Raw genomic sequence first — 253,153 nt, forward strand, 5'->3', positions numbered from 1 at the left:
GTGTGGTGGTGGACGCCTGTAATCCCAGCTCCTCAAGAGGCTGAGGCAGGAGAATTGCTTGAACTCAGGAGGTGGAGGTTGCAGTGAGCCAAGATCACGCCACTGCACTCCAGCCTGGGCAACAAGAACGAAACTCCATCTCAAAGGAAAAAAAAGAAAACAACAACAAAAAATACCTTCATCCCCTCAATGTCCACAGAGGATTGGTTCCAGGACCCCCTTCAGACACCAAAAATCTGATACCAAAACCCGTGGACGCTCAAATCACTTATATATAAAATGGCACAGTGTTTGCATATAGCCTACGTACCTCCTTGTGTATAGTTTACATCATTTCTATATTACTATAACACCTAATGCAATGTAAATATATAAAGTTGTTATTCTGTATTTTAATTTGTATTGTTTGTTGTATCATTTTTTATTTATTTTTTCATCTGTGGTTGGTTGCGTCCACAGATGTGGCACCTGTGAATAGGGAGGGACAACTGTAATTATAAAGTAGTACCCATGTTACTCCCCTTGGGGCATGAAATACAAGCACCCACTCCTTTCTTATAGAGCAGCAATTATCAACCCTGGCCCTGTATTAGAATCCCCCTCCCCCAAGCCCTCAGGAAGCTTAAATCCCCAATTCTGCACCCCCAAAGATTCTGGCTTAATTGGCCTGGGGTGGATACCCTGGCACTGATCTTTTAAAAAACTACCTGAAGGGGTACTACTGTTCAGTCTAGGTGGGAAACGACTGTCCTGGTTTGGGAGAATTATTTGGTTTTCAAGTTTACCGCATACACATGCATCTCTAACCAATGTATTTCATTTTACCTGGTTTTGAAGTTTCTGGAACCACGCTGTATATATTCTTTCATGATTTGCTCTTGCTCCTAATTGTAAAGTGCATCTGTGTTGTATGGCGTGTGGTTTGAATTCCAGAGTTGGAACAGACCAGTTTGCCCATTCTACTGGTTTTTTTTGTTTTTTTTTTTTTTTTTTTTTTTCGAGACAGAGTCTCGCTCTGTCACCCAGGCTGGAGTGCAGTGGCGCAATCTTGGCTCACTGCAAGCTCCGCTTCCCGGATTCACGACCTTCTCCTGCCTCAGCCTCCCGAGTAGCTGGGACTACAGGCATCTGCCACCACGCCCAGCTAATTTTTTGTATTTAGTAGAGATGGGTTTTCACCGTGTTAGCCAGGATGTTCTCAATCTCCTGACCTCGTGATCCGCCCGCCTCGGCCTCCCAAAGTGCTGGGATTACAGGCGTGAGCCACCGTGCCCGGCCGCCCATTCTACTGTTAATGGACAGTTAGGTCATTTGGTTGTTACCACAGTGCTGCTGTGAATCTGCTTGTATGCATTTCCTGGTTCGGTTACACAAGGATTTCTAGATTAGAATGTCTGGCCTGGTGTGTTAGTTTGCTAGAGCTGCCACAACACATTAACACAGCCTGAGTGGCTTAAAATGTATTAATGTTCTCTTGGTTCAGGAGGCCAGAAGTCCCAGCACCACCTCACTCTGAAGGTTTGGGGGTTAGAATCCTTTCCAGATTCTCAGATGGCTCCAGATATCCCTTAGCTTGTGGCTGCATCACACCAATCTCTGCTTCCATTTTCTTTCTTCTTCTTCTTTTTTTTTTTTTTGAGATGGAGTCTTGCTCTATGGCCCAGGCTGGAGTGCAGTGGTGTGATCTCAGCTGACTGCAACCTCCGCCTCCTGAGTTTCAGTGATTCTCCTGCCTCAGCCTCCCGAGTAGCTGGGATTACAGACATGCGTCACCACGCCCAGCTAATTTTTGTATTTTTAGGAGAGACAGGGGTTTCACCATGTTGGCCAGGCTGGTCTCGAACTCCTGACCTCAGGTGATCCACCTGTCTCTGCCTCCCAAAATGCTGGGATTACAGGCGTGAGCCACCACGCCCAGCCTTTCTTTTTTTTTTTTTAATTTTTATTTTTTGAGACAGTCTCGCTCTTGTCACCCAGTCTGGAGTGCAAGCGGCACGATCTAGGCTCACTGCAACCTCTGCCTCCCAGGTTCAAGCGATTCTCAGGCCTCAGCCTCCTAAGTAGCTGGGATTACAGGTGTACGCCACCAGGCCTGGCTAATTTTTGTATTTTTAGGAGAGATGGGGTTTCATCATGTTGGCCAGGCGAGTTTCATCATGTTGGCCAGGCTGGTCTCGAATTCCTGACCTCAAGAGATCCGCCCACCTTGGCCTCCCAAAGTACTGGGATTACAGACCTGAACCACCGTGCCTGGCCTGCTTCCATCTTCATATGGCCTTCTCCTCATGTCTGTCTGCTCTTCTGAGTGGTTGTTTTTTTTTTTTCTGAGACAGGGTCTCACTGTGTCACCCAGGCTGGCATGCAGTTGTGCAAGCATAGCTCACTGCAGCCTCAAACTTCTCAGCTCAAGCAGTCCTCCTACCTGCGCTGAGTAGCTGAGACTACAAGCACACACACCACACCCAGCTAATCCTTTTAAAAATTGTAGGCTGGGCGCAGTGGCTTATGCCTGTAATCCCAGCACTTTGGGGGGCCGAGCTGGGTGGATCACGAGGACAGGAATTCGAGACTAGCCTGGCCAACACGGTGAAACCCCGTCTCTACAAAAAGTACAAAAATTAGTTGGGTGTGGTGGTACGCGCCTATAGTTACAGCTACTCAGGAGGCTGAGGCAGTGAACCTGGGAGGTGGAGGTTGCAGTGAGCCAAGATCACACCACTGCCTAGGCAACCGAGCAAGACTCCGTCTCAAAAAAAAAAAAAAAATGGTGGCTGGGCTCAGTGGCTCATACCTGTAATCCCAGCACGTTGGGAGGCTGAGGTGGGTGGATCACTTGAGCCCAGGATTTCAAGACCAGCCTGGGCAACATGGCAAAACCCTGTCTCTACAAAATATGCAAAAAAAAAATTAGCCAGGTGTGGTGGCATGCGCCTGTAGTCCCAGCTACTTGGGAGGCTGAGGTGGGAAGATGATCTGAGCTCAGGAAGTGGATATTGTAGTGAGCCGAGATCCTGCCACTGCACTCCAGCCTGGGTGACAGAGTGAAACCTTGTCTCAAAAAAAAAAAAAAAAACAAAAAAAAAAAACCAACAATTGAGATGGGGTCTTGCTATGTTGACTAGGCTGGTCTTGAACTCCTGGCCTCAAGCAATCCACCTGTTTTGGCAACCCCCCTCCCCCCCGCCAATGTGCTGGGATTACAGGCATGAGCCACTGCACCCAGCCTTCTTACTCTGTTATATTTTTTAAAGCAGGGTCTCAGTATGTTGCCCAGGTAGGCTACCCTCCAACTCCTGGCTTCAAGCAACCCTCCCGCCTCAGCCTCCTTTTTTTTTTTTTTTTTTTTTTTTTTTTTTTTTTGAGACAGAGTCTCACTCTGTTTCCCAGGCTGGAGTGCAGTGGTGTGAGCTCTACTCACTGCAACCTCTGCCTCCTGGGTTCAAATGATTCTCCTGCTGGGATTACAGGCACGTGCCACCGCACCTGGCTAATTTTTTTTGTTTTTGTTTTTGAGTCTCTGTTTTTAAAGCAGGGTCTCAGTATGTTGCCCAAGCAGGCTACCCTCCAACTCCTGGACTCAAGCAACCCTCCTGCCTCAGCCTTCTTATCTTTTTTTTTTTTTTTTTTTGAGACAGAGTCTCAGTCTGTCGCTCAGGCTGGAGTGAAGTGGCATGATCTCAGCTCACTGCAACCCCACCTCTAGAGTTCAAGCAATTCTCTTGCCTCAGCCTCCCGAGTAGCTGGATTACAGGCACACGTCACCATGCCCGGCTAATTTTTGTATTTTTAGTAGAAACGGGGTTTTGCCATGTTGGCCAGGCTGGTCTCGAACTCCTGACCTTAGGTGATCCACCTACTTCAGCCTTCCCAAAATGCTAGGATTACAGGAGTGAGCCACCGGCCCTTATCCTTTCTTATGAAGACACTTGTCATTGAATGTAAGCACCACACTGGTCATTGGGATTATCTCATTTAAGATCTTATTTACATCTGCAAAGACCTTTTTTTTTTTTTTTTTGATACAGGGTTTCACTCTGTCTCTCAGGCTCAGAGCGCAGTGGTGTGATCACAGCTCACCACAGTTTTGATCTTCCCAGACTCAGGTAATCCTCCCACCTAGGCCTCCCGAGTAGCTAGGACTACAGGTGCGTGCCACCACACCCGGCTAGTTTTCTATAGAAACGGATTCGCCATGTTGCCCAGACTGGTCTTGAACTTGTGGGCTCAAGCAATCTCCTGCCTTGGCCTCTCAAAGTGCTGGGATAACAGGCGTGAGCCACCATACCCAGCTACAAAGACTCTTTTCCCACATAAGGTCACATTCACAGGGTCCAAGTAGACATCTCTTTTCAGGGGACCACAGTTCAACCCACTACAACTAAGAAGTGCCACACTTTTCTTCAGGTGAATGTGGCTTATTGGATATTTCATTTTTAGGTGACCTTGGCCCCTTGCTGAAGAAGGGATGGACCCATTCCCTCTGCAGAAGGGCTGAAGTTTAGGCAAGGTCAACTCTTTCCCCTGTCTCATGGCATTAACGTTCCTATACCTGTTAGGTGTCATTCTGCTAGCCCAGCTTGCTCTCTGGGGTTGGGGGGCTCCCAGTGGTCAGCAGTTCTGGCAATATGTCCCTGCATCTACTCACTGCCACGTGATCTTGGGCAAGCCATGCTGCCTCTTTCAGACTCAGTTTCTCCATCTTTAAAGTGAAGGCTCACGTTCCCCACCCCTGGATCAGAGATGCTAGGGGAGTCCCTAAATAGGAAGCCTCATGTCTGTCCTTAGGTGGGAATTCTAGGCCTCGCTGCACGGAGGAGCTGCTGATGGCCTCAGGCTCTTGCTGTGGACCCTGGGGTACACGGTCTCACCCCACCCACTCTTGACCCTCCAACAGCAATGGAGTCAAGCCCCAAATACTTCACTTGTTTCTTTTTATTTGGTGTTGGATCCAGGACAAGGGCAGTGGGGAATCGAAGCAGGGGCTTCCCTAGCTTCATATCCCCCAGGCCCCTGTGCCTCTGGAATGTACCAACAAGGGGCAGGGGTTTCAGGGGCCTCAGCCTCTTCATGGGGCAGGCCTCAGCCCTGGGTTTGTCACAGTCTGGCCTTGAATTTGCCTTTGGCCTTGACCTTCCTACAGGTGCTGGGAATTGTTCCGACTTCAAAGGGCAGAGGCAACAAGGCACTTCCAGCTGGGGGCCTCGGAGGCACAGGAGAGCAGGAGCCTCGGTGTGAAAGGAGGGGAGAAGAGGGAGATGATCAGAAGTCTGTTGAGGAAGGGGCTTCTGAGGGAGACAAGCTCTTCCCTTGGGGTGCCAGCCAGCCTGGGAGCTGCCCTCTGCCTGTGCCCTCCAGCCCTGACCCTGTGCTCAGCACTGTCCACTGGGTGTGAGTCACAGGTCGAGGCCCACCTTTCTTGGCTTCAGGATGCTGGGTGCCACCTTGAAATCAAGGTTAGGTGGGAGGGAAATGAAGACCTTAGCCGTAGGTAGAGTCCTCAAGGCCTTGCTTGTGGTCGACAGGGCCTTAGTGCCCACCAACTTGCTGTGCTGTCGTCTGAGGACCTGGCCCTGGTGTCGGAGTACATGGGGAGAAGGCAGCTGGGCTTTGGTGTGGAGGCTGGGGAAGTGGTGAGGGGCTGTGGGAGCAAGAGAAGCTGTGAGGGCCTGTGGGGGGGGCCCCAAGGTGGCCTAGCTGCCCTAAAAGGTATGTGTGGAGGATGGGGGGATGTGGAGGGAGTGGGGTGAAGGCAGATGGAGCCCTCCCAGTTCCTCCTCCAGAGGCAGTGAGAAGAAAACAGAGTAGAGTCCAACAGACCTGGGTCTGCATCCCAGCTGTGCCCCTTCTGAGCTGTGCAATCTTGGGCAACTTCCTTAAACTTCCTGATACCTCGGCTGGAAAATGGGGATAATAGCACCTACCTTGCTAGGTTGGTGTAAGCACTAAAGGAGCTGGGCAGGTAGCAGCATGGGGCAAACTGTTAAGTGCTGGACACATGTTAGTTCTTTCCCCCAGAGGTGACTGCTTGAAGGCAAAGGCAGAATACTGCAGTGGGAAAAGCATGGGCGCTGGAGAGAGCAACCTGGGCTTAAGTCCTGGCATCTTTGAAATAAGGTAATCTTTGAAATAAGTCACTCTGTGAGGCAGAGTGACTACTTTGGAGGAGACAATAGTCATTTGGCTGGGTTTTTTTTTTTTTTTTTTTTGAGACAGAGTTTCACTCTTGTCGCCCAGGCTAGAGTGCAATGGTGTAATCTCAGCTCACTGCAACCTCTGCTTCCTGGGTTCAAGTGATTCTCGTGCCTCAGCCTCCCAAGTAGCTGGGATTATAGGCACCTGCCCCTACACCCAGCTAATTTTTGTATTTTTTAGTATAGTAGAGATGGGGTTTCACCATGTTGGCCAGGCTGGTCTCGAACTCCTGACCTCAAGTGATCTGCCTGCCTCGGCCTCCCAAAGTGCTTTTTCTGTGTTTTTGTTTTTAAGACAGCATCTCACTCTGTCTCCCAGGCTGGAGTGCAGAGGTGCAATCATAACTCACTGCAGCCTTGACCTCCTGGGCTCAAGTGATCCTCATTAGCCTCGCGAGTAGCCTGGACCACAGGCTCGCGCCACCATGCCCACCTAATTTGGCTGTGTATTTTTAAAGAATACTTTGTGAGTAGTGGCTTTTACTTGCTACTGGTGGCTCTTTGGTGGGGTGGCTGATCCAGGTGGTTGGGAGGGGCCTGGAGAGCAGGAATAAATCGCCTTGGGACACTCGGGTGTTTTGGGGGAACGGTCTTACCCAGGGCCTGGGGGTTCTTCGGACTCAATGGCAATCTGTTCAAGTGGTGGGGTTGCCTGTCTCCACTAGAAAAGGTCATGGTGAAAATGCAGCCCATCCTGGTGCTGGGGGCATCCCACTCCTGGAGATTGGGGCAGACCAGGGCTGTGTCCCTTTTCGCCTTGCTTTTCTTCCCCTTTCCAGGGGCTGAAGTGGTGGCAGTAGAGACTGGCTTCTCACTGTGCCCCAGGCTCCCGGCCCCAGCGCCTTTCCTAGAAGCTGACCTGTGGGTAGGGGTCCCCGAGTCCTTGCCTTCCCCTGAGCCTCGCTGGGTCAGCAGAGGGACTGCTGGGCAGACCCCCATCTGCCGATGACACATCGCCATGGGCTTCTTGATGGTGAAGCCCTCTACCAGGAGCCGGATGCCTACATATTGAGGCACCTCCACAGCAGGCTGTGGACAAGAAAAGGAGACAAGGCCCACTCAGTCAGTGGTACTGGAATCCTTGGCCCAGTGGGACCCAGAGTAGAGATGGGTGGAATTACTTTTTGAGGCACCTGGTCAAAGAGGCGTTTCTGAGCTGAGAAATGGAAAGCCCACCTCTGAGTCAGTACCTAGAGTCACAGAGCTCCAGGAATTGCTAGCCCAGAGGAATGGGGGAATCCTAGCCATGTCCCACCAGCACCCCTCAGCCACATTTCTCTCCTAAGCTGCCCCCAGCCCCTGCTGGAATGTGTGTGGCTCCACTGCACAGGCCACTGCTGGTGGACAGCTTCCTGAGCTGAGCCAATCAGATTCTCTGCACAGAGAATTTGAGTTACGCCACCCAGAAAAGTAAGAGGCTTGGAGCCTGCCTAGAGCCTCGTGTGAACCCAGGTTATGGGGGAGCAGAAATTAAGAACCTTTAAGAAGACAGTCTGTGGAGAAAATGAAGTAGCGAATATGCAGAGGAAGGCAGAGAGAAGGGTCCAGGAGAGGGACTCCCTTACAACTCTCAGTTCCTATCAGGCCAAGCTGTATGTTCTGCCCTCAGCTGGGCTCCAGGAGAGCTCCCTGTGCCTTGCTAGCAACCTGGAGCCAATTGGAGGTATCTTCTGTGCCACTGAAGGATCCTGATCAGAATCTATCTAAAGATCAGAATTACTTGGAGCTTGTTAAAAATACAGCTATTGGCCGGGCATGGTGGTCACACCTGTAATCCCAGCACTTTGGGAGGCTAAGGCTGGCAGATCACTTGAGGTCAAGAGTTCACGACCAGCCTGGCCAACATAGCCAAACCCTGTCTCTACTAAAAATGCAAAAAAATTAGCAGGTCATGGTGGCAGGCACCTGTAATCCCAGCTACTCGGGAGGCTGAGGCAGGAGAATTGCTTGAACCCAAGAGGCAGAAGTTGCAGTGAACCGAGATCACACCATTGTACTCTAGCCTGGGTGACAAGAGCGAAACTCTGTCTCAAAAAAAAAAAAAAAAAAAATACAGCTATTGCCGGGCGCGGTGGCTCTTTGGGAGGCCGAGGCGGGCAGGTCATCTGAGGTCAGGAGTTAGAGACCAGCCTGGCCAACATGGCAAAACCCCATCTCTACTAAAAACACAAGAATTAGCCAGCCATGGTGGGCGCCTGTAATCCCAGCTACTCGGGATCTGAGAAGGAGAATCACTTGAATCCGGGAGGCGGAGGTTGCAGTGAGCCGAGACAGCACCACTGCACTCCAGCCTGGGTGGCAGAGCAAGACTCTGTCTCAAAAAAAAAAAAAAAAAAAAAAAAAACAAATAAAAATATAGCTGTCAGCACTCTCGAGTAGCCCCAGATGATGAGGGAAAGCTCATCTTTACAGAAGAATCTCAGCTAATAAATGCAGAAGGAACAACAGAATTAGACATTGGCCATTTTGCAACTCTAATAAAATAGGCAATAATCAAAAGTGGTATCAAAACAATTAGATGAAAGGATGACAGGAACATGTGTAATCTGGACAGAGCCAACACATCACCTTACAGAAAAATTAATTGCAAACGGGAGATGTAGCTTATAATGGAGAGATCTGGTAGCCACCACTGTAACCCACAGTCAAACTCAGCAGCACTAACTGTGAGACACTCTTACAGGATGTGCCTTGTGATGCCACATGAGGTACCCGGCATCACCTCTGAAGTGCTCTTGGGAAAAATGTTTAACCTGAACCTCATCAAACTGTTTGACCTAACTTCTTGTTCCTGAGACAATCAGCTAACAGAAGACCAGGGTAAATAACACCATAAGGCAACAATCAGATAAATCCAGAATGTGGGACAGTTCTACAAAACAACCTGCCTGGCCCCTCAAAAGATCAAAACTATGGGGTCAAAAGGCACTGGGGCTGGCCTAGATGAAAAGAGACAAAAAAAAAAAAACAGTGCAAGGTGTGAGCCTTCACTATGTGCTGGCCTAAAAACAAAAACAAGAACAAATCGGCAACAAAAGACATTTAGAGGGCTTGGTGCAGTGGCTTATGCCTGTAATCCTAGCACTTTGGGAGGCCGAGGCGGGCAAATCACGAGGTCAAGAGATCGAGACCATCCTGGCTAACATGGTGAAACCCCATCTCTACTAAAATACAAAAAATTAGCGGGGCATGGTGGCAGGCGCCTGTAGTCCCAGCTACTCAGGGAGCAGAGGCAGGAAAATCACTTGAACCCGGGAGGCGGAGCTTGCAGTGAGCCGAGATGGCGCCACTGCACTCCAGCCTAGGCAACAGAGCAAGACTCCATCTTAAAAAAAAATAATAATAATATTTGGGGGACATTTGAAAAATGCAGATGCATAGTCACCTCCCCAAGCTAGACATTTTGGGTCAATCTCTGGGGGTGGAGCCTCCTGACATCCATACCTTTAGAAGCTTTCAGATGCTTCTGGCCTGGGCACTGGCATTGGGAGCACTGCACTACAATGGCACATTTTCCTTCAGCTTGCTCATATTTTCCTGCCCATGTATTTCTCCATTTACATTTTTTGAAACCAAAACGCCAATATATTAATTTAAGAAATGATCAATAATTGTAACAAAGGTGAGGTCACTTAGGTCATGTGATTGGTACGTTCTCTTCCTGTAACCAAACCTTGACAGAAACCGAATGCTAATCAGAAGCCATTTAAATTGCCACAAGAAATTCTATCCAGAGCTCAGAAAGACTTGCAATCAATTTTCTGACTGATTTTTTAAAATGCTGTTCTATTTTACAAGTAGACTCCAATCTCTTTTTGGAGCAAGATGAGTGAAATAATTATAATACTAATAATAATAGTAGCTACCAGTAATTGCCTATTGCTATACATTCAGGCACTTTACAGGTTATACATGATGAAACTCCTAACCTTATTAGGTAATAATAACATTAGCTAAAACTTAGTAGCATTTACTATGTGCCAGGCACTATTCTAAAGTACTTTACTGGCTGGGAATGGTGGCTTCTGCCTGTAATCCCAGCACTTTGGGAGGCTGAAGTGGGCAGATCACCTGAGGTCAGGAGCTCGAGACATGCCTGGCCAACATGGCGAAACCCTGTATCTACTAAAAATACAAAAATTAGCCAGGCATGGTGGTGGGCACCTGTAATCCCAGCTACTTGGGAGGCTGAGGCAGGAGAATCTCTTGAACCTTGGAGGTGGAGGTTGCAGTGAGCCAAGATCATGCCACTGCACTCCAGCCTGGGCAACAGAGCGAGACTCTATCTCAAAAATAAATAAATGAAGTACTTTACTTATCAACTCATTTAATTCTCACAACTCATAGTACCTAACTTTGTGAGTTAGGTACTATTTTTCTTCTTACAGATGAGGAGACCTAGGGGTTAGGAACTTGTCCAAAGTCACACAGCTTGTTGTCACTGAACAAGAATTTGAACCCAAGGAGATTCCAGAATCTCTGCTTTTATGACTATGCTATATGCCTCTCTAGAAATATTATCCTCATACATGAATTCATTTTATTCTCCCATTCCCATGAGAAAGATGGTAATAACATCCCCATTTCAAAGATCAGGAGACTGAGACTCAAGGAAGTGAGGTCACCTTAGCAGGACCAGGACTTGAATCTGGATCTTAAACTGGGTCTGACTGCAGAGTCCTATGCTCCACTATGGGGCTGCCTGGAAGAGGGTGCAGACTCTCTGGGGTCCTGCCTGGGCCCAACCTCCTCACCTGCTTATAGATGAGCTCAAAGGCTCCTGTGCCACAGTTGCGGTCCAGCCGCCGGTCAATGACCACGCGCAGGGTGTCAGCTTGCACGCCAGCACACAGCCGGGCAGTGACTGCCGTGGAGGGCGCCATCGTGGGGCTGGCGTTGATCTCAATCAGCCAGGGCTGGAAGTCCTCCCCGAACACAAAGTCAGCGCCATAGAGCTCAAAGCTGGCCTTCCGACACTGCACGGTGTCTTGGGAGGTCTGAAGTGCGTGGATCACAGCATCCTTCATGCCAGGCACGATGATGGTGGACCAAGCATTTGGGGCACCCATCTCCTGCAGGTGGGCCTGGAACCTCTGGCTATACCACATGTTGTCTGGTGGAAGCAGTGGATGCCGATGGCATGAGTTCTCCAGGTGCTTCTGGATGGAGTTGTTGCACAGGTGCACTGAGCTGGGGGCAGAGAGCAGAAAACTGAGGTCCAGGCCCTTGTGTCTCTCCCATCCAAGCTCAGGGAGGACAGGCAAGTCCTGGAACCAGCCCTGGGCCACCCTGCACTATTCAACTTGAGATGGGGCCCTACTGGGAAGGACAAAAAGGACAGAGGCCTGGGCCCCACCACATTCTTCTAGGGCCAGAACCACTCTTATCTCTCAGGGCTGCTCTGGGGGCGCTAATTATGGGGGCCACAGTACTAAGTGCTTTGTGCATAGTCTCAGTTAACCATCCCAGTGTTTGGAAGATAAGAGGGTGGGTAAGGGTATGGCCCCGTCATCGCCAGGACGTGTTCAAGTGCCATCTCCACACTAGTTGTGAGACCTTAGGCAAGTCATCTAACCTGCGTGCTCTCCACATCTGCAAAATGGGGGTAGTAACAGTACCCACTTCACTGTTTTTTATTTTTTTCTTCAGACCTGGTGAACAGGAAGTATTCACTGGGTTCTTATTAAGAATGAGATAATGTACACAAAGTGCTCAGCACTATCACATATGAAGCACTCAATAATTGATAGCTATGAATTTCATACTACTGCCTCCATTCTTCAGATGTGGAAACCAAGGCTTAAATAGGTTTTCACATGACCAGAGTCAAACAACTTGGAAGCTGCAGAGACAGAATTGGAATTCAGGCTTCAACAAGGCTTTCTCTCACCCCAGAAGTTAACACGACATCTTGGTTTTCAAAACTCCTGACCTCCTTTCCCTGCTCTACATTTGCTTCCCCTTTTCCCCCAACGACAAATCTTTTTTTTTTTTTTTCTTTTTTTGAGACAGAGTCTCGATCTGTCACCCAGGCTGGAGTGCAGTGGCACGATCTCAGTTCACTGCAACCTCCACCTCCCAGGTTCAAGCAATTCTCCTGTCTCGGCCTCCCGAGTAGCTGGGACTACAGGCGCCCACCAACATGCCCAGCTAATTTTTATATTTTTAGCAGAGACGGGGTTTCGCTATATTGGTCAGGCTGGTCTCGAACTCCTGACCTCAGGTGATCTGCCCACCTCGGCCTCCCAAAGTGCTGGGATTACAGGCATGAGCCACTGCGCCTGGCCCAAATAATCTTTTAACCTGTTAGATAATTTCACTTGTGTTCATTGCTTGCCTGTTTCTCCCTGCTAGAATGTAAGCCCTTGAGAGCTGGGATCTTGTTTTGTTCAGTGCTATACCCCAAGTGCCCAGAACAGTGCATGGCACAAGGTACACACTTGGTCAAATCTGTTGGAGGGGCCAGGCACAGTGTAATCCCAGCACTTTGGGAAGCCAAGGTGGGACGATCACTTGAGCCCAGGAGTTTGAGACCAACCTGGGCAACAAAATGAGACTCCATGTCTACCTAAAAAAATTTAAAAATCAGCTGTGGTACATGCCTGTGGTCTCAGATATTTGGGAGGCTGAGGAGGAAGGATTGCTTAAGCACAGGAAGTCAAGGCTACAGTGAGCTGTGACCATGCCACTGCACTCCAGCCTAGGTAACAGAATGAGACCGCCCCCTGTCTGTTAAAAAAAAAAAAATCTGTTGGATGCAAGGACAGCTGGCAGGATGAGGGCCTGCCTGCCTGCAGTCTGTGTGTGGAGCCTAGTGCTGCTGCACGAGTCCCCTGTACTGTAATCGCCTGTTTGCTTGCCAGCTCCCCAACTAGGCAGGGAGCTCGTGGGAGGCGAGGAGAGGGGCTCACTTGTCCAGATTCTTCAGGGAGAAGGGCTGCGTGGAAAAGCGGATATAGCTGTCACGGTAGAACCACACAGTAAGTGGGTTCCAGTCAGTTACCAGGAACCACTGTCTCAGGTCAAACTTGGTGCCAAAGATGAGCAGGGGCCGCTCAATATACTTCTGCACCACCCATTTGCCGTCCTTCATCACCATGGGGTTGCCGTTCACCAGCTTCAGCATCTCCTCCAGGTGGTCCATGCACATGATGCCTACAGGGGAAGAGGGCAGTCAGGGACTGGAAGGTCAGGCATGGGCTGGGAGAAGGGCCAGCTTGTCAGGAGCTCTCGTCCCCTCGGAGCTGATAGGGCTGAGTGGGTAAGGCTGTCTCCCTCAATCAGAACCCAGTTCCCTTTGGGAAAGCCAGGAATTTGCTAAGGATTTTAAATTTTTCCTAACTAACCAGTTTTGTTTGATTAAACAGGAATATATACATGGATACAAATTTAAAGTGCTGGGCTTTTTTTTTTTTTTTGAGACAGCCCTGTTGCCTAGGCTGGAGTGCAGTGGCACGAGCCCGGCTCACTGCAACCTCCGCCTCCCGGGTTCAAGTGATTGATTCTCCTGCCTCAGCCTCCCGAGTAGCTGGGATTACAGGTGCCTGCCACCACGCATGGCCAATTTTTGTATTTTTAGTAGAGACAGGGTTTCACCATGTTGGCCAGGCTGGTCTCCAACTCCTGACCTCAAGTGATCCACCCGCCTCGGCCTCCCAAAGTGCTGGGATTACAAGCACAAGCCACTGTACCTGGCCAGTGTTGGGCTTTTTTAAAGCATGTGCACCTATTACTTTCCTACCAATAATAAATAGACTATAAAACAAAACAAAAATTGGGCAGTACGAAAGGGCATACAATAAAAAATATATCTCCTTGTCCAGAGGCAGCCAACTGCTGCTTCCAGGACCTTATGGATATCCTTCCGGATCATGTGAGAGCCTACACGTGCCTCAGTTTCCCAGGATTGTATAAATTAAAGCATGTTAAGGATTTGGAATAGTGCTTTAGATGCATGACTGCATTTAATCCTCACCTCACAGGAGGTATTATCATCCTCCTCATTTCTCAGATGAGGGAACTGAGGTTCAGGGAGGTGATAAAACCTGCTCAAGGTCACGAAGAATATTAGGAGCAGAGCTAGGACTCAAACCCAGGCAATTTGGCTTCAATAGACCTGCACTATTAACTTCCTTGGCCTCTACTGGTAGATGCAGGTCGTGAGGTGCCAGTGCAGAAAGCGGGAGCTGACCCCCACCTCGTCCGCGGGACTTGGCTCCTGGCTTCACGATCCAGATGTTGCGATCCCCTTCCATGTCTATCTGGGGTACCACGGCCCGCAGCTGCTGCAGGATGTCCTCACAGCGCTGGACCTGAGTGTCGAGGTGCCTGAGTTCTGCCCCTTCACTGTGGGGAAATGATGGAACTTGGGCAGGGCTGGACCTGGGACATGCGGGTGGAGAGGGCAAGGGGAGATATATTCCACCACCCCCCACCGTCATCCAGGCAGCCTTGGTCACGCCCTCCCTGCAGATATCCATAGGTCCCTCCCAGGCCTCCAGCCCCACCTTCAAGCCACCCCTGAAATCCTAACCTGCCCAGACTACACGAATGGGAAAGGTTGATAAAATTCCATTAACTGCAAACCACCCCCTACTCCAACACTCCACCTGTGCCACCCCCCTTCCTATTACATTAAAACTGTCTTTGACAGAATTTAATCATTCCAGTTCCTAATGATAAAGCACCACTATGTGCCAGGCACTGTGACAAGGGCTTTCTATATATTTTCACTAATCCCCTCAAGGCCCTGCCAGGGAAGTATTACTAGTACCCACCCCCTAACCCCCGACTTTTTTTTTTTTTTTTTTTTTGAGACAGGGTCTTGGTCTGTCACCCAGGCTGAAGTGCAGTGGTGAAATCACGGCTCACTGCAGCCAGGAACTCCTAGGTCCAAGTTTCAGCCTCCCAAGTAGTTGGAATTACAGGCATATGCCACCACACCCAAGCTAATTTTTATTTTTTGCAGAGATGGGTCTTATTATGTTACCCAGGCTAGTCTTGAACTCCTGGCCTCAGGCAATCCTCCTGTTCAGCCTCCCAAAGTGCTGGGATTGCAGGCATGAGCTACCACACCCAGCTCTGGTCCCATTTTAGAGAAATGTAAACTGGGCCAGGCACGGTGGCTCCTGCCTGTAATCCCAGCACTTTGGGAGGCGGAGGCAGGAAGATCACCTGAGGTCAGGAGTTTGAGAACAGCCTGGCCAACATGGCAAAACCCTGTCTCTACTAAAAATATAAAAATTAGCCAAGCATGGTGGTGGGCACCTGTAATCCCAGCTACTCAGGAGGCTGAGGCAGGAGAATCGCTTCAACCCAGGAGGCGGAGGTGGCAGTGAGCCGAGATCGCACCATTGCACTCCAGCGTGGGCAACGGAGTGAGACTCCCGTCTCAAAAAAAAAAAAAAAAAAAGAGTAAACTGAAGCTTTGAGAGTTAAGGGACTTACCCAGGCCATACACTGAAAGTTGAGTGGTTCAGCCAGGATTCAAACTCTGTCCTGTCTGATTCCTCCACCCATAGGTGATTTTTGGGGTTCATTCCTGTCTTAATCTGTGCTTAATATTGGCTGAAACGATGTTAGCCTAATTCCTTTTAAGCACCTCTATATCACACCTCTTCTTGCTTGTTTTCTTCCCATCATTTACCCCCACCTGACACATCTGCTTATTTGGTTATTGTCTGAATCCCCTAACTAGAATGTAAACTCCATAAGAGCAGGAACATTTTTTGAGTTGTTCTCTGCTGTAATCCCCATCCCCAAGCACCACACCTGGCACTCAGCAGGTACTCCCTGAAAGTTTGCTCAGTGAATGAACGGTTGGCTCAGCAAGTACTTTGGTAGGAGCTTGCCTCAGCAACTGGGCTGCACAGACAGGGTTTCATGGACAAAGAGGGACCCTGTTCTCTACAAGACAGAAAATGTCCTGAACTAAACCAAGCCACAAAATACCCCAGATGGCTGCCTCATCCAGACTCTTGCATTTCTTTCCTTCTGACTGAATAGGACAAGAGCCTCCTATTCAGGGGAAGCTAACTCTGTAACATCTTAGTATCTTGAATGTCTCCAGTCATGGAGAACTTTCTCTTTTTTAAGGAGGAGGCAGCAGCCACTGGGGCAGTGCCAGGAACAGGGACAGCCAGATGCAGGGGGCTAGGCAAGGTCTCCCAGGAGTACTCACACCTATGTCCTGACAGACTTTTCTGTGGTCTGTAGCATGAAGTATCTGTTCAGTAATCTGTGATGTGGCCCACGAAAATATCACACAGGAGTGTAATTTGAAAAAGTATATTCGACATGACAATATGATTTTATAGTTAGCAAAAAGAAAAAAAACACCAGTATTTTAATGAAAAGTCAACCTTGATGAAAACCTGGCTGGCTTAGTTCTTAAAATCCAAACTGGCTGGCTTTTTTTTTTTTTTTTGAGACGGAGTCTCGCTCTGTTGCCCAGGCTGGAGTGCAGTGACGCGATCTCGACTCACTGCAAGCTCTGCCTTCCAGGTTCACGCCATTCTCCTGCCTCAGCCTCCCCAGTAACTGGGACTACAGGCGCCCACCACCACGCCTAGCTAATTTTTTTGTATTTTTAGTAGAGAGGGGGTTTCACTGTGTTAGCCAGGATGGTCTTGATCTCCTGACCTCATGATCCGCCCGCCTTGGCCTCCCAAAATGCTGGGATTACAGGCGTGAGCCACCGCTCCTGGCCCTGCTAATTTTTGTATTTTTAGAAGAGATGGGGTTTCACCATATTGGCCAGGCTGTTCTTGAACTCCTGACCTCATGATCCGCCAGCCTTGGCCTCCCAAAGTGCTGGGATTACAGGCATAAGCCACCGCCCCAAGTGGAATTGGTTTTTTCAAAAAGTTGAGAAGTATTAACAGTAAATATTGAATGAATTAGGCCGAGTGTAGTGGCTCACATCTGTTAATCCCAGCCCTTTGGGAGGCCAAGGTGGCCAGATGTTTGAGTTCAAGACCAGCCTGGCCAATATGGTGAAACCATGTCTCTATAAAAAAAATATATACATACACAGATATACATATATGTATATATCTGTGTGTATATATATATACACACAGATATATATATATATATCACACAAAAATTTACCAGGCTGGTGGCACACACCTGTAGTCCTAGCTACTCAGGAGGCTGAGGTGGGAAAATCACTTGAGCCTGGGAGGCAGAGGTTGCAGTGAGCCAAGATTGCGCCACTGCACTCCAGCCTGGGTAACAAAGTGAGACCCTATCTCAAAAAAATAAAATAAAATATTGAAGGAATGAATGAATGCTGGTCATTTGTACTGAACCATTCAACACTGTGTATGTCTGTTATATGATGCAATGTTTTATGTTATCCTGACTTTAGAGAGGTTCCTATAGCCCTCTCTGGAACTTGCCCCCACACACCAGAAATAAAAAGGACTCATGTGCTTCACAACTAATGTTCTAAGTCTTGAAAATTCTTTTTTTTGAGACGGAGTCTCACTCTGTCACCCAGGCTGGAGTGCAGTGGTGCGATCTCGGCTCACTGCAAGCTCCGACTCCTAGGTTCAAGTGATTCTCCTGTCTCAGCCTCCTGAGTAGGTGGGATTACAGGCATGCGCCACCATGCCCAGCTAATTTTCGTATTTTTAGTAGAGATGGGGTTTCGCCATATTGGCCAGGCTGGTCTTGAACTCCTGACCTCAAGTGATCTGCCCGCCTCGGCCTCCCAAAGTGCTGGGATTACAGGCGTGAGCCACCACACCTGGCTGCCTTGATAATTCTTAATTTAAGATGGGTAGCTTTACATTTTCCAGTAGCTAAAGAGAAAGTACCAGCCGGGCACAGTGGCTCACGCCTGTAATCCCAGCACTTTGGGAGGCCGAGGTGGGTGGATCACGAGGTCAGGAGATCAAGACAATCCTGGCTAACATGGTGAAACCCCGTCTCTACTAAAAATACAAAAAATTAGCTGGGCATGGTGGCGGGCGCCTGTAGTCCCAGCTACTTGGAAGGCTGAGGCAGGAGAATGGCGTGAACCCGGGAGGCGGAGCTTGCAGTGAGCCGAGATTGCGCCACTGCACTCCAGCCTGGGCGACAGAGCGAGACTCCGTCTCAAAAAAAAAAAAAAAAAAAAGGGAGAGAGTACTGGGCCACCTAAGTTATGTCCTGACATTTAGAAAAGATGCAATGAATTACTTGCTAATGACGTAGGTCTGCTGCTCATGTCATTCATTAGTTCTTCGGTTTCCCCTATTGAGTAATTAAATCTGTCCACTTCTTCCCATTACCACCACCCCAGCTGAGATTCCTAGCACTCCCACCTGGCTTCCTGCAAGTCTCAAACCTTGAGCTGTGTCCCAGTTGAGAACAGGGGCTACGCTTCATTTCTGGAACCTCGGGCAATGCTTGGCACGTCGGAGTTGCTCAAGAAATGCTTACTGTGTGTTCTGCCTTCAGGGCTGTTCTCCCTCCAGTCGCTCCTGCATGCTTCTCCTGAATGGAATCTCCCTAAAGCAGCACCAGGCTCACCTTGATCCTCCCTTCTCCTGCCTAAGAACCTTTTTCCAAAGTGTGTTCAGAAAACACTGCCCCTCAGGATGCTTGGTGAGAGGCAGGGCATTGGGCTCACTTAAGTACAGGATAAGCAGCACACTCTCTCTATAGGCTTACACCACCCACAGGTTCTGAAGAGTACTGGCCCAGGGAAGCCTCTTTAATTAACTGCTTAATCCAGTGTTTTCCAAATGTGATGGACCACAAAAGCCCTTTTTTCATAAAATCTATTTACTTCCTGTAGAATTAACATCCATACAACACACACTTTGGGCAATGTGCTGTCCATTTGGTGGCACAGGCCATGCCCTTAGTGACTATGCTATGCCAAGAACCAAGAAGAGTGGCCCAGACCCTATCATGGAGGCAGTGGGAGTCCTTGAGGGTTCCTGAGCAGAACAGCAGGGTAAACGAGCGGGAGGCTTGGGGAAGGGGTAAGGGCTGCACGAGACAGAAAGGGTCTATCCCTAAGCACCTGCCCACAGCCCAAAGTCCCAGCTGCAGGGGACTCACTGGACCACTTGGTAGTAGCGCTGCAGGAAGAGGGACCAGCCCTCGGGGGTGAGGTACAGCGGGGCCTCCAGGTCCTTGTCGATGTCCCTGTGGGCCAAGTTGCTAAGGTACTCCTCGCACACACACAGAGCTTCATCCACAAACTCTGGGGACGCTGACACTGGGTTCTTCTCCCGTTTCTTGGGCTGCTTGTCTCCTGCACATAGGGAGGGGCCTGTCATGATCCCATATCAAGGCAGGTAACCTGAGGCACGTCACAGCCCCCTTTGTCCTAAGGCCTGTCACTTACTGAGGCCCAGCACAAACCTAGATAGATCCCCTATTGCCCTGGGATGTGTCACTTAGCTGAGGCTTTGCTCTAAATTCACTGCAACTCTAGCACTTGCCCTTGGCTCCCATTGTCCCAGGATCTGTCACTCAAGGCTCTGCCCTAAATGTCCCCAAGGCCTCTGACAGCACCTATAGCCTCTCTGCCCCTGGGACCTCTAACACACCTGAGGCTCTGCCTAAAATGCACCTGGGAGCCTTGGCCTATGTGAACCCAGTTATACACGAATACCCCTCCCCCAAGTCTGACCAGAAATCCAGACCCACTCCCAGAATCCTGACACAGAGCTACAACCCTTAGCCCACAGAAACACTAACCTCTGTGTGCACTGTTACTGCACAAGGGCCTGACACACCTGAAAGTGATTACAGAAACTGACCCTTCAGAAGACCCCATGCACATCCACAGACCTGACTCACCCCTGAACATCGCAGTGCTCTGAAGATTCTGATATACAACTGAGGCCCTCAAACCCCTGCAGCCTGACCTATACCATAAAAGCTTAAGCACGGGGTCTCTGGCCACACCTGAGGCCCTTGTGCCCCTTATCCTGGCACACAACCAAGCCTTCCTTGTATGTGACGCACACAAGAGACAGCAATGGGGAGGTCTCTCTCTGGAAGAGGCAGGGATTTTCTTCCTTCCTGGAGAGCTGCCTCTACTTCCCTGAATCCCTCGCTGATGGGTCCCTGGATTACAGGACTAGAAGCCTGGAGACACGAGCTAAATCCAGAAAGGGAAAGGGCAGGCAGTGGTTGGGCTGGCATGCATGATAGTGAGGGTTCCTCTGTGTCCCCCTCCACTCCAAGCTGTTCCTTATGTTCAGGCCTAAGCTGTTCTCAGGCCATGTGTAAAGCCCAGTTTCACTGCTTCCTCCTCCTTAGAGACCTGAGCTCCTCACAGGCAGGGATGGACCATGTCTTCTTAGTCTGCCCTCTCCAGGGTGCTCGGCCACATGCCAGGCCCATGGGAGGGCTGAATGAGGAGTGGATCAACTAACAAATGGATGGGAAGACAAGTGTCTAGGTACCTGGGACAGAAGAATGGATGAGTGAATGGACTGGAGAACAGATAGGTAGTAGATAGGAGAATGGAATAGCAGGTAGATAGATGGGTAGATGGATCTGTGGAAGGATAGGTAGGCAGGGAGTGGATAGATGGATGGGGAGTATGGAGCTGACATCAGGTAGATGAACGAAGAGATTTACAATGGGTGACTGGTGGGAGGATGGAAGGATGAGTGGAAGGATGGGTGGGTGAATCGGTAGATCAGAGAGTGGGTGAATATGTGGGTGGATGAGTGGATGGATGGAAGGATGGATGGATGGAATAGATGGGTCGATGTGAATCATACACAGATGTGTGGATGAACCAGTAGGTGGGTGGATGAATAGATAGGTAGAAGGGCAGATAGGTGGAAGGGTGGATGGGTGGAGGATAAATGGGTGGGAGAGTGGAGGTAACCACAGTGCTTACCTGAGGCCTCTGCCTCTACTGCCTGGATAGGGTATGACTTCCACTCAGACTTCACCACCAGCTTGAGAACGTTGCGGGCAGCGGTCAGCCAGAAGTCTTCTGCTCCCAGGCCAGGGGATACCCTGCTCAGCCCCTAGGCTTGAGGCCTGTTCTGGTTCCAGAACCTGATCATGACTTGCCCCATTTTGGATCCAGAACCTGACTCTACCTTTTCTGACTCTAGAGCCTGAGTTTAAAACTTGCTCTGTTTCAGGCTGGGCACGGTGGCTCACGCCTGTAATCCCAGCACTTTGGGAGGCTGAGGTGGGTGGATCACGAGGTCAGGAGATCGAGACCATCCTGGCTAACACAGTGAAACCCCATCTCTACTAAAAATACAAGAAATTAGCCGGGTGTGGTGGCGGGTGCCTGTAGTCCCAGCTACTCGGGAGGCTGAGGCAGGAGAATGGCGGGAACCCGGGAGGCGGAGCTTGCAGTGAGCCAAGATCGTGCCACTGCACTCCAGCCTGGGTGACAGAGCAAGACTCCATCTCAAAAAAAAAAAAAAAAGAACTTGCTCCTGTTTCAGTTGTGGAACCAGACCCCAAATCTGACCTGACTTGGATCATATTCTGCCTTCAGAATCTGGCTTGGACTCATTGTCTAATTTGTTTCTTCTGTTCATCACCTACTTTTGATACTTATTCTATCCTGAGAACCATTCTGTGTCCTATTTCAGACTTTGAATGTAATTTAAATCTAGCATAGAATCTGGATCCAAATTCTAACCTGAATTTAGAACATATTGTGGAATTGGAACCTAGTCTGCCTTAGAAACCCAAAGCCTGCAGCCTTTTTTGGAATCCAATTCAACAAGTGGAACTTGATATAAGCCTGGAATCTGTTCTGGATTCCAAACTCAAGGGACTGACCAACTTTTAGAACCTGCTCTAGAATATAAGCCAAGCTACCCGAGCTTTTCTGGAGGTCAGAGTTGACCAAGCTAAGAGGCTCATTAAGGGAGGGCACATTAGGGAAGGATAAGGATTGAGGGTGGAAAAGGAAATCTGCTGGGGCAGATGAGGGCATGAAGAGAGGCCTGTTGCTCTCCGATATGAGCCAGAGCTTCAGCCCTGCTCCGTCAGCCTGAGGTCGCATGGGGCTGGGGGTCTCCTTACCTATGAAGGCTTTTTTGTCATCCTCAGCCCCCAGGCGGTAGCAGCGTGGGAAGAAGGAGTTGGCATCAACCTCATCAAACCACGGCAAATTCCGGAGATTGAGACATAGACCCACCTATGGAGTTAGCCGCTGAGATGGCAGGGCAGGACTGCCCACACTCGGCACGCACCCAGACAGCTCAGAAAGACTCTGACTGGATATGCTCTCAGAGCCTTGGCCCCACTTGCAAGGTCTGAGTTTCCCACATCTATCACCATATATTTGCCTGGGGAGTGTCCTTTGCCAAGAATGCCTGACGTCCCTCCTGTCCACCCTTTCACATTCTTTTTTTTTTTTTTTTTTTTTGAGATGGAGTCTCGCTCTGTCACCCAGGCTGGAGTAGTGCAGTGGCGCGATCTCAGCTCACTGTAAGCTCTGCCTCCCGGGTTCACACCATTCTCCTGCCTCAGTCTCCAGAGTAGCTGGGACTACAGGTGCCCGACACCACATCCAGCGAATTTGTTGTATTTTTTTTTTTTTTTTTTTTTTTTTTGAGACGGAGTCTCGCTCTGTCGCCCAGGCTGGAGTGCAGTGGCGCAATCTCGGCTCACTGCAAGCTCCGCCTCCCGGGTTCACGCCATTCTCCTGCCTCAGCCTCTCTGAGTAGCTGGGACTACAGGCGCCCGCCACCACGCCCGGCTAATTTTTTTGTATTTTTAGTAGAGACGGGGTTTCACCTGGTCTCGATCTCCTGACCTCGTGATCCGCCCGCCTCGGCCTCCCAAAGTGCTGGGATTACAAGCGTGAGCCACCGCGCCCGGCCGAATTTGTTGTATTTTTAATAGAGATGGCGTTTCACCATGTTAGCCAGGATGGTCTCAATCTCCTGACCTCATGATCTGCCTGCCTCGGCCTCCCAAAGTGCTGGGATTACAGGCATGAGCCACTGTGCCCGGCCCACCCTTTCTCATTCTTAAAGAGCTGCCAAGGCCGAGCACAGTGGCTCACACCTGTAATCCCAGCACTCTGGGAGGCTGAAGTGGGAGGACTGCTTGAGGCCAGAGGCCAGGAGTTCAAGACCAGCCTGGGCAACATAGCAAGACCTCATCTCTTAAAAATAAAACAAAAAAAGAGCTGCTTCCTCTAGAATCCTTCCTAACTCACACCAATAATATAATGGCAGGTCATTATTATAAAGCCCTTCATCCTTGCCACAACCCCAGAAGATAAGCCTTACTGGTATTCTCATTGAAAGATGAGGAAATTGAGGCTCAGAGAGGTGAAGTCACTTGCTAAGAAACCCAGGTAAGGCTGGGCATGATGGCTTATGCCCGAAATACCAGCACTTTGGGAAGCTGAAGCAGGTGGATCACCTGAGGTCACCAACATGGTGAAATCCTGTCTCTACTAAAAAATACAAAAATCCGCCAGGTGTGGTGCCATGCACTTGTAGTCCCAGCTACTCAGGAGGCTGAGGCAGGAGAATTGCTTGAACCTGGGAGGCAGAGGTTGCAGTGGGCTGAGATTGCACCACTGCACTCTAGCCTGGGAGACAGAGCAAGACTCTGTCTGGAAAAAAAAAAAAAAAAAAGAAACCCAGGTAAGACAGAATGGGTCCATTAGCCAGATATCTTCTGCTTATGAGGTAAGAGTCCGCTTGTTCACTATCATTGGATTTCGTGATTTTTCTACCTCCAGACCTATTTTAGTCACCATATCTACACATGCCAGATATGGTGCAGGGGCTGGATTTGAACTAGCCAGATACTGGTCAGATTCCAAATCTTCTGAATTGTATACTTCCCCTTGTCCTGAGAACTTCCTCTTACTAACAAGGAGAGCAGGGAGGAGAGCTGCCAGCCCAAGGGCAGGGGGTTGGAAGCTGCCCTGCCTGCTCCTCTAGGGAGCCCACCTTTGTGGTAAAGGAGCCAGCCCGGGTGTAGTGGTTTATCATCTGATCCTTGGAGAGGAAGCGACAGTCGAGCACATCCCGCCGAGTGGTCCAGATGAAGTAGGGGGTCTCATTCTGAACCATGCGGGACTGGGGAGACAGGGGGAGACAGAAACACAGAGGCTAGTGTGGGTAGCAGGGCCTAAGGCAGCCTCTCCCTGCCCTGCTGAGCAGGGTGGGTGAACAGGAAGGAGAGGATGCTTCCAAGGTGGCCTCTAGCCCACACATCATCTTTGTGTAAGTCAAGAAGATTTCTCTTCCTCCAGGGCACAGATGGGCAGACAGCAAGCCAGCCTTTCAGCCTCCTTTTGGCCTTAGAGAGGCCAAAGACTCCCTTCTGCCTCCCTTTGTCACTGCTTAAGGTGTCCTATGAGGCTTGTCAGCCCCCAGGCGGTGGCAGCATGAGAAGGAGTTGGCATTAGCCTCATCAAACCACAGCAAATTCCAAAGACTGAGACATAGACCCACCTATGGAGTTAGCTGCTGAGGGGGCAGGGCCCCTAAGGGTGTCCCCAAGCAGTGACAAAGCTGCACAACTGAATATCACACCTTGTTCTGGCCCATGGTCATCAGTGACTTGCCTAGGGGCAGGACGGTGACTCCAAGCTGATGGGCACAGAGCCTGTGACAAAGGCTCTCTCATGGACCCCACCTCTGTCCATCCTTCCTACAACTCTGGGAGGTGGGATAATTATTAATAACTAATGTCAGCACATGCTGGGCCCTGCTCTAAGCACTTTCCATGTCAATTCATTCACCACAATTCTGTGTGGTAGAGGCTAAGGTTATCTCTATTTTACAGACGAAGAAACTGAGGCACAGGAAGGCAAGTGACTTGCCAAAAGGCTCATGAGATTGACCCATATGAAGCTGCCAATATTCAGCCATTCCTGACATAGAGAAATGGCTTCTTTTTTTTTTTTTTTTTTTTTTTTTTTGACATGGAGTCTGACTCTCTCGCCCAGGCTGGAGTGCAGCGGCGTGATCTTGGCTCACTGCAACCTCTGTCTCCTGGGTTCAAGTGATTCTTCTGCCTCAGCTTCCGTAGTAGCTGGGATTACAGGCATGCACCACCAGGCCCAGCTAATTTTTTTTGTATTTTTAGTAGAGACGGGGTTTCACCATGTTCCCCAGGCTGGTCTCGAACTCCTGACCTCAAATAATCCACCCCCCCTTGGCCTCCCAAAGTGCTGCGATTACAGGCGTGACCCACCACGCCCGGCCAGAAATGGCAATTTTATATAGTTGAACTCAGTAAGTGGCACTACCAAGATGGAAACCCAAGTGCCCTCACCTCAACATGCATGTCCTCCATATCATCACACCGACTCTTTCAGCTTTTTTTTTTTTTTTCAGATGGAGTTATCGCTTTTTCTGTCACCCAGGCTGAAGTGCAGTGGCGTGATTTCAGCTCACTACAACCTCCACCTCCTGGGTTCAAGCAATTCTCATGCCTCAGCCTCCCGAGTAGCTGGGATTACAGGCGCCCGCCACCATGCCTGTCTAATTTTTGTATTTTTATTTTATTTTTGAGACAGAGTCTCACTCTGTCGCCCAGGCTGGAGTGCAGTGGCGTGATCTCAGCTCACTGCAACCTTCGCTACCCAGATTCAAGCAATTCTCCTGCCTCAGCCTCCCAAGTAGCTGTGATTATAGGCATACACCACTATACCCAGATAATTTTTCTATTTTTTTAGTAGAGACAGGGTTTCACCACGTTGGCCAGGTTGGTCTTGAACTCCTGACCTCAGGTGATCCATCAGCTTCGGCCTCCCAAAGTGCTAGGATTACAGGCGTGAGCCACTGCTCCTGGCCTTTATTTTATTTTATTTTATTTATTTTTTGAGACGGAGTCTCACTCTGTCACCCAGGCTGGGGTGCAGTGGCGTGATCTCAGTTCACTGCAACTTCCACCTCCTGGGTTCAAGTGATTCTCCTGCCTCAGCTTCCCAAGCAGCTGGGATTAGAGGCGCCTGCCACCACACCCGGCTACTTTTTTTTGTTTGTCTGTTTGTTTGTTTTTTTAGTAGAAATGGGTTTTCACCATGTTGGCCAGGCTGGTCTTGAACTCCTGACCTCAAGGAATCTGCTCGCCTCGGCCTCCCAAAAAGTGCTGGGATTGCAGGTATATAAGCCACCCCGCTCTGCCTCTTCCAGAGCTTTTTAAGACCTTCCTTCCTGCCTTCACTTGCCAAGGGCAGAGGGGGAAGGGGAACTATGGGGTTTTTATTTGAAGGGGGAGTTACCATGCATGGAGGCTGTGCTGGCATCTGGTATGACCCAGCAGAGCTCTGAATCCCAGGCCAGATGGGACACAGCCCTGCTGTGTCCCTCCCCACTCTGCGGGCCTATCTAGCCTTATTCACTTATATCTTTTTTAGAGATAGAGTCTTGCTTTATTGCCCAGGCTGGAGTGCAGTGGTGCAATCATAGCTCACTGCAGCCTGTAACTCCCAGGTTCAAGCGATCCTCCCACCTTAGCCTCCCGAGTAGCTGGGACTACAGGTACATGCCACCACACCCGGATAATGTTTTTCTACCTTTTTTTGTAGAGACTGAGTCTTACTATGTTGCCCAGGCTGGTCTTGAACTCCTAGCCTCAAGTGATCCTCCCACCTTGGCCTCCTGAGTAGCTGGGACCACAGGCATGAGCCACCATGTCCAGCTCTATCCAGCCTTTAAAGAAGCAGTTTTTACTACAGATAGGGAAACTGTGGCCCAGAGAAAGAAACTACTTGTCTGAGGTCACCCAGCTGGACACCAATGCTCTCCCTCTAAGCAGGCAGTCCCTGTATCATCTTGGCCCCCAGGGCCCTCACCATCAGAGCATGTGTTCCATCTAGGTCATCAAATTTCAGTAAATCATCGAAGTCAAACAGCTGTGGTGGCTGGAACTCCTCGTCCTCATCTTCATCCTCTGTGGATGCAGAGCCCAGAGCTGATGAGTTTCCTCTCCCTGACCCATAGCCCATAAGGCCTCAACCCTGGGACAGTGGGAACCAAAGGAAAGGGACTCAGGAGTGACAGCTGTGGAAAGGGAAGGAACCACTCACCATCCTCAGTGGTGTCACTGTCACCCATCGCTGAGCTATCCAGATCCTTCTGGGGTGGCAGCAGGGTGGGGCCTGAGCGATGGACCATCTTCTTCTCCACCCAGCCCCTCCGGCGCAAGAGACACCGGATCACCGGGTAGCAGCCTTGGATTGTAAAGATCTTCTTCTGCTGCAAGGTGAGAGAAGGATACTTCTTCAGTAAGCATTGCGTAAGTGCCAGACATAGGGGATACAAAGGTGAACCAGACAGTTATGGAGTCTGCCATCAGGAAATTTCTATATTCCAGTAGGAGAAATAATCAGCTATAAATAAGTAGAGAAATAAATATGCATGGTAATAATGATAATAGCAATGGCTAATATTTATTGAGGACCTACTACATGTTGAGCACTTACATGCATTACTAACTATACTATGCATTTTTATTTTGTTTTGTTTGAGACAGGGTCTCACTCTGTTGCCCAGGCTGGAGTGTAGTGGCACAATCTCGGCTCACTGCACCCTCTTCCTCCTGGGTTCAAGTGAGTCTTTTGCCTCAGCTTCCTTGAGTACCTGGGATTACAGGTGTACACCACCACGCCCAGATAATTTTTTTTTTTTTGAGATGGAGTCTTGCTCTGTCGCCCAGGCTGGAGTGGCACGATCTTGGCTCACTGCAACCTCCACCTCCCGGGTTCAAGTGATTCTCCTGCCTCAGCCTCCCCAGTAGCTGGGAGTACAGGCGTGTGCCACTGTGCCCAGCTAATTTTTGTATTTTTAGTAGAGACAGGGTTTTACTATATTGGCCACACTGGTCTTGAACTCCTGGCCTCAGGCCAAGGCCCGCCTTGGCCTCCCAAAGTGCTGAAATTACAGGCATCAGCCACTGCATCCGGTGCCCAAATAATTTTTATATTTTTTGGTAGAGACTGGGCTTCACTGTGTTGGCCAGGCTGGTCTCCAACTCCTGGCCTCAAGTGATCCTCCTGCCTTGGCCTCCCAAAATGCTGGGATTACAGGTATGAGCCAGCACGTCTGGCCAATACTATGCATTTTTATTAGATACTGTTATCTCCATTTTACTGGCTATGAAACAGAGGCATAGAGAAGTTAAGCAGGGTGCCTGAGGCCCCACAGTGGTTAAGTAAAAGAGCAGGGATTTACATCCTGGCAGTTTGGCTCCAGAAACTGTATACTTAATGGGATCCAGAGAAACTACTTAGAAATACATGATCAGGGAAGACTGAAAGGAAGCCACGAATGTACAGAGCTGGGAAATGGTGGTTCAGGCAGAGGGGAATGCATGTGCAAAGGCCTTGAGGCTGGAGAGAGGTCAGAAGGAACTGAAGGGAGACCAGAGTGAGTGGAACATGGAAAATGATGGGGAAACCCCAGAGGAGGTAGGCAGTAGCCAGACTGTGGAAGGCCCTGCAGGCCTTGGAACGGACTTGGATTTCATACTAAGAGTGTCATGAGCAAAAAAGGCTAACTGAGGGAATCTTTCTAAGCTTGGCTTGCTGCTGTATTACAAAAAGATGAGGGGACAGGATGGAGGTATACCAGCTAGGAGGTTGTCATGGTTTGCCTAGGAGAGAAATCACAATTACTAAAATGAAGGTGGTTACAACACAGACGGGAGAAGGTGCTAAAGTTGAGAATCATTTTGGAGGTGGAGATGACAAGTGGTTTTGCTGATGGGATTAGACCTGTGGGTGAAGAAACAGGAAGATGAGATTTCTGGCGTGAGAAACTGAGAGATGGGAAAGACCAGAGACTGGGGAGGACGACAGGTTTGGGCAGGAAGATCAAAGTCTGGTTTTGGACATGAATTTGAAATGCTTGTTAAGTTTTCTGGGTGTAGATGATAGGTAGGGGGCTGGATCTACGGGATGTGGAGTTCGAGGCTGGGCTGGAAGGGGCACAGAGAGGGTGCAGCACACTGACTGGACTCAGCCAAGGACATAGCCAAAGGAGACAGACCTGGGGAAGGGGCCAGGGGGCCACTAATGGCCGAGGAACCTTTAAAGGCCGCTGAAAAGCAGCAGCCAAAGAGGGAGAAAGGAAAACTAGGAGCGTGCAGTCAGACAGCCAAGGGGAAGGGCGTGTGGGGCAGCGGTGTCGAAGGATACAGGGTGCACAACCGAGATCAAGACCGAAAGGCACTGCTGGGTTTGGCTCCCTGGAACATACCAGGCACCTTGATTAGAGTCGGACATCGCAGGGAACCAGAGTGGAGGGAGCCCAGAAGTTTGGTGCTGAAGGGTAAATGGGGAGGTAGTTGAAGATGGGTGTGGTGGTTGAGGATTTTTGCTGTTGTTTTTTCTTTTGCTTTTGTTTTTTAAGGATATAAGAAAACAGCGCAGTGAGACAGGCTGAGCCGCTCCCAGGGCCCCTTCTAAGCGCCCCCGCCCCTCCTCTGACCTTGACAGCTCTCTCCACGTAGATTTTGGCGTTTCTGAGCCGGTTCATGTGAGACGCCTTGGAGGATCCTCGCGAGAGGACCGGGAAACCTGCAGAAAGATGCGGAGTAGGGGCGGGGTAGACTGACGCTGGGCCTAGGGTCTCGGCCTAGGATCTTTTCTGGCCTCCGATAGCCACGCTTCTTTTCTTCCTCCTGCCTTCATCCGGATGCCCACCCTCGGCCGCTCTTCTCCCTACCCCCATTCCCTCCACCCCAGCGTCTTGTAGTCCTCGCAGCCGCCGTAGGCCAGAGCGAGCGGGCCGCACGGGCCTCACCATCCTGCGGAGAGGGGTCATCCAGGATCGGGGTGTGCGGGGGGCCGAGGGGGTGGCTATCCGCGGCGCCCAGGGCGTGGGTGCCTGGGACCAGCGTCTTGAAGGCGCCGCTGAGGCGGCGCGCAGGGGCGGGGCTGCCCGCCTTGTATCTGCCGCCTGCGTGACCCTCCTCGGGCTGGGCGGAGGCAGGGCCGGGCCATGGCAGCCTCCTGGGTGGATGGAACTCGGAGCGGCGCGCCGAGGGGAAACTGGTGCGTGGCTCGAGCGGCTGCGGCTTCCGCAGCCAGTTGCACACCACGCCGCCATCCTGGCAGTACCAGGAGGCCGAGCCCCGGCGCCCGAGCCCCAGCTCCCCCGCGCTCAGGAGCAGCGGCGCGTCGGGGCCCTGCATGCGCCCTTCGCCGCGCTCGCCCTCCTAGCGCCCCTGATCCCGCGCCCCTCCGCGTCGCCGCCTCCTCTCCCGGGAAGGTCCTGCCTAGGCTCGAGCCGTGTCCTCCGTTCCAAGCCCCGCCCCGTTTGCTATTGCCTTGGAAACCATTCCCTGGGCACCATCAGACCGCTCGGGGCTGGTTGGGGGCTGCGATGGGCCCCGGGACAGTCGAGCGAGGGCTTCCTTAGGACCGGGGGCCTCACCCAGACCCTTGATGAGCAGGGCACTGAAGGCGGAAGAGAGCACTGAGCCCGTTAGTGTTGCGGTTCCTTATCCAGTACTTCCTGGTGCCACCGGCCCTAGGGTTTGAGTGATTCCACGGTATTTATAGGCGCTAACAAATGGCCCCTGACCTCATGGAGCTTACTAAAGCCCAGTGTGAGGGGAAAAAAAAGCAAGTAACAAAGGAAGAGAATAGTTACAGGTATAATAAGGGCAATGAACAAGCAGAGGTGAAACCAGGAAGGGGGCGCATTTTAGAAGTGGCGGTAGAGGATGTCCTCTCTGAAGAGGTGACGCATTCAAGCTGAAGGTGTAAATGCAAGGAGTCAAGAGTCACCAGGGAAAGGGGAGGAACAGCACTTCAGGGAAGGGACAGTCCCAGCAACAGCCCTGAGAAGGGTAAGAACCTTTGTGTGAACTACAAGACAGCCAGGATGGCTGGAACCTGGTGAGGCCAGATCAGACCTGCTGGGCCTGGCAGATGGGCCTAGGGTAAGGTCCTTAGCGAGGGCAGCATATGGGGGTAACAAGAAGGTGCAGAGCACACCCTCCCCAGGAACTGGAAACGGAAAAACATAATCATTTGAGTCAACTGCAAAAGAAATATAACAGAACAGTTATGTCTGGCCCCCAGGCTAAGACTGTAAGCAACCTTTTTGGAAGCACTGGCAAAATATTATCCTCAAAAGTCACAGGGGAGATAAGGCTCCAAGATGTTAAACAATTTGCCTCAAATCACAGAGCAGAGGCAGCACTGGAACCCAGGTCTGACTCCAAAGCCTGTCTCTTAAACACTTGTTATCACTCAGAAGGTTGCCTGTTAGTCACAGAAGGACCACACAGGGGCAGTTTGAGGCAAACTCTAGCAGTGCCCCCACAGGCACAGTCGAAGAGAGTACCCTGGTAAGAGCCCAGCTTTGTTAGTCACTGGGTAGATGTGCTCTTAGAGTGAAGGTGGATCCCCCACCTTCCTGTCCAGCTGACCCCAATCCCCCTTTAGCTGATGGCTGGACTTCCCGAAAAGCATGCCCCCGCTAGGAGAGGTGATTTAGGGAATTTGGACCCTGGGAGAGAGATACATGACAAATGAGGTTCGTGGCTGGCTCACCCAGGCAATGCTGTCCTGTGAGGGTTGTTGAGTGACCAGCTGCTATACCCTATTAGTCACCCAGTTTCACTGTGAGCACCTTTAGCAAAGTTAGAACATAGCCATGTGCCCTGGAGGAGGGAACACCTAATTCAGAGGGGTGGCGAGGTAGGTCACAGAGGTAATGTCATAAAGGGGATGATAGCACTTTGGGAGGCTGAGGCGGGGGGATCACCCAAGACAGCCCAGGCAACATAGCGAGACCTAAAAAAAACCAAAAACAAAAACCAAAAAAATTAGCTGGGCGTGGTGGCACAGGCCTGTGGTTCCAGCTACTCAGGAAGCTGAGGTGGGAGAATGACTTGAGCCTGGGGAAGCTGAGGCTGCAGTGAGCCATGCTTGCGCCACTGCACTCCAGCCTGGGTGACAAAGCGAGACCCTGTCTCAAAAATGAAAAAAAAAAGGGTGGGGGGAGGGTGGGCAATAGCTGTTCAAGTTGCCCTCACCCCCTCCTCCCTTTAACATCACCTTGTCCACCCCATCAAAAGAAACCCCTCTGGCCATCTGGAGGAATCCCTTTTGAAAGCTCAGCTCAAAGGTTAACCCTTCTTGAAGCTTACCCTGACACCCTCTCCTGTATTTACCCCTTGGCCCCCAGACTTCCAATATTAAATATGAAACACTTCAGTGAAACTTTTACACACCTAGCCCTTTTCCTGGACCTCCAAGTCTCAAGGCAAGGATAACATCATGAACACTGGAAATTATTCAACAGCCTAGCCACTGGGCTGGTGGAAAAAACAGTTGAGTCAGTACCTGTGTGGCAGGGACCGTGTCAGATTGTTTATATTCATCATCTCCACTTTATAGACTAAGAAACTGAGACACAAAATAGAAATAATTTGGCCAAATTTGGCAAGAAGAATCAGGACTCAAACACGAGGGTTTTTTGTTTTTTTACTTCAAGGTGTTACTAAGGTCTAGTACTATCCAATGGAACTTTCTGCAATGATGGGAATCTCTATGTATGTGTTGTATATGCTGTATGTCTATATATGCTGTTATATATGGTACAGTCACTGGTAGCTGTTAAGTTGCCAGTGGGACTGGGGAACTGGATTTTAAACTTTATTTAATTGTAATAATTAAAATTTAAATAGCCGCTTGTGGATGGTGATTACTGTTTTGGCACAGGCAAAAGTCTACTCTCTTGCTCACTGGCTAGATTTGGGGCAAGCTATTACATCTCATGTTTGGAACCTCAGTTTCCTTATCCATCAAATGGGAGCACTGTTTCTCTGAGGTTACTTTTTAGCCCAAGTAAGTTCATTATGTGAAAAGCACCAAAGCTCTGTATAGGCAGACAGAGCAGTTTTAGAAATTAATGGTGCCTGGACTGCAATGAACGGAGTCTCTGCGTTGGGACCCCTGGCAGGAATAATGGCAGGACCAATCATGAGACTGTACCCAGTGGGGAGCTCCAGGCACAATTACCAGCCATCTGGTCTCAGGGAAAAGAAGCCCCACCTCCCCTCCTTTCACACACACAGACGGCATAGACCTCATGCAGCCCCAAAGGGGCAAAAAGAGACTTTAATTAGGGGAAGGAGGATCCACCAGAATCAGAAAAGGAACAGCTAGCGTGGGAGCAGAGGAGCCAGAACAGGCAGGAGGAGGGCCCGGCCGGGAAGCTCTGGAGGAGGACTCACCTCGCCACCTCTGGCACAGGCACTGGCACTGACGGACAAGGCGAAACAGCGGCCCCTCTCAACTGGGAGGGCACCCAATGGCCCCTGTAGCCAGAGGTTGCCTGGCTTTTGGGCCCCAGGTCCTAGGCATGACTGGTGGTCACCAATTTGGCCCTTGTCCCCAACCAGTGCTGGGGAGCCATCTTCAGGCAGAACTCAGGAAGCTGGCAGAGGGTTCCCAACACTTATACTGGGGCCAAGGAGGCTTGGGAATAAAAGGGCAAGGGAGAGAAACTGGAGTCTGAAACCTCTCTCCCTCCCCACCTGGGGTGGCATAGGAGAGAAAAAATAAGTCACCTTCTGGCTCCAGGCCCGCCCAGACCCACAGCAACCAATAAGGTACAATCACTGGGACCAGTCACAGCCACTGGAGGTGGAGGTTTTTTTTAAAAAAAAAAAAAAGACAAAAAGGTTACAGTATCCTACAAGCACAGAGTTTAAGTTTCGAGACGTTAAAAAAAATCTGTCCCGGCCCAGGGGACTGAACATCAGAAGCCAGCCTGACCAGGCACATGTGGCCTTGGGGCAGGTCCACTGCTGCTTTCTTGCCCAGCTAGCAAGCACACCACCCACCTCCCTCATCAAATGCCCACCCCAACCCAACTCCCTGCCGCCGCCGCTGCTGCTCTGGGGAGTGACTCCCGGACACCTTCGTGGAGACATGGGTAGTCTGAGGGGGAAGGCCACGAGATCCAGCCAGATGGTTTAAAACTGTCAAGAGAACCAAGAGGCAGTGCATGGTGGTTATTATTGCATCCTGGTGGGACTGCTCTAAGGAGGTGCATGAACCTGAGAGCTGCCACTGTGCTCATATCTGTGAGGGGCAGAGTTGGGTCCCAGGACACCTTGTGGTCATGCTCTAATCCAGCCAGCTTTCAGAAGTGACCTATGGGCACCAGCCCTAGGCCTAGCACTAGATAAGGCATTAAAATTAACAGCCATGAGAGCTTCTCCATAGCTCCCCTGTACCCTGACATGGAGGCTGCTAGAAAGCCCTGCAAAAGTCCTGCCTGGTGGACTGAGGTTGCCTTCTTTAGGCATGGGGGCTCTCATGCAAGGGGCTTGGGGACTCACAGGGCCAAGTGGAAAAGGACCCAGGTTCTGGTACTTTTGTGTCAAGCTCTGGATGATACTCCAACCAAGACAGGCCCTTGAAATGTTTTCTGCCCTCAAGGGTCCCCCATGCTGCCTAGGACAGCCCTGGACATTTTAGAGACCAAAGGTTATGAACCAATGGCCCATGCCTCAAACTAGCCCAAAGATGAGCACTGTATGGCCCACGTGGTGTTTAAAACAATATGAATTAGTTGCCAACCTTGAAAACATGGAAGATGCCATATACAAATCCAAATTTGGGGGCTCAATGGCCTGGAGCTGTGTGGGAGCCAGCCCCTGCAGATGAGGCATGCGCTCAGCAGCTCCTCAACCCTGCCTACTCCATACTCCATACTCAGCCCACTCCATAGCTACCCGACCTTTGGATGCACCTGAATGTGTGACCCCTGACAAAGGCTACGGTACTTTTTTAGACCTCTGAGTCTGAAAACCCAGCTCCACATTCTGGTTCCTCCTCTTACTGGCTGAGGGACTTTGGACAGGTGCTTTTGACTTCTAGAGCCCCAGTTTATTAATCTCTAAAATGGCGATAATAGCTGACTCAAAGACTGTTTTGAGTAATAAATGGGACATGTGAACATACTTTTTTAGGGGTCTAATTCTGTGCGATGTAATTATCATAAATAAGTAAATGATTGTTGAATGAGTGAGCCAAATATTCAATTGGAACAAGAGCTATTTTCCCCTTCCAGTTCAATCTAGAGGCCTCCTAGTATCCTGGCCATAAAACTTTGGTGCTGCAATACACGGAAATCTACTATGTACCAGGTGCTATGTTTTACACACATGGTCTCATTTAATGCTCAACCACTGAAAGATAAGTATTAATTACCAGACCTTCATTTCACAGCTGAGGAAACTGAGGCTTAGTTGAGAGTTCAGTGACATGCCTGAGTAGGGGATGGAGCCTGGATTCCCACACAGGTGGTCTGCCTCCACAGCTGAGTGAGCTGAACAACCATGCTGACCTGTGCACATGCCACAGCTACTCTGTACACTGGCCATCCTCAGTGTAATTAAATCTCAAGGGAAGTGGGTATAATTTCCATTTTTAGGAATCTGAGCTCCTTCTGGACTGGGTACGTACTTACTGGTGGGAGTACACACTAAGTCTACCATCTAGAGATCACAGCCACTCTGGGTGGCACATGTCAACAAACCGAAGATTGTTTGGAAAAAGGAGGAAAAAAAAGGCATGTTCTGAATATCTAAACTAAGAACTATGTCATCAGTTCATCAATGTAAACAATTCTACCTCTTCGGATGACTACAGCGCTTTCAATTAGAAAGGCATAAACAATGTAAGAGGAATCTGGAGGACTTACACCATGCAAGTGATGGAAAACAGATTGAAGGAATCATGACTTTAAGCCTGAGAAACATGCTGAAGGAAAGTACTGAAGTCTATTTGAGAAGTGGAATTATAACATGATTAACTGTCCTATACTCCTAGAAAATTCACATGCAGACTTCACTTGCCTCACTTGGGGTTTGAACGAAGATAGAGGTAAGGACTTTGTGAACATCCTGAGATGTAGAAATGAGTGACCAAGTTCCTATGAGAGACTTAAGAGCCATTCCAGACACCCAAATATAGAAAATGCCTTGTATCTCTCAGAGATGAACTTGGGGTCCTCTAGCTCCAAAGCACCTGACTGACCTGCTGTGCCCCAGGGGTCCTAGAGAGCTCAGGAGATATACACACACTGCTTGGACCCCTTTCCCACCAGATGCTAAGTTTTCAACATGACCCCCAGATCCTCTGGCCTCTGGAAGGAAAGCTGAAAGGCCCCTACTCACATTCTTAAGGAACTCTTCAGCCACAATGCGGGCACGGGCATTGACTGACAGCTTCATCTCACTGATCTCCTTGTCAATCTCCTCCATGAAGTGGATCACAAAGTCCACCAACTTGTGTTTGTACATCTGCTCTGTGTGGAAGTTGGTGATCAGAAAGCTGATATCATACCCCTAGGGAAGAAGACAGTAGGGAGGGGGAAGAGAAGGAACAGGAGAGAATTAGCACCCCATGGGAACTGAGCTGGTCATGTCCTCCACTCATGCACACACTTCCCACTGGCTGTGATCTTCTCCCAAGCTACACACCCTTCCAGTCAGCAGCCCAGCTGCTCTGGGGGAGGGTGTCTAGGTTGGATCCAAGCAACTGAACCCAGTTGAGAATTCTGTGTGTATCAGACATCTCTGGAAGACTATCTGTGGTACAACAGCTCTGCATTCAGAATGAGTCAAGGGACTTGAAGTCTTGTTACAGAATAATCTAATCAAACAACAGGGAACATTTAGTCCAGAGAAGAGATGATTTGGAAGATGGGTGGGATTAAGGTCTTTTTCTGCTGGAGGGCTGTGGGAGGAAGATTAATTTTATTTATTCAGGGTGGCCCCAGAGGTTAGAGCTAGGACCAGGAGAGAAAATTTGGCTCAGGATGAGGAAGAACTTGGCCAACATGCCTGACGTGTCTGATGATGGCACATGCTGCTGTGTGGTAGTTGCTCAGTCACTGGGGATACTTTAAGTTTACCTGGCAAGGAGTCTGTGGAGAAGATTCAAGTACAAATTCAGGCAACAATTGACCCAATGTTAACTGTGGCTTTAAGAGACTGATTCGGTGGGCCGGGCGCAGTAGCTCACGCCTGTAATCCCAACACTTTGGGAGGCCGAGGTGGGCGGATCACAAGGTCAGGAGATCAAGACCATCCTGGCTAACACGGTGAAACCCCGTCTCTACTAAAAATACAAAAAATTAGCCAGGCATGGTGGCGGGCACCTGTAGTCCCAGCTACTCGGGAAGCTGAGGCAAAAGAATGGCGTGAACCCAGGAGGTGGAGCTTGCAGTGAGCCCAGATTGCACCACCGCACTCCAGCCTCGGCAACAGAGCGAGACTCCGTCTCAAAAAAAAAAAAAAGAGACTATGATTCACTTTGGGAGACCAAGGCAGGCGGATCACCTGAGGTCAGGAGTTCGAGACCTCCTAGCCAACACAGTGAAACCCCGTCTCTACTAAAAATGCAAAATTAGCTGGGCATGGTAGTGCATGCCTATAATCCCAGCTACTCGGGAGGCTGAGGCAGGAGAATCACATGACCTGGGAGGTGGAAGGTTGCAGTCAGTGAGACTGAGCCACTGCACTTCAGCCTGGGCAACAAGAGCAAAACTCCATCTCAAAAAAAAAAAAAAAAAAAAGAAAAAAAGAAAAGGCCAGGCGCGGTGGCTAACGCCTGTCGCCTGTAATTCCAGCACTTTGGGAGGCCGAGGCGGGCGGATCACGAGGTCAGGAGATCGAGACCATCCTGGCTAATGCGGTGAAACCCCATCTCTACTAAAAATACAAAAAATTAGCCGGGTGTGGTGGCGGGCGCCTATAGTCCCAGCTACTCGGGAGGCTGAGGCAGGAGAATGGCATGAACCCGGGAGGCAGAGCTTGCAGTGAGCCAAGATTGTGCCACTGCACTCTAGCCTGGGTGACAGAGCGAGACTCCGTCTCAAAGAAAAAAAAAAAAAAAGAGAGACTATGATTCAGTTGGCAGAGCTTAGAAAGGATTTCTAATTCACTGTGTTCTTTCTGATGCTAGACTATAGGCTCCAGGAATAAGCAATGTGTCTTATCTTTTTTGCCTTTTTTTTTTTTTTTTTGGAGACAGAGTCTCGCTCTGTCGCCCAGGCTGCAGTGCAGTGGCATGATCTTGACTCACTGCAAGCCTCCCAGGTTCAAGCAGTTCTCGGCCTCAGCCTCCTGAGTAGCTAGGATTACATGTGCCTGCCACCACGCCCAGCTAATTTTTGTATTTTTAGTAGAGACGGGGTTTCACCACGTTGGCCAGGCTGGTCTTCAACTCCTGACCTCGTGATCCACACACCTCGGCCTCCCAAAGTGCTGGGATTACAGGCATGAGCCACCACGCCTGGCTCTTTTTTGCCTTTTCTATGGCTGAGGTAGACCCAACTTTTCCTAAGCTTCTAATCCTCTTTGCTCCCCACTCTGAGATGAAGGCCAACTCTCAATTCAGGCAGTGGGTGCAAACAGCTGGAGGAGCACTGATCCTGGTTCTAGAAACAATCCCAGGCCATTCTGTAACAGGGTCCTGGGTATCGCAAACTCATGGGTCACAGGGTCTCACCTCCACAGGCTTCCTTCGAAGGATAAAGAAGTTCTCTGCTCGCATCATCATGAAGCGCATGAACTTGTGGCATAAAATCTTCTCGATCTCATCAGCCTGGGGAGTGCAAGAGAGAAACATTTCTCTAAAGCTGACACCCAAGGCCAAAAACACCTTGTAGCCTGGTCTTGACTCCAGTTTTTTCAAGGCTCCCAGGAGACAGTGAGGTTTGGTACTCTGAAGGATCACTGAAGTGGGGGACCTGGCTGCCAACTGAAACAAGGGTCTACGTTGGGGCATCTCTTAATGAGGACCCATTCCAGAGAGGTAATTCTGACAGGCTTCTATCGCTTCTTTCAGAGTCTACAGCTGTATTCCAAGCTGCCCTTCACATTCTCATTTCACTAGTGTTACATTTCCCAGGGTGTTTTGCAGTACCACCTGGGCTATCAGAGATAACAGGTGGTCTCTGCTTTAATAACACTGAAAATCCAACAATCCCTGAAGTTTCTCCCTTCTGAGTGCTCAACATTTTTTTTTTTTTTTTTTTTTTTTTGAGACGGAATCTCACTCTGTCACCCAGGCTGGAGTGCAGTGGTACAATTTTGGCTCACTGTAACCTCTGCCTCCCGGGTTCAAGCAATTCTCCTGCCTCAGCCTCCCAAGTAGCTGGGATTATAGGCACATGCCACCACGCCTGGCTAATTTTTGTATTTTTAGTAGAGACAGGGTTTTACCATGTTGGCCAGGCTGGTCTTGAACTCCTGACATCAAGTGATCCACCTGCCTTGGTCTCCCTAAGTGCTGGGATTACAGGCATGAGCCACTGTGCCCGGCCCTGAACTCTCAACATTTCTAAAGGAAGATTATTGCTGCTGGTTGCTAGTATGCCCTCAACACCTCCCAACACTTGTTAACCTCCCATTTTAACAAGGAAAGCAGGCCCCAGGGTTATAACTTTCTGTAGAAAACAGTATGTAGTCTGCATTTAATAATAGTGTTTTGTTTTCATACTGCTGAAAGTTTAGAGTTGCCCTCTACTGGCCAGGCATGGTGGCTCATGACTGTAATCCCAGTACTTTGGGAGGCTGAGGCAGGCCCATCACCTGCGGTCAGGAGATGGAGACCATCCTGGCAAACATGGCGAAACCCTGTCTCTACTAAAAATACAAAAATTAACTGGGCATGGTGGCGGACGCCTGTAATCCCAGCTACTCGGGAGACTGAGACAGAAGAACTGCTTGAATCCAGGAGGCAGAGGTTGCAGTGAGCCGAGATCATGCCGCTGCACTCCAGCCTGGGCGACAAGAGTGAGAATCTGTGTCAAAAAAAAAGGAGGCAGAGGCTAGGTTTCCTGCACTCTGAATCTGGAATCTGGCACACTGATCTCTCAGATGGGGACCCCTGGACTGAAAGAGGCTGAAAGGACTGAAAGAGGCCTTACGATGGGCCTCCTCCATGGTGAACTTACCTGTTTCACAGCGATGCTGACCCGGACAGAGTTGATGGAGCCCTCAATCAGAACCTTTTCCTTCTCATTCCTGCTGATGGTCACAGGTTGTAACAGGAGCTCTTTGCTACTCCTGAAAACACAGTGTGACAGAGTACTTGTACTACAGAGGGACAGAATAGTCAGAGCGACCCCACGCAGGTCCTGGAATCACTATGAGACCATAGAGTCCAAGGAATAGAAGACTCACAAGCAGGGGTGCTCCAAGATGGGGGCCAGTGAGTGTGTTCTTCAGCAGAAAGAGCACAGGCTCTGAAGTCAGGGCGAAAAGGTTTTGAAATCCAGCCTCCTCTGTTACTTTCCTTGGGCAAGTTACCCTGTTGGAATCTCAATTTTCTCATCTGTAAAATGACTCTGATTCCTAATTCACTGGCGAGGACTGAGAAAGATCAAAAAGGGTCAAATGTCTAATAGTGTGCCTGGCACATAGTAGGAGCTTTACAAAAGATAGCTATTTTAGTAACTACAAGTTGAACATCCCCAATCTGCAAATCTGAAATCCAAAATCTGAAACTGGCTGGGCACAGTGGCTCATGCCTGTAATCCCAGCACTTTGAGAGGCTGAGGCTGGTGGATCACCTGAGGTCAGGAGTTCGAGACCAGCCTGGCCAACATGGTGATATCCCATTTCTACTAAAAATATAAAAATTAGCTGGGCATGGTGGTGCATTCCTATAATCCCAGATACTCAGGAGGCTGAGGCACGAGAATTGCTTGAACTCAGGAGGTGGCAGTTGCAGTAAGCCAAGATCACACCACTGTACTCCAGCCTGGGCGACAGAATGAAACTCTGTCTCAAAAACAAAAAAAAAAAAACCTGAAAGTTTCTGAGTGCTGACAAGATGCTCAAAGCAAATGCTCACTGGAGCATTTTGGATTTGGAATTAGGGATGCTCAACTGGTTAAGTATCTGCAAATATTCCACAATGTGAAATACTTCTGGTCCCAAGCATTTTGGATAAGAGATACTCAACCTGTACAGGCAAACCAATATACCATTTAGGAATGCAGAGAGAACACCTGTCTTAGAGGTAAGGAAAGGCTAAAACTGAACGCAGTTTGGCTTCCTTTAATTATCAATCCAGAAATGATTCATTTGCCTCTGAGACCCCTATGAGTTCAGGTTACAAAGTAATGCCTCTGAATACCTAGAGATCTCTAATAGTAATTAATTGTGGTGTGGTGTCTTTAAACTGTTAATCATTTTCAAAGGCCCACTGGAAATCATGTACATTTAAACAGTATAACAGGGCATATCCTAACATCTTATCAGTTATTTTTAAAATTAAAAATTAAATCATATCATTTAATGTGGTAACCCAGATTATCTCACTGATATATGTACCAGATTGAATTTTATTTTATTTTATTTTTGAGACGAAGTCTTGCTCTGTTGCCAGGCTGGAGTGCAGTGACACGATCTTGGCTCACTGCAACCTCCGCCTCCCAGGTTCAAGCAATTCTCCTGCCTCAGCCTCCCGAGTAGCCGGGACTACAGGTGCGTACCACCACGCCCAGCTAATTTTTGTATTTTAGTAGAGACGGGGTTTCACCACGTTGGCCAGGATGCTCTCGATCTCTTGACCTCGTGATCTGCCTGCCTCGGCCGCCCAAAGTGCTGGGATTACAGGCGTGCGCCACCATGCCCGGCCTATTTACTTATTTTTTGAGACAGGGTCTCACCCAGGCTGGAGTGCACTGTCGCAATGTTGGCTCACTGCAACCTCTGCCTCCCAGGCTCAAGAGATCCTCCCGCCTAAGCCTCCCGAGAAGCTGGGACTACAGGCATGTGCCACCATGCCCGACTATTTTTGCATATTTTTTTGGTAGAGATGGAGTCTTGCCATGTTGCCCAGGCTGGTCTTGAACTCCTGGACTCAAGCGATCTACCCACTTCAGCCTTCTAAAGTGCTCGGATTACAGGGGTGAACCACTGCACCAGGCCTCCAGATTAAATTTTAAAGGGGAAAAAGATATTTATGAAATGGAAACTAGGTAAAAGAAAATCATTCAAAATATGAAGTATTTGGATTGGGGGTCAGAGTGTCTAGACTGGTAGGTAAAAAAAAAATCCCTGATCATTACCTTAGAAAAGTATGGAGATGGAATCTCAGATAACAATTATCTGACCATTCCTTAAACTACCAGTGTTTTCAACAATGCCACAGGAGAGACTTCATCAACAGTCCTGCTCTGAGAAGTCATACCTTGTGTCAAGTAATCTTGTCTTTTCCCCTGGGTTCTGTCCTGCCAACCCACTGACCCTATTTTCTTAACTCCAAATTGGGAATCACCATTCAGCTGGCAGCAAGACAAAATGTCAACTGCAGCTGTCCTGACTACTCCAGGACATAAGTTCATGGCACCTTCTAGACAGCAGCCATCTCTGTGTGCTGCACCCCTCATCCCCACCTTGACTTGTCCTTCCCTACCTGACTTCCACTTCCGGCTTGTTGTGTCGTTCCACAACCTGGGAGGAGAAGTTCTCCAGGCAGAGGGCAGCCTGCAATGTGGCCCGCACGGCACTCAGGTAGGGGCGGAGAGTGGCAGTCTATAGGAAATAACACAGAGGAAAGGGAAGATCAAAATGTGTCACGCCAAACCCACTGATCCCCTATTCCAGCTCCCATGAAGCCAGGTAGCATTGAGGGTGCAAAGCTCTTTAAGACACCACTGTGAACAGAACAGACTAGGCCTTCGAGACACCTTCCAAGGTGTAGAATGGTGGTTTTCAACAGAAGACAATTTTGCCTGCCAGGGTACATTTGGCAATGTCGAGACATTTCCTTTCTTTCTTTTTTAACCTAGGGTCAGACCAGAGGAATGCTGAGACATTTTCAATTGTCATGACTTGGCAGGGAGGGGAACTGCAGGCATTGAGTGGACAGATATCCACTAAACATACTACAATGCACTACAAAGAATTATCGAGCCTCAAGTATCAATAGTGCTGAGGTTGAGAAAGGGATCTAGTGACATACCAGTGAATGCATGATTGTCGTCAATCTATTAGGCCAACAAACGTATAGCTGTACTGTTTGCCAGGCACTGAGCTAACTGGGAATTCAATGATAATTAACACTGTCTCTACCCTCAAACAGCTCAACTAGATAGCAGATATACAGAAAATTACTGTGATATAAAAACGAAATGTGAAATATTTAGATTTACAAGTTATCTATATTTGCAGAAGAAACTGGTTTTGAAGGTGAAATGGGATTAGGAGGATTTTATAATGAGAAAAAGTAGAATAAGGACATTCTTTTTTTTTTTTTTTGAGACAGAGTCTCGCTCTGTCGCCCAGGCTGGAGCACAGTGGCACGATCTCGGCTCATGCAAGCTCCACCTCCCAGGTTCATGCCCTTCTCCTGCCTCAGCCTCCTGAGTAGCTGGGACTACAGGCGCCCACCACCACACCCGGCTAATTTTTTGTATTTTTAGTAGAGACAGGGTTTCACGGTGTTAGCCAGGATGGTCTCAATCTCCTGACCTTGTAATCCGCCCACCTCGGCCTCCCAAAGTGCTGGGATTACAGGCGTGAGCCACCACACCCTGCCAGAATAAGGACATTCTTAGTAGAGGGATTAGCTTCTAGCTGCACTGGTCAGTCCTTGTATCAGCCAAATTCTTTCCCGCCTCAGAGCTTTACACATGCTTGACCGTCTATTTGTAGGCTTTTCTCCTCTTTCTTTGCCTAAGTCATCCTCCAGATCTCAGCTTAATTAAGGAAGGCCTCTTAGAGAGGCCTTGACATCCCCCTACAAAGCATTTATTACAACTTACAATAAAATGTCTTTCATGTCTTCTTTTTATCTATTTATTTATTTATTTTTGAGACGGAGTCTCGCTTCTGTCGCCCAGGCTGGAATGCAGTGGCACGATCTCTGCTCACTGCAATCTCCACCTCCCGGGTTGAAGCGATTCTCCTGCCTCAGCCTCCCGAGTAGCTGGGATTACAGGCGCACACCACCATGCCCAGCTAATTTTTGTATTTTTAGTAGAGACGGGGTTTCACCATGTTGGTCAGACTTGTCTTGAAATCCTGACCTCAGGCAATCCGCCCACCTCGGCCTCTCAAAGTGTTGGGATTACAGGCGTGAGCCAACGTGCCCGGCCTTTATTTTTCATTTTTTTTTGAGACAGAATCTTACTCCGTTGCCCAGGCTGGAGTGCAGTGGTGCAATCTTGGCTCACTGCAACCTCCACCTCCCGGGTTCAAGTGATTCACCTGCCTCAGCCACGCGAATAGCTGAGATTACAAGTGTGCACCATCGTGCCTGGCTAATTTTTGTATTTTTAATAGAGATGGGGTTTCGCCATGTTGGCCAGGCTGGTCTCAAACTTCTGACCTCAAGTGATCCGCCTATCTCAGCCTCCTAGTGCTGGGATTACAGGCATGAACCACTGCACCTGGCCTCCTTCATGCCTTTGTAAATTGATTTCTCCTTTACTAGGCTGTAAACCTCATGGTCAACAGACCATATCTATTTTATTCACAGCTATATAGCCTCCAACCTAGCTCAGTACCTAACATATACAGTGTCTCACTCATTTCCTGTAGAGTAAGTGAGCAAAAGAAATAATTAAGGTTAGAGTAATAAAAAAGGACAGCAAGAGTTTCAGAGTAGTAATGAGTACAATGTTTCTGTATATGAGAAGCATTTTAGATTCACTAAATGACGCTGCAGTGGTAGGCTGAGGTAAGATCATGGGGAATCTTGAATGCCAGGCTATCAAGTTTAGCTTTTCTCTTAAGGGGGTAAGGAACTACTGGGGCTTTCTGACGAGGAAGTTCATGACTGCAGCTGCATGGTGGCTCTGAGGAGAATGATTTGGAGAGGGAAGTGAGACATACAGCAGACTATGACAAGCAAAGAGTATCACAAGCGTTGGACTGACATTAGATGGAGTGGATAATGGAACTGAAAAACAACTTCCCAGGGGCTCACGCCTGTAATCCCAGCACTTTGGGAGGCCGAGGTGGGTGGATTACCTGAGGTCAGGAGTTCAAGACCAGCCTGGCCAACATAGCAAAACCCTGTGTCTACTAAAAATACAAAAAATTAGCCGTGGCAGGCGCCTGTAATCTCAGCTACTTGGGAGGCTGAGGCAGGAGAATTGCTTGAACCCAGGAGACTGAGGTTGCAGTGAGCCAAGATCACGCGACTGTGCTCCAGCCTGGGCGACTGTGCTCCAGCCTGGGCAACAGAGCGAGACTGTGTCTTAAAAAAAAAGAAAAGAAAAAGAAAAACCACTTCCAACGAACTGTGGTCCAACCATTCAATTAACTACTACTTAGCAATAAAAATGAGTAACTATTGATACACACAACATGGTTGACTCTCAAATGTATTACTGTAAGAAGCCACACTTAAAAGCCTGCATACTAAAGAATTCCATTTACATGACAATCTGAAAAAGGCAAAACTACAGGGGGGGAAAAACCAGTGGTTGTTGGGGGGTGGGAAGGAAGAGAGGACTGATTACAAAAGGGCTTGAGGGAACTTTTTGGGGTGATGGAAATGTTCTGTATTTTGGTTACAGTAGTGGTTACACAACTTGACTTTTTTTTTTTTAAGACACGGGATCTTGCTATATTGTCCAGGCTGAAGTGCAGTGGCTATTCACAGGCGTGATCAGTGTACTACGGCCTCGAACTTCTGGGTTCAAGTGATCCTCCTGCCTCAGCCTCCTGAGTGGATGGTACTACAGGCGCATGCCACCATACCCAGCAAATTTTTTTTTTTTTTTTTTGAGACGGAGTCTCGCTGTGTCGCCCAGGCTGGAGCGCAGTGGCGCGATCTCCGCTCACTGCAAGCTCCGCCTCCCGGGTTCATGTCATCCTCCTGCCTCAGCCTCCCAAGTAGCTGGGACTACAGGCGCCCGCCACCACGCCCGACTAATTTTTTGTATTTTTAGTAGAGACGGGGTTTCACCGTGTTAGCCAGGATGGTCTCGATCTCCTGACCCTGTGATCCGCCCGCCTCGGCCTCCCAAAGTGCTGGGATTACAGGCTTGAGCCACCGTGCCCGGCCCACCCGGCAAGTTTTTGCAACGCTTTTTTTTTTTTTTTGAGATGGAGTCTCGCTCTGTCGCCCAGCACCACGCCCGGCTAATTTTTTGCATTTTTAGTAGAGAAGGGGTTTCACCGTGTTAGCCAGGATGGTCTGGATCTCCTGACGTCGTGATCCGCCCGCCTCAGCCTCCCAAAGTGCTGGGATTACAAGCGTGAGCCACCGCGCCCGGCCTTTGTCAACAGTTATAGAAAGTAAACCTAAAAAGGGTGACTAGCTCCGTGACGCCTGTCCTTTCGTGAATAAAACAGATGTAGTCTCATGTAATACCTCAATAAACTTGAATTTTTAAAAATCAAGAGGCATGTGCCCCACTGGAAAAAAAAAATCCAGATTTCTAGCAGAGATATGAGGTCACAAAGTTTGCCAGGATAGGGAACCCAGGAGGAAGAGCAAATTTAGAATGGAAGATGAGTTTTGAACTAGAGGTCTAATTTCAAGGCCTCTTCAAGATATCCAGGCAAACCTTGAAAGAGAGCTGAGAAGCCAGATTAGGAGTCATCAGAATGAAGGCAGTTATCGAAGCCAGGAGACTAGATCGGTATCATCACGGAAGGTGTGACGAAGAGGGAGATGGTCATCCAAAGTCACAACTCCCAGGAATGCCCACATGTATGAAAAAGGCCCACATGTATGAAAAAGGGAGGACTTCCAGGAAGGGAGGGATGAGCAGTATCACAACTAACATACACTAAGGCTGACACAGTTCAGTTCTGACCAGGAAAGGCCTGAATGGAAACAACACGAGAGATCCTCCAGTGGGGTGGAAGCAGGGCTGGAGGTACCAAGAATGGGATAAGGAAGTGTGGCGGCCTGCCTTAAGCAACTGTAAGGTCAGGAAGGCAGAAGAGGATAAAGGGCGTATTTAATGAAGTTCCGCTGTGGATAGGCAGGTGGACTTGCTTCATGCCTCAGCGGCCCTTCGACCGGCTAAGAGGGTACGGGTACGTACCCTCGAAACGCTCCAAAGAGCCTAGGAGACCCCACTTCCGGCTTCCTACAGGGCTCAGGAAAAGCCCCTACCTGCTTCGAAGGCTGACCGTGAAGCCGCAAGGCCCGCTTCATAGCAGGGAGTACCCCCACTCGTCCCTTCCTCACCTCGGACCCCCCGCCCCGCCTCTTTTTCCCACCCTCATCGTGTCCCCACAACCCCCCGGCATCCCTCGGCCCCGCGCCCCTGCGGCAAAGCTACATCTCCCACCGACCCACTGCCCTGACGCTGAACAGCCGGGGGTCCCTGGCCGGGGGCCCGGCTCTCTCACCATCGCGGGCGCTGGCTGGGCCGGAAAGCGGAAGTACGGAAGTGGCCAGCCCCGCGATGCCTGCCCTTTCGCGAGAAGCGCAGCTGCGGTCTCCGCCCGGACTTCCGGACGGTACCATCTATGCTCTGAGCGGGGTAGGGAGCCCTTACGAACGCTTGAGCCTTCCGGAAGTTTTCCACCTAGGGCTGTCTCGGTATTTTTAAACTCTTGCACTCGAGTCACTACTTAAGCTCCTCCAGGAATGGGTGCAGCTCCCCTTTGTGCCTTCGGCCTTCTTGTCACCTTTGCCACAACATCCCCCCAGGTAGGCAATGGTACAGCCCAGCTTCAGATTGGGCACCAAATTAGGACAAGCCGAAGTGGACGAGCCCTTCGTTTCTTCCGGTTCTGTGCTCCCATCCTTTCTCTCGCCCCTCCTACCCGCAGCTCCTGGGGCTCGGCGGGGCTAACTGCAGCGCGGAGACCTCGGCCGCCAAGCCCCGCCTCCCGCCCCTGGCTGTGCCCTGGGGTTCGCATGAGGCCGACCACCCGCACCCTACCTCTGGCGGGCTTGCTCGAAGCCCACCTTCTCCCCACCCCCGGCAAACTCCAGTAGGCTCGCCCTCGCTGACTCCCCGCCCCCGCGTCAACTGCAAGGGGCCCGCCCATAGCCAGTTCCGGGGCGGTTGCTCACGTCGACCGGAACTCCCCGCCCCCTCCCGCGGCCCCGGGGCCGTAGGAGGCCGCAGTGAGGAGGTAGAGGGGGCGGGGGTCGCGCTAGGGTGTCCCTAGAGAACGAGGACTCTGAAGGCGGGACATTTGGGCGACCCCCGGTCGGGGCCACCCATTAAACAGTCTCACTTCTTCTGTGCCAGACACTGAACTGGGCTTTTGACGGGCATCATCTCTTAATCCTCAGAACATCCCAGGGAGGTAGGTACTATTGTTATCCCCATTTTTCAGATTCAGACTTTTAATGGGGAAACAGACCGAGACTTCTTTTGTTCCCATTTTACAGATGGAAAAACTGAGACTCAAAAAGGTCAAATAACATGTTCAGGGGCACATAAGTAGAGAATGGTAAAGCCTGGGCTTGAACCCAGGTCTGTCTGGCTTACCAGCCCACGTTCTAAACCACTATTAGTGACTAGAGAAGGGAGAAAGGTGGAATAGGGTAAGAAAAGAGGCCAAGAGTCCCAGAGAACATGGTAAGAATGGGGTGCTTGGAACTCGAAGTCTTAGCAGAACCCAAGAGAAATAGAAGGGAAAGAAAGAGCATCAGAAAGGCAAGGCAAGGCATAGCAGTATAGCATGGTGATCAGGGTGCAGACTCAAGACTAGCGGGGTTTAAATTGCATCTTGGAAGCATAGGCACATACCCACCCTTACAGAGTCTCAGTTTCTTTCTCTGTAAAAACGAGATCACAATGGTCCTTGTTCATGGCGCTGAGTGAGAAATTCAGTGAGATAAGCTGATAAAGTGCTCTGTACCTAGCCTGGTACACAGTTAAGTGCCCTGTGACTAGGAACTGTGCCATCAATTTTGTCAGTAAGGGACTGAAGCCTGGTTTCCTTGAGGCCGTCCCTGGAGGTAAGAAGCCCTTGGGCTTTTCTCAAACCACTTTGTCGCCCATCAATGGCCCTGTCCTCTCCAGCTCCACAGGATCCCCATATCCTGGGCCATGAGTGAGTTGAAAGACTGCCCCTTGCAGTTCCACGACTTCAAGTCTGTGGATCACCTGAAGGTCTGTCCCCGCTACACGGCAGTGCTGGCGCGCTCCGAGGATGATGGCATCGGCATCGAGGAGCTGGACACCCTGCAGCTGGAGCTGGAGACCCTGCTGTCTTCTGCCAGCCGGCGCCTGCGTGTGCTTGAGGCCGAAACCCAGGTGATACCCCAGAGAAGGGCCATCACCAGAGATGGACTGCAACAAGTTACGGGATGGGTCATTGAGTTAGCCCCATATGCTGAGACTTGGGGTACAGGGATTTGTGGGGAGAGGGAGAGAAACCCAAACTGGGTTTGCATGACACAAAAAATACACAAGGATATGCATGATCCTCTTAAATTGCAAGATTTCTAATTCAGTAAGCATTTATTGGCACCCCACCCATCCCCCATTATGTTCTGGGTCCTATGCTAGTTATTAGAGAAAGGTAATTAGGACAGTTTTGGCTGTCAAGGAGCTTGGCAGCTAGGAAAGTGAGAAAGTCAAGTACATACCAGGTGATGGGATGTTGTGGTTAGGAGTCCTAGGGAACTGGAATGGGGAAACCTGGATTTGAATCCTGGCATAAGCACTTGCTAGCATTGCTGTTTCCTAGCTATGTGACTTTGAGAAAGTTGCCTCATATCTCTGAGTATCAGTTTCCCTGTTTGCAAAGTGGGGTGAATAATAGGATCTACCTTGGTGCTTTTGTGAGGATTAAAAGAGAATTTTTTGCAAAAGCTCAGCCCAATGCCAGACACTAAGTAAGCACTTCAGATGTTATTTATTTGCTACTCTGATTACTTTATTCACTGCATAAAGATGCCTTGAGCCTTGTGTGCCAGGCGCTATGCTGTATCCTGTAAAATAGAGATGGTTAAGGTGGGCTTTCTGGTCTTCAGTAGCTCATGGTCTAGTTGAAGAGACAAGGTGCGATGGTCATTTCAGTGTGACCAAACAACACAGTTGGGTGCACGGTGGAGGTGTGAAGTGCCAGAGACTTCTAGAGGAAGGAGGTGCCAACTGGACCTAAAAGGATGATGGAATTAACTTGTCCCTGGGAATCCATGGACCCTCCTGGAGGAAGGCTATGACTCAAGTTGTATTTTAGTATCTAAGAACCTGGGTAACTGATTCAGAGAAGGCATCTCAGTAGTGGTGACATCGAAGTGAAGGTTTGCTGAGAGGATTCTTCTGTTAAACAGTATGTGACTGGCACGGGTGATACAGAAGTAAATCAGAGTATAGATGAACAAGTGAATGAGATGATGAGAAGTATATGAATAAAGTCCTAAGAGGCCAGGCACAGAAAATGAGCTGAATTTTGAAGGATGAGTAAGAGTTTACTACGTAAAAAGAGGATGGGGAAAGACCCAGGAGTCTCCTTAGATTCTAGATCGTAATTTATTCACTAGAGGAAAGAGATATTCTGTGTTTTCCCTTCTCCCCCTTAGTGACAGTTTCTGTAAATTTCAGATCCTCACCGACTGGCAGGATAAGAAGGGTGACCGACGATTCCTGAAGCTGGGTCGAGACCATGAACTTGGAGCTCCCCCCAAACATGGGAAGCCCAAGAAGCAGAAACTGGAAGGGAAGGCAGGACATGGGCCGGGCCCTGGCCCAGGACGGCCCAAATCCAAAAACCTTCAGCCCAAGATCCAGGAATATGAATTCACTGATGACCCTATCGACGTGCCACGGATCCCCAAAAATGATGCCCCCAACAGGTTCTGGGCTAGAGAACATAGAAGGGGGCCTCAAGGTTCTGGTGGTAGAGGCACTGGTGAGGCAGGGGCGCCCACTCAGGATCTGCTTTTCCCTGCAGGTTCTGGGCTTCAGTGGAGCCCTACTGTGCTGACATCACCAGCGAGGAGGTCCGCACACTTGAGGAGCTACTGAAGCCCCCAGAAGATGAGGCTGAGCATTACAAGGTAGAAACTCTGGGCCTTGATAGACATGATGCAGAACAAGAGTTCAGAGGTGCCTGAGAATTAAAGCTACCAAAGCCATGCATCATCTTCCTTCCCCTACCCTGTCCAGCCTGCTGTCTGCTCCATCAATGCACCCAGACACCTAGGCCCCAACTCAGCATTCTCCGTGCACTGCCTCCCCTCTACCCCAGCCAAATGTCAACATGCCCTCAAGCATCTACTTAAGTGAAGTCTGCCCATGTTCCTTTATCCCCGTCCCCTCTGCTTTGGTCCAAGCCTTCATCAACTTCTATCCAAACAGCCTCTTAACTCTCTTCCTGTTTTGAGACCTCTGGAGGAAACTTTCTTCTTTCTTTAAGATATAAAACTTGGGCCAGGTGCAGTGGCTCATGCCTGCAATCCTAGCACTTTGGGTGGCCAGGGCGGGCAGATTGCTTGAGCTCAGGAATTCGAGACCAGCCTGGGCAACATGCTGAAACCCCATCTCTACTAAAATACAAAAATTAGCCAGGCATCGCGGTGTGCGCCTATAATCCCAGCTACTAGGGAGCCTGAGTCAGGAGAATCTCTTGGACCCGGGAGGTGGAAGTTGCAGTGAACCGAGATCACGCCACTGCACTCCAGCCTGGGCAACAGAGCAAGACTCCGTCTCCAAAAAAAAAAAAAAGATATAAAAGTCACCTCACGCCTGTAATCCCAACATTTTGGGAGGCTGTGGCAGGCAGATCATCTGAGGTCAAGAGTTCAAGACCAGCCTGACCAACATGGTGAAACGCTGTCTCTACTAAAAATACAAAAATTAGGCCGGGCGTGGTGGCTCACGCTTGCAATCCCAGCACTTTGGGAGGCCGAGGTGGGCGAATCACGAGGTCAGGAGATCGAGACCACAGTGAAACCCCGTCTCTACTAAAAATACAAAAAAAAAATTAGCCGGGCGTGGTGGCGGGCGCCTGTAGTCCCAGCTACTCGGAGAGGCTGATGCAGGAGAATGGCGTGAACCCGGGAGGCGGAGCTTGCAGTGAGCCGAGATTGCGCCACTGCACTCCAGCCTGGGCGACAGAGCAAGACTCCGTCTCAAAAAAAAAAAAAAAAAAATAGAAAAATTAGCCGGGAACGGTGGCATGCGCCTGTAATCCTGGCTACTCGGGAGGCTGAGCCAGGAAAATCACCTGAACTGGGGAGGCATCGGTTACAATGAGCCAAGATCGTGACACTATATTCCAGCCTGGGTGACAGAACAAGATTCCATCCATAAAAAAAAAAAAGAAGGTATAAAACTGTATGTTTTAATGATGAAAATAAATAAAACATGCTCCATTATAGAAAATACAGAAAAGTGTTGAGGGAGAATGCTCCCATAGGTCAGCTGTCATGATCAGATGTGCTCATGACATGGTGCTGCATCTAGGCCTCTCTTCATCCTGTTATCTACAGGATCAAGTCCACGCATCCCAGTCCTTGGCACAGCTCCAGTGCCCCTCTCCATTTTCCTCAGCCATACCCCTCTTCATTGCCGTGTTGACCAGTCCCACAAGTATCTTGCCCTCATTCCAGGACACCACAGCCTCCTTGCTGGTCTCTGGGCCTCTGGCAAGCTCTTCTCTCCCTCTTCTCTCCTTGACAGACTTGACGCACCCTTCAAGGCCCTGATCTCATGTTACCTCCACCAAAGCACCCTTTCAGATTCCCCAGCAGAAAGTTAGTCTCTCCTTTGTGCTGCCACAACACTTTGATCTATCTCTTTCACTTCACTTACCTGATTTTTAAAAAATTTATTTGAAAAAGAGTTCATACAGACAGCAGTAAATTCAAGAATACAAAAGGTAATTCCCTGTCACCTGTGACCTGACGGCTCCTAATTCTCTCGAGGCAATTGCTGTGACCTGAGACAATCCGTGTACGTAGAGTATTCTGCACCTTCTATTTTGGGAATTGTTTCAGATTGGCTTCTGTGTGTGTCTTAGTTGTTTTTGGACCTGTCTCCCTTACTAGAGTGTGAAGTAGAGGTTTTATCTTCTTTGTACGTTCTTACCTATACCTGACACTGGTCTTGGCCCTGGACTAGGGACTTGAGAGATATAAGACAGGTAAGTGAATGAATGAATGAAGCATAGCTGGCCAGTGCTTACCCACTCAGGGTTGGGTGCCATCTTTTCCACAGATCCCACCCTTGGGGAAGCACTACTCCCAGCGCTGGGCCCAGGAGGACCTGCTGGAGGAGCAGAAGGATGGGGCCCGGGCAGCTGCCGTGGCTGACAAGAAGAAAGGCCTCATGGGGCCACTGACCGAACTGGACACTAAAGGTAGGCCTCTCACCTCCCTGCCAACCCCAGGTCAGGAGTTGAGTTCCAGAACTTCAGCCCACCTGCCCTCCTTTCCTGTGCCCGCTTAGATGTGGATGCCCTGCTGAAGAAGTCTGAGGCCCAGCATGAACAGCCGGAAGATGGATGCCCCTTTGGTGCCCTGACGCAGCGCCTCCTGCAGGCCCTGGTGGAGGTGAGCACCCTAACTCAAAACAGAAACCACATTTACTTTGTGTTTTAATGTGTTATGCTTATTTTTTACTGGAATTTATCATACATTTATTAGGTTGGTGCAAAAGTAAAAACCTGGACTAATATATAGCAAAAGATTGGGAATAATATATAACTTTTGCACCAACCTAATAGAAAAGTGCACAGATCATAAATGTACAGTTTTCACAAATGAGCTTGTATTACCAACCTGGAGATTGCAAAATGAAACATTACTATATCCTAGAAGCCCCTCTCATGCCCCTGTTTTTCTCCAACTTCCCCCAAAGGTAGCCTCTACTCCACAATTACTTTTGCTAAGCATCTATTGGAGGGGCTTTATACACATCCCCCCACTAAAGGCCAGGACAATGGTTAACACTGTGTTACAGATAAGAAGATTGAGGCTCAGAAAAGGGAACTGTTCACTTGAGGTCTCACACAGCAGGATTCAAACCCTAGCTTCAGGGTCCCTGTCGTTATACCTGCTGGTTGACCTTAGACACACCCTCACACTCTTTCACCTCATTGAGACTCAGTTTTCTATTCTAGCTCAAACACAATAGTTTATCTCATGTAACAGTCTGGGTACATGTTCCAGGTTATCTAAGGTAGGGGAAGGGGCAGGTCTCTACCTCATATCATTAGACAGGGACCCCAGCTGACGGTGGCCTTGCAATCTGCACAGGGTCACTCTGGGCGTCATTGTCACTCCGGTCCCACAGAATAAGAGCAAGGAGGCTGGGCGCGGTGGCTCATGCCTGTAATCCCAGCACTTTGGGAGGCTGAGGCGGGCGGATCACAAGGTCAGGAGATCGAGACCATCCTGGCTAACATGGTGAAACCCCATCTCTACTAAAAATACAAAAAAATTAGCCGAGCATGGTGGCGGGCACCTGTAGTCCCAGCTACTTGGGAGGCTGAGGCAGGAGAATGGCGTGAACCCGGGAGGCGAAGCTTGCAGTGAGCCAAAATCACGCCACTGCACTCCACAGCCTGGGCGACAAAGTGAGACTCCATCTCAAAAAAAAAAAAAAAAAAAAGCAAGGAGGAGTGTGTGAAGGAAACTTTTTAACTTTTTGGGCCATGCCTAGCTGTGGCTCCTATCTCTTCTAATCACTTTCCCCTGGAGAGAATCTGTCACATGACCATACCCGCCTGCAAGAGAGCCTGGGAAGTGTAGTGCAACTGGACAGGCATTGCCTAGCTGCCGTGGAGGAGAGGAGAGTATGGCGTTCGGACAGCTAGCACCTCTGCCACAGCAGGCCTAGCACAGTGCCTGGTGCGTTGCAGACGCTTCACAAACCTTAGCTGTTCATTACCATCATTGAGTGTTAATCATTTCTCTTCTGTGTTCCTTTTTCTTCATATCAGTATGAAAATAAAAGGGATTTCTAGAATGATCGAAGCAATTTGGGATCAGTATGGGAAGGCTTCCCACAGTAAGTGGGATGGGAAAGATAAAAGGATATTTCTGGTGTTTGAAGACTGTCAATGTAGGTCAGAAAGGAGCAGGAAAGTGGAACAGCTATTTTTCCTTCCACTCATTTTTGTGGTCTTCTAGGAAAATATTATTTCCCCTATGGAGGATTCTCCTATTCCTGACATGTCTGGGAAAGAATCAGGGGCTGACGGGGCAAGCACCTCCCCTCGCAATCAGAACAAGCCCTTCAGGTGAGTGGTGTCCTATCCACAACCCACAGTCTGGCCCCCGCTTCTGTTGGCTTCTCTCCATCTCAACCTGGGGAAGTCCTCATCAATAAGAGGCTGGGGGCAGTTAGGTGAAGCCCAATAGCAGTCTCAAGTGTGAGTGCTGGCCCAGCGTGTCTGCATGCACAGACTGAGTGCAGGGTTGTTCAGCACAGAACTGTTCATACCATAAATAACCCAAATGTCCTGCTGAAGGGGAATGGTTGGCTAAATTGGCATAACTCCATATGATGAAATAACTTGGAGCTATTAATCATATAGCTGCAAGTATAGAGAAATATAGTTAAATGACATGAAAAGATGTAAATTATAGAGTGACAAGTGGGGAAAATGTTAGTTGTAGCCCAGTACAGATTATAATACTATTTTTACTTAAAATATATTTCTTTTTTTCTTTTTCTTTTTTTTTTTTTGAGATGGAGTCTCGCTCTTGTCGTTTAGGTTGGAGCGCAATGGCGCAATCTTGGCTCACTGCAACCTCCGCCTCCCAGGTTCAAGCGATTCTCCTGCCTCAGCCACCAAGTAGCTGTGATTACAGGTGCCTGCCACCACGCCTGGCTAATTTTTGTATTTTTAGTAGAGACGGGGTTTCACCGTCTTGGCCGGGCTGGTCTTGAACTCCTGACCTCAGGTGATCCTCTCGCCTCAGCCTTCCAAGGTGCTGGGATTACAGGTGTGAGCCACCGTGCCTGGCTTACTTAAAGTATATTTAAATATGTGCACATAGGGAAAAAACCTGGACTAATATGTAGCAAAAGATTAGGAATAATATATAACAAAATCTGGAATATATATAATAATGTATAACAAAATAATAGTAATTCTGTCTGGGTTGTTGGCATTACAGGTTTTTCCATATTTTTTGGATAGTAGATACATATGTTGCTTGTGTTTAAAAACCAGACCAGATGTGTCTGTCCCTCCCTTTGTATCTGGATAGATACAGAGGGGGTGCCCAAAGGGAAAGGCAGGTTTTCACTGACCTTGGGAAGCCCTGGGAACCTCCAAGGTGGGCCCTTCTCCAAGCTGGCTCTTGAGTCTGACGGGCCTGCCTCCCCCTGTAGTGTGCCGCATACTAAGTCCCTGGAGAGCCGCATCAAGGAGGAGCTAATTGCCCAGGGCCTTTTGGAGTCTGAGGACCGCCCCGCAGAGGACTCCGAGGATGAAGTCCTTGCTGAGCTGCGCAAACGGCAGGCTGAGCTGAAGGCACTTAGTGCCCACAACCGCACCAAGAAGCACGACCTGCTGAGGTGAGTGTGAGCAGGATGCACGGTCCCAGGGGTAGCCTTGGAGGCTGTGGCCATGGCTGGTCACCTTCCATGGGTTTTACAACAGGCTTTCCAAGCCTGGCTGGCCTCTAAATCACCTGGAGAGCCTCGAAAAAAACAGCAGTGGCCAGTCCACCAGGTATGTCTCAAACAAATTCTAATTCCACAGAGTGGGGCTCAGGCATCTGTGACTGATTGATGTTGATGGACTGATTTGATTTGGTTTGGTTTTTTTTTTTTTTTTTTTTTTAGAGGGAGTCTCGCACTGTCACCCAGGCTGGAGTGCAGTGGCACGATCTCGGCTCACTGCAAGCTCCGCCTTCCAGGTTCACGCCATTCTCCTGCCTCAGCCTCTTGAGTAGCTGGGACTACAGGCACCCGCCACCACGCCTGGCTAATTTTTTTGTATTTTTAGTAGAGGCGGGGTTTCACCCTGTTAGCCAGGATGGTCTCCATCTCCTGACCTCATGATCCGCCTGCCTCGGCCTCTCAAAGTGCCGGGATTACAGGCGTGAGCCACCGCACCCGGCCTGGTTTGGTTTTTTAATTATGGTAAAGGCATAATATAAAATTTATCTCCATGGGAAGCTGAGGCAGGAGAATCGGTTGAACCTGGGAGGCGGAGGTTGCAGTGAGCCGAGACTGCACCATTGCACTCCAGCCTGGGCAACAAGAGTGAAACTGCATCTCAAAAAAAAAAAAAGAAAAAATAATTTACCCTTCTTAACCATTTTTAAGTGTACAGTTTAGTAGTGTTACCCATATTCACATTGTTGTGTGATTTATTTTTTGTCTTTTCATGCTTTTCTTTTTATCCCCAAAGTTTTATTATTAAAAATTTGATACACACAGAAAATCTGAAAGAATCATACAATAAACATCAGTATATTCTCCACCTAGACTAATTAACTGTTAACATTTTGTTGGAGATCTGTGATTTTTATTTGCTTATCACAAGAAATTGACCAGTGTTTTAGGACATGTTCTTTTGGGAATCTATCATGGTGCCTGCCATTCATTTGATGTCAACTCCCATCCATCTTGTTCTGCATTGATCACAACAAGGGTATAGGTGACATCTGGAGGAAGACTGTGGAATAGCTACCCTTTAGTTAGATAGGGAAGCAACCCAAACAAGTCTCTTTGCTTCTCACAGACAAGTGCTGTGTCTTAACTTCATAGTGCCCTGACAGGACAGGGCACATTCATTCATTTCACCTTTTTTTTTTTTTTTCTTTTTTTGAGACGGTGTCTCACTCTGTTGCCCAGGCTGGAGTGCAGTGGCACGATCTTGGCTCACTGCAACCTCCGCCTCCCGGGTTCAGGCAGTTCTTCTGCCTCAGCCTCCTGAGTAGCTGGGATTACAGGCATGCACCACCATGCCCGGCTAATCATTTGGCCATTCTTATTGTCTCTTAGGTATTGTGCTGGGGGCCAGTAAGAGAGGCAGAGCAAGGGACTTGCAGATTACTAGCAGATGATCAGTAAAGACAAGTGCCATTAAAAGGAGAGGTAGTTGCTAACAAGTTGCCAGGGTATTTAAGGATAAGGGTGACTAATGTATGCTGAGGGCCTACTGTGTGTCAGGGGCTTTATGTACACTCACTCAAGTGTCGTGACAACAACCCAGGAGGGAGTTGCTATTTTCCTTGTTTACCAGATGAGGAAATAAAGGTCCAGTGAAGCGAAGTGCTCTGCTGAAGGTCACACACTCAATAAACAGCAAGCTGAGACTTGAGCCCGTGGCTGAATCAAAGCCTCTTTCTATAATAGTTCATGTTTTCTCTGAAAAGTGAGAAGAAGAAAACACAGATGGAAGAGGCACTGAGGGAAGCAGAGGGAGAGAGAGGAAGAGAGAGAAAAGTAGGCATGTGCAGTTACAGAAGTAATGGGCCCTAGCTGGGCCTGGTGGCTCATGCCTGTAATCCCAGCACTTTGGGAGGCTGAGGCGGGAGGCTCGTTTGAGCTCAGGAGTTCGAAACTAGCCTGGGCAATGTAGTAAGACCTCCATCTCTACTAAAAATTTTAAAAAATCAGCCAGGCATGGTGGCACATGCCTATAGTCCTACTCAGGAGGCTGACATGGGAGGATTGCTTGATCCTGGGAGGTGGAGGCTGCAGTGAGCTTGATCAGGCCACTGTACTCCAGCCTGGGTGACAGAGTGAGACCTGTCTCAAAAAAAAATAAAAAAGAAGTAATGGGCAATGAAGAAATGGCTCGTGGCTCTCAGGAAACCACAGCACAGCCCTTACCCTGCTGCAGAGCAGCTACAAGGCCTTAAGCAGCCCCTGACCTGAGCATCAGCATCCCCTTCTGGAAAACTGGCAGGCTGGACTCAATCACTAAGTGACCTTCCAGCTCCACCATCAATGAAATGTATAAATCAGATCCTATTCAGAGAGATTAATTTGGTGTCTCACCCACCTCCTGTCAGCCTCAGGCTGCCTAGACGTTAGGGGTCTCTGGAATGCAGATGCCGAAGTAAGCAGGCCTTCTGCTGGCACCGGAAAACCTGAAACAACAGTGTTTAAAAACAAGAGTTTGGCCCCAGCCTGCTCCAGATCTCCCCCTCACTAATTGTGGGATCCTGGGATCATCTTTGAGCCTCATTTTCCTCACGGGTAACATAGGAATAATAGTACATATTTTGAAGGGTTAGGAGGATTAACTGAAAGACAGAGAGAGTGGGTGTGCGTGTGTGTGTATACATATATATATATATATATATATATATATTTTTTTTTTTTTTTTTTTTTTTAGAGACAGGGTCTTAACTCTGTTGCCGAGGTTGGTCTCAAACTCCTGGCCTCAAGTGATCTTCCTGCTTCCACCTCCCAAAGCGTTGGGATTACAGGCATGAGCTACTTCGCCCAGCCTACTGTATATATTTTTAAGACCTTTTTTTTTTTTTTTTAAAGACACAGTCATGCTCTGTTGCCCAGACTGGAGTGCACTGGCATGATCATAGTTCACTGTAACCTTGAACTCCTGGCCTCAAGCAATCCTCAGCCCCCTTGGAGTTGGGACTACAGGTGTGCACTACGACACCCAGCTAATTTTTTAAAGTTTTTGTAGAGACAGTCTCACTATGTTGCTCAGACTGGTCTTGAACTCCTGGGCTCAAATGATCCTCCTGCCTTGGGCTCCCAAAGTGCTGGGACTGCAGATGTGAACCACCATGTGCAGCCAAGACTATTCTTTTAGAGCAGTTTTAAGTTCACAACAAAATTGAGAGAAAGGTACAGAGAATTCCCGTATACCCGCTGTCCCCACATGTGCACAGCCTCCCCCGTGATCAACATGAGTTAATATTTTTCAGGAGCTTAAAATAGTGCCATATAAGTGTAGTTCAGTAACTGCTTTTTGGTCACGACTGTATGACACAATCCACAGGCATGCCAGCCTGGGCTGGTGGGAAGGCTCAGTCTTGAAGAGGGAGGGGCCGCTCTCTGGAGGTGGGCTGACCATGGTACCTGGCCGGCTGGTCCCCACAGGCTAGCAAAGGAGGAGGTGAGCCGGCAGGAGCTGAGGCAGCGGGTGCGCATGGCTGACAACGAGGTCATGGATGCCTTTCGCAAGATCATGGCTGCCCGGCAGAAGAAGCGGACTCCCACCAAGAAAGAAAAGGACCAGGCTTGGAAGACTCTGAAAGAGCGTGAGAGCATCCTGAAGCTGCTGGATGGGTAGCCCTCACCCCTGCCTCAGGCTGATTATCTGGCCTGGGGAGGGGAAGGGAGGTCCACTTCCTTCTTTGGGCACAGGAAACATTGGCCTGTGGCTGTCCCTCAAATGGCGGCAGTCTCTAGAGGACCGTGGCCCCTTCCCCTGAGGTCTTTTGGCCTAGCTCTGTACAGCCAGAACACAGGAAGCCCTGCTGGGCTGACCTGAGGCCTAGTCTGTGCTTGGTCCCCAGGATGGGGTTGGAGGGGACTTCGTTTCTGGGTCTTCCTCTTCCCCCTCTTTACCATCCCCCACTCCCTAATCCCCTACCCGTCTCCCCTTCAAGGACTTCTCCCTTGTGGTTTTGTAAAGTACAAACTTAAGAATAAAGTGACTGCTGTGGTTTTTAAAAAAAAGCATCCAGTCTTTGAATGTCTGTTACAGTGGGGAGGAAGGAACCAGTGTGGGTGGTAAGGTTTGTGGAGGGTATGCTTGGTAGCTCTCAGCCCATGGCCACTAACCCATGGCATTCAGTCAGGGAGAACTTTCTGAGTACCTCTTTCTGAGGATACTTGTGGCTGCACGTAACAATGCCCCCCAGCTCAAAGTGGATTCACAGTAAGGAAATGTGTTGGCTGCAGGATTGGCAGTCCTGGGACAGAGTGACCTTCACAGTTAGCCAATCTAGCAATTCTTCAGGGTTATCAAGGGTCCAGGTTTCTTTTTTTTTTTTTTTTTATTTAAGTTCTAGGGTACATGTGCACAACGTGCAGGTTTGTTACATATGTATACATGTGCCGTGTTGGTGTGCTGTACCCATTAACTCGTCATTTACATTAGGTATATCTCCTAATGCTTTCCCTCCCCCCTCCCCCAAGGGTCCAGGTTTCTTAGGGGTCACCACACTGCCCTCCACAGTGTCGACTTCTGCCTAAGGTGAGTCCTTCTCTGGCTGTAGTGTGGCAGTGGAGCAGTTGGGGCCAGATGCTTCCTCATTTACATCCAGCACAGGAGGGAGCCGGAGCCAGCGGGCTTCCATGGCCCACCTACAGAAGCAAGAAGCCTTTTCCCAGATACCATCATGTTTCAGTGGCCCAAACTCAGTCTCACATGCCCATTCCTCAGCCACTGTGGCAAGGGAGACTGTAATGGGTTTACGCCTGTCAGAGTGGAGTTTGCTACTCCATCAAGGTGGTGGAGAGAGTAAAACCCAACAAGATCTGAGTAGGAAACGGGGAAGTGAGTGCTATATAGGCCACTGACAACGACTCTTCCACAGCTGGGGCAGGAAGCTTGGCCTAAGGGACACAGATGAATAAATATGCTCTGGTACCTGCCTCAAGTTGTTCCCAGACTGGTCTGAGAGAATCAGGGAATAATTTGCAATTTACTGTGGGAAGGTTGAGGTCCACGCAGGAGAGAAGGGAGGATAAGATTCCCTAAGGAAGTGACCTATGAACTGAGCCATAAAGAAGGAGGGCGAACACGGCCAACATTCTCGTATACCCAGCACCTCTCTGTTGGAGAAATGTTCCTTCCCCATCACACATGGTTCTTGTCTGACTGCCAAACTAGGGTGCACACATGACCCCAGCTTGGCCAGTCAAGTGCCAATCCCTCTAGCCACAATGATTAGTCCCAGAAGCAGGCATGTAACCCAAGCTGGGTCACTTGAGGCCCTCCATAACATTGCTCTGTGGATGCTGAGAAGAGAGTTTCACTTCTTTTTGGACCATAAGCCATAGACTATAAGCTCAGACTACCCCAGTGACCTGCTCTCCTCCCATGGGGAAAAACCTGCTCATGAGAATAAAGCCAGCTCAGAGAAGCCAAGCCAGGAGATGGAGAAGTGCTGCATCCAGCTATTCTTGAAGCCACCGGATCCTCCCTTAGACTTCCCACATATATCAGCCCACAAAGGCTTCTTTTGGCTTAAACTAGTTTGCTTTAGAGTTTTGTGATTTGTAACTAAAAAAGGCCTATTACAAGTGAATTTTGGCAAAAAGAAAGATGAAGTAGGATCCTGAGAAAGAGGACAGCATGAGGCCCTGCCTCCCACTAGCTGCTGGGCCAAGCTGCTGCAATTTCTCAGTGACTCATTGTCCCCAGGTTGCTCACAGCCTTCTCAGAGAGAAAAGACACCCACACATGCAATGATGAGAAACCAACTATAATCATAATGATAATGCAATGAAGTGCTCAGTAAATGTTAGTATGTACCAGGCATTGTTCTGAACTCATTCAACTACCTAATATTATGGGGTAGGTATCAGCTACCTCATAATAACATCCCATTTACAGATGAAGAAACTGAGGCTTAGAAGGTTACATACCTTGCTTTGTCAAGCAATTGAGTGGTTGAGAACAACATTCAGACTCAGGCCATTTGGCTTGCAGAGAGAGCCTCTTCATTACAACTCACTGGGGCCCCACTCCCATTACAGTGTATGTGAATGGTACTCCCTATACTTGGGCAGTGCCCAACCTGTGCAGCCATACACGGCAGCTCTGCTTGAAGACCCCCTCCTCTTAACCACTCACTTCCATGTTCACTGGGCCACACCATAAGTATGGTGGGCGTTGTTGGTAGAGAGTTCCAAGAACAGAGACAGTTTTGCGGAGGAGGTGGGATGAGAGCTGACATCCCAAAATTGGATGGAATTGTGAAAGAAGGAAGACAGATATAAATAGAAAGAAGAACCCTAGAAGACCGACTGGGCCTGGTTCACCAGAGAAGAAACTTAACTTTCAAGGATCAGTCATGAGCACTCTAGCTGTTCTCTGTTGCATACCTATCTGCCTGACACTGTGCGAGGTCCTTTACCCACCACTCCTATCTGATGCTCACCATGCACCTCCAAGGAGAGTAATATTCCAGCCTGCAGATGACACAGAGACTCAAAGAGATGCTGTGCCTTGCTGAGGCCATGCAGCCTTGATGCAGGAATAGTTGCTGCCCCCAGGTAGCACCATCCCTGGCAGAGTTCTTACAATCATATCAGTGTCTGCTGGAGCCAAAAGATGCCTCCTTTATGAGTATGGAGGAAGCTGGGTTGTCATAAGGAGGGCGGATTAGTTCCAGTACCTCAAGTCTCCAAATTTAATTCAAAACAATTCTGATTCCTTATCACTAGTTTGGAGGCAAAGCCTTTTGTGTCTTGGCCCTAGAAAGCATCTGTCTTGCACAACATGGTCTCCCCAGAGTACCAAATGCCTTACAGCTGACTTTCAGCAACACCAGGGTGAGTGAGAATGGGGAGGGTGAGCTCTGACCCACAGTCAGACAGTGGGTCCCCAGCCCCTGTCTGCTCCTGAGTACTCTGGGCACCGAGTGCTCTGGGTCCCAGTTGGCTCTTGCTGAAAAGAAAGTGATGGCAGGAGCTTTGTGGAAATGGGGTCAGGGAGTAAATTTATTTCTTGGCCTGGGGCTCAGGACTCAATGGAAATAACCAGGTCCAGTGGACTGTAACTCACTCGTTCAGGTATCAATAAACTCCCCATTTTTTCTCTTCACCTACCTAATTACCCTATTCACTTATTCACTCCATCCACACACCTCCACTTCTTCATTATACTTTTGTTCTCTCATTCAGTGACCCTGTCACCATGGCTGAGAGCTATGGAGGTGACTAAGGCTCCAGAAATGGGGACACACTAGACAATCAAAACACTAGGCCACAAAAGCAATAAGAAGACTGTGCAGGCTGGGCGCGGTGGCTCATGCCTGTAATCCCAGCACTTTGGGAGGCCGAGGTGGGTGGATCACGAGGTCAGGAGATCGAGACCATCCTGTCTAACACAGTGAAACCCCTTCTCTACTAAAAATACAAAAAATTAGCCAGGCGTGGTGGCGGGCGCCTGTAGTCCCAGCTACTCAGGAGGCTGAGGCAGAAGGATGGCGTGAACCCGGGAGGCGGAGCTTGCAGTGAGCCGAGATCGTGCCACTGCACTCCAGCCCGGGCAACAGAGTGAGACTTCATCTCAACGAAAGAAGACTGTGCAAAGTTGGCAGGGACCTGGGGCAGAGAAAGACTTAACAACAGCTTAGAGGGTCAGGAAAGGCTTCAGGGAGGATGTGGAAAGAAAATTGCTGGGCAGAAGATAACATTCCAGACAAAAGGAGCAAGGCAGAGAGGTGTGAACAGCTGGCCTGCTTAGAGAGAAGTGAGAACTGCAGTGTAACTGGAGCCCTGGGTGTATGGAGGGGAAAGGAAGGGATAAGAGATGAAGCTAGAAAGTAGATTGAAGACCAGGCTGGGCAAGGGTTTGAATGGCAGATTAAGGAGCATGGACTTTATTCTCTAGGACAATGGTGCTCCAAGTGTGGTCCCTGGACTGCCAGCAACAGCATCACTTGGGAACTTGATAAAAATGCAAATTCTCAGTCCACAGACCTACTGAATCAACAGCTCTGGGTGTATAGTCAGGCGCCGTGGCTCACACCTGTAATCCCAGCACTTTGGGAGGCCAAGGAGGGCGGATCATCTGAGGTCAGGAGTTCAAGACCAGCCTGGTCAATATGGTGAAACCCTGTCTCTACTAAAAATACAAAACGTAGCCAGGCATGGTGGCACACACCTGTAATCCCAGCTACTTGGGAGGCTGAGGCAGGAGAATTGCTTGAACCTGGAAGATGGAGGTTGCAGTGAGCAGAGATCACACCACTGCACTCAAGCCTGGGCGACAGAGTGAGACTGTCTCAAAAAAAAAAACAAAAAACCTCTGGGTATGGGGCATAGCCTTATATTATATTATAACATGCCTTCTAGGTGATTCCTGGTGCATATTAAAGTTTGAGAATCACATTCGGAGGTAACAGGGAGCCACGGGTGGTTTGTGAGCAGACTAGTGCCATAATAGCACTCTGAATCAGAAAGCACTCTCAGAGCAGCATAGAGGCTGGACTAATGAGAGGGAGTGAGGGTGAAGTTGGTGCAAAGAAATACAAGTGAGATGGGGAATGTGGTAGACTGGTAGATGTCCTCCAAAATCTGTTTCAGTAATATCTCATGTGGAAACTGGAATCATACATTGAAAATACTCTCCATACATTTGATAGCAAATGGAAATTAAGTTCCGCATGGTGATTTCTTATCAAAACCTTTAATCAAAAGCTCAGGGCATATTGTTTTTTGTTTTTTTTGGGTTTTTTTTTTTTTTTTTTTGAGACAGAGTCTCGCTCTGTTGCCCAGGCTGGAGTGCAGTGGCGCGATCTCGGCTCACTGCAAGCTCCGCCTCCCAGGTTCATGCCATTCTCCCACCTCAGCCTCTGGAGTAGCTGGCAATACAGGCGCCCGCCACCACGCTGGCTAATTTTTTGTATTTTTAGTACAGATGGGGTTTCACCGTGTTAGCCAGGATGATCTCGATCTCCTGACCTCGTGATCCACCCACCTCGGCCTCCCAAAGTGCTGGGATTACAGGCGTGAGCCACCGCGCCTGGCTTTTTTGGGTTTTTTTGAGACAGGGTCTTGCTCTGTCACCCGGGCTGGAGTGCAGTGGCATAATCTAAATCACTGCAACCTCAGCCTCCCAGGTTCAAGTGATTCTCCTGCCTCAACCTCCCAAGTAGCTGGGGTTACAGGCGTGTGCCACCACGCCCGGCTAATTTTTATACTTTTAGTAGAGACAGGGTCTCACCATGTTGGCCAGGCTGGTCTCGAACTCCTGGGCTCAAGTGATACTCCTGCCTCGGCCTCCCAAAGTGCTGGGATTATAGGCGTGAGCCCAGCCAAAAAAAAAAAAAAAAAAAATACTCAAACATCTTGGAGCATATAGCCTTGTCCTTATTTAGGATTACTTCTCTGAAATTGATTGCCAGAAGAGGAGTCCCTGAATCAAAAGGCCTCGACATTATTTAAGCCTTTGATGCATATTGCCAAATTGCTTTCCAAAGGATCTTTAGCAAATCATTTTCCCACCAGAACGTAGGACTACTCATTCCTCATATCAACATCAGCCTTCAGTGTTACCAGCTTTTTTTTTTTTTTTTTTTGAGAAGGAGTCTCGCTCTTTCACCCAGGCTGGAGTACAATGGTGCAATCTCGGCTCACTGCAACCTCCGTCTCCCGGGTTCAAGCAATTCTCCTGCCTCAGCCTCCCAAGTAGCTGGGGCTATAGGTGCATGCCACCACGCCCAGCTAATTTTGGTATTTTTAGTAGAGACGTGGTTTCACCATGTTGGCCAGGCTGGTCTTAAACTCCTGACCTCAGATGGTCTGCCCACCTTGGCCTCCCAAAATGCTGGGATTACAGGCGTGAGCCACCACGCCCGGCCCTTCACTCACTTTTTGATTAGTACCTCGAAATGTGCTCATCGGGACCGGGGGCTGCAGAAGGATGTATATGTATATGCATCCAAAAAATCTGGAAGAATTGTACTAAAAATATGAACACTGGTTGTCTCTGGTTGGTGGGGGCCCGGCTGAGAGGGTTGTGTTTTTCTTGCCTCCCTCGCACCCCTAATTCCTTTGGACAAAATACCTCTTCCATTCCTTATGGCTGCCCATTACAGTACACTTGCTCAATATAGCACCCTAATTCTCCTGGCAACAGTTTTGGAGGCCAAGGGATGAACATGTCACTCTATCACTCATGCAGAGCCAGAGTCCTTCCCTGAGAATGAGATAGGAAATTGGGAGGATGCTTTCCTTCTACTGTGTTTAATTGGAAATCTGGGGCTGCCTCACTCCACGTTTCCTGGCAACTAGAAGATCACTCTGGAGAGAAAAAGAGGCCAATGTGTGAAGAGAAATCAAGACAAGAAGAGAGGAGGGAAGACAGAGAAAGCAAATCCTATGAGTACTACATCTCCAGTTCCAGTCTCCAAGCCCCTAATCTCTGGTGTTTTTCCTGCAATCTTGTGCCAACTGTTGTGAACTATAGATTCCTCTTGGATGAAGCTGGTTTAGGTTGGGATTCTGTCACTTGGGAAGTGAAAGAATCTCATCAGTCAGTCTGTGTGTGTTTTTAATACGTTATGGAATTTTCCTGCAATGACCATTTATCACTTGTTCAATAGAAATACTAAAAAAGTAAAGATAATGTGTTTGTTAAAGAAAACACGAGGGCTCTCAGAAATGCTCAAAAGCAGGAAAAATGTAAAGCACACCATAGAAGCTGTACAAGTCAGCTGGGCGCGGTAGCTCATGCCTGTAATTCCAGCACTTTAGGAGGCTGAGGCGGGTGGATCACCTGAGGTCAGGAGTTCGAGACCAGCCTGACCAACATGGTGAAACTCCCATCTCTACTAAAAATACAAAAATTAGTTGGGTGTGTTGGTTCACTCCTGTAGTCCCAGCTACTTGGGAGGCTGAGGCAGAAGAATTGCTTGAACCTGGGAGGCGGAGGTTGCAGTGAGGCGAGATGGCACCATTGCACTCCAGCCTGGGCAACAGAGGGAGACTCTGTCTCAAAAAAAAAAAAAAAAAAAAGAAGTTGTACAAGTCCTCGAAAGGACAGAGGTCATCTTATCACCCAGGGGGTGTTGTCATAAAGATGAACAAGAATTTGTGGTAAAAGAACCCCTAGCTCAGTGGGTGTGCTTGGCGGGTATAGGGGAGAGTGGGGGCTCAGCCATGAGCAGGAAATGTATTTTTCCATGAACTAAGGAGTCTGAGATACTGAGATTTGGAAGAGGGATCCCTTAACCCCTCGTCCCTGGCCAAATCAAGTCCTCTCTCTGAGTCTCAGTTTACACTGAGTCTAGCTCTCATGTTTTGAATAGTGTTCTAGGCACTTCATATCATTATCTCATAGAATTCTCAGAACTCTGAGTCAATCATCAATATTCCCATGTTCCCGAGTAAGAAACTGAGGTTCGGAGAGGTAAAGCATGACCAGGATCAGTTAGACTCCAAAGCCTTTCTAGGAACCTCAGCTATCTTCCTCTCTCATCTGTAAGATGGGCATAATAAATTGGCCAGGTGCAGTGGCTCATGCCTGTAATTCCAGCACCTTGGGAAGCTGATTGGGGAGGATTGCTTGAGCCCAGGAGTTTGAGGCCAGCCTGGGCAATATAGGGAGACACCCCATCTCTACAAAAAATAAAAAAGTTAGCCAGGTGCGGTGGCACGCACCTGTAGTCCCATCTACATGGGAGGCTGAGGCAGGAGGATGACTTGAGCCCAGGAGTTTGAGGATGCAGTGGGCTGTGATCATGCCATTGCACTCCAGCCGGGGTGACAGAGCAAGACCCTGTCTTAAAAAAAAAAAAGAAAAAGAAAAAGAAAAAAAGAAGGAGAAAGAAAGAAAAAAGAAAGAAAGAGAAAAAGGAAATGAGTTGGGCATAAGCACTGTTCTCTCCCCATCACCAGCTGGAACATGCAGGAATTCAGGAGTAGGGAGTGGCACTTGGAGGCCCTTGGAGGTGGAGTGGGGTCCCAAGCAACGTGCCTCCTCTGGCTGCCCCCAGTCCAGCCCCATCCCCAATTCCTGCGAGTTGCTCCCCCCGCCCCCTCTTTCCACCCGGCACCAAATTTCTTCCCAAGGAAGGCCTTGAGCAAACCGACCTTTGGCCCCTTGCCTGCCGTCCTAGTTGCGGGCTCTCTCCCCTAACCTGGCCCCCAGCCATCTAACTCTGGAGCCCCGCCAGTCACGTGACACCTAGATCCTTTTTGGCCTGTTTCCTTCAGGATCCCGATTTAACTTCCTCCTCCCCACTTCCCTCTGCCCCCAATATCTCTAGGCACCACCACCCGCTCCGAGGAGCAAATGTCTGGGGCTGAAGCCTCAGCTCCATCTTGCAGAGGAACCGGGGCCTCAGTCTTCCCACCTGTCAAGTGGGGCCCCCACCCTACGACCGCCTCCACTCTCTTCATTGCCTAGTCTTGCCCGGTCCTTCTCTACTCCCTCACTCCCCCATCCCCCATCAGACGCCCGTGCGGTTCCGAGGGCCTGTTTCCCTTCAGGGCACGGAGAAGGGCGACAGAGCCCTAAGGGAGGTCGCAGAACTGGTCTAAAAGAAAATCCACCAGGCCACAGGGTGAGTTTGGCCGGCTTCTGCTTCAGACAGACGGGGTTCGAATCCTGCTTTGCTTCCGACCACCTGCTGATTTGAAAATCATCTCTCTGGGCCTCAGTTGTCCCCTCTGTGAAATGGAGCCCCGCTTAAGACCAAGGGTGGGAAGCGTCTAGCAGGAGATCTCTGACCAGAACTAGGGAGATGGCCTCCACCCTTGCCCCTTCCCCAGCCTTGGAGCGGCGCCTCGCCTCCCAATCCCGGGTCCCTCCGCCGCAGGCTCCTCCTCCACTGACATCAGAGCCGCAGGCGGGCGGAGAGAGCCGCCGAGCCGAGCGGAGCCGAGCCCCAGCCCCAGCGAGAGAGCGGGCGGGTGGCCCAGGGGCGCAGCGGTGAGGACCGCGGCCAGAGCTCGGCGCCAACCACCGCGGGCCTCCCAGCCAGCCCCGCGGCGGGGCAGCGGCAGGTACAGCAGGGCCCCCCATCCCTGCACCCCTGGGCGCCGCGTGGGGGCGGTGGGAGCCCCTAGCCTCTGGGTATCCTTTCCCAAGGAGTGGCCACTGGGCACCCTCCCGGGCGGGCTGAACCCTGAGGAGCAGGGCTGGGCCTTTCTCCCCCACCTCTGCCCCAGGCCCAGCAGGTGCCAGGCGGGCCTATGGGACACTGAGTGGGTAACAGAGAAGGGGGGCCTGTGTGAGCGCCTTCAGCTGGGCCTGACTGTGGAAGGGCGTGGGCATTTGGAGGTATCCATGGGGTGGGGGGGCTTGCGGAGTGTACTGTCTTAGGACAGGCGTGTGGGTCAGACATGGGTGGATGATCTGGGAATCTGTGTGTTTTTTGTTCCAGAGGGGTGCCCACGTGTATTGTGTGCTGGTATTTGGCTCTCAGGGTCTTAAGTCAGAGTTAGGAGGGGGTGTACAATTGTGTACTGAGGATGTTTGGAGTTAGGTGTGTAAGGACTTGGGGTTTGGTTTGGAATACAGGAGCTTCCAGGGGATGGGGTAGAGGAGCTGGAGGGTGTAGGGTACGTCTGGTATATGAGGGTGTGTGTGTGTCTGGGTGTCATCTTGTGTGGGTGCGGGTGGATGTGTGTTTTGGGGTGTAAGAAGGAGCTGGGTGAGGGATGTTTGGATGGACAGGCAGGTGTTCGGGTGTAGGGCTGTCTGGGGCACTGTGTGGTGTGGACATGTGTGCTGATGTCTGGGAGTACATGTATGATCAGGTGTCATGGGATCTGGATACAAGGCGTACTGGATCTCGGAGGCAGGTGTTTGAGTTCAGGGCTGTGGAGGGGGCTTGGTGTGGCATGTCTGCTACAGGGATGTGTGTGGATCTGTGAGGGTTGTATTTGGTAGGCCTCCATGTGGGCTTCAGACTCTGCCTCTAGAGCTTACACTCGAGTCTCCTTTCCTAGAACATTCTGCCCCTGGATGGGTGGGCAGGGTCCCCTGGGAAAAAGGTCCTGTTCCAGGAGTGGAATCTCACACCAGAGGCCCTAGTCAGGGCACCTTCTCCTCATTCTCCTTTAGAGAAAAAGAGAGAAGGAAAGTGCTCTCCCTGAGGTCACAAAGCATGCTGGGCTCTGTTTTGGCCTCATCTGTGGATGGGTTGGGAGGCTGTGTTCTCTGAATGGGGCCTATTCTGGCTTCATATTGGAAGTACCAGCCAAGGCCATTCGATGGCCTTTGCCCTCTGCAAGCTTAGCTGGGGGCCCCAGGCCAGGTGTCATTTGGGCCTCTGGAGCCAGCCTCTACCTAATTCCAACCTCAGTCTCCCCATTCTTCATCTGATAAATGGGAGAGAACTCCCGCCCTCTCCTGCTGGATGAGACAGACCTCAGCAGAGGAAGGGCCAGGCTGGATAGGGTTAGATGGGGCCAGGAAGGGACAGAGTGAGTAGGACCATTTCTCAGGCTCCCGGGACCCAGATGGGGAGTCAGAAGGGAGAGGTCTGGGGAGCTCCAGCTGTGTCTGTTGTTGCTGTGGTAACAGTGCAGAAAGAGCTATTTAAAAATGTGGCTGAGATATTGCTGGAAGCCCAGGCTGCTGGAAACCTGATTTTGGAGAGGCCAGGGAGTGGGGGGAAGGAGGAGGGAAAGGAGACACCCCAGCAATCCCCAGGGTGGGGGGGGGACATCACTAGTTCTGGGGACAGGGGGATCCTCCAGGCTTCTACCAGCTGCTCTGGGGGTTTATCTGTTGTACTGCCAGAGGTCAGGGTTTCCCTAGGTGCTTGGATTTGGATAGGCGGAAAATTGGGAAGTGAACTAGAATGAACGAATGAATGCATGACTTTGTTAAATAAAGAATTTTGCTGCCACTGTGACAGGTTTTTCTCTAGGCATGAGAATTTGCCGAATGTTGAATAAACAAATGAATGTTTGTTGAATGATTTTGTCAAATGGATGAATCAAGGATGAATAAATGCAGGTTGAATGACTGAATGGGGCCTGCAGTAAATTCCCAGAGGGCTGGGCTCTGCTGAATCTCCTCCTTCCATTCTCCTTACAGGAGCCCTGGCTGTGGTCGGGGGGCAGTGGGCCATGCCGGGGGCAGTGGAAGGCCCCAGGTGGAAGCAGGCGGAGGACATTAGGGACATTTACGACTTCCGAGATGTTCTGGGCACGTGAGTCCAGGGCAGGATTGGATGCTGGATGGCTGAGGGAGGCTGAGTTCAGGGTGGTGTTTCCTCTGGTCAATTAATGCTTCCTGTTTCCCACAGCCCAGGCCCTGTGGCAGCACTATCTAGGGCCTAAACTGTCCCCAGCTTTTCACTTCTGGATGACAATGGGTGGGACAGGGGCTGCTCTTCCAATAGCCCTGGGTTCTTGAAGAGAAAGAAGTTGGGAGAATGAAGGTGCCAGTCAGTCCATTTAACTTGCTGCCAAGAGCTAGGTGTTCTGGCCTAGGTTTGGGAACTGAGGCCGGGGATGGCTCTGTTCTTGGTGCTGGGAATGCAGAAATAACTCAAACCTGGTCTCTGTCCTTCAAGTTGATCCCAGACATGTGCAAGAGACAGACCCACAGAAAATGACAACAGGGTGTGTGCTGTGCTCCAATTAAGGTTGGGATTGAGGGCTTTGTGGAGCCCAGAGAGAGCTGTGCCTTCTGCCTGGGGGAAAACTTCCTGGAGAATAGGGCATTGGAACTGGGGACTGAAGGATGGGTAGGTGTGCACTTGTCAGAGAGGAAGAAGGACATTCCAGGCAGAAGGAATAGCATAAACAAAGGCTTAGAGGCATGGTTCTACGTGGAAAGAGGTAGAGTGTGGTGGAGCTTAAAATCAGAGGCTGGGGGGAGAGTGGAAAAAGAGGCTGGAGATGAAAGTGGGACAGTTTGTGTAGGGTCTTGGAAGCCAGGCCAGGGAGGCTGGATATTGTCCCATAGGCCACCGGGAGACACTTAAGACTTTTTGGCAGGTGTGCAATTCAGGATAGTCATTCTGGTCACAGCTTGGAGGGTAAATTGGAGAGGGACAGGACTGGAAACCAGTGATGAGGTTACTACAGTAACTAATTATCCCTGAGGATTGAAATTTCACCATGAGAGATGCTTTTCTTTGACTTATGACTCCTTATTCTCCCAGAGAAAGCAAACAGATGTGGAAAGAATACCCTAGCAAATCGTCCTTAATCAGTTAACTTTAGTTAAATGAGTTTATTTGTTCCTTTTTAAGAACTTGTTCTAAAGCACTGCTTCTGAAAGTTCAATGAGCATACAAATCACCTGAGGATTTTGTTAAACTGCAGATTCTGATTTAGTAAATTTGGGGCAGGACCTAAAGTTTTGCATTTCTTTTTTTTCCTTTTTTTTTGACCCAGGATCCAAAGCAGTAGAGATTTTGCATTTCTAAAAAAGTTCCCAGGTGATGCTGATGGTTCTTTAAGGTTCTAAAGGGTGTTAAATTAGCCATGACTCAAATTAGCAGAAAAAGGGATGAACCAACTGCACACATAATCAAAAAGCCCAGGGGTAGACTTCAGGCATGGCTGGATCCAGAGGGCCACATAATGTTATCAGGAAATGTCTTTGGCCATTTCTCAGGTTGGACTTCCTTTGTGTTAATTTCATTCCCAAGCAGGCTCTCCCCAGGTGGTGGCAAAGATGATCGCCATTAGCTCCAGGCTTACATCCTACCAGCTCAACAGGAGACTCATTCTCAAAGTGCTAGTAACCTGGCTTGCATCACATGACCAATTACTGTGGCCAGGGGAAAGACTACTTTGACTGGCCAGGCCTGGGTCATATGACCACCTCTGGAGCCAGGGGATGGATGAGTGACTAGGGAAGGGTCATCCACATCCTTGGTCCAGCAGTGGTCACAGAACCTATAGGGAATGGAGGAGAGGCTGGAGGGAAGCTGGGGTTCCAGTTCTTCACCTTGTGAATCCCTTCTCCTGATAGGGGGGCCTTCTCGGAGGTGATCCTGGCAGAAGATAAGAGGACGCAGAAGCTGGTGGCCATCAAATGTATTGCCAAGAAGGCCTTGGAGGGCAAGGAAGGCAGCATGGAGAATGAGATTGCTGTCCTGCACAAGTGCGTGGGCTAAAGCCTTTCCCTGCCCCAAGCTGACCCTGCCTTGGCCCTCCCATCCTCCTCCTTCCCTGCTTTGGACAAATCATTTAAACTCTCTTAAGCCTTAAATTGCCCCTTTATAAAATGGGGATCACAATTTCCACTTGGCAGGGTTGTGGGGAACATCAGAAGTCCTTTATTTCAAGTGCCTGGCACAACAGCTAACATGACAGATGTGATGGAGATGCCAGTGCTTAGTAACAGGGGTTTAACTGTTCAATCAGGTGTAAAGATCCATCCTGAACATGGCTTGGACCCACATATCTCAGTTGGTGTTGTCTCTGGACCTACCTCAAGTTCCCCTCACATATTAAAACCACTCAGCAAGTTTAAAAATGACTGTCTGCTGACCCCGACTAAATCCACAACCAATTGGTCTATGAATTGCTCATGCTGATATGAAACCTCCTGTCCTCACTGGAAAACTTACAGAGAATCACTTCCAATCTCTCCCCTGAGCTTCCAACCACCCTGGGCAGATAATTTTTTTTTTTTTTTGAGATGGAGTCTCTCTGTTGCCCCAGCTGGAGCGCAGTGACACAATCTTGGCTCAGTGCAACCTCTGTCTCTTGGGTTCAAGCAATTCGATTGCTTCAGCCTCCCTAGTAGCTGGGATTACAGGCACCTGCCACCACACCCGGCTAATTTTTGTATTTTTAGTAGAGATGGGGTTTCGCCATGTTGGCCAGGCTGGTCTCGAACTCCTGACCTCAGGTGGTCCGCCCGCCTCGGCCCCCCAAAGTGCTAGGCATGAGCCACCACACCCAGCTCCTGGGCAGAGCATTTCTAATAAGACCCAGAGAGGACAGGGATTTGTATACAGTCACATGGCAACTTTGTGGCAGAGCTGAGCCTTCCTCATCATCAAGATCAATTATCGCCTGACCAACACGGAGAAACCCTGTCTCTACTAAAAATACAAAATTAGCTGGGCGTGGTGGCACATGCCTGTAATCCCAGCTACTTGGGAGGCTGAGGCAGGAGAATTGCTTAAACCCGAGAGGTGGGCCGGGCGCAGTGGCTCACGCTTGTAATCCCAGCACTTTGGGAGGCCGAGGCAGGCGGATCACGAGGTCAGGAGATCGAGACCACGGTGAAACCCCGTCTCTACTAAAAATACAAAAAAAATTAGCCGGGCGTGATGGCGGGCGCCTGTAGTCCCAGCTAGTCGGAGAGGCTGAGGCAGGAGAATGGCGTGAACCCGGGAGGCGGAGCTTGCAGTGAGCCGAGATTGAGCCACTGCACTCCAGCCTGGACAGAGCGAGACTCCGTCTCAAAAAAAAAAAATAAAAAAAACCCGAGAGGTGGAGGTTGCAGTGAGCTGAGATCATACCATTCATTGCACTCCAGCCTGGGCAACGAGAGCAAAACTCCATCTCAAAAAAAAAAAAGGCCAGGCGCAGTGGCTCACGCCCGTAATCCCAACACTTTGGGAGGCTGAAGTGGGTGGATCACCTGAGGTTGGGAGTTCCAGACCAGCCTGACAAACATGGAGAAACTCCGTCTCTACTAAAAATACAAAATTAGCCGGACGTGGTGGCGCATGCCTGTAATCCCAGCTACTTGAGAGGCTGAGAAAGAAGAATCACTTGAAACCGGGAGGCAGAAGTTGCGATAAGCCAAGATCATGCCATTGCACTCCATCCTGGGCAACACTCCAGCCTGGGCAACAAGAGTAAAACTTCGTCTCAAAAAAAGAAAAAAAAATCAATTACCATTATTGTTTCACTTATGAGTATTTACTGTGTGCCAGGCACTGTGCCAAGCACCTTACCTGTATTATCTCACATGATCCTCACTCCAACTCTTTGAGGGAAGTACTACCATTGGCTTCATTTTATAGATGAAGAAACTGAGGCTCAGAGAGGTTACATTAAATCTAGCACCTACCCTGTACCAGGTGCTGGAGGAACAGTGGCAAGCAAGACAAAGCCTCTGGATTGGGGGAGCTTATGTCTGGTGGGGGAGGCTGACAAACATGTAAACACAGAAAACTATATATATATATTTTTTTGAGATGGAGTTTTGCTCTTGTTGCCCAGGCTGGAGTGCAATGGCATGATCTCAGCTCACTGCAACCTCCGTTTCCCAGGTTTAAGCAATTCTCCTACCTCAGCCTCACAAATAGCTGGGATTACAGGCATGTGCCACCATGCCCGGCTAATTTTTGTATTTTTAGTAGAGATGGGTTTTCACCATGTCGGCCAGGCTGGTCTTGAACTCCTGACCTCAAGTGATCTGCCTGCCTTGGCCTCCCAAAGTGCTGGGATTACAGGTGTGAGCCTCTGTGCCCAGCCAGAAAACTCTTAAGAGGTATGTATCAGGCTGGGTGCAGTGGCTCACTGGTGAAAAGATCTGCACCTAAATAGCATGTGACAGGGGCAGGATTTGGACCCAGGTCTGTGTATGCCACAGCCCAGTGTTTATCCCTCTGCTCTCTCACCTTCCAAGAAATGGTAATAAACCATGGTAAGCTAGCTTTTCCCTTTGGGGACTAGATTCTTGGTTTGTCCCACCCAGGTTTGCAGGCAGTGGTCAGGGGTGGCGGGTGGCTGAGCTATCCTGAGCTCTAAACCGCTGCTTTTTTTTTTTTTTTTTTTTGAGACAGGGTCTTACTCTGTTGCCCAGGCTGGAGTGCAGTGGCTAGTCACAGGTGCAATAATAATAGACTGCAGCTTTGAACTGCTGGGGCCAAGTGATCCTCCTGCCTCAGCCTCCCAAGCAGCTTGGACTACAGGTGCACACCACCATGCCTGGCTAAACCACCTCATTTCTCCTTTCAGGATCAAGCACCCCAACATTGTAGCCCTGGATGACATCTATGAGAGTGGGGGCCACCTCTACCTCATCATGCAGCTGTGAGTGGCCCCACCTCTGCCCTGCCCCCACACCTCTCCCAGCTGTCCCAACCCTCTTTGCCAGACTGCCCTATCCCCTGCTGCAGGGTGTCGGGTGGGGAGCTCTTTGACCGTATTGTGGAAAAAGGCTTCTACACGGAGCGGGACGCCAGCCGCCTCATCTTCCAGGTGCTGGATGCTGTGAAATACCTGCATGACCTGGGCATTGTACACCGGGATCTCAAGGTGGGGCTCAAGGGGGTGTGGTGAGCTGGGGTACCCAGGGGTGGGGCCTTTGCAGACCCCAAACTGTCTGACCTTGGGAAACTTTCACCCCCTCACTGAGCCTTGGATTTCCATCTACAAAGTGGATCTTGTAACCCTTAAACTGCCTCCTCCCATTCTAGTCCAGATACTCAAAGGAACACAAGTGAATTGTGTGGCATTTTATCCAAGTAACATTTTGTCTTTTTCTGATTAAAAAAAAAAAAATCTGGCCAGGCACGATGGCTCACGCCTGTAATCTCAGCACTTCAGGAGGCAGAGATGGGTGGATCACCTGAGGTCAGGAGTTCGAGACCAGCTTGGCAAAACCTTGTCTCTACCAAAAATACAAAAATTAGCCCGGCGTGGTGGCAGATGCCTGTAATCTCAGCTACTAGGGAGGCTGAGGCAAGAGAATCACTTGAACCCGGAAGGCAGAGGTTGCAGTAAGCTGAGATTGTGCCATTGCACTCCAGCCTGAGCGACAGAGCAAGCCTGGGCGACAGAGCGAGACTCCATGTCAAATAAAATAAAATAAAATAAAAACAAAAAATCCTATTCACCTTTTGTAGAAAACTTGAATGGGACAGCAAAACATAAAGAAAAAAGCCAGAAATCCCTGAAATCCTACTCCTCAGAAATAGCGACGGGGCTCATATTTAGCAGTACATCTCAATCCATTCTAGGAGAAGGGCACTTGGGGTGTGACAATGCCTGGTTTTGAATTCTGGCCCTGCTACTCCCTAACTGTGGGTTCTTGGGTGAGTCACTTTGCCTCCGAAGGCATCAGTTTCCTCATCTGTTAGGTAGGATTATACAGACTGGCCTAGCAGGGATGCAGTGAGGATGACATTGAATCAAGCACTAATCCAGGGTCTGGCATAAAATAGGCATTCAAACATTTCTTTAGGGCTTTACAGTGCACACCTGAGGTTTATAGAAAGTTCCCTCCCACACCCTCTTGAGCCTTGTCCTTCCTAGAATTTTTGGCCTTCTTGAGAACTTTCTTGATTTTCTTATGGCAGCCATGAAGCTACAGTGGCTTTTGGGGATCCATTATTTCTCAGAAGGTGCTTGGAGTGGCGGAAGGTTCTACTAGCCTCTAACCATCTCTGATTGCCCCTTCTCTTCCCTCCTGCCCTTCAAGCCAGAGAATCTGCTGTACTACAGCCTGGATGAAGACTCCAAAATCATGATCTCCGACTTTGGCCTCTCCAAGATGGAGGACCCGGGCAGTGTGCTCTCCACCGCCTGCGGAACTCCGGGATACGTGGGTGCGGAGGGCCCTGGGCTGGGGCTGTGATGGTGGAGGGAACCAGGAGTTGAAGGGCAGAGATTTGTCACTACCATGTCCTCTTCCCTCCACAGCCCCTGAAGTCCTGGCCCAGAAGCCCTACAGCAAGGCTGTGGATTGCTGGTCCATAGGTGTCATTGCCTACATCTTGTAAGTGGGGCTTGGCCATGGTAGGCTGTGGCTTCAGAGTTGTCCTCTCGCCTACTTTCCTCTCTTCCTCCCTCTGCTCTCCCTCTTCCCTCCCTCCCTTCCTTCCCTCCCTCCCTTCCACCAATCAATTACTAGCATTACTTCATTCAATAGATACTATGTTTCAAGCACTGTGCCAAGCAAGCACTGGGGTAAATTTAGCACAGCACAAACCAGACAAAGTGCCTGCCCTCAGGGAGCTGACTTTCTTTCTAGTAGGAAAGACAGACAATCAACAAGTAAATAAATCTACAAAATGACGTCAGGTGATTAAAAATAAATACTGTGGAAAAAAACCAAGCAGGGATAGGGAGACGGGGGTGATGCCATTTCGGTAGGGAGGTCAGAGAAGGGCTTGCTGTGGAGGTGATGTCCGAGTGGTGAGGGAGCCAGACATTGGAGGTGTGGGGAAAGTGTGGCATAGGCAGAGGCAATGGCAAGTGCAAAGGCCCTGAGGAGGGCAAGATGGCGGCACATTCAAGGAACAGGAAGGATAATGTCGCTAGAACAGGAGTGAGCAGGCAGGGCTGGTAAGAGTTTATAAAGGGGGAACTCCTTCGGTGGGTCCTGCCTGACCCCTGAGACTGCCCCAGTGCTCCATCCCGGAGCCAATGGCACCCGAAAGTGGAAATGAGGATGAGTTTCTCCCTGCCCAGGCTCTGCGGTTACCCCCCCTTCTATGACGAGAATGATGCCAAACTCTTTGAACAGATTTTGAAGGCCGAGTACGAGTTTGACTCTCCTTACTGGGACGACATCTCTGACTCTGGTATTTGGGGCTTTGCCTTTTTCCCTTGGGCCCTGCCTCTGGTTCCTCCCTCACCTGCTTTGGGGGCGGTCTCCCTCCTGCCTTCCTTCTGTCAGATTCTCCAGCACCACACAAGGCTGTCTTCGAGACCAGACACCCTACCCCTTCTTCCTTCTGCTCGGGTACTTCCTTCTGCTTGGCTCCCAGATTGAGAAACTAGGCATTCATTGTTCAATCTTCAAACATAGTCTATTTGAAAATGCCTCTCCCCTATTGACATCCTCATGTATAAACCACCACCATAAACATTTTCATCCTCCTTTTGTGCCCCCTATTAAGAAGCAAACCTGTGAAGCTACTATCGTTTATCATCAGTGTGAATGCACTGAGATTAGTCAAGAACAACTTTTTTTTTTTTTTTTTTTAGACACAGTCTCGCTCTGTTGCCCAGGCTGGAGTGCAGTGGCACAATCTCGGCTCACTGCAACCTCCGCCTCCCGGGTTCGAGCAATTCTCTGCCTCAGCCTCCCAAGTAGCTGGGATTACAGGCGCCCACCACCATGCCCGGCTAATTTTTTTGTATTTTTAGTAGAAACGAGGTTTCACCATCTTGGCCAGGCTGGTCTTGAACTCCTGACCTCGTGATCCACATGCCTTGGCCTCCCAAAGTGCTGAGATTACAGACATGAGCCACTGTGCCCGGCCATATGTTTTTCTTAAGAGAGAGGAAAGAGCTGGAAGGCATGGGGTGGGAGGGCCTGAAGAAGAGCACAGGTCGGGGGGGTGGGGCATGGACTGATTTGGCCTCTTTGTCTTGTTTTGATGCGAGGCCAGACCTGAGGGAGTGGGTACGCTCTTGGGGAGTACACAGGCACTACCATGCTGTCATTATCTTTGCTTTTGTCTTGGGGGTTTAGCCAAAGATTTCATCCGGCACTTGATGGAGAAGGACCCAGAGAAAAGATTCACCTGTGAGCAGGCCTTGCAGCACCCATGGTGAGAATTCACACAAGCTGTGAGCTGGGGTGGGATTTGGGGCCCTCAGGTCTGCTTCTGCTCTCATAGGCAATCCACCACATAAACCTCATCCTAGGATTGCAGGAGATACAGCTCTAGATAAGAATATCCACCAGTCGGTGAGTGAGCAGATCAAGAAGAACTTTGCCAAGAGCAAGTGGAAGGTGAGTCCATATCCCTAGTTCTAGTCCCAGCCTCCCCAGGACTCCTCCCCATCCCTACCCAGGCTCAGCTCGCACAGCACCTAGCACCAAGTTGGGCACACAGTAACCGCTTAGGGATCCTTACGGAAGGACTTCATTCATTCACTCTTTCATTCAACAAACACTCCCAACACCTTCTCTGTTCCAGAGAGGGTCCCTCACCTCCAAGTCTAGAGGAAGAAGTCTGTAAATCTTCAGGAGGCATCTGATCCAGCCTATGGGGTCCGGGAAAGGTCATAAAGGTGGTGATGACCTTACAGAGCTGTCAGTTAAGTAGGAATTAGCGAGGCATAGCGGAATAATGTCTATAGCGATTCTGGGAAGTGCAAGTGCTAAGCCTGGCCAGACTAGAAGGGCTGAGGGGACTGAGAGGCAGGAGCCCAATTTAGAGAAGCAGGTAAGGGCCAGGCCTCTTAGGGCCTCATGCCACAGAGGAGCACCAACTTGATCCTGAGGGCACTGAGAAGCCCCAGAAGAATCTTAGGCAAGTATTCGCTGCATAGAAAGGGCTCTCAAGGCCAGGCATGGTGGCTCACGCCTGTAATCCCAGCACTTTGGGAGGCCGAGGTGGTCGGATCACCTGAGGTCAGGCGTTCAAGACCAGCCTGGCCAACATGGCAAAACCCTGTCTCTACTAAAAATAAAAGAATTAGCCACACATGGTGGTGCGTGCCTGTAATCCCAGCTACTCGGGAGGCTGAAGCAGGAGAATTACTTGAATCTCGGAGATGGGGGTTGCAGTGAGCTGAGATCGCGCCAAAGTGAGACTCCACCTCAAAAAAAAGAGCTCTCAGGATGCAGAGAATGGCATGGAGTAAAGACTGAGTGACCCATTAGGAGGCTGTGGCAGAGATACAGGCAGGAGACGGTTAAGGGTTTGGAACCACAGTAGTAGCAACGGGGTCGAGAACAGTGGTTGATCCAGGAGTCATTTAGGAGGTGAAACTGACAAGACATGATGATGCAATGTATGTTGGGGGAAAGAGATGTCAAGGGCTGACTCAAGACTGTGGCTGGGAACAGAATGGATGTTGGTGGTACCATGACTGAGATGGTTATCACAGGGACAGAAACATGTTTTGGGGGGATGGTTTTAGTTTTAGACATGGTGAATTTGAGGGGTGTGTGGGACACCTAGGTGGAGATGTTGAATAGAGACACACCTGAGCAAGTTACTTCAGCTTTCTGTGCCTCTGTTTCCTCCTTTGAAAATGATAACAGTACCTACCTCAAAGACTTTAATGAAGATTAAATGAATTACTATGTAAAGTGCTTAGAGCAGTGCCTGACATACAGTGCTATAGTGTTTGCTATTACATATTAATATGAATTATAGTTATGTTTCTATTTATATATATATACACACATACATCTAACATATGTGCGTGTGTGTGTGTAAATACATAATAAAGCCTTGTAGAGGTTTTTGGGGGGCTTTAGGGGAATCAATAAAATAACTCCCGAATGAAAATAACAGAACAATTCCAAGAATCCCACTGCGCCCCTGCCCCATGACTTGACTCTCTCAAAAGTCCTTTCTCCCCTCTCCCTACAGCAAGCCTTCAATGCCACGGCTGTGGTGCGGCACATGAGGAAACTGCAGCTGGGCACCAGCCAGGAGGGGCAGGGGCAGACGGCGAGCCATGGGGAGCTGCTGACACCAGTGGCTGGGGGTGAGGAGCGGGCTCTGCAGAAGGGCATGGGTGGTCCACAAAGATGCACCCAGGCTGGAGAGGAGGGCCTGCCCCTGTGGCCAGCTCTGTTCTCTCTTCCCATGCAGGGATGGCAGCTGGCTGTTGCTGTCGAGACTGCTGCATGGAGCCGGGCGCAGAACTGTCCCCCACACTGCCCCACCAGCTCTAGGGCCCCGGACCTCGGGTCAGGATCCTCTGCGTGGGAGGGCTTGGGGGCAGCCTGTTTCCCTTCCCTCCCTGAACCGGGAGTTTCTCTGCCCTGTCCCCTCCTCACCTGCTTCCCTACCACTCCTCACTGCATTTTCCATACAAATGTTTCTATTTTATTGTTCCTTCTTGTAATAAAGGGAAGATAAAACCATCCTTAGCGCTGTCTCCCCCAATATCCCCCACCCCATCTTGTTGTGCAAACTGACTGCTTGATGTGGGGGTGTCTGGCCTTTGAGGTAGTCGCAGGGAGGCCCCTCCCCAACATGAGACTGGGTGGGGATGGGGAGAGAGAAGTGGGGAATGGAGGGGAAGGTGCTTGGGGAATTCCTTTGTCCAGGGTGTCCCATCTAGCCTTCTGGCCCTTTGGAACCCTTTCTGCGCTTTGCTGGTGGCTCCTGAGCACGGCGGGATTGGCGCAGGTCGGCAATGAACAGCACCTATAGGAGGGTGGAGTCTGTGTGGGGAGGAGGGTACACTGGGGTCAGGGCTGGTGGGACTAGTTACAGTGTTGGGAGGTGGAAGAGTCCTCGGGGAACAGGGCCGAAGGCAATGAGAGTCCACTGGGGTTGGGACAGGGGTGGCTGGAGAGTCCTTTAGGGCCACCTGGGGCGGTGGTGGTAGAAGAGTCCACTGGGTCTGGGCTGGAGGAGAGGAAATCTAGGTACACTCACCGCTTGGGCCCAGCCAGCATAAGGTCCCCACAGCCTCCGGAAAAAGTTTCCTAAATCAGAAGTGATGAGACTAAGTTATCTGACCCCTTCTGTGACCCATCAACAGAGGCAGGGTCTGAGGGAGAGGTGACTAAGAGAGACAGAAGTTTCTACCATCCCAGCCCACTGCCAGCCCCTGTAGCCCACTTTCCTCACCCAGTTCCCTGTTGGTCTGGGGACTCGGTCCCTTCGCCTGGGACGTGGTAGGGTGCCAGCTGTAGTCACGTTGGGCAATCTGCCACATATGGACATCCACGGGCACAGCCTGGGGCTTGTCTAGGGCCATCAGGCAGATGCAGTCGGCCACCTTTGACAGACACAGAATGAGCCCTTGTGGAAGAAGGGCAGCATCTGGCCAGCATCTTGCTTACAGCCCCAAAGCCAGCTGCTTTCTCCTTCACTCTGGGGTTACTGTTGTTCTATATTCTCAATCAATAGATACTATCTATGAATACACTTTTTTTTTTTTTGAGATGGAGTCTCACTCTGTTGCACAGGCTGGAGTGCACTGGTGCAATCTTGGCTCACGGCAACCTCCACCTCCCAGGTTCAAGCAATTCTCCTACCTCAGCCTCCCAAGTAGCTGGGATTACAGGCATGCGCCATCACGTGTGGCTAATTTTTGTGTTTTTAGTAGAGATGCGGTTTCACCATGTTGGCCAGCCTGGTCTTGAACTCCTGACCTCAAGTGATCCGTCCACCTTGGCCTCCCAAAGTGCTGGGATTACAGGCGTGAGCCACCATGCCCGGCCTATGAATACACTGAAATTGCTGTAATAAGAGCTGCTGCCGGGCGCAGTGGCTCACGCTTGTAATCCCAGCACTTTGGGAGGCCGAGGCGGGTGGATCACGAGGTTAGGAGATCGAGACCACAGTGAAACCCCGTCTCTACTAAAAATACAAAAAAAGTTAGCCGGGCATGGTGGTGGGCGCCTGTAGTCCCAGCTACTCGGAGAGGCTGAGGCAGGAGAATGGCGTGAACCCGGGAGGCGGAGCTTGCAGTGAGCCGAGATTGCGCCACTGCACTCCAGCCTGGGCGACAGAGCAAGACTCCATCTAAAAAAAAAAAAAAAAAAAAAAGAGCTGCTACTAGGTGAACACCTATGTGGGCCAGGTTCTTATCATAACCTGGGAAGAAGGTATTACCACACCCATTTTACAGACAAGAAAACTGAGGCTTTGAAAAGTGAAGTGACCTGGCCAAAGTCACATGGCTGGGAACAGGCAGAACCAAGATTTAATGTTAGGCTGTAGTCCAAAGCCCATCAAAAAAAATTCTTTAAGCAAAAATTCATTTTTTAAACTACAGAGAAGTATAAAGAAAAAAAAAGGCTGGGTGCACTGGCTCACGCCTGTAATCCCAGCGCTTTGGGAGGCTGAGGCAGGTGGATCACGAGGTCAGATCGAGACCATCCTGGCCCAACATGGCGAAACCCCATCTCTACTAAAAATACAAAAATTAGCTGGGTGTGGTGGCGCATGCCTGTAATCCCAGCTAATCTGGAGGCTGAGGCAGGAGAATCGCTTGAACCCGGGAGGCGGAGGTTGCAGTGAGCCGAGATTGTACCACTGCACTCCAGCCTGGCAACAAAGCAAGACTCCATCTCAAAAAAAAAAAAAAAAAAAAAGACAAATGCCTAATTTCCAGTCATCTTATTGCCAGTTAACCCTATTGATATTAAGCAAAAAGTTTTGTCAGTACATGTCATTTTATGAAAGGAACAAAATGTGGCCGGGAGCAGTGGCTCATCCCTGTAATTCCAGCACTTTGGGAGGGCAAAGCAGGAACACTGCTTGAGGGCAAGAGTTTAAGACCAGCCTAGGCAACATTGTTAAGAGCCTGTTTCTACCAAAACAAACAAAAAACCGAAAAGGAGAAATATCTTCCCGTTTGTCTCCCCCAAGGAAACTATTATTTAGTTTCCTGTAATTTCCTTCTGGAAATTGCTGCATATATATAGCAGCATATATGTGTTGCATCTGAACAAATGGTCTTTCTAGAAATTCATTCAAAGGGCTATATCCTTTCCACTCTTTCTGCACTCTACTTTTTTCTCTCGTAAAACATCTACTTATATCCTTTCTCCTTCCTGCTCTGCCTCCGGAAGCCAAGCCTCCACCCAGCTCCCAGGCTTGGCTCATTTCCTGCTCTCCTCTTAGTGTCAGTAGAGAGGGCAGCTCCTACCCCCTGGGGCCTCACCTTGGTGCCCACTCCAGGCAGGGTGCAGAGGGCCTTGTGGGCCTCCTCATATGAGGCCTCTCGTAGCTGCTGCAGCCAGGCTAGCCCGCCCTGTTCTTCCAGGATGGCTCGGGCACTGGCACTCACATAGCGGGCACGATAGCCCAGGCCCAGCTTCCTGAGATGAGCCTCCACCTCTGGCCCTGTGGGGAATGAGGAGGAGAGCAGGCATCAGGCATCTTCAAGTTCTTCCTGTCCTTCGGCTAGTAAGTGAGCTCTCTACCTCACAAGAGTGCTTTTCCTAAGTATCCCTCCTACCTCCCCACACTCTATGGGATAGTGGACACTTTTATGTACAAGGGAAAGGGTTGAGGCCTGGGTCCTGTCCCTGTACACATTTTCTGAGCACCTACTATGAATTGGCCCCTGGAGCCCAAGTCTAGTCCAGGGACTGACGACTTGCTGCCCTTGAGGAGCTCCCCAACTGAGTTCCTTAACCTTTCCAAAAGAGTGTTCACATTCATGATCTAAAAAAATAACCACAATACAGCAACAGCTTCTGTGATCAAGTGCTAGGCAACATGCTTCAGATATAGTATCATGCTTACTTTTCCCAAGAACCCCACTGACAGTACTTCTGTTTTCCTATTTTACACGTGGAGAAAATGAGGGCTTAGAAGAGGTTAACTTACTTAAGAAAGGACATGGGGGAGATAAGATCTTGCACCTAGGTCTGGGACACCAAGACCTGTGCTTTTTCTTTTTTTGACACAGGGTCTTGCTCTGTCATCCAGGCTGGAATGCAGTGGCACAATCTCAGTTCACTACAGCCTTGACCTCCTAGGCTCAAGCGATCCTCCCATCTCAGCCTCCTGAGTAGCTGAGACTACAGGCTTATGCCACCATGCCTGGCTAATTTGGTTTATTTTTTGTAGAGATGAGGTCTCACTATGTTGCCCAGGCTGGTCTCAAACTCCTGGGCTCAAGCCATCCTCCCACCTTGGGCTCCCAAAGTGCTGAAATTACCAACATGAGCTACCCCACCTGGCTAACGCCATGCTCTTAACCCATTACACCACGCTGCCTCATGACTGCTTTATTCACCCCCAAAGCCCTTCTAGATAGAAACTGTTATTCCCATTCTACAAACAAGCTAAGAGAAGCCGGGAGAGGTGAATGACTTTCTTGAGGTCTTACGACTAACTAAGCCAGGAGCTGAGACTCAAGAACAGGTTTCTTTTTTTTTTTTTTTTTTTGAGAAGGAGTCTCGCTCTGTCGCCCAGGCTGGAGTGCAGTGGCGCAATCTCAGCTCACTGCAAGCTTCGCCTCCCGGGTTCACGCCATTCTCCTGCCTCAGCCTCCCGAGTAGCTGGGACTACAGGTGTCCGCCACCACGCCCGGCTAATTTTTTTTGTATTTTTAGTAGAGACGGGGTTTCACCGTGTTAGCCAGGATGGTCTTGATCTCCTGACCTTGTGATCCGCCTGCCTCGGCCTCCCAAAGTGCTGGGATTACAAGAGTGAGCCACTGTGTCCGGCCAGGTTTCTTTTATTTTTTTTTTTTTTTTTGAGACAGAGTCTCGCCCTGTCGCCCAGGCTGGAGTGCAATGGCATGATCTCAGCTCACTGCAACCTCTGCTTCCCAGGTTCAAGTGATTCTCCCGCCTCAGCCTCCTGAGTAGCTGGGATTACAGGTACCCAACACCACACCCAGCTAATTTTTAGTAGAGAGGGGGTTTCACCAGGTTGGCCAGTCTGGTCTCAAACTCCTGACCTCAGGTGCTCCACCTGCCTCAGCCTCCCAAAGTGTTGGGATTACAGGCATGAGCCACCGTGCCTGGCCCAGGTTTCTTTTTGTTTGTTTGAGATGAAGTCACACTCTGTCACCCAGGCTGGAGTGCTGTGGTGTGATCTTGGTTCACTGGAGCCTCCTGCTCCCGGGTTCAAGTAATTCTCCTGCCTCACCCTCTGGAGTAGCTGGGATTATAGGTGCCTGCCATCACGCCGGACTAATTTTTGTATTTTTAGTAGATATGGGGTTTCGCCATGTTGGCCAGGCTGGTCTTGAACTCCTGACCTCAGATGATCTGCCTGCCTCGACCTCCCAAAGTGTTGGGATTACAGGCGTGAGCCACCACATCTGGCCAGGAATGGGTTTCTAAGCACCAAAAACATTCTCCTGTTCTGAGGCAGTCTGTCTCTTTGCTATGCAGTTCCCAAGCACTTGTCCTAGCTTGGTTCTCACATCTGCCAATTGATATACTTGCCTCTGTAAAACATTTGCCTTACAGGGCTACTATGAAGAACACACGTGTCCTTAGATGCAAAACTGTCCCGTTCACTACAATGATACCAGCTTGAATTTTTTTTTTTTTTTTTGAGACAGAGTCTCGCTCTGTTGCCCAGGCTGGAGACAGGGTTTCACTGTGTTAGCCAGGTGTGAGCCACCACGCCCGGCTGATACCAGCTTGAATTTTACATATACTTCCTGTGTGCCAAACACTGTGCTAGGTGCAGTATGTATATTCCTTTCTTCAACCCTCATGACAACTCCAATAATAGCATAGGTAGGTGCTATTATTATTCTGTTTCACAGATGAAGAAACTTTAGTACAGAGATGCTAAATAATGTGCCCAAGTGAAAGTTGAGGTTCAGAACCAGGCATGGGTCTGTCCTCAGAATGCATGCTCTTAACCCCAAACTACTGTACATTGTATACAGATGTTTTTCTGATTAGGCATTGAACCCATTGGGCAAAAAGCACAGACCAGTGAGGTGCTGACATTTTAGCAATGCATAGGAAGGATGAGTAACGAGTTGACTAGACCAGGCAGGGCGGTTCTGGATGGGGGAAGTGTTTGGGAAGGCAGGAAGCCTTGAGAAGGTAACCAGGGGAGAAATGAACAGATCTTGAAGGCTGATGGAGGGCCTGGGGGCAGGGGACCCACCTACTCACCAGCCAGGGCCTGCAAGCTGGGGAAGCCATGGTAGGTGACATCATCAAGCTGGATGAGCCGAGGTCCAAAAGCCTGGCACAGCCGCTCCACCATGCCAGTGATGCGGGCGATGTTGTTGTTGGAGGAACAGATAAAAGAGAAAAGGCATTCGATGGGGTCTTGTCGCAGCAGTCGCACACCTGGAGACCAGAAATGCAGGGGGTAGGAGAGGTACCTGCTGTTGGGTGTGGCCTCTTCCCACCCACAGGTCAGATCCTAGGTACCAAAACTCCAGGAGAATCCCAGGAGAATGAGAGTCAGTACCGTTAGAAAAAGCAACACCAGGCCGGGCATGGTGGCTCACGCTTGTAATCCCAGCACTTTGGGAGGCCGAGGCGGGCAGATCACGAGGTCAGGAGATCGAGACCACGGTCAAACCCCGTCTCTACTAAAAATACAAAAAAATTAGCCGGGCGTGGTGGCGGGCGCCTGTAGTCCCAGCTACTCGGAGAGGCTGAGGCAGGAAAATGGCGTGAACCCGGAAGGCGGAGCTTTCAGTGAGCCAAGATCGTGTCACTGCACTCCAGCCTGGGCGACAGAGCAAGACTCCGTCTCAAAAAAAAAAAAAAAAAAAAGAAAAGAAAAAGCAACACCAGACCTCTCATTCCTCATACCATCTTGTGAGGGCTGCATTACCATCCCATTCCACAGATAAAGAGGCCACAATGTAAGCTCTATGAGGACCGGCATTTGGGTCCGTTTTGTTCACTGGTGTATCCCCAGTCACACAGCAGATGCTTTGTATATATTTACAGAATGAATGAAATCACTTGCCCTAGGTCACACAACCAGGAATGGGCTCAAAATCCTTGTCACTTCACTATGGTGATTAGCAGGATAATAATAATGGTAATAATACTTACTACGTGCCTGCATTATTCTAAGCAGTTTACATGTATTAGTTCCTTAAATCCTCATAAAAGCCTATGAAGTAGATATAATCCCCATTTTACAGGTGGTAAAACTGAGTCATAGACAAGTGACTTATGTCCAAGAACCCTAACCTCAGCCCAGGTCCTGTATTCACCTTGGAATTTCTGAGCCACCTCTTGGAAGTGGGAGTCCATGGAACCCCAGTGGTGATACAGTTGAGCCAGGGTGACATCTAGCTGGAAGTACTTGCGCACGGCGTCCAGCTCATCTGGTGTGGGCCTGCTAGCCTGGCTCTTGTCTCCTCGGTACACAGTGCAGTGGAGCTGCTCCTCAGTCTGAGTCAGTGTCCATACTTGATCCGCTAGTACACCACTCCAGTGTGCAGGACTTTGCTCCCTCCACCTGAGCCCAAGGCACACGACAACTCTGGCACTCAATTTCCTTTCTTGCACCCTTTGGGGTCCCTCCTATCCTACAATATCTCCATGTACAAAACTAATACAAGTAGGCCGGGCGCGGTGGCTCACGCTTGTAATCCCAGCACTTTGGGAGGCCGAGGCGGGCGGATCATGAGGTCAGGAGATCGAGACCACGGTGAAACCCCCGTCTCTACTAAAAATACAAAAAAAAATTAGCCGGGCGTGGTGGCGGGCGCCTGTAGTCCCAGCTACTCGGAGAGGCTGAGGCAGGAGAATGGCGTGAACCCGGGAGGCGGAGCTTGCAGTGAGCCGAGATTGCGCCACTGCACTCCAGCCTGGGGGAGAGAGCAAGACTCCGTCTCAAAAAACAAACAAACAAACAAACAAAACAAAACAAAACAAACAAACAAACAAAAAAACAAAAAAACTAATACAAGTAAAGTGCTATCTTCCAGTCTGGGCAACATGGCGAAACCTCACCTCTACAAAAAATACAAAAATTTAGCCGGGCATGGCGCACACCTGTAGTCCCAGCTACTCGGGAGGCTGCGCCCGGGGGGGTCGAGGCTGGAATGGGCCTCTCTGCATTCCTACCTAAGCAATAGAGTGAGACTCTGTCTCAAAAACAGAAAAATAAGTGCTATTATCTTCTGCATCGGTTATACAGATGGATCCTTACAATATCACTGCACAGACATATAAAGGGTAACAGTCTGGCTACCCGTGCTTGTTTCCTCTTTTGTATCCCGGGGTTTCTTCCGTCATCCCCCAAATTCCTTTGTACCCCATGCCAGGCAGTGCTGAGGCGGCAAGAGCCAGTCCCAGGGGACAGGCTTCTCAGGCTGTCACTCACCGGAAGGACTGTCCAGAAGGCAGAACCAGGTCCAGGCGCAGCTCAGAGCGAGGGCACGGGATGGAGGCCCACAGGGCAGGAGCAGAGGCTAGAGTACGATGCCCCATGCGCCTGGGCAGAAGCGCGCGGGCCGGCATTTTTACAGCAGGCACTGCCCCATAGTAGCCCCGCCCACCCAGAACCAGGCCTCGTCGGCGCCCAAAGACCCCGCCCAGACAAGGACCACGCCCCTTAAGGCCTCGCCCACAGGGTCCTGTTTAACAACCTTCCCTATTTCACTTAATTCCTCCACCTCCTGCATGCCTCGCCCTTTGCGGGTCATCAAAGCCCCGCTTCGTGCCCCAATCCTCCGGCTTTCCTGAGGTGTAGGTCCCGCCCCCTCCTTGCGACTTATCCTCTCCCGCCCCCAGAGCCTCTGGGCGCGCACAGCTGTGTTCTTCTGGGTTCTCCAGGGGCAGACCACACCACCACCGGAAGTAGGGCTCAATCACCGCTCATTTGACCTAGAGGTAGCCAATCCGAGGAGGAGGTGGGAGGCGCCAATGAGAAATCAGGGTGGGCGGGCCGTTCCCAGGCGCCCGCGCGGTTGGCGCGCACTGGGCTCTCGGCCCACTGTTCGCCTTTCCCCCTCCGGGATTATCTGCACTTCGGGAGCTAATGAGTTCCATCCGGGCGCCCTGCGGTTCCTCAGGGCTGTCCGTCTTCAGAGCCACGTCCTTCCCCAGCCTGTCCTCCGAGAGCCGTTCTCCCCCGAGCCTTTCCAGTTTTAGGCGTTCGCCCTCCTTGGGCCGCCTCCCACGAACCCTATCTTCACCAAGAACTGGAGCGAACACAGCTCCGGCCCCAGAGCCCTCGGGAAGTGTCTCCAGAGTATTATTCTCTTCTGCGCCCGCCCGCTAAGCTTGTCCCATTCAAGGCCTTTAGGCGTCCTCTGAGACCTCAGGACTTCAGAGGCCTCTCCTCGGATTGTCGTCCCGCCGGCCGCCACAGCTGCTGCCTGCCATCTTGGGCATTCCTTCCATACTCATCTGCTCATGCTTTCCTCGGAATGGGGCGTGTGCCGGGGATTTGTCTGGGGCTGGGCCCAGAAGCCCATCAGGTTGAGTCCAAGTCCCAGTGTGTGGCCCTGAGGCAGCCTGCCTTCTAGTCGCCTGGAGCAGGAGGATGGATTATTTAATGTCTTCCCTTCTGGAGGATGACGTGAAAAAGCAGGGAGCTAGGAAACATGAACTTTATCTGGGCCATTCTCACCTTCTAGCATAGGGATTTGGGGTTGCTGTATCTTAACTATCAGGCTGCAAGTTTTTTTTCTTTGAGACGGAGTCTCACTCTGTCGCCTAGGCTGGAGTGTGATGGCGGGATCTCGGCTCACTGCAACCTCCGCCTCCCGGGTTCAAGCGATTCTCCTGCCTCAGCCCCCCGAGTAGCTGGGACTACAGGTGCGCACCACCACGCCCAGCTAATTTTTGTATTTTTAGTAGAGACGGGGTTTCACCATGTTGGTCAGGATGGTCTCGATCTCTTGACCTCGTGATCCAGCCGCCTTGGCCTCTTAAAGTGTTGGGATTACAGGCGTGATCCACTGCACCTCGCCCAGACTGCAAGTTCTTTAAGAGCAACATCTGCAGCGGATTGACCCTTGTGTCCCAGCCAGAGACCTAGCGGAGTGTACCGTGAGCATGGAATCAACATCAGACCAACGTCATCATTGTCTCAGTGCCGCTCCTCAGTGGCTGCAAGGCATGGGCCACCCCTTCTTCCTGTGACTGTTCCTATCTGTAGGCATGCCACCCCACAGGCGCCTAGCACTTGGAAGGCATTCCTTCAATAAATGTCGGTGGAGTCTGAAAAGAAGGTGCTGAGGTTGGGGGTGAGCAAAGAGCAACCTCTCCATCGCCTGCTCTAGTCTCTGGTTAAGCAGTGGGGAAGGTCTCAGCTGTAGTGATGCTGAAACACTTGGGCCATGCCACTGGCAAAGGACTTGAGGCCTCTGAGGGCCAAGAAGGAATCGATAGTTGACTCTTCCCCTGGCAGTTCAGCACACTGGTTAAGAGCCAGCTTTGCAAACAGACCTGGGTTCCAATTCTAGCTGTGCACCTTCCTAGTTGTAGGAACTTAGGCAAGATAATTTTTTGAAACCTCAGCATCTTTGTGGAGATAACCAGCCTATTATTAAACTACCCTATAGTTATTGCAAGGATTACACAAAGCTGAATGTCTAAAGGTGCTTAGCACAGGGCCTGCCACTCACTCCATGCATGGGCCAACGGGGGCTCTCTTTGCTGTGTCTTATGAAATGTAGCATGCACAGCAGTCAGCAACCACTTGGGCCCAATTATGTATCATCCCTGGGGCACAGAACCTCCCTTTGTATCCCCTTTGCCCTGGCAAGGGGCAAGAACAAAGAATTCTACATAGACAGTTTATTTTCTAAGAATCAATATATTTTCTTCCTTTGAAATAAATACAAACCAGTTTGAAAGGTGGGGGAATCTATGGGAAAGAGAAGGGAAATGGGGACAGCCCCCAGTCTTTTTTTTTTTTTTTTTTTTAGTACCAAATGACTCTGGCGCGACCCGGAAACGCAGTTACAAATGAGAATAATTTAAATTCTCCGATAATTACAGTATTTACAACAGCAGGGGAGGGAGTCACCTAGTGCCCCTCTTCCAGGCTGGACAGATGCCCGCTCACCTCACCACCGGTAGGGGCCTCAGGCCTCTAGGCAGTTGTGGATTCTCCTGGCATGAGCAGGTAGAGGTGGTGGGATGGCCTGTTTTACGCAGTGTCCTAACTTTGGCCCACCACTCCGCCCTACAATGCTGTGAGGTCTCTGGAGCTCTTTCTGACCTGTGGGCCCTCCCTCTCCTTGCGCTGAACTGTCATTGGCCCTTGGAGTGTTCTGTACAGTCCAGCTGCACTTAGGGCAGGAGGGACCTCCCCCACCCAGCTTCCCCTGAGACTGGCCCCAAGACCAGAAATGAGTCAGTGCAGAGGCCGGTGCCACTCCAGGACAGTGAGCAAAGGGGAGGAGAGAGGTCACAGGGCACTATAGGTTGGGCTGTGTTGAGCAGTATCAATCGCTATCGCTGGTCTCACTGCTCTGCTCGCCTTGCACCTTGCTGCGGTGCTGCAGAGCCCTGTGGTAGGCGATCTGTACTGACTTGCGGATGTTGGACTTGCGGCCCTCCAGCATCTTCTCCTTGTCTAGGTCCTGGTTCACACCCAGAGGAACCAGCTTGGTCCTGGGCAGCCACTGCCTATAGGATAAGGTGAAGATCAAATAAATCATCTCAGGGAGAACAAGGACCAGCCTTCCTCCTCTATTCACTCAAACACACCGCCCAAGCACCCACTCTGGCCAGACTCTGTGATGGTCCCTGCCCTCAAATGACTGCTCATGGTCTAGAGATGAAAGAGCCCAGTCAACAGTTACACTGTGTGGTGGTGGTGGGAGGGTAATCACAGGGTATTTATGAGTACAAAAAGGAGGCACCCTGACCTCACCAGAAATAGCTACCCTGTGCCATAGGTCTAGGCAGACTACTGACATTGAATATCCTCTGCAGACAATTAACAAAAAGACTACATGTGTAAATGTGACAGAACAGGGATTCAGAGTTATGCCTGCTTTATCCTCATTCTGTCACTGTGGAGGCAGAGGTGGGAAAACTAAGTCTAGAAGCCATCTGAGTCTGGGTGGGATCCATCTCTATATTTGTCATAAGTATCTGATGGTTCTTTGGTTTCTAGCTACAGCTGTGTCCACTAGCGCCCACTCAGCCTCTCAGATACATGGTCGACACAACCCTTTTGCTCAAAAAACTGTTCTATGTCCCTCCCCTACTGACTTGTGATAGCCCAGTCTGCCTGTTGCTGGAGCTTCCTGGCAGTCTGCCCCCATACCACACAGGGCTGCATCTGTGGCTGTGAGTCACACCAAACGCTCCACTCCTTACCAGGTTCGCTTGTTGTCAAAGAAGAGGACGAGGTAGAGATGCTCTCGGGCTTCCTGGGTCATCTGCTCCCCAAGTTTCAGCACCTCCAGTGGGGGCACAGGGATGGGAACCCCATGGTGGAACATACCTTCTCGGGGCATCTTTGGATCAATGATCTGAGGGTATAATAAGAGCCCAGTTTGGTTCAGTCCACATCCTCCCAAGGCTTTTCCTCCACAAGAACTTAGAAAGTATGTCTGAAGTGGGGACAGAGAGGGTATCATGCTACTAGAACTGCAATGCTGACCCTCGGCTTCTTTCCACGCTAAATGATTTCAGAGCCCAAGGAGCAAACAGAAGGAAAGGGGAGAAATGGAGAGACTGAGTGGGAGCCTCTAAGTGGTACTCAAGCTGTATCTGCCCACCAGTCTACCTTACCAAGAAACTCTGTGCCCCACAGCTCAGCAGGGAGTAGGAAAAGTCTGCTAACTGTGAATCTGTATTCTGAGATCGGAAAGCAAGAGGCATAATAACAGAAGCGGAGCATACCAGAGCTGGGTATGATGGATACCCTCGGCATTTGGCCCACACGAGGTCCAGAGCATCCAGCGGGGAGTCCTCATCCTCTGACAGCCAGCCAGCTCCCCGGCCCAGACTCTTCCTTACCACTTCACAGGAATGGGGGAGAGGGGGTGGATCAGCAGCTGGGGGGCTGGCGAGACCCTGACACTGGGTCCCCAGCATCCCTGGCCTTGGGCAAGGGAACTTACTGCTGTGGCCCACGCCGCGGCCAGTGCCCACGGAGTAGGCCTCATTCTCAGTGCCTGAGGTATCCTCACTGCTGTCCTCTGGGAAAGTGCCCCGAGAGAAGGAGGGTTTGCCCCGGCCTTGTTTTGAGGGCGTTGTGCTGTGGACAAGACAATGGGAGCTCAGCTCAAAGGAGGGGAAGAATGGGGAATAGCATGGTATGTGCCCTCTGCTCTTAAAGCCCCCGGGGTCTAAGACTTTTGGAAAGCAGAGGCTATATAAGGAATTGCAAATTCAAACACCCACAGGGACTAGGCTGGTGACCTGAGGTGGGTTAGACTGAGCAGTGGCAGCAGGAGTGCATACTCTAATCATCACCTTAACCCAGGATGGTTCTCTCTGTTCTATTAATGGTAACACTGATTTATTTATTTAGCAGAGAACCTTGAGTTTGAGCCATCTTAATCTAGACTGAGATGGCTGCCACCCCACTTCCAACAGGGAAACCTAGAAAGGCCCAAGAGCCCTGGAAGGGCATCCCCTGAGGCTGGCCTTGATCTGGAGGGCTAGTACCTGGTCCGGTCTGAGGCAGCGCTGCTACTGCTACTGCTGCTGGACTCAGAGTCTGAGCTGCTCCGGGGAAGGCTGCAGTCATTACGGTATACCAAGAAACTCTTCTTCACTGGCTGGTTTCCACCGCTGAAGCCATTGGCTGGTAAGTCTTGGTTGAAGGGAAGGGGAGGAGGGAAGGAACCGGTCAGGAAGATGTAGATCAGAGATGACATGGAGGTAAGAGGGACTTGGAGCTTGGGTTCCCCTTCTGTGCTGGAAAATTCCTCCAACCTTGGCCAGTAGAGCTAGCTCTGGGCAGTGTCTACCACAGTTGGCCACAGCCCTGCTCCACCCCTTGCTTCCCTTGGCAGTTACTGGCTTTAGGACACAAATGGCTTAAAGGGCAGGAGATCCCCAAGGAAGGTGAGAAGAGAAAAGGTAAAGTGATACAATGGAGGCAGGGGGCCCTGGGTGGGACTCTAGCTGGGTCATAGTGTCTCTGGGCCTCAGTTTTCCCAACTGTAAGATGAGTGAGTGGAGTTAAAGGATTCCTAAGGGCCCTTCTAGCTCTCTCTTTCATGGGCAAATAAAGGGGTAACTGGGAGTATGCTGGGAAGAATGGCAGCTTTGCTCACTCTCTTGGGGGGCTGGGTGATGGTAAGGCTCACCCATTGGGGGGTCTTCTGTGGACTTATCACTGTCGCTGTCTGAGCTTGAACTGGGCCGGGGGCTCCTACCCCGCTTGCGCTGACGCAGGGAACTCATGATGGGGAGCTGGGGGGGCCCCACAGGACTGCCTCCGTGGCTGGGGGTCATCTGGCTCTCCCGGTTTTTGGGGGGCCGGCCCGGCCTCTTGGGCGGTCCAGCTGTCTTCGGGTTCTTTTTGGAGAACAGAACTGAGGTTCTCCTGCCCACCTCATGTGCGGGGGTTGAGGACATGTTGGGACCCAGGCCTGGAGCAGAGAAAGAAAGAAGGAGAGTTGGTGAGGGGCCTGATTTGAGAAGAGTAGATATCCAGGGTCATGCCCTGGGTATATAGGACCATTACTCCAGCTAAAGTTGGGGAGATCATTTTAGGGGCTTGGAGTTTGGAACATTAACTCTTATACAAATAGCCAGAGAGGCAGCTAAGAGGCCCCCGATTGGGGAATGAGGGAGAAAGTACAGCTAGCTGTGTAGGAGGGACCTCTGCCTGGGGAATGGCAGGGGTTGAGTGTGTGCTGCAGAGCCAAAGTCTGACTTGCTTTGGGGTCCACCTTGCCATGAGATTCAGACCTTTGCTTGTCTCCTGGCTGCTGCTCTCCTCTGCCGCACTATCTGTCTGCCCATCCTTGTCACAGGCTGCCGGGTGGGGTGTCAGACTGCCCCGGCTCGAGGGGCCATGCCGCTCAGGGCCATCACGTCCAGTCTCTCGCTGATGGGCAAGCTTCCGCCGCAGTGCCGTCATCTCTTTCTTGATCATCTTCGCACGCCGTGAGCGGCCCACACTCTGCTTGCTGGCATTCACTTCGTCCAGCCGCTCCAGCAGCAGCTTCAGCTGCTCTTCCACTGGCAGGTGCTTCTGGTTCTCCAGCAAGACCAGCCGCTCTTCCTCGGCTGCTAGGGGTAGGGTTGGAGGGGAAAGGTCAGACTCAGGGCAGCCCTCAGGGCCCCTTGAACCTGGGCAGGCAGCAAGAAACCCACTCATCCCCCATCGGCTTCTCACCAGGAACAGCTGTAAAATAGCAGCACCAAGATGTGGAATGGCGGGCACTGCTATCCATTCACCCAGTCTGGCTTCTTGGGGAGCATTCCTGGGGATAGCTTGCCACTAGCTGCTTTCTGCCTACACTGCCTGCTCCCAGGAGGGGACTTTTGGAAAGCTGTCCATCCCTGGCATTGGCCTCTTATATGTGTGTGTGACATATCACCCACCATCTTCAGTGTGGTGTGTGGCCTCATCTCCAGCCAGGCTGTGGGGGATATGCATGCCCGTCTCAAAGTCAATGCCCATTTTTTCTGCCTGGCGCCGGGCCTGGCGGAGCACAGCACCACCCTGCTCACGAAGCCGCACTGCTGCCCGGTAGAAGATGGTGTCCTTGGCGTTATACTTGAGGCAGTTGCTGACGATGAGGTTGAAGTCCTCCTCAAAATCATCAAAATTCAGGTAGCGGTAAGCCTCCAAGTTCTGCTTCATGGTGAAAAAGTCCATGGGCTTTTTGATGTGGTCTAGGTAGTCAGGTACCTGGGAGGGCAGGGCAGGTTTGTTTTAAGTGGAGATATCCTCCTCATTGCCCCGAACCCTGCTCCTAACAAGCCCCCCTGAAATACATCCAGCAACCTCCTCCCACCACAGTTAGAGGCAGGCATATAGCACAGGGGAAAGGAAAGCTGGATTCTGGTCCTGACTTTACCAGTCACAAGCTGTGTGACTTTGGCAAGTCTCTTCACCTCTCTGGGCCTACTTTTCCTCTCCTGGAAAATGATGAAAGTAGAGCCAAATATACTTTCTATACCACATGAGGCTTTAGTAAGAAAATGGCTTGGGGACTCCTCTGAAAATAAACACCACCTTGCATTCCTATAGCTCTTTTTACTTAACAGTAACTTATAAGGAGGCTGCTGCCTCAGGCCTCTCATTTTATACCTTTTAGAGAGAAGAGTCTGCCAGTCAGGACCTAGGGCTTCAGAGCTGGTTCTTTAGGTGCTGAGCCTTCTAAAGTCTCCGTTCTAGGGTTCAGCACCCCGAAAGTGTCTTCCTGCCCTGGGATTATTCATTTGGCAGACTCAGTCCCTGCCTCTGGGGAAGGAGTGCAGACTGCCTCCCATTCTGGGCCCTTGGGGTGTGACAGGGACAAGACAGAGTCCAGGTGATACATGTGGCTCCAGTTCATCCTGCCCCAGAGCCACCAGCCCCTCTCTTCAAGGTCCCCATCTAGTCCCTGGCCCAGACCTGCAGCAGGGGTCCAACTGGGAGAGGAACAGAGAGAAGGTGGAGTGAGGGGAAGGGATTCTTACTTCGTCCAATTCGGTTACCTCAGACAGAGGGACCGGCTCGCTGAAGATGTTGCCTGTGTCCTTCTCTTGGAGCTGCTCCAAGGTTTTGCGAAGGAGGATGAGGAAAGGGGTCAGCTGCATCTCCATGGCAATCTGCTGAACCTTGATCTAACACAGAAAAAGGCCTGATCAGCCAGGCCTCGGCCAGTTCAGTGGCAGAGAGGTCTGAGGATATGGTCCCAGCTGGCCTGGGAACCCGCCTTCTTTCCCACCCTCACAGCTGGGTGTACTCATACAGGTCTACCTTCTACGTGGCTCCACCCAGGGAAACTTGCACCAACAATTCTGGCTTCCCCCTTTCTTGAACTACCAGCACCAGCTACCTATGTCACGTAACTGAGGATTCTGTTCATACGCTCCCGTGACATTCTGTTTCCAGCAGAACTAAAAGCACACCGAGCACCAGGAGACCTGACTCCAGCGTCAGCCCTGCTGCTATCTGGCTGGAGGACACACACTTTTCCTTCTCCTGGGTCTATTTTTTTTTTTTTTTTTTTTGAGACAGAGTCTCGCTCTGTCGCCCAGGCTGGAGTGCAATGGCGCGATCTCGGCTCACTGCAAGCCCCTCCTCCCAGGTTCACACCATTCTCCTGCCTCAGCCTCCCGAGTAGCTGGGACTACAGGTGCCTGCCACCACGCCTGGCTAATTTTTTGTTTTTTCCTTTATAAAATAGGGCTGGCCCAGGAGCACTCACCGTCTCCCTTTTGAGTTTTTCCCGCTTGCGGATCAATTCCACCAGCAGCCGAGCTCGCTCCAAGTCATGCCGGAGCCGCTGCCAGGACTTGAGCTGTTCTTTAAGGGCCCAGTTCTTATCCTCAGAATCTCTCTGTAGAGGCAAAAGGAAGATCAGGGGATGATTAGAAAGCCAGAGGAAAGGTCAACAGGGAGAAGAGAGCCCAGGAAACTCAGGTCAAGCCAAAAAAGGGGGCACAGTAATTTATTGGTAGTGCCTCAATCAGTGTGTCCCCAAGGCCTGGCAGAATAAATGCTTGGTCTGTGTTCGTTGAATGAATACATAAACACATAGGAACAACATCTTTTCATTGAGGATTCCATGCTGATCCTGGTTTGAGGGCTAGCTTAAAGGAGGAAAGAGTCAGGCCGGGCGCGGTGGCTCATGCTTGTAATCCCAGCACTTTGGGAGGCCGAGGCGGGCGGATCACGAAGTCAGGAGATCGAGACCACGGTGAAACCCCGTCTCTACTAAAAATACAAAAAATTAGCCAGGCGTGGTGGCGGGCGCCTGTAGTCCCAGCTACTCGGAGAGGCTGAGGCAGGAGAATGGCATGAACCCGGGAGGCGGAGCTTGGAGCTAGCAGTGAGCCGAGATTGTGCCACTGCACTCCAGCCTGGGTGACAGAGCGAGACTCCGTCTCAAAAAAAAAAAAAAAAAAAAAAAAAAAAAAAAGGGAGGAAAGAGTCTAAGCCCTCTGACACTGGAAACTACAGTTGCAAATTCTGGTTTTTGTCCCCTTGGCCCTAGTTCCCAGAGCCCACAGGGAACTGGACACAGTACCCCAACTTGGTCACAGTTCCTCTGAGACTGCAGGTGTGTCTGCAGGCGACGTAGCAATGGGACCCCATTCCGTGACTGCCTCTTCAGTGTCCAGTAGCTGTGCAGCCTCTGCATGAACTGGCTCTTCCTTTGGATGGTCAGGCGGTTGGTGATTTTACTAAGCCTGGGAGGCAGGAAACAAAGAGTAAAACCTGTTGGGCCCTGATTCTCTTAAGCAGAGCATGGGTCTCTGGCCAGCGAGAGTTCCTGAATGGGGATGAAGGGAGAGTATCTCTTATCCAAAAGGCCTGGGACTCTGGACTTAAGGCAAGGAAGAAAGAGTGGTGCCATCAGTGGTACCGTGGCAGACAGGAAACCAAGCTCCCAGCACTAAACCAGATCCCTAACCCTGTACATCAGGGATCAGGGACTTCTGCCCCTAAGACTGCTCTAGTCACTGCAGCCCAGAGTACTATTTGACTCTGGGAGCCCCACTGAGACTGAACCTTTGAAGGTTTTAAGATGAAGTACAACTGTACAGCAGAAATATATAGTAAATCAAATAAATGGCACAAGAGAACTAAAAAAAAACCCCTGGCCATCACAGCCCAAATGAGCGGCAGTAACCACTTCACAACTTCTTGAACTTCCCCTTCCCCGCTTTTCATTCTACTTGTTTCTTCATATTCAGACCATTTTTTCCATTGCTGCCAGTGGCAGTTCCATCCTCTTCCATCCCAACTTAACAAACCACACCGTCAAAATGAAGGGCAGTTCAAAACACCTGTTAGCTATGCCAGATAAAAGCTGACATTTCTGGCTTTTAATGTGAAAGTCAGGTGACCTGCTAAAGACAACTATCTGTTTTGAAAATATGTTCTTTTTAACTTCTATGCAGCTCCTGGGAAGATAGCCCAGCCCTGCCATTCCACTCCTGGGAAGAAGATAGCCCAGCCCTGCCATTCCACTCAGAAGGCTGCCAGTTCCTCTCCAGGAGGCTCCTTTCTCCCTCATCTGCCTGTCCACCGGCTCCCCACATACCTGTGTGGTGGGATGCAGGGCACTGACACCACAGGTGCTGCTGCCCGCTTCTCTGCCAGGATCTTCCGTGCCTTCTTCATTTTGATCCGGGACTTGGCCTTGGCCTTCTTGACTTTCTCTGAGCTCCAGCTCTTACCCTCATCCTCCTCCTCATCTTCATCCTCCTCACCCTCGCTGTGGGACAGGGCAGGCAGTCGGCGTGCTGAACCTGGAGGCGTGTGGATGTCGCAGTAGGCTGTCTTGCGGACACTGAAAGAGGTGCCGTTGGCGCCTGTCTCCCGCACAGGCTCCATCTTCATGTAAAGGCCAGCCTGCTGGGCGCACGTCACATGGAAAGCTGTGTAACAGTTGGCCTTGTGGCACTGGATGCAGGCCCCTGAGCCCCGCTGTTTGCAAATGTAGCAGGTGAGCTTCCAGCGAGCTGGTGGGATGTGCTCAATGCTGTCAATAGGCTCTAGGAAGACCGTGTTGGCGAAGCAGACCTCAGGGATCCACAAGGCACACACCACATGGGCCCAGCGCCCGTCATCTGTCTGCTTGAAGGCACCGCCCTTGTTGGGGCACAGGGCACAATCCACAGCACGAGAGGGTGACTGCAGGCAACGGCGGCACAGCCACTGGCCCTCAGGGATATAGGGGACACCGTAGCACTCCTGGTGCACGGCCAGGTTGCACATGTCACAGAAGAGGATGACATTGCTGTTCTGGCACTCACCATCATTGCAGATACAGCAAACAGCATCCTCGTCCACTAGCGCATTAGGGTCGCCTTTATTATGACTCTCAAAGTACGACTCCTTCTCCAGTCGGTCCATTAGGTACTCAAAGATCTCCTGCGGGATGGGACTTACACCCTCTGTCTTCCGACGCTCATTCATGATATCCAGCCAGATGTAGTCCTCCTCGTCCATGTCATACTCTACTTCCTCGTCCAGCTCCTCTGCAGACTTCTCAATGTACCTACGGTACACACAGGGAGCTCAGCATCACATGGTTGAGATTTCCCTCCCTTAAAGACGAGGGGTCATTTGCCACTGAGCAATTACTCTGTGCCTATGCCCTTCAGATGTGTTGTCTCATTTCATCCTCACCTTAACTCCAGATATTATAGGTACTATCATCATTTCTATTTTGCTGAAAAGGAAAGCTAAGGCTTGTGAGAAAGTGGTGGAGCTGGGATGTGAACCCAGGTCTGCCACTGCAAAGCTTATGTCCTAGCTGCTATATGTGACACCATCTTCTTGGGGTTGCAGAGGCTCAGCCAAGCCTCCTCTAAAAGGAGGAAGGTGGGGCAGCTAGTACCCCTTAGAGTGGTCCAGATGATGGTACGAAGAATCGGGGAAGAAGGAAGGTCATTGGATGTCATTGACAAATTACATATAAGTTGTTTTAGCACTGGTGGGCAGGGCCTCGACTAGAGCTGCCATGGGTCTTCTCTCAGCTGGTGTCAGCATCAGCTCAAGGCTCCGTCAAACTCTAGGTGCTATGTTTGTTCACTGGATAGCCTTGGGAGATAACAATTATAATAGCTAAGGTTTACTGAGGATTTACTATGAGCCAGGCATTGTGCGTTAACTATTACATTTATTCTTACCACAGCCATAAAATTAATATTCTTGTCCTCATTTTGTAGATGAGAAAACTTAAGCTTTGAGAAGTTAATCAAAACATAGATGGTTCACATAACAAGGGAGTGGCAGAGGCAGAGGCATTCAGCCTCCAGCCCAGTGCTCTTAATGTCCAACCTGTATCACTTACTGTGCCAACAGGCCTGGAATTGAGGGCTGCTCTCGGTGCTTGTCACACAGAGAAGGTGCTCCTTGCCTGCCATGCTATAGGTGGCCTAGACTCTGGCACTGTAAACTACAGGGTACAAAGGAAAGAATGGGGCTTTAGCTTCTAAGCAAACCAGATTTAAATCCTGCCTCTGCCATTTTGTGACTTTTAGGACATCACTGCTGTACTAAACCTCAGTTTTATTGATGATAGAAGGAGGATAATACTACCTACTCACAAATATACTGTCAGGATTATATGGAATTATAAAAATGAATAGGCTACAAACTCTTGGCCTTTACATTTATTTATATAGTACCTTGCCCGGTGCCTACTACCCCATCAGGCTCCAGCAACCCCCAGCAGGCCCATGGAAGGAAGTGTGAGCACCTTGGTGTAAAATGCCACCTAACCACTAAGTCATGTGTGACCACATATAGACGTGTGCAAATATGTACATTTATCTTTTTATTAAAAAGTTGTTTTAAAAAATGAATGAGCTAAGTCAAGTGGCACACAGCAGGCCCTAGAAAAACATTAGCTCCTGTTTCTCCTCTCATGTGGGAAACGGAACTTTGGCTGCTAGAGTGGGCTGGCACACACAGGCTCTGGAGCCACACTGCCTGGGTCCTAACAGAGAGCAAGTGAGCTAAGCTCCCTGAGCCTTGTTTGTTCATCTGTAAAGTGGTGATGCTAATCTGAACCTATTTCACACAGCTATTGTGAGCATTAAATGAGTTAATGCAGGTAAAGTGCTTAGGACAGTGCCTGGTGTGCAGCAAGCACTCGATAAATGTTAACTTATTAGTTTTTGTATGGCCTTTACCCACCTTCCTAGCATTATAGCTGTACATGTGTCTAACTCCTCCACTACATGATAGAAGTGGGGATTGTGTCTGATTCACCATACAGATACAGGCACTCATCACTGTTCATTTGAAAGGCATTTTGGGGGTGGAAGGGAGGAGAGAGACTGAAACATTGCAGGAAGCAGCTTCTTCCTTTTCAGCCCTTTACCTCTTCCCCAAGGTGACTGCAACCTCCCTATCTTTGAACAAGGGTATGACTCATGGATGGTGTGAACCATCTGGCTTCTTCCAAGCCTTGGCACTAGCTCTCTTCAGCACCAATTCTCACCCTTTTCTCTGCCATGACACACGTGACATTATGTGATGGTGCATAACACACTCCCACAGGCACCCAGATTACAGGCTGCAGTACAGATAAGGTAGGCTGCATGTCACGTATAATTCCTGGCACACCAGCTGACGTGCCGCCCTCTCTCTCCCCCTCAAGGAGGCATATCAGAATGCAAGCAAGAGAAAGTGATGCTATTAGAGAGATGACCTCAAATCTTCTCAATTTATATAAAAAGTAAATCATTTCCAAAACTTGGGCAGTTTTACCAACAGTGGTAACAAATTCCATGCAATACACATCTCAGTTGTTTGCAGTGTACCTGCTGAGAACTGCTCCCCTGAAGAACAGATCTTCAGAAAGAGTGAAAGAGTGAATCTAAGTGGAGGGAGGAAGAAAAGCAGCTGAATGAGCTGGGCTGGGCTGCCTGTTAGAGCAGAGAGAGCTCAAGGGTCATTGGGAGGGAGGGGAAGTCCAAAGAGGGGTCTGTGTGTTAGGAGTGGGGCAGAGGTGGGTAGGGCAGTCAGTGTGAACAGAAAAGAGAAAGACCGTGGAAAGCCAGAAGGAAGTGGAGTTGGACTGAAAAGATGAAAGAATGGGAGAGGAAGCGGGAGATGGGCTTAAACTCAAACAGTAGAGAGAAGAAAGTGCTACAGACCATATTGCTTGTTTACAGATTTGCTTTTAAAGAACTGAGGTTTAGGCCAGGCTCGGTGGCTCATGCCTGTAATCCCAGCACTTTGGGAGGCTGAGGCGGGTAGATCATGAGGTCAGGAGATCGAGACCATCCTGGCCAACATAGTGAAACCCCATCTCTACTAAAAACTCAAAAATTAACTGGGTGTGGTGGCGCGTGCCTGTAATCCCAGCTACTTGGGAGGCTGAGGCACGAGAATTGCTTGAACCCAGTGGAGGTTGCAGTGAGCTGAGATCGCGCCACTGCACTCCAGCCTGGCAATAGAGCGAGACTCCATCTCAAAAAAAAAAAAAAAGAATGGAGGTTTAACATCATGTGGACTGCACTTTTGGTAAAAAATGCTTTTCATATAAAAGCTTTTATGACAAATCCTCCTCAGAGATCAGGCCTTCTAATTAGCTGACAACAAACTTACACTCTTGGTAAATTAACTGATCAGAATGCCTTTTTTGCCTTGGATGCCAACTTTCAGAGAGGTTTTACACTTGGTTTTAGTGCCATCCTTCAGCCAGGATTTCTCCATGTAGTTTTGCCACCACACTGCCCCCCACATCCCTTCATCTTTTACCTCATGTTAAAGAAACGATTAAACGACAAAAATAAAAGGGCCACTGGAGGAGTATTAAATATTGCTTAAGTATAAAATATTGCTTAAACATGTTAAAGGACAGATGACAATAACAGAACAAATAGTGGGAGAATTACCTCTGCAGCTTTACAAAGTGCTTTTAGTACCTTATGAAATCAGTGATCCTAGTCTTCTATCTTTAGGGAGACAGAGAAATACTGTATCTGCTCTGCAGATGGGGTCCTTAAAACGCCTTAAGTTGGATGCATTTCTCAAGGTCATGCAGTAAGGAAATGGAGAGGGCCAGGAATCAGAAACAGGATATTTTGCCACAGTGGAAACAGTACAGCTATGGAGTCAGAGGGACCTGGGTTTGAATCCCAGTTCAGCTATCTACTGGCATGTGATTTTAGATAAGTCTGGCCAGGCACAGTGGCTCACGCCTGTAATCCCAGCACTTTGGGAGGCTGAGGTGGGTGGATCACTTGAGTCCAGGAATTCAAGACCAGCCTAGGCAACATGGTGAAACCCCAGCTCTACAAAAAATTAAAAAAACTAGCTGGGCATGGTGGCATGTGCCTGTAGTTGCAGCTACTCAGGAGGCTGAGTGGGAGGATCACTTAAGCACAGGAGGCAAAGTTGGGGTGAGCCAAGATCATGCCACTGCACTCCAGGCAGGGTGACAGAGCCAGGCCCTGTCTCAAAAAAAAAAAAAAAAAAAAAGATAAATCTGGCACCCTTTCTTGACCATAGTTTCCTCATCTGTGAAATGAGAAAAATACCTACCCGAGAGTTGAGAATAAAATAAAGGAGTGGCGTGTGGCACTGTAGAGTAAGTGCCACCATCAGTGGCGTACCATTCCACTCACTGCCCTGGCAAAATCAGTGTTCTTTCACTATTCTTTATTCCTGTCACTCTTCTATCTGTGCCTCTCACCTCTCTGGCTAGCGAGCCCTGCTTGACCAGTTTTCCAGAGCTGCAAGGTAGAGGTGGCCTTACCGGTAATAGGAAGTTGGCCGGGGTGGGGCATCAGGGGTGTCCTGTTCCAGCTCCCGATAGACCACCTCTGGCAGCTTGGGAGTGGTGCTTGCAGAAACACTGTGGTGGTGGTGATGGTTGGAGTCCTTGCGCTTCTCCTTATTCTTATGTTTGCCTGACTTGGGAGTAGCAGCTGGTGTCTCAGTGTTCTCCTTGTTGCTGCCATTCTCAGGGGCCTCCTCGGGGGCTTCCTCATCCTCTGACACCACATCCAGGTTGTCAAAGATGCTGATGCGGTGGACGCGGCCATGCAAGTCCACCTCCACCATGCGCTGGGCCTGTGCATAGCTCATCACCTCACGGCCTGGTGACTGTGAGACCTCTGAGGGGCTGGGTGACTGCTTGTTGGCTGGGCGTGACTGGCGCCCCTTCTTCTTGTGCTTGCGGAGTGGAGTCTGTTGTGGGGGTGGTGGGTTGTCGTGGTCATAGTGGTACAGGTGGTACTCAATACCACTGTAACTCTTGTAGACCTTTCGGCAGGTCTCCACCGGGCACTCGTATGGTGGCTTAGTCGCCCGCAAGTTGTGGCAGAAAGTCTTCACATCAAAGTCCACCCCCATGCTGTCACATCTAGAATACACAGATCAGTTACCATAGGCTGGGGATGAGTTCCTGGACATTTGCACCGGAGACCTCAGTCTTTCTAGTCCTCCCCCTCACTTGGAGTCACCAGGTTCTGACCAGCCTACCTCTACAGTGTCTCCAAATGCCATCTCCTCCACCATAGCCCAGCTCTGGGCCCTCATCACCTCTTGCCTGGTTATCCTGCCCTATGTCACAACTTCTCTAGCCCAATCTCACATCATGTAGGAGAATGATCTTTCTACCAGGTAGTAATGATCATGACAGTCTCTTCATTAAAAGCCTCCTGATGCTCCCCAGTTCCTTCAAGATAATATTCCAAATTCTCTATGATGCCATTCAAAGTGCTCCTTTCACTGTCTGGCCCTTGTCCTCCTTTCCAGATTCCTTTTACAAGTTACAGCTGTTTTTGTCTACACAGGGGAACCTGCCATTCCCTGAATGTTATAATCTCTCATTCCTGCAAAATGATCTCTATTTGGAATGCCCTCCATACTTTCTGATTGGTGGGCTCCTACTCATTCTTCAAAAAACCAGCTCAAATGTCACTTCTGACACAACTTCTCTGACTCTCCCATGGGGAGCTGTTTCCACAGCATTCCATTCTCACCTCTACCACAGCACCTGACATACTGAAAGTTGTCTCCCCTCTGGACTGGGAGCTGTGTAGTAAGGGCACCAGAGCCTATCCATCTCTGTATCCCCAGTACCTAGCATGCACTGGATATTCAGTTTTTGGCGAACGAATGAATGACCTGTTGAACGAATAGCTGAATGAGGGGATCACCAGATTGAGAGCTCAGATGGGATGAAGGCCATGTAGAAAGCTGAATGGGTGGCTAATGCTTTAGCGTTGGACTCCTGCAGAAATCACTGGATCACAGAAAGAATTCATTTACTTTTGAGGTCTTTATGGGGAGCCTGGCCCTGGGACTGGGTAAGAGATGTACTGTGAAACAAAGTGAAAACTGAGGTCGTTTAGTCAGTGACAGCAGCTTGTATTACATTTGAGCTCTTCACCCACTCACGCAACATCAACTGAGTGACTACCAAGTGCCAGGGCCCTAAGGGTACAAACACCAACACGACAATCTAGGCATGCTCAGCTCCACACTGGTCCGCAGGGGCCCTCCCTTCCCCCTCCCCAACATTCCTGGGTGAGTGTAGACAGCAGATGGCACCAGGCCTCAGGAAGCCCAGCTTGGTCAGAGGCTGCCCCAATTTCTCTCGGCCTAGTTGAGTTCAACAATTCAGCTAGGGGCTTGGCACCATCCCAGCCAGGGAGGACTATCATGAGCTCCCTGACAAAATAACCCCTCTTGGCCTCTCCACCTGTGCCTTAACCAGGCAAGTGGGCTGCTCCAGCTCCACTGTCAACGGCTCCTGACTTCCACATCAGTAACGCCACACGTCCAACTGCAACTCTTCTATTTCCTACCTGCCGCTGTGTCTTTAAACATTAAACCAACCGAAGCACAAACAAGCTCTCCTCTTTCCAAGCTGGGTCCCGGGTGAATGGCTCCCAAAGTAGCACAGCGAATCACTAATCTCCCCTTGGAACCCGGCAGCAGAGGCACAGGCGAGGGAAACGAGAACTTAGACCAGAAAGCCCGTTGGGAGGGCCCAAGGAGAATGGCGGCTGCATCTGCCCCTGAAGCTCAGGGGGCTGGAGGAAGTAGGGGGCGGGGGCCGGAGGGATAGGGCTGGGCCCCGGCAGTGCCCGCAGCCCACTCTCCGGATGCGGCGGCGTTTCCCCTTTGTGGAAGTGTAACAAGTGAAACAAGGCTCCTCGTTTGCCACTAGCCCGGGCAGCCCCGAAAGATACACTGCTGCCCCAGGATGCCTGCTGGGAAGCAATGCACTGTCAGTTCTCCCAGCTGGAGTTGCCAGAGAGGCTCCCGGGCCACGCGGCTCAGTGCGCGTCCCACGAACGTAGCCTACCCCTTCCCTGCCGGCCACTGCCGCCCTGGTCCCAGGCCCGCACTCACCGGCCACCTCGAGTCCGGGTTCATCGCCGGGGGCGCCCGCCGGGGCTCCGACCCCACTTGGGGAGGCCGGCGGGGAAGGTCGGGTCGGGAAGGGGGCGCCCCAACTCCGGAGACCGTAGACCTCGCCACCCCGGCCCCCTGCCGCCCCACGCTTTGGTCCCGGCTCCCCGGGATTCCTGAGCTGACCCCTGCTGCTCTTGGTCCCGCCGGCGCCCTGGGGTCTCAACTCCGTCGGCCGCCGCCCGTTTCGCGAGCCCCTAGGATGCCCGGTCTCGGGACCAGGCGCCGCTGGAACAATGGAGGCTCCCAGAGGCAGCGCGAGGACAGCGGCGGCGGAGACCGTGGCGGCAAAGGCTGTGGCAGCGGCGGCGGCAGCAGCGGCGGCGACGGCGTCTGCGCAGGGTAAACGTGGCTCCGCGGCGCTGCTGAGCTGCACTTTCGCCACGGATCCCCGCTCGCCCGCTGAGGCTCGAAAGACGTTCTCTGGATTCAGAAAGGACCCTGGACACCAGACAGGGCTTCTCTAACTCTTCCATCTTAGATTGGAGTTTCTGGAGACTGAAGTCACCGTACTCGGGATCTGGGGTCGTCGGGCGGTTTGTGGCGAATCTGCAGCCACGGACGGTGAGCGCGGGGCTGGGCGTGAGGAGCCCGCCCTTCTCCCCTCCCCCTCTGCCTCCTCCCTATCCGCTCCCTGCCTCCTGCTGGCGCCGCGGCTGCGGGAGGGACCTGGCCTTGGTCTCGGAGGAAGGCGGTGAGGCGGGGCCAGAGTCACGGGGCGGGGCTGGGGGCAGGGCCGGGAGCAAGAGGGATGCGGGCTGGAGCCTAAGGGACCCGGAGTTACGGGTAGGACCGGGGAGGGGCTGCAGACTAGACCGGTCTGTGGGGCGGGGCTTGTGGGAGGGGGCGGAGCTACTGTAAGCGGGGGCCTGTTAGAATAGCGGAGTAAAAAGGGGCTAAACAGAAGAGGAGTACTCGGGAGAGAACGGGCGGAGCTTTGGATGAGCCTGGAAAGTGGAGCTGGACTAGAAATAAAGAAGAGTTGGAAAAAACGACGCGAGGCTGAAGGGAGCAGGCGGGGCTTGGGATGCAGGGGGCGGAGCTGTGGGGAAAGGGCAGGACCGATTAGGGATAACGGGGCGTAACTGAAGGAAAGGGAAGAAACTTGGGAACAGTAAAGGAGAGGTGCTAGAGAAAAGATATGGGTCTGAGAGAATGGGCTGGTTTGGGGCCGGTGGGTGTGAAAGGGCTTGTGTCTGGTAAAGCGGTGGGAACTCTGTGGGTTGGCAGGGATGTGCTGCGGGTTGCTGATTGGAACATGGTGCCAAAACAGCTGATTTAATGTGAGTGGATCACCTCCTAGCAATGTGAACGTGGGCAAGTTCAGTTCTTTAAGTTCCTTATTTGTAAAACAGAGCTCGAAAACTCTATTGTTAGTTCTTGAGGGTTTCAGAGAACTTGCATGGCAGGGGGAGACATCCTTAAACAATACTTCTCCAGTTTTGTCATAAAGAGGAGCGTGAAAGGGTCTTCCGGGGTTCTGGGACAAAGCCCAAAGCATCTGAAAGCTTCTATCTTATCTTAATGCAAACTTTGCATTTGACCCACTAAAATGTATGTTTTCTAAAAACCATCCCGATAAAATCGACATGCCAGGAAGAGGTTTGCTGATTAAGATCTTGGGATCTGAAGTCAAACTGATGAATTCTCTTAAACAAATGACTCATCTTCTCAGAGCCTCAGTTTCCTTATGTGTAAAGTGGGAATAATATATAGTACCTGTTCTCAGAGTTGTTGTGAGAATTAAATGAGATGATGCTTGGAAATCACCTAGCACACGGTTTGACATGTAGTGAATGTTCAAAGAAAATATTAGCTGTTATTATCCTTATTAAAATAATTCAGAATAAATGGATTAAAGCAGAGTTATACTAAGTTATCTCCTTTAGTGGTCAGGAATTCGTTTGAGAATCTGGTGAAAACTATGGGCCATGTGCAGGATTTGGATTTTATGGAAAAAAGAAAAAAAAACAACTATGGGCCTCTTTCCTGAGGAAAAACATACAAAGTTTCACTTACTAAAGTCTTTGAAGAAGGTATGAAGAAGTGATTGGATGAAAGTGTTAGGATGGGGATGAATCTAGCTGAAGCCATCCTGGTTCCCTCCCTCTTGATGTGGCCCCAGTCCTTGGGTCCCACAGTCTTCCTTCCCCAACATGCATGAGACAGAGGTGGAATAAAGATCAGCTTTATTATTGGCATGAAGGCAGGGAGGTGGTGATAGTGCCAGGCCCTCTGCAGGCAAGGAGGCGGAGGGCTTGTCAGCCAGCACTGATCCTCCAAGTTGGCCCTCCTAATGAAGTCCAGGGTTCCAAGTGCCTCTGGCTTAAAGCAGAAGCAGTGGGTGAGCAGGCGAGCAGACTGTGAGGCATTGGATATGTGGAATCCTCAGGGCTGCTCTGGAGCTGGGATGGGGCTGGGGTTGGCAGGGGGTGGGGGCCGAGGCTGGATGTCTCTGGTGCGCATATAGGACAGCAGCTGCTCCGGGATCTCGGCCAGCACATCCTTGGCCAGTCGGGCCATGCTCAACACCTGGTTCCCCGACCGGTCAACATAGTCTCGAAATGGGACGAACTGGGTCAGGCACAGACAAGAAGACATAAGCCATGACCAGGAGAGAGGGCATGGGGGTGCAGCAGGGAGGGTTCTTTTTTGATCCCCAGAATCTCTTTCCAACTATCACAGTATCTCCCTCCCCACATCTTGAACAGTTTTCTACATTTGCTTTCTCTCCACCCATTTTTTTCCACCTTTTATTCACCCTCAACCCACTCCAGTTTGGCTTCACACAGGCCATTGAAACTGCTCTTGCTGATGTCGTCAGTGGCCCTGTGTTGCTAAATCAGTCCAGTGAACAGTAATTTTTAGTCCTCATCTTGCTTGACTTCTCTTTAGCTTTCCATTACATTTGACCATAATTCTTCTGGACACGTCCCACCCTTGACACCACACTCTCCTGGCTTCTTGCTTACCTTTCTTGAAGCTCCCCCCTCCCACCATCTTTCCTCTGGGTCTATTTGCTCTCTAAACCTAGTCCCTTCTCTCTCTCAGCCCTCTTCCTGGATGATTTCATACACTTCCATGACTTTAAAAATTGTTCCCTGGAAGGAAGTAGAGCAGGCCAGGAGGTGGGGAGGGAGACTGGAAAGGAGGCAGCAGGGGAGACAAGGAGCAGGGACCAGAGAGAAGGGATCCTGAGAACAGGAGGAGGCCAGAGAGATGGAGTTGGGGCAAGAAGGAGGAGGAGTCTGTGAGAAGGGGCTGGGAAGAGAGAGAGGCCTAGGAGAGGGACTCGGGGAGAGAAGGAGAAGAAATGAGGTGTGGGGGGAGAGGGGCTGATAAGGGAGGAAAAAAACAAAAGAAAATCTGTTTCCTAATGACTGCCAAATGTATATATCCATCCATGACCTCTTTTCAAAAAACTATGTTTTATTTTTATTTATTTTAATTTTCTTTTGAGATGGAGTTTTACTCTTGTTGCCCAGGCTGGAGTGCAATGGTGCGATCTCGGCTCACTGCAATCTCCGCCTCCCGGGTTCAAGTGATTGTCCTGCCTCAGCCTCCCAAGTAACTGGGATTACAGACACGCACCACCACACCTGGCTAATTTTATATTTTTAGTAGAGACAGGGTTTCTCCATGTTGGTCAGGCTGGTTTTGAACTCCCGACCTCAGGCGATCCGCCCGCCTCAGCCTCCCAAAGTGCTGGGATTACAAGCGTGAGCCACCGCGCCCGGCCTTAATTTTTTTAATGTAGCAGAGATCAGGTCTTGCTATGTTGTCCAGGCTGGTCTCAAATTCCTGGTCTCAAGAGGTCCTCCTGCCTTGGCCTCCCAAAGTGCTGGGATTATAGGCATGAGCTGCCATGTTTGGACCCATCCCTGACCTCTTTTTAAGGTCTAGAACCACATATTTAGTTGCCCGTATTACCGCTCCATTCAGTTGTTACAGATACTTCGAACCCAATGTGTTCATAACTGAATTCTAGCTCTTTCTGCCAAATCTCCTCCTCTAGCTTTCCCCTTCCCAGCAAATGGGATGTCACTTACCCACTTGCTTAAGCTAGAATACCGAGTCATCCTTGAAGCCCCCCTCACTCCCTGTCATCATCTAATCATCAAGTCTTGTAATATTTTCTTCTTAAATATCTTTTGAACCTGCCACTTTCTCTCCCTCCTCACTGCTTCCAGCCAGATCTTTATCGCCTCCCCTCTACTACTTCAAAGGCTTCCTCACTAATGAGTCTACCTGCCTTTTCTCTTGCCCTGTTACTGTCCACCCACCATGCAGCAGCTAGAGAGATCCTTTTAAAATGCCATCTCACTCCTCTATGTAAAATCCTTCAAGAGCTGTCCGATTCTTTTATAACAAACCCCCAAATTTTGCCTCCCTCCTCACACTCAGTGTGATCCTGCTACCCTAGCTTCTGCTTTTTCGTTGATTGGGCCAGTTCTTCTGGGCCTCAGAGCCTTCTCACATGCTGCTCCTCTCCCTGTAATGCTTATCCCCTCCCTTAGGTCTTGGCAAGCTAAAGAACCCTTTCCTGACTACTGTACCTATGTTAGGTCCCTGTTACAGGCTCTCACAGTGGCATTTTCTATTCCTCTGGAGTACATATCACGATCTAATGAGATATTTATTTGTGTGATTATTTATTGTTGGTTGCCTCCACTAGAGGGCAGGGGCCTTGGGGATCTCCCAACCTACACCATGGATGTGCCAAGGCTGCAGCAACCTTCCTATTTGTCAAAAAGGATGTATTCAATGAATGAGAAAGGATGAAAGAGTGAAGGGGGGGGAGGGGGGGGTGGGAAGTAGGAGACTGAGAAGGCAGTAAGTGTCAGTGGCTCCCAACTTAGCCTCTTCTCACTGTGCCTCTCAGCTCCACAGCCTCTCCCAGGTCAGGTCTACCTGAACGATGTCCCGCTCTGCGTAGCGTCCCCTAGAGGACACGCGCACATCATCACCGTCCAACTCTTCCATTGCTGCAGAAAAGACACACCCCTCAGCTGATTGGCCTCTCCAACCCCACCCCATGCTGCCCCCTCCCTTTGAGCTCCCCTTTGGAGTCATCAGAATGCCTAATGCTTGTGATCAAGTCCTACAAATATCAGTCTTTGTTATGGAGTTATTATTATATTATGCCTCCCAGGCAGTCCATCCTCCCAGGAACCCCAGGGGGAAGTATTAGTATCATCAGCCTTGGTTCTTATAAGGAAACAGGTTCAGAGAAGGTCTGTGACTTGGCCAAGGCTTCACACAGGGGTATCTACCTTGTCTCTTCTGTGAGGCAGGCCCAAGTACCCGATCCCCTCCCACTTTTCTCCTTAGTTCTTAGTCCCACTCAGGGACACCCCTTCCTACTCACCCTCAAACATGGCTGGTCCTACACCGACGATAATGATAGACATGGGCAATGAGGAGGCCTGTAGGGGAAAGAGGGTGAACTGTTGGGGCAAGCAGCCATCACCAGGGAGGTGACTGTTGGGAGACAGTTCTCTGTGTATGTGTGTCATGGTTCTGCACATCTTGTAAGCAGAGGCATTGATTCTCTCTGCCCCAGACTACTTTTTCAAGGATGTTTCTATATCAAGCAGCCTTGAAAGATACAGTATTTTCCTCTAGAGCAGAGGGCATATTTGCATACTGTCCAATATAGTTTTAAAAAAAGGTCTCCCTGGAGATCTTTGGAACCAAAGGCAAGCATGCTTACTGTCCCTTATAAAAGACTCAAGTTCCCTAAGCTCAGGGTTCCTCTTCTGTAACGCAACCCACAGTGGCTGCAAGTGTCATCTGTCCCTCTTCACATCATCTAGTGGGAACTGGGACTTAGAGAATTCAAGCAAATGCTAATACTCCAGCTACTGCTTTTGCTGGAAATCAAAGTCCTCTGTCTCTAATCCAAGAGTCTTGTGTCTTCTGCCAGCATCCATGAAACTGGCAGGCTAACTTGTTAGCTTGCAAGTAGGATAAAATCTCAGCCCGTTCACAGTATTGACATTACTCCTCCCTGCCAAGCCCTCCTCCTCAGACTCACACTGACGATGGCCTCCTTGGTCTGCATCATGTCAGAGATGACCCCGTCAGTGATGATGAGCAGAACATAGTACTGGGAGCCATCAGAGATCTTGGCTGCAGCCCTGGATGAGAGGCCAAATCAGAATCCAGCTGAAAGCCAGAGAGGCCAAGGGAACACCTTACCCCCAGAGCTTCCACAGCCAGTGTGTGGGCAGTGGGCAAGAACTGGGGCTTCTGAAACCCATGCTCCTTCCCCAGACCTGGCAGCCTGCCACTGCCTGCATATATATATATGTGGAGATATATATATATATGGATATATATATATATGTATGGATATATATATGTGGATATATGTATGTGTGGATATATATATGTGGATACATATATGGATATATATATATACACATACACACACACACACACACACACACACTTTTTGTTTTGTTTTGTTTTTGAGACAGAGTCTCACCCTGTTGCCCAGGCTGGAGTGCAGTGGTATGATCTTGGCTCACTGCAACCTCCACCTCCCGGGCTCAGGTGATCCTCCTGCCTCAGCGTCCTGAGTAGCTGGGACTACAGGTGTGTGCCACCACACCTGGCTAATTTTTATATTTTTAGTAGAGATGAGGTTTCACCATGTTGGCCATGCTGGTCTCAAACTCCTGACCTCAAGTGATCCACCTGCCTCAGCCTCTCAAAGTGCTGGGATCACAGGCATGAGCCACCGTGCCTGGTCTGCCTTTAGTAATATTTATTGAGCACTTACTATGGTAGACACTGGAGATACATGAGGAGAAAAAATAAATCCATGCCAGCCCTCTGGAGTGAGGCAGATATTAATCCAGGAATCACACACAAAAAAGTGTAAAATTACCACTGTGATGAGTGCTGTGATGGAAGGGACACTGCTATGACAGGGTACCAGAGGGGATCCTGGCTGGGTGCAGTGGTTCATGCCTGTAATCCCAGCACTTTGGGAGGCCGAGGCGGGCGGATCACTTGAGGCCAGGGGTTTGAGACCAGCCTGGCCAATATGGTGAAACCCTGTCTCTATGAAAAATACAAAAACTAGCCAGGCGTGGTGGTGGGTGCCTGTAATCCCAGCTACTCGGGAGGCTGAGGCAGGAGAACCACTTGAACGCAGGAGGCAGAGGTTGCAGTGAACCGAGATCACACCACTGCATTCCAGCCTGCGTGACAAGAGCGAGACTCCGTCTTAGATAGATAGATAGATAGATAGATAGATAGATAGATAGATAGATAGACAGACAGACACATACATACATACATACATACATACATAGATACATAGATAGATAGGATCCTGATGTGACCCAGAAGGTAAGTGAAGGTTTCTTTAAGGAAGTGATGTTTGAGGATAGAAAGGCTAAATGAAAGAGGAGGAGGATCTTTCTAGGAAGGGGGAACAGCAAGGACAAAGGCGCTCTAGTGGGACTAAAGGACAACTCCCCTGTGTGGAGGTCAGAAATTGAGGGAAACAGAGTGGGCCATGTGGCTGAAGAAACACAGAGCTTAGACCGCACAGGGATTTATCAACCCCTGGCAAGATTTTGATGTTTATATATGAGCGAGAGCAAAGGCTGAAGGCTTCCTTGCTTCCCTCTCCCCCACATTTCTTCTCTCTCCCTTCTCCCCTCTGCCAACCACATCTCATCGCCTGGGCTGCTGGGCCCCATGCAATCCTCCCCCGGCCAATCTAATAGCTGCTTCCAGAGCTCCTTTTCCTTCTCTCACTAGTCTTTGAAGCCAAGATTTTTTTTCCACCTGAAAAGGACTTCAGAAGTCATTGAGTCCAGTCCCTTTATTTTGCATATTCAAAAAAAAAAAAAAAAAGACCTAGAGAGGGCACAAAGGTAGTGGGAGACCCTGGTCTCTTGACTTCCAGTCTCCAGTCCTGTGCGGATTGGAAAGGATGGAGCTGTGCTGTCCAATAAGGTAGCCTTAGCTGCATGTGGCTTTTGAAATTTAAATTAATTAAATAGAGTTAAACATTCAGTTCCTTGGCCACCCTAGCTACTTTCAAGTGCCCCATATCCATATGTGGCTGGTGAATACCATATTAGCCTGCACAGATACAGAACTTTTCCATCATTGCAGAAAGTGCTATTGGACGGTACTGTATTGAAGCCTGATCTCAAAATGTGAGGAAACGCATGGAGAGGGTGTAGAATTATAAAATAGCTTTGGGGACAGGTAGGGTGGCTCACACCTGTAATCCAAGCACTTTGGGAGGCTGAGGCAGGAGGATCACTTGAGGCCAAGAGTTTGAGAACAGCGTGGGCAACATAGTGAGACCTGGTCTCTACGAAAAAATTTAAAATTAGCTGGGCTTGGTGGCACGTGCCTATAGGCTCAGCTACTCAGGAGGCTGAGTCAGGAGGATTGCATGAGCCCAGTGAGCCATGATGGCACCACTGCACTCCAGTCTGGGAGACAGAGTAAGACCCCAACTGAAATAAAAATAAAAGTAAAATAATAAAATAAAATAATTTTGGCTCAGTTTGCCCAGGGCCCAGAGTGGGAGTGGGTCATGATCCTGGTTTTTTTTTTTTTTTTTTTTGAGACAGAGTCTCGCTCTGTTGCCCAGACTGGAGTGCAATGGCACAATCTCAGCTCACTGCAACCTCTGCCTCCTGGGTTCAAGGGATTCTCCTGCCTCAGTCTCCTGAATAGCTGGGATTACAGGCGCCCACCACCATGCCCTGCTAATTTTTATATTGCTAGTAGAGATGGGGTTTCACCATGTTGTCCATGCTGGTCTTGAACTCCTGACCTCAAGTGATCCACCCGCCTTGGCCTCCCAAAGTGCTGGGATTACAGGCATGAGCCACTGCAGCCGGCCATGATTCTCCTTTACATCCCCTACCCACTTCCTGAATTCTGGCCCCAGCCTCCTCAGAGACCTGGCTTGGTACCTTTTCCTGTCACTTACTCATTTCATAAATAGCAATTGCATACCTACTGTGTATCAGGCACCAAGCTGAGTGCTGAGCATGGAACAGAATAGGATATTGTCCTTGGGGAGAGAGAGGTTTAAACTACTAAAATGCATTGAGGTTAGGGCTTTGGGGATGTAACATCTAACCTAAGTACCTGAAAAATGGATCGGGTTTAGCCAGGTGGTGATGAGGGTGGGAAGGTAAAGGGAAAAGTATTCCAGAGAAAGAGAATGGCAAGTGCAAACCACAAGGAGTTTGGACCTGGTGAGTTTGGACTTAGCGGAGAGGCTGGACCTGGTGGCTCACATCTAAAATCTCAATGCTTTGGGAGGCTAAGATCAGAGGATCCCTTGAGCCCAGGAGTTTGAGACCAGCTGGGCAACATAGCGAGACCCTGTCTCTATGAAAAAATAATAAAATTAGCCTGGTGTGGTGACATGCACCTGTGGTCTTAGCTACTTGGAAGGCTGAGGTGGGAGGGAGGATCGCTTGAGCCCAGGAGTTCAAAGCTGCTGTGAGCTATAATGCTACCACTACACTCCAGCCTGAGTGAAAGAGTGAGAACCTGTCTCAAAAAAAAAAAAAAAAAAAAAAGAACTATAGAAGACAGTGGGCATCATGGAAGCGTTTGGGGGCACAGGAGGTACATCTTTGGTTCTCTGTAGATGCCTTGCATTCTCAGGGCTATTCTTATCTGGAAGTTAGCTGAGAAAATGGGTGAGTGGCTAGAGGAGGGCCAGTCTGTGCCTCACTTGGCTGTAGTGTGAGAAACAGCAGAGTCCACTGTGATCATCAAAATCACAGATGTACACTTGACATACATGATCTAATTTAATCCTCACCACCATTCTATAAGGTAGGTGCTTTAAAAGTTCCTGTTTTTATGGCCGGGCTCAGTGGCTCATGCCTGTAATCCCAGCACTTTGGGAGGCCGAGCGGGGTGGATCACCTGAGGTCAGGAATTCAAGACCAGCCTGGCCAACATGGCGAAATTCCGTCTCTTCTAGAATACAAAAATTAGCCAGGCGTGGTGGTGTGCACCTGTAATCCCAGCTGCTCATGAGGCTGAGGCAGAATTGCTTGAACCTGGGGGTGGAGGTTGCAGTGAGCCGAGATCATGCCATTGCACTCCAGCCTGGGTGACAGAGTAGGACTCCATCTCAAAAAAAAACAAAAAAGTTCCAATGTTTAAAATGAGGAACCTGAAGCTTAGAGACATTAACATCCCAAGGGGTTATGAAGCTGGGGTCCAAGCCCATGCCTGACCAGCTGAGCCTGAAGCTGGAGCTCTTGATTCTCTCACTCTTTATCCCTAGTCCATTATCTGGATAGTCCTCTGTACACAATGCACACTCTAGTCATATTAAACTCTTTACTGTTTCATGAACTTGCCCCTTCATTCCTCTGTTTTTCACATGCCATTCCTTCTACCAGGGCTACTCTGCTTCTGTTTCTCTCATAAAGTCTACCTCATCCTCTAGAACCAGCTGAGCAGTCCCCTTTATGTTACTGGAGCCTATGCCCTACCCCCTCCCTCTAGGATACTGCTCCACCCACCAAGATGGGCTGTCTGGTCCTCTAAGTGGGTTCTCACTGCATGATCTGCTGGATAAAGCTAGATGAGTATAAGTACACTTAAAACACCTTTTTTCCCTAAATTAAACATGGATGCAATGTGAGAAGAATATAAAATTTGCATGAATTTTTAAGATGAAATACGAGAAACTTCAAAGACATTTTCAGCCTGACTGCTTGCGGCTGTGCCCCCAGATTCCCCCAGAGGGACGCTGTCGCTTGCCTTTGCCGACAGGCGACTTGCTAGAAAAGTCTGGGAAGCTCTGGTCTACAGAAGGTAATGATTTATTTATATTTCTGTCTCCTGCACCAAGGCAGGAGCTCCCAAGGGGAGGGACTAGATCTGATTCATCTGTGAGTCTTCAGTGCCCCAGCAGAGAACTGAGCACACAGCAGATGCCCTTTGAATAGTAATAATGATAATAATAGTAACAGTAATAGCAAACACCTATAGTATTTATGATGTGGCAGGCACTGTTCTAGGTGCTTGACATATATTAATTAGTCCCACAACAACCCTATGAAGTAGACATTGTTACTTTCCTCATTTTCCAAATGAGGAATAAGGCACAGAGAGGTTAAGAATCTTAACCAAAGCCACAGCTAGTGAGTGATAGAACCAGTGTGTTAACTTGGCTAATCTGGCTCCAGACCCCACACTCGATGGTACATTGCCCCTTTACTGAATGTTTACTAAATGAATGAATAGATTTTGAATTAGTGTAGTTGCAGAAGATAATATTTAAGAAGTCAGCTTAATAACAGCAAAAACATGCTCAAGTTCCAGTATTAGTGAAAAAAAATCAGTAGTGAAATGTTATATGTACAATAATTTGACTATAATTATGGATGCATAAGGAAAAGAACTGTATATACATCCACATTCCATGGGCAGTATTCAGAGTGATTTCTTCATTTCTCTATTGAAATTTTCTACGGTTATTATTAAAGAATCTATTATCATTACTGCAAATTAGAAAATAAACAAATCTACTAGAATTAATACCTGAGTGATGACATAATCTGTACAACAAACCCCCATGTGTCACATGTGTCAAGTTTGTTATGTAACAAACCTGCACATGTACCCCTGAACTTAAAAGGAAAGTTAAAAAAATAAACAAATCTTTGTTAGGGGAAAAAGTCTATGGACATATAAATCTCACCGAAATCCTTTCACTTTTATTCCCTTTTTGTTTCATCTTTTTACTTTTGAGCTTTCTGGGGGGCTTTGTGTTAGCTGGGTTTCTTCTGTTTACTGTAAAGTGGGGTTTGCTTATTTTTTATTCAATCAAATAATCTTTTTCTTTTTTAAGGTCAAACAGAGCTTATTTATGTTTATTGACATATGTTTGGTTTTAGTTCTGTCATTTCATAAATTTGTTTTAAGTTTATTTTAATACCCTCTGGTTTTTTAAGCCATTTGATGTATGATCTGGGTTTTCTTTGGTTTGTGTGTGTGTGTGTGTGTGTGTGTGTGTGTATATATATATATATATTTTTTTTTTTTTTGAGACAGAGTCTTGCTCTGTCGCCCAGGCTGGAGTGCAGTGGTGTGATCTTGGCTCACTGCACCCTCTGCCTCCCGGGTTCAAGCAATTCTCTGCCTCAGCCTCCCAAGTAGCTGGGATTACAGGCGCCCACCACCACGCCTGGCTAGTTTTTGTATTTTTAGTAGAGACGGGGTTTCACCATCTTGGCCAGGCTGGTCTTGAACTCCTGACCTCGTGATTCACCCATCTCGGCCTCCCAAAGTGCTGAGATTACAGGTGTGAGCCACCGCGCCTGCCCTGCTTTGTATATTTTTATTCTGAAAATTTGGACAGTCACTCTTCTAGTTTTTAACTTATCATTTATTGAGCACGTACCATGGGCCAGACACTGTGCTAATACTTGTTACACTGTTATCTAATTTTAACCTTGCAATAACTCTATAAGGAAGCTGCTATTGTCATCCATTATTATACCACCTTACAAGGATAAAATGGATGCTTAAAGAGGCTAAGTTGCTTAAGGTCACATGGTTAGTGAATGGTGGAGCTAGGATCACACTCAGGTCTGATGCTGAAACTTATGCCTTCACCACAGTGCTGTAGGCTCTTCTCTCTCTTACCCAAACTCAAGCCCTGGGTTGTCATTCTCAGGCAGTGGGGTTAGGGTAATTTGCTGACACCCTTTCTGCCCCATAATAAGGTACAGTCATCCCTCCGTATCCACGGGGGATTGGTTCCAAGACCCCTGTGGATACCAAACTCCTCAGATATTCAAGTCCATTATATAAAATGGTGCAGTATTTGCATATAACCTATACATATCCTCCTGTATACTTTAATTTTTTTAATTTAAATATTTAATTTAAAAAATGAGCCAGGCATGGTGGCGTATGCTTGTAATCCCAGCACTTTGGGAGGCTGAAGCAGGTGGATCACTTGAGGTTGGGAGTTCAAGACCAGCCTGGCCATCATGGTGAAACCCTGTCTCTACTAAAAACACAAAAACGAGCCAAGTGTGGTGGCATGCGCCTGTAATCCCTGCTATTTGGGAGGCTGAGACAGGAGAATTGCTTGAATCTGGGAGGCAGAGGTTGCAGTGAGCCGAGATCATGCCACTGCACTCCAGCATGGCAACAGAGCAAGACTCTATCTCAAAAAAAAAAAAAAAAAAAAGAGAGAAAGAGAGAGATGGGCTCTCACTATATTGCCCAAGTTGGTCTTGAACTCCTAGGCTCAAGTGATCCTCTTGCCTCAGTCTCCCAAAGTGTTGAGATTACAGGTGTGAGCCACCATACCTGGCCTCTCCTGTTTACTTTAAATCATCCTAAATTACTTAGAGTGCTCCTGACTATCCTTGGGGAGTCAGTCCCTTATGTGGGTCCCCTCATTTCCCCCAGCCTCCACCCAGTTCCCTTACCTGGCCACTTGGTTGATGACAGGAGCAAAGTAGGTGGGTCCATAGAGCTGCACTGTGCGCAGGCTCTGGAAATAGCTCTCCAGCACACCCTCGATGCCCGCACAGTTGGGGTCCTCATCATTGTTGTTCTGTCAAAGAATATGCCCTGCCAGGCTGAGCCCATGCAGGGTACATCCAGGAGTGCTCTGATTCCAGCTCACTCCTTCCTTTTTCCATCAGTCCCTTTCATGCTCCCCTCCAAACCCAGCCCTGCTCCCCTCCCTGCTCTGCTATCATCTCATAGCTTCCTGTTCCTCTACATGCCCTTTGAAGAAATGTAAACAGAACAAAATCATCAACTTGGGTGAACCAGATGCCAGGGCACAGAGGGTAAGCTCTGACCAATACCATACCAGGGGGAACTGGTGGGAGATCCGTCCCTCTGGGGGCAGCTTGGCCCCAAAGCCATAAGCTGGGAAGAGCTTATCACTGTCATAGTCCTGGATGATCTCTCCCACTGCTTTGAGGGCCATGGCATAGGCGCTGAGCTGGTAGGGACTCATGTAGTGCAGGGAGGTAGGCTGCAGAGGATTCCCTGTAGGGACACAGGAACCCCAGCCTCATGATCATCTGGATCATCCATCTGTTCACCTGCTTATCTTTGTGTGCATTCATTCACCTACATCCATTTATCTGCCCTCTACCCATGTCCTCCCTCCTTATTTTACCCAATCATCCATTTGTTCATTTATCCATCTATCCACCCACCCATCCCTATATCTATTCATCCATTTACCTACCTACCCACACATCCATCCACCCATCTACCTGGCCATACATCTATCTTTCAGTCTACTTATACATCTTTATCCACCAATCTCTCCATTCTCTTATGCAGCTATCCACTTACCCACTCATCCATCCATCCATCCATCCACGCACTTGTCTACTTGCCATTTTTCTTCATTTTCCACCCATCTGTACAACAATATTATTTTATCCGTCCAGCTAGCCAGCCCTCTCCATTCCATTCATTCTCTTGTCTATCCTCATATGGATCTATCAACTCATGCATTTCCCCTATCTAATTACTTGTTATTTCCCCAGCGTAAACTTTGGTCCATTTGTCCACCCACATACCCATCAATGCATCTACTTGTCTAACCTATTATACTCACTCACCAACCCATGTACCCACTCCATTTGTTCATGGATCTATGCACCCATTCACGACTCACCACCTATTCACCTATCCATCTCTCCTTATACCCCCTTTCTCTCTCATCCATCAGCCTACTCATCCACCTGTTGAGCTATATATCCTTTCAACCCTCTATGATCCATCTACCCATCTATTTTTCTGCACTCTATTTTCCTGGCTGGGTTTTGCCTAAGTTTGGGCTTCTTGGGTAGGTAAACTCTTATCCCTAGGTAGGAATGCAGGCCAACTCCTAATGACTCCCTTAGAAGTCCCTTCCCACCTCCCCCTTTATCACTCATCCATGTCTCACCATTGGAAGCTGTGAAGTCAATAGCTACTGTGAAGTTCAGCTGTGTCCTGTTGGGGAAGCAGATGAATTGAGAAGTGAAGAACTAATAATTATTACATCACTATTTCTCAAATAGTAATGTGCATATGGATCACCTGGGGCTCATGTTAAAATGCAGATTCTGATGCAGATGGTCTGGGTAGAGCCTAACAAACTCCCAAGTAATGCTGATGCTACTGGCTCATGGACCACACTTTAGGTAGCAGAATTAAATGCCTACTGTGTGGCAGGTATATTATATGTCATTTAATTTAACCCTTACTATAGCCCTGAAGTAGTAATTAATATCCCCATTTGGCTGGGCGCCATGGCTCACACCCATAATCCCAGCACTTTGGGAGGCCGAAGCGGGCAGATCACCTGAGGTCAGGAGTTCGAGACCAGCCTGACCGACATGGAGAAATCCCATCTCTACTAAAAATACAAAAAATTAGCTGGGCGTGGTGGCACATGCCTGTAATCCCAGCTACTTGGGAGACTGAGGCAGGAGAATTGTTTGAAACTGGGAGGCGGAGGTTGCAGTGAGCTAAGATCGCACCATTGTACTTCAGCCTGGGCAACAAGAGCGAAATGCCATCTCAAAAAAAAAAAAAAAAAAATCCTCATTTTACATAGGAGAAAAGTGAAGTGCAGAGAAGCAAAGTTACCTTTCCCAGGTCTGCCTGCCTCCACCAAACCAAACAGAATGTCCCCTATAGTCTGCTTGGCTTTTCCCTCTCTCTCTACCTCTCCCTCTTGCCTGACTATAACTTTGTGCCCCAATTAGGTTACTGGGGCCACCAATGAAGACCACTGGTCTGGGAGCCATCTTCCCAGGAGGAGCCGAAAGCTAAGAATGAACGCAGCCCCATGAAGAGAACTAAGAGGAGGAGTATTTTGCATTTTACAGAGCACTTTATAGTTGGCCAAGTGTTTTAAAGTTTATCTCCATGGTCTCACTGGGCCCTGACCATTCATAAATAAGAAACCTGGGGCTCAGAACTGGGAGTAATTTATTGCTGGGCTTTCAGCCCAGAGCTTGGCCTGTGACTCACCCTCCCTTGATGTAATCAACAAAAGTGAATTCAGAGTCCACAGAGAAGGAGAGCAGCGTCACCTGCGGGACAGAATAGGCAGTCCTGGCACTTTGGAAAAGGGAGTTGGGGTGGCAGAAGGAAGTGAGGCATATAGGGGCTTGGAAAGAGGCGCGTGATGGGAGGCACATGATTCCACCCGCTCCCCCAGTCAGCCCCACCCTGTTCAACTTCTGACGGGAAAAGGGGAAGCTGTCAGAAACATAGTTGGATTTCCAAAAGTATATTAAATTGGGAAATACAACTTAGGTTTTTTTCTTCTTTTCTGCAAAAGAGTGAAGTCAGAAAAATTTCCTGAGTGAGAAAAAAACAAAGAAAAACTTAAGTGGTGCTCCTTGTGCCCAATATTACTATTCCAAGTAATCTGTGCCCACTGTCTTGCCCTGCCCTTGATATTTGTCATGCTGTCAATGGGGACAGACACAGAAGGATCCAGGGAGGGCCACGGCTCTAGGGAGCACTCACAGTTCCTGAGTTGACATATTTCTTCTTCTTACATTTCTTCCGAGGGTTAAGAACCTAAGGGGAGGAGGTAACAGTGATGATGAGAAACAAAGGAAGGGAGGTCCAGACTGAGCACACTGGGATGGAGGGCCTGGGTGACCTGGGCAGGGCTGGAATGCTCACCTCATACACTGTGAACTGGTTCTGGGCCTTGCTCAGCTCCCGGTAGCTGGTGGTGAACTCACCAATGAAATCGTGGCTGCAATGAGGTGGGCGTGGCTAAGCAGCAGCTGCTGCTGGTTTGGAACCCAGAGCTGAACCCAGTCTTTTTTTTTTTTTTTTTTTTTGAGACAGAGTCCCGCTCTCTTGCCCAGGCTGGAGTGCAGTGGCGCGATCTCGGCTCACTGCAAGCTCCGCCTCCCGGGTTCACGCCATTCTCCTGTCTCAGCCTCCCCAGTAGCTGGGACTACAGGCGCCCGCCAGCACGCCCGGCTAATTTTTTTGTATTTTTAGTAGAGACGGGGTTTCACCGTGTTAGCCAGGATGGTCTCGATCTCCTGACCTTGTGATCCGCCCATCTCGGCCTCCCAAAGTGCTGGGATTACAGGCGTGAGCCACCGCGCCCGGCTTGAACCCAGTCTTTTATTCCTCTTATCCTAAGCCCCTACTTAGGCTGCAGGGCAGCCTAGTGCTGGGGCCATAAGGGAGGCCAAACATAGGGGAAAAAGGGGAAGAGACAGTGTCCAGAGAGACAACTGGGGGGATCAGTTGTACCCTAGACACTGGTGTTTATCATCACCTTTCCTGGCTCCTAAAGCTACTTTGGGGTTCTCAGTGAATGTACAACATATTATTGAGAACTGCTTGGGTCAAGTACAGGAGAAGGGACCATGTGGGGCAGTTCTACCTTCCATCCCGGTCCCAGTCATACACATCAATCTTCACCGTTCTGAAATGTAGGAGATAAACATATGCTAGTGTGTATGATAAATCTCAGAGACACCCTCATACACTTAACCACAAACATATCATCTCCCCATCCACCCATCTGTCTTCCCATTAAGTTGTTCGTCTTTCAACCTACCTCCCATCCTGTGTATTCATTCATCAGTCCGTGCCTGTACCCAACCACCTACCCCTATTAATACTACTGTGGTTAATACCACTAGTACTTTTTTTGTTTGTTTGTTTGTTTGTTTGTTTTTACCACTTTGAGCCTTATTGTATTCCAGGCATTTTTCTCAGCACATTCACAGATTGTCTCTTTTAACTTAACAATCACCCTATATAAAGTAAGTACTATTATTCTTATTTTGGGATAAGGAAATTGAAATACAAAAAAAAAAAAAGTAATTTGGCTAAGATCCCATAGCTAGTAAATGACTGAACTGAGATTTAAACCCAGGAATCCTGATTCCAAAGATTTTGTTCTTAACTGTCATGCCTAAATCATTCCATATGTCTGCCTATCAGTATATCAGCCCATCCAACCATCTGTCTATCCATCTAGCTACCTATTTAACCATATATTTGCCAGTCCAATTACCTATCAGTTCATCTCTTTAGCCACCTAACTATACGTCTAGCCATTCACTGACTCACTGAGGCATGCAAGCATCCATCTGTCTATCTACCCAACTATATAACATCTATCCATCTGGTTATCCATTCATCAGCATAACTATTCATCTACTCATCTATGTGCCCATCCATTCTTCCACCCTTCCACCTACCACCTATCTTTATTATTTATTTTTATTTTATTTTTATTTTTTTGAGATGGAGTCTTGCTGTGTCGCCCAGGCTGGAGTGCAGTGGCGCGATCTCAGCTCACTGTAAGCTCCGCCTCCCAGGTTCACGCCATTCTCCTGCCTCAGCCTCCCGAGTAGCTGGGACTACAGGCGCCCACCACCAAGCCTGGCTAATTTTTTTTTGTATTTTTAGTAGAGATGGGGTTTCACCATGTTAACCAGGATGGTCTCGATTTCCTGACCTTGCGATCTGCCCGTCTCGGCCTCCCAAAGTGCTGGGATTACATGTGTGAGCCACTGTGCCCCGCCCCTACCATCTATCTTTATACTACCCATTTACTCATTCATTTGGTTGGCCTATCCATCTAATTTATACCCATCCATCAACTAATTCACCTACAAATCCATCCGTTCATCCATTTGCCATCTATTCATCTATCCAACCATCAATCCACTTGTCACTCTACCTATCTTTTTGTATTCCACCTGCTTTTCTTTTTGAGACGGAGTCTTGCTGTGTCGCCCAGGCTGGAGTGCAGTGGCGCGATCTCGGCTCACTGCAAGCTCTGCCTCCCGGGTTCACGCCATTCTCCTGCCTCAGCCTGGGACTACAGGCGCCTGCCACCACGCCCGGCTAATTTTTTGTATTTTTAGTAGAGACGGGGTTTCATCGTGGTCTCGATCTCCTGACCTCGTGATCCGCCCGCCTCGGCCTCCCAAAGTGCTGGGATTACAAGCGTGAGCCACCGCGCCCGGCCTCCACCTGCTTTTCTATTAATCCTCCTGCCTCCCCAGTCATCCATCAAACTCTCATTTACCAATTTATTACCCACCCATCCATCAGCTCATTCATCCGTTAATCACCCAACATCTGTATATCCACAAATCCACCCCTCAGTCCAATTGTCCATTCGTCTGCTGTCCATTCATTTATCTGCCCCTCTACCCACCCACCAATTCACTCATATATCCATCCACATACGTATCCAACCATTCACCAGTTTACTCATCCAATGATCCATCCATGTATCTGCCTATTCATTTGTTCATCTGCCTTTTCGTCTACCCATCCACCTACCATTCCATCCATCAGTCGATCCATCCCTGGATAGTCCACCTATCCATCTGTGTGGCTATCCATCTGCCTGTCCATCCACCCAACCTCATGCCCCAAACTCTGTCTCACTGAGCAGGACCCTCCAATGCTATTATGATACTTCTACTATCATTCTTGGGCCCAGGAACCACACTGGCATGTCCTTGGCTCCTTACTCCCCAGCTTATGCTGGAGCCAACCTGTCATAGTCTCCATTGCACAGAGCCCGCACAGGGATGCTGAAGGGCTGCCACACAGGATTCAGCGTGTTTTTCACAACCTCTGTCTTGTGGCAGATGGTGAACCTGGAGGGGAGTGGGAAGAATTGGTATAATTTATCTCATGCCCGGGGTAGGACTGAATCCAGATGCTCTCAGAGATTCCTGAGATTCCCCCACTTGTTAAGCACATGCCCCACCCCAGCCTAACAGCCCTGATGGCAGTGACTCACGTGCCATCCTCATTGCTTCTGTAGAACACAAGGAAGGGGTCTGATTTCCCAAAGAAGTCCTTCTTGTCCAGCTTGTTTGCACACAGCTGCATGGTGGCAATGTCCTAGGGATGGATGAAGTTGGGCTGGTGACATCCAAATTGCCCATAGCCTTCAGACAGTCCATTAAAGGGTTTATGGGGAGAGAAGGCAGCTCCTGGGTCTAGCATGTGGCCCTTACTGACCCGACAATTGCTAAGCTCTTCTGCAGTCAGCAATATGGTCCCACACTTCTTGCCTGGTACACCCCTGGAAGCAGAAAAAGCCTCTTAGTGAGAGGAGGGAGGGTAGGCAACAAGGATTGAGTGGCCAGTCTGGGGTTAGGTGGGCCAGGGGATTCAGTTTGCCATTTACTGACAGTCCCTTCTGTCTTGAGTGCCTTCTGGTGAGGAAGGGCCTCACTTTGACTGGGTGGGGTCTGCAGTCTGGTGAAAAGGGGTTAGAACAGCTTAGGTGAACATCTCACAACAGTAGCATGAGAAAGACATGGGATTTAGAGTCAGTGGATTTTATGATTGTTAAGCTGTGTGACCCTGGGCAAGTTATTTCCCCTTCCTCGGCCTTAGTCTTTTTCTCTATGAAATGGGAATCATGATGACTTGTCAGGGCTGTGAAGAGATCTGAATGAGTGCATGGAAGGAAAGGCAACTCGTAAGCCTTATAGATATGAGCTGGTTGTATTCTTCAAAGCCGACTCTGGTTCTTACTATATGCCAGGTGCTGTGATAGATATGAATTGGGCAACTGGCTCTCTCCAGCTCTGCTAGACTGCCTGCAGGGAGCTTTGGGGGCGGGGGTAGGTGGAATGTCAATGCCAGTAGGTAAGTAGAGTGGGTTGTAGTGATACTGAATGAGGGAGAAGAATTTCTGTCTAGACCCAGGGACAAAAGGGCTGGCTTGTTAGGTCAAAGCCGATGTGCTTTCTGAAGACCATGGAGAGGGAGATTTAAAAGACAAGGGAAACCTTATCCTTTCCTGACCCTAGAAGGAACACTTCCATGTGCTTGAACAGTGCACACAAGGACCCCCATCCCCAGCAGTAAGAGACCTTGTTGATAGGGGCCTGTGAACCCTGATTCCCAAAGGGATCCAAAATGAGAAAACTAGGTCAGGAGGGTCCTGGGTTCCAGTCCTGGCTCTAACTTGCTATGTGATTTTCCCTATCCTTAGGATGAGAGTTGAACTATTTCTTTGGCTCCTTTGATCTTTGACTCTTTGCTTTACAGAGAGGGAGTGTGATGAGAATAGGTTCTATTCACCTACGGCTGGACGCGGTGGCTCACGCCTGTAATCCCAGCACTTCGGGAGGCCGAGGCGGGCAGATCACCTGAGGTCAGGAGCTCGAGACCAGCCTGACCAACATGGTGAAACCCCATCTCTACTAAAACCACACACACACAAAAACATTAGCTGGGCGTGGTGGTGGGCGCCTGTAATACCAGCTACTCGGGAGGCTGAGGCAGGAGAATCACTTGAACCTGGGAAGCCGAGTTTGCAGTGAGCTGAGATCAAGCCCTTGCACTCCAGCCTGGGTGACAGAGTAAGACTCTGTCTCACAAAAATAGGTAAATAATTCGCCTGCACATCCAGGACCAACAAATTGTTGATCCTGTTGCCTCCTCACTGTTCTTTGCCTCTTTGATGTTCTCCCTTACCACCTCATCCATCCAGTGTGAATTCCAGTCAGTGATTATAATAATCATTCCCTTGCATCCTGTCTCTTTTTCCCTTCTCTCACTTTTTTTGAAGAGTTGGGGTCTCACTATTACCCAGGCTGGAGTACAGTGGCACAATCATAGCTCACTGAAGCCTCAAATTCCTGGACTCAAGAGATCCTCCCACATCAGCCTCTCAAGTAGCTGAGACTACAGGTGCACACACTACACCTGGCTAATTTTTAAATTTTTACTTTTTTAGAGACAAGGTCTGGCTATGTTACCCAGACTGGTCTTGAACTCCTGGCCTCAAGAGATCCTCCTGCCTCAGCCTCCCAAAGTGCTTCAATTACAGGCGTGAGCCACTGGCCCAGCCTTTTCTCTCACTTTCGATATATTTATTTGGCAGAACCACAGCTCTAGTTAAGCCTAACTCTGCCTAACCCATACTGCACCTGTGAAACTGAACATGGCCAGACAAAAACACAATTATGCGAACTTGTCTCATTTCAAATGCATGATGCAGACTTCAAGAGGGTCCTTATTGCTACCTCAGAGTCATACTGTACATCCCAAGGCCCTTCACTCTCCAGTTCTGGTAGATGGCAGTTTCACTTCTTCTTTCTCCTCAACCCTAAAGCCTCCTCCCCCATCCTCATTCTCAGCCAATGACCTTGTTTCCTACTCACTGAACAAAATTGAGGCAACCAGAAGAGAATGTCCACCCACCACCACACCTACCTTGCCACCAGTATCTTCACCCACACAAGTGTGACTCCTACAGTTGCTATAAATGAACTGTCCTTGTGCCTATTTATCCCTCCACTGTGTACTATATTTCATACTGTCTTGTCTGCACAAGAACATCACTTCAGTAATGCTCACCTCTTTTTATTACATCAAGTTTTCAGTTTCTACTTGGTCATTCCCATCAATATGTAAATGTAGTATAATTTTCCTTTTTTTTTTTTTTTGTAAAGATGGAATCTCACTATGTTGCCCAGGCTGATCCTGAACTGGGCTCAAGTGATTCTCTCACCTCAGCCTCCAGAGTAGCTGGGATTACACTGTGCCTGGCCAATGTAGTATAATTTATCTCATGTTAAATTTTTTTTTCTTTTTTTTTTTTTGAGATGGAGTCTTGCTGTGTCGCCCAGGCTGGAGTGCAATGGTGTGATCTCAGCTCACTGCAACCTCTGCCACCTGGGTTCAAGTGATTCTCCTGCCTCATCCTCCCTAGTAGCTGGGATTACAGGCACGCTCCACCACGCCCAGTTAATTTTTGTATTTTTAGTAGAGACAGGGTTTCACCATGTTGGCCAGGCTAGTCTTGAACTCCTGACCTCAGGTGATCCACCTGCCTCCACCTTTAGGAGGCCTTGGCCTCCTAAAGTGCTCAGATTACAAGTGTGAGCCACTGCGCCCAGCCTTATGTTAAAAAACTATAAACTTGGCCAGGCGTGGCAGCTCACGTCTGTAATCCCAGCACTTTGGGAGGCCGAGGTGGGTGGATCACGAGGTAAGGCGTTCCAAGACCAGCCTGGCCAAGATGGCGAAACCCCGTCTCTACTAAAAACTACAAAAATTGGCCGGGCGCAGTGGCAGGTGCCTGTAATCCAAGCTACTCGGGAGGCTGAGACAGGAGAATCGCTTGAACCCAGGCAGCAGAGGTTGCAGTGGGCCGAGATCACACCACACCACTGCACTCCAGCCTGGGCGACAGAGTGAGACTCCGTCTCAAAAAAAAAAATTATAAACTTATTCTTGACCTCTCTTCCTGCTTCAGCCACATCTCTTTTTTGTTTCTTTTCTTTCTTTTTTCTTTGTTTTTTTTTTTTTTTTTTTGAGATGGAGTCTCCCTCTGTTGCCCAGGCTGGAGTGCAGTAGCGTGATCTCGGCTCACTGCAACCTCTGCCTCCTGGGTTCAGGCGATTTTCCTGCTTCAGCCTTCTGAGTAGCTGGGATTACAAGCGTGCGCCACCACTCCCAGCTAATTTTTTTGTATTTTTAGTAGAGATGGGATTTCACCATTTTGGCCAGGCTGGTCTGGAACTCTGGACCTCAAGTGAGCCACCCACCTCGGCCTCCCAAAGTGCTGGGATTACAGGTATGAGCCACCGCGCCTGGTCACACATCTCCTTTTCGCTTCTCCCCTTTGCTGTAAAACTCCTTGAAAGATTCCTTGACTCCTTTCCCGCTCTTCCATCGTCTTCACCTCCACTTCTCCTTCAAAACTGTGCTTATTTAAGAGTCAACACTGCCGGGCGCGGTGGCTCACGCTTGTAATCCCAGCACTTTGGGAGGCCGAGGCGGGCGGATCATGAGGTCAGGAGATCGAGACCACGGTGAAACCCCGTCTCTACTAAAAATACAAAAAAAAATTAGCCGGGCGTGGTGGCGGGCGCCTGTAGTCCCAGCTACTCGGAGAGGCTGAGGCAGGAGAATGGCGTGAACCCCGGGAGGCGGAGCTTGCAGTGAGCCGAGATTGCACCACTGCACTCCAGCCTGGGTGACAGAGCGAGACTCCGTCTCAAAAAAAAAAAAGAGTCAACAGGGATTTTCATCATGCTAAATGCAATGGCCAATTCCCAATCTTCATCTTATTTGAGCTGCAGCAGCATTTGATGTGGTTGGTAACTCTCTCCTTCTTGATAACCCTTCTCTTTGCTTCCATGACATCACCCTCTCTTGGTTCTTCTCCTACGTCATTAATTGCTCCTTCTCAGTCTTCTTTTCTAGGTCCAATTTGTGGAGCCTCGGCCTTTGGTTCTCTCTCTCTCATCTCCCTCCTTCTCTCTTTTTCTCCTGTCCTTCCTCCCCTCCTTTGGTGATCTCATCTAATAGCATGGCTTTAAAGTTAACATCTAAGGCCGGGCTCAGTGGCTCACGCCTATAATCCCAGCACTTTGGGAGGCCAAGGCAGGAGGACTACTTGATGTCAGGAGTTCAAGACCAGCCTGAAAAACACAATGAGGCCCCCTGTTTCTACAAAAAATAATTTAAAAATTAGCTGGGGCTGCTGGCATCCACCTGTAGTTCCAGCTACCTGGCTTCTTGGAAGGTTTGAGTGGGAGTATTCCTTGAGCCCAGGAACTGGAGGCTGCACTGAGCTATCATTGCACCATCTAGCTCCAGCCTGGGCTACAGAGTGAGAGCCTGTCTTGAAAAAACAACAACAAAACCGATATCCAAGATTCATTTGATCCCTCCACTTGGATGTCTAACATTTTATATGTTTATAAAACATAAAATTCAACATGTCAGATTGAACTCTTGATTGAATTCCTCCTCCAACTTGCTTCTCCTTCACTTTTTTTTTTTTTTTTTTTGTCTTTTTTGTCCACAGATGGAGTCTCACTCTCTCACCCAGCTTGGGGTGTCACCCAGGCTTGAGCCTAGGACTTTAAACTCCTGGGCTCAAGCGATCCTCCCACCTCAGCCTCCTGAGTAGCTGGGACTACAGGTGCGCACCACCATGCCTGGCTCTCCTTTGTTTTTTTGTTCCTGCTATCTCAGTTGGTGTCAATTCCATCTTTCCTGTTGTTCAAGCCAAAGATCTTGGTATTGTCCTCAACTCCTCTTTTCCTCTCACATTCATATTCAATCTATCAGCAACCTGTTAGCTCCACCTTTAAAATATATCCCGAATCTGACCACTTCTCCCCTCCTTCACTGGTAGCATCCTGGATTACTGTCAGAGTCTTCTCATTGGCTCTCTGCTTCTACCTTTGGCCACCCAAGGTTTATTCTTTTTTTGGGGGGGGTGGGGGGCGGAATCTCACTCTGTTGCCCAGGCTGGAGTGCAGTGGCGCAATTTCGGCTCACTGCAAGCTCCACCTCCCAGGTTCACGCCATTCTCCTCCCTCAGCCTCCCGAGCAGCTGGGACTACAGGCGCCCACCACCATGCCTAGCTAATTTTTTGTATTTTTAGTAGAGACGGGGTTTCACCGTGTTAGCCAGGATGGTCTCGATCTCCTGACCTCGTGATCTGCCCACCTCAGCCTCCCAAAGTGCTGGGATTACAGGTGTGAGCCACCGCGCCTGGCCCCCAAGGTTTATTCTTAACCCTACAGCTAGCACCATCTTTTGTAAGCAGCCATATCATGTCACTCCTCCGCTCAGAACCCTCCAGTGACTCCCATTTCAGAGGAAAGGTGGAAGTCTGCTGCAAGGCCCTGTTAGCTCTTTAACCTCACTTCCTTCTGCCTCCCAGTCACCTGGCTCCAGTCACACTGGCCTCCTTGCTGTTCTTTGAATGCACCAGGCTTTTGCACTGGCAGTCTCCTCTGCCTGGAACATTCTTCCTCCACACGTCTGTACCATTTACTCCCTTACCTCCCTCAGGTTGTTGCTCCAAAGTTACCTGTCCGTGAGGCCTGCTCAACCGCACTGTTGAATCCTGCACCTCCCACTCATCCATTATTTCCAGTTCCCCTGATTCTGCCCTACTTCGTCTCTTTCCCCATAGCACTTAATATTGTCTAATCTATTATGTACTTATGTCTATTTTGTACTGTCCTCCCCGCACAACTAGAGTATCAGCACCCTGAGGACAAGAACCTTTGTTTTGTTCACCATTGCAAGCTAATCCCCTTTAACAGTGGCTGACGTAGGGTATGTATACATAGTGTTTGTGGAATGAATGAAGCCCTGGTGCCTAGAACAGGGTGTGGGATATAAAACATGCTAATGCACATTTAGTGAGTGGATGTAATGGAAATTCCTGAGGATTTGACTTAGTCCGGGGGAGCTTCCCTGTGGAGAGGGGCTTGGAAGTGGACCTTAAAGGTTGAATCAGACTTAGAAAAAGAGTGAGGAGACAGAGAGAGAGAGAGAGAGAGAAGGAAAAGACATATCAGGCCTGATACTGACTCGGGCAGAGCGCTGGAAATTGGACTTTTCTACGAGGGTGATGGGAGCTGGTGCAGGCTCCTGACCAGGGGCAACCCCAGCCTCCATGCTATCAGTCAGCCGCATCCTTGGGAGGGAGAATTTGGAAGCCCCCACCCCACTGCCACACCCCTTCCTATTCAGCTTACGTGAGGGTTCGCTCTACTCGGCTGCCCTGGCCTCCGATCACCTCTCCCAGGGCCAGGAACGCTTGTCCCAGGAAATCCTATGCAGGACAAGGAGTCAGCAAGACCAGAAGCTCTTGAGTGCTGAGTCCCAGCCCAGCCCCAGTGATGCTCCTGCACAGGACCAGGGCAGTTCCCAGGCGAGTGAGTGGTGCAAGAGCCACTGCCCTGCATGGGCTTTAATGGAGGGGGTGTGAAAGAAGCGGTCTGCGAGCAATCTCTGCCTCGAAGTGGGTCATCAGTCCAAGCCTGTTCTCCACAATACCACCCCCACCCCCAGCCTCTGCCCAGCCCCATTCAGCCTCACCTTCTGCAGGTCCCAGCAGTGGCAGCCAAGAAGGAAGAGGAACAGTGAGTAGGGGGCACAGGCAGGACACTCAGGCACGAGGAGAGGGACCAGGAGGATGGGTTGGGGGCCTGAAGAAGATGGGGTCTGGGTCGAGGGTTAGGAGGAGTTCTAAGAGTCGTTGAACACATCTAAGTGCCTCCTGTGCGCTCCGCCAACCCTCGAGGAAACGTTTGCTCACCGGTTTGGAGATGTTGGTTTTGGAGTCCACGTTGTACCTGGGAAAAGAGTGGAACCGGTGTGGGGTGGGGCTAGGTGGGGGAGAGGGTGGAAAGGGGTCGGGCACCGAGTCTTGGTGAAAATTTTGGGTGGAGGAATGAGTGGCCGTGGACCCGAATTCAGCTTTGGTCTCCTTTGGGGGCGGAGTCAGGGTGGGCCGAGTAGTCAGACGGTCAAGCCTGGGCCAGGCCAAGTCAGGGGCTACTGGGGGCAGCGTTGTCTGGAAGGGGTCGGGCCTGAGGTGGAGCTGCGATAGGAGCAGAGTTGTGGGCGGGGCCAGAGCGGGGGACGGAACTGGACCGCATCTCACAAAAGGGCAGGGCTCAGGCTAGAGGGGGCCATTCAGAATGGGAGGGAGGCCTGCGGGAAGAACTAGGCCGGAGGAGAGGCGGGGGTGGGGCCAGCCAGAATTCCGGGCGGATCCAGGTCGGGGGCGGGCCAAGCCAGAATTCCAGGCGGGGCCTCACACATCGAAGCGCAGATTTTGCTTTTCCTCAAAGAAATAGTCGAGGACGAATTTGCGCACGAAGTCTGGGTTCAACGTGTTATCAATCACCTCGGTCCGTCCGAACTGGGTAGGGGGGTGGAGGGTCAGCGTGGGACGTGTAGACGGGCAGGGGAATTCCCGGGCGACGCCCTGGGCCGGGAGGGGACTCTGGGACTCACCTCCCGCCACTCCTGGCTGGCCCGGCTCTGCGTGTAAAGCACCACCACTGCAGGTGGGGGCGGGGAGGGAAGGACGTCAGGTCGGCTCGCACCCCTGGCCCCGACTCCACCCGCCCCTGAGTAGCGCCCAGACCCCAAGTTCCCCCTCCCGGTCCTGGAGCCGCCTACTGGGGTCGGACTTGGAGAAGGTATCAAGGTCTAGCAGGTTCCTAGAGAAAAGCAACAGACAGACAGGGTGGATCATCCTGGAGCCCGCCCGCCTCGAGTCGGCTCTGAGCCGGGCACTGAGGGGAGGCATAGGGCCCGCATCGAACCTCTGTCCCCCATGGCTACCCCGACCTGGGGTCCGCTCTGTCAGCACTCTGGACAGAACCGGAAATCGCTGTCCAGGAACCATGGCTCTGCGGACTGTACGCGAACGCACCCACACTGTCTCCAAGGGCCCAGGAAAGAGGGCTCGCCCCAGAACTTTGTCCTCCTGGGGCCGAGCTCCTACCGGATATCTGCGACCCACCCCCTGAACCCGGAGGCTGAGCCCTTTTTTCTGGGTGGGGCTGCCCAAGACCCCCCCCCTTCTCGATCCCACCAGCGACTCTCCTGTCATCAGCTGTGATTTTCCAGCCAATTTCGCCTCTCCTCTGGGGGTCTGGCCCCTGCCTGGGGCTGGGGCAGTGCCAGTGCCTAAGCCCTCCCCAGCGCGGCCCGCTCACCGGCAGGACACGGTAATTTCAATCTTGGTGGCCGGGACGCTGCGCTCGGAGGCTCCGCCGAGAGACATGGCTGGTCGGTCGACCAGAGCCGCAGGAGGCTGCGAGACCAGGGCTGCTGGGGCTAGGGGCGACGGCAGCGGCGGGGCCGGCCCATGTGCCGCGGTGTCGGCGGCGGCGGCGGCTGCACTCGCTCCAGCCCTGCGTGCGCTCCCGCCGCTCGCGCCCTGACAGTGGCCGCCGGCGGCAGCGGCTCCAAATGGCAGCACAGCCCCGCCCGGCCCTGCGGGCGGCCCCCGCCCCATTGGAGCAGCCTGGAGCCAGCGGGGAACCTCATCCCGACCCCCAACTCCAACCCACACCTTGGTAGAGTATGCCCTGCGCAACTCTCTGGGGTGGAAACCCAGGCCCCCTAGAGTTGTCCATGATGCTGAAACATTTGGGGCATCTGGTGGGCATTGGAATTGTTGCCTCTTTCTGAGCCACTCCCTTAGTGTTTCTGCCCTTTCCCACTCCCAGCCTGCCTAGGTCTCTGAATAGGAAAAGTACATCTCTTGTTAGCTGTGCGACCTTGGACAAGTTACTCAACCTCTCTGTGGCTCAACCGTGAAAGGCCGTTAGAAAGGCCCTTAACAGCAGCTACTTTAGGTGCTGTAAAATTTTACTGAGATAACCCAAGGAAAGCACTTAGCACACAGCAAGTGCTCAATAAACATTCACTGGTATTTATGATTTGTCCTCTGGGTATTCACACTGATGACAGTAAATGGTGGCTGTTGAGCACCGTCTGCCCATGCCTTTTAACCCTCACGACTTTCATGGCGTTACAGATGCGGACACACTCTCATGACGCAATCTACTGTAGGTCATACTGTAGAAGGGGGTGGTGGTCAGCCAGGCGCTCCCCCACCACACATGCACACCAATTGCTATCTCCAAAGGTTCAGAAGCCAGTCCTTCCTCCATAGGCAGGGCTCAAGGTAGGGGCTGCAGGTCACCTGTACCAGGACCCTGCTGCCTACAGAACTTGTTAAAGATGAAGATCCTGGTCGGGTGCGGAGGCTCATGCCTGTAATCCCAGCACTTTAGGAGGCCGAGGCAGGCAGATCACTTGAGCTCAGGAGTTTGAGACTGGCCTGGCCAACATGGTGAAACCCCATCTCTACTAAAAATACAAAAATTAACTGGGGATGGTGGCACATTCACGTAGCTACTCAGGAGATTGAGGCAGGAGGATCGCTTGAACCCAGGAGGCAGGGGTTGCAGTGAGCCAAGATTGTGCCATTGCACTCCAGCTTGGGTGACAGTGAGACTCTATCTCAAAAATTCTGAAAAAAATGAAGATCCTCCAGCTCCTAATTCCCAGGCAACTTCCTTAGCAACCCTAAGGCTAAAGCTCAGGCAGCCCTGGGAATGTGCACAGCTAATCAGGCTCCCTAGGTGACTAGGACCTGCTTAGGCCCGAGAACCACTACTCTCGACAGTCTTGAGTATTGTCCCCACTGCAGGGACTACCATGGCTCGTGAGTGGAGAGGTATACCTGTCGCCAGTTCTCTTCCTGTTTCACCTGCCCTCCACTTAAACACCCCTTGTCCAGCACAAGGAAGGACAATGAGAACCTTCCTAATAGCTCCACAAAGACAATAACCAAATGAGGACACGAGAGTGGCTATTCAAAAAGACTTTGATTTTATTTTGTGATCTGTGTCAAACTGCCTCATTCTCAGTGCAGGTGATCCCTCCTCCCCAGAAACAAGAATTGAGAGGTAGGGTCTTTGTGAAGTCATGGCTTCCACAAGGCCCCAGGGAAACCCCACACAGTTCTGAGAGTTGATGGGAATCCCAGCAAAGATGGGGTGGGTGGGAGACAGTGACAAGAAGGGGTGATGTCACCAGTCAAGTGGCTGGGGGTTGGAAAACCCTGTCTTTGGCCTTGCTCAGCTTTGGGGCTGCAATGTACATGATGGAAATGGGGGAGTGAAATTTCCCCTGACCTGGAAGTACCCCTTCGGCCAGGCATAGCTTTGATTCTGCTAAGGGCTCAGCTGAGAGAGGAACAGGAAACTGTCACGGGCTGGCTTCTTCACAGGGCATTGCTGCTGATGCCCCGGAGTCCGACACCACGGGCAAACTGCTCCAGCAGGCCCCCGATGGCACCGGAAGGACTGGGGGCTACTGCCCGAAGCCCCACTGTGCTGCTGTACGCAGCCAAGAAGGCTGAGCGCACCTCCTGCAGCCGAGTCTCTCGATCACTCAGGGCTGCAAGCCTATGGGGAGGGAAAGAGAAAGAACAAAGAATTACCCTGGGACAGGACCTGTATCCTCATCCTCCCTCCATACCACCTGTCCTTGTGCTTCTGACTGTACAAGGCCAGTGTCTGTCCTACGGCCATGCTATCCTTGTGGTTCAGGCCCCAAATATCTGGCCCTGTTTTCCCTTAAATCATTCCTCTAAGCCCTCAGGCTACTGTTCCCACCTAGAGCAGGAGCTTTTACTGGGACACTAACCTTTCTTTTTTTCTTTTGTTTTTTCTTGAGACAAGGTCTCACTCTATTGCCCAGGCTGGAGTGCAGTGACACAATCAGCACTCACTGTAGCCTCAACCTCCTGGGCTCAAGCCATCCTCCCACCTCAGCCCCTCAAGTAGCTGGGACTACAGGCACATGCCACCATGATGGGGTTTTACCATGTTGCCCAGGCTGGTCTCAAACTCCTGGACTCAACTGATCCACCTGCCTTGGCCTCCCACAGTACTGGGATTACAGGCGTGAGCAACTGTGCCTGGCCTGACCTGACCTGTTGTGAAAATAACTGTTTTTGCCATCACTGGGAAGGAGGGTAGCTAAGCAGGAGGGAATTTGCGCCAGCAGTTCTCTGCTTCCACTCCTCAGGAAGAGCAAGCTAAGGCATGAAGTCTTATACCTAACAGTAAGGAGGCCCCTGAAATCTGGCAGCAGGCTGTAGCTGTTGAAAGTCCTCAGCCTTGACTGGGTGTGGTGGCTCACACCTGTAATCCCAGCACTTTGGGAGGCCGAGGCAGGTCAGGAGTTCGAGACTAGCTTGGCCAACATGGCAAAACCCTGTTTCTACTGAAAATACAAAAATTCACTGGACATGGTGGCATGTGCCTGTAATCCCAGCTACTTGGGAGGCTGAAGGCAGGAGAATCACTTGATCCCGGGAGGCAGGGGTTATAGTGAGCCAGATTGCGCCACTGCACTCCAGCCTGGGCAAGAGTGAGACTGTGTCTAAAAAAAAAAAAGAAAAAAAAAGGCCCCAGCCTTGAGGCCTAGACATGATGCATCTTAGGAGGTGTTCTGATTCTATTCCCCATTCCTCTCTTGGCCTCTGTAGGCTCTGATCACAAATGAAAGCCCCTCTTCTTTCCTTACCCTGAAATTACAAGTCAAGAAGGGAAACAAGTACACACAACTCAGGCTTATCAAAGCGTGACTCCACACGAGGCTGTGTGACACCCCCAAGGGCCTTTAACAGAAGAGGCCCGTGGACTCTGGACTCAAAGTTCAGGTACTCACATGGTGTTCCCCCGATGGGTCCCTGGAGGGCCCTCTCTAGGGGTCACAGACTTATATGAGAAGAGCCCTCACATTCCCATACACCTAAATACTAAGACCAGCCATGCCTACTAATCTTGCTCCAAATCTGCCCTCAAGAAACCAATCCCTGGACAGTCCCTCCCTGGAAATGTCAGAGGCAGCTGAAGTGAACCCAATCCCAAAGGCTCAATGACTTGTACCCAGGGCTTGTGGGAGCAGAGGGATGTCTGAGGATAAATGACAGTCCTGAGGTAAGTATGAGGGGAGATAGACAGGACTCCAGGGAAAGCAGATCGGTGGGAGTGAAACGTGAGAGATGGAAGCAGTAGGCTCTGGGGCAAAGAAAAGTCAAATCACTCCTGCAGCAGCACTAAGAACATGGAGCTGAGACCGGATTCCTGTACTACCATCAACAATCCTGAAGTCTCTCCTGGCAAGTGGGGGAGAAGCATGGCCTGAGATCTTTTTACTTTCTAATTTCACACAGGCCAAAGGCCATGCATGCTTGCTTTAGCTTCTCCTTATAACATATGAAGGAGAAACAGACGAACAGTTTACACTCACAGGGAACATCCAAAGATCCATACATGAGCATTCTCACTGCCCTGCCCTACCCCCCCGCCATGGCTGCCCATTTCTGAGAGGTGGAAGGGACAGAGACCACCACCTACTGAGAGACGAGAAAACAGGAGAGGCTATGTGACCCATTTAAGGACACACATCAGGCAAGGGAGGTACTACAGTGCCATTCCTTCTTGAGAGATGAGCTTAACAGGCTCAGAAAAGGCAAGGCTGACACTTGAAGATACAGCTGGTGAACAGAGCAGCTAGGATTTGGCCTTAAGTTTTTCTGATAACAAAGCCCAACTGCTGAACCCACATGCTGCATGGCTTCATAAGAATCAACTCTGACCGCATCCCACAGTCTTGCAGGCCTTGAGATCATACGGAATCCAGCCCTCCTCCGAGAACCTCCCAGAACTAAAGGGTTGGCTAGCAGCTTAGAGTGCTGCCTGGGGCCTAAATTGTAGGTTCCAGGGTGTGTGAACTGGGGCTGGAGTTGCCTGTTTCAGTGGCTAACCCCAGGTAAGTGAGGGGTGCTATCAAGCAGGGATATCTGTGCTTCCTTCAGAGATGGCTCTTGGGCAAATGGGGCTGGAGTAGGAAGTCTCTACAGAAAGGTGCAATTTTTTTTTTTTTTTTGAGAGGGAGTTTCGCTCTTGTTGCCCAGGCTGGAGTGCAATGGCACGATCTCGGCTCACGGCAACCTCCGCTTCCCAGGTTCAAGCGATTCTCCTGCCTCAGCCTCCCGAGTAGCTGGGATTACTAATAGGCATGCACCACCTTGCCCAGCTAATTTTGTATTTTTAGTAGAGACGGGGTTTCTCCATGTTGGTCAGGTTGGTCTCGAACTCCCAACCTTAGGTGATCCGCCCGCCTCAGCCTCCCAAAGTGCTGGGATTACAGGCGTGAGCCACCACGCCCGGCCTGCGATTTTTTTTTTTTTTTTAAGCCTTCAAAAATCTAAGATCTTGTTTCTGGCCTAGGGGCTGGCTGCAGAGGAGGCTGTGCCAGGCACAGTGACCTCAGAAGCTCTTTGGTGACTTCACAGCCGCAGGGCCAGGACCTGTGCCATCCTGGAATTTCAAGGTCTGACTGGCTTCTGACTGCCCTCAGCTAGGATCCAGGGCCCCCTTTCCTTTCCCAACTCCCCAAGGCGCCTTGCCTCCAACCCGCCAACAGGGGTGGGGGGATGAGCTGGATTGCGGTGCTGGCGGTGAGGCCCCAGCATGTGCCATTCATCCAGCCCATGGTATGGAAGGCTTGCTGAGAGGCCCTCAGGCACCACAGCTGAGGAGCAGGGCTTGCTCCCCCGGCCACCAGAGGCTTTCTCCTGCCTGACATCCATGAAGCGGCAGAACAGGCCAGGGGCAGGTGGTTTCCCCAGAGTCAGCTGCTCCAGTCAGGTGGACACACTGTTAAGGGCTGGAAACTCAGGGTTTTGTAGGTGTGGGATCTAGAATCCCCAACCAATTCTTATTCCTGCCCAGAGGCAAAAACAGAAGACAAGGCGGGTAGAGACGGCAAGTAACCCTAGATTCTGCTCAGGAGCACAGCTTTGGGCTAACCCAGCACCGCCCTGGCTCTGGCCTCCACCATACACCTACCTTCACTATCCCACTGTTCTGCCTTCAAACGATTCTCATGTCAGGCAAAGGCTTATACAGAAATAGAATCTTCTATAGTTACAGTCCAGCAGCTTTCCCTTTGGGTGCACCCGAGACACCAGTGGATGGGTTTTAGAGGCTGCAGAGTGAACACACAAACCAGTGCACTTCCTGACCAGCCACAGGCCTCCTTCATACCTCGGGTCCAGCAGCTGACAGAGGGGAGGGCAGGAGGCCAGGCCAGCTCCTGAGCGCCAGCCTCTGCCTCATTCCTACCCAGCACTCCTGACTGCTCACCAGCTTTTCATATGGGCAGGGAAGCATCCTGCCTTCTCAAGCAAGACACTTACAGACAACTGTTAGGGAGCTCATCCGGGAAGCTGAAAGGGAGAGAGGAGTCTGTGTGCAGGACAGCCCGCTCCTGAATACTGCCACAGCCTGTTACCATCTGCCAGCTGCCATAGTCTGTGGAGAGAGAGGATCCAGGCAGGGGATGGTCCACTGATCTGGGGCAGAGAGGAGAGAGAGGGGAGAGGATGCAGTCAGTCATATGCCTGACACAGGCTCTGGAGGGGGCTGGGGGACTAGTGCAGCCCTGGCTGCTAAGTTCTGTTGTCAATCGCTGTCTCCAAAAGTCTAAAAAAAGAAAGCTGGACAAGTAGTAACCGAGAAAAAAGAACAAATCACCAGGTAAGCTCAGCTGTGAGGACAGTATTTTGTGCAGACTTACTGTGGAAGCAAAAAATGAGAACAAAGCATGGCAGTAAGAGTGAATCGGAGCCACAGCCTGGGGCCAGGGCATGTCTGCGCTGGGTGTGAACACGGCAAGGACAATCTCATCAGCACCAAATGAAGGCAGCAAGGCTAGCACCCAAATGAAGGTGACCCAGCAGCCAGCCGGGTCACCCATGCTTGCTGGCATGCAGATTTGCATGATGGGCAACACAGAACCCAGGGGTCCCATCAGAAGAGATGGTACAGGCCTCTTGGGGATTGTGGAGAGTATGACCTAGACTGAAGAGTGATGGAATGGGAGCCCTGAGGTCCCCCCTTTCTCTGCAGTGCCTTCCAGGTACCATAGTTTGTATTCAGAAGCATCAGCCCAGCAGACTCAGTGGCTATGCCCAGAGGGAAGGGATGAATCAGGCAGGCAGCCTGACAGCTTCATCAGGCCTTCTTCAGATAGAGGTTTGAGGGGTGGGAGGAAGAAAGTTGTGCTGGGAATCTACTGCTTCCACCTCCTCCCCACTCACAGCCAACCCCCCTCTTCTGTCCTGGGCAGTAGTCCAGCCAGTGTGGGTGGGGGAGGCAATAGGGAGACATCAAACAAGGCCCTTCCACCTGCTACCCCAGGTCCCAGTCCCCAGAAGGACATCATCTTTGATGCTTGACCCTTTATTCTTTCATCCAAAAGCAGCAGGAGGTGTTCCAGTAGGGATCCAGAAACAGGAATGAAGAGCAGGGATTGGGAGTGGAGAAAAATGTTCACTGGCCTTGGCTTCCCCAGCTGGCTGATGTCAAGGGCTCCTAGTCTGAGGTTACAGCCCGACTGGTCACCGTGCTAGTCTTATCCCCAAGCAGCTGCCACTGGAGTACAGCTGGCCAGGCACTGCAACTCTGGCAATCCTTAACCATCCCCATCTGTAAAACAGGTGAAGACACTTGCCTGAGGTATCACAGCTAGGGAGTGTGGGAAGAGGTTTCTGTTTTTGTTTTTCCCCCCGGCTCTTGTCGCCCGGGCTGGAGTGCAGTGGCGTGATCTCGGCTCACTGCAACCTCTGCCTCCTGGGTTCAAGCAATTCTCCTCCTCAGCCTCCCAACTGTAATCCCAAATAGTTGGCCAGGCTGGTCTTGAACTCCTGATCTCTGGTGATCCGCCTGCCTCGGCCTCCCAAAGTGCTGGGATTACAGGCGTGAGCCACTGCGCCTGGCTGAGAAGAGATTTTTAAAACCAAGAACGATTGCACATTTGTCCTGAAACAGAACCACCTTGGGACCAGGGAAAACAGATGGTTTTCTATGTTAAGGCTGCCATAAATCGGAACCCCCTACAACATACAGACTTGTCACATTCATCATTCCTGCTAAACTCTAGAAGGTGCGTGATGGCAGCATTAGGGATGAGAACAGGATATGGTCTGTCACCTGACGGAAGCCCCTAGGGCCCGACAGAGCAGGGCTTCCTTGTTTCTAGATGGAGAAACTTGGGCTAAGGCAGTCTGTAAATCAGAGACAGCTCCCCAGGAGCAGCCTGCCCTGTGCCTCCTCCAGGTCACACCAGGCCTTCAGCCGGCACAACCCTGAGACACATCCTAGCTCCACAAATCTCATCTATTGTTCAAGCTGCAGGGTAGAATCTTTTCCAGTTTTAGCAGCTTGTGGGAAAACAACAGCTAAAAACCAGAATGTTGAGGGAATGGAAGGGATGCTGACTAGGATGAGGCACAGCTGGGGCTGAGAGCATGGGGAAGTTTCTCAGGCCCCAAAACCACTCCCCAAGAGCCAAAGAGTAACACTGGCAAGGGAAACATGACCAATAGGTTGGAGTTACTGACTGGCTCCCCTCAAGGATTCCAGGTCCCCTGGGCTTGTCACTTCCCTTTACTTCCCCCAGGTCTCAGCAGGTAACACCGGCCAAGAACCGCACTTGCAGCAGCTGTCAGATGGATTAGGCAGCACAGACAGCAGCAGGGTGTGTGATCCCAGGGGACAGAAGCATCTCTCAGCAAGCAGCCATCTTCTGCAGACTCTGGGATTTTTCAAGAGTGAACACACTGGCAACAAAGGAGTCTTCCTACGTGAGGCCTTTGTCAAAGGAAGGGCTACAAAGTGACCATTCAGCTCCTGGGGTTGAGAGCAAAGGGCCATGCTAAGCAGGAAGGTGTTCACAAATACCACCATGGATTAGCTGGCTGCAGGGGACACCTACAGTGCATCATGTCACCGGGAGTAAGGACCTGTGCCCACATACTGAGAAGGGAGGAAAAGCCTTCCAGTCAGTCTAAGAACACAGGTAACTTAACCAGCTTCAACAAGAGCCCAAAGTCTTTTGCCCTGAGCAGCAAACAGAGGGGTCCAAGCTCCACCCCCTCTGCTCTCCCACTACAGGACTGGAGAGAACATGGGACCAAGCAACCCTCAAACTGCATGGTGGCAGAGCTGACAATGCTTCAGAGGTCACCTGTCCACATCCCAGCGGCTCGGACCTCTGCCTAGGAGGGTGGGAGCTCAGCAACATTTCACTTCCTTAGTTGGATGCGGCTCAGGGCCCTCTTCACAGCACCCAGAGCTGCAGTTCCTACCGGCTCCCAACTCCCCAGATGCCCTGCTGGTGGCTAACTCAGAGCAGGTGTCTTTTAGCTAGTCCTTTCTGGAAGCAGGTACAAGAATACTCACACAAACCGAGCTGGCTCAACCCAGGCAAGAATACACAGGTCGGGATGGGGGCCTGGCCTTTTACGCAGCTGCCTAGTGCCAGGACAGAGCCTACAGGCTCTCGGACAAATGACTGATAAGGCCAAGTCCTTAACCACAGCTAGTTTACTGAGCATTCGTGAAAAGGTATCTACTATGAGTATTTACTCCATCCGTCCCAGTCCATCCCAGTCCATCCCAGTCCATCCCAATCCATCCCAATCCATCTATCCATCCATCCATCCATCCAATCTATCTATCTAATCTATCTTTTGTATTGGCAGGGTCTCACTATGGTGCTCAGCCTAGTCTTGAATTCCTGGGTTCAAATGATTCTCTGACCAAGGCCAAGCCTCCCAAAGTGCTGGATTACAGGCATGAGCAACCATGTCCAACCCATTATTTCATTTTAACCCAAACTTACGGGGGCCTGAATCATTTTTCTCCCTTTAAAAACAGGATAAAATAACTGAGCTCAGAAGGGAAGTGATTTTTCCAAGTCAGACAGCTAGGACTGCAAAGCTACGACTGAAACCCAGGTCTGACCAAAGATAATATACTCATCTTTCTTCCTGATAAGGGGTGGGCAACTCAGAAATTGGTTCATGGACCACCACATAACCTCCAACGGGAGTAAAGCACACAGCTTCTACCTATAACTGAAAAAAGAGGCTCTCATGTGACCCCTAGATGTGAGAAAGGAAGCAGCGTGCCACCCTGGGAGGTGCTGTCAGCCATTTTGCCACCGTTAGGGAAGCTGGCCAGAGAACAAAGCTAACATGCAGAAGGAAGCAACGGGAACAAACCACGGGGAAATAGAGCTGGAACCTTGATCAGGCTGCACCTGAAGGCTGATTTTCCACTAGGCTTTTCCATATACAGTTGTTCCTTGTTATTCCTTTTTGTCTGCAGGGCATTGGTTCCAGGATCGCCACCCACTTACCACCCCACCAATACCAAGTCCTTGGATGCTCAAGTCCCTTACATAAAATGTAGCAGCACAGCTGATCCTTGAACACACGCATGAACTGCACAGGTCCACTCATATGCAAATTATCTCCTGCCTCTGCTGCCCTACACAGCAAGACAGCCCCTCCCTCCATTTTTTCCTCAGCATGAAGACCTTTATTATGATCCACTTCTACTGAATACACAGGAAATATAGTTTCCCTTCCTTATGATTTTCTTAACATTTTATTTTTCTCTAGCTTACCTAAGAATACAGTATATAATAGATATGCAAAATATGTGTTAACTGACTTTATGTCATTGGTAAGGCTTCTAGTCAACAGCAGGCTATCTGTAGTTTTTGGGGAGTCAGTTATACACAGATTTCAACTGCATGGGTGGGGGACAGCCCTAATCCCTGCATTGTTCAAGAGTCACTTGTATTTGCATATAACCTATGCATATCCTTCCATATGTTTTAAATCATCTCTAGATTATCTGATACAATGTCAGTGCTCTGTACATGGTTGTTATACTGCATGTTCACATTTGTATTACTTTCTATGGTTTATGTTATCTTGAATGTTTTCAATCTGGTTGGCTGATCATGGATGTGGAAACTGCAGATATGGAGGGCTGACTGTAAATGTGTTTCCTTTATTGTTTCAGTCAGTTTGAAATGTGTTTTCTGTTACTTGCATTTGAAAACATCTGACAAGGCTGATACAGAAGGTTTGAAGGTACACAGCTAGGAAGGACCTTGGAGTTACCTAAGCCTCTGATTACACAGATAAGAAAATGGAAACTCAAAGTCATCAAGTGACATGTCATGAAGTCACACAGAGTTAGTACTTGAGCTAAGATACAGAATCCTGGGCTCTGAGAGGACCTGGCTGTCACCTAATCTAAACTTACCCTGCTCCCACCCACAAGCAGACAGCCTAAGACAGAGCTCGTTGCTCAAAGAGTAGTTAGCGGGAGGTGGTGGTGGTTGGGGGAAGAGTAGCTAACTGGGCAGCAGAGGTTGGTCCCTGTGTTGCTACTCAGCTATTCAACCAGGCTGCTGGGCATCCCTCAGCAAACTTCATCTGCTCTTCAGGTAGCCTAGCTTCAAGCTTGGCTCAGTGGTGGCACCATCCCTCCTTGGGCATGGACAATGCTGTGCTAGCAACCCCCCTATTCCTAAAGGATGCGTGACTCCAGAGCAGAGGCCAAGGCCATGCAAGGTGGAGCGACCTGCTAACCAGAGCTGGGGGAGGCATGTGAGCTCACAGCATTGGTCCTGGCCCATCCCAGCCCTCAACCCTGTCGCTGATGAGAGATTTAACAATGGTCCAGAAATGCAACTTAATCAGAAGCTGCTGCAGCAACAGCTAACAATGATTAAAAACCACCAGGCTTGCCAGTAAGGGCTATGGGCTGGGGGTTAGTAAGAATAGGCACCCCACAGAACTTTCTTCCCAACCTGATTCATACCTACTACTTAACTTTGAACAAAGCTTCACAGATTCATTCCATGGGGGAATCCTGCTTTAAAAGAGAGATGCCTGTAGAATTTGGAATGTATAAAAACCCAAAGAATTCAATTAGGAGAATTTTGGCTGTCACAGACAGCTTCACTAAAAGGTTTCTTTCCATACAGCTTCTCCTACCACATTAAAGACTTGATTGGCTATTGTTACCTAAGAGGCAGCAGGGAAGCTAATGACAGGATCCCTTAGGCACTTTAAGATAAGAGACTAAATTAATTTTAATAGTAATGGAAATACATAATTAGAATGCTCCAAATCTGAATAATCTAGACTTTCAAAACCTCTGACCAACAGGCATCCAAGTCAGAAGAAGCCTGGCTCCAGACAGGCATCCCCCCAACAGACCAGCAGAAGGATCAAACACCTCACAGCCGCCCACCCCACACCTTTCAAAGCCTTGTACCCATCTCGGTCCAGCTATCCCAAGCTTGGCCAAGCCCCAGTGTGCAGGGCTCTGAGGTCAGGAGGACAACCCCAATCCCCCTCAGCCTCCCAAAAGGGGGCCTTGGTGGCCATCCTGGACTGGCTACAAGAGCCTGAGCCACGCCCTGAAAGCAGAAAGTCACCTGTGAGACTGAGGGACACTATCACAAGATTGGAAAGTGAGATCTTTTGGCAGGCAGGAGATGGAGAGCTAGGGTGTGGTAACGGGTGATGGGGCGCTGCCTCAGCTTGGGAGCTCACTGCAGTCTGGGCAGTTAAGACTGAGGCAAGACCCAGAGGACAAGAGGAACCTTCTGGTTTCCTCCCTAGTTGTTCAGCAATGCTGGACAGGCAGAAAAGGGGGCAGGAACCATGACCTTGAGCCACAGCCTAGAACAGTGAGGGTCACACAGTGCCACTGAAGCCCCAGAGTGGCCCTGAGGACAGCTGGGTGCAGACAAAGGTGGTGCGGCAGCAGGCATGCACACAGAGGATGGGACAGGGCACCGGCACATGGGCTTGTCTGTCTGGCCCCGTCTCTGCCCCACCACTTCCACCACACCTCCCACTGGGGCCAGACGGCGTGTGGCGGTGGTTTCACAGGCTCAGCTCCAGCACTCAGGCAGTGTTCTGAGCTGAAGAGCTCACGCAGGGGTGAGCACACGGGGCCCCTGTGGGCAGTGCAGTCTGGAACGCCCACTCGCCTCCCGCTTATCTGCTCTGCCTACGTGCAGAGGATGTTCTTCCCCATCTTCCTTCATTGCCTGTTTTTGCCCAGAGGGAAAAATCATAGAGGGGTGATGGGAGGAAGGTTCCAGAAGTTTCAGAATGTTTTTCTTCTTAACAGACCTATTACTACCAAGGACTAAACTGAGTCTGAAAATCACATGGACGTGATGTGGCAGAGCTTGACTTGAATCTGGGATGGACGCCAAAGCTCATGCCCATTCTTCTAAATGCCCCTTTTTCCCTGGAATTCACTAAGGGCCTGAAGTCCCTTTTACCCTGGAATTCACTAAGGGCCTGAAGTCCCACACTGCTTTATTCACTCCAGAAAGGCTAGACATTCTCAAAACTTTAGAATCACAGGATTCTTTCGATGGGAGTATGAAAGTGGAAGGAAATGCCTTCCCCAAGTGCCAGACCAGCCCTCAAACCTAGCCTCTGGCCCATGCTCAGTTTTAAACTCACCCAGGAAGCACCATTCCTGCAGCGCCCTTCAGCCATGGCCCTGGCATGGCCATCCTGGCTGAGCTGCTCCCTTTCCAGGTGTGCTGTCACCATCGTTTGTCCCAGCCACACACATGTAGCTCAGCTCCCTAACACTGTTCTCACTGCCCCAATTCAGACTTGAGATGTGAGAGCCAGAAGGGACTCAGAATCTAGGTCTATCTCTTCAACCACAATGGGAGGTGCACCTAGGAGGTTGGGATCTGCCAAAGGTAACAAGTGGAGGCAGTCCCTATTCCCCACCTATCACATCACAGCCACGGCACTTCTGGGTTCCCCTGCATTCTGCTAGGGTTCCAGGAAGGAGTCTCAAACCACTCTACAAATCAGCCCTTGCTTTATTCCCGAACACTAACCCATCCTCCAAATACTGGGCCTGCAAGCTTAGGAACCCCATCTTGAGACCCTAGCTCAGGTGCTGGCCCCGACCCTCCAGTCTTATTAAGGGGGAAAGCTAGCCACTTCCAACAGCAAGGGCTTTGGAGCTCCTCACCTGGGTTTGGGGACCTCCAGGGGACTGCTACCCATCCTGAAAAAGTTATCAGAATGGTTTGAGGAAGAGGAGCTGGAAGACCTGGCTTCCGCCAGCCCCTGATGGGAAGGCAAGCGGTCCTCTGAGGGTTGTGGCCGGTTCCAGAGGACACTCTGTGGAGAGGATGAGTGGCTCTTCCTCCTGCAGTGGAAGGAGCAGGGCTGTGAGCCGGGGGCCACTGCAGGCAAAACCCTCTGCCCACCCTCACTGAATTTCAGGCCTAGGCTTTACTTCCACTGGGAAAACATCACATGAGAGTGGGCAAACATTAGCACTCTCTCCAGCTCAGGGCCATGGGCAGCAGGGCTGGGTCTTTATGGAGGGCCTGTGGCATCCAAATCACACCAGCCTACTGGTCTCGAGGTATGTGCTAGAAAATGATTCCTCACTGTTCAGTCACTGCCCACCTCCATATGTTATGCAAAATCTTTTTTTTTTTTTTTTCCCTAAAAGACGGGGTCTCATTATGCTGCCCAGACTGATCTCGAACTCCTGGGCTCGAGTGATCCTCCTGCCTTGGCCTCCCAAAGTGCTGGGATTATAAATACGAGCCACCACTCAGGACTTTGTTATGCAACATCTTGAGCCATCTGTCTAGGGTGAAAGTCATCAGGGTCTCAATTTCATGAGATTCTCAACGGAGCTGACCCTCAAACAAGTTCCCAATTGCCTATCATCTTACACCCACCTTTTTGGTTTTCTTTTTCCAAAATGGCCCCCTATCTCCCCGACAAATGATACAATGGTGCTCCTCCAATACCAGCCTCCCCAGTCCCCTGCCCTGCCCTGCCCAGCTGCTTCTCTGTCCCACAGGGAGCCCTAGCCCTTTATGTTTCTGGGCCACCACAGGCAGTGCCCTTCACCAACCAGATGGCTGGCTTCTGAGGCCCAGTAGAGACAGCAGGAGCACGGAGCTATCCTCTCAGCTCTTCTGTTGGGGGCCCCCTTTGTTCTTGGGGCTCCAGCCTGGCTCCCTGGTGCTGATGGCCCTGGGCCACAGCTGTGAGTGACCTTGGTCCCAGTCTGGCCCCTTACCAAGCTGCCTGAGTCAGCGCTCCTGCTGGGACCAGCTCCACGGCCTCATAGGTGAAGCTCCCAGTGGCTCCTGGGGAACTCTCCATGACCAGGGAGAAGTCGCTGCCAAGGCTGGTGGTGCTGCCACGGTCCTTTCGTCCTAAAAGAAGCCAGTGCCATCAGTCAGCGTGTTACCTTCTCCCACTACTGGTCCCCCACCTTTTCTATACCACATAACTGGGAAGAAAAAAAAAAAGCAAAAAAACTCCTAGCACAAACAGTTCCTGCCTGGTCTGTACTCGGGAAGATGCATGGAGGAAGGGAAGTCTCTTGGGGCCCAGGACTCACTCAGCATGCAGATGTCTTCCAGGGTGAAGCCTCCATCCCGGGCTGGCAAACTCTTCCTCCTAGAAATGGAAGCCAGAGCAGTAAATTCCAGATCTATCTGGGGTCTTATTGTGTCCCCCGTTCCCAATCCTGCCTGTCCTGGAAAGCAGCTCAATTCACTGGCAACTTGTGGAGATGGGTCCTAGCCTAGGGAGTGTTATAAGACACCAGGGCCACTTCTGGGACCCATGCTGCAAGCCTCTGTCCAAAACACATGTGCAGATTTCTGAGGCCAGTAAGGTCTGCATCCTCCTCATCAGCTTGTGGCCTGAGCATTCAAGTCTGGCCCAACATGCTTGTAGCTCCGATTAGGAAGGCAAACCAACTCAGGCAAGACCCCAACTCTTACAGGGATCCTAAGGCAGTTGCCAGCCAAGACTCTTGCATTTCCCAGGCCAGAAGCAGCCTTCTGCCCTTTTGTAGGGGGCTGCAGTGTTCAGCCACACTTTCTGCTGTAGGCCATGGACGACAAGAGTCAGCTTAGGTGCACTGGGAGTTAAGAGTCCTCCTACTCCTGGGCTGGCTTCTCCCTGCAGCAATACACCTGTTCTGTTGGTCACCAGAGACCACTCATCTGTCCCAAAGCCTGTCTGCTAGTGTGACTCCAAGTTGATCCCAACATGGCCTTCCCTGCAGAACAGCCTCTTCACCAGTGGCCTTCAGCAGGGACTCCTACCTTGGCCTCACAGCGAAGGCAGGAGGGAGCACCAGCCAAACAAGCAGGGAAGCAGGGCGGGAATGAGGTGGCCAGCCTCTGCCTGCCAGGGAACAGCCCTTCTCAGAGCGCCCTGGCCCAGCATGACCCGTGCAGGTCTCCACTTACCTCTGGGTCTTCAGAGCAGAGAACTCCTCGGAGGTAATATGCTTCAAAAAATTGAAGCAGAAGAAGAAAATCTAAAGGAGAGACCAAAGAGCAATGCACAATGAGAAGAACCAAGGCAGTAGAACTCCCATGGGGAGGGCGTCCAGCCACTAAGGTCAAGGCCCCTGCTAGAGAGCGGCCCTGCTGTGGGACTCTGTGGGTGTTCTGGTCCATAAATGGTGTGGGTGGTACAGAGGCCTTGGAAGGGCCTGGCAGATGCACTTGGGCCGGGGCAAGGAAGGAAGGGATTTCCTTCCTGGGACTGCCAGGGTTAAGCCAGCAATTTTTTTTTTTTTATTTGAGACGGAGTCTCGCTCTGTCACCCAGGCTGGAGTGCAATGGCGTGATCTCGGCTCACTGCAAGCTCAGCCTTCTAGGTTCATGCCATTCTCCTGCCTCAGCCTCCCGAGTAGCTGGGACTACAGGCGCCCGCCACCACGCCCAGCTAATTGTTCACATTTTTATTAGAGACAGGGTTTCACTGTGTTAGCCAGGATGGTCTTGATATCCTGACCTCGTGATCCGCCCGCCTCAGCCTCCCAAAGTGCTGGGATTACAGGCGTGAGCCACCATGCCCGGCCAGGCCAGTGATTTTTCAAACCATCATCAAATTCAATATGTGTGTTCTCAAGTGGTTAAAAAGGATAAAGTGAAATGGTACCCTCTCCCCTCTTCTAAGATTCCCAGGGAGAGATGCTAACAGGGAAGGACAGCTGTGGGAGAGATGACTTGGGCGCAGGGAGAATAATGGACAAAGCAGGAACATAATGGAAGGGAAAGGAATCACATTTTTTAGAGGAGGCGTCCCAAAATACTGGTTCAGAACTGGGGGTGTGGGCAGCCGCTGTCTGGCCTAGAGCCTCCCTTGCTGAGGAGTTGTGAGGGTCAGGTCTTAAGCTTGAGGTGGGCACAGGCAGGAGGCTCCTGACCCCAGCCCCATCCCCACCTCCATGAGCAAATTATCTTCTACCTTCCAGCCAGTGCCTAGCCCAGGGGCCTCCAGGAAGCGCACACCAGGCTTCCATTTCTGTAGTGATTCCCAAAGGCCTGGCCCATGAGCCCCTCTCTCAGAGAAATCCCCACTTGGCATCCCACGAGCCCTGTCAGTTTCTTATCTCTGTGTGCCCAAGCAAGGAGCTGCCGCCCACAAGGAGAGGGCTGCCCAGGTTGGGTCAGTATGAAAATGTTGCATTACTTAAGATTAAACAGGTGTTTTCACTACAGACTTTGTAGTCTTTAATATGCTAATATGTTCCTCGAACCTCCAAGGTGAGGTGGGGAGACGACACAATCATGTTTAACTAATAGGCCTGGGGTTTTTTTTTTTTTTACTTTGGACGCATCAGTGTCTGCATTGTCTGGGGGGTAACAGAAAGGTCCTGAAGATGAACCTGCAGCTGAGGAGAGCTTCTTCTCTACATGGAGAGATGCCAAGGGCTCAAACTCAGACACTACTTGGTTCAGCCCCACCCTCTGCAGGCAGATCTGGTCTGCTTTGTGGGGGGGAGGGAGACTACAGGGAGGGTAGAATGTCCCAGAGCTCTGGGAAGTCCTATAATGAGAGGCTACAAAGAGGCTTCTTGAAGCACTGATTTCAATACCAAAGTCACCGCCTCTGAGGGAGTTCACGGAGGCCTCTGAGGAACAGGCTTAGAGCTCTACAGCCCTGGCAGATGCGGTAAGTATTCAGAAGAAGAGATTTGGAAGGGGAGAGGAGCAGCTGAGACGGAGGAACAAAAGGAGGAGGCGCGAGATAAGATGCCCAGGAAGGAAGCAGCCTCACGAGAGTGAGAAAGATGAGAAACACACTTTGGGAAAATGGGGGAGTGGGGGCCAAAGAGAAGGAGCTGGCACTGTGGAACAGCTTCCACGCTGGGCGTCTGGACTCATTCTCTCACGCTTGACACCAGGAGACTCAAGGTGAAGCATATCACCCAAGGTCACCCAGGCAGTAATGGGGCCAACTAGGGAACACACTCAGGGCCGACTCCAGACCTGCATGCAAGGAAAACAGGCACTAACAGGTAAGGCCCGCAGAGAGTGGCCGACAGGATGGGGGCGCAGAGAAGGCGACGGGCATGGGGTAGAGAGTGCTGAGCACATTGGAAGAGGAAGGAAGAGCAGGTCCAGAGGAAAGGGGACCTGGAGGCAACCATCAGGGGCAGGACCCTGTTGCCGGGTGCCCTGACATTGAAAAGTGGCTGAAGGGTGTGACAGGAGGGTGGGGAAGAGAAGTGCTGCTGCATTTTAGCTGCAGAGACGAGGGGCACAGAAAGGACTTGTAAGATGGTTCCCGAGCTGAGCAGAGAAAACGAGTGGCCTGTGAGAGGGAAGATCACAGGCAGCCAAGGCCGTCATGTAACTGCTCACCCCGACATGTGGGCTTGTATTCTCTCCACAGCACAGGCCCACGAGGCCCAGAACACAGAGCTACTGGGCTGGTGCTTGTCCTGCCATGCTGCCTCAGGAGGAGATGACAGGGGGCCACATCCCTGCACCCCTGGGGCAAGGAGCTGCCCCTAAAACGTGGAACTCAGACTGGCCACCCCCTGCCCCTCTTTCAGGGCTGAGCTGTGCCCGCAAGTCGTAGGTGGTATACTCACCTCCTCCCCTTTGCTGAGCCGATCTACCAACATGTGCCTGAAAAAAGGAGGGTGGAGAGGCAAAGTCAGCAGCACCAAGATGACAAGGCCAAGAGGACAGGGTCACCAGACACAGACTGTGTCACTGGCACCAGCGTGGCAGGTGGGGCCTGATCAGCAGCTTCGGTCCTTCTCGAGGGGTGGGATTATCCTTACCTCCAACCCCTGTCAAGGGAGCCACCACACAACTCACATATAGAAACTGTTACTAAGGCCCCAAAACCCAACTCCTGCAAAGGCTTACCCGAAGAGGAACCAGTCATAGGCCACAGTGAGGTAGAGGATCTCAGCGGGCTTCAGGGACGTGTGGATGAGCCCATCCTGGAAGAGACCGCAGGAGATGTGACAGAGCCCTCTTGTCGTCCCCAGGAGCTGAACCATAACCAGACCCAGTGACAACGCAGGCTGATGAACACCCCAAAGGACAGGGTTAAACACATCTACTCTGAGCGATGGCATCCCCTGCCGCAACCTCTGTCTGGAGACAATCCTAACACACCCAAAGAGCAGAGCTTGGTAGGGGCCGATTGATACTCACAGCCCACAAGGAAAGGCGCAGGAGGGAGATGAAGAGGGGGGTCCGATCCCAGCCTGAGATACAGTGTACCAGCAGCCCGCTGTCATCTACTCAGGAACCACAGGAGAGGATGCCCAGGAGAGAACCAGACATGGGCCGATGAGTAGGGAAGTACCACCACCCTGGCCTGGTGGAGGGAGCCAGGCCCCACCAGCTTCTGTCTTCCCCAGTGGCCTCCCCACAGCTCTTCTCCAGCCTAGTCCCAGAAAGGGGTGAGTGGCAGGCATCTGGTTTTGTAGCCTCCTTTCTTCCTTCTGGCTATAGTTCTCAGTGTACTTCTGGGGACACAGTGCAGCCTGCACAGTCCACTTTGCCCAGGTCATTTAGGCAGGGCTGACATCCCTACCCATTTCTCAGAGGGCACTACAAGTATTTTTTTGGGGGGTAGCAGGAGTGGGCAATTTTTCAGTGTGCAGGGCTGCATGAATTGCAGGACATTGACTATCCCTGGCCAACTCCAACCACATGCTAGTACTACCTTCCCCACCCTCTAGTTTCTGTAGCACCCAACATGCCAGACACATGTTTCCAGAAGTGCTTTGAGGGGTGGTACTGCCCCCAGCTAGAGAACCAGTACCTGGCTCCAGGGGCTGGCATGTGACTTTGTGGCAACTCTCCCTCCAGCGACCAGTTCAAGGATGGGCACTTGACCCAAACTGGGTCAATGAGCATGAGCTCAGACTTTTACTGGAGCTCCAGAGACTGAGGCAGTCTCCCCTGGGGGAGCTAAGATGGCGGGAGACAGGTCTGGAATGGCTGCCAGCCATGAGGCCAAGATAATGGTTTTGAGAAACAGAGAAAGATTCTTTATGATGTTCACCTGACTCTGTTCTTGGGCCTTCTTGGTTCCATAAGCCAATGCATTTCCACTTATTTGAGCAAGTGCAACTCCTACAGAAGTCCTGATTGCTACCAGAGATTTAGAGTCCGTCTGCCCTAGAGACATTGAGCAAGCCAGGCCCATCCAATCAAAACAGCCAAACTGGGTGGAGGACTCTGGAGAACAGGGCCTCTACAGGCTGTGTGCATCCGCTGAGCAGCCCGGATTGATCCTCTCATCTCATGCCTCATCTTTCTGAATGAGAGGCCCATCCTGGCCCCACACACAATGCTGATGTGCAATGCTGAGCCAGTGTGAAAATACCCTGTGCACGGCAGAGATGGCAATGAGTTCTTAATTTTGTTTTCCAGGATTTTGAGGACATGGAATAAAGCCACCAATGGACAAATCCCACCCAGCCTCTGGGATTCTAGGAACTCCCCAAATCCCTCTCCCGCAGCACAAAAGTTAGGTGTGTGACTCCAACAAACATACAGTTGAGGTAGAATGAACTGGGAACTCCCCAAGGGTGCAGTGGCTCGAGGGCTCTGGAGGAGACAGACTCACCATCACTGTTAACTAAGGAAAGCAGCAGCTTCAGGTAGTTTTGTGTTTGTTGCACCAGGTCCCAACACTGTTGGAGAAAAGTGAGAAGAAAAGGAGTCTAAGAATGGACATTAACTCAGATTTAGAATTTAAAGTATTTAAAAAATAAAATGCCAAGAGTTATTCTGGGGCAACAACTACACAAGGCCCTTGGTTACAAACCATAGGTTTTGAATCCCAGATAATCTGGGACATTCATATTCCATCTCCAGCAGCTCCTACCACCTCTCCCTCCACCCCTCAGCCTGTGGACCCCCTACTCGCGGCGGGGGGGGGGCGGTCTGACCCAATGTGAGACTGAGGAACAGAAAGGGATGCTGGGGCCAGGGTGACCCAGAGCCCCCTGCCCACATTAGGGTTCCCTAAGTGCTGGGCTCCTGGTGTGGCTGTCCAGGAAGTCAGTAAAGGTAAATGAAGAGCCCTGAGGCTGTGGCCAATGTCTCCAAATGGCCACATAAAAAGATTCATTCCTTCATTTGCCATCACATCACAGAAACTAAAACATCAACCTTTTCAAACATGCTTCATTTGCTTTTCATTGCTATTTACTGCATACTATCTTTTGATGAACAATAAATGGAATCTGTCTCGCAGGGGAAGTCTTTTAAAAAAGGAGGCCCATGAGGTGGGAGATGGAAAATTAAGCAAAAGCCTTAAAGAGATGAGAACCTCTGTTCTAGCCCAAGTGCAAGGTCTAGTCCAGACCCTCTAAGAAACAGCCCACTCAGAACCTGGAACTCCATGGAAGGGCCTGACCCAGTTTTGCGGCACCCTTTTCCCTAGCTGGGGCAGCCTCTGTTCTCTGAAGATACAATTGCTTAGCAGTGTTCTGGGGCTGTGCAGAGAGGGTGACGCATGCCAGCAAGACAGCACTTCCCACGGGGAGGGGGAACACGGCACCTGTAATTGGAGTGGCTTTCCCAGGAATTTAAAACAGGCTCATTTACCTGACTCTCCCATGCCCCTGGAGAGTTCTGACCCACTTTTAGTGACTCCAGAGACAGGCGCTGTAGTGCTGTGCTAATAAAGTCATTATCAGTAGCTGCACAAGGGGTCTCTCAACTCATCTGGCTCAACGTGTCAGACACACCATTGCCAATGGAGCAGTGATTCTCACAGGGCAAGGAAAAGCAGGAGAGGAAGGTAAGAGCTGCACTGCATCAAGCCCAGTGAGCATCAGGTGGGCTGGGGGAAGACTGCAGCAGCCGGGGAGGGCAGGCCCCACCGAGGACAAGAGAGCTGCGGAATGCCAGCCACCATGACAGCTGTCTGGAGGAGATGCTGACCATCAGGGAGGGGCAGCAAGTTCCCAGGGCTGGGGCAGGAGCTACAGGCTGGGGAGGGCTGGGCTGGTAGAGGCCCAAGGTCACACGGCTGAGCTGAAGGATAAATCCAGCCCTGCCAGACTCCAAAGTCCACATTCTTAATCGCTGTAGGTACTCTTCCTATAACACCAGAGTAAGAAGCAGAAGTCTGAGGGAACTGCTCAAAGTGAGGAACGAGGAGATATGCTAAAAAAAAAAAAAAAAAAAAAACTAGGCTCGTGCCTGACTCTCTCATCCTATGTGCTTCATGAAAAAGTCTCTGGGAGCTGAGCTGAATGCCATGCCTCTGCTTATGTTTCTATGCCTAGAGTACTCTTTCTCCTGGTTGTCAAACTCCTATTCATCCTTCAAAGGCCCAGCCCAATTATCTTCTCTTTGGGGTTTCTGTGACCACTGGTGAAAACTGTAATGTAGGTGATAGTTACCTTGTTGCCTCTTTTCCTAGTCTAATCTCCATGAGGGCAGAGGCTGCTTTGGCATCTCTAAGGCTTAGTGCTCAAGGACTAGGAGGTCATTGCAGAATGTTCCTTGCTGCTTGTTCATACTGGGGCAATGCTGAGTGCCTGAGGGACAGCAGCCCCAGGGAGGGGTCTTAGGACACAGAAAGAAGGGGCATCCTCTATGGAATTCAATTTGGTTACATAGAGGGCAGCAAGACACATGTGTCCTGCCACAACTGCTCCTATCATTCATTCATTCACTCACTCATTCATTCATTCACTCATTCATTCATTCATTCATTCAGTGAGCCTCACACTGCATGCCTCCTGAAGGGCCTCGCACCAGGCACACAAGGATGAATATGACCTCAGCCCTCATGGAGTCACGGGAGAGGGAAGACAAAGCTAACCACTGCAGGTGTGCAACTAAAAGGAGACCTCTAGGATGCTGTGCAACCACGTGACTGGAGAGCCGAGCCTGATCTGTAGGGACGGACATCAGAGAAGGCTTCTGAGAGGTGATGACATGAGACAGCATAAGCAACAGAGAAAGGAGACATGTGTTTCTGGCAGAGAAAACAGCACGTGCGAACCTGGAGAGGGCTGCCTTCTTTTTTTTTGAGACGGAGTCTCGATCTGTCGCCCAGGCTGGAGTATAGTGGCATGATCTCGGCTCACTGCAAGCTCCGCCTCCCGGGTTCATGCTATTCTCCTGCCTCAGTCTCCGGAGTAGCTGGAACTACAGGCGCCCGCCACCACGCCTAATTTTTTAGTAGAGATCGGGTTTCACCGTGTTAGCCAGGATGGTCTCGATCTCCTACCCTCGTGATCCGCCCACCTTGGCCTCCTAAAGTGCTAGGATTACAGGCATGAGCCACCGTGCCCGGCCATGGGCTGCCTTCTTAAGGAGCTGAAGGGAGGCCAGTGGGGCTGCAGGAAGATCAGCTGGTCACAAGAACAGGCAAGACCAGACTGCATGGAGCTGGGTAGGCCATGTACAAGTTCTTGCATTGTATTCTGAGGAAAATGGGAAGTCAGTGGTAGGTTTTAAGGCAAGGGTGACAATGATGGCCCTGCCCTATCATTTCAGTGCTTGCTATCTGAGCATTTCATTTCTAGTTACTCCTCAGTGAGGCCCCATGTTCAGCTGTGAGATGCACTGAGACAGTGGTGGCCTGAGCTAGGCACTGCACGGGAGACGAGGGCAAGAAGGACTGCAGTTGCACCAGAGGCAGAGACTAGAGAACCGATGGGAGCTGGTGACAGATGTGGTGGGAGCAAAGAACTCGAGTTTCAGGTGTGAGCATCTGGGTAAATGGTGGGCCACAGTCAACTGTACTCTGGACAGCTTGAGTCTGAGGGGCCGCCTGAAGGGACATGTGTGAAAGGTGATGCAGGTATGGATCAGAGAGGCCTGGCTGTGGGCTCATGGTGTGGACGATGGATGAGATCACCTGGGGAGATGGTGAAAAGGAACAGGGTACCGGCACCCCAGGGCTTTGTGGGCAGAGAGGGCAGAGCCCACACCCAGCCAAGGAAGAGGATGCTAGGAGCCCCAGTGAGACAAACAGGTCGAGCAACACCGAAGAGGTGGCCTCTTGGGAGGCGCCTGCCTGCCTGCTACACTCCAGCCCTGCTGCCTTCACGCCTGGAAGTTTATCAGTGTTCACTTCCCTGAATTAGCTAGCTAGCAGCCTCTTCATAATTACCATTACAATCTGTCTGGTATTTCAGTTCAGGAGTCCCTTTCAAGCAGTGATCATATTTGAGCCTGGCACAACTCTGAAATAGGTACTGCCAACACCATTTTCAGGGGGAAGTGAGGTCATCTGTTCAAGGCCACAGAGCCTTGCGGGAAGGGCCAGGCAAGCTGGGACCTAGATCTAGGGCCTGCATCTACTAAGCAGAGTACCTCCTCACACGCACAGGACCCCTTCCTAAAGAGGCAAACATCCTTGGCGGGACCAGTGCCTGGAACTGTCACATCTCATTTGCTGAGTAGTTCATCAGATCCACTTTGTACCTGCATAAGGAGAAAAAATGGTGCCGAAAGGGACCAGAAAGAGGGTGGCTTGGGGCAGAGTCTACTTGACCTCTGCATGCAGCACATAAAGAAGGAAGCCTGCCAGTTCTTTTATCTACTCAGTCTGTCTAGGCACAGCCTGGGACATGAGACCATAGCACAGGTACCCCAAACCTGTTCCTTCTCCAGGCTTCCAGACTATAACAGACAACTGGTCTGCCTTCCTCCCCAGTGCTCCCTCTCTTGCAAACACCTGCATAGGGGAACCCTGACATCACCCTACTTCATACACTCAAACAGTTGCTGTGAGCATAAACCTTGTGATTAGGGGCTGGATATACATAGAGAAAACAAGACAGACCTTGCTGCTATCAGGACAACAGGGTACTGACATTGGTGATCTAGGAGCACCCAGTTGCTTAACATAGACGGGTCAGCCTTTCAAAGAAAGAGAGATCTCAAGGCTGGGTGGGAGCTGTCCAGACCTGGGGACAGGGGAAACTAGCAGGGAGGCAGAATGTTTTCTGTTGCTCACTGGCTCAGTTTTTCAAGTTCTAGGCTCTGTGCCTGTTTCTGTGCTGGGATACACAAGCTGTGGGTCCCTGTCCTCCAGGATTTCAGGGAAGCAGATCTCTAAATCAGTGACTACAGTTCAGTGGAAAATTCCATGATGGATGTGCCCAGGGGGTTAATGGGAATATAGATGCAGGCATCCAACTCGCCAGGGATAAGGAAGAGGCAGATCAGGGAAGTCTTCCTGAAGCAGACACTCGAGCCAAAGCCTGAAGGGCAGTATGTCAGCCAGACAAGAGGAAGCTGAGAGGTGGCAGCCAGGCAGAGGAACAGGACATGGGAAAGGTCGCAGAAAAACAAAACTACTTGTTCTGTCTGAAGCAAGTGGCAAGCAAAGCTGCTGGCAGCCTTCAGACTCTGTGGGCTAAGGGTGGAGAGATGTTTCCAGGAAGACTAGAGGCCCCTTCCATGGTGTGCAGTGACGGAGAAGAGCATGGTGGAAGTAATTTTAATGTTTCTATAATCAAATGAGGTCAGGCAGCTCTGTACTTCCTCTGGCTGAACACAAATTTAAAAGGAAAAATGTAAAAGTAACTAAAGCCCAGATCTGGAATAGCAGACTCTATGAGGTCCTCTGGAAACAGAATCCCCTGGTGGATGCAAATCTTTGAATGAGTCACGTTCAGAAAGCTTTGATTTTCTGGGACATGAGCAAATCAGGAGATAGGTGAACGGACACGCAATTCCTCCTTTCTGAGAGGAGAGAGGGCCAAAGGCAACTGAGTGCACAAGCCAGCCCATCAGGCAAACACACGAGGGCCTTGTGGGGCAGGCATCAGGAGTCTCCTTGGTCCCCACTCCCTTATCCCTTATCCTGCCCTCAATGCTTGAGTCAGGCCCCTTACCTGATACTGGCTCCAGTCAATGTTCAGAGAGTGAGTCAGGAAGTTGGGGATGCTCAATGGGGCATCAACGTAGTCCTGGGGACAGAAAGACTCCTGTGAGATGTGGGTTGGCCACCAGAGGAGGCTGAGGTGATGGAGAAGCTTGCAGTCCTGAGGCTGTGACTACCACAGGCAGTGCTTGCCTTTTCTGGGCCAGATACCTGTGCTACCTGAGAGTGACAGCTTAAAAATCAATGTGACCAGATCATTATGGCTGAGTAGGAGTTTTTCAGTCGGACATTTGATGTCTGTTGCTGAAACATGCAAGATCAATATGTGGTCAGCTTCTGGCAGGTTTCCCATAGCTTGCCCCTACAGGCTGAGGAAGGCAAAGAATGCTGCCCCCAGCTTTCACACAGAGAGTACAGAAGGGAAGGGCTTTTCCTATCTTGTTTCTGAAAAATTCCCTTAAACAAAAGAGAAATAAAAGGGGGAGGAAAGTATAATGATGAAAATTTAACATGTATATACAAGGAGAAGAGGGAGAGGAAAACAGAAACAATCAGGGGAGAAAGGAAAGAGGAGTTATTTTCCCCAAAGACTGCTTGTTGTTCTCCCTGGCCTCCCTTTACAAAGAGACATAGACCCAATTTGATGTATGTTATTGCTCATACCTGCTTCCAGTTAAATATGAGCCCTTCTGCCATATAATCCCGATCTTTATATTCCTTGAAAAATTCACAGCCTGGAAAAGAACGGCAGAGTTATGACACCTCCCTTCCCAGCCCAAAGTCTTCTGAGACAGCCCTGGCCAGACCCAGGTCCCTGAGTGCTGTGGAAAGGGGGCCGCCAGCTCACACTTCTCCAAACTAGTGGCTCCAGTGAGGCCAAGGCTGACATGGGTGGGCAAAAGCCAGGGGTGAGCCTCTAGGGCCCCTCTGGTTTCCTGGCTGCATGCCTTTTCCACAAGGCACCGCCTGCTCTCAGCCTCTTTGTAACTTTCTCCATCTATGTTCACTGGTCACCAGTCACTTGCCCCACTTTGTCCTACAGGTCTCTGTAGTGCCAATCCCAGTAAACAAAGGCATGACTCACACTGCAGCCTAGCTGCAGAGGATCACTCTTCCTCATCTCTAAAATGGGGGCAAATAATGCTAGCCTTGCAGGCTTTTAGTGAAGACTGAACATCCTAACATATTGGAAAGGCCCACGGACAGTGCCTAAAACCTGGTGCTCAAGAGACACTGCCATGCCCAACAAAGCAAGCAAAGAGGCACTTTTCTGTATTATTTGGTGGAAAAATCATAAGTAACCCCACCAGGACAAGCCCTCGGGAATAGAGAGAGAAACACTGGAGAGAATAGGGCTTTGGCAACATTCCCAGCTTAAAATCTCAGCTTTTTACTTAACACTGTAGTGCTGAACAAGTTGTTTAATGTCTCTAAGCCTTGATTTTGTCATTTGTAAAATGGCTGTTTAAGGATGACATAATACATATAAAACACCTAGCACAGCACTGGTCCAAGTGACACTCAAATGGCAGCACACTATTGTCATCACGCTGCCATTGCAACAAGAGCCCACAGTGCCAGCCCACAGCTTGAAGTCAACTACTTTGCTCTGTGCTTGGTGTTGGCAGCCTTGGTCAGAGAGAATGCGTCTTGCCCCCCAGGCTGTGGCCTGCCCCTGTTGAGTCTGATCATAGCACAGTGAGCATCTAGTCCTCCAAGGAGCTCCTGGTGGCTTCAAGAAATACGGTAGGAGAAGGCACTTGGCTAACTTGCAGTTATTCTCAGCACCTCAATCAGGGCCTCTACACAAACTTCAGACGGCACGTGGCTTTGGCCACACCTCCAAGTCTGGTGAGGCCCCAGAGGCAAAAAAACAATTGTCTAAATTCAGGGGAAGCAGCCACAAAGAAGATTCACATGGAATGCCGCAGCAATTCTTGGGCCAAGTCCCTGTCTGAGGCCACCTCAGGGAAGATAGGAAAGCTTCCCTGGAGACCCAGCCCATGTGTTCCAGAAGTGGCTTTCATTCCATACACACCCTGCACTCTAATCCCCAGGCCTCGAGAAGTCTGGAAATAATCCTCAGCCATAACACTTTAGCCTATTCTTGGGAGCCTCACTGGGAGAAAGAAGAATTATAGATCTCAGACAGAGGCCCTTAGTTATGAGCCCAGGTTGAGGAGAGACAGCAATTATCCCTCAGAGCTCTTGTGAAGTGCTGTTTTCCCAACTCTAGCTGCTCAAATCAACACTGCAGGCCTTAGGCTGAGCTCAGACCCACCTATGATGCAGAAGCAGTTTTTGTGAGAAACAGAATTAAAATAGACTCTACTCAGGGCAATGCCCAATGTTCATTACCTGAATAGGCTTCTGAACCACTGTCAGGCAAGAGAAGAGGGACCAAAAGCAGGCTGAGAAGGGCCATTCACTCAAGGAGGAAACAAATTAGATTTGTGCTGCAGAATTTGGGCCCATCTATGTTGGTGTGCTGAAAGAAATGATCCCAGAATACTTCTCATTTCCAAGGGCCCAAGAGAGTGTGACACATCTAGAACTGAGACTACTGAGTACCTGTTTGAGCCTCAAAGTCATCACCGGGCTCAACTGAGATTCCTTAAACAGCATCAAAGTGCAGCTTGTGACTTGGTTTGGATAATAGTAATTTTATTTTTTTTTCTTATTATAAAGTAATAGAAGTATGTAAAAAAAAAAACCACAAGAACATAAGTCTATCAAATAAAAAGTGATTCTCCTGTCCCCCTTATTTGGGTGTGCAATGGTGTCTCACCCCATCTCCAGCTTTTTTTTAATTGATCCTCATTACCCTCCCTAACACACATACACTGTCAGATGCAGTACATACAAATTTTGGTCTCTTTTGGTACCTTTTATTTGTTTTATTTGTTTTTGTTTTTATTTTTGTTTTGAGACGGAGTTTCGCTCTTGTTGTCCAGACTGGAGTGCAATGGCACAATCCTGGCTCACTGCAACCTCCGCCTCCCGGGTTCAAGCGATTCTCCTGCCTCAGCCTCCCAAGTAGCTTGGATTACAGGCATGCGCCACCACGCCCGGCTAATTTTGTATTTTTAGTAGAGATAGGGTTTCTCCATGTTGGTCAGGCTGGTCTTGAACTCCCTGCCTCAGGTGATCTGCCTGCCTCGGCCTCCCAAAGTGCTGGGATTATAGGCGTGAGCCACCGCGCTTGGCTTTTGATGCCTTTTAAAACAAAAAAAGCTTTGGGGAAAGCATTCAGGCATCTTAACATTTTGGCACACTTCCTTTTAAGCCTTTTTTATAAGCACAGTTTCCTTTACTTAGTTGAGAGTGTACTATGTGATTCTGTATCCTGCTTATCTTAAGCTCTGTGATGTTTTCCATGTCAAAAAGTGTAAGCATTTTCTTTTTTTTTTTTGGTAGAGACAGAGTGTCGCTGTTTCCCAGGCTGGTCTTGAACTCCTGGGCTCAAGCAATCTTACTGCCTAGGCCTCCCAAAGTGCTGAGATTAAAGGCGTGAGCCATCATGCCCAGCCCACTTTCGATTCTTCTATGACTACACAATATTTCATTCTACTGAGGGATGTGCCATCATTCAATCATTATTCTGATTAGTGAAAACATTTCTTGTTTTGCTATTACAAACAGACATCATGATGAACGTCCTCAACACCAAGTGGCTGAATTATAGCCTAATGACCAATTATTAGAAAAATACCTGGGTCAAAGGGTGATAACATTTTGGGAGTCTTGTAACAAGTTGCCAAACTACAGCAGAAAGGACACTGTGCTACTATTTTGGAGCAATGGTATTTATACTACTAGCAAAACTATTTTTTCCAAACCAAGTCCTACTTGGAACCTAAATTTAAACGAAGTGATGCCTGGTTCCTCAGGCAGTGCAAACCTGCAGAGTTCAGTCTGTGGAACCCCCAAAGCATCTCCTGGGAGCTGGAAACTATGTCTGAAAACCAGCTATGGCGTTACCCAATGGTTCCAGTGTGGACCCCCTTAGGTAGGATACACCCATCAGTGTGGGTCTGATACTGCCAAGCTCACTCCAGCATCGTTATCATCATCATCATCATCATCATCATCATCATCATCTGCATCAGCCCAAACTTGCTTTTAGGGAAGAGGAGGTTCCCTGAAGCTTTCCCAACTACTCATCATTAGGCCTATAATTTACAAGACACCTGTTATGGAGGGGTCTGGCACTTCACTCTGAAATAAGCACCATTATCTTCATTTTATTAACGAGGAAACTGATGCTCAGAAGGGTTACAGGACTTGTTCAAGGAGACACAGTGCTAGGGCTGGGATTCCTGCCCGGTTCTATGTGGCACCAAATACTATGCTAGCAGAGAACAGTGAACAGACTCAGGTGAAGTCCCCTGTAGAGATGCTGGGTTACCAGGGGCTGGAGTTTGGATACCACCAGCTTGCACATGATGAGGACACCCCTCTCACAAGGCACTAGATGAACCTGCCTGCCCTTGCTCCTGGCTATGTGGCCCCAAGATTTAGGAGATAAGGTCCAACACAACACTGAAGGCAGATGCTGGTGCTGAGAAATAGGAGAGAGGTTTTAAGGAGAAAGAGTATATTACTCCCTGTTGTCTACTGACAACATCTTGCACTGTTAGAGGTCCTTGGCCTCCCTTGCTGAACAGGCAGGTATTGCCAGAAAACTTGAATGCTACACACTAGACCAACAGCTTTAATATCCAGTGCAGAGAATACAGCCCTGGCCACAGGTTGCACACACTTTTATGTGCCAGGAACAAATGCAGCTTTGTGGATACCAATGTGCTTTGCAACATGGTGTGGCCACTGTCCAGTTACTGGGAACATAGCAATTATGTGTTCTTCTACCACCAGAATAGCCTTGCCTGGGGCAATTTCCACAAATAACTCAATCACTTCAAGTCATGCACCCAAAGGATGACATCCACTCAGGCTAGAGCAGCAAGTGTAGTTGCTCACACAGAGTACTAATAGTGTCATTTTACACTTAAACAGTATTTTCATGCACAGACCACTTTCATATAAATCAAAACTGAGCTAAATCGTTCCAAGTTCCTGAGAAAACTTGAGGCTTGGAGGGGTGAAGTACTTCACTCAAGGCTGTGGCTAGGACCAGTGACAGTACAAAATCCCTAGACCCCTTGAGTGGAAAGCCCCTTCCCCAGGACACTATCCTATGCTTAGTGTGGCCTGTGACTGGGAACCAAAATGTCCTACACTGCCTGACACAAACCCTCCAGGAAAGCTCCCAGGGCACCAGTGTAACTAAGTAGAGAGGGCTTGCTCATGGCCCCCCAGGTTCCCAGTCCTAGGATGCCTGCCACTGGAAGAAAGCCCCCTACCTGGATACGGGATGGAGAGGAGAGTGAAGTCGGCATAGCGCTGGGCTTTGTCCACCTTCTCAGAGGAGGTTACACTACAAGACAAAGACACAACGTGTTACAGTGTCGCAACACACACACAAACACACACCATTCCCCAAATAAGGGTTATAATCACAAATGAAGCTTCTGCTAAAAAACTATTCTTCAATGTTAATAATTCCCTTCAGCAGTGCCTACTTTGTACAATTAAGAACTATAACTTCAGCCAGATGCATCGGCTGGAGGTCATGTTCCCAACATGGAGAAACCCGTCAAGACCAGCCTGGACAACATGGTGAAACATTGTCTCTATCAAAAATATAAAAAATTAGCGGGGTGTGGTGGCGCGCTCCCGTAATCCCAGCTAATCAGGACGCTGAAGCAGGAGAATTGCTTGAACCCAGGAGGCAGATGGTTGCAGTGAGCCAAGATTGCGCCACTGCACTCCAGCTGGGGTGACAGAGTGAGGCTCCATCTCAAAAAAAGAACTCTACCTTCTCTGCCCCTATTCCAACATATCAAGCAAGGGAAGTTACTTCCCCTCTAATACTACAGCAAGCCTCAATCAGAGCCTAAAGGTGGGGAACAACCTTCCACCTGACCCCAAAATGCACACAGTGTAGCCACTCTGACCCAGGGGTGAGATGAGAGCCAAATAATATGATCCTATGGGAACGCTTTTTTTCTGCTCTCCTGTCTTCTCTAATAGTCACTGAGCCCACTTCTAAACAGGGTGAACAAACAGCATCTGAAAATAAACACTGGGGACTCTGACAGATAAAGGAAGGGAGGAATAAGGCAATATTCAGCTCTGCAGATAGATGAGCTCTAACTTTAGCCTCAGTATGCCTTATTTTCTAAGACCACCTTTTAGGACAATTTAAAAACATTTAAAAAACAAAATGTTGGAAAAAGCTCCTATAGTCTCATCACTAACCCAGGCTCTATTTTTTAGTTTTGACTTTTTTTTTTTTTTTTTTGAGACGGAGTCTTGCTGTGTCGCCCAGGCTGGAGTGCAGTGGCGCAATCTCGGCTCACTGCAAGCTCCGCCTCCCGGGTTCACGCCATTCTCCTGCCTCAGCCTCTCCGAGTAGCTGGGACTACAGGCGCCCGCCACCACGCCCGGCTAATTTTTTTTTTTTTTTTTGTATTTTTAGTAGAGACGGGGTTTCACCGTGGTCTCGATCTCCTGACCTCGTGATCCGCCTGCCTCAGCCTCCCAAAGTGCTGGGATTACAAGCGTGAGCCACCGCGCCCTAGTTTTGACTTCTTACATTTGAATTTGGTCCATATGTGTTATTTTTATATGACAGCAGTCACTGAAGTAAAATTTGAATATATGCTGATTTTTTTGTTCAATTTTAAAAGAAATTCCAGGACCAGGCACAGTGGCTCATTCTTGTAATCCCAGCACTTTGGGAAGCTGAGGCAGGAGGACTGCTTAAGGCCACATGTTTGAGACCACTTTAGGCAACAAAGACTCTGTCACTATGAAAAATAAATAAAAAAAATTAAGAGATTCTAATCTACCACACATGGCATAGAACTTGGAGACGGAAAAAAAAAAATACAGAGATATGTAAGAGAAGGTGGCAACAGAGCACTGGGAAGAAACTGATGGCTGCCTCAGTCACTAACATACAACCTAAGCAAGCTACTTCATCTCTCTGTGCTTCAGTATCTGTAAAAGGGGGACACTGGTACCTGTTTTGTAGGGCTGTCTGAAGATACAGTGAGATAATGTACAGAAAGCCCTTTGTAAGAAGGCCAGCACACAGTGACAGCTACATACTAACGCCAGCCCTGCAAATCTGTACACATTGCCTCTGCTCATTTTGTGGTGGGTGCCTGTACTTACTTCATGCCAAACTTCACCTTCTTGTTCTCCACCATCAGGTCACAGATGTATTTGACTGACAGGTATCGAAGCAGCTTGATGTCATAGCCTCTGACCTTATCAAAAAGATGCGTGTCACCACTTCTGAAATAAAGAGCCAGAGGGAGAAGTTACATGGCATGTTCACTCACAGGAGCTTGGGGGTGGGCACTCATTCAGGGAAGTATGGATGTCACTCTTCTCCAGAAGCTGGGGCGTGTGCTAGGTGGACACATGGGTGCCAAACAGGACAACTGATTTCAGAGAGGTTGCAGGGAAAGTGACTAAGAGATTACCCCAATCTCTGGGACATATTTCAAAGAGGAAAAATTTGCAGGTGGAAATGGAAAAGGACTTTCTGGCATTGCTTGATATTAAGCCAGAAGACTCAAGATAATCTCAGCGTTCTAAAATGCAGCAGGCTGGTGGCTGATAGAAGCTTTCCATTTCCATTAGAATTGATCTCCTTCCACCCTCTCCTTTTCCCCCATTTATGACCATTTTTAGCCACATGACTTGCTCATAATGTAGCAGTCTGAAATTCTTGTAGAGATAAAGTTTTTAGAGCTATTTTATCAACTGATTATGAAATACTAGCAAGTAAATTCTCTCTACCTAGCAGGCCGATGAAGCAAAGAGAAAGATAAAATTTTTCTATCTCAGTGTCACCTTTTGATCAGCCCTGCAGATATAGGCAGAAGTAGAAAGCATAAACAGTCACCATTACTTTTTTATTTTTTAATCCACACAGCTTTGTTGTCCCCAGCAGTTTCCTTGCCAAGAACAGTGTATGCTGAAGATGGTGACCTGGCTGGGCAGAGGTCACCTGATCTAGGGAGAAGAGCCAAACATTCTTGAGCACAAGCCAGAGCCGCTGCTTTCAGAACTAACAGGCAGAACCTGGGCATAGCAAGATGCCCTTTCATGAACTGAACTATGATTTGGGAAGCTGATCTTAACTAGGGTGCTTGTGTGCATTCCAGAGATGCTTGACACCAGTTAAAGACTTCCCATGTGGTACAAACCATGCAAAGGAGCTTTTCTAAAATATCCTGTAGTACTGTTTTCTACAAACATTTGGAAAGGGGATAGGAAGAGTGTGAACCAGCCCATTTCCTCCTTTTATAGGGACTCAAACTCCTGTTCTGTACCAAGCTCTTCTTATGTGTAGTACCAATCATGCAGCTGTGACACATCTGGTCTCCAAATATGCCTTCCAGGCTAGACCTCATGTCCCCTATGTATGGACTGTAGCCCTTGCCCTGTGCCTCAGTACCAGGTGTACTGGGTGAGATCTGGCAGGTTGGTAGTCAGCATCATAGCTGCAAACTGGCAACTCTGTGGGGCTTTAAAACAAATATAGATGTCTGGGCCCTATTTCAGGCCTGCATTACCAGGAACCCCAAGAGTGGGATGTTCTCTGTGAATCCAGATGTGCAGTCAAGATGGAGACTGACTGCTCAGGTATTTGGCTGCTACCCAGTGGACTTCAACAGCCATATTTCAGGGGCACAGACTTGGCAGACAGAAGAGAAAGAAGCCAATCCACTCACCTGAACCAGTTACAAATATCCACGGACAATATGAACGTGGCCATGTCTGGACAGACACCCCATCCCCAACACAAGCCCCTGACCATAGCAACCCAGCACTGACCGAAGAGCACAGTCCTCCTCCGTGACGTCCTCCACATCTGCCCAGGCATCATCTGCACCCCCTGCCAGAGAAACCCATCTGTCAGTACTGAGACTGGTGACCCAGGGCTCCACACAGGGGCCTCCTCACCAGCCTCCTTCCCCGTAGTGCCAAGGGTGGGCTGGGCCTACATGGCTCTACTCCTAAGGACACACTATGCCCCCGTATGCCTGGTAGTCTTCACCTCTAAGGTGAACTCCTATTTGTCTCCTGGTCCCTGATCAAAGGAAGGCCCCGATCTCCACCCAGCTCACTCAGACCCCCTACCTATACTACTGTGACCATGGGTGGTTATTCTGTTTTTTTTTTTTTTTTCTTTGAGACGGAGTCTCACTCTGTCACCGAGGCTGGAGTGCAGTGGCGTGATCTCAGCTCACTGCAACCTCCACCTCCCGGGTTCAAGCGATTCTCCTGTCTCAGCCTCCTGAGTAGCTGGGACTACAGGCGTGCACCACCACGCCTGGCTATTTTTTTTTTATTTTTTAGTAGAGATGGGGTTTCACCGTGTTAGCCAGGATGGTCTCGAACTCCTGACCTCATGATCCGCCCACCTTGGCCTCCCAAAGTGTTGAGATTACAGGCGTGAGCCATGGCGCCCGGCCCGGGTAGCTATTCTCTATGACTGGGTTCTCATTCTACATCAGAGGATGCTGTTCAACATTCACCTGAGAAAAAATAGTTGTAGCCTGAGCGTCCATACAGCTCTCCCCATCCAGCCAGTGTGGCCGACCTGCAAATGTGCTGAGAGAGAAACAGCATTTTCAGGGTCAGATGGTTTTCTGAAGCATGCACAGTTGAAGGAACACCTGGGACTCCTTTGACTCTTCCAGGCCAGCATAATGGGCCCAGGAGCACTCCCCAAAGTTTTATCAGCATCAAGACTGCCACAATCAGTCAGATATCCCTAGTACTTAATCCACAACCTCTACTGAGGGAGTCTCACTCCCAAACAAGAGGCGCCAGTGTTACCAACAGGATCGGATCAGATTGGGTGGTTGTTGCATGTGTAACATGTGCTGGACATGGTACTGAAAAACGCATCATCTTCTCAATGAATTTCACAGCAAGCCCATGAGGGATATGTGGCAGGTGGCATGCATTGTTGCTGTTACACAGATGAAGAAAAACAGGCTAAGGGAGGTTAAGTGATGTGTAAGGTCATATAATGAGGGGTAAGCTGGGATTTGATCCAAACCCACTGACCTCTATGTGCTTACTGTGATTTGGAACTGTTCGGTGTAGACGGGAACAACCTTTCTAGCGGGGGTAAGGGGTGAGTGAGAAATGTTTTAGAGGCTTCTTTTCCTCATCACTGTAAGAATTCACTCTAAGAGATTTCTAGAAACAGGCAACTGGCACAAACTTCAATATCTAATTGTAAGGTTACTTGTTTTAAGTAAATAGTGTTTGCCGAAATCTAGTTGGGTGGGGGGAATGGGAGGAGATATCTGGTGATGGGAAGGCAAACCAACCCAGAATTTAGCTAAAGGCTAGGAGAACATGATCCTGTTACACTACAATGGGAAATGGGGAAGTTGTGAGGTGACAAGACAGGGAGTGAAGCTCACTGCTGAATGGGTCACACAATGTGCAAATGGAAAGTGGATCCCTGGAAGATTGCCAAGTACCATCTGAAGGCTTCTCTACCTGTAAGATAATAGGAAGGAAAGTTTTGCTGCTACAGCAAAGAGTTGTGCGTGGGAACGACTAGGTCACTTTCTGGCTCTATCTGAGGTAGCAGCAGACTAGGGGTGGGGACAGCAACAGAAAAGCTACCTGGATATAACCTGGGACAGAGTGAGGGGCTTTAATTGGTGCTGGGGCAAGAGCTGGTTTGTGGAGAGGTTGTCCTGGAAGCCTACTGAGGAAGCCTACCAAGGGCTGGCATTCCTGCTGGCTTAAGTAGGATGTACTCCAGTGGGGGCCACTTAACTTTCTGTGGGTCTAAAAGCAATCTGAAAATCTGATAAAAAGTATGGACTATCTCCTGAAAAAAAAATATGTACACATCATAATCTACTTACATTTCCAGGGATTTCTGGGCTCTCTCAAGTCCACTGATGAACCCATCCCCAGATCCTGTTAAAAGCCCTTGCTTTAAGAAGTCAGTCAAGTAGTGAGGAGTAAAGTGGATGCTTCCGCAGGAAAGGGCTGAGGATCTCTAAGACTCCAAAGGGGGAAGTTTGATTTCCAAGAATCAAGACGTTGGTAGGGTGTGTGGCTGCCTGTTCCACTGGCATTTGTATCATGTCCACTCTCCCTGCTTCATCTAAGCTGCTGGCAGCTGACCTCACTCTCCTTTGCATTATTTCTGTTAAATCTTTCAGAGCAGATAGCTGCCTTCTTTTTGGCTGTTGAGTTCTGAGACCCTTTTTCTGTTCCCAATTCGTCTTCCACATCCCTTCTATTGACCTTGTCTTTTTAGTAATTGAGGCAGCCAGACCTAGGCCAGCAAAACCCGAGTCAAATGGAGAAAAACAAGTTGGCGAAGTCCCCAAGTGGGGAACCAGCCTCTTCAGGAAGGCCCCTGGGGGAGGGCTGACCCCTCTTGATAGACACCTGTTCCTTTGCCTCATGGTTCTGACTCATAACCCATCATCTCTGCCCTTTAAGCTGGCTCCTGACTGAAAATGCAAGATCTACCCTGAATGCTCTCCATTTACCTAGCTAGGAATGGCCTCTAATACAGTCTGTGGAAAAGCACTCTGTATGATTTGCTAATTCAGTAACCTCTGACCTCTGCTCCCCACCTCTTAAACAAAAAGAAAAATGAAGTGTTCCAGTTTCAATGGTCTAAAAGCCAGACACAAGTGTTTGGTGAGAAAATGGTATGAGAACTTACTGTTCAATGCTTGAACTGAGTTTTGAAAAATTATTTAATATACTTTACTTAACCCATCATATCCAAGACATGTCAACATGTAATCACTTTTAAAACGAGTATTTTACATTTTTTCTATTAAATCTTCAAAATTTGATGTGTATTTTATACTTAAAGCATATCATAAGTAGGATGCGAAACTTTGGGCATTGGCCAGGTGTGGTGGCTCATGCCTGTAAATCCCGCACTTTGGGAGGCCAGGGTGGGCAGATTACTTGAAGCCAGGCGTCTGAGGCCAGCCTGGCCAAAATGGTGAAACTCAGTCTCTACTAAAGAGACAAAATTAGCCAGGTGTGGAGGCACGTGCCTATAATCCCAGCTAGTTGGGAGGCTGAGGCACAAGAATCACTAGAGCCTGGGAGGCAGAGGTTACAGTGAGCCAAGGTGGCACCACTGTACCCCAGCTTGGGCAACAGAGAGAGACTGTCTCAAAAAAAAAAACACAAACTTTGGGCATTTTAAGGGAAATATGGGCTCATTTCAAAGTTGTTTTTAACAACAACAAACTTTTATATTGCTTCAAGCCTTAAAAATTAAATTGAAATGGGCCAGGCACAGTGGCTCACGCCTGTAATCCCAGCACTTTTGGAGGCCGAGACGGGCGGATCATGAGGTTAGGAGATCGAGACCATCCTGGCTAACACGGTGAAACCCTGTCTACTAAAATATACAAAAAAATTAGCCAGGCATGGTGGCGGGCACCTGTAGTCCCAGCTGCTCAGGAGGCTGAGGCAGGAGAATGGCGTGAACCCGGGAGGCAGAGCTTGCAGTGAGCTGAGATCGCACCACTGCACTCCAGCCTGGGTGACAGAGTGAGACTCCACCTCAAAAAAAAAAAAAAAAAAAAAAAATTAAATTGAAATGAAGTAAAATATAACCCTTAGTTCCTCAGTTACTCTAACCACGCTGAACTGAGTTTTGAAGGAAGCAGAACGCAAGCATTTCTTTTTTCTTAAACATTAGATTCAGGGGTACACGTGCAAGTTTGTTACATGGATATACTGTGTAGTGCTGGGGTTTAGACTTCTATTTAACTCATCACCCAAATGGTGAACATAGTACCCAATAGGTACTCTTCAACCCTTGCCTCCTCCTCCTCTTCCTCTCTCCCCTTTTTGGAGTCCCTGGTGTCTATTGTTTCCACCTTTATGACCATGCGTACCCGCTGTTTAGCTCCCACTTATGAATGAGAACATGCGGTATTTGATTTTCTGTTTCTGCTGGAAGCATTTAAGTTTTAAAAACTTTTGTGGGTACATGTATTTATTTATGGGGTACATGAGACTTTTTTTTTTTTTGAGACAGAGTCTCGCACTGTCACCCAGGCTGGAGTGCAATGGCGCGATCTCGGCTCACTGCAACTTCTGCCTCCTGGGTTCAAGCAATTCTCCTGCCTCAGCCTCCAGAGTAGCTGGGATTATAGGCGCCCGCCACCATGCCCGGCTAATTTTTTGTATTTTTATTAGAGATGGGGTTTCACTATGTTGGCCAGGCTGGTCTCTAACTCCTGATCTCATGATCTGCCCGCCTCGGCCTCCCAAAGTGCCGGGATTACAGGCATGAGCCACTGTGCCCGGCTGATATTTTGATACAGGCATACCATGCATAATAATCACATCAGGGTAAATGGGGTATCCATCACCTCAAGCATTTATCCTCTCTTTGTGTTACAAACAATCCAATTATACTCTTATTTTTAAATGTACAATAAATTGTTGGCTGTAGTCACCCTGTTGTGCTATCAAATACTAGATCTTATTCATTCTAACTATATTTTTGCACCCATTAACCATCCCCACTCCTCCCCCTTGTTCCTGTCAGTACCCTTTCCCAGTCTCTGGTGACCATAATTCTACTCACTGTCTTCATGAGTTCAATTGTTTTAATTTTTTTTAGCTTTCAAATAAGTGAGAACATGTGAAGTTTGTCTTTTTGTGCCTGGCTTATTTCACTTAACATAATGACCTCCAGTTCTATCCATGCTGATACAAATGACAGGATCTCATTATTTTTCATGGCTGAATGGTACACCATTGCATACATGTACCATATTTTCTTTATCCATTCATCTGTTGATGGACATTTAGGTTGTGGAAGCAAGCATTTCTTAACACACCTCTCTCTCTTCCTCAACCTGGCAGAGGTTGGTGTCCCTAAAGTATTGTTGGTAATAATGCTGTCACCATCTTACTAGTTCCTAAGTGCCTACTGTGAGCCACGTCTGACCTAACACAGGCCTCTCTGCTGCAGGACTTCTCAGAGCCTTAACTATATCAACATACATCTATCAATCTATTTTAGGAATCTAGTATGCAATATTTCTAATTCTCATTTGAGAGAGAATGCTTTTCACAGGCATATCCTTAAACTGCTGTTCTATGGAAACACTGGTTGGAGTATCTCCTGTGCAACTTCTAATGACAAGCACTGTGCTGCACAGGGTGGTACTCTTTAAAATGAAGCTGCAGGCCAGGCGTGGTGGCTCACGCCTGTAGTCCCAGCACTTTGGAAGGCTGAGGCGGGCGGATTACCCGAGGTCAGCAGTTCGAGAGCAGACTGGTCAACATGGCGAAACCCTGTCTCTACTAAAAATACAAAAATTAGCTGGGTGTGGTGGCATGCTCCTGCAATCCCAGCTACTCGGGAGGCTGAGGCAGGAGAATTGGTTGAACCCGGGAGGTGGAGGTTGCAGTGAGCCAAGCTTGGGCCACGGCACTCCAGCCCGGCAACAGAAGAGAGAGACTCCAGGCCAGGCGCGGTGGCTCACGCCTGTAATCCCAGCACTTTGGGAGGCTGAGGCAGGCGGATCACAAGGTCAGGAGATCGAGACAACTCTGGCTAACACGGTGAAACCCCGTCTCTACTGAAAATACAAAAATTAGCCGGGCGTGGTGATGGGCGCCTGTAGTCCCAGCTACTCGGGAGGCTGAGGCAGGAAAATGGCGTGAACCCAGAAGGCGGAGCTTGCAGTGAGCCGAGATCGCACCACTGCACTCCAGCCTGGATGGCAGAGCAAGACGCCGCCTCAAACAAACAAACAAAAAAAAACAAAGTTGCAAAACTTTCGGGAACATGAAAACTTCCCAAAGTGGCAACAGCTTTGAGAAGATCAATTTCTAGGACCTAGAAATACATACTTTTCCCTAAAACTGATCTGCCGAAGAAAGCCTTTGGCAGAGTCTCCCTTCCTTCCTCCCCTTTCCCAATTTACAAAAAAGGTACACCTGGGACTGAGACAACAGTCAGACTCTCCCCACTGCCCTGCCCTTGACCAGAGGCACTCAGATACCAGCTAAAGGAATGAATAGACTGAATTCCGCTCCCTTCCCCTCTGAGGCTCTCTGTATGTTAGTCCACTCCTCTTGGACCAATTTTCCCCCAGCTGCTACTTGCATTCGGAATTTCCCCGCTCAAACGTCACAATGGCTCTCCTAGCAAACACAGAGCCACCTCCCTGCTCAGAGTTCAGCCGTCTTCATTCAATCCCCTTTACCCTCTGCCCTGATGTGTACCCTCTACTCAGGGATGTTAGTCACTCTGAGCCTCTGTTTCATCTGCAATGAAATGGGCACATTCCATATACCAAAAGATAGGTAAAAATGAAACCAAACTGGGGAGCCAAATTAACAAAAGTCCTTAGAATATAAGTTCCATGAGAATAAAGATTTTTGTCTGCTTTACATGGTGATGTATTTTAAGGCCTGAAGCAGTGTCTGGCACATAATATACAATAAATACTTGGTGAATTATATAATTGAAACAATGGAAAAACAATATATGAACTCATTTGATTTAATCTAATCCATAAACCTTTGAAATAGGTAATTATTATTCTCATTTTATACGAGAGGAAAAGGAGGCTTTGCATAGGCAGGAAATAAGAGTCAGGATCTGAACCTAGGCAATCTGGCTCTAGAACACGGGGTGGGGTACGCTGGTGTGACCATCCCTTCCCTACCTAGAACCATCCTTCAGTAAGAATTGGTCTGTTTCTCTGGACTGCTTCCCACAACACCCAGTAACCACCCAATGCTTGGCTACTAAATGTTGAGGGAAAAAAAAAACCCTATACTTTGCAGTAAGTCAGCTACCCCAGAAGAGAGTCTTGGAGCATGAAGCTATGGTATGGGCCTTACCTTGCCCTTGAACAGGATTACTGGGCACACAAACCGTCCTCTGCACCGGGCCATCTTGCTGCGGTGGATGAGGTCTTGCAACTTGCTCACCTGTACGGTACTCTCAAACCTAACACACAGGCAAGAGAAGCAGGTCAAACTGACTTTGAAGTGGACACTTTGTGTATATGTGTTTATTCACACAGACCCCCATACTAGATCTGTGTACATAATGCTTGCTTGGAATTAAATGTCATTCCTAAATTTTACATCATCATCTATCTATCTATCTATCTATCTATCTATCTATCTATCTATCTATCTATCTATGTGTGTGTGTGTGTGTCTGTGTCTGTCTGTCTATCTATCTATCTATTTTTTTGAGACGGAGTTTCACTGTTGTTGCCCAGGCTAGAGTGCAGTGGTGCAATCTTGGCTCACCACAGCCTCTGCCTCCTGGGTTCAAGCAATTCTCCTGCCTCAGCCTCCTGAGTATGCTGTGACTACAGGTGTGAGCCACCACACCTGGGTATTTTTATTTTTGGTAGAGACAGGGTTTCACCATGTTGGCCAGGCTGGCCTCAAACTCCTGACCTCAGGCGATCCGCCCACCTCGGCCTCCCAAAGTGCTGGGATTACAGGTATGAGATATATTAAGTTTTTCAGGGAAAAAAAAAGTGCTAATTACAGGTATTAAAACTTAAATCACTCTGAATTCTGAACCTTTAAGATAAAAAGAAAAGTGAGCTAAACTGAAGACATATACAAAATTCAGAAATATACACAGAAAACTGGATATTATGTCTAGGGTGTCCAATTTTTAACTCCCAGGATAAGACCTGGTGCCCTAGGGACCCTCTCTGGAAATCACAGGACCATTTTTGTGACTATTTATCTATTTTTTGTGTAACTCTGAATATGTATTTTTGTGATCTTTTAGAGCAAGCAGTCCCCAAGCCCTGGGCCCCATATCAGTATGAGTCCGTGCCCCATTAGGAACCAGGAGATAAGCAGCGGGCAAGTGAGCATTACCGTCTGACTTCCACCTCCTGTCAGATCATCAGCGGCGGCATTATATTCTCATAGGAGCTCGAACCCTATTGTGAACTCCGCATGTGAGGGACTGAGGTTGCAGAGAATCTAATGCCTCATGATCTGAGGTGGAACAGTTTCATCTGAAACCATTCTCTCCACCCTGCCGTGGAAAAATTGTTTTCCATGAAACCAGTCCCTGGTGCCAAAAAGGTTGGGGAGTGCTGTTTTAGAGGGCAGAATGAGATGACGTTTCTTGGTCCACATGGCTCTAGGCCTCTGCTTTCACAGTCCATATGGCCAACAGTGCACAGAGCAAAGGAGGCATAAGAGAAGCCATGTGTGACATAGGGACGTGTAGTAGTTAACGCACTGGGCTTGGTAAGTGAGCTTGTAGAACATGAGAGTGAGGCTTAGAAGCGAGCTCCAGCAAGTCATAACCATATCAAATCACGCTTCCCTAAAATAAGGGTCCGCTCTCATAAACTCACCTACCAACCTTTAGCAAAGCTCATCCCAGCCAGTCAGAGCTTCTGGTAGCAAGAGAAACAAGAGGCAGGAAAGTTAGAGCAGGAAGCTTTCCCAGCTACGCAGAGTAACCAAGTAGAAGGAAGGAAAAATACTCATGTTTCTTCATTAAAAGTGTTGAGCTTTGAGACCAACTCCTAGAGGGAATTTAATTGCTTCCACATCCTAATCCTTCTAGGAATCTGCGTGTTATTACACAGCTCCTCTTGTACACATGCACCCAAATATTATCTCAGAAGGAATAAATCAGTGACTCCCACATACTTGTGGTACCTCTTTAAATGTATCTGGATGCTGTTAGGGTTAATAAAAACACTAAGTCTTTAAAATACTGCGAATTCTTAGTTAAAATATATCTAGTGGCCAGGCGTGGTGGCTCACACCTGTAATCCTAGCACTTTGGGAGACCAAGGTGGGCAGATCACTTGAGGTTGGGAGTTCAAAACCAGCCTGGCCAACATGGTGAAACCCCATCTCTACTAAAAATACAAAAAAATTAGCCTGGCGTGGTGGCGCGTGCCTGTAATCCCAGCTACTCAGGAGGCTGAGGCAGGAGAATTGCTTGAACCCAGGCGTCAGTTTGCAGTGAGCCAACATCGCGCCATTGTACTCCAGCCAGGGCAAAGGGCAAGACTCCATTTGGGGGGGAAAAAAAGCAAAGTGCCCGTAGGGTGGCAGCAACCCACCAGGCAGCCCTAGGCACACAAGCTCACAGAGAACCAGACTGTGCTGCCTTCCCCTCACCCAGTTTCTCTATGAAATCAAAAGGCACCTCAGTACCAATTAATTGCCTAACTAGACTCCACGAGAATATAAAACTGAGCACCTTTAGTACTGCCACAGTGGCCTTCCTCCCACTTACTTGGCCCATGGCTGATGTCACATATCTGGTCAGCACCATCTGTTGCAACCGACTCTCACTTAGCTCATACAAGCCCTCTGAACCCTAAATGCCTACATCTGATTTTCCCAGGTTGAGTTGTAGCCTCAAAACCAAGGTGGATTTCTCAGGCTAAACTTCTGTTAAAAACAAACAAACAAAAAACCCCTGGTGGAGGACACATCAGTATTTTCCTCTAGGGAGGTCTTTTAATGTAATGACCCACCTTTTCTTGTTGGGCCGGCCAGTGGTTCCTTTACTGGTTCCCCTGTATCAAGTGCCAGTTCAGTTTCTGGCCAGGCACAGTGGCTCATGCCTGTAATCTCACACTTGGGGAGGCAGATCACCTGAGGTCAGGAGGTAAAGACCAGCCTGGCCAACACGGTGAAACCCTGTCTATACTAAAACTGCAAAAATTAGCCAGGTGTGGCAGCAGGCGCCTGTAATCCCAGCTACTCGGGAGGCTGAGGCAGGAGAATTGCTTGAACCCAGGAGGCAGAGGCTGCGCTGAGCAGAGATCGCGCCACTGCACTCCAGCTTGGGCAACAGAATGAGACTCCGTCTTAAAAAAAAAAAAAAAAAAAAAGAACCAATTCAGTTTCTGTTCTCTCACTTTTTCCTGTTTTTATTTTTATTATCTCTTGTCCTTAGGATTCTTTTATTGCAGTGCTAAGCACTGAGCTGTGTCTGGCACATAATACTCACATTCGAAGGGATAAATGTAGGCTTCCGTATTTACATTTGTAATGTATGCACTGAAATATCTGGCAAGATGTTACCAGGTAGTGAGATTTTGTTGTTTTTTTCCCAACAAGGTCTTCCTCTGTTGCCCAGGCTGCAGTGCAGTGGCGCCATGGTTCACTGCAGCTGACCTCATGGGCTCAGGTCATCCTCCCACCTCAGACTCCCAGGTAGCTGGGACTACAGGCACATGCCACGACGCTTGGCTAATGCATTTTTTGTAGCGACAAGGTCTCACCATGTTGCCCAGACTGTTTAATTCAGTCTATTTTTTTATTCAGTCTATTCAGTTTAATTCAGTCTCAAACTCCTGGGCTCAAGTGAAATGCCCATCTTGGCCTCCCAAGTAACTAGGATTATAGGCGTGAGCCACCATGCCTGGCCAAACTATTTTCAAATACAGAAGAAAATGCTGTTATCACATATTTCCAATAGGGAGCTTTCCCAGACAGGCACCACACTTATCAAACTAGCTGGCTTGTTCCTATAATGTGCCCCAAAACTTCCTGAGATAAATGTTACTGCTGCTATTATTTAATAGATAAGAGGCACAAAGTAGAGCTTACACCCACATTATCTCATTCAGTCCTCACTTACCCAATTTTACAGATGAGGTAGTTTAATGAGATGAAATCTCTAGCCCAAAGTCACAGAACAGGTAAACAGGGTAGCTGAGATTCTAAATTCTGGTGGGTAGCTGAGATTCTAAATTCTGGTGGGTAGCCACTGGGACCATGGTTTTAACCACTATCCCGCAGGGCTTCACCTGTACTTCCCCTAATCCCAGCTCTTATTAACAGTTATTGCTTCTTTATTGGCCTCTGTTTCCTTCTTTGTTGACCTACTGGTAAGGACTTCATCTATTTGGCTTCCAACTTGATCCCTGAGGTCTACTACACAGCAGCGGCTGAATGAACACTGTTGACAAACATGTCTTAGCTACCCAAAGATCCCTGTCCAGGCTTCTATTCCCAGATGATGAACCAAATTGGAGAGGTTCCTTAACAGGACCAAAACATTGCTTAAATCCAATTCTACCCTGTTTAATTCAGTCTATTTTTTATTCAGTCTATTCAGTTTAATTCAGCATCATAGTAACAGCCAAGCCAGACAGTAAAAAAGCAAAAAATGCTATTTCTTCCCACCCAAACATACCCGAAGTCCCCCCTTTCAACAAGCAGGCATCACCCACTCAACATCACTTCAGTAACACTTTAAGGCCTTGCAAGGAGTGAAAAGTAAAAACAAACTCCAACAAGCTCCTCTAAGGTTAATGATGTTCCACAGTGGCCTTGGCCTAACTGTGAGGTTCTGCTAGACAAGGTGGGAGAGCCGTGGTGGTGAAACAAAAGGCAGACAGGTACAGAGTCAGGAAATATAGCTTTTAACCTCACTCTGCTTACTACCTCTGTGATCTTGGGCAAAGGCAAATTACTTCTCTGGGCTTCAACTTCATCTATAAAAGAATGGTGAGGGCCGGGCTCGGTGGCTCACACCTGTAATCCCAGCACTTTGGGAGGCCGAGACCAGTGGATCACGAGGTCAGGAGTTCAAGACCAGCCTGGCCAAGATGTTGAAACCCCGTCTTTACCAAAAATACAAAAATTGGCGGGGCACGGTGGCACGTGCCTGTAATCCCAGCTACTAGGGAGGCTGAGGCAGGAGAATCGCTTGAACCCGGGCGGCAGAGGTTGCAGTGAGCCAAGATCACTCACGCCACTGCACTCCAGCCTCGGCGACACAGCAAGACTCCATCTCAAATTGAAAAAAAAAAAAAAAAAAAGAGTGGTGATACTGTCTTCTTCACTGAGTAGTTGTAGGGCTTAAGCTAGCATGTAAAACCTTAACACCTGCCAAACAGCAGGTACTCAACAAATACTAGTTTCTCTTTAAGGGATCAACACTAAACTCGTTTCCTTCCAGGAAAAGCTTTTACAAGGCAACCACCACTAGGTTCCTCAATGTACTATTATGTTACTGACGAGTAACATTCGGTATTACCTGAGAGCTTGTTAGAATATGCCAAATCGCAGGCCCACCTCAGGTCTTCTGAATCTCTGCATTGTAGAAAGATCCCCAGTTGATTCACTCATAAAATCAACATAGAAAAGAACCACTCTGTTGGGTGCGGTGGCTCACATCTCTAATCCCAACACTTTGAAAGGCCGAGGTGAGGAAATCTGTTGAGCTCAGGAGACCCACCTGGGCAATGTAGTGAGACCTCGTCTCTACTAAAAATTAAAAAAAATCAGCTGGGAGTGGTGGTATGTGCCCATATTCCCAGCTACTTGGGAGGCTGAGGTGGGAGAATCACTTGAGCCCAGGGCATCAAGGCCGCAGCAAGCCATGATTGTGCCACTGCATTCCAGACCCATCTTAATTAAAAACAAAAACAAAAACAAAAAAACCCGCCTTGATTACAGCTGAGCTTAATATCAGAATGTCATCATCAGGGCACAGAGGTAAAACCACCAGTCAGCCAGCACCAAAGAGGGTAGGAAGAAGGGGAAGGAAGAGAACGGCAAGGCAAAAACAAAGAAAACAAAACAAAAACAAAACAAAAAAAACCTTTTCTTCAGAAACTTTAGCTTAAAGGTTTACGGAAACTAAGTTTACCCGGCTGGGCGAGGTGGCTCACACCTGTAATCCAGCACTTTGGGAGGCCATGGCAGGCGGATTGTTTGAGCCCAGGAGTTGAGACTAGCCTGGCTATCATGGCAAAACCCATCTCTACTAAAATTCAAGAATTAGCCAGGCGTGGTGCCACGCACCTGTAATTCCAGCTACTTGGGAGGCTGATGCACAAGAATCTCTTGAACCCAGGAGGAGGTTGCAGTGAGCCAAGATCACACCACTGCACTCTAGCCTGGGCAACAGAGCAAGATTCTGTCTTTAAAAAAAAAAAAAAAAAAGAAACTAAGTTTACCTAATTCTGGAAGGAGGAATTAAGGAAGAGCTAAGAACCATAAATAACAGGGACATAACAAACCCCAATTCTTTAGGCTTGGCGATCCTGAGTTCTTAGGTTATATAACTGAGGATGTGATACTATTTCTGTGGTCTATTACAAAAGTCCTTAACACTCTTTTCTTTGAGAACCCCACTACAACCTTGTGAAATGGGCACTCTTTTAATTTTTTTGAGATGGAGTCTCACTCTGTCGCCAGGCTGGAGTGCAGTGGTGCGATCTCGGCTCAGTGCAATCTCCATCTCCTGGGTTCAAGTGATTCTCCTGCCTCAGCCTCCTGAGTAGCTGGGATTACAGGCATGTGCCACCACACCCAGCTGATTTTTGTATATTTAGTAGAGATGGGGTTTCACCATGTTGGCCAGGATGGTCTCAATCTCCTGACCTCATGATCTTGGCTTCTCAAAGTGCTGGGATTACAGATGTGAGCCAGCACGCCCGGCCGAGATGGGCACTCTTATAGACATCCCCACTTTACAGATGAGGAAACCAAGGCTTAGTGCTTAAACTCCTCCTACTGGGTTGTTCCTCTGCTGTAAACCTTCTCTGGCTCCCCATGGCCTGCAGCAGCAGTTCTCAAGCTATAGTGTATTTAAGACATCAAGAGGCCAGGTGCGGTGGCTCACACCTATAATCCCAGCACTTTGGGAGGCCGAGGCGGGTGGATCACGAGGTCAGGGGTTCGAAACCAGCCTGACCAGGCCGGGCGCGGTGGCTCACGCTTGTAATCCCAGCACTTTGGGAGGCCGAGGTGGGCGGATCACGAGGTCAGGAGATCGAGACCACAGTGAAACCCCGTCTCTACTAAAAATACAAAAAATTAGCCGGGCGTGGTGGCGGGCGCCTGTAGTCCCAGCTGCTCGGAGAGGCTGAGGCAGGAGAATGGCGTGAACCCCAGAGGCGGAGCTTGCAGTGAGCCGAGATTGCGCCACTGCACTCCAGCCTGGGCGACAGAGCGAGACTCCGTCTCAAAAAAAAAAAAAAAAAAAAAAAAAAAAAAAGAAACCAGCCTGACCAACATGGTGAAACCCCGTCTCTACTAAAAATACAAAAAAAATTGGCTGGGTGTGGTGGCGGGCGCCTGTAATCCCAGCTACTTAGGAGGCTGAGGCAGGAGAATTGCTTGAACCTGGGAGGCAGAGGTTGCAGTGAGCCGAGATCGTGCCACTGCACTCTACCCTGGGCGACAGAGCAAGACTCTGTCTCAAAAAAAAAAAAAAAAAAAAAAGACATCAAGGGAGCTCTCACAGAATGTAGACAGGAAATTCTGATTCCAGAAGGCCCAGGAGAGATTCTAGAATCTGTAATCTTTTTTTTGAGATGGAGTCTTGCTCTTGCTCTGTTGCCCAGGCTGGAGTGCAGTGGCACAATCTCGGCTCACTGCAACCTCCACCTCCCGGGTTCAAGCGATTCTCCTGCCTCAGCCACCCGAGTAGCTGGTATTACAGGTGCCCACCACCACGCCCAGCTAATTTTTGTATTTTTAGTAGGGATGGGGGTTTCACCATGTTGGCCAGGCTGGTCTCAAACTCCTGACCTCAGGTGATCCGCCCAAGGAGGCTGGGATTACAGGCATGAGCCACTAGGCCAAACCGAGAATCCATAATCTTAGTAAGTGCTTAGGGGTTCCTAGCACAATAAAACCACTGATATCCACACACAACACACAGGTTCACACTCCCTGGCCTGATGATCAAGATCCTATATGAGTTGATCACTAAGGACATTTTCAGGAAAACTCCTGCTCATCCTTCCAATTCCAGTTCTTCCCAGGCACACAAACACCAGGAAGAATTAACCATTCTCCCCAGTTGGCCTATGGCAGCGCTTCTCAAACCTGGTAGTGCATTCGAATCACCTGGACATCCTGTTCTGCTGTGATTCTGGCTCAGTGGCTCTGGAACCTGAGCTTCTGTGTTTCTAACAAGTTATCGAGTGCACTGCTAGCCTTGCTTTGAGTAGCAACGGGCTACTGCACTATGCAGCACGACTGCTGCGGTACTCCTCACATTTCACCCACGGGGCCAGGATTTCACAGATAGTGCTGACAACGGCTCCTGAAATTCCCTTAAAATCAGCAGGAAGTAGGGAGATTAGGAGAGCAAACTTTGAGATCAACATATAGCACTTCCTAGAGCCTCATGCTGTGTTTACTTATCAGTATCAAATAATTATACCATTTACTGACTACCTACAGGCCACATCCTGCACCAAGCATTCTGTGTCTGCTCTGGTATAAACTGTTAACCCACATAAGGTACTCAGGTCTTGGTAGGCTCACCATAAATGGTAGCTTTTATTTCTAATTCTTATAACGTACATGTCCGGCTTTTATCAGCCCCATTTATCATCTGGACTGCACTACCACCTTTCTAAAATTTTAGTTAGTCCTTAAAAGGACTAATTAACATGAGGTAGAGAATTACCAATAAGAAAACTAAGGACAAAGCAGTTAAATAATTTGCCCAGCATCAGTTACACAGCCAGCAACAGGGGAATCAGGATGTGAACTCAAGCAGTCTGACTCTAGACCTTAGGCTCTTAAGTGCTACATATGGTAAACGCTGGTAAGCCTGTCTTGACACAGTGTACCTCCCACTCACACTCTCTAAAAAAGGGACACTGATATTCAGAGAAGTGAAGTGTGAAGTCAGCTATCTTAGTACAATGAGCTCTAGGGTGGAAGTGAAACAGCTATCAAGGGCTGTTACTCCCAACCCCTCATTCTATGCCATGCCACCTTGCCAGTCTGACTTGTCCAACCTTGAAGTAAATAAAAATGCCAATAAGGCTTAACACCTGGGGAAAGTGAGTCTGCCCTGCCCGGCTGCAGACTTCCTGGCCACAGGGATTAGCTGCCACGGAATCCCCAGGCATGCACACTACAGTCACATGATGCTCACGTGTCTTTCTCCTTCTCAGAACTCTCATACTCCAGGAACACGATGTGCCGGGGATAGTGACCGCAGATATCCCCATTCGTGTTTGGAATCACGCTGAAACAGTAGTCTCGCCCAAACAGCTCCAGACATCTCTTCTCAATGCGCTCAACCTGCACAGAGAAGGAGACCAGAACACAAAGAGAATTCTGGGGTTCTGAGGGTGAGAATTAGGAGGTCCATGGCCTAAGAGGTCACTGGGAAAGACATGTACCTTGGTGATAATTATTCTGTGCTGGGAAGATGTGATGCTAGGCCACAGGCCCTACGTGTAGTTCATTAACCCATATATTGTACGCTTCAGGAAGGATTCTTAACCCCCTAACAATGAATCTGAAATTGTGGGTGTTGAGAATTTGGGGGAGAGGATTACAGCTTTCATTAGATTCAAAGAGGTCTACAACCCATAAAACATAAGAACTCTTGGTCCAGGTTACTGAAACTGCCACTAATCCACTACCTTTGTTGGTCAGCTTCCCCATTCTTTATTTTTTGAGATGGAGTCTCGCTGTCACCCAGGCTGGAGTGCAGTGGTGCAATCTCAGCTCACTGCAGCCTCCGCGTCCTGGGTTCAAGCGATTCTCCTGTTTCACCCCAAGTAGCTGGGATTACAGGTGCGTAGAACCACGCCTGGCTAATTTTTCTATTTTTAGTAGAGACAGGGATTTCACCATGTTGGCCAGGCTGGTTTCAAACTCCTGACCTCATGATCCGCCTGCCCAAAGTGCTGGGATTACAGGTGTAAGCCACCGCACCCGGCCTTTATTTTTTTTAAAAGACACAGTCTCACTCTGTCATCCAGGCTGGAGTGCAGTGGCACAATCTCAGCTCACTGCAACCTCAGCCTCCTGGGTTCAAGTGAGCATATCTGGCTAATTTTCATATTTTTAGTAGAGATGAGGTTTCACCATGTTGGCCAAGCTGGTCTTGAACTCCTGATCTCAAGTGATCCGTCCGCCTCAGCCTCCCAGGTGTGAGCCACCATGCCTGACCTCTTCCCCATTCTTTTTTTTCTTTGAGAAAGAGTCTTGCTCTGTCACCCAGGCTAGAGTGCAATGGTGTGATCTCCGCTCACTGCAACCTCTGCCTCCTGGGTTCAAGCGATTCTCCTGCCTCAGCCTCCTGAGTAGCTGGGATTACAGGTGCGGGCGGCGCCACCATGTCCAGCTAATTTTTTGCATGTTTAGTAAAGATGGGGATTCACCATGTTGGCCAGGCTGGCCTCTAACTGCTGACCTCATGATCCGCCTGCCCAAAGTGCTGAGATTACAGGCGTGAGCCACCATGCCCAGCCAACAAAAATGTTTTAATAGAGATGGGGTCCATGTTTCCAGGCTGCTCTCAAACTCCTGGGCTGAAGCAATCTACCTGCCTTGGCCTCCCAAAGTTCTAGGATTACAGGCGTGAGCCACTGTACTGGCCCTCTTCCCCGTTCTTTAGCCATAGACTAGTACCTACAAGCTCTATTCCATGCAACCAGTAAAAGCTGAGAAGTCTCTTTATACACAACTTGCTGGTGAAATAGAAGAAACAGCTCTCCCTAAAATTACTTGTTTTGATCACAGTTCAGAGAAAAACATAACAGAAAAAAAGGCATAAGAACTGTAACATCAAGAAGTTTGCAGGAGGGCCAGGCATGGTGGCTCACGCCTATAATCCCAACACTTTGGGAGGTACCTAGGAGGGCAGATCACTTCTGATTAGGAGCTTGAGACCAGCCTGGTCAACATAGTGAAACCCTTTCTCTACTAAAAATACAAAAATTAGGCTGGGTGCAGTGGCTCATGCCTGTGATCCCAGCACTTTGGGAGGCCAAGGCGGGTGGATCACGAGGTCAAGAGATCGAGATCATCCTGGCCAACATGGTGAAACTCTGTCTCTATTAAAAATATAAAAATTAGCTGGGCATGGTGGCGGGCGCCTGTAGTCCCAGCTACTGGGGAGGCTGAAGCAGGAGGATCCCTTGAATCCGGGAGGTGGAAGTTGTTGCAGTGAGTCAAGATCGCACCACTGCACTCCAGCCTGGGTGACAGAAGGAGACTCCCTCTGAAAAAAAAAAGAAGTTTGCAAGAAGTTAGTCCAAAGGTAGTGAGTTATCTCAATCGATTGTTCAGTTACAGATCTAACTCCCTGTTCTGCCTGAATTGTTATACATACAAATATATATACATCTAAGTTTGCAGGAGATCAGAAGGCCTGGAGAGATAATTAAGGGCAGCTGCAGCCGATATCAGGTGTAACTTATGATAACCCTAATCTTCAGGGTCATGTGAGTTGGAAGAGGGGTCCAGAAAAACCAATGACCTACAGCCACTCAAAAGACTCTCACTGGCCAGGTGTGGCGGTTCACGCCTGCAATCCCAGCATTTTGCGGGGCTGAGGTGGGAGGATTGCTTGAGCTTAGGAGTTTGAGACCAGCCAGGGCAATATAGCGAGACCATGTCTCTACGAAAATAAAGAAAAATTAGCCAGGCATGGTGGTGTGTACCTGTGGTCCCAGGTACTTGGCAGGCTTAAGTGGGAGGATCGCTCAAGCCCAGCAGTTCGAGGCTGCAGTAAGTCATGATTGCACCACTACAATCCAGCCTGTCTCAAAACAAAACAAACAAACAAAAAAAGCCAGGCGCGGTGGCTCACGCCTGTAATCCCAGCACTTTGGGAGGCTGAGGTAGGCGGATCACCTGAGCTCAGGAGTTTAAGACCAGCCTGGCCAACCTGGGGAAACTCCATCTCTACTAAAAACTACAATAATTAGCTGGGCATGGTAGTGGGGTCCCGTAATCCCAGCTACTTGGGAAGTTGAGGCAGGGAGAATTGCTTGAACTGGGGAGGCAGAGGATGCAGTAAGCTGAGATCGCGCCACTGCACTCCAGCCTAGGTGACAAAGCGAGACTCCCTCTCAAAAAAAAAAAAAAAAAGCAAATTCCAAGATCCCACCCCCAGAAATTCTGACTTGGTAGGACTGGGTGGGACTAAGGAATCTCTGTTTTCACAAAGTACCCCACAAGCATAAATTTTAAAAGTACTCAGATATCATTAAACAGGTGGTCCCCAGACTATACTTGGAAAAATTACTTGGCCATTTGGAGAGTGAGGAAGTCCAATCCTTACTGAAGTCTTCCCTGGGTTACTTGAGACTACCAGATGCCAACTACAGAATAGCAACTCAGGGTAACTTCTGAGGCCAAATCAGAGTTCTGTGGTGCAGGATGGAACAGAATTCCACTGCAAAACTTGGTGCTAAAGCTACCAAAACCACGTGGGGGAATGAGATGGCAGGGTCGGCAAGATTCCCACTGCACCGCCAGCCAGTGCTTAGGGTGGGGATGGCCTGAGCTGACAGGAAACCCTCCAGGTCTGGCGATAAGACGACTGGGTGGAAATCCCAAAGGGAGGAAAAAGAGGAACTGAGACCTGCTTTTGATAAAGGAACTGAGAGGGAGTGTGTGTTGTCTTCCTGCTCTATAGGGGAAGGAAAGGGATGGGCCTAAGTCATGCTGAGACCTTATAAGGGGGCAGCACACTGGGTTCACCTCCTGGCTCCATTCTGACCTCTGACCCCGAGGAATCGTCTCCCTGTTTTTCTTAGATTTTTCTTAGGGCTTTTTCCCTGACACAGCTCATCCTACGGTACCTGAAGCAGGGAATAGGCCTTCCTTAGGTCCTCCTCTCTGATCTTTGAACCTGGCCCCTCAGCTTGATCTCTCACCTCCAGACCCCTTCTCAAACAAAAAGGACCTATTGCTGGGCTCATTCTGACCCCAGTTCCTCCTTTTATGGTTGTCAAGTCCGACTCTTATACTCCGGATCCAGACCCTGGAGAACTCCTCTCTCTCCTCTTCCTCAGCGGCGAGGTACCACTCCTACCTTTCTCTGACCCCTGGCCTCTGCCTTTCCTCTGTAACTTCCAAAGTTAGGGGCCTTCCCCAACTCATCGCGCCTCCAGTCTCACCTTAGAGCCGCCGGTCCCGCTGCCGTCCTTGGCCCGGTACTGAGTCCGGGAGAACTCCTCCAGCAGCTCCCCAAGCCCCGGCTCCTGCGGCGGCTGGTTACCTGAAGACGCCGAGGCCCCCGCCGAGGCGGCGGCGGCGGCGGCCCGAGCGCCGGCCATGGCCCAGCCCCGCGTCCCCTCAGTGTGCCTCAAGCCGGCCCATGGCACCTGCCTGCACCAACTCCGACACTAGAACCTCCGGAACCGCCTGAGCCACCGCCTTCCTACTTCCACTTCCGGCCCCGCCCCGTCCCGCCGGATGTTTACTCCGGCCCTGGCCAATCGGAGCTCGGGACCCGCGCCCCTCCTACGATTACTGGCCCGCCCCCGGCGCGGAGCTATCCTTGTATTCCCCAGGGAGGCCACTCGCTGATACCGCGTGATCCGCGCCAAGGGGTTTCCCCGGGGAAGCCGGGCTCAACCATTTGGCTGCCGGGGGAGGGGGGTAGCAGGAAGGAACCATTGAAAAGAACCAGAGGAAAAGTGGAATCAACAATTACAGGGTAGCCGAGCGTGGTGGCTTACACCTGTCATCCCAGCACTTTGGGAGGCCGAGGCGGGCCGATCACTTGAGGCCAAGAGTTCGAGACCAGGCTGACCAAAATGGTGAAACCCCATCTCTACTAAAAATAAAAAATTAGCCGGGCATGGTGACACCCACCTGTAATCCCAACTACTTCGGAGGCTGAGGCAGGGGAATCGCTTGAACCCATGAGGCTGAGGTTGCAATGAGCAGAAATTGAGCCATTATACTCCAGCCTGGGTGACAGAGCAATACTCTGTCTTAAGAAAAAAAAAAATTACAGGGAGAGGAGGAGGGAAAGCTTGGAGGCAACAAATTAGTACTAGAAACCATAATGGCAGTGGTTACCAATATTAAAACATTTCAGCCGGCCGCGGTGTCTCATGCCTGTAATCCCAGCACTTCGGTAGGCTGAGGCAGGCAGATTAGGAAGTGAGGCATTCGAGACCAGCCTGCTCAACATCGTGAAACCCCATCTCTACTAAAAATACAAAAATTCGCTGGGTGTGGTGGCGCACGCCTCTAATCCCAGCTACTCAGGAGGCTAAGGCAGGAGAATCGCTTGAACCCGGGAGGCGGAGGTTGCAGTGAGCTGAGATCACGCCACTGCACTCCAGCCTGGGTAACAGAGTGAGACTCCGTCTCAAAAACAGAAAACAAAAACACAACATTTCATAAAACCCTTTCTCCCCCTGCTGCTCACAACATCCCTGTGAGTACAGTGCATTATATCATCAGCCCTATTTTATTGAGGCAGAAACTGGGAGTCAGGGAGGTGAAGCGACTGCCTTGAAATTCTGTGATGAAAAGCCTGTCATTATTATTATTATTATTATTATTATTAGAATTTTTCAGACATTCGCAAAAGTGGAGACAATAGTATAATGAACCCGCATGTACCCATTAACTGGTTTTGAACAATAATCAACATCTGCTTATCTATCCTGTTTAAGCAGTCCCTTCCCATCCAGGGAATTATTTTAAAGCGAATCCCAGACATCATACTATTTCAGCTGTGAATACTTAAGCTATTTATCACAACAGATTAGTACTTCAAAAAAATACATAAAAATACAAGGCTATTAACATGTCTAAGAAAATTAACAATATTCCTTAATGTGGTCTAATACCCAGTCTGGGTTCCATTTTCTCAGATTGTCTCACGAATGTAATGGAAGTAATTCGTTTTTGGTAAACTTTTATTTTATTTTTTTTTTTTTTTGAGACGGAGTCTCGCTCTGTCGCCCAGGCTGGAGTGCAGTGGCGCAATCTCGGCTCACTGCAAGCTCCGCCTCCTGGGGTTCACGCCATTCTCCTGCCTCAGCCTCTCCGAGTAGCTGGGACTACAGGCGCCCGCCACCACGCCCGGCTAATTTTTTTTTGTATTTTTAGTAGAGATGGGGTTTCACCGTGGTCTCGATCTCCTGACCTCGTGATCCGCCCGCCTCGGCCTCCCAAAGTGCTGGGATTACAAGCGTGAGCCACCGCGCCCGGCGTAAACTTTTAATAGAAGTATGATATGTACACCAGTGCCCCAGAAGCCCCCTCCTGACCACTTTCAGTCACTATTTACCCACTCACCAACAACCACCCACCACCCTGCCCCCCCAACTCCTCCCACCCCCAGTTAATCACTATCCTGGCTTCTAGAGTTTTAATACAGTAGATTGGTTTTTAATTTAATTATTATTTTTTTTTTTAGAAACAGGATTTCACTCTGTTGCCTAAGCTGGAGTACAGTGACATCATGGCTCACTGCAGCCTTCAACTACTGGCCTCAAGCAATCCTCCTGCCTCAGCCTCCCAAGTAGCTGTGACTACAGGCATGTGCCACCACACCCAGCTACTTTTTAAATTTTTTTATAGATACCGAGTCTCACCATGTTTCCCAGGCGAGTCTCAAACTCCTGGGCTCAAGCAATCCTCCCGCGTCTGCCTCCCAAAGTGCTGGGATTACAGGTTTGAGCCACTACTCCTGGCCTAGTAGATATTTTCTGACAAATCTATATACACATTTATCTTAAACACCAAGGAATGAAATGACTGGATTATATGGTGTTAAAGAAAAATTACAGGCCGGACGTGGTGGCTCATGCCTGTAATCCCAGTACTTTGGAAGGCCAAGGTAAACTGATTACCTGAGCCCAGGAGTTCGAGATGAGCCTGGGCAACACGGTGAGACCCCCATCTCTACAAGAAAATCAACCAGGTGTGGTGGCGCACATTGAGAGGCTACTTGGGAGGCTGAGGTGGGAGAGGATCCCTTGAGCCGGGGAGGTTGAGGCTGCAGTGAGCTGTGATCATGAAACTGTACTCCAGTCTGGGTGACAGAGCGAGACTCTTGAGACTCTGTCTTAAAAAAAAAAAAAAAAAAGGCCGGGCGCGGTGGCTCACGCTTGTAATCCCAGCACTTTGGGAGGCCGAGGCGGGCGGATCACGAGGTCAGGAGATCGAGACCACGGTGAAACCCCGTCTCTACCAAAAATACAAAAAATTAGCCGGGCGTGGTGGCGGGTGCCTGTAGTCCCAGCTACTCGGAGAGGCTGAGGCAGGAGAATGGCGTGAACCCGGGAGGCGGAGCTTGCAGTGAGCCGAGATTGCGCCACTGCACTCCAGCCTGGGTGACAGAGCGAGACTCCGTCTCAAAAAAAAAAAAAAAAAAAAAAAGAAAGAAAAGAAAAGAAAAAAATTATAGGCCATTATTTTGGACAAAGCACCTGCACTAGATCCTAACAAACGAGACTAAGAACCAAAATGGAGTAATTCCTACTGAACTTACATCTTACCAAGCTGAAACTAAATTATCTGACCTTCAGAGAATCTGGAGAGATAACAGATATTTCCCAAACAGGCCACTTTCAATAAGCATGATAATGAACTTTCCTCTGCCCTTAATCCTTACAACAAAAGTAACCTGATGTTAATCAATCCGTTATTTTTCTTATTCTTCTTTTTTTTTTTTTGAGACGAGTTCCCGCTGTTCTGTCGCCCAGGCTGGAGTGCAGTGGTGCAGTGGCACCATCTCGGCTCACTATAACCTCTACCTCCCGGGTTCGAGCAATTCTCCTGCCTCAGTTTCCAGATTAGCTGGGATTACAGGTGTGCACCAACACACCCGGCTAATTTTTTTGTATTTTTAGTAGGGACGGGGTTTCGCCACGTTGACCAGGCTGGTCTCAAACTCCTGGACCTCAGATGATCCGGCCACCTCAGCCTCCCAAAGTGGTAGGATTACAGGCGTGAGCCACGGCGCCTGGCCCAATCCGTTATTTTTCTATTGTTTTGTTTCCTTGTTCCTGCCCTACAAGGAAAGTTACTTTGAAATGACCAATCCGGCCGGGCGCGGTGGCTCAGGCCTGTAATCCCAGCACTTTGGAAGACCGAGGCAGGCGGATCACGAGGTCAGGAGATCAAGACCATCCTGGCTAACATGGTGAAACTCCATCTCTACTAAAAAAACAAAAACAAAACAAAAAAAAAACAGCTGGGTGTGGTGGCGTGCGCCTGTAGTCCCAGCTACTCGGGAGGCTGAGGCAGGAGAATGGCGTGAACCCAGGAGGTGTAGCTTGCAGTGAGCTGAGATTGCACCACTGCACTCCAGCATGAGTGACAGAGCAAGACTCCGTCTCAAAAAAAAAAAAAAAAAAAGAAATGACCAATCCACTTTGTGTTGTTTGTGCTTTCTTCAGCCCTTATCTGTCTATAAGCGCAATAGCTCATGCCCGTAATCCCAGCACTTAGGGAGGCGGATGTGGGCGGATCACCTGAGGTCGGGAGTTCAAGACCAGCCTGACCAATATGGAGAAACCCAATCTCTACTAAAAATACAAAATTAGGCCAGGCGCAGTGGCTCATGCCTGTAATCCCAGCACTTTGGGAGGCCAAGGTGGTTGGATTACCTGAGGTCAGGAGTTCTAGACCAGCCTGCCCAACATGGTGAAATCCTGTCTCTACTAAAAATACAAATATTAGCCGGGCGTGGTGGCAGGTGCCTGTAATCCCAGCTACCTGTGGGACCGAGGCAGGAAAATCGCTTGAACCTGGGAGGCAGAGGTTGCAGTGAGCTGAGATCACGCCATTGCACTCCAGCCTGGGGGACAAGAGCGAGACTTCGTATCAAAAAAAAAAAAAAAAATTAGCCGGGCATGGTGGTGAATGCCTGTAATCCCAGCTACTCGGGAGGCTGAGGCAGGAGAATCACTTGAACCCAGGAGGCAGAGGTTGCAGTGAGCAGGGATCATGCCACTGCACTCCAGCCTGGGTGACAGAAGGAGACTCCAACTAAAAAAAAAATAATAAAATAAAAATAAAGCCAATTAAGATGTTTAAGTTGCAATTCTGTCTTTTGACAACGGTCAAAGTGTAACTTTCTGAGAGTTTTCCCGTGACATTTGCATTGCCTCCTGCAAGTTAGCAGAGCTCCAGTTGCTCTGCATCCTTGTCAATACTTTTTTTATTTTAGTTTTTCTGGTGAGAATGTACTGGTATTTCTTTTGTTTTTTCCTCATATTAGTTTATACTTTGGAAGAATGTAGTGGTATCTTCTTGTGCTTTTGTTGTTGTTGTTGTTGTTGAGACAGGGGCTTGCTCTATACCCCAGGCTGGAATGCAGTGGCTTGATCACAGCTCACTGCAGCCTTCACGCCTGGGCCCAAGCAATTCTCCCACCTGAGCTTCCTGAGTAGCTGGAATCACAGACATGTGCCACCGCACCCAACTAATTTTTTAATTATCTGTAGAGACAAGGTCTTGCTATGTTGCCCAGTCTGATCTTGAACTCCTGGGCTCAAGTGAACCTCCCACCTCAGCCTCCCAAAGTGCTAGGGTTACAAGTATGAGCCACTGGTGCCCAGCCCTATTGTGCTTTTAAAAAATCAACTTTATTGAGGTATGAGTACATAGAATAAAATTCATCCTCTTTAATTGTACATTTTGATGGGCGTTGCCAAATTATAAAATCACCAGTGTAATTAAGATATTGAACCTATATATCACCTCCAGAAAGTTCCCTTGAGTCCCATCTCAGTCCTTGCCACCCCTATTCCCAGCCCCAGGCAACAACTGATTTGTTTTCTGTCACTAGCCTTCCTATAAATGGAATTATACCCTGTGTATTCTGTGTCTGGCTTCTTTCAGCATAGCTAATTTTGGTTTTAATTTGCATTTCCCTGATTAATGAAGTTGATCACCTTTTCACATATTTATTGCTCATTTGAATATACCCTTGGGTGGTGCTTGTTAACATCTTTTGCCCATTTTTCTAGTGGGTTGTCTGTATTTTTATTATAAATGTATAGAAGAGGTTTGAATATTCTGGACATGAGTTCTTTTGAAATCGCCATTACAAAATTGTAACAGACAGTGAAAGAGATTTGACCTAACCAGCTCCATCTTGCTTCTTTTTTTTTTTAATTTTTTTATTATTACACTCTAAGATCTAGGGTACATGTGCACAACATGCAGGTTTGTTACATAGGTATACAAGTGCCATGTTGTTTTGCTGCACCCATCAACTTATCATTTACTTTAGGTACTTCTCCTAATGCTATCCCTTTCCCAGCCCCCCACCCCACAACAGGCCCCAGTGTGTGATGTTCCCCTTCCTGTGTCCATGTGTTCTCATTGTTCAACTCCCACTTATGAGTGAGAACATGCAGTGTTGGTTTTCTGTCCTTGTCATATTTTGCTGAGAATGATGGTTTCCAGCTTCATCCATGTCCCTGCAAAGAACATTAACTCATCCTTTTTTATGGCTGCATAGAATTTAATGGTGTATGTGTGCCACATTTTCTTTATCCAGTCTATTATTGATGGACATTTGGGTTGGTTCCAAGTCTTTGCTATTGTGAATAGTGCCTTAATAAACATACATGTGCATGTGTCTTCATAGTAGCATGGTTTATAATCCTTTGGGTATATACCCAGTAATGTGATTGCTGGATCAAATGGTATTTCTAGTTCTAGATTCTTGAGGGATCACCACACTGTCTTCCACAATGGTTCAACTAATTTACACTCCCACCAACAGTGTAAAAGCATTCCTATTTCTCCACATCCTCTCCAGCATCTGTTGTTTCCTGACTTTTTAATGATCGCCATTCTAACTGACGTGAGATGGTATCTCACTGTGGTTTCGATTTACATTTCTCTGATGACCAGTGATGATGAGCATTTTTTCATATGTCTGTTGGCTGCATAAATGTTTTCTTTTGAGAAGTGTCTGTTCATATCCTTCGATGGGGTTGTTTGTTTTTTTCTTGTAAATTTGTTTAAGCTCTTTGTAGATTCTGGATATTAGCCTTTTTTTTTTTTTTTTTTTGAGACGGAGTCTCGCTCTGTCGCCCAGGCTGGAGTGCAGTGGTGCAATCTCGGCTCACTGCAAGCTCCGCTTCCCGGGTTCAGGCCATTCTCCTGCCTCAGCCTCTCCGAGTAGCTGGGACTACAGGCGCCCGCCACCAAGCCCGGCTAATTTTTTGTATTTTTTTAGTAGAGATGGGGTTTCACTGTGGTCTCAATCTCCTGACCTCGAGATCCACCCGCCTTGGCCTACCAAAGTGCTGGGATTACAAGCGTGAGCCACCGCGCCCGGCCGATATTAGCCTTTTGTCAGATGGATAGATTGCAAAAATTTTCTCCCATTCTCTAGGTTGCCTGTTCACTCTGATGATAGTTTATTTTGCTGTGGAGAAGCTCTTTAGTTTAATTAGATCTCATTTGTCTATGTTGGCTTTTGTTGCCATTGCTTTTGGTGTTTTAGTCATGAAGTCTTTGCCCCCCATCTTGCTTCTAACCTCCAAGCTGTCCTTATTCACTCCTGGGCGTAGGCTGAACTAAATTTGGGAGGAACTTAGTTTATAGTTTAAAACAAAGATGATAACAGCCCTTTCCTGAAAAAAAAACCCCTTCTTGCCTGGGGACTAGACTACCATTGTAGGACTTAATAAATTAGCCATAAGATTAGAAATTATGGTTTAGGAGTCATACAGCTGGAGGCTACAAGACTCTGACGTTCCCCAAATTGCTCCTGGGGATATCACTATTGTAAACCTAAGACCAGTGTTTGAGATATTTTGCAGACCCTGCACTTGATGGATCAGCTGGTACCACCCAGATCGATAAACTGGCTTATCTGATCTTGTGGCCCCCACCCAGGAAATTACTCAGCACAAGAAGACTCCCTATGAGTTCATCTCTGACCTGACCAATCAGCACTCCTGGCTCACTGGTTTTCCCCACCCACCAAGTTGTCCTCAAACACTCTGATCCCAGAATGCTTAGGGAGACTGATTTGAGTAATAACAAAACTATGTTCTCCCGCACAGCAGCCTCTGTGTGAATTATTCTTTCTGCAGTTCCCTTTTTTTTTTTTTGAGGCGGAGTTTCACTCCTTTTTTTTTCTTTTTTTTTTTGAGACGGAGTCTCGCTCTGTCGCCCAGGCTGGAGTGCAGTGGCGCAATCTCGGCTCACTGCAAGCTCCGCCTCCCGGGTTCACGCCATTCTCCTGCCTCAGCCTCTCCGAGTAGCTGGGACTACAGGCGCCCGCCACCACGCCCAGCTAATTTTTTGTATTTTAGGTAGAGACGGAGTTTCTCCGTTTTAGCCAAGATGGTCTCGATCTCCTGACCTCGTGATCCGCCCACCTCGGCCTCCCAAAGTGCTGGGATTACAGGCATGAGCCACCACGGCCGGCCTACAGAGTTTCACTTTTGTTGCCCAGGCTGGTGTGCAATGGCGCGATCTCGGCTCACCACAACCTCTGCCTCCTGGGTTCAAGCTATTCTCCTGCCTCAGCCTCCAGAGTAGCTGGGATTACAGGCACTTGCCACCAAACCCGGCTAATTTTGTATTTTTAGTAGAGACATGGTTTCTCCTTGTTGGTTAGGCTGGTCTCGAACTTCCGACCTCAGGTGATTCGCCTGCCTCAGCCTCCCAAAGTGCTGGGATTACAGGCATGAGCCACTGCACCCGGACCCCCTGTCTTGATAAATCAGTTCTGTCTAGGCAGCAGGCAAGGTGAACCCATTGGACGGTTACAAATTTGGGGGCTTGTCTGAGACTGCCCTTGTGACTACCTGCCTGTGGTTCGGTAGCCCCCCTCTCCAGCGATGGATCCAGAGGCCAGCCAAACCAGCCACCTAGTTCTCTTGGACTAGGGGTTGACTCTGGTACTCTCTCCACTTGTGGGGCACTGACAACCTAATGTGCATGGATTTTTTTTTTTTTTTTTTTTGAGACAGAGTCTCATACTGTGGCCCAGGCTAGAGTGCAGTGGCGTAATCTTGGCTCATTGCAAGGTCCGCCTCCCGGGTTCATGCCATTCACCTGCCTCAGCCTCCTGAGTACCTGGGACTACAGGTGCCTGCCACCACACCCGGCTAATTTTTTGTATTTTTTAGTAGAGACGGGGTTTCACCGTGTTAGCCAGGATGGCCTCGATCTCCTGACCTCGTGATCCGCCCATCTTGGCCTCCCAAAGTGCTGGGATTACAGGCGTGAGCCACCGTGCCCAGCCTGCATGGATTTTTTTTTTTTTTTTTGAGACAGAATCTCGCTCTGTCACCCAGGCTGGAGTGCAGTGGCGCAATCTCGGCTCACTGCAAGCTCCGCCTCCCGGGTTCACGCCATTCTCCTGCCTCAGCCTCTCTGAGTAGCTGGGACTACAGGCGCCCGCCACCACGCCCAGCTAATTTTTTTGTATTTTTAGTAGAGACGGGGTTTCACCGTGGTCTCGATCTCCTGACCTCGTGATCTGCCGGCCTCGGCCTCCCAAAGTGCTGGGATTACAAGCGTGAGCCACTGCGCCCGGCCTGCATGGATTTAATTGCAATGGAGAAACAGTCCTGGGGAGACGTTCCATAACTGTAGCCCTATCACAAGGTGTCTGTCTGTAGCCTCATGATGGGGTGTCTGTAGTCCCATTGCAGGGTGTCTGTTTGTCTAATAGCTCCACCACAGAGAGTCTGTCTCAGTTTGTCTGTTGCCCCATTGCGGGGTGTCTGTCTTGGTTTGGCTCCTGGTGGGGGTTTCAGTTGGCTCTCTTCCTAACTAGTAGGAAGACTTGGTTCGGGAGACTTCTCAATCAGGAAGATTTCGGGGAGATTTCTCAGACGGAGAATAGGAGAATAGTTTGGAAGGGATACTCTTGGAGTTCTTGGTTAGGGAACTGATTTGGAAGGCCTTCTGCCTGTCTCGTCTTTATGTGTGTGTTTGTATATGTGGAGGGCATCTCAGAAGGAATTGCTGATGGAAGTCCAGCAGGCCTAACTCAGAGAACCCACCTATTAGTCTGTTAACATTCATTGAGCCCTGGAGAAAGCTCAACAGGCCTGTCTCAGTGTGACTACCCACTCTTCACCTTGCCCAGAGATCACCCGTTGTGAATTACCTTTCGGAGCTCATCCATCCCCCCCCAACCACCAAGCTGTCCTTAAAAACTCTGATCCCCAAATGCTCGGGGAGACTGATTCGAGTAATAATAAAATTCTGGTCTTCCACACAGACAATTCTGTGTAAATTACTCTTTCTCTATTGTAATTTCCCTGTGTTGATGAATGGGCTCTGTCTAGGCAGCAGGCAAGGCGAACCCACTGGATGGGTACATGGTGGTGAAATATATACATATGGTAAATATCTCCTCTCATTCTGACTTATCTTTTCACTCTCCTAATGTGCCCTTTGAGATAGTTTTAATGTAGTCCAATTTATCCACTATTTTTTCTTTTATTTTGGTTTAGTTTTTTCTTTTTGTCTTTTTACCTGTACTGACATATTTTTTTTCTTTTATGGTCAGTACTTTATGTGTCAAGATTAAGAAATCTTTGCCTACCCCAAGGTTTTGTATTTTCCTAAGCTTTTCTCTTAGAAAAATTTAGTGTCATTTGATTTATATTTAGGTCTATGATGATCTATATGGAATTCTTTTCTTCTTTTGTGTGTGTGTGTCTTTTGTTTTTTCCTTTTTGTGAAGAATGAGGTGGAATTGTTTTTCTCTTAGCCAAAGTTTATGTATTTATTTAGTTACTTATTTTGCGGAGACAGGGACCTATTATGTTGCCCATGGTGGTCTCAAACTCATGCTCAAGCAATCCTCCCATCTTGGCTTCACAGCCCGCAGTCAGCTTTGGCTTTTGCTACATCAGTAATTGTCAAACTTGAATGTGCAGGAATCACCTGTAAGAATCTTGCTAAAATATAGATTTTGATTTAGAAGGTCTGGGGTGGGACCTGAACTGCATTTTGTGTGTGTGTGTTTTTGAGACAGGGTCTCCCAGCGTCACCCAGGCTGGAGCGCAGTAGTGCGATCACGGCTCACGGTAGCCTTGACTTTCTGGGCTCAAGTGATCCTCCCACCTCAGCTACCCAAGTAGCTGGGACTACAAGCACATGCCACCATGACCAGCTAACTTTTTGTGTTTTTTTTTAGAGATGGGTTCTCCCTATGTTGCCCAGGCTGGTCTCCAACTCCTGGACTCAAGCAATCCGCCCGCCTTGGGCTCCCAGAATGCTGGGATTACAGGCATGAGCCACCGTGCCGGCCTGAGCTTCATTTCTTATAAATTCACAGATGATGCCATGGCTCCTGGTTCGCAGATCTCATTTTGAGTAGCAAACGGTTGGAAACAGCTGTTAAAAATCACAGCATTAGTCGGGCATGGTGACTCATGCCTGTAATCCCAGCACTTTGGGAGGCCAAGGCGGGCGCATCACCTGAGGTCGGGAGTTCAAGACCAGCCTGACCAACGTGGAAACACCCCATCTCTACTAAAAATACAAAATTAGCCGGGCATGGTGGCGCATACCTATAGTCCCAGCTACTCAGGAGGCTGAGGCAGGAGAATCACTTGAACCCAGGAGGTGGAGGTTGCGGTGAGCCAAGATCGTGCCATTGGACTCCAGCCTGGGCAACAAGAGCAAGACTCCGTCTCAAAAAAACAAACAAAAAAAAAACAAAAAAAAACAGCATTTGGTCTGGCGAGGTGGCTCATGCCTGTAATCTTAGCACTTTGGGAGGCTGAGGCAGACGGATCACTTGAGGTCAGGAGTTTGAGACCAGCCTGGCCAACATGGCGAAACCCCGCCTCTACTAAAAATACAAAAATTAACCAGGCGCGGTGGTTCACGCCTGTAATCCCAGCTACTTGGGAGGCTGAGGCAGGAGACTCGCTTGAACCCGGGAGGTGGAGGTTGCAGTGAACTGAGATTGCACAGCTGCACTCCAGCGTGGGCGACAGAGTGAGACTCCCTCTAAAAAACAAAAAACAAAAAAAATACTGCATTCAGTTTTGATTCCTTCTCAGCAAGTTCTGCTATAAGTAAATGGTTCTTATTTTGCAATGTATCAAGATCTTCATTCTTAAAGAAATCAGTAAATAAAATTTCTACTAAAATCTCCTGTTCAATGATGCAGATGAAATGAAACCTCTTTCAACTCAGGACCTCACCTCTCCATTGCCTTTTACCTAGGATTGTGCCAGAGTTCCAGAGTGCTCACATGCTCGTGTAGTGCACTCCCATATTGCATCAGGATTGGCCTGTGTAACTAATAGAATACAGGGGACATGACCGTGTTGTGAATGTTTTGGGAGAGGGTAATGAAAATGTTCTAAAATTGTGGCAGTGGTTGCACAACTCTGTGAATATACTAAAAACTTTTGAATTATGTACTTTAGATAGGTGAATTATAACATGCGAGTATATACAAAATATATAAATTATAGCACATTATTTGAATTTAATAAAGATGTTATTAAAAAACAAATTCATTTATGTTGTTAAAGATGAGAATAGGGGCTGGGTGTGGTGGCTCATGCCTGTAATCCCAGCACTTTGGGAGGGCGAGCCTGGTGGACCATCTGAGGTCAAGAGTTCGAGACCAGCCTGGCCAACATGGTGAAACACCGTCTCTACTAAAAATACAAAAATTAACCTGGATGTGGTGGCAGGCGCCTGTAATCTCAACTCCTCAGGAGGCTCAGATATGAGAATCACTGGCACCCAGGAGGCGGAGGTTGCAGTGAGCCAAGATCCCGCCACTGTACTCCAGCCTGTGTGGTAGAGCGAGACTGTCTCCCCCACCGAAAAAAAAAAAGAAAAAAAGAGAAATCAGAATAGGGATTTTCTCTGGAGTAAGGTGTTATTGTTTCAGAAAGGCTATAAGAGAAACTTTGGGGTGCTGGAAATGTTTTATAACTTGATTTTGGTGGTGATTACTTAGTTATATACCTATGAGAAAATAATCAGGATGGACACTTAAGATTTGCTCACTTTTTGGCCGGGCGCGGTGGCTCACGCTTGTAATCCCAGCACTTTGGGAGGCCGAGGCGGGCGGATCACGAGGTCAGGAGATCGAGACCACGGTGAAACCCCGTCTCTACCAAAAATACAAAAAAAATTAGCCGGGCGTGGTGGGAGGCGCCTGTAGTCCCAGCTACTCGGAGAGGCTGAGGCAGGAGAATGGCGTGAACCCCGGGAGGCGGAGCTTGCAGTGAGCCGAGATTGCGCCACTGCACTCCAGCCTGGGTGACAGAGCAAGACTCCGTCTCAAAAAAAAAAAAAAAAAAAAAAAAAGATTTGCTCACTTTTATACAGGAATACTATGCCTCAATCCTTTTTTGTTTTTTGAGACAGGGTTTCACTCCCATCTCCCAGGCTGGAGTGCAATGGTGCTATCTCGGCTTACTGTAATTTCTGCCTCCCAGGATCAAGCGATTCTCCTGCCTCAGCCTCCCAAGTAGCTGGGACTAAAGGCGCACACCACAGTGCCCGGCTAATTTTTTTTTTTTTTTTTGTAGAGACAGGTTTTTGTCATGTTGTCATGGCTGGTCTCAAACTCCTGGGCTCCAGTGATCTACCCGCCTTGGCCTCCCAGAGTGTTGAGATTACAGCCTGGGTGACAGAGTGAGACTCCATCTCAAAAAAAAAAAAAAGAAGACAAAGATGTTTTCTGGCCAAAACAAACCTGAGAGAATTAGTTGCCAGCAGTCTTGAACCATAAGAAATATTTACAGGAGTTGTCCAGGCTGAAGGAAACTGATAGGAAGCATGCAACTACAGAAAGGAATGAAGAGTGTAAGAATGGATAAGTAATGTGGAGGAAAAGAAACAAATATTAGGCTGGGCGTGGTGGCTCACACCTGTAATCCCAGCACTTTGGGAGGCCGAGGCGGGTAGATCACTTGAGGCCAGGAGTTCGAGACCAGCCTAGCCAAGATGGTGAAACCCTGTCTCCACTAAAAATATAAAAATTAGCTGGGCATGGTGGTGTGCACCTGTAATCCCAGCTACTGGGGAGGCTGAGGCCAGAGAATTGCTTGAACCCAGGAGGCGGAGGTTGTGGTGAGCCAAGATTGGACCACTGCACTCCAGCCTGGTGGCAGAGTGAGACATTATCTCAAAAAAAAAAAAATATATATTATATATATATATAAAGCTGGGCACGGTGGCTCATGCCTATAATCCCTAGCACTTTGGGAGGTTAAGGTGGGAGAATTGCTTGAGTCCAGGAGTTTGAGACCAGCTGGGCAACCAAATGAGACTCTATCTCTACAAAAAATTTAAAAATTAGCTGGATGTGGTGGTGCATGCCTGTGGTCCCAGGTATTCCAGAGGCTGAGGCAGGAGTGAGGTAGGAGGCAGGACTCCACTCCAACGGTGGGGACTTGGACACGGACCAATTTGAGGACAGCTAAAACAGGGACAGGATGGAACCGGCTTTCCAAAAGACATGTCTACCAGTGTGCCATGTCAGTTTACCATTGCCCTGGCAACACCTGGGAGTTACTGGCCCTTTCCATAGCAATGACCTGATTACCCAAAAGTTACTATCCCTTCCCTAGAAATTTCTGCATAAACCTCCCCTTAATTTCTATGTAATTGAAAATAGGTATGAATGTTACCACAGAACTTCCCTGAGCTTCTACTTTCAGTGCACTGCCTATGGGGTAGACCTGCTCCACAGGAGCCGTCGTGGAGCTACAACACTGCCCAAGTTGCAACACTGCTGCTTTGATAAAGCTGTTTTCTTCTACCCTAGCACTGGCTCGCCCTGGAGAAGCCAAGAGCCCTGTGGGCTAAGCCCGACTTTGGGGCTCACTTTTCCTGCATCAGCAAGATTGCTTGAGCCCAGGAATTTGAGACCAGCCTGGGCAACAAAGTGAGATCTTCCTTCTCTACAAAAAAACTTTTTGTTAATTGGCTGGGACTACTTGGGAAAATAAAACCACAATGAAATAACACTTCACAATTACTAGAATGGTTAAAATTAAAAAGGCAATACTAAATGTTGCCGAGGAAGTATAACAACTGGAACTCTCTCACACACTGCTGGAGGATGTTAACAATACCTTTGGAGAACTGTTTATAACATTAAATGAACATCTACCCTGTGACTCAGCAATTTTGTTCCTAGATATTTATACAAGAGAAATGAAGGCTGGGTGTGGTGGCTCACACCTGTAATCCCAGCAATTTAGGAGGCTGAGGCAGGCGGATCACCTGAGGTCAGGAGTTCCAGACCAGCCTGGCCAGCATGGTGAAAACCCATCTCTTAAAAATACAAAAATTAGCCAGGCATGGTGGTGTGCACCTGTAATCTCAGCTACTTGGGAGGCTGAGGCAGGAGAATTGCTTGAACCTGGGAGGCAGAGGTTGCGGTGAGCCAAGATTGCACCACTGCATTTTAGCCTGGGCAACAGAACGAGACTCCATCTCAAAATAAAAAAAAAAAAGAGAAAGTATATGTCCACATCCACACAATGACTTATACAAAAATGTTTATGGCAACTTTATTTAAAAAGCCCCAAATGGGAAAAGAAAAAGAAAAAAATACATAAAATTTTTAAAAAGCTCCCAAATGTTCATCAAAAGGAGAATGGGTAAACAAACCATGGTATATGCATACAATGTAATATCACCTAACAATAAAAAAGAATGAGCTATTTATACACTCATCCACATTTTTAAAAGAACCTATTATGTTAATGAAAGAAGAAGGCCTAATGGGTACTTACCGTGTGGCTCCATTTATATGAAACTCAAGGACAGACAAAACTGTTCTATGGTGATGGAAATCAGAAAGTGGAGACGGAAGAGGGAAATTAACCCAGAAAATAAATGATACACTGTTTATAAGAGCACATTCTAAATATATACACTGAAAAGTTGAAAATAAAAGTTTAGGTAAAGATACACCATGTAGCCGGGCGCGGTGGCTCACGCCTGTAATCCCAGCACTTTGGGAGGCTGAGGCGGGTGGATCACGAGGTCAGGAGATCCAGACCATCCTGGCTAACACGGTGAAACCCTGTCTCTACTAAAAATACAAAAAAAATCAGCCAGGCGAGGTGGCAGGCACCTGTAGTCCCAGCTACGCGGGAGGCTGAGGCAGGAGAATGGCGTGAACCCCAGGGGGCGGAGCCTGCAGTGAGCCGGGATCGCGCCACTGCACTCCAGCCTGGGTGAAAGAGCGAGACTCCGTCTCAAAAAAAAAAAAAAAAAGATACACCATGTAGATACTAACCAAAAGGAAGCTGATGTGGTTATATTAACACAAGAAGTATTGCAAGGGATAAAAGAGGGATGTTTCTGTTGGGAGTGGTGGCTCAAGCCTGTAATCCCAGTATTTTAGGAGGCCGAGGTGGGCGGATCGCTTGAGCTCAGGAGTTTGAGACTAGTCAAATGCGGACCTTTTTCAGGCATTCTGCTTCCCAAAATAAAATTGTAGCTCTATTCCTGAAAAGTAGATATTGTAGGAGAATGGGTATGGTGCAGACAATTATCATTCACTGTCAGAAAGTTCAGAATGCAAAGAAATAGACACCAGATACTGTACACCTCCTGAAACAATGCAATAGAAGTCATAGTACTACCTATTAAATAGTCTTTTAAAAATTAAATCTCAATTTAATTAAGACTTCAGATATTTCTTTCATACCACAGAAATATGGGGATAGAGGAACAAGTTAAATGACACCATGAGGATGCAGCCAGCCAAATCCTCTAGAGAGTAGGACATTTTACCAGACAACTGATCTCATTTCTTCAACAAGTCAATGACAGGATAAAAAAAGAGGAGTCAGGGCTGGGTGTGGTGGTTCATGCCTATAATTCCAGCACTTTGGGAGGTCGAGGCAGGCAGATGACTTGAGGTCAGGAGTTTGACACCAGCCTGGCCAACATGGCAAAACTCTGTCTCTACTAATAATACAAAAATTAGCTGGGCATGGTGGCATGCATCTGTAGTCCCAGCTACTCAGGAGGCTGAGAGAGAAGAATCGCTTGAACCCAGGAGGTGGAGGCTGTAGTGAGCTGAGATTGTGTCATTGCACTCCGGACTTGGTGACAGAGTGAGACTGTGTCAAAAAAAAAAAAAAAAAAAAAAAGGAGGAGGCTATACTTTAAATTGAAAGGGACTTAAAATATGCTTCAATGGTAGAACAACCTAATATAATAAGACCTACTTAAATCCTGATTTGAACAAACTAACTATAGAAATATACTTTCTACTATCTCAGGGACATTAGAATATGGACTAGGTTTTAGGAATGACATTAAGGAATTTAATTTTGCTAGACTGCTAAATAATAGTTGTTTAGGCCGGGCGCGGTGGCTCAAGCCTGTAATCCCAGCACTTTGGGAGGCCGAGGCGGGCAGATCACGAGGTCAGGAGATCGAGACCATCCTGGCTAACACGGTGAAACCCCATCTCTACTAAAAATATAAAAAATTAGCCGGGTGTGTTGGCGGGCGCCTGTAGTCCCAGCTACTCGGGAGGCTGAGGCAGGAGAATGGTGTGAACCCGGGAGGTGGAGCTTGCAGTGAGCCGAGATCGAGCCACTGCACTCCAGCCTGAGGGGACAGAGAAAGATTCCGTCTCAAAAAAAAAAAAATAGTTGTTTATCAAATGTTCTTATTTTAAAGATGCAGACTTAGGTTTTGTGGGGAGGAGTGAAAAGATATACTGTCTGGGATTTATCTTAAAATACTGTAGCCAAGAAAAAGTGGGGGAGAGGCATAGGGAGTGTTAGATGAAACAAGTATAGCAAAATATTGATGGTTGTTTAAGCTGGATGATAGATATTGTTTTCCTAATAAGTTGAAAGAAAAAGAATAAAAAGAGGGTTTGTAACTATATGTTCTTGTTTTGTTTTTTAGAGACAAGATCTCACTATGTTGCCCAGGCTATTCTTGAAATCCTGGGCTTAAGTGATACTCCTGCCTCAGCTTAACGAGTACTGGGACTACAGGCATGCACCACCATGCCCAGCTAATTAAAAAAACCTTTTTGTGTGTGTGTGCGTGTGTGTGTGGAAACAGGGTCTTACTATGTTATTCAGACTGATCTCAAACTCCTGGCCTCAAGTGATCCTTCTGCCTCAGCCTCCCAAAGTGCTGGGATTACAGGCATGAGCCATTGTGCCTAGCCACTATACAGTCTTTATCTTCTACTCAGGATCACCATTATGTAATAACCAGATGTCACCCCTACTGGAGTCTTAGCTGTCCATTGGTGAGGTCTGCTCTGTGAGTCATCTTACCGTCTGAGCTGAGCCTGACACTCTCCCATCTTTTCAGGAGATGTGTTCATTTGTGAGGGCTGCCATAACAAAGTCTCGCAAACTGAGAGGCTCAGAACAACAGAAATTTATTTGTCTCAAAATTCTGGAGCCTAGAAGTTCAAAATCAAGGTGTTGGCAGGGCCATGCTCCCTCTGAAACTGTAGGGAGAGGATCCTTCCTTGTCCCTCCCTAGCTTCAGGTGGTTTGCTGGGAATCTTGGGATTCCTTAGAGCTTGTGAGTGCTTTGCTCCAATCCCTTCTTCACATCATAGCTGTCTTCCTTCTATGTGTGTCTGCCCCGTATCCAAATTTCTGTTTCTTTTTTTTTTGTTTTGCTTCTGGCACCATGCATTCTGAATTCAGTCGAATTCAGAATGCATTCATAAGGACCTATGTAATAACCTCATTTTAACTTGATTATCTCTGTAAAGACTCTTACCAAATAAGGTCACATTGCAGGTTTGGACTCTTTAATATATCTTTTTTTGGGAAGTTGGGGGAGGACACAATTCAACTGAGAAAAGAAAAACAGCTCAGGCCGGTTTGAGCTATATGAGGTTTGCAACATTTATCAGGCCCAGAGAGACCTGAGTACTGGACTTCAGCCAGGATCCTCCCCTCCTCCCTTCCTCTCACTAATGCCCGGGGGCAGTTGTTTAAAGGCATTCTGTTCCTAAGCAGCTGCCTCATGCATTATCTTCATTCATATTCCGGAGATTCGAGATACAAAGAACAAGGAATAGCCAATGGATAGTTTATGTTGGCTGGCCCTGGTGGCTCACACCTGTAATCTCAGCACTTCGGAGGCTGAAGCAGGAGGATTGCTTGAGGCCAAGAGTTTGAGACCAGCCCAGGCAACATGGTGAAACCACGTCTCTACAAAAAATACAAAAAATTAGCTGGGCGTGGTGGCACTCACCTGTAGTCCCAGCTACTCAGAAGGCTGAGATGGGAGGATTGCTTGAGCCCAGGAAATCAAGGCTGCAGTGAGCCGTGATTGCATCACTGCACTCCAGCCTAGGCAACAGAGCAAGACCCTGTCTTTAAAAAAAAAGTTTGTCGCCGGGCGCGGTGGCTCACGCCTGTAATCCCAGCACTTTGGGAGGCCGAGGCGGGCTGATCACGAGGTCAGGAGATTGAGACCATCCTGGCTAACACAGTGAAACCCCGTCTCTACTAAAAAAAATACAAAAAATTAGCCGGGCAAGGTGGCAGGCGCCTGTAGTCCCAGCTACTCGGGAGGCTGAGGCAGGAGAATGGCATGAACCCCGAGGGGCGGAACCTGCAGTGAGCCAAGATCGGGCCACTGCACTCCAGCCTGGGCGACACAGCGAGACTCTGGCTCAAAAAAAAAAAAAAAAAAAAAAAATAAAGTTTGTCATTTTAATGTTTTGTTTTGTTTTGTTTTTTTGAGACGGAGTCTCGCTCTGTCGCCCAGGCTGGAGTGCACTGGTGCGATCTCGGCTCACTGCAAGCTCCACCACCCGGGTTCACGCCATTCTCCTGCCTCAGCCTCCCGAGTAGCTGGGACTACAGGCGCCTGCCACCACGCCCGGCTAATTTTTTTTTTTTTTTTTGAGACGAAGTCTCGCTCTGTCGCCCAGGCTGGAGTGCAGTGGCGCGATCTCGGCTCACTGCAAGCTCCGCCTTCCAGGTTCACGCCATTCTCCTGCCTCAGCCTCGCGAGTAGCTGGGACTACAGGCGCCCGGCTGTACACGCCTGGCTATTTTTTTTTTTTTTTTGTAGTTTTAGTAGAGACGGGGTTTCACCGTGTTAGCCAGGGTGATCTCCTGACCTCGTGATCCGCCCACCTCGGCCTCCCAAAGTGCTGGGATTACAAGCGTGAGCCACTGCGCCCAGCCTGGCTAATTTTTTTTGTATTTTTTTAGTAGAGACGGGGTTTCACCGTGTTAGCCAGGGTGATCTCCTGACCTCGTGATCCACCCGCCTCGGCCTCCCAAAGTGCTGGGATTACAGGCGTGAGCCACCACACCTGGCCAGTTTGTCATTTTAATGTAAATTATTGGTAAACAATTTAGGAACTGACCCTCTTCTTTTCCTTCAAATGCCTACTTGTAGGCCCAGCATGGTGGCTGACGCCTGTAATCCCAGCACTTTGGGAGGTCGAGGTGGGCAGATCACTTGAGGTCAGGAGTTCCAGACCAGCCTGGCCAACATGGTGAAACCCCATCTCTACCTGAAAATACAAAAATTAGCCAGGTGTGGTGGCACGTGTCTGTAATCCCAGGTACTAGTTACACAGGAGGCTGAGGCAGGAGAATCACTTGAATCTGGGAGGCGGAGATTGCTGTGAGCCAAGATCACGCCACTGCACTCCAGCCTGGGCAACAGAGTGAGACTCCATCTCAAAAAAACAAACAAACAAAAAAGCAATGCCTACTTGTAACTGCTGCTAATTAGAGTGAATGTTCAGGGCAGCGTGAATCTATGCTTCCAGGTTACAGCCCTCAAACTTGACCCAAATAACCTTTCTACTTATGCTGATTTTGCTTTTTTACCTTTAGGTTGACAGCACAAAAGTTTATCCTCATTGCACTCTGTGGACTGCACCAGATCCCTGCTTCTCCCATTTGACATGTTCACTTCCTCTTATATCCCAAGAGGACTGACAAGGATGGTGTTTAGTTCTGACTTTCCTTTCTCCTTTGGGGCACTGAGCTGTAAGCTCCTTCTATTTTCTAAACGAAATATTATGAAGACGCAACCAAACAAATTTTTCTTTTTTTGATACAGTCTTGCTCTGTTGCCCAGACTGGAGTGCGGTGGCATGATCTTGGCTCACTGCAACCTCCACCTCCTGGGTTCATGAAATTCTCATGCCTAAGCCTCCAAAGTAGCTAGGACTACAGACATGCACCACCATGCCTGGATAATTTTTTGTATTTTTTGGTAGAGATGGCATTTCACCATGTTACCCAGGCTGGTCTCAAACTTCTGGCCTCAAGTTATCTGCCCCCCTCGGCCTCCCAAACTACTGGGATTACAGGCATGAGCCACCGTGCCCAGCCACAAACAAAAATTCTAATAACACAGAGAAAAAAGGAGACAGAAGGGTATGTCATGCTTTTGCACCTGCCTTTTATAACTTAGGTTATTTCCTGGGGATGGAACACCTTGAGCCAGCAGTGCCGTGCTCTTCTGGTGGCAGCTTGTGAGTCTGTCTGCCCCCACGATAAGGAAGCAAATGGCCAAGGAGTCCCCTCTCCTGCTCTGCAGGTTGTTTAAGACTACCCTGACTCCACATGCCTTGGTCACATGTATCAGCCAAAGTCCCTGTAGGAAGTGGACAGCATGTTTAAATTTGGATGAATGGGCTGGGTGAAGTGCCTCATGCCTGTAATCCCAGCACTTTGGGAGACTGAGGTGGGTGGATTACGAGGTCAAGAGATCAAGACCATCCTGGCCAACATGGTAAAACCCCATCTCTACTAAAAATACAAAACTTAGCCGGATGTGGTGGCGTGTGCCTGTAGTCCCAGCTACTCGCGAGGCTGAGGCAGGAGAATCACTTGAAGCCGGAAGGCAGAGGTTGCAGTGAGCCGAGATTGTGCCACTGCACTCCAGCCTAGTGACAGAGCAAGACTCTGTCTCAAATAATAATAACAATAATAATAATAATAATAATAATTTGAATGAATGGAAGAAAACCTGATAAGGGGACTAGCTACAAAGGTGTGAGTCAGGTGTAGGGAAAACAGAAGTGTGATGCCTGTGACTAGTGACGGAAGCAGTTGATGCAGGATTTTTTTTGGTGCTGCTTTGCCAGCCGGAGACCTCTGCAGCCAGTGACACTTCTATCAGGGTGGGAGGCACCCCGCCCACTCAGCTTTGCGGGCTGCACTTGACTTGTGCCCCAGCCTGGATCCCGCACTCACTGTGGGATCTGTGCTTAGCCTGCAGCTGGGCTGGGTGTCCCATGACCTGCTTCCACCTTGGGCATCAGTATTTGGATAAGGGGAACACAGTGGCACCCGAAAGCTTTGGTGATTCCAGCAACTGTGGAACCCCAAAGAGGCTGTTACAGCAGGTTACAGCTCTGGCTTGGGGAAACCCCAAGGTCTGGGGCCCCAGAAGGGTCATGGCTTTTCTCTCCTTCCTACCACCTGCAGCACAGCGCATGAGGTTGGGGACAGAGCATGTCTGAGTCCATTTGTGTTACAGCTCATTCAGTCCCACCGACCCACTCTGGCCTGCAGCTCCTGGGCTGACCCAGCACTGCTTCTGCTTCCCATCATGTGAGGTGGCCTCCTGGCACTGGCAGAGGGCAGAGAGCTACAGTGTTACAACTCTTTTTGTACTTGCATTTGGTGGGTCCCAGGTTCTTGTCCTGCATCCAAGAAGAATGAAGTTATGCTGACAACTGGAAGGTGAGTAAGATGGAGACGAATTTTATTGAGCAATGACACAGCTCTCAGCAGAGAAGCAACCCAAAGTGAGCAGCCCCTACCCAAAAGTGGGTAGTCCCCCACCCAAAGGTGAGTAGTTCCAAAGTGTGGCTGAGTCTGGGGTTTTTATGGGCTCAGAATTGGGGGATGTGTGCTGATTGGTTTGTGAGTATGCAAAAAAGACTAAAAAAAAGGCACCACTCAAAGATGGGCATGACAGTGTAAAAAACCAATTAGGGAAGAGTAGATATATATAAAATGGGTGAAGGGTGGGAACAATGAGGGGAAAGTGCACCAAATGGGAAGAGAGTTTCTCAGTTCAGTTCGTGGATTTATCAGGGACTTGCAGGTTGGTTTTCAGGCTTTAAACTCTCTTTGGCTTGAAGGTTGGGTTTCACCAGGGACCCGCCCCTATCTACCTAAGAATCTGTCAGCCTCCTGCCACTATCAGTGTTACCATCCCTATAGCTAAGGGCATGCAGTGAACAGTTATGTGAGTCATGTAGAGAGGGAGACTTGATGGGTCAAGACCCAGACAGCTCAAGGTGACCTGGGGAGGAATCTGGGGAGATAGATACCCCTACCTTAATCTCATTCCTCCCTCCACTCCCCTCACAGTTCTTACCTTCGACTGAACACCACTGGAAGGCAGAGGGTATGGAAGTCTTTAATGAGGACCATGGAGGTCAGTCTCCAAGGGCTGCAGAGAGTAGCAGGGGAGGGTGGAGTGTGGATCTGTGGGGGAAGATAGAAGATATTAGGCCCATTTTCTCTCTCCTGGAAAACTGCAGTACCCTCCCCTGTGCTCTTTCTAACTCCATAGCTGACTCCCCCTTCCCAAGCCATCTTCTACTCAGGCACCAGAGTGATCTTTCTGAAAAGCAGATCAGATCAAATCACAGCCTCTTTAAAAAGAGCACTCCACTCCCTGTTTTTGGATGAAGACTCCTTAGCCTACCATCAAGGCTCTTTCCAACATGAGCCCTGCTAACCTTTGGAGAGGCCATGTGCTTCGTAGGAGGCAGGCGCTGGGCCCAGCACCAAGGAGTGGATAAAGATCATTCCAAACTAGTCATGGTGGTTTGATTCCCTCAATTATGACTCAGGCATGGGCAGATAACACACTCCTGGCCAATGGAACACAAGAGGAAGTCTGCTGGGGGCTTCTGAGAAAGGTTTCCCTGTTGGTAGAAAAAGATGCCATTTCTTCTTCATTTGGAAGTTGTCACGCATGGAATTGAAGGACGAATCTTACAACCATGAGGACAGCTAAGACATGTGGCAGTGGGCAGAGCAAAGACATGAAGAGAACCTGAGTCCTTAATGGTATCACAGAGTTGCTAACTTAACCAATCTGGACACCATCTACCTCTCCTCCTCTTGTTATGAGATCTACTAAATTGTCTTTACTGTTTAATCTAGTTCAGTTGAAAATATCCTAATTTAATCAGTATGCCAGGCACTTTCAATTTTTGTGCCTTTGGATAGACTGGTGTCCTTTGACTAGAATGCCTTTATTGTGCTTAATGCATGAACTCCTATGCATCCATCAGAACCCCCCTCCATTGTCATCTTGCCTGTAGAACCCTATTTTCTTCCTTTAGGGGTTTAATTACTGCCTCCTTTGTAATTCCTATGTGCACCTATGACACTAGAAATTGGCTTTGTCTAGTTTTCTTTTTTCCCTTTTTCCTACTTCAAGGGAGCAACCAAGTCATTGCATTCTGAAGGTTGGGGTTTATCTTGTCCCAAGGACAATTAACTGGCTTAAAAAAAGTTTTTATGGAGGAAATTTTTTTTTTTTTTTTTTTTTTTGAGACGGAGTCTCGCTCTGTCGCCCAGGCTGGAGCGCAGTGGCGCAATCTCGGCTCACTGCAAGCTCCGCCTCCCGGGTTCACGCCATTCTCCTGCCTCAGCCTCTCCGAGTAGCTGGGACTACAGGCGCCCGCCACCACGCCCGGCTAATTTTTTTGTATTTGTAGTAGAGACGGGGTTTCACCGTGGTCTCGATCTCCTGACCTCGTGATCCGCCCGCCTCGGCCTCCCAAAGTGCTGGGATTACAAGCGTGAGCCACCGCGCCCGGCGGAAATTTTGAACATATACAAAAGTAAAGAGAATAGTAAAATGACTCATATGGATCTATCACCCAGCCTTAATAATGATCAATATTTTGTCAGTCTTATTTCCTCTATCCCCACACTTTAAAAAAAAAAATAGAGTATTTTAAAGCATATCTTAGGCATCATGTAATTTCACTTATTAATACTTCAGAATACATTTTTAAATAATAAGTTGAGGTTAAAAACAAACCTTGATGATTGGAGCTTTTGCTTTTTGAAGCTGAATGTAATGGTTTATTAACGTATTTAACAAATATTTACAAGCTCCCACTGGGCTCCAGGCCCTTTCTTGGCTCTGCTGGTATTGTGGCAAACAAGGAAGAGAAAACCCACATTTTCATGGAGCTATACAAGGAAACACACTATGAACAAGATAATTTCAGAGAGTGATCAACAAAATGAGGAAATAAGACAGGGTCAGTCATGTGCCCATGACTGGGGCACGGAGGATATTTGTCTTTCTGTGCCTGGCTTATTTCACTTAGCATAATGTCCTCCGATTACTTGCTTCTTCTGTGCTAAAAAGTACCTGCCTCCAAGGACCCTGGGAAGGAAGAAATGGTTGAATAGATCTGGAGCACTGGTTACAGACACAGGCACCTAGTAAGAGCTACATGTGGGAAGGAAAAAGCAAAACCTTTCTGAGGAGGCAACGTTTGAGCTGAAACCTGAATGAGGAGAAGGAATAGCTCCTTGAAGATCTGCAAAGAGCCTTGGAGTAGGGAAACGCAGGAGAAAAGGCCCTGAGGCAGAGCTGAAGAGACCAGAATGAGAAGAACCAAGCCACAGTTGTTTTTTTTTCCTTTTTTTCACATGTTCCGAAAAGCCACAGTTGTTTTTGTTTTTGTTTTTGTTGTTTTTTTGAGGAAGGGTCTCACTCAGTTGCCTACCCTGGAATGCAATGGCATGATCTTGGCTCAATGCAACTTCTGCCTCCCAGGTTCAAGTGATTCTCCTGCCTTAGCCTCCTGAGTAGCTGGGATTACAGGCACACGCCACCATACCCAGCTAATTTTTCATAGTTTTAGTAGAGATGCAGTTTCGCTATGTTGGCCAGGCTGGTCTTGAACTCCTGCTCTCAAGTGATCTGCCTGCCTCAGTCTCCCGAAGTGCTAGGATTGCAGGCATGAGCCACTGCGCCTGGCCCAAGCCACAGTTTTACATGACTGAAAGTCAACACAGTCTTAAAGATGACTGAAGTTAATTATTGTGAATTGTCTGTCTCAGGGTTTTGTTCACAGAGTTGTAATTTTTGAAGATTAAAATGATACATAATTTATAAATAATTGAGTATTTATTCTATTAAATTTATTTTTCTTGCTATCCTGTCAGAAACATTATTATGTTAAGTCAAGTTATTCACCTAATTTGTGTCCTATTGACAGTAATGATCATAAAGTTAAAAATTATGTTTAAACTACATAAAATTTGAATCTATTTTCATTAAGTATAATTAAAGTAAATGTGAAATATTAAAATTTAAAAGTTGTTTATTTGTTTTCTCAAAAGTTATTTCTCTTCTAAACTATGCAAAATTGGCTGGGCTACTAAAACAACTTAAAATATGCAAAATTATTAAAATTAAAAGGCAAATAGAATTATAATAAATGAATGTTAAATTTCAAAATTAAAGTTTAAAAAACAAATCTGAATTTATTTTTTGAAAGTTTAATTAAATATCGTTAGTGCTTTTTCTTTTTTCTTTTGAGACAGGGTCTTGCTCTGTCACCCAGGCTGGATTGCAGTGGTACAAACACAGTTCACTGCAGCCTCAAACTCCTGGGCTCAAGAGATCCTCCTGCCTCAGCCTCCCAAGTAACTGAGACCACAGGTGCATGCCACCACATTCAGCTAATTTTTAAATTTTTTATAGAGATAAGGTCTCCCTGTGTTGCCAAAGCTGGCCTCAAACTCCTGGCCTCGAGTGATCCTCCTGCCTTGGCCTTCCAAAGAGCTGGGATTACAGGCATGAGTTACTGCACCCGGCCTTCCTTTCTCTTTTTTTAGAGAAGGGAATCTCACTATATTGCTCAGGCTAGAGTGCAGTGGCTGCTTATAGGCACAATCATAGCGCACTGCTGCCTCTAATTCCTGGCTTCAGGGGATCCTCTCGCCTCAGCCTCCTGTGAGTAGCTGGGACTATAGGCATGCACCACTGCACCCAGCTAAATATTTTTAGAAACCTAAAACCATTTGCAATTCTACTTGCAATGCCAGTGCCCATCTAGCTGCCAGTGTCAATAACCGGTATCACGTTTCACTCACATTATATCTAGACAAACTGGTATGCAAAGTTAAGAGTAATAACATTCTCAATTTGCAAAATATTCCTCAGTTACCATGTGTAACGCTTGTGAGTATAGAACTAATTTGTGAGTACTTCTGGAACCACAAATTGGAATATAGAGAGCAGTGAGAATTGTACTTCTGATACAACTGGGGAAAATGCTTCATTGTGCAAGAGTCTACTGGAAGAACAGAAAACCAAATATCACATATCCGCACTTACACTGACCACACATGGCCACAAAGAAGAGAACAATAGGCCGGGCGCGGTGGCTCACACCTGTAATCCCAGCACTTTGGGAGACTGAGGCGAGTGGATCATGTGAGGCCAGGAGTTTGAGACCAGCCTGGCCAACATGGTGAAACCCCCGTCTCTACTAAAAGTACAAAAAAATTAGCCAGGCATGGTGGCCTGCACCTATAGTCTCAGCTACTCGGGAGGCTGAGGCAAGATAATTGCTGAAACCCGGGATGCGGAGGTTGCACTACAGCCTGGGTGACAGAGTGAGACTTCGTCTCAAAAAAAAAATAAATAAATAAAATAAAAAGAAAAGAAAAAAGAAGAGAACAATAGATATTGGGGCATATTTGAGGGTGGAGGGTGGGAGGAGGGTGAGGATTGAAAAATTACCAATGGCTGGCCGGGCGCGGTGGCTCACGCTTGTAATCCCAGCACTTTGGGAGGCCGAGGCGGGTGGATCACGAGGTCAGGAGATCGAGACCACGGTGAAACCCCGTCTCTACTAAAAATAGAAAAAAATTAGCCGGGCGTGATGGCGGGCGCCTGTAGTCCCAGCTACTCGGAGAGGCTGAGGCAGGAGAATGGCGTGAACCCAGGAGGCGGAACTTGCAGTGAGCCGAGATTGCGCCACTGCACTCCAGCCTGGGTGACAGAGTGAGACTCCGTCTCAAAAAAAAAAAAAAAAAAAAAAAAAAAGAAAAATTACCAATGGATATTATTATGCTGATTACCTGGGTGACAAAATTACCTGTACACCAAACCGCTGTGACATGCAATTTACTTGTGTAACAAATGTGTACCTGTACCCCTTGAACCTAAAAAGTTGGAAAGAAAAAAACTTATTGCATTTATTCTTTCTGAAGGGATAGATTTGGCAAAATTTTAATTCATATGTCTTCTCTCTTATCCAAGTGATTCCACCACTCAAATCCTCCCCATACCCTAAAACAGTGTCTGTCTTGAATGTAAGCAATGGCACAACCAACTGAAAGGCATTTGAATGCAGTCATCTTTTCTTTTTCTTTCTTTTTTAATTTTTTTGTTGTTTTTTAGAGACAGGGTCTCACTCTGTTCCCCAGTCTGGAGTGCAGTGGCACAATCATGGCTTGCTGGGACATCAACCTCCTGGACTCAAGCAAGCCCCCCACCTCAGCCCCCCTCGTAGCTGAGACTACATGCGTGCACCACCACACCTGGCTAATTTTTGTATTTTCGTAGAGACGGGGTTTCGCCATGTTGCCCAGGCTGGTCTCAAACTCCTGGGCTCAAGCCATCTGCCTGCCTCGGCCTCCCAAAGTACCGGGATTACAAGTGTGAGCCACCATGCCCAACCTTGTCTTTAGAGATGTAGATAAGCATTTCCCTGGGGCCTGAATGGGGTTGGTCCTGAGAGTGGATAGTTAGGATTATGGGTTGAATGGTGTCAGTGCTGAGCACCAGATCACAAATGACAGAAGTGGCTTTACATAAATTTCACATATGTGTTTGTGAGATATTGAGCCCTCTAGAGCAGGAGCCAAGAGCAAGGGTCCCTCTCTCCTTGTTCTAAGGAGGTACTGCCATCTAGGAGTACCAGGCAAAGGCTGGAAGGAAGGAAGGCAGCCCAGAGTCTAGTGTAAGGAGCAGCGACTAGTCCACAACCTCAGATCTGGGGTACAGGAAGACTGTATGTAGCAGAAGTCACTGCTCCTGGGAAACCCTCAAAGACCAGCAGGTGTCATTGAGGCATGTTTTCCTCATGAGTTCTAATCCTACCATTGGGAGATTTCAACACACTAAACACACATTTCAACATAATTTGGCAGCAACTGAATGCTGGCGTTGTCAATGGTTTGTTAATCAATTGACTAATTAAGCAAGCACATATGCAGTGCCACTACGCACACTATGCACACTATGCAGGGCCTGGAAGGGAGCATTGCACAAGGTTAGGGAGTTCCTCATTCACAGTCCTGCAGGCAAGGCACACAACAAATCCAGTGGGTAGACTTCCCAGGAAGAGCCGTTTGAGTCATATAGGAATGGATGGTTCTTTTGAAATCTCATCCACAGCAAATGTGGAATAGGAGGCTGAGCTCCCCAGTGGATGTCTCTCTTAGGACAGCTTCCTGAATCAGGGAGGTAATTAGCTCTCCAGCCAGATTGATTTATGTTCTCAAGTTAATATTGCTAAATGGCATCCCCAGAGACAGTCTGCTGGAATTTCATTTGTATTGCTAATCAAGGGACTGTCTGGTATACTACTTAATAACAAGCTCCACTCTGATAATTTCTGACCTCAAGATGGGTGTTTTAGGCCCAGTAGATGCCCAGAAAATTACTTTCCTGATCCTCAAGTCTGATCCTTACAAATAACTGGGATTAGAAGAATGGAGGCAGAATGGCTCAAAGAAAAGAGCAGGGACTTTAGAGTCAGGCAGACCTGGAAGTCCTGGGCTTCTAGGCTGTGTGACCTTGAGCAAGGCATTTCTATTCTCCCAGCTTCAGTTTCCTCATCTGTAAAATGGTGACATTGGCATCTGTATCAGGCCATTGTTGCATTGCTATAAATACCTGAGACTGGGTAATCTATAAAGAAAAGAGGTTTACTTGGCTCACGGTTCTGCAGGCTTTATAGGAAGCAGGTGCTGGTACCTGCTTAGCTTCTAGGGAAGCCTCAGGAAGCTTACAATCATGGAGAAGGCAAAGGGGGAGCAGGCACGTCACATGGTAAAAGCAGGAGAGAGAGAGAGAGAGTGTTGGGGGTGGGGGGGGTGCCACCCACTTTTAAATGACCAGATCTTTATCTGGTGACTATTATGAAGACAGCACCAACCCATGATGCATGTGCCTCCATGATCCAAACACCTCCCACCAGGCCCCACCTCCAGGATTGAGGATTACAATTCAACACGAGATTTGGGTAGGGACAAATATCCAAACTAAATCAGCATCTATTTCACTGGGTCAGTGAAATGACTAAAGGCAACAATGCATTGTAAAGACCCAACGTGAGGCAGGCAAAAACAACTGTTTCAGCCTGGCGCGCTGGCTCACGCTTGTAATCCTAGCACTTTGAGAGGCCAAGGCAGGAGGATCATCTGAGGTCAGGAGTTTGAGACCAGCCTGGCCATTATAGTGAAACCTTGTCTCTACTAAAAATACAAAAATTAGCTGGGCGTAGTGGCAGGTGCCTGTAATTCCAGCGAGTTGGGAGGCTGCGGTGGGAGAATCACTTGAACCTGGGAGGTGGAGGTTGCAGTGAGCTGAGATCATGCCACTACACTCCAGCCTGGGTGACAGAGTAAGACTCTGTCTCAAAACAAAACACCCCCCCATCCCCCCCCCACACAAATGTTTATTTTGTTCTTTCCTTCTGGCACCAAATGACAAAAAATGGTTAGGCTTTCTAAATAGGTTGGGTTTCTTGCTAGAGGTGATGCCTGGAATGTTAGTTAGAAAGGCAGGGATTCTTGAGACAGATTTGTTAAAAGTAAATAAGGCTGGGCGCCGTGGCTCATGCCTGTAATCCTAGCACTTTGGGAGGCTGAGGCAGGAGGATCACGAGGTCAGATCAAGACCATCCTGGCTAACACGGTGAAACTGATTTGAGTGATAACGTTAGTCCTTTTGCTTAGCTGTCTTGCATTAACTAATCTCTTTCTTTACTGCAATACCAGGGTCTCAGTGAATTGGTTTTGTCTGTGCAGCAGGCAGGAAGAAACCATTGGGCGATTACATGCGGAATACCACTGAATTGTACACTTTAAGTTGTTGATTTTGCTATGTGATATCATCTAAATTTTTTTAAAAGATAAAGAACAAAAAGGGGACACCCCTACACATCCTAAAAACATTAAAAAGAAAATAAGGGAATATTACCAAGAAACATATGGCTGTAAATTTGACAACTTAGCAGACAAATTCCTTAAAAGACACAAACTGCCAAGCTCATTTAAGAGGACATAACCTGAATTGTCCAATATCTGTAAAAGAAATTGGATTTTTTGTTTTTGAGTTGGAGATCTCACTCTGTCTCCCAGGCTGGAGTGCAGAGGCTTACTGCAGTCTCAACCTCCCTGGGCTGAGATGATCCTCCCACCTCAGCCTCCTGAGTAGCTGGGATTACAGACATGTGCCATCATACCTGGCTAATTTTTGTATTTTTTTTATAGAGATGGGCTTTCCCCATGTTGCCCAGGCTGATTTTGAATTACTGGGCTCAAGTGATCCACTCACCTCAGCCTCCCAAATTGCTTGTAGTACAGGCATAAGTTACTGCGCCCAGCCAGAAATTGGATTTTTAGTTTTAAAAATTCTAACAAAATAGGGCTGGGCCCGGTGGCTCACGCCTGTAATCCCAGCACTGCGGGAGGCTGAGGTGGGTAGATCATGAGGTCAAGAGATCAAGACCATACTGGCCAACTTGGTGAAACCCCGTCTCTACCAAAAATACAAAAAAAAATTAGCCAGGTAAGGTGGTGGGCACCTATAATCCCAGCTACTCCGGAGGCTGAGGCAGGAGAATCACTTGAACCCGGGAGGCGGAGGTTGCAGTGAGCCAAGATTGCGCCACTGCACTCCAGCCTGGTGACGAAGCAAGACTCCGTCCAAAAAAAAAAAAGAAAGAAAAAGAAAAGAAAAGAAAGTCTAACATCATTCACGATAAAAACTGTCAGTATACTAGTAACAGAAGGGAATATCCTCAACCTGATAATTGATATCAGTAAAATACCTACATCTAACATCATATTTAATGGTAAGAGACTGAGTGCTTTTCCACTGAGAAAGAGAACAAGGTAAGGGTATCTGTTCTTGTCACTCCTATCCAACATTATAATGGAACATTACAATAAGATTATAAAAAAGCATATAGATTGGAAAGGAAGAAATAAAACTGTACTAACAGATTACATAATCGTCTATACAGAAAATCTCAAAGAATCTACAAAAATGTCCTACTATAAGTAATAAGCAACTTAGCAAGGTCACAGGATATGTGGTCAATATAAAAATCAATTTTAATTCTGTACACTAACAGTGAAAATTGGGGCAGGGAGTGGTGGCTCACACCTGCAATCCCAGCACTTTGGGAGGCCAAGACAGGCGGATCATGAGGTCAGGAGATGGAGACCATCCTGGCTAACGTGGTGAAACCCCGTCTCTACTAAAAATACAAAAAAATTAGCTGGGCGTGGTGGTGGGCACCTGTAGTCCCAGCTACTTGGGAGGCTGAGGCAGGAGAATGGCGTGAACCCAGGAGGCGGAGCTTGCAGTGAGCCAAGGTTGCACCACTGCACTCCAGCCTGGGCGACAGAGTGAGACTCTGTCTCAAAAAAAAAAAAAAAAAAAGAAAAAGAAAATTGGAACTTGAAATGTTAAAAACCGGCTGGGTGTGGTGGCTCATGCCTGTAGTCCTAGCACTTTGGGAGGCCGAGGTGGGTGGATCATGAGGTTGGGAGTTTGAGACCAGCCTTGCCAACATGGTGAAACCTTGTCTCTACTAAACATACAAAAAAATTAGCTGGGTATGGTGGCGTGAGCCTACTTGGGAGGCTGAGGCAGGAGAATCACTTGAACCTGGGAGGCGGAAGTCACAGTGAGCAGAGGTCGAAGTGAGCCGAGATCGTGCCACTGCACTCCAGCCTGGGCAACAGAGCAAGACTCTGTCTCAAAAAAAAAAAAGGACGAGGAAATGTAAAAACCATTGTGGCCGGGCGCAGTGGCTCACGCCTGTAATCCCAGCACTTTGGGAGGCTGAGGTGGGTGGATCACGAGGTCAGGAGATCGAGACCATCCTGGCTAACACGGTGAAACCCCATCTCTACTAAAAATACAAAAACTTAGCCGGGCATGGTGGCGGGCGCCTGTAGTCCCAGCTATTCGGGAGGCTGAGGCAGGAGAATGGCATGAACCTGGGAGGTGGAGCGTGCCACTGCACTCCAGCCTGGGCAATAGAGCAAGACTCTGTCTCAAAAAAAAAAATATTATAATTTTTTTTACATTACAAATGTAATGTAAGTACCATTGAAATGTGAAGTACCATCGCCAGTTGCAGTGGCTCATGCCTGTAATCCTGGCATTTTGGGAGGCTGAGGTGGGTGGATTGCTTGACCCTAGGAGTTCAAGATCGGCCTGGGCAACATGGGAACATTTCTCAGTCTCTACAGAAAAAAATGCAAAAAATATCTGGGTGTGGTGGTGCATGCCTGTAGTCCTAGCTACTTGGAGGCTTAGCTGGGAGGACCACTTGAGCCCCAGGAGGTTGAGGCTGCAGTGAGCTGTGATGGTGCTGTTGCTGGGCTTTTCCTTAGTTCAGCTAAAGATGGGGTCCTTGTCACATGGCCATGAGAATCTAGGCTTGCAGACAATTTGAAGAATTAGAAAAATGGGATTTATTGGGCCAAATGAGAAACAAAGAGGGAAACAGAGACTCTCAGCAGAGTGAACGTACTGTTAGTACGTGCTTCCTTCCTCACGGATTGAATTGCAGGTTCCACCCAGGAAAAGGAAGGGGCAGGCTCCTCCCCACTGCAAACAGCAGGAACTTCTGTGGCTCCATCCCAGTGTGCACTCCTCCCATTGCACAGGCTGGTTGAAGTTCCTCCGGGATCCCTTCCCATCTGGCTGTCTCAGTGCCATTGCACTCCAGCCTGGGTGACAGAGTGAAACTTTGTTTCAAAAAAAAAAGTATCCTTTATAATAACACCAAAAGACGTGAAATAGGTATAAATCTAACAAAATGTGTGCAGCAGATTTACACAGCAAACTACAAAACCCTGATGAGAGAAATCAAAGGAGACTAAAACAAATAAGATATATCATGTTCATGGATAAGAACACTCAATATTATTAAGGTGTCTTAAATTGATCTGTACATTCAGTGCAATCCATTTTAAAGTTCTAGCAATATTTTGGTAGAAATCCACAAGCTGATTCTAAGAATTATGTGGAAAAGAAAAGGAACTAGAATGGTCAAAACAATTTTGAAAAAGAAGAACGAGTCTAGGTGCGGTGGCTCATGCATGTAATCTGAGCACTTTGGGAGCCACGATGCATCACTTGTGGCCAGGAGTTCAAGACCAGCCTGGGTAACATAGAGACACCCCATCTCCAGAAAAACATTTTTCAAATTAGCTAGAGGCTGGGTGCGGTGGCTCACGCCTGTAATCCCAGCACTTTGGGAGGCCAAGGCGGGCGGATCACAAGGTCAGGAGATCGAGACCATCCTGGCCAACACAGAGAAACTCTGTCTCTTCTAAAAGTACAAAAAATTAGCCAGATGTGGTGGTACACACCTGTAGTCCCAGCTACTCAGGAGGCTGAGGCAGGAGAATCGCTTGAACCTGGAAGGTGGACGTTGCAGTGAGAAAAAAAAAATTAGCTGGGTGTGATAGTGCACACCTGTGGCCCTAGCTACTAGAGAGGCTGAGGTGAGAGAATTTCTTGAGCCCAAGAGTTAGAGACTGAAGTGAGCTAAAAACAAACAAACAACAACAAAAACAAACAAACAAAAAAAGTTGGAGGACTCATAGTACCTGATTTCAAGTCTTACTACAAAGATAGATAATCAGGGTAAAGTAATATTGGCAAAAGGATGGACACATACATCAGTGGAACAAAACAGAGTCCAGAGAATGATCCACACATAAATACCAATTAATTTTTTTTTCTTTTGAGACAGAGTCTTGCTCTGTCACCCAGGCTGGAGTGCAGTGGTGCGATCTCAGCTCACTGCAACCTCTGCCTCCTGGGTTCAAGTGATTCTCCTGCCTCAGCCTCCCAAGTAGCTGGGATTACAGGTGTGCGCCACCACGCCTGGCTCATTTTTTGTATTTTTAATAGAGACGGAGTTTCACCATGTCGATCAGGCTGGTCTCAAACTCCTGACCTCAGTTGATTCAGTTGATTCACCTGCCTCGGCCTCCCAAATTACTGGGATCACAGGTGTGAGCCACCACGCCAGCCCACCAATTGGATTTTTGAAAACATTTTTACTGAGATATAATTCACATATTATAAAAATTCACCCATTTAAAGTGTACATTTCGATGCTTTTATTATGTTCACAGAGTTGTACAACCATCATCAAAATGTAAGTTTAGAACATTTCAATTCCTCAAAAAGAAACCCCATATCCATTAGCAGTCTACTCTTCAGTCTCCTGTTCCCTCAACCCTAGGAAACCACTAATCTACTTTCTATCTGTATATATTTGCCTAATCTTGACATTTCATATGAATGGAATTATACAATATGTGGTCTTTTGTGACTGGCTTCTTCTACTTAGCATAATGTTTTCAAGGTTTACCCACATTGTAGCATGTACCAATATTTAATTCCTTTTTATTATGAAATAATATTTCATTGTATGGCTATACTACATTTTAGGTATCTAGTCAGCAGTTGAGGTGTTGGGGCTCAGGATACCCCACCTCAAAATACGACTGTAGGAGACCAGAATGTGCTGCCCCAAAATATACTTCCTTGGCATATTTCAAGCTGGTTATTCTGAGAAACTGCAGACAGGAGCAGCTCTAAAAAGCTTTCCTTTTGTACAAGAAATTTGCATCTATAAAGGAAACCTATACTAGTAAAAGTATCTGTGTCAGGAAGAGGGCTGCTCAGAGACAATTTTTATTACCTGAGAGCAGGAAATGCCATAGCGAAACATGATGTTTTGGGATGCTGATTACTTTGAACCGAGGGTACTTGTGGAACAGCAGATTCAAGCGGAGTCTTTCTCTGAATTCCCCCTTATTTGCCTAAAGACAGATCCTCCAAAAGGAACTCAGAAGTCATGACGATTAACTCCATATCAGGAGGAGAGACTAGAGCTCTGTCTTCTCTCTATCCCACCCAGATTATCACCTGTTCTTCTGAAGGCCCATTCATCTTCCCAAAATTCATTTACTATTCCTACTCCCTAAATTGCCTATATTCCCTTTCACCTCTCCTCTAGGAAGAGGGCATATTAGCTTCTAGATCACCCTGGGTTATCGCATATTCACTTTTCTTTCATGGGATGCCCTTTGGCATGTAATAAATTTGTATACCTTTTCTTTTATTAATCTGTCGCATGTCAACTTAATTTGTAGCCTAGCCAAAGAACAGAGCAGGGTAAAGGGAAGCCATTTTCCCCTCTTGTAACCAGCCAATGGGTTCACCTTGCCTGCTGCTTAGACATAGCTTATTTGTCAAGACATGGCAATTGCAATAGAGGAAGAGTAATTCATACAAGAGTAATTCACAATGGCTGTAAGGGAGACTGGAGTTTTATATTACTCAAATCAGTCTCCCTGAAAATTTGGAGATCAGAATTTTAATATCTTTTTAAATTTTTTAACTGTTTCTTTTTTTTTCTTTTTTTTGAGACAAGGTCTGGTTTTATTGCCCAAGCTGCAGTGCAGTGGCACAATCTTGGCTCACTGTAACCTCTGCCTCCTGGGCTTAAACCATCCTCCCACCCTATCCTCCCAAGTAGCTGGGACTACAGGCATGCACCACCAGCTAATTTTTGTATTTTTGGTAGAGACAGGGTTTCTCCTTGTTGCCCAGGCTGGTTTCAAACTTGTGAGCTCAAGCAATCCACCCGCCTCGGCCTCCCGAAGTGCTAAGATTACAGGTGTGAGCCACTGCACCCAGCCAGGATCAGAGTTTTTAAGAATAATTTTGTGGGTAGGGGGGCAGTGAGCCAGGAGTGCTGATTGGTCAAGTCAGAGATGAAATCATAGGGAGTCAAAACTGTTCTCTTGTGCTGAGTCTGTTCCTGGGTGGGGGCCACACGACGAGATGAGCCAGTTTATCAATCTGGGTGGTGCCAGCTGATCCATCCAGTGTAGGGTCTGCAAAATATCTCAAGCACTGATCTTAGGTTTTACAATAGTGATGTCATCCCCAGGAGCAATTTGGGGAGGGTCAGAATCTTGCAGCCTGCAGCTGCATGACTCCAAAACCATAATTTCTAATCTTATGGCAAATTTGTTAGTCTTGCAAAGGCAGTCTAGTCCCCAGGCAGGAAGGAGGTTTGTTTTGGGAAAGGGCTGTTATGGTCTTTGTTTGAAAGCTAAACTATAAACTAAGTTCCTCCCAAAGATAGTTTGGCCTATGCCCAGGAATGAACAAGGACAGTTTGGAGGTTAGAAGCAAGATGGAGTGGGTTAGGTCGATCTCTTTTGCTGTAATAATTTTCTCAGTTATGGTTTTTGCAAAGGCAGTTTCATTCTCCTACAATGAACATTTGTGTTGTTTCCACTTTTTGGCTATTATGAATAATGTTATGACCACCCATACATAAGTTTGTGCAAACATATGTTTTTATTTCTCTTGAGGCAACCCCCAAGAGAATAGGCATTCAGTTGTCTCCAAATTAAGTTGAATTATATGTGCTCAGGGTGTTTAAAACTCCAAATGGTTAAGTTAGAACCAATCAGAGAATCTATCTCTGTCATCTGCTGGCCTTTGAGGGCTTCCCAGGAACAATGACTTCTGCTTCTTATTGCTTTCCTGTGCTCCAGATCTGAGGTTGTGGCCTAACCACTGTTGCCCTATGCCAGGAGTAGAATTGCTGGGTCATGTTGTAGCAGGATGAGCCGTGGACAAAACCCCACAGACACCGAGATAGTGAAGGAAGTGGCTTTAATCAGCTGGAAGCATTGGCAGACTAACGTCTTAAAATCCGAGATTGTCAGGTGCCCAACTTCTGTCCCTTTTAAGGGCTCACAACTCTGAGGGGGTCCACGTGAGAGGGTCGTGATCAATTGAGCAAGCCAGGGGGTATGTGACAGGGGCTGCAAGCACTGGTGGTCAGAGTGAAACAGAACAGAACGAGAGGTTTCACAATGTCCTTCCATATAATATCTGGAATCTATAGATAACATCAGTTGCTAGGTCAGGGGTGGAATTTTAACTACCAGGCTTAGGTCAGGCAGGCCTAGGCCTGGTTTCGGGTCTGGTTCCTTGGTTTCGGGTCTGGTTCCTAGGCGCCGGGCTACCTGCTTTTGTTTCTCTTTTCTTTCCTTTTCTGAGTATAAAACAATATAAAACAATATGAGAGGGTCTGTCTCTCTTCTCTCAATGTGGTAACATTATGTTTAACATTTTTAGAAACTTCCAAATTTTCCAAATTGTTTTTCATTTCTTTTTCTTTTCTCTTTTTTTTTTTTTTTGACACAACATCATGTTTTGTCACCCAGGCTAGAGTATAGTGGTGTGATCTTGACTCACTGCAACCTCCACCCCTCAGGCTCAAGCAATCCTCCTACCTCAACTTCTCAAGTAGCTGGGACTACAGGCATGTAGGCATGGCTGGATAATTTTTTGTATTTTTTGTAGAGAAGGAGTTTTGCCATGTTGCCCAGGCTGGTCTCGAACTCCTGGACTCAAGCGATCTGCCTGCCTCAGCCTTCCAAAGTGCTGGGATTACAGGTGTGAGCCATCATGCCTAGCCCAAATTGTTTTTCAGGGCAACAACTTCGTTTTACATTCTCACCAGTAATATATGAACGTTCTGATTTCTCCACATCCTTACTAACAGTTGGTATTATCTGTCTTTTTTATGTTATCCACTAATAATTGAGAAGAGATATCTCAATGTGATTTTTGACAAAGATGCAAAGGCTATTCCATGGAAAAAGGATCGTTTTTCAACAAATGGTGCCAGAATAATCAGATATCTATGCACATTAATTGACCCTTGATCCTAACCTTTCATCACAAACAAAAATTAACTTGAAATAGATAATAGATTTAAATGTAAAGGATAAACCTATAAAACTTCTGGAAGAAAACATAAAGAAAAAGCTTTGTCATCTAGGTCAAGCAAAAAATTCTTGGCTATTATATAAAAAATATAACAAAAGAAAAAATGGGCTGGGTGCAGTGGCTCACAACTGTAATCCCAACACTTTGGGTGGCTGAGGCAGGCAGATTGCTTGAGTGAAGGAGTTCGACACCAGCCTGGGGAACGTGGCAAAACTCTGTCTCTAAAAAAAAATACAAAAAATTAGCTGGGCATGGTGGCACACACCAGTCCCAGCTACTTGGGAAGCTGAAGTGGGAGAATCACCTGAGCCCAGGAAGTCAAAGCTGCAGTGAGCTATGATTGAGCCACTGCACTCTAGCCTGGGTGATAGAGTGAGATCCTATCTCAAAAAAATAAAAAAAAAGAGAAAGAAAGAAATAAAAAACGATAAATTGGACTTTATCAAAATTAAGAACTTTCACTCTTCGAAAGACACTGTTAATAGAGTGAAAAGGGCTGGGCGCCTGTAATTGTGAGCCTGGCTCACGCCTGTAATCCCAGCACTTTGGGAGGCCGAGGCAGGCGGATCATGAGGTCAGGAGACTGAGACCATCCTGGCTAACATGGTGAAACTGCGTCTCTACTAAAAATACAAAAAAATTAGCCGGGCATGGTGGCGGGCGCCTGTAGTCCCAGCTACTCGGGAGGCTGAGGCAGGAGAATGGCGTGAACCCGGGAGGCGGAGCTTGCTGTGAGCCAAGATTGAGCCACTGCACTCCAGCCTGGGTGAAAGAGCGAGACTCCATCTCAAAAAAAAAAAAAAAAAAAATAGAGTGAAAAGATGAGCCACAAATTTGGACAAAATATTTGCAAAACACATATGAGGCAAAGGGAAAACTTCCCCTTTGCTTTCTGAATGTTCACTGAAATCAACTGACAAAAGACAGATTAATAGGAGAAAAGGCATACAACTTTATTAATGTGCATGGGATGTTAGCAGTGGCAAATCCATATGAGTCTGCAGCAACTTGATTCTTGCCTCCCAGAAGGAAAAAATTCATCTGAGGGACATAAGGCAGAGTAAGGGATCAAGGCAAGTTTTAGAGCAGTAGTAAAAGTTTATTAAAAAGTTTTAGAGCAGGAATGAAAGGAAGTAAAGTACAAGAAGGCCAAGCAGGCAACAGTCTAAGTGCCCTGTTGACCTTTGACTTAGGTTTTTTTTTTTTAGATGGAGTCTTGCTCTGTCACCCAGGCTGGAGTGCAGTGGCGCCATCTTGGCTGACTGCAACCTCTACCTCCCAGGTTCAAGCAATTCTCCTGTCTCAGCCTCCCTAGTAGCTGGGATTACAAGCAAGCGCACAATGCCCGGCTAATTTTGTATTTTTAGTAGAGATGGGGTTTCGCCATGTTGGTCAGGCTGGTCTTGAACTCCTGACCTCAGGTGATCTGCCCACCTCAGCCTCCCAAAATGCTGGGATTACAGGCACGAGTCACTGTGCCTGGCCCCAGGTGTTTTTTATCTATTGGGAGACTGCCTTTCCTTGGCACTGGTTGCAACCAATTATTATTTTAGAGAGAGAGAGTTTAACAATCACCTGACCATCACCTGATGGTCACTTGACATGCCTGTAATCCCTGCACTTCAGGAGTCCGTGATGGGAGGATAGTTTGAGGACAGGAGTTCGAGACCAGCCTGGTCAACATAGCAAGACCCGATCTTTAAAAAAAAGAATTGAAGGCTGGGTGCTGTGGCTCACGCCTGTAATCCTAGCACTCTGGGAGGCCGAGGTGGGCAGATCACGAGGTCAGGAGATCGAGATCATCCTGGCTAACACAGTGAAAACCCTGTCTCTACTAAAAAATACAAAAAATTAGCCGGGCATGGTGGTGGGCACCTGTAGTCCCAGCTACTCAGGAGGCTGAGGCAGGAGAATGTCGTGAACCCAGGAGGCAGAGCTTGCAGTGAGCCAAGATCATGCCACTGCACTCTAGCCTGGGCGACAGAGCGAGACTCCATCTCAAAAAAAAAAAAAAAAGAATTGAAATAAAATAAAATAAAATAAAAAGAAATACATCTCATGCTCATGGATTGGGAGAATCAGTATCATGAAAATGATCATAAGGCCCAAAGCAACCTATTATGTTCAATGCAATTCTTATCAAACTACCAACATCGCTTTTCACAAAATTGGAAAAAAAATCCTAAATTTTATATGGAACTGAAAAAGAGCCCAAATAACCAAAGCAATCCTAAGCAAAAAAACAGATCTGGAGGCATCACATTACCTGACTTCAACTTATACTACAAGGCTATAGTAACCAAAACAGCATGATATTGATATAAAAGTAGATACATAGACCAATAGAACAGAACAGGACCCAGAAATAAAGCCAAATACTCATAACCACCTGATCTTTGACAAAGCATACAAAAACATAAGTTGGGGGAAAGGATACACTGCTTAATAAATGGTGCTGAAAAGACTGGATAGACACCTGTAGAAGAATGAAACTAGATCCCTATCTCTCATTATATACAAAAATCAACTCGAGATGGATTAAAGACTTAAATCTAAAACGTGAAACCATAAAAGTTCTAAAAGAAAATGTAGGAAAAATTCTTCTGGACTTTGGCCTAGGCAAAGAACTTATAAATAAGACCCTGAAAGCAAATGCAACAAAAACAAACGTAAATAAATGGGGACCGGGCACAGTGGCTCACGCCTGTAATCCCAGCACTTTGGGAGGCCAAGGCAGGCTGATCAGTTGAGGACAGGAGTTCAAGACCAACCTGGCAGACATGGTGAAACCCTGTCTCTACTAAAAATACAAAAATCAGCTGGGCATGGTGGCACGCATCTGTAGTCCCAGCTACTCAGGAGGCTGAGCCAGTATAATCGCTTGAACCCAGGAGGTGGAGGTTACAGTGAGCTGAGATTGCACCATTGCACTCAAACCTGGGCAACAGAGTGAGTGAGACTCCATCTCAAATAAATAAATATATAAATAAATGGGACCTAATTAAACTAGAAACTTCTGCACAGCGAAATAAATAATCATCAGAGTAAACAGAAAACCCATAGGATGGGAGAAAATATTTTCAAACTATACATCCAGCAAAGGACTAATATCCAGAATCTACAAGGAACTCAAGCAAATCAGCAAGAAAAGGATGAATAATCCCATCAAATGTGGCAAATGACTTGAATAGACATTTCTCAAAAGAAAATATACAAATGGCCAACAAATATGAAAAAATGCTCAACACCACTAATCATCAGGGAAATGTAAATTAAAACCATCATTAGATACCACTTTACCCCAGCCAGAATGGCCATTGCTAAAAAGTCAGAAAACAATAGACATTGGCATGGATGTGGTGAAAAGGAAACATTTCTACACTATTGGTGGGAATGTAAATTAGTACAACCTCCGTGGAAAAAAGTATGGAGATTTCCCAATAATTCTCTCTCTCTCTCTCTTTTTTTTTTTTTTTTTTTTTTTTTTTTTTTGAGACGGAGTCTTGCTCTGTCGCCCAGGCTGGAGTGCAGTGGCATGTTCTCAGCTCACTGCCACCTCTGCCTCCCGGGTTCAAGCAATTCTCCTGCCTCAGCCTCCCAAGTAGCTGGGACTACACGCGCCCGCCCCCATGCCTGGCTGATTTTTGTATTTTTTTAGTAGAGATGGGATTTCACCATGTTGGCCAGGCTGGTCTCAAACTCCTGACCTCAAGTGATCCGCCTGCCTCGGCCTCCCAAAGTGCTGGGATTACAGGCGTGAGCTTATTCTCAAAGAATGAAAGTAGGTTTACCATTCAATCCAGCAATCCAAATACTAGGTATCTCCCAAAGGAAAAAAAGTCATTAAGTAAAAAAGACACCTACACATTGGCCAGGTGTGGTGGCTCATGCCTGTAATCCCAGCACTTTGAGAGGCCAAGGCAGGCAAATCACATGAGGCCTGGAGTTTGAGAGCAGCCTGGCCAACATGGTGAAACCCCGTCTCTACTAAAAATGCAAAAATTAGCCAGGTGTGGTGGTGCATGTCTGTAATCCCAGCTACTGGAGAGGCTGAGGCAGGAGAATTACTTGAACCCCTAGAGACGGAGGTTGCAATGAGCCAAGATCACATCACAGCCTGGGTGACAGAGTGAGACTGTCTCAAAAAAATAATAAAAATAAAAAGGAAATAATGTATTTTGCAGAAACCTGGATGGAGCTGGAGGCTATTATTCTAAGTGAATTAACTGAAGAATGGAAAACCAAATACTGTATGTTCTCACTTACAAGTGAAAGCTAAACTATGGGTACACAAAAGCATACAGAGTGGTATAATGGACACTACATACTCAGAATAGGGAGGCTGAGAGGGGGATGTGTGATTAAAAACTACATGTTGGGTATAATGTACATTACTTAGGTGACAGGTGCGCTAAAATCTCAGACTTCATCACTATACAATTCATTGATGTAACCAAAAACCACTTGTACTCCTAAAGCTATTGAAATTTTTAAAAAGTCCAGTTCTCTCACAGTACAAAGTAATCCCTGGTACCCCCTGAGAAAAGAAAAATAGCTCAGAGTACTTTGAGCTATGTGAGGTATACAAAATTTATTAGTCCCGGAGAGACATAAGTAAGGGACTTCAGTCATGCCCTCTGCACCCATGTAGTTATTTACAGTCATTTTGTTCCTGACTAGGTGTCTTACCTATTATCTTCATGTTCCTGAAATTTTTAGTACAATGAACAATGTACAGCAAATCAATAGGTTCAGTTATTTTCATGTAAATTCTTTTTTTTTTTTGAGACGAGGTGTTGCTCTGTCTCCCAGACTGGAGTGCAGTGGCAGGATCTCGGCTCACTGCAATCTCCGCCTCCTGGGTTCCAGCAATTTTCCTGCCTCAGCCTCCAGAGTAGCTAGGATTACAGGCACATGCCACCATGCCCAGCTAATTTTTTGTATTTTTTGTAGAGATGGGTTTCACCATGTTGGCCAGGCTGATCTTGAACTCCTGATCTCAAGTGATCCACCTGCCTTGGCCTCCTCCCAAAGTGCTGGGATTACAGGTGTGAGCCACCTGGCCTGGCCTTCATGTAAATTCTTGATAAATGACTTAGGAACTACCTCTTCTTTTTCCCTTTAACATCCACTTGTAACTGCTGCTGATTGGAGCATAGATTCAGGGTACTTGGAGTTGCAATCCTCAGACTTGCTCCAAATAAACTCTGTACTTATATTAATATTGTATCTGTTTTTTTTTTTTTTTTCTGTAGGTCCACACCCAGAAAGCCAAATAGATGAGAGTGAAACTATCCCTATAAACCTTATAAAATTAGCCAGGGAATAAGGAAGAGGGAGAAAGGAAAATAAGCCAAGCTTGCAGCACACTCAGCATTAATCATTAGGTCACTTTGCTCTCTGACCTGCTTCCTGGTAGTTGGGTAGTTGAGCTAGAATCATGTCAACCCTAATAGTTCCTCTCAACTGTTCTACAGGTAACAACTTGAACATTATGAAACATTAAGTTGTACCTTTGAGACATTCCATAAGATCCTGCTTACTGATGAAACTACTGACTCAGCTGGTCTGAAAGACCCTACCGACTCAAGCTGATCTGAAGGACCCCATGGATGCCAGCTGGTCTAAAGGACCCCACAAGGAGGTAACTCGTGAAAGAATACAGTTTCCACATCCTGGTGATTTCCTTTCCCTTGACCCAATCAATCAACAACCCCGATTTTCCAACCCTTTACCCTCCATGATCCCCTTAAAAGCCCCAGCCCAGAACTCCTTGGTGAGACGGATTTGAGGGTCTCCTCTTGTGTCCTCACTTGGTGTGCTGTGATTATGAAACTTTCTCCACTGCAAATCGTGCTGTCTCACAGTAATTGGTATGTTATTGCACAGTGGGGATACAAACCTGTTGGTCCTATAACAAATTTTGGCAATCCAGCCAGGAGCCCCTTGTGGGCCTGCACCTTGGTGACCCCTCATTATTGGTTTGGAACCAGAGACAAGCCCAAGTGGCTGTTCAGTTTCACTGAATTAAGGGCTGTCTCCAGTGCCTTGCATGTTGAAAGGGCAGTGTCAACCTGTGGTGCACAAATTTCTTGCAGCAAATGAATGTTTTTTTTTTTTTTTTTTGCTTGTTTTGTTTTTTTGAGATGGAGTCTTGCTCTGTCACCCAGGCTAGAGTGCAGTGGCACAATCTCGGCTCACTGCAAGCTCCGCCTCCCGGGTTCACACCAATTCTGCTGTCTCAGCCTTCCCAGCAGCTGGGACTACAGGCGCAAGCCACCACGCCCGGCTAATTTTTTTGTATTTTTAGTAGGGACGGGGTTTCACCGTGTTAGCAAGAATGGTCTCGATCTCCTGACCTCGTGATCCACCTGCCTCGGCCTCCCAAAGTGCTGGAATTACAGGTGTGAGCCACTGCGTCTGGCCTGGTTTTTGGTTTTGAAAGATGTCTTTGGTAACTTTTCTCTGTCTCCTGGCACCACTTTTCCTGTCTCCTGATTTGCTGTCCTCCTTGGAGGTCTTGTGACCTCTTTGGAAGTCGTGTTGAACCTCCCTAGTAATAGGAAAGGCCTTGTTTGAAGGAATTTCTCCTAAATTGGAAATTGAATAAAAGGCATGGCTAGGGAAAAATACTCTTGATTTCTAAAATTTGAGACTTTATTTTGGAAGGCCTTCTTGTTTGTCTTTGTCCTGTTATATATGTTTATGTTTGTGGAAGGGATCCCCTGAAGGAAATACTAGTGGAAGCTCAGCAGCCCTAACTCAGGAAACTCTCTTTGTTTGTCTGGCTAGTCACAATCAATCAGTGAACCCTGAAGGAATTGCTAATGAAATCTCAGCAGGCCTAACTCAGTGTGACTGGCCACTTTTCCACCTTTCCCAGAGACTGTCTGCTGCGCTCCTGGTTGAAAATTATTCCTCTCCACTTTGAATGAATCAAAGGCACCAAGGGCCAACAGGGGCAAGTTTGAGCTTTGCCAGGTCAAACTTGGGCACGGAGCAGAGCGATTAGTGTCTGTATTCTGGTGTATGTGCATCATCTCAGCTGGAGTTGGAAATGTTAATTTGGTTTCCTCAAGTATCCTGGTAGGCTGTATCCTGTAAAATTAAGATGCTTTGTCTATGATTCCATGAAACAAAAAAAAATAATTTTCGTTTATACTTCTGCCTGGCCCCAACTTGCTGGATTCAGGAAAATAGTGACCATCAAATGGCTCCCTTAATTATAATACTCTCCTACATCTAGACTTGTTCTGAAACAGGAAGGGAAATGAGATGAGATCCCCTATGTACAATGTTGTATGCCGCTTTGGCAAAACACACCAAAGCAAAAGAAATGCAAAATCATGGTTCAACAAGGGAAAAAGCCTGTTTGGACTGACCCCCAACAAAAAGATGTTTACGTTTTGGTGGTTCCACTAAGTGAGCCTATGGCTCCCCCAGCACCTTAAAGGGGAGCTGCAGCTGCTCTGCTGGCCTCTGACCTGCAGTTCTCACCCTGAGAAGTAAGGAGTCAGGGGCAACAGGAATGGTCTCTCCTTCTCATACCTGACAGGGAACTCAATTCGTTAGGGTGCCATTTGGCTCTGGGAGGGCAATTGCTCTTATGCCAGCTACCCAGAGGAAGTGTTAATGCTGCCACAGGCCAACCTATGGGATTTGCTGGATCCACTCTCCATTTTCCATCTCTGATTTGTTTAACTAGAAAAATAAGCCAACCTGGTAGGAAGATCCAAAGTGGATGGAAAATCTGCTCTCCTCTGTGTTAGCTACCCACAACCCCATCTGGGCAGACATCCAAAATTTGCTCAGCACTGTATTAATTTCAGAGGAGTGGAGACTGGTTTTAAATAAAGGCAAGGAGAAAGCTGATCAAATGCATGCAGACTCTTCTGGCAACCCATAAGAGCAGTTCCCCAAGTTGCAGTGCCCACCATTGACCCAGGATGAAATGTAAACACTGGAGATAGACATAAGCTTGAACACTACCAGGATTGCACTTTGGCTGGTCTCTGCAAGGGAGTGTCCAAGCAAAGAAGCCTCAATAAGGTCTAGGAAGTTAGACAGAAACCTAACGAGATCCCCTCAGAGTTCTTAGAGTGGATTCTCAAGGCCTTCAGACAGTATGTGAACAATAATTCAGAAGCCCCACACAATTTAATGTCATCTCAATTTGTAGAGACTTTCTTTCTCTGTTTCTTTCTTTTTTTTTTGAGACAGAGTCTCGCTCTGTCACCCAGGCTGAAGACATTCCTAAAGGCCCATCCACCTTTTGCAGCTTTTTCCAAATATCTGGAGCACTTTAACTAATAAACATCATGTTTACTATTTTGAATGGGAAGACCCAGATACCACAGCCCAACTATAGTATTGTTGGACAGTGCTCCCTCAAGGTTTCAAATACTCTCCAGCTATCTTTAGGGAAATACTAGCCAAAGTCCACCAGGACCTCCAACTAAAAGGCAAGACTTTGTTATGTCAGTGGCATATTAGTAGCCAGTACCGCTATGACAGACTCTGACCAGAACACTCTACTGACTTCAAATTTCCTGGCAGAATAGGGATACAGTGTATCCAGGAAAGAGGCACATAGATCTCACCACCCTCCATCAAATATCTCAAGAGGCATAGCTCTCACAGCCCTCAGTCAAATGAATATGCTCCTGAACCAGAGGGAAGCTCTTGCCAGGGTGCCCAGACCCACCACACAGCAGAAGCTGCAAGGGTTTTGGGGTTTGGCTGGGTTTTGCTGCATTTGGATTCCTAATTTTCGACTTACAGCCAAACGTCTATATAAAGCTTTAAAATGAACAGATATCAAGCCCCTAAAATGGACTGGGGATGGTCAAAAAGCCTTTCTGACCATTAAAGAAAGATTATTAACAGCTCCAGCCTTGGGACTTTCAGATATAAGAAAGCTAGTCAGTTTGTTCCTGCATGGGAGACAAGGGATGGCTCAAGGAGTGCTAACCCAAGACCTGGCAAGCATGAGACCTGCAGCCTACTTTTCTTTTTTTTTTTTTTTGAGACGGAGTCTTGCTCTGTCGCCCAGGCTGGAGTGCAGTGGCGCAATCTCGGCTCACTGCAAGCTCCGCCTCCCGGGTTCACGCCATTCTCCTGCCTCAGCCTCTCCGAGTAGCTGGGACTACAGGCGCCCGCCACCACGCCCGGCTAATTTTTTGTATTTTTAGTACAGACGGGGTTTCACCGTGTTAGCCAGGATGGTCTCGATCTCCTGACCTCGTGATCCGCCCGCCTCGGCCTCCCAAAGTGCTGGGATTACAGGCATGAGCCACCGCACCCGGCCGGGGGGCTTTAAATAGAAGATAGAACTAAAAATGCATAGGCAACAATAACAATGAAAATAGAAGAGTACGATTCTAAGTTAAAATATTCTAAGATCCATTTCTGTGTAGGAGGAGTATAGAGACCTTGATTTACTTTAAGGGTAAAGTAAATAAGGGTAAGGGTAAAGGCCAGGCAGAGTGGCTCACACCTGTAATCCCCACGCTTTGGCAGGCTGAGGTGGGAGGATCGCTTGAGGAATTTAAGACTAGCCTGGGCAACAAAGGCGAGACTTGGTCTCTACAAAGAATTTTTTAAAAAGTAAAATAAGTAAAATGTAAGGCTAATTAATAAGGTGTAGAAATACAATACAGATATCTCTTGCTTAACATCAGTAATCTGTGTTAGAAATCAGAAGTTTTGTGTGAAAACATACAACAGGCAGAAGCCTAGTTCCCATTATTTTAAATTAGCTGGGTGTGGTGGCAGCACCTGTGGTCCCAGCTACTTGGGAGGCCAAAGCACGAGAATTGCTTGAGCCTAGGAGGCGGATGTTGTGTTGAGCCGAGATTGCACCACTGCACTTCAGCCTGGGTAACAGAGTAGATTCCATCCAAAAAAAAAGGTAGATTCCAGAAATAAACCCTCACGGATATGGTCAGTTGATTTTCGGCAAGAGAGCCAAGACCATTCATTAAGGAAATGACAGTTTTTCATTCATGGTGCTGGGAAACCTGGATATCCATTTGGAAAAGAATGAAGTTGGACCCTTACCTTATACTATGTACAAAAATTAACTTACATGGATCACAGATTTAAATGTAAGAGCTAAAAGTATAAAACTCTTACAAGAAAAGATAAGGGGAAAAGTATTGTAACAACTGGATTTGGCAATGATTTCTTGGATATGACACCAAAAGCACAGACAACAAAAGAAAAAGCAGATATATTATATTTCATGCAAAATTAAAAATATTTGTGTATCGAAGGACACTATTAAGAGAATGAAGGGAAAAGAATGAGAATAGACGTTTCTTAGACTTTTTTTTTTTTTTTTTTTGAGAAGGAGTCTCCCTCTGTCACCCAGGCTGGGTGCAACCTCAGCTCACTGCAACCTCTGTCTCTCAGGTTCAAGCAATTCTCCTGCCTCAGTCTCCCGATTAGCTGGGATTACAGGCGCCTGTCACCATCCCTGTCTAATTTTTGTATTTGTAGTAGAGACAGGGTTTTGCCATGTTGGCCAGGCTGGCCTCGAACTCCTGACCTCAAGTGATCCACCCACCTCGGCCTCCCAAAGTGTTGGGATTACAGGCGTGAGCCACCGAGCCCGGCTGAGAATAGACATTTCTCCAAAGAAGGCATACAAATGGTCAATAAATACATGAAAAATGTACATCTCTAGTTATTAGGAAAATCAAAACCACAATGAAATACCACTTCATACCAAATTGATGCCTATTGTAAAAAAAAAACAAGTAAAAAACTGGAGAATAACAAATGTTGACAAAGACACGGAGAAACTTGTACATTGCTGGTAGGAATGTAAAATGTGGCAGCCACAGTGGAAAACAGTTTTGCAGTTCCTCAGAAAGTTAAGCATAAAATTACCATATAATCCAGCATTTAATTTCTAGGTATATACCTAAAATAATTGAAAGCAGGAACTCAAACAAATATTTGTACACCAGTGTTCATACCAGTGTTATTCACAATAGCCAAAAGGTGGAAACAACACAAATGTCCATCAATGGATGAGGATAGGCAAAATGTGCTATATACATACAATAGAATATCATTCAGCCTTAACAAGAACGAAATTCTAATACATGCTACAAATGGATGAACCCTGAAGAAATTATGCTAAGTGAATAAGCCAGATACAAAAGGACAAATACTCTATGATTCCACCTACATGAGGGGCTTGGAATAGGCAAATTCATAGAGAGAAAGTAGAATAGAGGTTATCTGGGGCTGAGGGAGAGGGAAATAGGTAGTTATTTTTTAATGAGTACACAGTTTCTGCTTAGGATAAAAACATTTTGGAAATGAACAGTGGTGATGGTCACTCAACATTGTGAATGTACTTAATGCCAATGAATTGTATATTTAATAATGGTTAAAAGGGTAAATTTTATGTTGTGTGTATTTTACCATACACACGCAAATAAAACCAAAAATCATTGTTTCCCAATCCCAAATGAATAATACAGCTGTTAGCGAACAATTGCTTTGTATGCAATAACATGATATTGTGATGACTCTCTTAGTATCAACAGTGACTGAGGTTCATACCCTCTTTGTTGACTCGGGAGAATGTTTTTAAAAAAAAATTTTTATAGAGAGACAGTCTCCCTCTGTCACTCAGACTGGAGTGCAGTGGCTCAATCATAGCTCGCTGCAATCTGGAACTCCTGGACTCAAGTGACTCTCCTGCCTTGGCCTCCCAAAATGCTGGGATTACAGGTATGAGCCACGTTGCCTGGCCAGGGAACCCTTTTCAAAGAATACTTGATTCTGATATTCTACCAATAGTAGTTGGAATGTATCTTAAGATATTTTGGCTGGGCGCGGTGGCTCACGCCTGTAATCCCAGCACTTTGGGAGACCAAGGCGGGTGGATCACGAGGTCAGGAGATTGAGACCATCCTGGCTAACATGGTGAAACTCCGTCTCTACTAAAAGTACAAAAAAAAAAAAAAAAATTAGCCAGGTGTGGTGGCGGGCGCCTATAGTCCCAGCTACTCGGGAGGCTGAGGCAGGAGAATGGCATGAACCCAGGAGGTGGAGCTTGCAGTGAGCTGAGATCACACCACTGCACTCCAGCCTGGGCGACAGAGCAAGACTCTGTCTCAAAAAAAAAAAAAAAAAGATATTTCATGCACTGAGTTTTGTTTAAAATGTTTTACTGAGTTTTGGGGACATAAGTATAAAATTTTGTCATATAAATATTGGCCAAAAGATGTTATGTTGAAAGATAGGCAGTTTGTGTAAAGCTCTGGTCTTGAAAACCAGGAGAAAAATGCTAAATGAGGAAATGTCCCACAAGGTATAAATTACAGATTTCCAAACAAGCAGGTGGAAAACCAAGAATAAAGAAAATGTGAACAATGAAATGAAGGCTGAAAAGGTGGGAAAAATGCATAGAAAAAACATAGTAAATGTAAAACACAAAATTAGATTGTAGAAATAAATTTGAATTGATCAATAATCACAATAAATGTAAACAGACTAATTTTACCTATTATAAGACAGAGACTTTTATATTGGATTTCTCTATTTCATTTTTACAAAAGGCATGTCAAAAACGTATGACACAGAAAGGTTAAAGGTAAAGGAATATACACCAGAGAAATACTAGCCAAAAGAATCCTATTTTGAAGCTAACAACTTAGTCTAAATATATGTAGCAAAACTTGACAGACTCACTGGAGAAACTGGAAAATCAACAATCACAATGGGAGATTTTTTTCCCCAATATTTTAAAGTGAAAAATTTCAAATATATCAGAAGTTTAAATAATTTTACAGTGTAAAATAAAAAGTGAAAAAAAGAAAAAGAAAAAATTAGTTAAATAAGAAAGAATCTTACAGTGTACAGCCATGTACTCGTTGCCTAAATTCTACCAATAACATTTTGCCATATCTTTATCACATATCTCTTCATCTCTTCATCTTTCTATGTATTAATTCATTTTATTTTTTATGCATTTCAAAGTAAATTGAAGAATCAGAACTCTTCTCCTTTAGGCTTCACTAACGAAGTTGAATATCTTATTGCAATTTTTTCTTTTGAAATAAATTTTATAGAAAGTGAAATGCACAAATATTATGTACATATTTGCTAAGTTTTGACAAATGTATATGCCCACATAACCTAAATCCTTGTTAAGATATAGGATATTACCATAACCCCATAAAATTCCTTCATATCAATTCTCTATTGTCCAGTCAATCATAATGGGAGATCTTAATACATCTTTCTTAGAAAGTGATAGATCAAAGAGACAAAAAAATTAGTAATGATCTACAAAATGTGAACAGCAAATTAACAGGCTTGAGCTAACAGACATACAAAAAACTTTCTTCCATTAACAGAGAATGCACATTATTTTGTTTTATTTTACCTTTATGTGTTTATTTATGTATTTATTTATTTAGATAGGGTCTCACTCTGTCACCTGGGTTAGATTGTAGTTGGCTCGATCACAGCTCATTGCAGCCTCGAACTTCTGGGCTCAAGTGATCCTCCTGTCTCAGCCTCCCAGGTAGCTGGGACTACAGGTGGGAGCCACTGTGCCCAAATCATTTTTTTTCTTCTTTTTTCTTTTTTTTTTTTTTTGTAGAGATGAGGTTTCACTATGTTGCTCAGGCTGGTTTCAAACTCCTGGCCTCAAGTGATGCTCCAGCCTTGGCCTCCCAAAGTGTTGAGATTATAGGTGTGAGCCACTGGGCCTGGCTCACATTATCTTGAAGCACACAAGGAACATTTATGAGGATAGACCATATACTAGGCCTCAAAGGGATACTCACAAATTCCAAAATATGAATATCACACAGCCCACATTCTCTGACCACGATGCTAGCAAAGCCCTATTGCCATGGCTTGGGAAGATCTTGCCTGAGCATGCAGAGAACCATGGACAGGAAAGCAGCGTCCATGGGAAGCGAATAATTTCACAACCCTATCACGTGAGCAGCTGGATCCTGCAGGAACCTATTCCTGCTAATGTCAGTTTTCATCAGGTCTGTGCCACCTGCACCCCAAGAGTCCCGAATGAGGCAGATGCTTACAAGTAAAGACATGGTACAGTTGTGCAGGCATCTTGCTAGTGTATGACTAATTCCCGACATTTTCCTTTTTCTTAAAGTGTAAAGCACTTAGCTCGGCATGGTGGTGTGCACCCATGGTCCCAGCTACTCAGGAGCCTAAGTAGGAGGATCACTTGAGCCGAGGAGGCAGAGATTGCAGTGAGCCAAGATTGCACCACTGCACTCCAGCTTGGGCAATAGAACAAGATCTTGTCTCGAAAGAAAAGAAAAAAAAAAGTACCCTGTCTCTACAAAAAAAAATTTTAATTAAAAAAGTATAAAGCACATTATTTTATTTAATCATCCATAAAATAGTATTTTTGCAATAGCCTCTTTGCAGATGAAGCAACTGAGATTCAGAAAGTAAGTTTAGGTGATTCATTCAAGATCTCAGCTCCAGTTGGCCCATTCAAATGGTTCTCAAAATCTTGGAGTGACCCTCTGACATTCTAACTATGCTCCATCTGTTCCCTTGTTCTTCTGTTATACAGTGTGCTCCTCAAAGGCATGGACTAGGTCTTATTCATCTTTGTGTCCCCAGTGCCTGGCATAGGGCCTGTTATACATAAGGTAGCACTGACATTTATTGACATAGGCATAAAATAGTGTCTACCTGTATTAGTTTACTAGGGCTGCCATAACTACAGACCATATGGCTTTACACTACAGAACTAATTTTCTTTTCTTTTTTTTCTTTTTCTTTTCTTTTTATTTTTTTATTTTTGAGATGGAGTCTGGCTCTGTCACCCAGGCTAGAGTGCAGTAGTGCGATCTTGGCTCACTGCAGGCTCCGCCTCCTGGGTTCACGCCATTCTCCTGCCTCAGCCTCCCGAGTAGCTGGGACTACGGGCGCCCGCCACCACGCCTGGCTAATTTTTGTATTTTTAGTAGAGACAGGGTTTCACTATGTTGGCCAGGCTGGTCTCGAACTCCTGATCTCAAGTGATCTGCCCGCCTCAGCCTCCCAAAGTGCTGGAATTACAGGCGTAAGCCACCGCGCCTGGCCAGAAATGAATTTTCTCACAGTTCTGGAGGCTAGAAGTTCAAGTGTTGGCAAATTGTGTTTCCTCTGAGGCCTCTCTCGTTGGCTTGTGATTGAAGGAATAAATGACTCGGTCCCCAAGTCAAAGAGCAAGAGATAATATGTGGGATTGAGGGAGGAAAGAGAAAAATACAGCACTAGCTAGGACTGCCAGGACATGACCCAGAAAGCTAATTCAAACCATTATTTGAAAGGGCGGTTTCAAATTAAAAAGAGAGATCTAAGCAAATCATTGAAAGCCAGGTGTAATTTTGGAAAGCCAGGTACAGTTTTGACCACAGCATCTCAAACAGCATTAAGAATCTCTCCATCAGCTGGGCACAGTGGCTTGCGCCTATAGTTCCAACTGCTCAGGAGGCTGAGGTGGGAGGATTGCTTGAGCCCGGGAGTCCAAGACCAGCCTGGGCAACACAGCAAGACCCCGTCTGAAAAATTAAAAAAAAAAAAAACTTCCATCTGTCAACCCAGCTTCTGAGAACATGTTGACCTTATTCTCTCAGGCTCTGCCACGGAATTGTGGACATGACCATCTGCAACCTAAAGTCAGCATCTTTACAATGTATGATTTAAGCAATGAAAAACTGAGCCCATCTCTCTTTCTATCCCTCTTTCTTTCTCTCTCTCTTTCTTTCTCTCTGTCTTTCCTCTTCCCCCAGGGAAGATGCTGATTGATTAGAATGGGCTCAGTTGTCCATCTTGAGGCCACAGTATTAAAGCCAGGTGGGGCAGGGCAGTATGATTAGCTGAACTGGAACACACATCTGCTGCTATGACCCCAAGAGGGCAGGAGAGGCTATTATCAGAAAAAAAGGAGAGAGTAGAAGAAATCCAGCCAGGCGTGGTGACTCATGCCTGTAATCCCAGCTCTTTGGGAAGCTGAAGCAAGAGGATTTCTTTAGCCCTGGAGTTTGAGGCCAGCCTAGGCAACATATGGAGACCCAGTCTCTATTTAAAATAATAATAACTGCTGGGCGCAGTGGCTCACGCCTGTAATCCCAGCACTTTGGGAGGCCGAGGCAGGTGGATCACGAGGTCAGGAGATCGAGACCATCCTGGCTAACATGGTGAAACCCCGTCTCTACTAAAAATACAAAAAAATTATCTGGGCATGGTTAGCGGGCGCCTGTAGTCCCAGCTACTTGGGAGGCTGAGGCAGGAAAATGGTGTGAACCTGGGAGGCAGAGCTTGCAGTGAGCTGAGATCGCGCCACTACACTCCAGCCTGGGAGCCTGAGAGCGAGACTCCGCCTCAAAAATAAAAATAAAAATAATAATAATAATAATAATAATAACAACAATAGACAAATCCTACAGGCTTTCAATTTCAGCATATACTGATGGCTTCATACACACATTTAATTTAAAGACTGATACCTTGAGAGATGACTATCCTGTTTATCTTTATCTTCACAAGCACAAATTAATCTATTTTATGTATTAATGCTTTGTAGACTTCATAAAGGACCTATAAAGAGCAAATTCTATAGGTAAATATGAATCGTTTAGAATTTTCCATCTCTCCCATATTTTCAGAGTAATAATGATATTTTAAAGGCAGAATAGTTGAATGTTTTCACATCTGCAAATAGACTTTCTTGTTTCTTTCTTTAGTCTCTCTCAGTTTTCTCCAACTTTAGTACCTGTGAAGTACAGGATGGGATAATATACATGAAATCTTGATTATTGTATTTTTGGGCAATTAAGGAATTTTTCAAGGATAATTTACACGATACACCTCCCCAATTGCATTTGTCTTTAGGACCTAACCTCCTACAGAAGATAAAATCCTCTGTGCTAATGTTAACTAGAGCATCTACTGTGTGACCAGCTCCTTATGTATTTTACCATGTGAGGTTAAGCAGTTGTAGGTTCAATTTTGTAAGTAAGAAAACAGATGTTCAGATAATTTACATAAACTCATACAAGAGGAATGATAGACAATGAAGAGTCAGAAGGGCGAGGGGATGGGAGGGGGAGGATGATGAGAAATTACTTAATGGGTACAATATACATTATTTGGGTGAGGAGTACCCTAAAAACTCTGATTTTACCACAACACAATCTATGCATGAAATAAAATTGCACTTGTACTCCACACATTTAATTTTTTTTTTTTTTTGAGGCAGAATCTCGCTGTGTTGCCCAAGCTGGAGTGCAGTGGTGTGATCTCGGCTCACCACAACCTCTGCCTCCCGGATTCAAGCGATTCTCCTGACTCAGCCTCCTGATTAGCTGGGAATACAGGTGCACACCACCATGCCTGGGTAATTTTTTTTGAAATTTTTAGTAGAGATGGAGTTTCACCATGCTGGTCAGGCTGGTCTTGAACTCCTGACCTCAGTTGATCCACCTACCTCGGCCTCCCAAAGTGCTGGGATTACAGGTGTTAGCCACCACACCTGGCCTGTATTCCATAGATTTATACATTTGTTTTTAAACAACAACAACAACAACAAGCCAAACTCACACAAACTCTTAGGTATCAGGGTTAGAATACAAGTATCTATTTATCTGACTTTAGAATAGCTCTGATTCCTATCCTTAGGGGCTTAGGAACTTTGGAAAGTTTGATGTAAGGGATGCATGCATGAGGTGTGGGTGAAAACACACACAGGTTTCAATCCTGGAACTCCCACTTTCTAACTATACAATATTAATGGCAAACAGCTTTTGAATGTTTTCCAAGTGCTCAGCACTTTGCATGCACAGTATCTCATTCAATCTTCTTGAAAACTTTTGGAAGAAGCACTAGTATTGTTATTCCCACTTTAAAGATGAGGAAACTGTCACTTAAAACTAGTTAATAAGGTGCAGAAATGACACTTGAACTCAGATGGTCTGATGCCATTGCATGTATTTGTAACCAAATGATATGGATATAAAAAGGAAACCAGCAGTTGTAAAGAATTGAATCATAGACCAGGTGGGCCTGGTGGTTCACGCCTGTAATCCCAACACTTTGGGAGGCTGAAGCAGGTGGATCATTTGAGGCCAGGAATTCGAGACCAGCTTGGCCAACACGGTGAAACTCCCATCTCTAGTAAAAATACAAAAATTAGTCAGGCATGGTAGCATGCACTTGTAATCCCAGCTACTTGGGAGGCTGAGGCAGGAGAAATGCTTGAACCCGGGAGGCAGAGTTTACAGTGAGCCAAGATCATGCCATTGCACTCCAGTCTGGGTGACAGAGCAAGACACCATTTCAAAAAAAAAAAAAAAAAGAATTGAATCCACTCTTGAGAATGGTTTATATGACATGGCAATTAAGAATGTGGGCTTTGGGCCGGGCGCGGTGGCTCACGCTTGTAATCCCAGCACTTTGGGAGGCCGAGGCGGGCGGATCACGAGGTCAGGAGATTGAGACCGCGGTGAAACCTCGTCTCTACTAAAAAATACAAAAAAATTAGCCGGGCGTGGTGGTGGACGCCTGTAGTCCCAGCTACTCGGAGAGGCTGAGACAGGAGAATGACGTGAACCCGGGAGGCGGAGCTTGCAGTGAGCCGAGATTGCGCCACTGCACTCCAGCCTGGGCGACAGAGCGAGACTCCGTCTCAAGAAAAAAAAAAAAAAAAAAAAAAGAATGTGGGCTTTGGAGCAGATTGCTTGGGGACGAACCCCAGCTCTTCTACTTGCTAGAGGTGTGACTGGGTAAATCAAAGAACCTCAGTGTCCTCATCTGTAAAATGGGCGTACAGTAGTGCCTACCTGTATTAGTTTGCTAGGGCTGCCATAACAAAATATTACGGACTGTGTGGCTTGAACAACAGAAATTAATTTTCTCACAGTTTTGGAGGCTAGAAGTCTAAACGTTGGCAAATGTTTCTTCTGACGCTTCTTTCCTTGGCTTATAAGTGGCTGCCTTATTGCCATGTCCTCGCACAGTTATCCTTGGTCTCTGTGTTGTCCATGTCTTAATCTCTTTTTATAAAGATTCCAGGCATTTCGGATTAGGGCTCACCCGTATGACCTCTTCTTATCTTCATCATCTCTTTAAAGGTCCTGTCTCAAAATATGGTCACATTCTAAGGTACTGGGCAATTGGACTTTAACATATGAATTTTGTAGGGGACACAATTCAGCTATAACACTACCTCATAGAATTATTGTGAAAATTAAATGAGACGATACATGTAAGGCAATGAACAGGGGACCTAGAATGCAGTAAGAGCTACCAGCAAGTTGCAAATCATTCCTCAGCAGGATATTGGCTGGAAGTGCCCAGGGCTTCTCTTCTTATCCAAATACAGTCCAGCATCATCCTTGCTTAAGATCTACAGTCCCCATTTGAATTGCACAAGTCTTCCATTCTGGTCTGGCCCCTCCCTGGGGTCGATAAGATGTTCTTCCTGTAGACAGCTCTCAGATTTTCTTTCTGTAACTGCTCTAAGTTTAGTCTTTAAACTGAGAACACGTCCTGTCCCAGCTCCTTACGGCTCAGCAAGTGCATTTCCAATACTACTGCTATTTCAACTCTTTGGACAAGTTACTTATTATTAAACTTTAATGATAATCACTTACATTCATAGCCTCTTTCAGTTTACAAAGCTCTTTTCCTATCCATTATCTCTTTTAATCCTTACAACATCTGTGGGAAGGAATTACGTTCTTCTCCATTTGACAAATGAAGAAACACGGCTCTGAAGAGTAGCATCGTCATCCTGGGTTACACAGTTAACATGTGGCAGAGATGGGCTTCAAATTCTGGTCTTTTACTTTCAGTCTATCAGGAGTAGCTCACCTATCAAGGCATCTTTCTTTCTTTCTTCTTTCTTTCTTTCTTTCTTTTTCTCTTTTTTCCTTTCTTTCTTTCTTTCTCTCTTTCTTTCTTTCTTTCTTTCTTTCTTTCTTTCTTTCTTTCTTTCTTTCCTCTTTCTCTCTTCTTTTTTTTTTTTTTCAGAGTTTCACTGTTGTCGCCCAGGCTGGAGTGCAATTGTGCAATCTCGGCTCACTGCAACCTCCGCCCCCAGGTTCAAGCAATTCTCCTGCTTCAGACTCCCGAGTACCTGGGATTACAGGCACATGCCACCACGCCTGGCTGATTTTTGTATTTTTAGTAGAGACAGATTTCGCCATGTTAGCCAGGCTGGTCTTGAACTCCTGACCTCAGGTGATCCACCCACCTCGGCCTCCCAAAGTGCTAGGATTACAGGCGTGAGCCACCATGCTTGGCCCAGGCACTTTTCTATAAAAGTGATATACTAGATAAATAATGCCCCTGCTCTCTCTCTTTCGGAGGAATGTAGGTAAGTTATTGAGGTTAGTTATTTTGATTGGAAGTGATTAAAAAATAACTCAAACTGACTTAAGCAAAAATTGAATTTATCAGGTAACCTTAAAAAAACAATTCAGAGGTAGACTTTCAGGCACAGATGGATGCAGATGCTCAAACTATGTCATCAGAATGCTTTCTCCATTTCTTCTTTCTTTCTTTCTTTCTTCCTTCTTTCTTTTTCTCTTTCTTTCTTTTCTTTCTTTCCCTTCCTTCCTTCCTTCTTTCCTTCCTTCCTTCCTTCTTTCCTTCCTTCCTTCCTCCCTTCCTTCCTTCCTTTCTCTCTCTCTCTTTCTTTTCTTTCTTTTTCTTTTTGAGAGGAGTCTCACTCTGTTGCCCAGGCTGCAGTGCAGTGGCGGGATCTCAGCTCACTGCAATCTCTGCCTCCCAGGTTGAAGTGATTCTCCTGCCTCAGCCTCCCAAGTAGCTGGGATTACAGGTGCCCACTACCATGCCCAGCTAATTTTTGTATTTTTAGTAGAGATGGGGTTTTGCCATGTTGGCCAGGCTGGTCTCAAACTCCTGATCTCAAGTGATCCGCCTGCCTCAGCCTCCTGAAATGCTGGGATTACAGGTGTGAGCCACCGTGCCTGGCCTCCCTCTCCATTTCATAGCTTCCCTTTGTGTCAACCTTATTCTTAGACAAGCTCTCTGCTGAAGATCTGTCTCCACTAGCTTCAGCTCACAATTCCCTCAGTTCAACACACTCAGTAGAAAGAGAACACCTCTTTTCTGTAAATGGCAGTGCATGAGCTGGATATCATTCTCAACTCTTTGACCTGGGTTATGGGCCCACTCATGAACCAGTCACTGTGTCCAGGACAATGGAGTATTCTCATTTTCCAGGCCTGATCATTTGCCCCCTCCGGAGTGGAGTATGGGGTGTGTGTGTGTGTGTGTGTGTGTGTGTGTGTGTGTGTGACAGAGAGAGAGAGAAAAAGAGAGAGAGAGAGAGAGAGATCCACTAAGGGATCAAGTGAGGAGAAAGAAGATTCTTCAAATAAAAAGCACTGTTGTCAGAAGTGAGTGGGTGGTAGGCAGATCTCTACAGGGTGTCTTTGCTCTGCAGAGCAAACACAGAGGAACTGGGGGTCCATCTTAGCAAGAACTCTCACTTCTTGCCTTGAGGAAGAGTAATAAGTGGACTTTTATGATTTTTTCCCAGGACTGCTTAGCTTGGCTCAGCAGGCTAGACAATAAGGCAATACTTCAAGCAGAGTATGGGGTAAAGAGTAATGAATAACCTGGTATGTTCAGGACAGGACAGGACCCAAAACAGGAGCAGCCCCAGAGGGGACTCTGAGATGCTCTTTGATGATGGCCACCTCCCTGCTCCCTGCCCCCAGCACCCTCCATCTCCCTGTGAAGCTGTGAGCTCCATGAAAGCTCACCGGCAGGGACCATGTCTGTTTTACTGACCACCTTCTCCCCAGTGCTTAAGCCTGGTAACTGTGCCTGGCACATCACAGAGGCCTCACACATTTATTGGATGATTG

The 253,153-nt window shown here is 48.4% G+C and overlaps 8 protein-coding genes and 1 long non-coding RNA gene across 91 annotated transcripts; 3 read left to right on the forward strand and 6 right to left on the reverse strand.

Annotated features, from left to right (window-relative positions):
• Window positions 1-3,521: 3,521 nt before the first annotated feature.
• Window positions 3,522-32,136, reverse strand: TTLL3 (tubulin tyrosine ligase like 3). Of its 46 annotated transcripts, none has more exons than XM_063630366.1 (15): window positions 29,909-30,531; window positions 29,594-29,682; window positions 27,193-27,358; window positions 26,959-27,056; window positions 24,101-24,229; window positions 22,209-22,323; window positions 21,052-21,150; window positions 19,248-19,443; window positions 14,389-14,573; window positions 13,103-13,346; window positions 10,946-11,381; window positions 7,051-7,220; window positions 5,818-5,894; window positions 5,412-5,638; window positions 3,522-5,225 (listed from the first exon to the last, which is right to left on the reverse strand). In XM_063630366.1, the coding sequence occupies exons 1-15, from the start codon at window positions 30,297-30,299 to the stop codon at window positions 4,830-4,832; spliced, it is 3,018 nt and encodes a 1,005-aa protein (XP_063486436.1). In that variant the 5' UTR covers window positions 30,300-30,531; the 3' UTR covers window positions 3,522-4,829. The 46 variants fall into 46 exon arrangements, 42 of the variants coding, with proteins under 42 accessions (XP_063486436.1, XP_063486439.1, XP_063486441.1 ...); XM_063630367.1 differs by having other exon boundaries at window positions 3,523-5,225; window positions 14,389-14,537; window positions 27,193-27,361; XM_055260489.2 differs by having other exon boundaries at window positions 3,523-5,225; window positions 27,193-27,361.
• Window positions 32,137-33,207: 1,071 nt separating this feature from the next.
• Window positions 33,208-48,116, reverse strand: ARPC4 (actin related protein 2/3 complex subunit 4). Of its 7 annotated transcripts, none has more exons than XM_063630421.1 (6): window positions 48,014-48,116; window positions 42,571-42,689; window positions 40,100-40,211; window positions 38,650-38,745; window positions 36,312-36,482; window positions 33,208-34,106 (listed from the first exon to the last, which is right to left on the reverse strand). In XM_063630421.1, exons 4-6 carry the CDS (start codon window positions 38,707-38,709, stop codon window positions 34,101-34,103), a joined length of 237 nt encoding a protein of 78 aa, XP_063486491.1. In that variant the 5' UTR covers window positions 38,710-38,745; window positions 40,100-40,211; window positions 42,571-42,689; window positions 48,014-48,116; the 3' UTR covers window positions 33,208-34,100. The 7 variants fall into 7 exon arrangements, with proteins under 7 accessions (XP_063486491.1, XP_055116556.1, XP_055116555.1 ...); XM_055260581.2 differs by lacking the exon at window positions 48,014-48,116 and adding an exon at window positions 47,475-47,870; XM_055260580.2 differs by lacking the exon at window positions 48,014-48,116 and adding an exon at window positions 47,418-47,556.
• On the forward strand, window positions 47,798-60,661 carry TADA3 (transcriptional adaptor 3). 2 transcript variants are annotated; one of them, XM_063630410.1, is made up of 10 exons: window positions 47,798-47,858; window positions 48,329-48,386; window positions 49,109-49,342; window positions 50,639-50,889; window positions 50,988-51,093; window positions 53,255-53,396; window positions 53,486-53,589; window positions 55,171-55,280; window positions 56,381-56,566; window positions 60,080-60,661. In XM_063630410.1, the coding sequence occupies exons 3-10, from the start codon at window positions 49,136-49,138 to the stop codon at window positions 60,270-60,272; spliced, it is 1,299 nt and encodes a 432-aa protein (XP_063486480.1). In that variant the 5' UTR covers window positions 47,798-47,858; window positions 48,329-48,386; window positions 49,109-49,135; the 3' UTR covers window positions 60,273-60,661. The 2 variants fall into 2 exon arrangements, with proteins under 2 accessions (XP_063486480.1, XP_055116520.1); XM_055260545.2 differs by having other exon boundaries at window positions 47,816-48,209.
• Window positions 60,662-69,520: 8,859 nt separating this feature from the next.
• On the forward strand, window positions 69,521-82,385 carry CAMK1 (calcium/calmodulin dependent protein kinase I). 2 transcript variants are annotated; one of them, XM_055260560.2, is made up of 12 exons: window positions 69,541-69,670; window positions 71,715-71,829; window positions 73,608-73,739; window positions 76,562-76,636; window positions 76,723-76,861; window positions 78,027-78,153; window positions 78,248-78,323; window positions 79,019-79,131; window positions 80,028-80,106; window positions 80,204-80,291; window positions 81,886-82,003; window positions 82,111-82,385. In XM_055260560.2, exons 2-12 carry the CDS (start codon window positions 71,747-71,749, stop codon window positions 82,191-82,193), a joined length of 1,113 nt encoding a protein of 370 aa, XP_055116535.1. In that variant the 5' UTR covers window positions 69,541-69,670; window positions 71,715-71,746; the 3' UTR covers window positions 82,194-82,385. The 2 variants fall into 2 exon arrangements, with proteins under 2 accessions (XP_055116536.1, XP_055116535.1); XM_055260561.2 differs by lacking the exon at window positions 71,715-71,829 and having other exon boundaries at window positions 69,521-69,670.
• A 118-nt stretch (window positions 82,386-82,503) lies between these two features.
• OGG1 (8-oxoguanine DNA glycosylase) lies at window positions 82,504-90,712 on the reverse strand. The gene is given in 8 exon segments (XM_063630413.1): window positions 82,504-82,673; window positions 82,676-82,688; window positions 82,906-82,955; window positions 83,101-83,251; window positions 85,145-85,326; window positions 88,080-88,259; window positions 89,147-89,394; window positions 90,265-90,712. Coding segments are annotated over 8 exon segments (1,053 nt in total). The 5' UTR covers window positions 90,402-90,712; the 3' UTR covers window positions 82,504-82,581.
• Window positions 90,713-92,686: 1,974 nt separating this feature from the next.
• Window positions 92,687-109,256, reverse strand: BRPF1 (bromodomain and PHD finger containing 1). Of its 10 annotated transcripts, none has more exons than XM_055258943.2 (14): window positions 108,862-109,256; window positions 106,253-106,861; window positions 101,075-102,034; window positions 100,055-100,217; window positions 99,233-99,364; window positions 98,499-98,645; window positions 97,416-97,725; window positions 96,777-97,097; window positions 96,170-96,454; window positions 95,523-95,670; window positions 94,973-95,109; window positions 94,752-94,870; window positions 94,224-94,378; window positions 92,687-93,524 (listed from the first exon to the last, which is right to left on the reverse strand). In XM_055258943.2, the coding sequence occupies exons 2-14, from the start codon at window positions 106,849-106,851 to the stop codon at window positions 93,341-93,343; spliced, it is 3,660 nt and encodes a 1,219-aa protein (XP_055114918.1). In that variant the 5' UTR covers window positions 106,852-106,861; window positions 108,862-109,256; the 3' UTR covers window positions 92,687-93,340. The 10 variants fall into 10 exon arrangements, with proteins under 10 accessions (XP_055114918.1, XP_055114920.1, XP_055114919.1 ...); XM_055258945.2 differs by having other exon boundaries at window positions 98,517-98,645; window positions 108,862-109,252; XM_055258944.2 differs by having other exon boundaries at window positions 96,777-97,100; window positions 98,517-98,645; window positions 108,862-109,004.
• A 291-nt stretch (window positions 109,257-109,547) lies between these two features.
• Window positions 109,548-147,675, forward strand: LOC134735433 (uncharacterized). Its single transcript, XR_010118552.1, has 3 exons — window positions 109,548-109,615; window positions 142,546-142,648; window positions 145,781-147,675. It is a non-coding gene; the product is annotated as an uncharacterized lncRNA (long non-coding RNA).
• On the reverse strand, window positions 111,094-137,695 carry CPNE9 (copine family member 9). 6 transcript variants are annotated; one of them, XM_055258953.2, is made up of 23 exons: window positions 137,443-137,688; window positions 136,901-136,941; window positions 136,733-136,779; window positions 136,534-136,637; window positions 136,029-136,065; window positions 135,466-135,542; window positions 135,374-135,379; window positions 132,559-132,594; window positions 130,716-130,733; window positions 128,956-129,019; window positions 128,732-128,835; window positions 128,481-128,585; window positions 126,341-126,382; window positions 125,617-125,692; window positions 125,455-125,508; window positions 124,951-125,012; window positions 123,878-123,924; window positions 122,780-122,961; window positions 122,388-122,515; window positions 114,959-115,061; window positions 114,290-114,347; window positions 113,833-113,906; window positions 111,094-111,495 (listed from the first exon to the last, which is right to left on the reverse strand). In XM_055258953.2, exons 1-23 carry the CDS (start codon window positions 137,508-137,510, stop codon window positions 111,310-111,312), a joined length of 1,719 nt encoding a protein of 572 aa, XP_055114928.1. In that variant the 5' UTR covers window positions 137,511-137,688; the 3' UTR covers window positions 111,094-111,309. The 6 variants fall into 6 exon arrangements, with proteins under 6 accessions (XP_055114928.1, XP_055114925.1, XP_055114924.1 ...); XM_055258950.2 differs by lacking the exons at window positions 130,716-130,733; window positions 132,559-132,594; window positions 135,374-135,379 and adding an exon at window positions 135,809-135,811; XM_055258949.2 differs by lacking the exons at window positions 130,716-130,733; window positions 132,559-132,594; window positions 135,374-135,379 and adding an exon at window positions 135,809-135,934.
• Window positions 139,107-192,724, reverse strand: MTMR14 (myotubularin related protein 14). 16 transcript variants are annotated; one of them, XM_055258957.2, is made up of 19 exons: window positions 192,341-192,724; window positions 188,353-188,501; window positions 179,322-179,430; window positions 172,970-173,045; window positions 172,266-172,326; window positions 170,592-170,714; window positions 168,713-168,786; window positions 164,013-164,083; window positions 163,360-163,434; window positions 158,115-158,181; window positions 156,689-156,774; window positions 156,395-156,471; window positions 156,112-156,148; window positions 153,470-153,540; window positions 152,608-152,666; window positions 152,281-152,419; window positions 151,207-151,386; window positions 143,517-143,672; window positions 139,107-139,707 (listed from the first exon to the last, which is right to left on the reverse strand). In XM_055258957.2, exons 1-19 carry the CDS (start codon window positions 192,497-192,499, stop codon window positions 139,524-139,526), a joined length of 1,953 nt encoding a protein of 650 aa, XP_055114932.1. In that variant the 5' UTR covers window positions 192,500-192,724; the 3' UTR covers window positions 139,107-139,523. The 16 variants fall into 16 exon arrangements, with proteins under 16 accessions (XP_055114932.1, XP_055114933.1, XP_055114935.1 ...); XM_055258958.2 differs by having other exon boundaries at window positions 170,592-170,711; window positions 192,341-192,617; XM_055258960.2 differs by lacking the exon at window positions 143,517-143,672 and having other exon boundaries at window positions 192,341-192,644.
• Between the last annotated feature and the right edge of the window lie 60,429 nt (window positions 192,725-253,153).

This window comes from Symphalangus syndactylus, chromosome 21 (assembly GCF_028878055.3).
Source record: "Symphalangus syndactylus isolate Jambi chromosome 21, NHGRI_mSymSyn1-v2.1_pri, whole genome shotgun sequence".
Taxonomy (NCBI): Eukaryota; Metazoa; Chordata; class Mammalia; order Primates; family Hylobatidae; genus Symphalangus; species Symphalangus syndactylus.

Coding starts and splice junctions, on each gene's coding strand:
- TTLL3 (XM_055260489.2), bottom strand. CDS start 30,299: ATGCAGGGCCCCGACGCGCCGCTGCTCCTGAGCGCGGGGGAGCTGGGG. Junction 27,362..29,593: donor ACGTGGAGAGAGCTGTCAAG/GTCAGAGGAGGG, acceptor CTCACCTTGCAG/CAGAAGAAGATCTTTACAAT. Junction 7,221..10,945: donor TTGAGCTCATCTATAAGCAG/GTGAGGAGGTTG, acceptor TCTTGTCCACAG/CCTGCTGTGGAGGTGCCTCA.
- ARPC4 (XM_063630418.1), bottom strand. CDS start 47,477: ATGGTGAGAGAGCCGGGCCCCCGGCCAGGGACCCCCGGCTGTTCAGCG. Junction 42,690..47,417: donor GTTCAGCGTCAGGGCAGTGG/GTCGGTGGGAGA, acceptor TATTTCCTATAG/ACTGCCACTCTCCGCCCCTA. Junction 40,212..42,570: donor AAGCCGGAAGTGGAAGTCAG/GTAGGGAAGGAC, acceptor CTGTGTTTTCAG/GAGTAGCAAAGAGCTCCTGT.
- TADA3 (XM_063630410.1), top strand. CDS start 49,136: ATGAGTGAGTTGAAAGACTGCCCCTTGCAGTTCCACGACTTCAAGTCT. Junction 49,343..50,638: donor TGCTTGAGGCCGAAACCCAG/GTGATACCCCAG, acceptor TGTAAATTTCAG/ATCCTCACCGACTGGCAGGA. Junction 50,890..50,987: donor AAAAATGATGCCCCCAACAG/GTTCTGGGCTAG, acceptor TTTTCCCTGCAG/GTTCTGGGCTTCAGTGGAGC.
- CAMK1 (XM_055260560.2), top strand. CDS start 71,747: ATGCCGGGGGCAGTGGAAGGCCCCAGGTGGAAGCAGGCGGAGGACATT. Junction 80,292..81,885: donor TTGCCAAGAGCAAGTGGAAG/GTGAGTCCATAT, acceptor CTCTCCCTACAG/CAAGCCTTCAATGCCACGGC. Junction 82,004..82,110: donor GCTGACACCAGTGGCTGGGG/GTGAGGAGCGGG, acceptor CTTCCCATGCAG/GGATGGCAGCTGGCTGTTGC.
- BRPF1 (XM_055258939.2), bottom strand. CDS start 106,851: ATGGGGGTGGACTTTGATGTGAAGACTTTCTGCCACAACTTGCGGGCG. Junction 97,726..98,516: donor AGCCGGTCCCTCTGTCTGAG/GTAACCGAATTG, acceptor CTGCCCTCCCAG/GTACCTGACTACCTAGACCA. Junction 93,525..94,223: donor TTTGACAACAAGCGAACCTG/GTAAGGAGTGGA, acceptor CTTATCCTATAG/GCAGTGGCTGCCCAGGACCA.
- CPNE9 (XM_055258949.2), bottom strand. CDS start 137,510: ATGTCTCTCGGCGGAGCCTCCGAGCGCAGCGTCCCGGCCACCAAGATT. Junction 136,780..136,900: donor CTTCTCCAAGTCCGACCCCA/GTAGGCGGCTCC, acceptor CCCCACCTGCAG/TGGTGGTGCTTTACACGCAG. Junction 125,693..126,340: donor GACTGGGACCGGGATGGAAG/GTAGAACTGCCC, acceptor ACCTCATTGCAG/CCACGATTTCATTGGTGAGT.
- MTMR14 (XM_055258957.2), bottom strand. CDS start 192,499: ATGGCCGGCGCTCGGGCCGCCGCCGCCGCCGCCTCGGCGGGGGCCTCG. Junction 170,715..172,265: donor GAGGAGGACTGTGCTCTTCG/GTCAGTGCTGGG, acceptor TCTTTATTTCAG/AAGTGGTGACACGCATCTTT. Junction 156,775..158,114: donor TTCCTTAGTTAACAGTGATG/GTGAGTCTGTCT, acceptor GTTCCTGAGTAG/ATGACAGCGGGCTGCTGGTA.